The sequence below is a fragment of the Bos taurus genome, chromosome Y (genome assembly GCF_002263795.3).
Source record: "Bos taurus isolate L1 Dominette 01449 registration number 42190680 breed Hereford chromosome Y, ARS-UCD2.0, whole genome shotgun sequence".
Taxonomy (NCBI): domain Eukaryota; kingdom Metazoa; phylum Chordata; class Mammalia; order Artiodactyla; family Bovidae; genus Bos; species Bos taurus.
In genome coordinates, this window is record NC_082638.1 from 11286715 (window position 1) to 11569614 (window position 282900).

Consider the following 282900-nt stretch of genomic DNA (forward strand, 5'->3'; position numbering starts at 1 on the left):
ATCGAACAGGATTGCTGAGGTGGGGTTGCTTTGGGCTTGCACACAGTTGGTGGTTGATGTTGGAGTTCTTGGCTGCTCATGGGAGGGTTGGGAGCCTGGTCAGCCCCTGGCTGACCTTGCTCGTGTTGCCTGCAGATCATCAGCGAAGACGTGTGGGACGATCCCCTGAAGTACTACCTCAGGGAGGAAGGTTCGTCCATGAGAGACAACTGACAGAAACACATGTGGTGATGGGGTCTGGAGGTAGGCCCCGTAGGGACAGCCGAATAGTAGCTGGGACACAGTACTTTCTTTCGCAAGTGGGGATGCTCAGGCTCATGCAAACTGGCTGCAGAGCCAGAGCCTGAGTCAAGCATGTAGCAGGTGACTTGCTGAGACTGGGGGCTGGGGGGGACTCGGTGTGTCCGAGAGCGCAGTAAGTCCCCCTCCAGTCAGCTGTGGTGGCAGCGCGAGAGTCCTAGGTGATACGACTAGAGGCAGGGTGAATTAAGTGCCTGTGTCAGAATCATCTGTCCTTGGGTCCTGCCATTCCCCCGGCGTCCTTCCTCTCACTGAGTTTGAGAATGCCTGGGCCCTTCACTTCCGCCCCTTAACCTAGGATGGCCTGTCATTGAAAGGGCGTCCTGTCCAGGGCCCCAGTGCACCTGTGCGCTGACTTTGGGATCTTGTGTGAATTTCCACATCCAATACTCTGATCTCACCAGCACCACACCTGCTGAGCTTGAAGTTGCTTCAGGGAAAATCCGGACGTCTCTGGGAGGAGGTGGACAGGGAGCCCCAAGGGCAGGACATGGTGCCTAGTGACACCATCTCCGTCATTGCTGGACACGGGTCTTCGGCTCCTGAAACCCCTGTGTTCCCTGTTTGCGTCCGTGTCCACGTGCCAAGCATGTGTGTGTGTACACGCGTGTGCTTGTGTCACCTGTCTTTATGCGGGGGTGTGTGTGTGTGTCCGGCCCAGGGCGGACGCAGAGATGAAGGCGACGGGAGAGGAGGTGACGAGCGACCAGAAGAGGAGGCACGAGGCGTCCCCAGGCTGACGGAGGTTGGTCACCGACTCTCCGCATGACCGTATCCGGGATGGGAATGAGGAAAAGATGGCCAGTGATACCTGCGGACCGTGGCTCGAGAAATCCGCAATTAGACCAAATCCAAAACACGCTCGCCACTTCTAACTTGTGGTTGTGTGTGCTTGGACCAGGGAGAGGGAAGTGCATGGTCTGAGGATTCCGCGAGGGCAAATCAGGTGGGGCGGGGCTTTGAAACCGCTGCCTGAGGAGCCCTCAGTCCATGGGGACGTGGGCCGGCCTCTGGAAATGGTGGGCGAGGGTATGGCTGGACCCGGGGTGGAGAGGAGGCCAAGTTCCTGTAGAGAAGAGCAGAGACCCGAAGGAGAAAGAGGCACAGATTGCCTGCTGCACTGGGGACTTGTTCCACACACGGAAGAAGGAGACCCGGGAGGGCCCTGGGCCAGTGCTGCCCAGGATCAGCCCATCGGCCCGCACGCTGTCTCCACGAGGGTGGCACACACTGGCATGATGCGAAACACAACGCAAGATGTGCTAAGCTAGGCTGTCCGTGCAAAACCACAGGCACGCGAGGAGAGACAGGGTGTGAGCGTGGCAGACGTCCAGGCATTTCCAGCCTCCTCGGCAGGGCAGAAAGGCGAGGGAGGCGCAGGTGTGGGTGTACGTGTGCGTCCCTCTGCCGGAGTGTGCCTGTGAGGGAGGGAAGAGGGAGGAAGCAAGGACGGTGGGCTACTTGCATGTGCCAAGGGACCTCGGGAGAATGGCAGACAGGGAAGCCCCTGGGGGCGGTTGAGAGCCTGCTGGTGGATTTCAGGGCCCAGGGGCTAGGCATTAGCGGCCCTGCCAAAGACACCCCATGGGTCGTGCTCCAAGTCCTGACGTGAATTCCTTCCTTCCTCTGGGGTCTTGCCCCCGGCTGTGGGGGGGGGTGCCAGAGGTGCTAAGGGGCGCGTCTGCCCCAGACGGAGGTTTCTGGCAGTGTCGCTGGAGCAGAATCTCTGATTCTGTCGTAGGGCATCTGCACCAGATGACACTCAGAGGCACCCTGCCTTCCAGGTGACCGTCTTGGATGTCCCCGGGCCCAAGCGGGGACTGGCTTCCTTGGCATGTGGGCTGTGTAGGCAAGCAGGGATGCCTGACTGTCGGGAATTCTAGCTGGGCCTAATGAGAGCAACTGAAAGAGAGTCTTGGCATTTAGCAAAGCAGTGAGGCCCGGGTGGTACAAGGCCTCTTGGTGCCTTTGAGGTAGCAAAGCTGCTTTCTGCCCAGGGAGGCATGAGCTGTGGGCCCAGACAGGGCCGGGTGCCCAGGGCAGCATCGGTTCAGGGACTGAGTGCGTCTGGGTAGTGTTAAAGAGAAGGGACGGCGTGTAGGGTTGCCGCCTTACCTTTACGGCCTCAGGTTCCGTGCCTTGTATCGGAAGAGTGCCTGTATCCACGTGCTCCTTCTTCACAAGATTGGATCAGACCCAGGCCTGTCACAGTCTCTTGGGGCCCTTGCAGGCCCGGGCGTCTCTTTGGCCTTTTCCTGCTACAGGGAGACAGGGAGACAGGTGCACTCAGCAAGCTACACAGGTGGGAAGCACAGGGGCCTCACTCGGAGTGTTGTGGGCCCTGACGGCTGGTGGGCTAGCAACAGGGCCACGCCATTGACAAGGAACGACCTAGATAGATGCACACGGAGAAAGCGGTTCTCCAAGTCAGCGGAGGCCAGCGCTCCTTGTTTTCTGGTTCCCTGAGGGAAGGCACAGACAATGGATCCGGCCAACGTGACTGGTACTGTGAAGCTGTCCAAGGTGATGGGAGAAGGCAGAACACAGGCGCCTGTCACTCAGCTGGCCACAGCGAGCAAATCCTGGGTCCTGCCCTTGCCCAAACCCCCGACAAATACTCCTGAGCGCACATCTCGGTTCCTGCACCGAACCAGGCCAGGTCCTGCACTTCTTCAAGCCCCCGACCGACACTCCTGGGCCAGCATCGGACTCTCAGGCTTGTTCCTGGCCTTAGTCAAGCCCCCGGAACACATTCCTGAGCCCACAACGCGCTCTGTACCCCTGAACTACGGTGTGTCCTCCCCTTGTTCAAGCCCCCAGGAAACACTACTGAGCCCGCATCTCACTCGCTGCATTGAACCTGGCTGGCTCCTTGTCTTGTTCAAGCCCCCGACAGATACTCCGGAACCCACATCTCGGTCCCTGCACTGATCCCGGCTGGGTGCTGCCCTTGTTCCCGACCCCGACAAATACTCCTGAGCCCACATCTCGGGCCCTGCACTGAATCGGGTGGGCCCTGCCCATCTTCCAGCCCCGACAAACTCTCCTGAGCCCACATCCCGGTCCCTGCACTGAAGCAGGCTGGGTGCTTCCCATGTTCAAGCCCCGACAAGCACTCCTGAGCCCACATCTCGGGCCCTGCACCGACCCAGTCTGGGTCCTGCCCTTGTTCAAGCCGCTGAACAAATACCCCTGAGCCGGCTTCTCTGTCCCTGCCGTGAACCAGGCCAGGAGCTGCACGTGTTGAAGCCACTGACCAACACTTCTGGGCCTGCATCTGATTCTCAGGCTGGTTCCTGGCCTGAGGTAAGCCCCCAGCAAACAGTATTGAGGCCACAGCTGGCTCCCTGCTCCTGAACTCAACTAAGGTGTGACCTCCCCTTGTTCAACCACCCTCCCCCCCCCCACCCCCCAGGAAACACCACTGTGCCCGCATCTCACTCGCTGCATTGAACCAGGCTGGGTCCTGCGCTTGTTCAAACCCCCGACAAATCCTCCTGAGCCCACCCCTCGGTCCCTGCACTGAACCAGGCTGGATCCTCCCTTTGTTCAAGCCCCTGACAAACACACCTGACACCACCTCTCGGTCCCGTCATCGAGCCAGGCTGGGTCCTGCCCATGATCAAGCAGCCGATAAACACTCCTTGGAGCACATCTCGGTCCCTGCACTGATCCAGGCTGGATCCTGCCCTTGTTCATCCCGACAGACACTCCCGAGGCCACAGCACAGTCCCTGCCATGACCCAGGCTGGGTCCTGCCTTTGTTCAAGCCCCCGACAAACACTCTTGAGCCCACATCTCGGTCCATGCAACTGAATCGGGTCGGCCCTGCCCATGCCCAAGCTCTTTGTAGAACGCATATATCGTGTGTCAGGACTATAGGATGGCTGGTTTAGCTTGATCCTCTTGCTGCTCCAGGCCCCACAGGCTTGGGCCACAGGGCAGGCTAGGATGTGTTCTCACATGGAGAACAGAACCACTTTGAAAGGGCCTCCATAGGGTCGATGGCAGCCGTGCATGTCTCCGACACCGGTGAGTCGTGGGACTTAACGGGGAGCTGTCCTTAGCGTCTCCCTGGCCGGCATTCGCACAAGGTTCAGGGGGGGTCCCTCATGCCAGCAGAGCGGGCCTCGTTTCTCCCTCTGCGCACAGTGTGGCCACGGCACCTCAGGCTTGTGCAGCTTTCACGTCGGCCCAGCGAGGGAGGGAGGGTCGCCCGTCCCCTTCTGCGCTTCAGCAGTGACCGCCCACTGTTGGCTTTCAAGGTCGAGAAAGCACTCTCCGAACGTGTGGACTAAAACCCTCTGAACTCCCACCGGTGAAACTCACTCAGGACGAGAAGGGCTTGCCTTCACGCCAAGGATAAGCGTCTCTTCTGAGCGCTGGTGTCCACAGAGTTGCAGACGGCAACAGCACTACTTAGAGAGACGGAGACACACAGACACCAGCGCCTGCTACACACGCGGAAGGATTGCCCAACACAGTGCTATGCCAGAAGCAAAGATACAGAGACACAGAGCGAGCGCTGTACACTAAGGCGCTGGTGTTCCCGAACAGTGGAGATCCACTGTAGCACTGTAGGTGGGGTTCTTCCCTACTCCCCTAGCATCCGGACAGCAGCAGGCTCTCTGTCCCTTGAAGAAAAGTATCCAGCCCCTTGGCACCCCTGCGTATCCCTTGGATACTCAGGGAGAGCTCTCAGTTATTGCCAGTCCCAGGGGACACAGGAGTGTGCGGTTCGGATGGCGGAGCAGGAACCCGTGCTTGGAATTTCCAGAGCCAGGTCAATGACAGCGCCTGGGGCTAGCCCGGCCACATGCAAAACCCTGTCCCTCCCTGGAGCAGAATCTGGCCACGTGGGGGCGCTGGAGCAGCACAGGAACCCCGGAAGATGCCCTCCGGTCTGGGGGCGTGTCCATAAGAGTGCCGCCCACTACCCTGTCGGCCATTGGTCTAGATTTGGGCCAGCAGTCTGTGCATGGCTCACAGCCTAGGCCCCCGCCTGTTCTCCGGATCTCCTAGGGCCCGTTCACCCCGTCCTGCGTTTCTGGCACCCCTTTCTTCGGCCTCACGCCAACACCCCCACACACCAGCCCCCGCCTTCTGACAATCCCCCTCACTCCCTGCCCCCAAAAGAGCTAGTCGGTCCCACAGGTTTACTGCAGCCTGGGCCGCCATTACGCCCCACTTGCTGTGCTCTTATGTCGCGTCCCTTCGCCTCTGCCCCAGCTCGGGGTCACCGCCAAGGCCAAGAGGAACGTGAGAGGCGGTCAGAGGAAGGCGGGAGCGTCCCGGGACCCCGCACCTTCCAAGCTGTGAGCCCAGGTACTCAGGGGGCAGGGCCCCGCCCCCACCCCCCCTCCCCCACCCCGCAGCCTGCCGTCGTGATGCAGTGCGCAGCTGGGACCTTGTCACCAGCAGTTGTCACGCCAGGCCAAGAGGCCACCCTCTTCAGGGTGGAGGCGGTGGAGGAGGGCGAGGCCCTGGTGGACGGAGACGTGGCGGGGATCGGGCGGGAGTTCCAGCTGCTTGCGGAAGACATCGTGGAGGAGGTGGAGGTTGTGGCGGATGAGGAGCAGGAACAGCGGCCCTCCCAGGAGCTAGAGGAGAAGACGGTGGAGGAGCAGGGCCAGGAAAGGCCCGGAGGCCCTTGTGAGCGCCAGGAGCTGGATGCCCTGCAGGCACTGGCCGCCCTGCAGGTAGAACTGAGCTCTGAGCGTGAGCAAAACCGCAGGGCTTACGTTCAGTTCATGCGCAAGAACCATCAGAGGAGGAAGCGTCACTTGGCTCGGAGGAGCGCCATCATCCAGGGCATCCCTGGCTTCTGGGCCAAAGCTGTATCCTTTGCGCTGCTCCTTGGGGTCCGCTGCTCAGGAGGACGAGGAAGGGGAGAAGGGGCAGGAGCAGGCGGAGGGGGTGGAGGCGAGGGCACAGGAAGGGCGCCGGAGGCCACTGAAGGAAATGTGGTCCTGGGCAATTGGCAGGCTCCAAAGGCACAGCCGAGTAGGGCCTGGGCAGGGCCACAGGTGGACGTGTCGCAGCCATGCCTTTGAGTGTCTCCTTCAGGCCTGCATCTGAGGAGGCGCAGCCCCCGAGGCCTCTAAGTCAACATTGACCAGAGACGGTACACAAGAGCAGCGTTCGCAGACAGTTATTGGTGTAAATGTGGGTGATCCCGGCACATTGCTGGGGCATGTGAGTCATTCACACACACACGCACACACGCACACGCACACGCACACGCACACACACACACACGTACACATAAACACACACACACATACCCAAGAAGCCCTTTACTTTCAGACACGGTTTGTCACAAGGACTGCAAGTCTGACCGTATAAGCAGTGACATGCCGCTACCCAGCATACACAGGTCTGGAGGAGCAGAGTAGCGGTCAGAAACAGCCCCTGCTTGGGGAATGCAGATGCACACCATCCCAAGGGGCCCAGAGCCATGAGCGTGTCTGATGGTATGGCAGGTCCTGAGGATATCAGCAGTGGCCGGGCAAGAGGCAGTGCCTGCCAAGCTCCTTGCAGATGCGTGTTCCAGTATCCTTGTTCCACCCCAGACTAGGGCTGATGCTCCTGGCTCTTCTTGGCCGGCATGTGGCCTGAATGGCTCCTTGACCTAAAGCAGATTATGAGCCACCCTCAAGTCTCCGTCCTGATCAGCGACCAAGATCAAGACTTTCTCGGCTACATGATGGACTTGAAGGTCAGTGAGGGAGACTGAGGAAGGGTGGGTATGGGACCTGGCGGGGAGTGGGAGGAACGTGTTAGCCATGTTCCTGTGCTGTGAGACTTTGGAGAGGCATCGGGGAAGCTGATCATGCCTGCCTTGGAGGCAAGCTGAGGCCCCTAGAAGCTTGCACCTTTTCCCTCCTCGCTATCTTGGCAGGTGCAGGTGCGGAGCCATCCACCGTCCCGCTGCAAGCTGATCTTTTCCTTTCGGGACAACCCCTACTTCTTGAACTCGGTGATCATTAAGGAGTATTACCTTGACATCACTGGTAAAAGGTGGCTCCCGGGGTGATGAGTGTGGGTGTGCAAGCGTGTGGATGATGCACCTGCGGTGTCCACCCCAGTCTCCCCTGTCTGTCTGCAGGGTACAGGGCACGTCGATCCACTCCAGTCCACTGGTTCTGGGACTTTGAACGGGGAGCCCCCAGCCGCAGGCTGGACACCAGGAGCCTTAACTTTCTCAACTGGCTGTCAGGCCACAACGGCCCAGAATCGAACAGGATTGCTGAGGTGGGGTTGCTTTGGGCTTGCACACAGTTGGTGGTTGATGTTGGAGTTCTTGGCTGCTCATGGGAGGGTTGGGAGCCTGGTCAGCCCCTGGCTGACCTTGCTCGTGTTGCCTGCAGATCATCAGCGAAGACGTGTGGGACGATCCCCTGAAGTACTACCTCAGGGAGGAAGGTTCGTCCATGAGAGACAACTGACAGAAACACATGTGGTGATGGGGTCTGGAGGTAGGCCCCGTAGGGACAGCCGAATAGTAGCTGGGACACAGTACTTTCTTTCGCAAGTGGGGATGCTCAGGCTCATGCAAACTGGCTGCAGAGCCAGAGCCTGAGTCAAGCATGTAGCAGGTGACTTGCTGAGACTGGGGGCTGGGGGGGACTCGGTGTGTCCGAGAGCGCAGTAAGTCCCCCTCCAGTCAGCTGTGGTGGCAGCGCGAGAGTCCTAGGTGATATGACTAGAGGCAGGGTGAATTAAGTGCCTGTGTCAGAATCATCTGTCCTTGGGTCCTGCCATTCCCCCGACGTCCTTCCTCTCACTGAGTTTGAGAATGCCTGGGCCCTTCACTTCCGCCCCTTAACCTAGGATGGCCTGTCATTGAAAGGGCGTCCTGTCCAGGGCCCCAGTGCACCTGTGCGCTGACTTTGGGATCTTGTGTGAATTTCCACATCCAATACTCTGATCTCACCAGCACCACACCTGCTGAGCTTGAAGTTGCTTCAGGGAAAATCCGGACGTCTCTGGGAGGAGGTGGACAGGGAGCCCCAAGGGCAGGACATGGTGCCTAGTGACACCATCTCCGTCATTGCTGGACACGGGTCTTCGGCTCCTGAAACCCCTGTGTTCCCTGTTTGCGTCCGTGTCCACGTGCCAAGCATGTGTGTGTGTACACGCGTGTGCTTGTGTCACCTGTCTTTATGCGGGGGTGTGTGTGTGTGTCCGGCCCAGGGCGGACGCAGAGATGAAGGCGACGGGAGAGGAGGTGACGAGCGACCAGAAGAGGAGGCACGAGGCGTCCCCAGGCTGACGGAGGCTGGTCACCGACTCTCCGCATGACCGTATCCGGGATGGGAATGAGGAAAAGATGGCCAGTGATACCTGCGGACCGTGGCTCGAGAAATCCGCAATTAGACCAAATCCAAAACACGCTCGCCACTTCTAACTTGTGGTTGTGTGTGCTTGGACCAGGGAGAGGGAAGTGCATGGTCTGAGGATTCCGCGAGGGCAAATCAGGTGGGGCGGGGCTTTGAAACCGCTGCCTGAGGAGCCCTCAGTCCATGGGGACGTGGGCCGGCCTCTGGAAATGGTGGGCGAGGGTATGGCTGGACCCGGGGTGGAGAGGAGGCCAAGTTCCTGTAGAGAAGAGCAGAGACCCGAAGGAGAAAGAGGCACAGATTGCCTGCTGCACTGGGGACTTGTTCCACACACGGAAGAAGGAGACCCGGGAGGGCCCTGGGCCAGTGCTGCCCAGGATCAGCCCATCGGCCCGCACGCTGTCTCCACGAGGGTGGCACACACTGGCATGATGCGAAACACAACGCAAGATGTGCTAAGCTAGGCTGTCCGTGCAAAACCACAGGCACGCGAGGAGAGACAGGGTGTGAGCGTGGCAGACGTCCAGGCATTTCCAGCCTCCTCGGCAGGGCAGAAAGGCGAGGGAGGCGCAGGTGTGGGTGTACGTGTGCGTCCCTCTGCCGGAGTGTGCCTGTGAGGGAGGGAAGAGGGAGGAAGCAAGGACGGTGGGCTACTTGCATGTGCCAAGGGACCTCGGGAGAATGGCAGACAGGGAAGCCCCTGGGGGCGGTTGAGAGCCTGCTGGTGGATTTCAGGGCCCAGGGGCTAGGCATTAGCGGCCCTGCCAAAGACACCCCATGGGTCGTGCTCCAAGTCCTGACGTGAATTCCTTCCTTCCTCTGGGGTCTTGCCCCCGGCTGTGGGGGGGGGGGTGCCAGAGGTGCTAAGGGGCGCGTCTGCCCCAGACGGAGGTTTCTGGCAGTGTCGCTGGAGCAGAATCTCTGATTCTGTCGTAGGGCATCTGCACCAGATGACACTCAGAGGCACCCTGCCTTCCAGGTGACCGTCTTGGATGTCCCCGGGCCCAAGCGGGGACTGGCTTCCTTGGCATGTGGGCTGTGTAGGCAAGCAGGGATGCCTGACTGTCGGGAATTCTAGCTGGGCCTAATGAGAGCAACTGAAAGAGAGTCTTGGCATTTAGCAAAGCAGTGAGGCCCGGGTGGTACAAGGCCTCTTGGTGCCTTTGAGGTAGCAAAGCTGCTTTCTGCCCAGGGAGGCATGAGCTGTGGGCCCAGACAGGGCCGGGTGCCCAGGGCAGCATCGGTTCAGGGACTGAGTGCGTCTGGGTAGTGTTAAAGAGAAGGGACGGCGTGTAGGGTTGCCGCCTTACCTTTACGGCCTCAGGTTCCGTGCCTTGTATCGGAAGAGTGCCTGTATCCACGTGCTCCTTCTTCACAAGATTGGATCAGACCCAGGCCTGTCACAGTCTCTTGGGGCCCTTGCAGGCCCGGGCGTCTCTTTGGCCTTTTCCTGCTACAGGGAGACAGGGAGACAGGTGCACTCAGCAAGCTACACAGGTGGGAAGCACAGGGGCCTCACTCGGAGTGTTGTGGGCCCTGACGGCTGGTGGGCTAGCAACAGGGCCACGCCATTGACAAGGAACGACCTAGATAGATGCACACGGAGAAAGCGGTTCTCCAAGTCAGCGGAGGCCAGCGCTCCTTGTTTTCTGGTTCCCTGAGGGAAGGCACAGACAATGGATCCGGCCAACGTGACTGGTACTGTGAAGCTGTCCAAGGTGATGGGAGAAGGCAGAACACAGGCGCCTGTCACTCAGCTGGCCACAGCGAGCAAATCCTGGGTCCTGCCCTTGCCCAAACCCCCGACAAATACTCCTGAGCGCACATCTCGGTTCCTGCACCGAACCAGGCCAGGTCCTGCACTTCTTCAAGCCCCCGACCGACACTCCTGGGCCAGCATCGGACTCTCAGGCTTGTTCCTGGCCTTAGTCAAGCCCCCGGAACACATTCCTGAGCCCACAACGCGCTCTGTACCCCTGAACTACGGTGTGTCCTCCCCTTGTTGAAGCCCCCAGGAAACACTACTGAGCCCGCATCTCACTCGCTGCATTGAACCTGGCTGGCTCCTTGTCTTGTTCAAGCCCCCGACAGATACTCCGGAACCCACATCTCGGTCCCTGCACTGATCCCGGCTGGGTGCTGCCCTTGTTCCCGACCCCGACAAATACTCCTGAGCCCACATCTCGGGCCCTGCACTGAATCGGGTGGGCCCTGCCCATCTTCCAGCCCCGACAAACTCTCCTGAGCCCACATCCCGGTCCCTGCACTGAAGCAGGCTGGGTGCTTCCCATGTTCAAGCCCCGACAAGCACTCCTGAGCCCACATCTCGGGCCCTGCACCGACCCAGTCTGGGTCCTGCCCTTGTTCAAGCCGCTGAACAAATACCCCTGAGCCGGCTTCTCTGTCCCTGCCGTGAACCAGGCCAGGAGCTGCACGTGTTGAAGCCACTGACCAACACTTCTGGGCCTGCATCTGATTCTCAGGCTGGTTCCTGGCCTGAGGTAAGCCCCCAGCAAACAGTATTGAGGCCACAGCTGGCTCCCTGCTCCTGAACTCAACTAAGGTGTGACCTCCCCTTGTTCAACCACCCTCCCCCCCCCCACCCCCCAGGAAACACCACTGTGCCCGCATCTCACTCGCTGCATTGAACCAGGCTGGGTCCTGCGCTTGTTCAAACCCCAGACAAATCCTCCTGAGCCCACCCCTCGGTCCCTGCACTGAACCAGGCTGGATCCTCCCTTTGTTCAAGCCCCTGACAAACACACCTGACACCACCTCTCGGTCCCGTCATCGAGCCAGGCTGGGTCCTGCCCATGATCAAGCAGCCGATAAACACTCCTTGGAGCACATCTCGGTCCCTGCACTGATCCAGGCTGGATCCTGCCCTTGTTCATCCCGACAGACACTCCCGAGGCCACAGCACAGTCCCTGCCATGACCCAGGCTGGGTCCTGCCTTTGTTCAAGCCCCCGACAAACACTCTTGAGCCCACATCTCGGTCCATGCAACTGAATCGGGTCGGCCCTGCCCATGCCCAAGCTCTTTGTAGAACGCATATATCGTGTGTCAGGACTATAGGATGGCTGGTTTAGCTTGATCCTCTTGCTGCTCCAGGCCCCACAGGCTTGGGCCACAGGGCAGGCTAGGATGTGTTCTCACATGGAGAACAGAACCACTTTGAAAGGGCCTCCATAGGGTCGATGGCAGCCGTGCATGTCTCCGACACCGGTGAGTCGTGGGACTTAACGGGGAGCTGTCCTTAGCGTCTCCCTGGCCGGCATTCGCACAAGGTTCAGGGGGGGTCCCTCATGCCAGCAGAGCGGGCCTCGTTTCTCCCTCTGCGCACAGTGTGGCCACGGCACCTCAGGCTTGTGCAGCTTTCACGTCGGCCCAGCGAGGGAGGGAGGGTCGCCCGTCCCCTTCTGCGCTTCAGCAGTGACCGCCCACTGTTGGCTTTCAAGGTCGAGAAAGCACTCTCCGAACGTGTGGACTAAAACCCTCTGAACTCCCACCGGTGAAACTCACTCAGGACGAGAAGGGCTTGCCTTCACGCCAAGGATAAGCGTCTCTTCTGAGCGCTGGTGTCCACAGAGTTGCAGACGGCAACAGCACTACTTAGAGAGACGGAGACACACAGACACCAGCGCCTGCTACACACGCGGAAGGATTGCCCAACACAGTGCTATGCCAGAAGCAAAGATACAGAGACACAGAGCGAGCGCTGTACACTAAGGCGCTGGTGTTCCCGAACAGTGGAGATCCACTGTAGCACTGTAGGTGGGGTTCTTCCCTACTCCCCTAGCATCCGGACAGCAGCAGGCTCTCTGTCCCTTGAAGAAAAATATCCAGCCCCTTGGCACCCCTGCGTATCCCTTGGATACTCAGGGAGAGCTCTCAGTTATTGCCAGTCCCAGGGGACACAGGAGTGTGCGGTTCGGATGGCGGAGCAGGAACCCGTGCTTGGAATTTCCAGAGCCAGGTCAATGACAGCGCCTGGGGCTAGCCCGGCCACATGCAAAACCCTGTCCCTCCCTGGAGCAGAATCTGGCCACGTGGGGGCGCTGGAGCAGCACAGGAACCCCGGAAGATGCCCTCCGGTCTGGGGGCGTGTCCATAAGAGCGCCACCCACTACCCTGTCGGCCATTGGTCTAGATTTGGGCCAGCAGTCTGTGCATGGCTCACAGCCTAGGCCCCCGCCTGTTCGCCGGATCTCCTAGGGCCCGTTCACCCCGTCCTGCGTTTCTGGCACCCCTTTCTTCGGCCTCACGCCAACACCCCCACACACCAGCCCCCGCCTTCTGACAATCCCCCTCACTCCCCGCCCCCAAAAGAGCTAGTCGGTCCCACAGGTTTACTGCAGCCTGGGCCGCCATTACGCCCCACTTGTTGTGCTCTTATGTCGCGTCCCTTCGCCTCTGCCCCAGCTCGGGGTCACCGCCAAGGCCAAGAGGAACGTGAGAGGCGGTCAGAGGAAGGCGGGAGCGTCCCGGGACCCCGCACCTTCCAAGTTGTGAGCCCAGGTACTCAGGGGGCAGGGCCCCGCCCCCACCCCCCCTCCCCCACCCCGCAGCCTGCCGTCGTGATGCAGTGCGCAGCTGGGACCTTGTCACCAGCAGTTGTCACGCCAGGCCAAGAGGCCACCCTCTTCAGGGTGGAGGCGGTGGAGGAGGGCGAGGCCCTGGTGGACGGAGACGTGGCGGGGATCGGGCGGGAGTTCCAGCTGCTTGCGGAAGACATCGTGGAGGAGGTGGAGGTTGTGGCGGATGAGGAGCAGGAACAGCGGCCCTCCCAGGAGCTAGAGGAGAAGACGGTGGAGGAGCAGGGCCAGGAAAGGCCCGGAGGCCCTTGTGAGCGCCAGGAGCTGGATGCCCTGCAGGCACTGGCCGCCCTGCAGGTAGAACTGAGCTCTGAGCGTGAGCAAAACCGCAGGGCTTACGTTCAGTTCATGCGCAAGAACCATCAGAGGAGGAAGCGTCACTTGGCTCGGAGGAGCGCCATCATCCAGGGCATCCCTGGCTTCTGGGCCAAAGCTGTATCCTTTGCGCTGCTCCTTGGGGTCCGCTGCTCAGGAGGACGAGGAAGGGGAGAAGGGGCAGGAGCAGGCGGAGGGGGTGGAGGCGAGGGCACAGGAAGGGCGCCGGAGGCCACTGAAGGAAATGTGGTCCTGGGCAATTGGCAGGCTCCAAAGGCACAGCCGAGTAGGGCCTGGGCAGGGCCACAGGTGGACGTGTCGCAGCCATGCCTTTGAGTGTCTCCTTCAGGCCTGCATCTGAGGAGGCGCAGCCCCCGAGGCCTCTAAGTCAACATTGACCAGAGACGGTACACAAGAGCAGCGTTCGCAGACAGTTATTGGTGTAAATGTGGGTGATCCCGGCACATTGCTGGGGCATGTGAGTCATTCACACACACACGCACACACGCACACGCACACGCACACGCACACACACACACACGTACACATAAACACACACACACATACCCAAGAAGCCCTTTACTTTCAGACACGGTTTGTCACAAGGACTGCAAGTCTGACCGTATAAGCAGTGACATGCCGCTACCCAGCATACACAGGTCTGGAGGAGCAGAGTAGCGGTCAGAAACAGCCCCTGCTTGGGGAATGCAGATGCACACCATCCCAAGGGGCCCAGAGCCATGAGCGTGTCTGATGGTATGGCAGGTCCTGAGGATATCAGCAGTGGCCGGGCAAGAGGCAGTGCCCGCCAAGCTCCTTGCAGATGCGTGTTCCAGTATCCTTGTTCCACCCCAGACTAGGGCTGATGCTCCTGGCTCTTCTTGGCCGGCATGTGGCCTGAATGGCTCCTTGACCTAAAGCAGATTATGAGCCACCCTCAAGTCTCCGTCCTGATCAGCGACCAAGATCAAGACTTTCTCGGCTACATGATGGACTTGAAGGTCAGTGAGGGAGACTGAGGAAGGGTGGGTATGGGACCTGGCGGGGAGTGGGAGGAACGTGTTAGCCATGTTCCTGTGCTGTGAGACTTTGGAGAGGCATCGGGGAAGCTGATCATGCCTGCCTTGGAGGCAAGCTGAGGCCCCTAGAAGCTTGCACCTTTTCCCTCCTCGCTATCCTGGCAGGTGCAGGTGCGGAGCCATCCGCCGTCCCGCTGCAAGCTGATCTTTTCCTTTCGGGACAACCCCTACTTCTTGAACTCGGTGATCATTAAGGAGTATTACCTTGACATCACTGGTAAAAGGTGGCTCCCGGGGTGATGAGTGTGGGTGTGCAAGCGTGTGGATGATGCACCTGCGGTGTCCACCCCAGTCTCCCCTGTCTGTCTGCAGGGTACAGGGCACGTCGATCCACTCCAGTCCACTGGTTCTGGGACTTTGAACGGGGAGCCCCCAGCCGCAGGCTGGACACCAGGAGCCTTAACTTTCTCAACTGGCTGTCAGGCCACAACGGCCCAGAATCGAACAGGATTGCTGAGGTGGGGTTGCTTTGGGCTTGCACACAGTTGGTGGTTGATGTTGGAGTTCTTGGCTGCTCATGGGAGGGTTGGGAGCCTGGTCAGCCCCTGGCTGACCTTGCTCGTGTTGCCTGCAGATCATCAGCGAAGACGTGTGGGACGATCCCCTGAAGTACTACCTCAGGGAGGAAGGTTCGTCCATGAGAGACAACTGACAGAAACACATGTGGTGATGGGGTCTGGAGGTAGGCCCCGTAGGGACAGCCGAATAGTAGCTGGGACACAGTACTTTCTTTCGCAAGTGGGGATGCTCAGGCTCATGCAAACTGGCTGCAGAGCCAGAGCCTGAGTCAAGCATGTAGCAGGTGACTTGCTGAGACTGGGGGCTGGGGGGGACTCGGTGTGTCCGAGAGCGCAGTAAGTCCCCCTCCAGTCAGCTGTGGTGGCAGCGCGAGAGTCCTAGGTGATACGACTAGAGGCAGGGTGAATTAAGTGCCTGTGTCAGAATCATCTGTCCTTGGGTCCTGCCATTCCCCCGGCGTCCTTCCTCTCACTGAGTTTGAGAATGCCTGGGCCCTTCACTTCCGCCCCTTAACCTAGGATGGCCTGTCATTGAAAGGGCGTCCTGTCCAGGGCCCCAGTGCACCTGTGCGCTGACTTTGGGATCTTGTGTGAATTTCCACATCCAATACTCTGATCTCACCAGCACCACACCTGCTGAGCTTGAAGTTGCTTCAGGGAAAATCCGGACGTCTCTGGGAGGAGGTGGACAGGGAGCCCCAAGGGCAGGACATGGTGCCTAGTGACACCATCTCCGTCATTGCTGGACACGGGTCTTCGGCTCCTGAAACCCCTGTGTTCCCTGTTTGCGTCCGTGTCCACGTGCCAAGCATGTGTGTGTGTACACGCGTGTGCTTGTGTCACCTGTCTTTATGCGGGGGTGTGTGTGTGTGTCCGGCCCAGGGCGGACGCAGAGATGAAGGCGACGGGAGAGGAGGTGACGAGCGACCAGAAGAGGAGGCACGAGGCGTCCCCAGGCTGACGGAGGTTGGTCACCGACTCTCCGCATGACCGTATCCGGGATGGGAATGAGGAAAAGATGGCCAGTGATACCTGCGGACCGTGGCTCGAGAAATCCGCAATTAGACCAAATCCAAAACACGCTCGCCACTTCTAACTTGTGGTTGTGTGTGCTTGGACCAGGGAGAGGGAAGTGCATGGTCTGAGGATTCCGCGAGGGCAAATCAGGTGGGGCGGGGCTTTGAAACCGCTGCCTGAGGAGCCCTCAGTCCATGGGGACGTGGGCCGGCCTCTGGAAATGGTGGGCGAGGGTATGGCTGGACCCGGGGTGGAGAGGAGGCCAAGTTCCTGTAGAGAAGAGCAGAGACCCGAAGGAGAAAGAGGCACAGATTGCCTGCTGCACTGGGGACTTGTTCCACACACGGAAGAAGGAGACCCGGGAGGGCCCTGGGCCAGTGCTGCCCAGGATCAGCCCATCGGCCCGCACGCTGTCTCCACGAGGGTGGCACACACTGGCATGATGCGAAACACAACGCAAGATGTGCTAAGCTAGGCTGTCCGTGCAAAACCACAGGCACGCGAGGAGAGACAGGGTGTGAGCGTGGCAGACGTCCAGGCATTTCCAGCCTCCTCGGCAGGGCAGAAAGGCGAGGGAGGCGCAGGTGTGGGTGTACGTGTGCGTCCCTCTGCCGGAGTGTGCCTGTGAGGGAGGGAAGAGGGAGGAAGCAAGGACGGTGGGCTACTTGCATGTGCCAAGGGACCTCGGGAGAATGGCAGACAGGGAAGCCCCTGGGGGCGGTTGAGAGCCTGCTGGTGGATTTCAGGGCCCAGGGGCTAGGCATTAGCGGCCCTGCCAAAGACACCCCATGGGTCGTGCTCCAAGTCCTGACGTGAATTCCTTCCTTCCTCTGGGGTCTTGCCCCCGGCTGTGGGGGGGGGGGTGCCAGAGGTGCTAAGGGGCGCGTCTGCCCCAGACGGAGGTTTCTGGCAGTGTCGCTGGAGCAGAATCTCTGATTCTGTCGTAGGGCATCTGCACCAGATGACACTCAGAGGCACCCTGCCTTCCAGGTGACCGTCTTGGATGTCCCCGGGCCCAAGCGGGGACTGGCTTCCTTGGCATGTGGGCTGTGTAGGCAAGCAGGGATGCCTGACTGTCGGGAATTCTAGCTGGGCCTAATGAGAGCAACTGAAAGAGAGTCTTGGCATTTAGCAAAGCAGTGAGGCCCGGGTGGTACAAGGCCTCTTGGTGCCTTTGAGGTAGCAAAGCTGCTTTCTGCCCAGGGAGGCATGAGCTGTGGGCCCAGACAGGGCCGGGTGCCCAGGGCAGCATCGGTTCAGGGACTGAGTGCGTCTGGGTAGTGTTAAAGAGAAGGGACGGCGTGTAGGGTTGCCGCCTTACCTTTACGGCCTCAGGTTCCGTGCCTTGTATCGGAAGAGTGCCTGTATCCACGTGCTCCTTCTTCACAAGATTGGATCAGACCCAGGCCTGTCACAGTCTCTTGGGGCCCTTGCAGGCCCGGGCGTCTCTTTGGCCTTTTCCTGCTACAGGGAGACAGGGAGACAGGTGCACTCAGCAAGCTACACAGGTGGGAAGCACAGGGGCCTCACTCGGAGTGTTGTGGGCCCTGACGGCTGGTGGGCTAGCAACAGGGCCACGCCATTGACAAGGAACGACCTAGATAGATGCACACGGAGAAAGCGGTTCTCCAAGTCAGCGGAGGCCAGCGCTCCTTGTTTTCTGGTTCCCTGAGGGAAGGCACAGACAATGGATCCGGCCAACGTGACTGGTACTGTGAAGCTGTCCAAGGTGATGGGAGAAGGCAGAACACAGGCGCCTGTCACTCAGCTGGCCACAGCGAGCAAATCCTGGGTCCTGCCCTTGCCCAAACCCCCGACAAATACTCCTGAGCGCACATCTCGGTTCCTGCACCGAACCAGGCCAGGTCCTGCACTTCTTCAAGCCCCCGACCGACACTCCTGGGCCAGCATCGGACTCTCAGGCTTGTTCCTGGCCTTAGTCAAGCCCCCGGAACACATTCCTGAGCCCACAACGCGCTCTGTACCCCTGAACTACGGTGTGTCCTCCCCTTGTTCAAGCCCCCAGGAAACACTACTGAGCCCGCATCTCACTCGCTGCATTGAACCTGGCTGGCTCCTTGTCTTGTTCAAGCCCCCGACAGATACTCCGGAACCCACATCTCGGTCCCTGCACTGATCCCGGCTGGGTGCTGCCCTTGTTCCCGACCCCGACAAATACTCCTGAGCCCACATCTCGGGCCCTGCACTGAATCGGGTGGGCCCTGCCCATCTTCCAGCCCCGACAAACTCTCCTGAGCCCACATCCCGGTCCCTGCACTGAAGCAGGCTGGGTGCTTCCCATGTTCAAGCCCCGACAAGCACTCCTGAGCCCACATCTCGGGCCCTGCACCGACCCAGTCTGGGTCCTGCCCTTGTTCAAGCCGCTGAACAAATACCCCTGAGCCGGCTTCTCTGTCCCTGCCGTGAACCAGGCCAGGAGCTGCACGTGTTGAAGCCACTGACCAACACTTCTGGGCCTGCATCTGATTCTCAGGCTGGTTCCTGGCCTGAGGTAAGCCCCCAGCAAACAGTATTGAGGCCACAGCTGGCTCCCTGCTCCTGAACTCAACTAAGGTGTGACCTCCCCTTGTTCAACCACCCTCCCCCCCCCCACCCCCCAGGAAACACCACTGTGCCCGCATCTCACTCGCTGCATTGAACCAGGCTGGGTCCTGCGCTTGTTCAAACCCCCGACAAATCCTCCTGAGCCCACCCCTCGGTCCCTGCACTGAACCAGGCTGGATCCTCCCTTTGTTCAAGCCCCTGACAAACACACCTGACACCACCTCTCGGTCCCGTCATCGAGCCAGGCTGGGTCCTGCCCATGATCAAGCAGCCGATAAACACTCCTTGGAGCACATCTCGGTCCCTGCACTGATCCAGGCTGGATCCTGCCCTTGTTCATCCCGACAGACACTCCCGAGGCCACAGCACAGTCCCTGCCATGACCCAGGCTGGGTCCTGCCTTTGTTCAAGCCCCCGACAAACACTCTTGAGCCCACATCTCGGTCCATGCAACTGAATCGGGTCGGCCCTGCCCATGCCCAAGCTCTTTGTAGAACGCATATATCGTGTGTCAGGACTATAGGATGGCTGGTTTAGCTTGATCCTCTTGCTGCTCCAGGCCCCACAGGCTTGGGCCACAGGGCAGGCTAGGATGTGTTCTCACATGGAGAACAGAACCACTTTGAAAGGGCCTCCATAGGGTCGATGGCAGCCGTGCATGTCTCCGACACCGGTGAGTCGTGGGACTTAACGGGGAGCTGTCCTTAGCGTCTCCCTGGCCGGCATTCGCACAAGGTTCAGGGGGGGTCCCTCATGCCAGCAGAGCGGGCCTCGTTTCTCCCTCTGCGCACAGTGTGGCCACGGCACCTCAGGCTTGTGCAGCTTTCACGTCGGCCCAGCGAGGGAGGGAGGGTCGCCCGTCCCCTTCTGCGCTTCAGCAGTGACCGCCCACTGTTGGCTTTCAAGGTCGAGAAAGCACTCTCCGAACGTGTGGACTAAAACCCTCTGAACTCCCACCGGTGAAACTCACTCAGGACGAGAAGGGCTTGCCTTCACGCCAAGGATAAGCGTCTCTTCTGAGCGCTGGTGTCCACAGAGTTGCAGACGGCAACAGCACTACTTAGAGAGACGGAGACACACAGACACCAGCGCCTGCTACACACGCGGAAGGATTGCCCAACACAGTGCTATGCCAGAAGCAAAGATACAGAGACACAGAGCGAGCGCTGTACACTAAGGCGCTGGTGTTCCCGAACAGTGGAGATCCACTGTAGCACTGTAGGTGGGGTTCTTCCCTACTCCCCTAGCATCCGGACAGCAGCAGGCTCTCTGTCCCTTGAAGAAAAGTATCCAGCCCCTTGGCACCCCTGCGTATCCCTTGGATACTCAGGGAGAGCTCTCAGTTATTGCCAGTCCCAGGGGACACAGGAGTGTGCGGTTCGGATGGCGGAGCAGGAACCCGTGCTTGGAATTTCCAGAGCCAGGTCAATGACAGCGCCTGGGGCTAGCCCGGCCACATGCAAAACCCTGTCCCTCCCTGGAGCAGAATCTGGCCACGTGGGGGCGCTGGAGCAGCACAGGAACCCCGGAAGATGCCCTCCGGTCTGGGGGCGTGTCCATAAGAGTGCCGCCCACTACCCTGTCGGCCATTGGTCTAGATTTGGGCCAGCAGTCTGTGCATGGCTCACAGCCTAGGCCCCCGCCTGTTCGCCGGATCTCCTAGGGCCCGTTCACCCCGTCCTGCGTTTCTGGCACCCCTTTCTTCGGCCTCACGCCAACACCCCCACACACCAGCCCCCGCCTTCTGACAATCCCCCTCACTCCCTGCCCCCAAAAGAGCTAGTCGGTCCCACAGGTTTACTGCAGCCTGGGCCGCCATTACGCCCCACTTGCTGTGCTCTTATGTCGCGTCCCTTCGCCTCTGCCCCAGCTCGGGGTCACCGCCAAGGCCAAGAGGAACGTGAGAGGCGGTCAGAGGAAGGCGGGAGCGTCCCGGGACCCCGCACCTTCCAAGCTGTGAGCCCAGGTACTCAGGGGGCAGGGCCCCGCCCCCACCCCCCCTCCCCCACCCCGCAGCCTGCCGTCGTGATGCAGTGCGCAGCTGGGACCTTGTCACCAGCAGTTGTCACGCCAGGCCAAGAGGCCACCCTCTTCAGGGTGGAGGCGGTGGAGGAGGGCGAGGCCCTGGTGGACGGAGACGTGGCGGGGATCGGGCGGGAGTTCCAGCTGCTTGCGGAAGACATCGTGGAGGAGGTGGAGGTTGTGGCGGATGAGGAGCAGGAACAGCGGCCCTCCCAGGAGCTAGAGGAGAAGACGGTGGAGGAGCAGGGCCAGGAAAGGCCCGGAGGCCCTTGTGAGCGCCAGGAGCTGGATGCCCTGCAGGCACTGGCCGCCCTGCAGGTAGAACTGAGCTCTGAGCGTGAGCAAAACCGCAGGGCTTACGTTCAGTTCATGCGCAAGAACCATCAGAGGAGGAAGCGTCACTTGGCTCGGAGGAGCGCCATCATCCAGGGCATCCCTGGCTTCTGGGCCAAAGCTGTATCCTTTGCGCTGCTCCTTGGGGTCCGCTGCTCAGGAGGACGAGGAAGGGGAGAAGGGGCAGGAGCAGGCGGAGGGGGTGGAGGCGAGGGCACAGGAAGGGCGCCGGAGGCCACTGAAGGAAATGTGGTCCTGGGCAATTGGCAGGCTCCAAAGGCACAGCCGAGTAGGGCCTGGGCAGGGCCACAGGTGGACGTGTCGCAGCCATGCCTTTGAGTGTCTCCTTCAGGCCTGCATCTGAGGAGGCGCAGCCCCCGAGGCCTCTAAGTCAACATTGACCAGAGACGGTACACAAGAGCAGCGTTCGCAGACAGTTATTGGTGTAAATGTGGGTGATCCCGGCACATTGCTGGGGCATGTGAGTCATTCACACACACACGCACACACGCACACGCACACGCACACGCACACGCACACACACACACACGTACACATAAACACACACACACATACCCAAGAAGCCCTTTACTTTCAGACACGGTTTGTCACAAGGACTGCAAGTCTGACCGTATAAGCAGTGACATGCCGCTACCCAGCATACACAGGTCTGGAGGAGCAGAGTAGCGGTCAGAAACAGCCCCTGCTTGGGGAATGCAGATGCACACCATCCCAAGGGGCCCAGAGCCATGAGCGTGTCTGATGGTATGGCAGGTCCTGAGGATATCAGCAGTGGCCGGGCAAGAGGCAGTGCCCGCCAAGCTCCTTGCAGATGCGTGTTCCAGTATCCTTGTTCCACCCCAGACTAGGGCTGATGCTCCTGGCTCTTCTTGGCCGGCATGTGGCCTGAATGGCTCCTTGACCTAAAGCAGATTATGAGCCACCCTCAAGTCTCCGTCCTGATCAGCGACCAAGATCAAGACTTTCTCGGCTACATGATGGACTTGAAGGTCAGTGAGGGAGACTGAGGAAGGGTGGGTATGGGACCTGGCGGGGAGTGGGAGGAACGTGTTAGCCATGTTCCTGTGCTGTGAGACTTTGGAGAGGCATCGGGGAAGCTGATCATGCCTGCCTTGGAGGCAAGCTGAGGCCCCTAGAAGCTTGCACCTTTTCCCTCCTCGCTATCCTGGCAGGTGCAGGTGCGGAGCCATCCGCCGTCCCGCTGCAAGCTGATCTTTTCCTTTCGGGACAACCCCTACTTCTTGAACTCGGTGATCATTAAGGAGTATTACCTTGACATCACTGGTAAAAGGTGGCTCCCGGGGTGATGAGTGTGGGTGTGCAAGCGTGTGGATGATGCACCTGCGGTGTCCACCCCAGTCTCCCCTGTCTGTCTGCAGGGTACAGGGCACGTCGATCCACTCCAGTCCACTGGTTCTGGGACTTTGAACGGGGAGCCCCCAGCCGCAGGCTGGACACCAGGAGCCTTAACTTTCTCAACTGGCTGTCAGGCCACAACGGCCCAGAATCGAACAGGATTGCTGAGGTGGGGTTGCTTTGGGCTTGCACACAGTTGGTGGTTGATGTTGGAGTTCTTGGCTGCTCATGGGAGGGTTGGGAGCCTGGTCAGCCCCTGGCTGACCTTGCTCGTGTTGCCTGCAGATCATCAGCGAAGACGTGTGGGACGATCCCCTGAAGTACTACCTCAGGGAGGAAGGTTCGTCCATGAGAGACAACTGACAGAAACACATGTGGTGATGGGGTCTGGAGGTAGGCCCCGTAGGGACAGCCGAATAGTAGCTGGGACACAGTACTTTCTTTCGCAAGTGGGGATGCTCAGGCTCATGCAAACTGGCTGCAGAGCCAGAGCCTGAGTCAAGCATGTAGCAGGTGACTTGCTGAGACTGGGGGCTGGGGGGGACTCGGTGTGTCCGAGAGCGCAGTAAGTCCCCCTCCAGTCAGCTGTGGTGGCAGCGCGAGAGTCCTAGGTGATACGACTAGAGGCAGGGTGAATTAAGTGCCTGTGTCAGAATCATCTGTCCTTGGGTCCTGCCATTCCCCCGGCGTCCTTCCTCTCACTGAGTTTGAGAATGCCTGGGCCCTTCACTTCCGCCCCTTAACCTAGGATGGCCTGTCATTGAAAGGGCGTCCTGTCCAGGGCCCCAGTGCACCTGTGCGCTGACTTTGGGATCTTGTGTGAATTTCCACATCCAATACTCTGATCTCACCAGCACCACACCTGCTGAGCTTGAAGTTGCTTCAGGGAAAATCCGGACGTCTCTGGGAGGAGGTGGACAGGGAGCCCCAAGGGCAGGACATGGTGCCTAGTGACACCATCTCCGTCATTGCTGGACACGGGTCTTCGGCTCCTGAAACCCCTGTGTTCCCTGTTTGCGTCCGTGTCCACGTGCCAAGCATGTGTGTGTGTACACGCGTGTGCTTGTGTCACCTGTCTTTATGCGGGGGTGTGTGTGTGTGTCCGGCCCAGGGCGGACGCAGAGATGAAGGCGACGGGAGAGGAGGTGACGAGCGACCAGAAGAGGAGGCACGAGGCGTCCCCAGGCTGACGGAGGTTGGTCACCGACTCTCCGCATGACCGTATCCGGGATGGGAATGAGGAAAAGATGGCCAGTGATACCTGCGGACCGTGGCTCGAGAAATCCGCAATTAGACCAAATCCAAAACACGCTCGCCACTTCTAACTTGTGGTTGTGTGTGCTTGGACCAGGGAGAGGGAAGTGCATGGTCTGAGGATTCCGCGAGGGCAAATCAGGTGGGGCGGGGCTTTGAAACCGCTGCCTGAGGAGCCCTCAGTCCATGGGGACGCGGGCCGGCCTCTGGAAATGGTGGGCGAGGGTACGGCTGGACCCGGGGTGGAGAGGAGGCCAAGTTCCTGTAGAGAAGAGCAGAGACCCGAAGGAGAAAGAGGCACAGATTGCCTGCTGCACTGGGGACTTGTTCCACACACGGAAGAAGGAGACCCGGGAGGGCCCTGGGCCAGTGCTGCCCAGGATCGGCCCATCGGCCCGCACGCTGTCTCCACGAGGGTGGCACACACTGGCATGATGCGAAACACAACGCAAGATGTGCTAAGCTAGGCTGTCCGTGCAAAACCACAGGCACGCGAGGAGAGACAGGGTGTGAGCGTGGCAGACGTCCAGGCATTTCCAGCCTCCTCGGCAGGGCAGAAAGGCGAGGGAGGCGCAGGTGTGGGTGTACGTGTGCGTCCCTCTGCCGGAGTGTGCCTGTGAGGGAGGGAAGAGGGAGGAAGCAAGGACGGTGGGCTACTTGCATGTGCCAAGGGACCTCGGGAGAATGGCAGACAGGGAAGCCCCTGGGGGCGGTTGAGAGCCTGCTGGTGGATTTCAGGGCCCAGGGGCTAGGCATTAGCGGCCCTGCCAAAGACACCCCATGGGTCGTGCTCCAAGTCCTGACGTGAATTCCTTCCTTCCTCTGGGGTCTTGCCCCCGGCTGTGGGGGGGGGGGGGTGCCAGAGGTGCTAAGGGGCGCGTCTGCCCCAGACGGAGGTTTCTGGCAGTGTCGCTGGAGCAGAATCTCTGATTCTGTCGTAGGGCATCTGCACCAGATGACACTCAGAGGCACCCTGCCTTCCAGGTGACCGTCTTGGATGTCCCCGGGCCCAAGCGGGGACTGGCTTCCTTGGCATGTGGGCTGTGTAGGCAAGCAGGGATGCCTGACTGTCGGGAATTCTAGCTGGGCCTAATGAGAGCAACTGAAAGAGAGTCTTGGCATTTAGCAAAGCAGTGAGGCCCGGGTGGTACAAGGCCTCTTGGTGCCTTTGAGGTAGCAAAGCTGCTTTCTGCCCAGGGAGGCATGAGCTGTGGGCCCAGACAGGGCCGGGTGCCCAGGGCAGCATCGGTTCAGGGACTGAGTGCGTCTGGGTAGTGTTAAAGAGAAGGGACGGCGTGTAGGGTTGCCGCCTTACCTTTACGGCCTCAGGTTCCGTGCCTTGTATCGGAAGAGTGCCTGTATCCACGTGCTCCTTCTTCACAAGATTGGATCAGACCCAGGCCTGTCACAGTCTCTTGGGGCCCTTGCAGGCCCGGGCGTCTCTTTGGCCTTTTCCTGCTACAGGGAGACAGGGAGACAGGTGCACTCAGCAAGCTACACAGGTGGGAAGCACAGGGGCCTCACTCGGAGTGTTGTGGGCCCTGACGGCTGGTGGGCTAGCAACAGGGCCACGCCATTGACAAGGAACGACCTAGATAGATGCACACGGAGAAAGCGGTTCTCCAAGTCAGCGGAGGCCAGCGCTCCTTGTTTTCTGGTTCCCTGAGGGAAGGCACAGACAATGGATCCGGCCAACGTGACTGGTACTGTGAAGCTGTCCAAGGTGATGGGAGAAGGCAGAACACAGGCGCCTGTCACTCAGCTGGCCACAGCGAGCAAATCCTGGGTCCTGCCCTTGCCCAAACCCCCGACAAATACTCCTGAGCGCACATCTCGGTTCCTGCACCGAACCAGGCCAGGTCCTGCACTTCTTCAAGCCCCCGACCGACACTCCTGGGCCAGCATCGGACTCTCAGGCTTGTTCCTGGCCTTAGTCAAGCCCCCGGAACACATTCCTGAGCCCACAACGCTGTTCTGTACCCCTGAACTACGGTGTGTCCTCCCCTTGTTCAAGCCCCCAGGAAACACTACTGAGCCCGCATCTCACTCGCTGCATTGAACCTGGCTGGCTCCTTGTCTTGTTCAAGCCCCCGACAGATACTCCGGAACCCATATCTCGGTCCCTGCACTGATCCCGGCTGGGTGCTGCCCTTGTTCCCGACCCCGACAAATACTCCTGAGCCCACATCTCGGGCCCTGCACTGAATCGGGTGGGCCCTGCCCATCTTCCAGCCCCGACAAACTCTCCTGAGCCCACATCCCGGTCCCTGCACTGAAGCAGGCTGGGTGCTTCCCATGTTCAAGCCCCGACAAGCACTCCTGAGCCCACATCTCGGGCCCTGCACCGACCCAGTCTGGGTCCTGCCCTTGTTCAAGCCGCTGAACAAATACCCCTGAGCCGGCTTCTCTGTCCCTGCCGTGAACCAGGCCAGGAGCTGCACGTGTTGAAGCCACTGACCAACACTTCTGGGCCTGCCTCTGATTCTCAGGCTGGTTCCTGGCCTGAGGTAAGCCCCCAGCAAACAGTATTGAGGCCACAGCTGGCTCCCTGCTCCTGAACTCAACTAAGGTGTGACCTCCCCTTGTTCAACCACCCTCCCCCCCCCCACCCCCCAGGAAACACCACTGTGCCCGCATCTCACTCGCTGCATTGAACCAGGCTGGGTCCTGCGCTTGTTCAAACCCCCGACAAATCCTCCTGAGCCCACCCCTCGGTCCCTGCACTGAACCAGGCTGGATCCTCCCTTTGTTCAAGCCCCTGACAAACACACCTGACACCACCTCTCGGTCCCGTCATCGAGCCAGGCTGGGTCCTGCCCATGATCAAGCAGCCGATAAACACTCCTTGGAGCACATCTCGGTCCCTGCACTGATCCAGGCTGGATCCTGCCCTTGTTCATCCCGACAGACACTCCCGAGGCCACAGCACAGTCCCTGCCATGACCCAGGCTGGGTCCTGCCTTTGTTCAAGCCCCCGACAAACACTCTTGAGCCCACATCTCGGTCCATGCAACTGAATCGGGTCGGCCCTGCCCATGCCCAAGCTCTTTGTAGAACGCATATATCGTGTGTCAGGACTATAGGATGGCTGGTTTAGCTTGATCCTCTTGCTGCTCCAGGCCCCACAGGCTTGGGCCACAGGGCAGGCTAGGATGTGTTCTCACATGGAGAACAGAACCACTTTGAAAGGGCCTCCATAGGGTCGATGGCAGCCGTGCATGTCTCCGACACCGGTGAGTCGTGGGACTTAACGGGGAGCTGTCCTTAGCGTCTCCCTGGCCGGCATTCGCACAAGGTTCAGGGGGGGTCCCTCATGCCAGCAGAGCGGGCCTCGTTTCTCCCTCTGCGCACAGTGTGGCCACGGCACCTCAGGCTTGTGCAGCTTTCACGTCGGCCCAGCGAGGGAGGGAGGGTCGCCCGTCCCCTTCTGCGCTTCAGCAGTGACCGCCCACTGTTGGCTTTCAAGGTCGAGAAAGCACTCTCCGAACGTGTGGACTAAAACCCTCTGAACTCCCACCGGTGAAACTCACTCAGGACGAGAAGGGCTTGCCTTCACGCCAAGGATAAGCGTCTCTTCTGAGCGCTGGTGTCCACAGAGTTGCAGACGGCAACAGCACTACTTAGAGAGACGGAGACACACAGACACCAGCGCCTGCTACACACGCGGAAGGATTGCCCAACACAGTGCTATGCCAGAAGCAAAGATACAGAGACACAGAGCGAGCGCTGTACACTAAGGCGCTGGTGTTCCCGAACAGTGGAGATCCACTGTAGCACTGTAGGTGGGGTTCTTCCCTACTCCCCTAGCATCCGGACAGCAGCAGGCTCTCTGTCCCTTGAAGAAAAGTATCCAGCCCCTTGGCACCCCTGCGTATCCCTTGGATACTCAGGGAGAGCTCTCAGTTATTGCCAGTCCCAGGGGACACAGGAGTGTGCGGTTCGGATGGCGGAGCAGGAACCCGTGCTTGGAATTTCCAGAGCCAGGTCAATGACAGCGCCTGGGGCTAGCCCGGCCACATGCAAAACCCTGTCCCTCCCTGGAGCAGAATCTGGCCACGTGGGGGCGCTGGAGCAGCACAGGAACCCCGGAAGATGCCCTCCGGTCTGGGGGCGTGTCCATAAGAGTGCCGCCCACTACCCTGTCGGCCATTGGTCTAGATTTGGGCCAGCAGTCTGTGCATGGCTCACAGCCTAGGCCCCCGCCTGTTCGCCGGATCTCCTAGGGCCCGTTCACCCCGTCCTGCGTTTCTGGCACCCCTTTCTTCGGCCTCACGCCAACACCCCCACACACCAGCCCCCGCCTTCTGACAATCCCCCTCACTCCCTGCCCCCAAAAGAGCTAGTCGGTCCCACAGGTTTACTGCAGCCTGGGCCGCCATTACGCCCCACTTGTTGTGCTCTTATGTCGCGTCCCTTCGCCTCTGCCCCAGCTCGGGGTCACCGCCAAGGCCAAGAGGAACGTGAGAGGCGGTCAGAGGAAGGCGGGAGCGTCCCGGGACCCCGCACCTTCCAAGCTGTGAGCCCAGGTACTCAGGGGGCAGGGCCCCGCCCCCACCCCCCCTCCCCCACCCCGCAGCCTGCCGTCGTGATGCAGTGCGCAGCTGGGACCTTGTCACCAGCAGTTGTCACGCCAGGCCAAGAGGCCACCCTCTTCAGGGTGGAGGCGGTGGAGGAGGGCGAGGCCCTGGTGGACGGAGACGTGGCGGGGATCGGGCGGGAGTTCCAGCTGCTTGCGGAAGACATCGTGGAGGAGGTGGAGGTTGTGGCGGATGAGGAGCAGGAACAGCGGCCCTCCCAGGAGCTAGAGGAGAAGACGGTGGAGGAGCAGGGCCAGGAAAGGCCCGGAGGCCCTTGTGAGCGCCAGGAGCTGGATGCCCTGCAGGCACTGGCCGCCCTGCAGGTAGAACTGAGCTCTGAGCGTGAGCAAAACCGCAGGGCTTACGTTCAGTTCATGCGCAAGAACCATCAGAGGAGGAAGCGTCACTTGGCTCGGAGGAGCGCCATCATCCAGGGCATCCCTGGCTTCTGGGCCAAAGCTGTATCCTTTGCGCTGCTCCTTGGGGTCCGCTGCTCAGGAGGACGAGGAAGGGGAGAAGGGGCAGGAGCAGGCGGAGGGGGTGGAGGCGAGGGCACAGGAAGGGCGCCGGAGGCCACTGAAGGAAATGTGGTCCTGGGCAATTGGCAGGCTCCAAAGGCACAGCCGAGTAGGGCCTGGGCAGGGCCACAGGTGGACGTGTCGCAGCCATGCCTTTGAGTGTCTCCTTCAGGCCTGCATCTGAGGAGGCGCAGCCCCCGAGGCCTCTAAGTCAACATTGACCAGAGACGGTACACAAGAGCAGCGTTCGCAGACAGTTATTGGTGTAAATGTGGGTGATCCCGGCACATTGCTGGGGCATGTGAGTCATTCACACACACACGCACACACGCACACGCACACGCACACGCACACACACACACACGTACACATAAACACACACACACATACCCAAGAAGCCCTTTACTTTCAGACACGGTTTGTCACAAGGACTGCAAGTCTGACCGTATAAGCAGTGACATGCCGCTACCCAGCATACACAGGTCTGGAGGAGCAGAGTAGCGGTCAGAAACAGCCCCTGCTTGGGGAATGCAGATGCACACCATCCCAAGGGGCCCAGAGCCATGAGCGTGTCTGATGGTATGGCAGGTCCTGAGGATATCAGCAGTGGCCGGGCAAGAGGCAGTGCCTGCCAAGCTCCTTGCAGATGCGTGTTCCAGTATCCTTGTTCCACCCCAGACTAGGGCTGATGCTCCTGGCTCTTCTTGGCCGGCATGTGGCCTGAATGGCTCCTTGACCTAAAGCAGATTATGAGCCACCCTCAAGTCTCCGTCCTGATCAGCGACCAAGATCAAGACTTTCTCGGCTACATGATGGACTTGAAGGTCAGTGAGGGAGACTGAGGAAGGGTGGGTATGGGACCTGGCGGGGAGTGGGAGGAACGTGTTAGCCATGTTCCTGTGCTGTGAGACTTTGGAGAGGCATCGGGGAAGCTGATCATGCCTGCCTTGGAGGCAAGCTGAGGCCCCTAGAAGCTTGCACCTTTTCCCTCCTCGCTATCTTGGCAGGTGCAGGTGCGGAGCCATCCACCGTCCCGCTGCAAGCTGATCTTTTCCTTTCGGGACAACCCCTACTTCTTGAACTCGGTGATCATTAAGGAGTATTACCTTGACATCACTGGTAAAAGGTGGCTCCCGGGGTGATGAGTGTGGGTGTGCAAGCGTGTGGATGATGCACCTGCGGTGTCCACCCCAGTCTCCCCTGTCTGTCTGCAGGGTACAGGGCACGTCGATCCACTCCAGTCCACTGGTTCTGGGACTTTGAACGGGGAGCCCCCAGCCGCAGGCTGGACACCAGGAGCCTTAACTTTCTCAACTGGCTGTCAGGCCACAACGGCCCAGAATCGAACAGGATTGCTGAGGTGGGGTTGCTTTGGGCTTGCACACAGTTGGTGGTTGATGTTGGAGTTCTTGGCTGCTCATGGGAGGGTTGGGAGCCTGGTCAGCCCCTGGCTGACCTTGCTCGTGTTGCCTGCAGATCATCAGCGAAGACGTGTGGGACGATCCCCTGAAGTACTACCTCAGGGAGGAAGGTTCGTCCATGAGAGACAACTGACAGAAACACATGTGGTGATGGGGTCTGGAGGTAGGCCCCGTAGGGACAGCCGAATAGTAGCTGGGACACAGTACTTTCTTTCGCAAGTGGGGATGCTCAGGCTCATGCAAACTGGCTGCAGAGCCAGAGCCTGAGTCAAGCATGTAGCAGGTGACTTGCTGAGACTGGGGGCTGGGGGGGACTCGGTGTGTCCGAGAGCGCAGTAAGTCCCCCTCCAGTCAGCTGTGGTGGCAGCGCGAGAGTCCTAGGTGATATGACTAGAGGCAGGGTGAATTAAGTGCCTGTGTCAGAATCATCTGTCCTTGGGTCCTGCCATTCCCCCGGCGTCCTTCCTCTCACTGAGTTTGAGAATGCCTGGGCCCTTCACTTCCGCCCCTTAACCTAGGATGGCCTGTCATTGAAAGGGCGTCCTGTCCAGGGCCCCAGTGCACCTGTGCGCTGACTTTGGGATCTTGTGTGAATTTCCACATCCAATACTCTGATCTCACCAGCACCACACCTGCTGAGCTTGAAGTTGCTTCAGGGAAAATCCGGACGTCTCTGGGAGGAGGTGGACAGGGAGCCCCAAGGGCAGGACATGGTGCCTAGTGACACCATCTCCGTCATTGCTGGACACGGGTCTTCGGCTCCTGAAACCCCTGTGTTCCCTGTTTGCGTCCGTGTCCACGTGCCAAGCATGTGTGTGTGTACACGCGTGTGCTTGTGTCACCTGTCTTTATGCGGGGGTGTGTGTGTGTGTCCGGCCCAGGGCGGACGCAGAGATGAAGGCGACGGGAGAGGAGGTGACGAGCGACCAGAAGAGGAGGCACGAGGCGTCCCCAGGCTGACGGAGGCTGGTCACCGACTCTCCGCATGACCGTATCCGGGATGGGAATGAGGAAAAGATGGCCAGTGATACCTGCGGACCGTGGCTCGAGAAATCCGCAATTAGACCAAATCCAAAACACGCTCGCCACTTCTAACTTGTGGTTGTGTGTGCTTGGACCAGGGAGAGGGAAGTGCATGGTCTGAGGATTCCGCGAGGGCAAATCAGGTGGGGCGGGGCTTTGAAACCGCTGCCTGAGGAGCCCTCAGTCCATGGGGACGTGGGCCGGCCTCTGGAAATGGTGGGCGAGGGTATGGCTGGACCCGGGGTGGAGAGGAGGCCAAGTTCCTGTAGAGAAGAGCAGAGACCCGAAGGAGAAAGAGGCACAGATTGCCTGCTGCACTGGGGACTTGTTCCACACACGGAAGAAGGAGACCCGGGAGGGCCCTGGGCCAGTGCTGCCCAGGATCAGCCCATCGGCCCGCACGCTGTCTCCACGAGGGTGGCACACACTGGCATGATGCGAAACACAACGCAAGATGTGCTAAGCTAGGCTGTCCGTGCAAAACCACAGGCACGCGAGGAGAGACAGGGTGTGAGCGTGGCAGACGTCCAGGCATTTCCAGCCTCCTCGGCAGGGCAGAAAGGCGAGGGAGGCGCAGGTGTGGGTGTACGTGTGCGTCCCTCTGCCGGAGTGTGCCTGTGAGGGAGGGAAGAGGGAGGAAGCAAGGACGGTGGGCTACTTGCATGTGCCAAGGGACCTCGGGAGAATGGCAGACAGGGAAGCCCCTGGGGGCGGTTGAGAGCCTGCTGGTGGATTTCAGGGCCCAGGGGCTAGGCATTAGCGGCCCTGCCAAAGACACCCCATGGGTCGTGCTCCAAGTCCTGACGTGAATTCCTTCCTTCCTCTGGGGTCTTGCCCCCGGCTGTGGGGGGGGGGGGGGTGCCAGAGGTGCTAAGGGGCGCGTCTGCCCCAGACGGAGGTTTCTGGCAGTGTCGCTGGAGCAGAATCTCTGATTCTGTCGTAGGGCATCTGCACCAGATGACACTCAGAGGCACCCTGCCTTCCAGGTGACCGTCTTGGATGTCCCCGGGCCCAAGCGGGGACTGGCTTCCTTGGCATGTGGGCTGTGTAGGCAAGCAGGGATGCCTGACTGTCGGGAATTCTAGCTGGGCCTAATGAGAGCAACTGAAAGAGAGTCTTGGCATTTAGCAAAGCAGTGAGGCCCGGGTGGTACAAGGCCTCTTGGTGCCTTTGAGGTAGCAAAGCTGCTTTCTGCCCAGGGAGGCATGAGCTGTGGGCCCAGACAGGGCCGGGTGCCCAGGGCAGCATCGGTTCAGGGACTGAGTGCGTCTGGGTAGTGTTAAAGAGAAGGGACGGCGTGTAGGGTTGCCGCCTTACCTTTACGGCCTCAGGTTCCGTGCCTTGTATCGGAAGAGTGCCTGTATCCACGTGCTCCTTCTTCACAAGATTGGATCAGACCCAGGCCTGTCACAGTCTCTTGGGGCCCTTGCAGGCCCGGGCGTCTCTTTGGCCTTTTCCTGCTACAGGGAGACAGGGAGACAGGTGCACTCAGCAAGCTACACAGGTGGGAAGCACAGGGGCCTCACTCGGAGTGTTGTGGGCCCTGACGGCTGGTGGGCTAGCAACAGGGCCACGCCATTGACAAGGAACGACCTAGATAGATGCACACGGAGAAAGCGGTTCTCCAAGTCAGCGGAGGCCAGCGCTCCTTGTTTTCTGGTTCCCTGAGGGAAGGCACAGACAATGGATCCGGCCAACGTGACTGGTACTGTGAAGCTGTCCAAGGTGATGGGAGAAGGCAGAACACAGGCGCCTGTCACTCAGCTGGCCACAGCGAGCAAATCCTGGGTCCTGCCCTTGCCCAAACCCCCGACAAATACTCCTGAGCGCACATCTCGGTTCCTGCACCGAACCAGGCCAGGTCCTGCACTTCTTCAAGCCCCCGACCGACACTCCTGGGCCAGCATCGGACTCTCAGGCTTGTTCCTGGCCTTAGTCAAGCCCCCGGAACACATTCCTGAGCCCACAACGCGCTCTGTACCCCTGAACTACGGTGTGTCCTCCCCTTGTTCAAGCCCCCAGGAAACACTACTGAGCCCGCATCTCACTCGCTGCATTGAACCTGGCTGGCTCCTTGTCTTGTTCAAGCCCCCGACAGATACTCCGGAACCCACATCTCGGTCCCTGCACTGATCCCGGCTGGGTGCTGCCCTTGTTCCCGACCCCGACAAATACTCCTGAGCCCACATCTCGGGCCCTGCACTGAATCGGGTGGGCCCTGCCCATCTTCCAGCCCCGACAAACTCTCCTGAGCCCACATCCCGGTCCCTGCACTGAAGCAGGCTGGGTGCTTCCCATGTTCAAGCCCCGACAAGCACTCCTGAGCCCACATCTCGGGCCCTGCACCGACCCAGTCTGGGTCCTGCCCTTGTTCAAGCCGCTGAACAAATACCCCTGAGCCGGCTTCTCTGTCCCTGCCGTGAACCAGGCCAGGAGCTGCACGTGTTGAAGCCACTGACCAACACTTCTGGGCCTGCATCTGATTCTCAGGCTGGTTCCTGGCCTGAGGTAAGCCCCCAGCAAACAGTATTGAGGCCACAGCTGGCTCCCTGCTCCTGAACTCAACTAAGGTGTGACCTCCCCTTGTTCAACCACCCTCCCCCCCCCCACCCCCCAGGAAACACCACTGTGCCCGCATCTCACTCGCTGCATTGAACCAGGCTGGGTCCTGCGCTTGTTCAAACCCCCGACAAATCCTCCTGAGCCCACCCCTCGGTCCCTGCACTGAACCAGGCTGGATCCTCCCTTTGTTCAAGCCCCTGACAAACACACCTGACACCACCTCTCGGTCCCGTCATCGAGCCAGGCTGGGTCCTGCCCATGATCAAGCAGCCGATAAACACTCCTTGGAGCACATCTCGGTCCCTGCACTGATCCAGGCTGGATCCTGCCCTTGTTCATCCCGACAGACACTCCCGAGGCCACAGCACAGTCCCTGCCATGACCCAGGCTGGGTCCTGCCTTTGTTCAAGCCCCCGACAAACACTCTTGAGCCCACATCTCGGTCCATGCAACTGAATCGGGTCGGCCCTGCCCATGCCCAAGCTCTTTGTAGAACGCATATATCGTGTGTCAGGACTATAGGATGGCTGGTTTAGCTTGATCCTCTTGCTGCTCCAGGCCCCACAGGCTTGGGCCACAGGGCAGGCTAGGATGTGTTCTCACATGGAGAACAGAACCACTTTGAAAGGGCCTCCATAGGGTCGATGGCAGCCGTGCATGTCTCCGACACCGGTGAGTCGTGGGACTTAACGGGGAGCTGTCCTTAGCGTCTCCCTGGCCGGCATTCGCACAAGGTTCAGGGGGGGTCCCTCATGCCAGCAGAGCGGGCCTCGTTTCTCCCTCTGCGCACAGTGTGGCCACGGCACCTCAGGCTTGTGCAGCTTTCACGTCGGCCCAGCGAGGGAGGGAGGGTCGCCCGTCCCCTTCTGCGCTTCAGCAGTGACCGCCCACTGTTGGCTTTCAAGGTCGAGAAAGCACTCTCCGAACGTGTGGACTAAAACCCTCTGAACTCCCACCGGTGAAACTCACTCAGGACGAGAAGGGCTTGCCTTCACGCCAAGGATAAGCGTCTCTTCTGAGCGCTGGTGTCCACAGAGTTGCAGACGGCAACAGCACTACTTAGAGAGACGGAGACACACAGACACCAGCGCCTGCTACACACGCGGAAGGATTGCCCAACACAGTGCTATGCCAGAAGCAAAGATACAGAGACACAGAGCGAGCGCTGTACACTAAGGCGCTGGTGTTCCCGAACAGTGGAGATCCACTGTAGCACTGTAGGTGGGGTTCTTCCCTACTCCCCTAGCATCCGGACAGCAGCAGGCTCTCTGTCCCTTGAAGAAAAGTATCCAGCCCCTTGGCACCCCTGCGTATCCCTTGGATACTCAGGGAGAGCTCTCAGTTATTGCCAGTCCCAGGGGACACAGGAGTGTGCGGTTCGGATGGCGGAGCAGGAACCCGTGCTTGGAATTTCCAGAGCCAGGTCAATGACAGCGCCTGGGGCTAGCCCGGCCACATGCAAAACCCTGTCCCTCCCTGGAGCAGAATCTGGCCACGTGGGGGCGCTGGAGCAGCACAGGAACCCCGGAAGATGCCCTCCGGTCTGGGGGCGTGTCCATAAGAGTGCCGCCCACTACCCTGTCGGCCATTGGTCTAGATTTGGGCCAGCAGTCTGTGCATGGCTCACAGCCTAGGCCCCCGCCTGTTCGCCGGATCTCCTAGGGCCCGTTCACCCCGTCCTGCGTTTCTGGCACCCCTTTCTTCGGCCTCACGCCAACACCCCCACACACCAGCCCCCGCCTTCTGACAATCCCCCTCACTCCCTGCCCCCAAAAGAGCTAGTCGGTCCCACAGGTTTACTGCAGCCTGGGCCGCCATTACGCCCCACTTGTTGTGCTCTTATGTCGCGTCCCTTCGCCTCTGCCCCAGCTCGGGGTCACCGCCAAGGCCAAGAGGAACGTGAGAGGCGGTCAGAGGAAGGCGGGAGCGTCCCGGGACCCCGCACCTTCCAAGCTGTGAGCCCAGGTACTCAGGGGGCAGGGCCCCGCCCCCACCCCCCCTCCCCCACCCCGCAGCCTGCCGTCGTGATGCAGTGCGCAGCTGGGACCTTGTCACCAGCAGTTGTCACGCCAGGCCAAGAGGCCACCCTCTTCAGGGTGGAGGCGGTGGAGGAGGGCGAGGCCCTGGTGGACGGAGACGTGGCGGGGATCGGGCGGGAGTTCCAGCTGCTTGCGGAAGACATCGTGGAGGAGGTGGAGGTTGTGGCGGATGAGGAGCAGGAACAGCGGCCCTCCCAGGAGCTAGAGGAGAAGACGGTGGAGGAGCAGGGCCAGGAAAGGCCCGGAGGCCCTTGTGAGCGCCAGGAGCTGGATGCCCTGCAGGCACTGGCCGCCCTGCAGGTAGAACTGAGCTCTGAGCGTGAGCAAAACCGCAGGGCTTACGTTCAGTTCATGCGCAAGTACCATCAGAGGAGGAAACGTCACTTGGCTCGGAGGAGCGCCATCATCCAGGGCATCCCTGGCTTCTGGGCCAAAGCTGTATCCTTTGCGCTGCTCCTTGGGGTCCGCTGCTCAGGAGGACGAGGAAGGGGAGAAGGGGCAGGAGCAGGCGGAGGGGGTGGAGGCGAGGGCACAGGAAGGGCGCCGGAGGCCACTGAAGGAAATGTGGTCCTGGGCAATTGGCAGGCTCCAAAGGCACAGCCGAGTAGGGCCTGGGCAGGGCCACAGGTGGACGTGTCGCAGCCATGCCTTTGAGTGTCTCCTTCAGGCCTGCATCTGAGGAGGCGCAGCCCCCGAGGCCTCTAAGTCAACATTGACCAGAGACGGTACACAAGAGCAGCGTTCGCAGACAGTTATTGGTGTAAATGTGGGTGATCCCGGCACATTGCTGGGGCATGTGAGTCATTCACACACACACGCACACACGCACACGCACACGCACACGCACACACACACACACGTACACATAAACACACACACACATACCCAAGAAGCCCTTTACTTTCAGACACGGTTTGTCACAAGGACTGCAAGTCTGACCGTATAAGCAGTGACATGCCGCTACCCAGCATACACAGGTCTGGAGGAGCAGAGTAGCGGTCAGAAACAGCCCCTGCTTGGGGAATGCAGATGCACACCATCCCAAGGGGCCCAGAGCCATGAGCGTGTCTGATGGTATGGCAGGTCCTGAGGATATCAGCAGTGGCCGGGCAAGAGGCAGTGCCTGCCAAGCTCCTTGCAGATGCGTGTTCCAGTATCCTTGTTCCACCCCAGACTAGGGCTGATGCTCCTGGCTCTTCTTGGCCGGCATGTGGCCTGAATGGCTCCTTGACCTAAAGCAGATTATGAGCCACCCTCAAGTCTCCGTCCTGATCAGCGACCAAGATCAAGACTTTCTCGGCTACATGATGGACTTGAAGGTCAGTGAGGGAGACTGAGGAAGGGTGGGTATGGGACCTGGCGGGGAGTGGGAGGAACGTGTTAGCCATGTTCCTGTGCTGTGAGACTTTGGAGAGGCATCGGGGAAGCTGATCATGCCTGCCTTGGAGGCAAGCTGAGGCCCCTAGAAGCTTGCACCTTTTCCCTCCTCGCTATCTTGGCAGGTGCAGGTGCGGAGCCATCCACCGTCCCGCTGCAAGCTGATCTTTTCCTTTCGGGACAACCCCTACTTCTTGAACTCGGTGATCATTAAGGAGTATTACCTTGACATCACTGGTAAAAGGTGGCTCCCGGGGTGATGAGTGTGGGTGTGCAAGCGTGTGGATGATGCACCTGCGGTGTCCACCCCAGTCTCCCCTGTCTGTCTGCAGGGTACAGGGCACGTCGATCCACTCCAGTCCACTGGTTCTGGGACTTTGAACGGGGAGCCCCCAGCCGCAGGCTGGACACCAGGAGCCTTAACTTTCTCAACTGGCTGTCAGGCCACAACGGCCCAGAATCGAACAGGATTGCTGAGGTGGGGTTGCTTTGGGCTTGCACACAGTTGGTGGTTGATGTTGGAGTTCTTGGCTGCTCATGGGAGGGTTGGGAGCCTGGTCAGCCCCTGGCTGACCTTGCTCGTGTTGCCTGCAGATCATCAGCGAAGACGTGTGGGACGATCCCCTGAAGTACTACCTCAGGGAGGAAGGTTCGTCCATGAGAGACAACTGACAGAAACACATGTGGTGATGGGGTCTGGAGGTAGGCCCCGTAGGGACAGCCGAATAGTAGCTGGGACACAGTACTTTCTTTCGCAAGTGGGGATGCTCAGGCTCATGCAAACTGGCTGCAGAGCCAGAGCCTGAGTCAAGCATGTAGCAGGTGACTTGCTGAGACTGGGGGCTGGGGGGGACTCGGTGTGTCCGAGAGCGCAGTAAGTCCCCCTCCAGTCAGCTGTGGTGGCAGCGCGAGAGTCCTAGGTGATATGACTAGAGGCAGGGTGAATTAAGTGCCTGTGTCAGAATCATCTGTCCTTGGGTCCTGCCATTCCCCCGGCGTCCTTCCTCTCACTGAGTTTGAGAATGCCTGGGCCCTTCACTTCCGCCCCTTAACCTAGGATGGCCTGTCATTGAAAGGGCGTCCTGTCCAGGGCCCCAGTGCACCTGTGCGCTGACTTTGGGATCTTGTGTGAATTTCCACATCCAATACTCTGATCTCACCAGCACCACACCTGCTGAGCTTGAAGTTGCTTCAGGGAAAATCCGGACGTCTCTGGGAGGAGGTGGACAGGGAGCCCCAAGGGCAGGACATGGTGCCTAGTGACACCATCTCCGTCATTGCTGGACACGGGTCTTCGGCTCCTGAAACCCCTGTGTTCCCTGTTTGCGTCCGTGTCCACGTGCCAAGCATGTGTGTGTGTACACGCGTGTGCTTGTGTCACCTGTCTTTATGCGGGGGTGTGTGTGTGTGTCCGGCCCAGGGCGGACGCAGAGATGAAGGCGACGGGAGAGGAGGTGACGAGCGACCAGAAGAGGAGGCACGAGGCGTCCCCAGGCTGACGGAGGCTGGTCACCGACTCTCCGCATGACCGTATCCGGGATGGGAATGAGGAAAAGATGGCCAGTGATACCTGCGGACCGTGGCTCGAGAAATCCGCAATTAGACCAAATCCAAAACACGCTCGCCACTTCTAACTTGTGGTTGTGTGTGCTTGGACCAGGGAGAGGGAAGTGCATGGTCTGAGGATTCCGCGAGGGCAAATCAGGTGGGGCGGGGCTTTGAAACCGCTGCCTGAGGAGCCCTCAGTCCATGGGGACGTGGGCCGGCCTCTGGAAATGGTGGGCGAGGGTATGGCTGGACCCGGGGTGGAGAGGAGGCCAAGTTCCTGTAGAGAAGAGCAGAGACCCGAAGGAGAAAGAGGCACAGATTGCCTGCTGCACTGGGGACTTGTTCCACACACGGAAGAAGGAGACCCGGGAGGGCCCTGGGCCAGTGCTGCCCAGGATCAGCCCATCGGCCCGCACGCTGTCTCCACGAGGGTGGCACACACTGGCATGATGCGAAACACAACGCAAGATGTGCTAAGCTAGGCTGTCCGTGCAAAACCACAGGCACGCGAGGAGAGACAGGGTGTGAGCGTGGCAGACGTCCAGGCATTTCCAGCCTCCTCGGCAGGGCAGAAAGGCGAGGGAGGCGCAGGTGTGGGTGTACGTGTGCGTCCCTCTGCCGGAGTGTGCCTGTGAGGGAGGGAAGAGGGAGGAAGCAAGGACGGTGGGCTACTTGCATGTGCCAAGGGACCTCGGGAGAATGGCAGACAGGGAAGCCCCTGGGGGCGGTTGAGAGCCTGCTGGTGGATTTCAGGGCCCAGGGGCTAGGCATTAGCGGCCCTGCCAAAGACACCCCATGGGTCGTGCTCCAAGTCCTGACGTGAATTCCTTCCTTCCTCTGGGGTCTTGCCCCCGGCTGTGGGGGGGGGGGGTGCCAGAGGTGCTAAGGGGCGCGTCTGCCCCAGACGGAGGTTTCTGGCAGTGTCGCTGGAGCAGAATCTCTGATTCTGTCGTAGGGCATCTGCACCAGATGACACTCAGAGGCACCCTGCCTTCCAGGTGACCGTCTTGGATGTCCCCGGGCCCAAGCGGGGACTGGCTTCCTTGGCATGTGGGCTGTGTAGGCAAGCAGGGATGCCTGACTGTCGGGAATTCTAGCTGGGCCTAATGAGAGCAACTGAAAGAGAGTCTTGGCATTTAGCAAAGCAGTGAGGCCCGGGTGGTACAAGGCCTCTTGGTGCCTTTGAGGTAGCAAAGCTGCTTTCTGCCCAGGGAGGCATGAGCTGTGGGCCCAGACAGGGCCGGGTGCCCAGGGCAGCATCGGTTCAGGGACTGAGTGCGTCTGGGTAGTGTTAAAGAGAAGGGACGGCGTGTAGGGTTGCCGCCTTACCTTTACGGCCTCAGGTTCCGTGCCTTGTATCGGAAGAGTGCCTGTATCCACGTGCTCCTTCTTCACAAGATTGGATCAGACCCAGGCCTGTCACAGTCTCTTGGGGCCCTTGCAGGCCCGGGCGTCTCTTTGGCCTTTTCCTGCTACAGGGAGACAGGGAGACAGGTGCACTCAGCAAGCTACACAGGTGGGAAGCACAGGGGCCTCACTCGGAGTGTTGTGGGCCCTGACGGCTGGTGGGCTAGCAACAGGGCCACGCCATTGACAAGGAACGACCTAGATAGATGCACACGGAGAAAGCGGTTCTCCAAGTCAGCGGAGGCCAGCGCTCCTTGTTTTCTGGTTCCCTGAGGGAAGGCACAGACAATGGATCCGGCCAACGTGACTGGTACTGTGAAGCTGTCCAAGGTGATGGGAGAAGGCAGAACACAGGCGCCTGTCACTCAGCTGGCCACAGCGAGCAAATCCTGGGTCCTGCCCTTGCCCAAACCCCCGACAAATACTCCTGAGCGCACATCTCGGTTCCTGCACCGAACCAGGCCAGGTCCTGCACTTCTTCAAGCCCCCGACCGACACTCCTGGGCCAGCATCGGACTCTCAGGCTTGTTCCTGGCCTTAGTCAAGCCCCCGGAACACATTCCTGAGCCCACAACGCGCTCTGTACCCCTGAACTACGGTGTGTCCTCCCCTTGTTCAAGCCCCCAGGAAACACTACTGAGCCCGCATCTCACTCGCTGCATTGAACCTGGCTGGCTCCTTGTCTTGTTCAAGCCCCCGACAGATACTCCGGAACCCACATCTCGGTCCCTGCACTGATCCCGGCTGGGTGCTGCCCTTGTTCCCGACCCCGACAAATACTCCTGAGCCCACATCTCGGGCCCTGCACTGAATCGGGTGGGCCCTGCCCATCTTCCAGCCCCGACAAACTCTCCTGAGCCCACATCCCGGTCCCTGCACTGAAGCAGGCTGGGTGCTTCCCATGTTCAAGCCCCGACAAGCACTCCTGAGCCCACATCTCGGGCCCTGCACCGACCCAGTCTGGGTCCTGCCCTTGTTCAAGCCGCTGAACAAATACCCCTGAGCCGGCTTCTCTGTCCCTGCCGTGAACCAGGCCAGGAGCTGCACGTGTTGAAGCCACTGACCAACACTTCTGGGCCTGCATCTGATTCTCAGGCTGGTTCCTGGCCTGAGGTAAGCCCCCAGCAAACAGTATTGAGGCCACAGCTGGCTCCCTGCTCCTGAACTCAACTAAGGTGTGACCTCCCCTTGTTCAACCACCCTCCCCCCCCCCACCCCCCAGGAAACACCACTGTGCCCGCATCTCACTCGCTGCATTGAACCAGGCTGGGTCCTGCGCTTGTTCAAACCCCAGACAAATCCTCCTGAGCCCACCCCTCGGTCCCTGCACTGAACCAGGCTGGATCCTCCCTTTGTTCAAGCCCCTGACAAACACACCTGACACCACCTCTCGGTCCCGTCATCGAGCCAGGCTGGGTCCTGCCCATGATCAAGCAGCCGATAAACACTCCTTGGAGCACATCTCGGTCCCTGCACTGATCCAGGCTGGATCCTGCCCTTGTTCATCCCGACAGACACTCCCGAGGCCACAGCACAGTCCCTGCCATGACCCAGGCTGGGTCCTGCCTTTGTTCAAGCCCCCGACAAACACTCTTGAGCCCACATCTCGGTCCATGCAACTGAATCGGGTCGGCCCTGCCCATGCCCAAGCTCTTTGTAGAACGCATATATCGTGTGTCAGGACTATAGGATGGCTGGTTTAGCTTGATCCTCTTGCTGCTCCAGGCCCCACAGGCTTGGGCCACAGGGCAGGCTAGGATGTGTTCTCACATGGAGAACAGAACCACTTTGAAAGGGCCTCCATAGGGTCGATGGCAGCCGTGCATGTCTCCGACACCGGTGAGTCGTGGGACTTAACGGGGAGCTGTCCTTAGCGTCTCCCTGGCCGGCATTCGCACAAGGTTCAGGGGGGGTCCCTCATGCCAGCAGAGCGGGCCTCGTTTCTCCCTCTGCGCACAGTGTGGCCACGGCACCTCAGGCTTGTGCAGCTTTCACGTCGGCCCAGCGAGGGAGGGAGGGTCGCCCGTCCCCTTCTGCGCTTCAGCAGTGACCGCCCACTGTTGGCTTTCAAGGTCGAGAAAGCACTCTCCGAACGTGTGGACTAAAACCCTCTGAACTCCCACCGGTGAAACTCACTCAGGACGAGAAGGGCTTGCCTTCACGCCAAGGATAAGCGTCTCTTCTGAGCGCTGGTGTCCACAGAGTTGCAGACGGCAACAGCACTACTTAGAGAGACGGAGACACACAGACACCAGCGCCTGCTACACACGCGGAAGGATTGCCCAACACAGTGCTATGCCAGAAGCAAAGATACAGAGACACAGAGCGAGCGCTGTACACTAAGGCGCTGGTGTTCCCGAACAGTGGAGATCCACTGTAGCACTGTAGGTGGGGTTCTTCCCTACTCCCCTAGCATCCGGACAGCAGCAGGCTCTCTGTCCCTTGAAGAAAAGTATCCAGCCCCTTGGCACCCCTGCGTATCCCTTGGATACTCAGGGAGAGCTCTCAGTTATTGCCAGTCCCAGGGGACACAGGAGTGTGCGGTTCGGATGGCGGAGCAGGAACCCGTGCTTGGAATTTCCAGAGCCAGGTCAATGACAGCGCCTGGGGCTAGCCCGGCCACATGCAAAACCCTGTCCCTCCCTGGAGCAGAATCTGGCCACGTGGGGGCGCTGGAGCAGCACAGGAACCCCGGAAGATGCCCTCCGGTCTGGGGGCGTGTCCATAAGAGTGCCGCCCACTACCCTGTCGGCCATTGGTCTAGATTTGGGCCAGCAGTCTGTGCATGGCTCACAGCCTAGGCCCCCGCCTGTTCGCCGGATCTCCTAGGGCCCGTTCACCCCGTCGTGCGTTTCTGGCACCCCTTTCTTCGGCCTCACGCCAACACCCCCACACACCAGCCCCCGCCTTCTGACAATCCCCCTCACTCCCTGCCCCCAAAAGAGCTAGTCGGTCCCACAGGTTTACTGCAGCCTGGGCCGCCATTACGCCCCACTTGTTGTGCTCTTATGTCGCGTCCCTTCGCCTCTGCCCCAGCTCGGGGTCACCGCCAAGGCCAAGAGGAACGTGAGAGGCGGTCAGAGGAAGGCGGGAGCGTCCCGGGACCCCGCACCTTCCAAGCTGTGAGCCCAGGTACTCAGGGGGCAGGGCCCCGCCCCCACCCCCCCTCCCCCACCCCGCAGCCTGCCGTCGTGATGCAGTGCGCAGCTGGGACCTTGTCACCAGCAGTTGTCACGCCAGGCCAAGAGGCCACCCTCTTCAGGGTGGAGGCGGTGGAGGAGGGCGAGGCCCTGGTGGACGGAGACGTGGCGGGGATCGGGCGGGAGTTCCAGCTGCTTGCGGAAGACATCGTGGAGGAGGTGGAGGTTGTGGCGGATGAGGAGCAGGAACAGCGGCCCTCCCAGGAGCTAGAGGAGAAGACGGTGGAGGAGCAGGGCCAGGAAAGGCCCGGAGGCCCTTGTGAGCGCCAGGAGCTGGATGCCCTGCAGGCACTGGCCGCCCTGCAGGTAGAACTGAGCTCTGAGCGTGAGCAAAACCGCAGGGCTTACGTTCAGTTCATGCGCAAGAACCATCAGAGGAGGAAGCGTCACTTGGCTCGGAGGAGCGCCATCATCCAGGGCATCCCTGGCTTCTGGGCCAAAGCTGTATCCTTTGCGCTGCTCCTTGGGGTCCGCTGCTCAGGAGGACGAGGAAGGGGAGAAGGGGCAGGAGCAGGCGGAGGGGGTGGAGGCGAGGGCACAGGAAGGGCGCCGGAGGCCACTGAAGGAAATGTGGTCCTGGGCAATTGGCAGGCTCCAAAGGCACAGCCGAGTAGGGCCTGGGCAGGGCCACAGGTGGACGTGTCGCAGCCATGCCTTTGAGTGTCTCCTTCAGGCCTGCATCTGAGGAGGCGCAGCCCCCGAGGCCTCTAAGTCAACATTGACCAGAGACGGTACACAAGAGCAGCGTTCGCAGACAGTTATTGGTGTAAATGTGGGTGATCCCGGCACATTGCTGGGGCATGTGAGTCATTCACACACACACGCACACACGCACACGCACACGCACACGCACACACACACACACACACACGTACACATAAACACACACACACATACCCAAGAAGCCCTTTACTTTCAGACACGGTTTGTCACAAGGACTGCAAGTCTGACCGTATAAGCAGTGACATGCCGCTACCCAGCATACACAGGTCTGGAGGAGCAGAGTAGCGGTCAGAAACAGCCCCTGCTTGGGGAATGCAGATGCACACCATCCCAAGGGGCCCAGAGCCATGAGCGTGTCTGATGGTATGGCAGGTCCTGAGGATATCAGCAGTGGCCGGGCAAGAGGCAGTGCCCGCCAAGCTCCTTGCAGATGCGTGTTCCAGTATCCTTGTTCCACCCCAGACTAGGGCTGATGCTCCTGGCTCTTCTTGGCCGGCATGTGGCCTGAATGGCTCCTTGACCTAAAGCAGATTATGAGCCACCCTCAAGTCTCCGTCCTGATCAGCGACCAAGATCAAGACTTTCTCGGCTACATGATGGACTTGAAGGTCAGTGAGGGAGACTGAGGAAGGGTGGGTATGGGACCTGGCGGGGAGTGGGAGGAACGTGTTAGCCATGTTCCTGTGCTGTGAGACTTTGGAGAGGCATCGGGGAAGCTGATCATGCCTGCCTTGGAGGCAAGCTGAGGCCCCTAGAAGCTTGCACCTTTTCCCTCCTCGCTATCCTGGCAGGTGCAGGTGCGGAGCCATCCGCCGTCCCGCTGCAAGCTGATCTTTTCCTTTCGGGACAACCCCTACTTCTTGAACTCGGTGATCATTAAGGAGTATTACCTTGACATCACTGGTAAAAGGTGGCTCCCGGGGTGATGAGTGTGGGTGTGCAAGCGTGTGGATGATGCACCTGCGGTGTCCACCCCAGTCTCCCCTGTCTGTCTGCAGGGTACAGGGCACGTCGATCCACTCCAGTCCACTGGTTCTGGGACTTTGAACGGGGAGCCCCCAGCCGCAGGCTGGACACCAGGAGCCTTAACTTTCTCAACTGGCTGTCAGGCCACAACGGCCCAGAATCGAACAGGATTGCTGAGGTGGGGTTGCTTTGGGCTTGCACACAGTTGGTGGTTGATGTTGGAGTTCTTGGCTGCTCATGGGAGGGTTGGGAGCCTGGTCAGCCCCTGGCTGACCTTGCTCGTGTTGCCTGCAGATCATCAGCGAAGACGTGTGGGACGATCCCCTGAAGTACTACCTCAGGGAGGAAGGTTCGTCCATGAGAGACAACTGACAGAAACACATGTGGTGATGGGGTCTGGAGGTAGGCCCCGTAGGGACAGCCGAATAGTAGCTGGGACACAGTACTTTCTTTCGCAAGTGGGGATGCTCAGGCTCATGCAAACTGGCTGCAGAGCCAGAGCCTGAGTCAAGCATGTAGCAGGTGACTTGCTGAGACTGGGGGCTGGGGGGGACTCGGTGTGTCCGAGAGCGCAGTAAGTCCCCCTCCAGTCAGCTGTGGTGGCAGCGCGAGAGTCCTAGGTGATACGACTAGAGGCAGGGTGAATTAAGTGCCTGTGTCAGAATCATCTGTCCTTGGGTCCTGCCATTCCCCCGGCGTCCTTCCTCTCACTGAGTTTGAGAATGCCTGGGCCCTTCACTTCCGCCCCTTAACCTAGGATGGCCTGTCATTGAAAGGGCGTCCTGTCCAGGGCCCCAGTGCACCTGTGCGCTGACTTTGGGATCTTGTGTGAATTTCCACATCCAATACTCTGATCTCACCAGCACCACACCTGCTGAGCTTGAAGTTGCTTCAGGGAAAATCCGGACGTCTCTGGGAGGAGGTGGACAGGGAGCCCCAAGGGCAGGACATGGTGCCTAGTGACACCATCTCCGTCATTGCTGGACACGGGTCTTCGGCTCCTGAAACCCCTGTGTTCCCTGTTTGCGTCCGTGTCCACGTGCCAAGCATGTGTGTGTGTACACGCGTGTGCTTGTGTCACCTGTCTTTATGCGGGGGTGTGTGTGTGTGTCCGGCCCAGGGCGGACGCAGAGATGAAGGCGACGGGAGAGGAGGTGACGAGCGACCAGAAGAGGAGGCACGAGGCGTCCCCAGGCTGACGGAGGTTGGTCACCGACTCTCCGCATGACCGTATCCGGGATGGGAATGAGGAAAAGATGGCCAGTGATACCTGCGGACCGTGGCTCGAGAAATCCGCAATTAGACCAAATCCAAAACACGCTCGCCACTTCTAACTTGTGGTTGTGTGTGCTTGGACCAGGGAGAGGGAAGTGCATGGTCTGAGGATTCCGCGAGGGCAAATCAGGTGGGGCGGGGCTTTGAAACCGCTGCCTGAGGAGCCCTCAGTCCATGGGGACGTGGGCCGGCCTCTGGAAATGGTGGGCGAGGGTATGGCTGGACCCGGGGTGGAGAGGAGGCCAAGTTCCTGTAGAGAAGAGCAGAGACCCGAAGGAGAAAGAGGCACAGATTGCCTGCTGCACTGGGGACTTGTTCCACACACGGAAGAAGGAGACCCGGGAGGGCCCTGGGCCAGTGCTGCCCAGGATCAGCCCATCGGCCCGCACGCTGTCTCCACGAGGGTGGCACACACTGGCATGATGCGAAACACAACGCAAGATGTGCTAAGCTAGGCTGTCCGTGCAAAACCACAGGCACGCGAGGAGAGACAGGGTGTGAGCGTGGCAGACGTCCAGGCATTTCCAGCCTCCTCGGCAGGGCAGAAAGGCGAGGGAGGCGCAGGTGTGGGTGTACGTGTGCGTCCCTCTGCCGGAGTGTGCCTGTGAGGGAGGGAAGAGGGAGGAAGCAAGGACGGTGGGCTACTTGCATGTGCCAAGGGACCTCGGGAGAATGGCAGACAGGGAAGCCCCTGGGGGCGGTTGAGAGCCTGCTGGTGGATTTCAGGGCCCAGGGGCTAGGCATTAGCGGCCCTGCCAAAGACACCCCATGGGTCGTGCTCCAAGTCCTGACGTGAATTCCTTCCTTCCTCTGGGGTCTTGCCCCCGGCTGTGGGGGGGGGTGCCAGAGGTGCTAAGGGGCGCGTCTGCCCCAGACGGAGGTTTCTGGCAGTGTCGCTGGAGCAGAATCTCTGATTCTGTCGTAGGGCATCTGCACCAGATGACACTCAGAGGCACCCTGCCTTCCAGGTGACCGTCTTGGATGTCCCCGGGCCCAAGCGGGGACTGGCTTCCTTGGCATGTGGGCTGTGTAGGCAAGCAGGGATGCCTGACTGTCGGGAATTCTAGCTGGGCCTAATGAGAGCAACTGAAAGAGAGTCTTGGCATTTAGCAAAGCAGTGAGGCCCGGGTGGTACAAGGCCTCTTGGTGCCTTTGAGGTAGCAAAGCTGCTTTCTGCCCAGGGAGGCATGAGCTGTGGGCCCAGACAGGGCCGGGTGCCCAGGGCAGCATCGGTTCAGGGACTGAGTGCGTCTGGGTAGTGTTAAAGAGAAGGGACGGCGTGTAGGGTTGCCGCCTTACCTTTACGGCCTCAGGTTCCGTGCCTTGTATCGGAAGAGTGCCTGTATCCACGTGCTCCTTCTTCACAAGATTGGATCAGACCCAGGCCTGTCACAGTCTCTTGGGGCCCTTGCAGGCCCGGGCGTCTCTTTGGCCTTTTCCTGCTACAGGGAGACAGGGAGACAGGTGCACTCAGCAAGCTACACAGGTGGGAAGCACAGGGGCCTCACTCGGAGTGTTGTGGGCCCTGACGGCTGGTGGGCTAGCAACAGGGCCACGCCATTGACAAGGAACGACCTAGATAGATGCACACGGAGAAAGCGGTTCTCCAAGTCAGCGGAGGCCAGCGCTCCTTGTTTTCTGGTTCCCTGAGGGAAGGCACAGACAATGGATCCGGCCAACGTGACTGGTACTGTGAAGCTGTCCAAGGTGATGGGAGAAGGCAGAACACAGGCGCCTGTCACTCAGCTGGCCACAGCGAGCAAATCCTGGGTCCTGCCCTTGCCCAAACCCCCGACAAATACTCCTGAGCGCACATCTCGGTTCCTGCACCGAACCAGGCCAGGTCCTGCACTTCTTCAAGCCCCCGACCGACACTCCTGGGCCAGCATCGGACTCTCAGGCTTGTTCCTGGCCTTAGTCAAGCCCCCGGAACACATTCCTGAGCCCACAACGCGCTCTGTACCCCTGAACTACGGTGTGTCCTCCCCTTGTTCAAGCCCCCAGGAAACACTACTGAGCCCGCATCTCACTCGCTGCATTGAACCTGGCTGGCTCCTTGTCTTGTTCAAGCCCCCGACAGATACTCCGGAACCCACATCTCGGTCCCTGCACTGATCCCGGCTGGGTGCTGCCCTTGTTCCCGACCCCGACAAATACTCCTGAGCCCACATCTCGGGCCCTGCACTGAATCGGGTGGGCCCTGCCCATCTTCCAGCCCCGACAAACTCTCCTGAGCCCACATCCCGGTCCCTGCACTGAAGCAGGCTGGGTGCTTCCCATGTTCAAGCCCCGACAAGCACTCCTGAGCCCACATCTCGGGCCCTGCACCGACCCAGTCTGGGTCCTGCCCTTGTTCAAGCCGCTGAACAAATACCCCTGAGCCGGCTTCTCTGTCCCTGCCGTGAACCAGGCCAGGAGCTGCACGTGTTGAAGCCACTGACCAACACTTCTGGGCCTGCATCTGATTCTCAGGCTGGTTCCTGGCCTGAGGTAAGCCCCCAGCAAACAGTATTGAGGCCACAGCTGGCTCCCTGCTCCTGAACTCAACTAAGGTGTGACCTCCCCTTGTTCAACCACCCTCCCCCCCCCCACCCCCCAGGAAACACCACTGTGCCCGCATCTCACTCGCTGCATTGAACCAGGCTGGGTCCTGCGCTTGTTCAAACCCCCGACAAATCCTCCTGAGCCCACCCCTCGGTCCCTGCACTGAACCAGGCTGGATCCTCCCTTTGTTCAAGCCCCTGACAAACACACCTGACACCACCTCTCGGTCCCGTCATCGAGCCAGGCTGGGTCCTGCCCATGATCAAGCAGCCGATAAACACTCCTTGGAGCACATCTCGGTCCCTGCACTGATCCAGGCTGGATCCTGCCCTTGTTCATCCCGACAGACACTCCCGAGGCCACAGCACAGTCCCTGCCATGACCCAGGCTGGGTCCTGCCTTTGTTCAAGCCCCCGACAAACACTCTTGAGCCCACATCTCGGTCCATGCAACTGAATCGGGTCGGCCCTGCCCATGCCCAAGCTCTTTGTAGAACGCATATATCGTGTGTCAGGACTATAGGATGGCTGGTTTAGCTTGATCCTCTTGCTGCTCCAGGCCCCACAGGCTTGGGCCACAGGGCAGGCTAGGATGTGTTCTCACATGGAGAACAGAACCACTTTGAAAGGGCCTCCATAGGGTCGATGGCAGCCGTGCATGTCTCCGACACCGGTGAGTCGTGGGACTTAACGGGGAGCTGTCCTTAGCGTCTCCCTGGCCGGCATTCGCACAAGGTTCAGGGGGGGTCCCTCATGCCAGCAGAGCGGGCCTCGTTTCTCCCTCTGCGCACAGTGTGGCCACGGCACCTCAGGCTTGTGCAGCTTTCACGTCGGCCCAGCGAGGGAGGGAGGGTCGCCCGTCCCCTTCTGCGCTTCAGCAGTGACCGCCCACTGTTGGCTTTCAAGGTCGAGAAAGCACTCTCCGAACGTGTGGACTAAAACCCTCTGAACTCCCACCGGTGAAACTCACTCAGGACGAGAAGGGCTTGCCTTCACGCCAAGGATAAGCGTCTCTTCTGAGCGCTGGTGTCCACAGAGTTGCAGACGGCAACAGCACTACTTAGAGAGACGGAGACACACAGACACCAGCGCCTGCTACACACGCGGAAGGATTGCCCAACACAGTGCTATGCCAGAAGCAAAGATACAGAGACACAGAGCGAGCGCTGTACACTAAGGCGCTGGTGTTCCCGAACAGTGGAGATCCACTGTAGCACTGTAGGTGGGGTTCTTCCCTACTCCCCTAGCATCCGGACAGCAGCAGGCTCTCTGTCCCTTGAAGAAAAGTATCCAGCCCCTTGGCACCCCTGCGTATCCCTTGGATACTCAGGGAGAGCTCTCAGTTATTGCCAGTCCCAGGGGACACAGGAGTGTGCGGTTCGGATGGCGGAGCAGGAACCCGTGCTTGGAATTTCCAGAGCCAGGTCAATGACAGCGCCTGGGGCTAGCCCGGCCACATGCAAAACCCTGTCCCTCCCTGGAGCAGAATCTGGCCACGTGGGGGCGCTGGAGCAGCACAGGAACCCCGGAAGATGCCCTCCGGTCTGGGGGCGTGTCCATAAGAGTGCCGCCCACTACCCTGTCGGCCATTGGTCTAGATTTGGGCCAGCAGTCTGTGCATGGCTCACAGCCTAGGCCCCCGCCTGTTCGCCGGATCTCCTAGGGCCCGTTCACCCCGTCCTGCGTTTCTGGCACCCCTTTCTTCGGCCTCACGCCAACACCCCCACACACCAGCCCCCGCCTTCTGACAATCCCCCTCACTCCCTGCCCCCAAAAGAGCTAGTCGGTCCCACAGGTTTACTGCAGCCTGGGCCGCCATTACGCCCCACTTGCTGTGCTCTTATGTCGCGTCCCTTCGCCTCTGCCCCAGCTCGGGGTCACCGCCAAGGCCAAGAGGAACGTGAGAGGCGGTCAGAGGAAGGCGGGAGCGTCCCGGGACCCCGCACCTTCCAAGCTGTGAGCCCAGGTACTCAGGGGGCAGGGCCCCGCCCCCACCCCCCCTCCCCCACCCCGCAGCCTGCCGTCGTGATGCAGTGCGCAGCTGGGACCTTGTCACCAGCAGTTGTCACGCCAGGCCAAGAGGCCACCCTCTTCAGGGTGGAGGCGGTGGAGGAGGGCGAGGCCCTGGTGGACGGAGACGTGGCGGGGATCGGGCGGGAGTTCCAGCTGCTTGCGGAAGACATCGTGGAGGAGGTGGAGGTTGTGGCGGATGAGGAGCAGGAACAGCGGCCCTCCCAGGAGCTAGAGGAGAAGACGGTGGAGGAGCAGGGCCAGGAAAGGCCCGGAGGCCCTTGTGAGCGCCAGGAGCTGGATGCCCTGCAGGCACTGGCCGCCCTGCAGGTAGAACTGAGCTCTGAGCGTGAGCAAAACCGCAGGGCTTACGTTCAGTTCATGCGCAAGAACCATCAGAGGAGGAAGCGTCACTTGGCTCGGAGGAGCGCCATCATCCAGGGCATCCCTGGCTTCTGGGCCAAAGCTGTATCCTTTGCGCTGCTCCTTGGGGTCCGCTGCTCAGGAGGACGAGGAAGGGGAGAAGGGGCAGGAGCAGGCGGAGGGGGTGGAGGCGAGGGCACAGGAAGGGCGCCGGAGGCCACTGAAGGAAATGTGGTCCTGGGCAATTGGCAGGCTCCAAAGGCACAGCCGAGTAGGGCCTGGGCAGGGCCACAGGTGGACGTGTCGCAGCCATGCCTTTGAGTGTCTCCTTCAGGCCTGCATCTGAGGAGGCGCAGCCCCCGAGGCCTCTAAGTCAACATTGACCAGAGACGGTACACAAGAGCAGCGTTCGCAGACAGTTATTGGTGTAAATGTGGGTGATCCCGGCACATTGCTGGGGCATGTGAGTCATTCACACACACACGCACACACGCACACGCACACGCACACGCACACACACACACACGTACACATAAACACACACACACATACCCAAGAAGCCCTTTACTTTCAGACACGGTTTGTCACAAGGACTGCAAGTCTGACCGTATAAGCAGTGACATGCCGCTACCCAGCATACACAGGTCTGGAGGAGCAGAGTAGCGGTCAGAAACAGCCCCTGCTTGGGGAATGCAGATGCACACCATCCCAAGGGGCCCAGAGCCATGAGCGTGTCTGATGGTATGGCAGGTCCTGAGGATATCAGCAGTGGCCGGGCAAGAGGCAGTGCCCGCCAAGCTCCTTGCAGATGCGTGTTCCAGTATCCTTGTTCCACCCCAGACTAGGGCTGATGCTCCTGGCTCTTCTTGGCCGGCATGTGGCCTGAATGGCTCCTTGACCTAAAGCAGATTATGAGCCACCCTCAAGTCTCCGTCCTGATCAGCGACCAAGATCAAGACTTTCTCGGCTACATGATGGACTTGAAGGTCAGTGAGGGAGACTGAGGAAGGGTGGGTATGGGACCTGGCGGGGAGTGGGAGGAACGTGTTAGCCATGTTCCTGTGCTGTGAGACTTTGGAGAGGCATCGGGGAAGCTGATCATGCCTGCCTTGGAGGCAAGCTGAGGCCCCTAGAAGCTTGCACCTTTTCCCTCCTCGCTATCCTGGCAGGTGCAGGTGCGGAGCCATCCGCCGTCCCGCTGCAAGCTGATCTTTTCCTTTCGGGACAACCCCTACTTCTTGAACTCGGTGATCATTAAGGAGTATTACCTTGACATCACTGGTAAAAGGTGGCTCCCGGGGTGATGAGTGTGGGTGTGCAAGCGTGTGGATGATGCACCTGCGGTGTCCACCCCAGTCTCCCCTGTCTGTCTGCAGGGTACAGGGCACGTCGATCCACTCCAGTCCACTGGTTCTGGGACTTTGAACGGGGAGCCCCCAGCCGCAGGCTGGACACCAGGAGCCTTAACTTTCTCAACTGGCTGTCAGGCCACAACGGCCCAGAATCGAACAGGATTGCTGAGGTGGGGTTGCTTTGGGCTTGCACACAGTTGGTGGTTGATGTTGGAGTTCTTGGCTGCTCATGGGAGGGTTGGGAGCCTGGTCAGCCCCTGGCTGACCTTGCTCGTGTTGCCTGCAGATCATCAGCGAAGACGTGTGGGACGATCCCCTGAAGTACTACCTCAGGGAGGAAGGTTCGTCCATGAGAGACAACTGACAGAAACACATGTGGTGATGGGGTCTGGAGGTAGGCCCCGTAGGGACAGCCGAATAGTAGCTGGGACACAGTACTTTCTTTCGCAAGTGGGGATGCTCAGGCTCATGCAAACTGGCTGCAGAGCCAGAGCCTGAGTCAAGCATGTAGCAGGTGACTTGCTGAGACTGGGGGCTGGGGGGGACTCGGTGTGTCCGAGAGCGCAGTAAGTCCCCCTCCAGTCAGCTGTGGTGGCAGCGCGAGAGTCCTAGGTGATACGACTAGAGGCAGGGTGAATTAAGTGCCTGTGTCAGAATCATCTGTCCTTGGGTCCTGCCATTCCCCCGGCGTCCTTCCTCTCACTGAGTTTGAGAATGCCTGGGCCCTTCACTTCCGCCCCTTAACCTAGGATGGCCTGTCATTGAAAGGGCGTCCTGTCCAGGGCCCCAGTGCACCTGTGCGCTGACTTTGGGATCTTGTGTGAATTTCCACATCCAATACTCTGATCTCACCAGCACCACACCTGCTGAGCTTGAAGTTGCTTCAGGGAAAATCCGGACGTCTCTGGGAGGAGGTGGACAGGGAGCCCCAAGGGCAGGACATGGTGCCTAGTGACACCATCTCCGTCATTGCTGGACACGGGTCTTCGGCTCCTGAAACCCCTGTGTTCCCTGTTTGCGTCCGTGTCCACGTGCCAAGCATGTGTGTGTGTACACGCGTGTGCTTGTGTCACCTGTCTTTATGCGGGGGTGTGTGTGTGTGTCCGGCCCAGGGCGGACGCAGAGATGAAGGCGACGGGAGAGGAGGTGACGAGCGACCAGAAGAGGAGGCACGAGGCGTCCCCAGGCTGACGGAGGTTGGTCACCGACTCTCCGCATGACCGTATCCGGGATGGGAATGAGGAAAAGATGGCCAGTGATACCTGCGGACCGTGGCTCGAGAAATCCGCAATTAGACCAAATCCAAAACACGCTCGCCACTTCTAACTTGTGGTTGTGTGTGCTTGGACCAGGGAGAGGGAAGTGCATGGTCTGAGGATTCCGCGAGGGCAAATCAGGTGGGGCGGGGCTTTGAAACCGCTGCCTGAGGAGCCCTCAGTCCATGGGGACGTGGGCCGGCCTCTGGAAATGGTGGGCGAGGGTATGGCTGGACCCGGGGTGGAGAGGAGGCCAAGTTCCTGTAGAGAAGAGCAGAGACCCGAAGGAGAAAGAGGCACAGATTGCCTGCTGCACTGGGGACTTGTTCCACACACGGAAGAAGGAGACCCGGGAGGGCCCTGGGCCAGTGCTGCCCAGGATCAGCCCATCGGCCCGCACGCTGTCTCCACGAGGGTGGCACACACTGGCATGATGCGAAACACAACGCAAGATGTGCTAAGCTAGGCTGTCCGTGCAAAACCACAGGCACGCGAGGAGAGACAGGGTGTGAGCGTGGCAGACGTCCAGGCATTTCCAGCCTCCTCGGCAGGGCAGAAAGGCGAGGGAGGCGCAGGTGTGGGTGTACGTGTGCGTCCCTCTGCCGGAGTGTGCCTGTGAGGGAGGGAAGAGGGAGGAAGCAAGGACGGTGGGCTACTTGCATGTGCCAAGGGACCTCGGGAGAATGGCAGACAGGGAAGCCCCTGGGGGCGGTTGAGAGCCTGCTGGTGGATTTCAGGGCCCAGGGGCTAGGCATTAGCGGCCCTGCCAAAGACACCCCATGGGTCGTGCTCCAAGTCCTGACGTGAATTCCTTCCTTCCTCTGGGGTCTTGCCCCCGGCTGTGGGGGGGGGGTGCCAGAGGTGCTAAGGGGCGCGTCTGCCCCAGACGGAGGTTTCTGGCAGTGTCGCTGGAGCAGAATCTCTGATTCTGTCGTAGGGCATCTGCACCAGATGACACTCAGAGGCACCCTGCCTTCCAGGTGACCGTCTTGGATGTCCCCGGGCCCAAGCGGGGACTGGCTTCCTTGGCATGTGGGCTGTGTAGGCAAGCAGGGATGCCTGACTGTCGGGAATTCTAGCTGGGCCTAATGAGAGCAACTGAAAGAGAGTCTTGGCATTTAGCAAAGCAGTGAGGCCCGGGTGGTACAAGGCCTCTTGGTGCCTTTGAGGTAGCAAAGCTGCTTTCTGCCCAGGGAGGCATGAGCTGTGGGCCCAGACAGGGCCGGGTGCCCAGGGCAGCATCGGTTCAGGGACTGAGTGCGTCTGGGTAGTGTTAAAGAGAAGGGACGGCGTGTAGGGTTGCCGCCTTACCTTTACGGCCTCAGGTTCCGTGCCTTGTATCGGAAGAGTGCCTGTATCCACGTGCTCCTTCTTCACAAGATTGGATCAGACCCAGGCCTGTCACAGTCTCTTGGGGCCCTTGCAGGCCCGGGCGTCTCTTTGGCCTTTTCCTGCTACAGGGAGACAGGGAGACAGGTGCACTCAGCAAGCTACACAGGTGGGAAGCACAGGGGCCTCACTCGGAGTGTTGTGGGCCCTGACGGCTGGTGGGCTAGCAACAGGGCCACGCCATTGACAAGGAACGACCTAGATAGATGCACACGGAGAAAGCGGTTCTCCACGTCAGCGGAGGCCAGCGCTCCTTGTTTTCTGGTTCCCTGAGGGAAGGCACAGACAATGGATCCGGCCAACGTGACTGGTACTGTGAAGCTGTCCAAGGTGATGGGAGAAGGCAGAACACAGGCGCCTGTCACTCAGCTGGCCACAGCGAGCAAATCCTGGGTCCTGCCCTTGCCCAAACCCCCGACAAATACTCCTGAGCGCACATCTCGGTTCCTGCACCGAACCAGGCCAGGTCCTGCACTTCTTCAAGCCCCCGACCGACACTCCTGGGCCAGCATCGGACTCTCAGGCTTGTTCCTGGCCTTAGTCAAGCCCCCGGAACACATTCCTGAGCCCACAACGCTGTTCTGTACCCCTGAACTACGGTGTGTCCTCCCCTTGTTCAAGCCCCCAGGAAACACTACTGAGCCCGCATCTCACTCGCTGCATTGAACCTGGCTGGCTCCTTGTCTTGTTCAAGCCCCCGACAGATACTCCGGAACCCATATCTCGGTCCCTGCACTGATCCCGGCTGGGTGCTGCCCTTGTTCCCGACCCCGACAAATACTCCTGAGCCCACATCTCGGGCCCTGCACTGAATCGGGTGGGCCCTGCCCATCTTCCAGCCCCGACAAACTCTCCTGAGCCCACATCCCGGTCCCTGCACTGAAGCAGGCTGGGTGCTTCCCATGTTCAAGCCCCGACAAGCACTCCTGAGCCCACATCTCGGGCCCTGCACCGACCCAGTCTGGGTCCTGCCCTTGTTCAAGCCGCTGAACAAATACCCCTGAGCCGGCTTCTCTGTCCCTGCCGTGAACCAGGCCAGGAGCTGCACGTGTTGAAGCCACTGACCAACACTTCTGGGCCTGCATCTGATTCTCAGGCTGGTTCCTGGCCTGAGGTAAGCCCCCAGCAAACAGTATTGAGGCCACAGCTGGCTCCCTGCTCCTGAACTCAACTAAGGTGTGACCTCCCCTTGTTCAACCACCCTCCCCCCCCCCACCCCCCAGGAAACACCACTGTGCCCGCATCTCACTCGCTGCATTGAACCAGGCTGGGTCCTGTGCTTGTTCAAACCCCCGACAAATCCTCCTGAGCCCACCCCTCGGTCCCTGCACTGAACCAGGCTGGATCCTCCCTTTGTTCAAGCCCCTGACAAACACACCTGACACCACCTCTCGGTCCCGTCATCGAGCCAGGCTGGGTCCTGCCCATGATCAAGCAGCCGATAAACACTCCTTGGAGCACATCTCGGTCCCTGCACTGATCCAGGCTGGATCCTGCCCTTGTTCATCCCGACAGACACTCCCGAGGCCACAGCACAGTCCCTGCCATGACCCAGGCTGGGTCCTGCCTTTGTTCAAGCCCCCGACAAACACTCTTGAGCCCACATCTCGGTCCATGCAACTGAATCGGGTCGGCCCTGCCCATGCCCAAGCTCTTTGTAGAACGCATATATCGTGTGTCAGGACTATAGGATGGCTGGTTTAGCTTGATCCTCTTGCTGCTCCAGGCCCCACAGGCTTGGGCCACAGGGCAGGCTAGGATGTGTTCTCACATGGAGAACAGAACCACTTTGAAAGGGCCTCCATAGGGTCGATGGCAGCCGTGCATGTCTCCGACACCGGTGAGTCGTGGGACTTAACGGGGAGCTGTCCTTAGCGTCTCCCTGGCCGGCATTCGCACAAGGTTCAGGGGGGGTCCCTCATGCCAGCAGAGCGGGCCTCGTTTCTCCCTCTGCGCACAGTGTGGCCACGGCACCTCAGGCTTGTGCAGCTTTCACGTCGGCCCAGCGAGGGAGGGAGGGTCGCCCGTCCCCTTCTGCGCTTCAGCAGTGACCGCCCACTGTTGGCTTTCAAGGTCGAGAAAGCACTCTCCGAACGTGTGGACTAAAACCCTCTGAACTCCCACCGGTGAAACTCACTCAGGACGAGAAGGGCTTGCCTTCACGCCAAGGATAAGCGTCTCTTCTGAGCGCTGGTGTCCACAGAGTTGCAGACGGCAACAGCACTACTTAGAGAGACGGAGACACACAGACACCAGCGCCTGCTACACACGCGGAAGGATTGCCCAACACAGTGCTATGCCAGAAGCAAAGATACAGAGACACAGAGCGAGCGCTGTACACTAAGGCGCTGGTGTTCCCGAACAGTGGAGATCCACTGTAGCACTGTAGGTGGGGTTCTTCCCTACTCCCCTAGCATCCGGACAGCAGCAGGCTCTCTGTCCCTTGAAGAAAAGTATCCAGCCCCTTGGCACCCCTGCGTATCCCTTGGATACTCAGGGAGAGCTCTCAGTTATTGCCAGTCCCAGGGGACACAGGAGTGTGCGGTTCGGATGGCGGAGCAGGAACCCGTGCTTGGAATTTCCAGAGCCAGGTCAATGACAGCGCCTGGGGCTAGCCCGGCCACATGCAAAACCCTGTCCCTCCCTGGAGCAGAATCTGGCCACGTGGGGGCGCTGGAGCAGCACAGGAACCCCGGAAGATGCCCTCCGGTCTGGGGGCGTGTCCATAAGAGTGCCGCCCACTACCCTGTCGGCCATTGGTCTAGATTTGGGCCAGCAGTCTGTGCATGGCTCACAGCCTAGGCCCCCGCCTGTTCGCCGGATCTCCTAGGGCCCGTTCACCCCGTCCTGCGTTTCTGGCACCCCTTTCTTCGGCCTCACGCCAACACCCCCACACACCAGCCCCCGCCTTCTGACAATCCCCCTCACTCCCTGCCCCCAAAAGAGCTAGTCGGTCCCACAGGTTTACTGCAGCCTGGGCCGCCATTACGCCCCACTTGTTGTGCTCTTATGTCGCGTCCCTTCGCCTCTGCCCCAGCTCGGGGTCACCGCCAAGGCCAAGAGGAACGTGAGAGGCGGTCAGAGGAAGGCGGGAGCGTCCCGGGACCCCGCACCTTCCAAGCTGTGAGCCCAGGTACTCAGGGGGCAGGGCCCCGCCCCCACCCCCCCTCCCCCACCCCGCAGCCTGCCGTCGTGATGCAGTGCGCAGCTGGGACCTTGTCACCAGCAGTTGTCACGCCAGGCCAAGAGGCCACCCTCTTCAGGGTGGAGGCGGTGGAGGAGGGCGAGGCCCTGGTGGACGGAGACGTGGCGGGGATCGGGCGGGAGTTCCAGCTGCTTGCGGAAGACATCGTGGAGGAGGTGGAGGTTGTGGCGGATGAGGAGCAGGAACAGCGGCCCTCCCAGGAGCTAGAGGAGAAGACGGTGGAGGAGCAGGGCCAGGAAAGGCCCGGAGGCCCTTGTGAGCGCCAGGAGCTGGATGCCCTGCAGGCACTGGCCGCCCTGCAGGTAGAACTGAGCTCTGAGCGTGAGCAAAACCGCAGGGCTTACGTTCAGTTCATGCGCAAGAACCATCAGAGGAGGAAGCGTCACTTGGCTCGGAGGAGCGCCATCATCCAGGGCATCCCTGGCTTCTGGGCCAAAGCTGTATCCTTTGCGCTGCTCCTTGGGGTCCGCTGCTCAGGAGGACGAGGAAGGGGAGAAGGGGCAGGAGCAGGCGGAGGGGGTGGAGGCGAGGGCACAGGAAGGGCGCCGGAGGCCACTGAAGGAAATGTGGTCCTGGGCAATTGGCAGGCTCCAAAGGCACAGCCGAGTAGGGCCTGGGCAGGGCCACAGGTGGACGTGTCGCAGCCATGCCTTTGAGTGTCTCCTTCAGGCCTGCATCTGAGGAGGCGCAGCCCCCGAGGCCTCTAAGTCAACATTGACCAGAGACGGTACACAAGAGCAGCGTTCGCAGACAGTTATTGGTGTAAATGTGGGTGATCCCGGCACATTGCTGGGGCATGTGAGTCATTCACACACACACGCACACACGCACACGCACACGCACACGCACACACACACACACGTACACATAAACACACACACACATACCCAAGAAGCCCTTTACTTTCAGACACGGTTTGTCACAAGGACTGCAAGTCTGACCGTATAAGCAGTGACATGCCGCTACCCAGCATACACAGGTCTGGAGGAGCAGAGTAGCGGTCAGAAACAGCCCCTGCTTGGGGAATGCAGATGCACACCATCCCAAGGGGCCCAGAGCCATGAGCGTGTCTGATGGTATGGCAGGTCCTGAGGATATCAGCAGTGGCCGGGCAAGAGGCAGTGCCTGCCAAGCTCCTTGCAGATGCGTGTTCCAGTATCCTTGTTCCACCCCAGACTAGGGCTGATGCTCCTGGCTCTTCTTGGCCGGCATGTGGCCTGAATGGCTCCTTGACCTAAAGCAGATTATGAGCCACCCTCAAGTCTCCGTCCTGATCAGCGACCAAGATCAAGACTTTCTCGGCTACATGATGGACTTGAAGGTCAGTGAGGGAGACTGAGGAAGGGTGGGTATGGGACCTGGCGGGGAGTGGGAGGAACGTGTTAGCCATGTTCCTGTGCTGTGAGACTTTGGAGAGGCATCGGGGAAGCTGATCATGCCTGCCTTGGAGGCAAGCTGAGGCCCCTAGAAGCTTGCACCTTTTCCCTCCTCGCTATCTTGGCAGGTGCAGGTGCGGAGCCATCCACCGTCCCGCTGCAAGCTGATCTTTTCCTTTCGGGACAACCCCTACTTCTTGAACTCGGTGATCATTAAGGAGTATTACCTTGACATCACTGGTAAAAGGTGGCTCCCGGGGTGATGAGTGTGGGTGTGCAAGCGTGTGGATGATGCACCTGCGGTGTCCACCCCAGTCTCCCCTGTCTGTCTGCAGGGTACAGGGCACGTCGATCCACTCCAGTCCACTGGTTCTGGGACTTTGAACGGGGAGCCCCCAGCCGCAGGCTGGACACCAGGAGCCTTAACTTTCTCAACTGGCTGTCAGGCCACAACGGCCCAGAATCGAACAGGATTGCTGAGGTGGGGTTGCTTTGGGCTTGCACACAGTTGGTGGTTGATGTTGGAGTTCTTGGCTGCTCATGGGAGGGTTGGGAGCCTGGTCAGCCCCTGGCTGACCTTGCTCGTGTTGCCTGCAGATCATCAGCGAAGACGTGTGGGACGATCCCCTGAAGTACTACCTCAGGGAGGAAGGTTCGTCCATGAGAGACAACTGACAGAAACACATGTGGTGATGGGGTCTGGAGGTAGGCCCCGTAGGGACAGCCGAATAGTAGCTGGGACACAGTACTTTCTTTCGCAAGTGGGGATGCTCAGGCTCATGCAAACTGGCTGCAGAGCCAGAGCCTGAGTCAAGCATGTAGCAGGTGACTTGCTGAGACTGGGGGCTGGGGGGGACTCGGTGTGTCCGAGAGCGCAGTAAGTCCCCCTCCAGTCAGCTGTGGTGGCAGCGCGAGAGTCCTAGGTGATATGACTAGAGGCAGGGTGAATTAAGTGCCTGTGTCAGAATCATCTGTCCTTGGGTCCTGCCATTCCCCCGGCGTCCTTCCTCTCACTGAGTTTGAGAATGCCTGGGCCCTTCACTTCCGCCCCTTAACCTAGGATGGCCTGTCATTGAAAGGGCGTCCTGTCCAGGGCCCCAGTGCACCTGTGCGCTGACTTTGGGATCTTGTGTGAATTTCCACATCCAATACTCTGATCTCACCAGCACCACACCTGCTGAGCTTGAAGTTGCTTCAGGGAAAATCCGGACGTCTCTGGGAGGAGGTGGACAGGGAGCCCCAAGGGCAGGACATGGTGCCTAGTGACACCATCTCCGTCATTGCTGGACACGGGTCTTCGGCTCCTGAAACCCCTGTGTTCCCTGTTTGCGTCCGTGTCCACGTGCCAAGCATGTGTGTGTGTACACGCGTGTGCTTGTGTCACCTGTCTTTATGCGGGGGTGTGTGTGTGTGTCCGGCCCAGGGCGGACGCAGAGATGAAGGCGACGGGAGAGGAGGTGACGAGCGACCAGAAGAGGAGGCACGAGGCGTCCCCAGGCTGACGGAGGCTGGTCACCGACTCTCCGCATGACCGTATCCGGGATGGGAATGAGGAAAAGATGGCCAGTGATACCTGCGGACCGTGGCTCGAGAAATCCGCAATTAGACCAAATCCAAAACACGCTCGCCACTTCTAACTTGTGGTTGTGTGTGCTTGGACCAGGGAGAGGGAAGTGCATGGTCTGAGGATTCCGCGAGGGCAAATCAGGTGGGGCGGGGCTTTGAAACCGCTGCCTGAGGAGCCCTCAGTCCATGGGGACGTGGGCCGGCCTCTGGAAATGGTGGGCGAGGGTATGGCTGGACCCGGGGTGGAGAGGAGGCCAAGTTCCTGTAGAGAAGAGCAGAGACCCGAAGGAGAAAGAGGCACAGATTGCCTGCTGCACTGGGGACTTGTTCCACACACGGAAGAAGGAGACCCGGGAGGGCCCTGGGCCAGTGCTGCCCAGGATCAGCCCATCGGCCCGCACGCTGTCTCCACGAGGGTGGCACACACTGGCATGATGCGAAACACAACGCAAGATGTGCTAAGCTAGGCTGTCCGTGCAAAACCACAGGCACGCGAGGAGAGACAGGGTGTGAGCGTGGCAGACGTCCAGGCATTTCCAGCCTCCTCGGCAGGGCAGAAAGGCGAGGGAGGCGCAGGTGTGGGTGTACGTGTGCGTCCCTCTGCCGGAGTGTGCCTGTGAGGGAGGGAAGAGGGAGGAAGCAAGGACGGTGGGCTACTTGCATGTGCCAAGGGACCTCGGGAGAATGGCAGACAGGGAAGCCCCTGGGGGCGGTTGAGAGCCTGCTGGTGGATTTCAGGGCCCAGGGGCTAGGCATTAGCGGCCCTGCCAAAGACACCCCATGGGTCGTGCTCCAAGTCCTGACGTGAATTCCTTCCTTCCTCTGGGGTCTTGCCCCCGGCTGTGGGGGGGGGGGGTGCCAGAGGTGCTAAGGGGCGCGTCTGCCCCAGACGGAGGTTTCTGGCAGTGTCGCTGGAGCAGAATCTCTGATTCTGTCGTAGGGCATCTGCACCAGATGACACTCAGAGGCACCCTGCCTTCCAGGTGACCGTCTTGGATGTCCCCGGGCCCAAGCGGGGACTGGCTTCCTTGGCATGTGGGCTGTGTAGGCAAGCAGGGATGCCTGACTGTCGGGAATTCTAGCTGGGCCTAATGAGAGCAACTGAAAGAGAGTCTTGGCATTTAGCAAAGCAGTGAGGCCCGGGTGGTACAAGGCCTCTTGGTGCCTTTGAGGTAGCAAAGCTGCTTTCTGCCCAGGGAGGCATGAGCTGTGGGCCCAGACAGGGCCGGGTGCCCAGGGCAGCATCGGTTCAGGGACTGAGTGCGTCTGGGTAGTGTTAAAGAGAAGGGACGGCGTGTAGGGTTGCCGCCTTACCTTTACGGCCTCAGGTTCCGTGCCTTGTATCGGAAGAGTGCCTGTATCCACGTGCTCCTTCTTCACAAGATTGGATCAGACCCAGGCCTGTCACAGTCTCTTGGGGCCCTTGCAGGCCCGGGCGTCTCTTTGGCCTTTTCCTGCTACAGGGAGACAGGGAGACAGGTGCACTCAGCAAGCTACACAGGTGGGAAGCACAGGGGCCTCACTCGGAGTGTTGTGGGCCCTGACGGCTGGTGGGCTAGCAACAGGGCCACGCCATTGACAAGGAACGACCTAGATAGATGCACACGGAGAAAGCGGTTCTCCAAGTCAGCGGAGGCCAGCGCTCCTTGTTTTCTGGTTCCCTGAGGGAAGGCACAGACAATGGATCCGGCCAACGTGACTGGTACTGTGAAGCTGTCCAAGGTGATGGGAGAAGGCAGAACACAGGCGCCTGTCACTCAGCTGGCCACAGCGAGCAAATCCTGGGTCCTGCCCTTGCCCAAACCCCCGACAAATACTCCTGAGCGCACATCTCGGTTCCTGCACCGAACCAGGCCAGGTCCTGCACTTCTTCAAGCCCCCGACCGACACTCCTGGGCCAGCATCGGACTCTCAGGCTTGTTCCTGGCCTTAGTCAAGCCCCCGGAACACATTCCTGAGCCCACAACGCGCTCTGTACCCCTGAACTACGGTGTGTCCTCCCCTTGTTCAAGCCCCCAGGAAACACTACTGAGCCCGCATCTCACTCGCTGCATTGAACCTGGCTGGCTCCTTGTCTTGTTCAAGCCCCCGACAGATACTCCGGAACCCACATCTCGGTCCCTGCACTGATCCCGGCTGGGTGCTGCCCTTGTTCCCGACCCCGACAAATACTCCTGAGCCCACATCTCGGGCCCTGCACTGAATCGGGTGGGCCCTGCCCATCTTCCAGCCCCGACAAACTCTCCTGAGCCCACATCCCGGTCCCTGCACTGAAGCAGGCTGGGTGCTTCCCATGTTCAAGCCCCGACAAGCACTCCTGAGCCCACATCTCGGGCCCTGCACCGACCCAGTCTGGGTCCTGCCCTTGTTCAAGCCGCTGAACAAATACCCCTGAGCCGGCTTCTCTGTCCCTGCCGTGAACCAGGCCAGGAGCTGCACGTGTTGAAGCCACTGACCAACACTTCTGGGCCTGCATCTGATTCTCAGGCTGGTTCCTGGCCTGAGGTAAGCCCCCAGCAAACAGTATTGAGGCCACAGCTGGCTCCCTGCTCCTGAACTCAACTAAGGTGTGACCTCCCCTTGTTCAACCACCCTCCCCCCCCCCACCCCCCAGGAAACACCACTGTGCCCGCATCTCACTCGCTGCATTGAACCAGGCTGGGTCCTGCGCTTGTTCAAACCCCCGACAAATCCTCCTGAGCCCACCCCTCGGTCCCTGCACTGAACCAGGCTGGATCCTCCCTTTGTTCAAGCCCCTGACAAACACACCTGACACCACCTCTCGGTCCCGTCATCGAGCCAGGCTGGGTCCTGCCCATGATCAAGCAGCCGATAAACACTCCTTGGAGCACATCTCGGTCCCTGCACTGATCCAGGCTGGATCCTGCCCTTGTTCATCCCGACAGACACTCCCGAGGCCACAGCACAGTCCCTGCCATGACCCAGGCTGGGTCCTGCCTTTGTTCAAGCCCCCGACAAACACTCTTGAGCCCACATCTCGGTCCATGCAACTGAATCGGGTCGGCCCTGCCCATGCCCAAGCTCTTTGTAGAACGCATATATCGTGTGTCAGGACTATAGGATGGCTGGTTTAGCTTGATCCTCTTGCTGCTCCAGGCCCCACAGGCTTGGGCCACAGGGCAGGCTAGGATGTGTTCTCACATGGAGAACAGAACCACTTTGAAAGGGCCTCCATAGGGTCGATGGCAGCCGTGCATGTCTCCGACACCGGTGAGTCGTGGGACTTAACGGGGAGCTGTCCTTAGCGTCTCCCTGGCCGGCATTCGCACAAGGTTCAGGGGGGGTCCCTCATGCCAGCAGAGCGGGCCTCGTTTCTCCCTCTGCGCACAGTGTGGCCACGGCACCTCAGGCTTGTGCAGCTTTCACGTCGGCCCAGCGAGGGAGGGAGGGTCGCCCGTCCCCTTCTGCGCTTCAGCAGTGACCGCCCACTGTTGGCTTTCAAGGTCGAGAAAGCACTCTCCGAACGTGTGGACTAAAACCCTCTGAACTCCCACCGGTGAAACTCACTCAGGACGAGAAGGGCTTGCCTTCACGCCAAGGATAAGCGTCTCTTCTGAGCGCTGGTGTCCACAGAGTTGCAGACGGCAACAGCACTACTTAGAGAGACGGAGACACACAGACACCAGCGCCTGCTACACACGCGGAAGGATTGCCCAACACAGTGCTATGCCAGAAGCAAAGATACAGAGACACAGAGCGAGCGCTGTACACTAAGGCGCTGGTGTTCCCGAACAGTGGAGATCCACTGTAGCACTGTAGGTGGGGTTCTTCCCTACTCCCCTAGCATCCGGACAGCAGCAGGCTCTCTGTCCCTTGAAGAAAAGTATCCAGCCCCTTGGCACCCCTGCGTATCCCTTGGATACTCAGGGAGAGCTCTCAGTTATTGCCAGTCCCAGGGGACACAGGAGTGTGCGGTTCGGATGGCGGAGCAGGAACCCGTGCTTGGAATTTCCAGAGCCAGGTCAATGACAGCGCCTGGGGCTAGCCCGGCCACATGCAAAACCCTGTCCCTCCCTGGAGCAGAATCTGGCCACGTGGGGGCGCTGGAGCAGCACAGGAACCCCGGAAGATGCCCTCCGGTCTGGGGGCGTGTCCATAAGAGTGCCGCCCACTACCCTGTCGGCCATTGGTCTAGATTTGGGCCAGCAGTCTGTGCATGGCTCACAGCCTAGGCCCCCGCCTGTTCGCCGGATCTCCTAGGGCCCGTTCACCCCGTCCTGCGTTTCTGGCACCCCTTTCTTCGGCCTCACGCCAACACCCCCACACACCAGCCCCCGCCTTCTGACAATCCCCCTCACTCCCTGCCCCCAAAAGAGCTAGTCGGTCCCACAGGTTTACTGCAGCCTGGGCCGCCATTACGCCCCACTTGTTGTGCTCTTATGTCGCGTCCCTTCGCCTCTGCCCCAGCTCGGGGTCACCGCCAAGGCCAAGAGGAACGTGAGAGGCGGTCAGAGGAAGGCGGGAGCGTCCCGGGACCCCGCACCTTCCAAGCTGTGAGCCCAGGTACTCAGGGGGCAGGGCCCCGCCCCCACCCCCCCTCCCCCACCCCGCAGCCTGCCGTCGTGATGCAGTGCGCAGCTGGGACCTTGTCACCAGCAGTTGTCACGCCAGGCCAAGAGGCCACCCTCTTCAGGGTGGAGGCGGTGGAGGAGGGCGAGGCCCTGGTGGACGGAGACGTGGCGGGGATCGGGCGGGAGTTCCAGCTGCTTGCGGAAGACATCGTGGAGGAGGTGGAGGTTGTGGCGGATGAGGAGCAGGAACAGCGGCCCTCCCAGGAGCTAGAGGAGAAGACGGTGGAGGAGCAGGGCCAGGAAAGGCCCGGAGGCCCTTGTGAGCGCCAGGAGCTGGATGCCCTGCAGGCACTGGCCGCCCTGCAGGTAGAACTGAGCTCTGAGCGTGAGCAAAACCGCAGGGCTTACGTTCAGTTCATGCGCAAGTACCATCAGAGGAGGAAACGTCACTTGGCTCGGAGGAGCGCCATCATCCAGGGCATCCCTGGCTTCTGGGCCAAAGCTGTATCCTTTGCGCTGCTCCTTGGGGTCCGCTGCTCAGGAGGACGAGGAAGGGGAGAAGGGGCAGGAGCAGGCGGAGGGGGTGGAGGCGAGGGCACAGGAAGGGCGCCGGAGGCCACTGAAGGAAATGTGGTCCTGGGCAATTGGCAGGCTCCAAAGGCACAGCCGAGTAGGGCCTGGGCAGGGCCACAGGTGGACGTGTCGCAGCCATGCCTTTGAGTGTCTCCTTCAGGCCTGCATCTGAGGAGGCGCAGCCCCCGAGGCCTCTAAGTCAACATTGACCAGAGACGGTACACAAGAGCAGCGTTCGCAGACAGTTATTGGTGTAAATGTGGGTGATCCCGGCACATTGCTGGGGCATGTGAGTCATTCACACACACACGCACACACGCACACGCACACGCACACGCACACACACACACACGTACACATAAACACACACACACATACCCAAGAAGCCCTTTACTTTCAGACACGGTTTGTCACAAGGACTGCAAGTCTGACCGTATAAGCAGTGACATGCCGCTACCCAGCATACACAGGTCTGGAGGAGCAGAGTAGCGGTCAGAAACAGCCCCTGCTTGGGGAATGCAGATGCACACCATCCCAAGGGGCCCAGAGCCATGAGCGTGTCTGATGGTATGGCAGGTCCTGAGGATATCAGCAGTGGCCGGGCAAGAGGCAGTGCCTGCCAAGCTCCTTGCAGATGCGTGTTCCAGTATCCTTGTTCCACCCCAGACTAGGGCTGATGCTCCTGGCTCTTCTTGGCCGGCATGTGGCCTGAATGGCTCCTTGACCTAAAGCAGATTATGAGCCACCCTCAAGTCTCCGTCCTGATCAGCGACCAAGATCAAGACTTTCTCGGCTACATGATGGACTTGAAGGTCAGTGAGGGAGACTGAGGAAGGGTGGGTATGGGACCTGGCGGGGAGTGGGAGGAACGTGTTAGCCATGTTCCTGTGCTGTGAGACTTTGGAGAGGCATCGGGGAAGCTGATCATGCCTGCCTTGGAGGCAAGCTGAGGCCCCTAGAAGCTTGCACCTTTTCCCTCCTCGCTATCTTGGCAGGTGCAGGTGCGGAGCCATCCACCGTCCCGCTGCAAGCTGATCTTTTCCTTTCGGGACAACCCCTACTTCTTGAACTCGGTGATCATTAAGGAGTATTACCTTGACATCACTGGTAAAAGGTGGCTCCCGGGGTGATGAGTGTGGGTGTGCAAGCGTGTGGATGATGCACCTGCGGTGTCCACCCCAGTCTCCCCTGTCTGTCTGCAGGGTACAGGGCACGTCGATCCACTCCAGTCCACTGGTTCTGGGACTTTGAACGGGGAGCCCCCAGCCGCAGGCTGGACACCAGGAGCCTTAACTTTCTCAACTGGCTGTCAGGCCACAACGGCCCAGAATCGAACAGGATTGCTGAGGTGGGGTTGCTTTGGGCTTGCACACAGTTGGTGGTTGATGTTGGAGTTCTTGGCTGCTCATGGGAGGGTTGGGAGCCTGGTCAGCCCCTGGCTGACCTTGCTCGTGTTGCCTGCAGATCATCAGCGAAGACGTGTGGGACGATCCCCTGAAGTACTACCTCAGGGAGGAAGGTTCGTCCATGAGAGACAACTGACAGAAACACATGTGGTGATGGGGTCTGGAGGTAGGCCCCGTAGGGACAGCCGAATAGTAGCTGGGACACAGTACTTTCTTTCGCAAGTGGGGATGCTCAGGCTCATGCAAACTGGCTGCAGAGCCAGAGCCTGAGTCAAGCATGTAGCAGGTGACTTGCTGAGACTGGGGGCTGGGGGGGACTCGGTGTGTCCGAGAGCGCAGTAAGTCCCCCTCCAGTCAGCTGTGGTGGCAGCGCGAGAGTCCTAGGTGATATGACTAGAGGCAGGGTGAATTAAGTGCCTGTGTCAGAATCATCTGTCCTTGGGTCCTGCCATTCCCCCGGCGTCCTTCCTCTCACTGAGTTTGAGAATGCCTGGGCCCTTCACTTCCGCCCCTTAACCTAGGATGGCCTGTCATTGAAAGGGCGTCCTGTCCAGGGCCCCAGTGCACCTGTGCGCTGACTTTGGGATCTTGTGTGAATTTCCACATCCAATACTCTGATCTCACCAGCACCACACCTGCTGAGCTTGAAGTTGCTTCAGGGAAAATCCGGACGTCTCTGGGAGGAGGTGGACAGGGAGCCCCAAGGGCAGGACATGGTGCCTAGTGACACCATCTCCGTCATTGCTGGACACGGGTCTTCGGCTCCTGAAACCCCTGTGTTCCCTGTTTGCGTCCGTGTCCACGTGCCAAGCATGTGTGTGTGTACACGCGTGTGCTTGTGTCACCTGTCTTTATGCGGGGGTGTGTGTGTGTGTCCGGCCCAGGGCGGACGCAGAGATGAAGGCGACGGGAGAGGAGGTGACGAGCGACCAGAAGAGGAGGCACGAGGCGTCCCCAGGCTGACGGAGGCTGGTCACCGACTCTCCGCATGACCGTATCCGGGATGGGAATGAGGAAAAGATGGCCAGTGATACCTGCGGACCGTGGCTCGAGAAATCCGCAATTAGACCAAATCCAAAACACGCTCGCCACTTCTAACTTGTGGTTGTGTGTGCTTGGACCAGGGAGAGGGAAGTGCATGGTCTGAGGATTCCGCGAGGGCAAATCAGGTGGGGCGGGGCTTTGAAACCGCTGCCTGAGGAGCCCTCAGTCCATGGGGACGTGGGCCGGCCTCTGGAAATGGTGGGCGAGGGTATGGCTGGACCCGGGGTGGAGAGGAGGCCAAGTTCCTGTAGAGAAGAGCAGAGACCCGAAGGAGAAAGAGGCACAGATTGCCTGCTGCACTGGGGACTTGTTCCACACACGGAAGAAGGAGACCCGGGAGGGCCCTGGGCCAGTGCTGCCCAGGATCAGCCCATCGGCCCGCACGCTGTCTCCACGAGGGTGGCACACACTGGCATGATGCGAAACACAACGCAAGATGTGCTAAGCTAGGCTGTCCGTGCAAAACCACAGGCACGCGAGGAGAGACAGGGTGTGAGCGTGGCAGACGTCCAGGCATTTCCAGCCTCCTCGGCAGGGCAGAAAGGCGAGGGAGGCGCAGGTGTGGGTGTACGTGTGCGTCCCTCTGCCGGAGTGTGCCTGTGAGGGAGGGAAGAGGGAGGAAGCAAGGACGGTGGGCTACTTGCATGTGCCAAGGGACCTCGGGAGAATGGCAGACAGGGAAGCCCCTGGGGGCGGTTGAGAGCCTGCTGGTGGATTTCAGGGCCCAGGGGCTAGGCATTAGCGGCCCTGCCAAAGACACCCCATGGGTCGTGCTCCAAGTCCTGACGTGAATTCCTTCCTTCCTCTGGGGTCTTGCCCCCGGCTGTGGGGGGGGGGGGTGCCAGAGGTGCTAAGGGGCGCGTCTGCCCCAGACGGAGGTTTCTGGCAGTGTCGCTGGAGCAGAATCTCTGATTCTGTCGTAGGGCATCTGCACCAGATGACACTCAGAGGCACCCTGCCTTCCAGGTGACCGTCTTGGATGTCCCCGGGCCCAAGCGGGGACTGGCTTCCTTGGCATGTGGGCTGTGTAGGCAAGCAGGGATGCCTGACTGTCGGGAATTCTAGCTGGGCCTAATGAGAGCAACTGAAAGAGAGTCTTGGCATTTAGCAAAGCAGTGAGGCCCGGGTGGTACAAGGCCTCTTGGTGCCTTTGAGGTAGCAAAGCTGCTTTCTGCCCAGGGAGGCATGAGCTGTGGGCCCAGACAGGGCCGGGTGCCCAGGGCAGCATCGGTTCAGGGACTGAGTGCGTCTGGGTAGTGTTAAAGAGAAGGGACGGCGTGTAGGGTTGCCGCCTTACCTTTACGGCCTCAGGTTCCGTGCCTTGTATCGGAAGAGTGCCTGTATCCACGTGCTCCTTCTTCACAAGATTGGATCAGACCCAGGCCTGTCACAGTCTCTTGGGGCCCTTGCAGGCCCGGGCGTCTCTTTGGCCTTTTCCTGCTACAGGGAGACAGGGAGACAGGTGCACTCAGCAAGCTACACAGGTGGGAAGCACAGGGGCCTCACTCGGAGTGTTGTGGGCCCTGACGGCTGGTGGGCTAGCAACAGGGCCACGCCATTGACAAGGAACGACCTAGATAGATGCACACGGAGAAAGCGGTTCTCCAAGTCAGCGGAGGCCAGCGCTCCTTGTTTTCTGGTTCCCTGAGGGAAGGCACAGACAATGGATCCGGCCAACGTGACTGGTACTGTGAAGCTGTCCAAGGTGATGGGAGAAGGCAGAACACAGGCGCCTGTCACTCAGCTGGCCACAGCGAGCAAATCCTGGGTCCTGCCCTTGCCCAAACCCCCGACAAATACTCCTGAGCGCACATCTCGGTTCCTGCACCGAACCAGGCCAGGTCCTGCACTTCTTCAAGCCCCCGACCGACACTCCTGGGCCAGCATCGGACTCTCAGGCTTGTTCCTGGCCTTAGTCAAGCCCCCGGAACACATTCCTGAGCCCACAACGCGCTCTGTACCCCTGAACTACGGTGTGTCCTCCCCTTGTTCAAGCCCCCAGGAAACACTACTGAGCCCGCATCTCACTCGCTGCATTGAACCTGGCTGGCTCCTTGTCTTGTTCAAGCCCCCGACAGATACTCCGGAACCCACATCTCGGTCCCTGCACTGATCCCGGCTGGGTGCTGCCCTTGTTCCCGACCCCGACAAATACTCCTGAGCCCACATCTCGGGCCCTGCACTGAATCGGGTGGGCCCTGCCCATCTTCCAGCCCCGACAAACTCTCCTGAGCCCACATCCCGGTCCCTGCACTGAAGCAGGCTGGGTGCTTCCCATGTTCAAGCCCCGACAAGCACTCCTGAGCCCACATCTCGGGCCCTGCACCGACCCAGTCTGGGTCCTGCCCTTGTTCAAGCCGCTGAACAAATACCCCTGAGCCGGCTTCTCTGTCCCTGCCGTGAACCAGGCCAGGAGCTGCACGTGTTGAAGCCACTGACCAACACTTCTGGGCCTGCATCTGATTCTCAGGCTGGTTCCTGGCCTGAGGTAAGCCCCCAGCAAACAGTATTGAGGCCACAGCTGGCTCCCTGCTCCTGAACTCAACTAAGGTGTGACCTCCCCTTGTTCAACCACCCTCCCCCCCCCCACCCCCCAGGAAACACCACTGTGCCCGCATCTCACTCGCTGCATTGAACCAGGCTGGGTCCTGCGCTTGTTCAAACCCCCGACAAATCCTCCTGAGCCCACCCCTCGGTCCCTGCACTGAACCAGGCTGGATCCTCCCTTTGTTCAAGCCCCTGACAAACACACCTGACACCACCTCTCGGTCCCGTCATCGAGCCAGGCTGGGTCCTGCCCATGATCAAGCAGCCGATAAACACTCCTTGGAGCACATCTCGGTCCCTGCACTGATCCAGGCTGGATCCTGCCCTTGTTCATCCCGACAGACACTCCCGAGGCCACAGCACAGTCCCTGCCATGACCCAGGCTGGGTCCTGCCTTTGTTCAAGCCCCCGACAAACACTCTTGAGCCCACATCTCGGTCCATGCAACTGAATCGGGTCGGCCCTGCCCATGCCCAAGCTCTTTGTAGAACGCATATATCGTGTGTCAGGACTATAGGATGGCTGGTTTAGCTTGATCCTCTTGCTGCTCCAGGCCCCACAGGCTTGGGCCACAGGGCAGGCTAGGATGTGTTCTCACATGGAGAACAGAACCACTTTGAAAGGGCCTCCATAGGGTCGATGGCAGCCGTGCATGTCTCCGACACCGGTGAGTCGTGGGACTTAACGGGGAGCTGTCCTTAGCGTCTCCCTGGCCGGCATTCGCACAAGGTTCAGGGGGGGTCCCTCATGCCAGCAGAGCGGGCCTCGTTTCTCCCTCTGCGCACAGTGTGGCCACGGCACCTCAGGCTTGTGCAGCTTTCACGTCGGCCCAGCGAGGGAGGGAGGGTCGCCCGTCCCCTTCTGCGCTTCAGCAGTGACCGCCCACTGTTGGCTTTCAAGGTCGAGAAAGCACTCTCCGAACGTGTGGACTAAAACCCTCTGAACTCCCACCGGTGAAACTCACTCAGGACGAGAAGGGCTTGCCTTCACGCCAAGGATAAGCGTCTCTTCTGAGCGCTGGTGTCCACAGAGTTGCAGACGGCAACAGCACTACTTAGAGAGACGGAGACACACAGACACCAGCGCCTGCTACACACGCGGAAGGATTGCCCAACACAGTGCTATGCCAGAAGCAAAGATACAGAGACACAGAGCGAGCGCTGTACACTAAGGCGCTGGTGTTCCCGAACAGTGGAGATCCACTGTAGCACTGTAGGTGGGGTTCTTCCCTACTCCCCTAGCATCCGGACAGCAGCAGGCTCTCTGTCCCTTGAAGAAAAGTATCCAGCCCCTTGGCACCCCTGCGTATCCCTTGGATACTCAGGGAGAGCTCTCAGTTATTGCCAGTCCCAGGGGACACAGGAGTGTGCGGTTCGGATGGCGGAGCAGGAACCCGTGCTTGGAATTTCCAGAGCCAGGTCAATGACAGCGCCTGGGGCTAGCCCGGCCACATGCAAAACCCTGTCCCTCCCTGGAGCAGAATCTGGCCACGTGGGGGCGCTGGAGCAGCACAGGAACCCCGGAAGATGCCCTCCGGTCTGGGGGCGTGTCCATAAGAGTGCCGCCCACTACCCTGTCGGCCATTGGTCTAGATTTGGGCCAGCAGTCTGTGCATGGCTCACAGCCTAGGCCCCCGCCTGTTCGCCGGATCTCCTAGGGCCCGTTCACCCCGTCCTGCGTTTCTGGCACCCCTTTCTTCGGCCTCACGCCAACACCCCCACACACCAGCCCCCGCCTTCTGACAATCCCCCTCACTCCCTGCCCCCAAAAGAGCTAGTCGGTCCCACAGGTTTACTGCAGCCTGGGCCGCCATTACGCCCCACTTGTTGTGCTCTTATGTCGCGTCCCTTCGCCTCTGCCCCAGCTCGGGGTCACCGCCAAGGCCAAGAGGAACGTGAGAGGCGGTCAGAGGAAGGCGGGAGCGTCCCGGGACCCCGCACCTTCCAAGCTGTGAGCCCAGGTACTCAGGGGGCAGGGCCCCGCCCCCACCCCCCCTCCCCCACCCCGCAGCCTGCCGTCGTGATGCAGTGCGCAGCTGGGACCTTGTCACCAGCAGTTGTCACGCCAGGCCAAGAGGCCACCCTCTTCAGGGTGGAGGCGGTGGAGGAGGGCGAGGCCCTGGTGGACGGAGACGTGGCGGGGATCGGGCGGGAGTTCCAGCTGCTTGCGGAAGACATCGTGGAGGAGGTGGAGGTTGTGGCGGATGAGGAGCAGGAACAGCGGCCCTCCCAGGAGCTAGAGGAGAAGACGGTGGAGGAGCAGGGCCAGGAAAGGCCCGGAGGCCCTTGTGAGCGCCAGGAGCTGGATGCCCTGCAGGCACTGGCCGCCCTGCAGGTAGAACTGAGCTCTGAGCGTGAGCAAAACCGCAGGGCTTACGTTCAGTTCATGCGCAAGAACCATCAGAGGAGGAAGCGTCACTTGGCTCGGAGGAGCGCCATCATCCAGGGCATCCCTGGCTTCTGGGCCAAAGCTGTATCCTTTGCGCTGCTCCTTGGGGTCCGCTGCTCAGGAGGACGAGGAAGGGGAGAAGGGGCAGGAGCAGGCGGAGGGGGTGGAGGCGAGGGCACAGGAAGGGCGCCGGAGGCCACTGAAGGAAATGTGGTCCTGGGCAATTGGCAGGCTCCAAAGGCACAGCCGAGTAGGGCCTGGGCAGGGCCACAGGTGGACGTGTCGCAGCCATGCCTTTGAGTGTCTCCTTCAGGCCTGCATCTGAGGAGGCGCAGCCCCCGAGGCCTCTAAGTCAACATTGACCAGAGACGGTACACAAGAGCAGCGTTCGCAGACAGTTATTGGTGTAAATGTGGGTGATCCCGGCACATTGCTGGGGCATGTGAGTCATTCACACACACACGCACACACGCACACGCACACGCACACGCACACACACACACACGTACACATAAACACACACACACATACCCAAGAAGCCCTTTACTTTCAGACACGGTTTGTCACAAGGACTGCAAGTCTGACCGTATAAGCAGTGACATGCCGCTACCCAGCATACACAGGTCTGGAGGAGCAGAGTAGCGGTCAGAAACAGCCCCTGCTTGGGGAATGCAGATGCACACCATCCCAAGGGGCCCAGAGCCATGAGCGTGTCTGATGGTATGGCAGGTCCTGAGGATATCAGCAGTGGCCGGGCAAGAGGCAGTGCCTGCCAAGCTCCTTGCAGATGCGTGTTCCAGTATCCTTGTTCCACCCCAGACTAGGGCTGATGCTCCTGGCTCTTCTTGGCCGGCATGTGGCCTGAATGGCTCCTTGACCTAAAGCAGATTATGAGCCACCCTCAAGTCTCCGTCCTGATCAGCGACCAAGATCAAGACTTTCTCGGCTACATGATGGACTTGAAGGTCAGTGAGGGAGACTGAGGAAGGGTGGGTATGGGACCTGGCGGGGAGTGGGAGGAACGTGTTAGCCATGTTCCTGTGCTGTGAGACTTTGGAGAGGCATCGGGGAAGCTGATCATGCCTGCCTTGGAGGCAAGCTGAGGCCCCTAGAAGCTTGCACCTTTTCCCTCCTCGCTATCTTGGCAGGTGCAGGTGCGGAGCCATCCACCGTCCCGCTGCAAGCTGATCTTTTCCTTTCGGGACAACCCCTACTTCTTGAACTCGGTGATCATTAAGGAGTATTACCTTGACATCACTGGTAAAAGGTGGCTCCCGGGGTGATGAGTGTGGGTGTGCAAGCGTGTGGATGATGCACCTGCGGTGTCCACCCCAGTCTCCCCTGTCTGTCTGCAGGGTACAGGGCACGTCGATCCACTCCAGTCCACTGGTTCTGGGACTTTGAACGGGGAGCCCCCAGCCGCAGGCTGGACACCAGGAGCCTTAACTTTCTCAACTGGCTGTCAGGCCACAACGGCCCAGAATCGAACAGGATTGCTGAGGTGGGGTTGCTTTGGGCTTGCACACAGTTGGTGGTTGATGTTGGAGTTCTTGGCTGCTCATGGGAGGGTTGGGAGCCTGGTCAGCCCCTGGCTGACCTTGCTCGTGTTGCCTGCAGATCATCAGCGAAGACGTGTGGGACGATCCCCTGAAGTACTACCTCAGGGAGGAAGGTTCGTCCATGAGAGACAACTGACAGAAACACATGTGGTGATGGGGTCTGGAGGTAGGCCCCGTAGGGACAGCCGAATAGTAGCTGGGACACAGTACTTTCTTTCGCAAGTGGGGATGCTCAGGCTCATGCAAACTGGCTGCAGAGCCAGAGCCTGAGTCAAGCATGTAGCAGGTGACTTGCTGAGACTGGGGGCTGGGGGGGACTCGGTGTGTCCGAGAGCGCAGTAAGTCCCCCTCCAGTCAGCTGTGGTGGCAGCGCGAGAGTCCTAGGTGATATGACTAGAGGCAGGGTGAATTAAGTGCCTGTGTCAGAATCATCTGTCCTTGGGTCCTGCCATTCCCCCGGCGTCCTTCCTCTCACTGAGTTTGAGAATGCCTGGGCCCTTCACTTCCGCCCCTTAACCTAGGATGGCCTGTCATTGAAAGGGCGTCCTGTCCAGGGCCCCAGTGCACCTGTGCGCTGACTTTGGGATCTTGTGTGAATTTCCACATCCAATACTCTGATCTCACCAGCACCACACCTGCTGAGCTTGAAGTTGCTTCAGGGAAAATCCGGACGTCTCTGGGAAGAGGTGGACAGGGAGCCCCAAGGGCAGGACATGGTGCCTAGTGACACCATCTCCGTCATTGCTGGACACGGGTCTTCGGCTCCTGAAACCCCTGTGTTCCCTGTTTGCGTCCGTGTCCACGTGCCAAGCATGTGTGTGTGTACACGCGTGTGCTTGTGTCACCTGTCTTTATGCGGGGGTGTGTGTGTGTGTCCGGCCCAGGGCGGACGCAGAGATGAAGGCGACGGGAGAGGAGGTGACGAGCGACCAGAAGAGGAGGCACGAGGCGTCCCCAGGCTGACGGAGGCTGGTCACCGACTCTCCGCATGACCGTATCCGGGATGGGAATGAGGAAAAGATGGCCAGTGATACCTGCGGACCGTGGCTCGAGAAATCCGCAATTAGACCAAATCCAAAACACGCTCGCCACTTCTAACTTGTGGTTGTGTGTGCTTGGACCAGGGAGAGGGAAGTGCATGGTCTGAGGATTCCGCGAGGGCAAATCAGGTGGGGCGGGGCTTTGAAACCGCTGCCTGAGGAGCCCTCAGTCCATGGGGACGTGGGCCGGCCTCTGGAAATGGTGGGCGAGGGTATGGCTGGACCCGGGGTGGAGAGGAGGCCAAGTTCCTGTAGAGAAGAGCAGAGACCCGAAGGAGAAAGAGGCACAGATTGCCTGCTGCACTGGGGACTTGTTCCACACACGGAAGAAGGAGACCCGGGAGGGCCCTGGGCCAGTGCTGCCCAGGATCAGCCCATCGGCCCGCACGCTGTCTCCACGAGGGTGGCACACACTGGCATGATGCGAAACACAACGCAAGATGTGCTAAGCTAGGCTGTCCGTGCAAAACCACAGGCACGCGAGGAGAGACAGGGTGTGAGCGTGGCAGACGTCCAGGCATTTCCAGCCTCCTCGGCAGGGCAGAAAGGCGAGGGAGGCGCAGGTGTGGGTGTACGTGTGCGTCCCTCTGCCGGAGTGTGCCTGTGAGGGAGGGAAGAGGGAGGAAGCAAGGACGGTGGGCTACTTGCATGTGCCAAGGGACCTCGGGAGAATGGCAGACAGGGAAGCCCCTGGGGGCGGTTGAGAGCCTGCTGGTGGATTTCAGGGCCCAGGGGCTAGGCATTAGCGGCCCTGCCAAAGACACCCCATGGGTCGTGCTCCAAGTCCTGACGTGAATTCCTTCCTTCCTCTGGGGTCTTGCCCCCGGCTGTGGGGGGGGGGGGGTGCCAGAGGTGCTAAGGGGCGCGTCTGCCCCAGACGGAGGTTTCTGGCAGTGTCGCTGGAGCAGAATCTCTGATTCTGTCGTAGGGCATCTGCACCAGATGACACTCAGAGGCACCCTGCCTTCCAGGTGACCGTCTTGGATGTCCCCGGGCCCAAGCGGGGACTGGCTTCCTTGGCATGTGGGCTGTGTAGGCAAGCAGGGATGCCTGACTGTCGGGAATTCTAGCTGGGCCTAATGAGAGCAACTGAAAGAGAGTCTTGGCATTTAGCAAAGCAGTGAGGCCCGGGTGGTACAAGGCCTCTTGGTGCCTTTGAGGTAGCAAAGCTGCTTTCTGCCCAGGGAGGCATGAGCTGTGGGCCCAGACAGGGCCGGGTGCCCAGGGCAGCATCGGTTCAGGGACTGAGTGCGTCTGGGTAGTGTTAAAGAGAAGGGACGGCGTGTAGGGTTGCCGCCTTACCTTTACGGCCTCAGGTTCCGTGCCTTGTATCGGAAGAGTGCCTGTATCCACGTGCTCCTTCTTCACAAGATTGGATCAGACCCAGGCCTGTCACAGTCTCTTGGGGCCCTTGCAGGCCCGGGCGTCTCTTTGGCCTTTTCCTGCTACAGGGAGACAGGGAGACAGGTGCACTCAGCAAGCTACACAGGTGGGAAGCACAGGGGCCTCACTCGGAGTGTTGTGGGCCCTGACGGCTGGTGGGCTAGCAACAGGGCCACGCCATTGACAAGGAACGACCTAGATAGATGCACACGGAGAAAGCGGTTCTCCAAGTCAGCGGAGGCCAGCGCTCCTTGTTTTCTGGTTCCCTGAGGGAAGGCACAGACAATGGATCCGGCCAACGTGACTGGTACTGTGAAGCTGTCCAAGGTGATGGGAGAAGGCAGAACACAGGCGCCTGTCACTCAGCTGGCCACAGCGAGCAAATCCTGGGTCCTGCCCTTGCCCAAACCCCCGACAAATACTCCTGAGCGCACATCTCGGTTCCTGCACCGAACCAGGCCAGGTCCTGCACTTCTTCAAGCCCCCGACCGACACTCCTGGGCCAGCATCGGACTCTCAGGCTTGTTCCTGGCCTTAGTCAAGCCCCCGGAACACATTCCTGAGCCCACAACGCGCTCTGTACCCCTGAACTACGGTGTGTCCTCCCCTTGTTCAAGCCCCCAGGAAACACTACTGAGCCCGCATCTCACTCGCTGCATTGAACCTGGCTGGCTCCTTGTCTTGTTCAAGCCCCCGACAGATACTCCGGAACCCACATCTCGGTCCCTGCACTGATCCCGGCTGGGTGCTGCCCTTGTTCCCGACCCCGACAAATACTCCTGAGCCCACATCTCGGGCCCTGCACTGAATCGGGTGGGCCCTGCCCATCTTCCAGCCCCGACAAACTCTCCTGAGCCCACATCCCGGTCCCTGCACTGAAGCAGGCTGGGTGCTTCCCATGTTCAAGCCCCGACAAGCACTCCTGAGCCCACATCTCGGGCCCTGCACCGACCCAGTCTGGGTCCTGCCCTTGTTCAAGCCGCTGAACAAATACCCCTGAGCCGGCTTCTCTGTCCCTGCCGTGAACCAGGCCAGGAGCTGCACGTGTTGAAGCCACTGACCAACACTTCTGGGCCTGCATCTGATTCTCAGGCTGGTTCCTGGCCTGAGGTAAGCCCCCAGCAAACAGTATTGAGGCCACAGCTGGCTCCCTGCTCCTGAACTCAACTAAGGTGTGACCTCCCCTTGTTCAACCACCCTCCCCCCCCCACCCCCCAGGAAACACCACTGTGCCCGCATCTCACTCGCTGCATTGAACCAGGCTGGGTCCTGCGCTTGTTCAAACCCCCGACAAATCCTCCTGAGCCCACCCCTCGGTCCCTGCACTGAACCAGGCTGGATCCTCCCTTTGTTCAAGCCCCTGACAAACACACCTGACACCACCTCTCGGTCCCGTCATCGAGCCAGGCTGGGTCCTGCCCATGATCAAGCAGCCGATAAACACTCCTTGGAGCACATCTCGGTCCCTGCACTGATCCAGGCTGGATCCTGCCCTTGTTCATCCCGACAGACACTCCCGAGGCCACAGCACAGTCCCTGCCATGACCCAGGCTGGGTCCTGCCTTTGTTCAAGCCCCCGACAAACACTCTTGAGCCCACATCTCGGTCCATGCAACTGAATCGGGTCGGCCCTGCCCATGCCCAAGCTCTTTGTAGAACGCATATATCGTGTGTCAGGACTATAGGATGGCTGGTTTAGCTTGATCCTCTTGCTGCTCCAGGCCCCACAGGCTTGGGCCACAGGGCAGGCTAGGATGTGTTCTCACATGGAGAACAGAACCACTTTGAAAGGGCCTCCATAGGGTCGATGGCAGCCGTGCATGTCTCCGACACCGGTGAGTCGTGGGACTTAACGGGGAGCTGTCCTTAGCGTCTCCCTGGCCGGCATTCGCACAAGGTTCAGGGGGGGTCCCTCATGCCAGCAGAGCGGGCCTCGTTTCTCCCTCTGCGCACAGTGTGGCCACGGCACCTCAGGCTTGTGCAGCTTTCACGTCGGCCCAGCGAGGGAGGGAGGGTCGCCCGTCCCCTTCTGCGCTTCAGCAGTGACCGCCCACTGTTGGCTTTCAAGGTCGAGAAAGCACTCTCCGAACGTGTGGACTAAAACCCTCTGAACTCCCACCGGTGAAACTCACTCAGGACGAGAAGGGCTTGCCTTCACGCCAAGGATAAGCGTCTCTTCTGAGCGCTGGTGTCCACAGAGTTGCAGACGGCAACAGCACTACTTAGAGAGACGGAGACACACAGACACCAGCGCCTGCTACACACGCGGAAGGATTGCCCAACACAGTGCTATGCCAGAAGCAAAGATACAGAGACACAGAGCGAGCGCTGTACACTAAGGCGCTGGTGTTCCCGAACAGTGGAGATCCACTGTAGCACTGTAGGTGGGGTTCTTCCCTACTCCCCTAGCATCCGGACAGCAGCAGGCTCTCTGTCCCTTGAAGAAAAGTATCCAGCCCCTTGGCACCCCTGCGTATCCCTTGGATACTCAGGGAGAGCTCTCAGTTATTGCCAGTCCCAGGGGACACAGGAGTGTGCGGTTCGGATGGCGGAGCAGGAACCCGTGCTTGGAATTTCCAGAGCCAGGTCAATGACAGCGCCTGGGGCTAGCCCGGCCACATGCAAAACCCTGTCCCTCCCTGGAGCAGAATCTGGCCACGTGGGGGCGCTGGAGCAGCACAGGAACCCCGGAAGATGCCCTCCGGTCTGGGGGCGTGTCCATAAGAGTGCCGCCCACTACCCTGTCGGCCATTGGTCTAGATTTGGGCCAGCAGTCTGTGCATGGCTCACAGCCTAGGCCCCCGCCTGTTCGCCGGATCTCCTAGGGCCCGTTCACCCCGTCCTGCGTTTCTGGCACCCCTTTCTTCGGCCTCACGCCAACACCCCCACACACCAGCCCCCGCCTTCTGACAATCCCCCTCACTCCCCGCCCCCAAAAGAGCTAGTCGGTCCCACAGGTTTACTGCAGCCTGGGCCGCCATTACGCCCCACTTGTTGTGCTCTTATGTCGCGTCCCTTCGCCTCTGCCCCAGCTCGGGGTCACCGCCAAGGCCAAGAGGAACGTGAGAGGCGGTCAGAGGAAGGCGGGAGCGTCCCGGGACCCCGCACCTTCCAAGTTGTGAGCCCAGGTACTCAGGGGGCAGGGCCCCGCCCCCACCCCCCCTCCCCCACCCCGCAGCCTGCCGTCGTGATGCAGTGCGCAGCTGGGACCTTGTCACCAGCAGTTGTCACGCCAGGCCAAGAGGCCACCCTCTTCAGGGTGGAGGCGGTGGAGGAGGGCGAGGCCCTGGTGGACGGAGACGTGGCGGGGATCGGGCGGGAGTTCCAGCTGCTTGCGGAAGACATCGTGGAGGAGGTGGAGGTTGTGGCGGATGAGGAGCAGGAACAGCGGCCCTCCCAGGAGCTAGAGGAGAAGACGGTGGAGGAGCAGGGCCAGGAAAGGCCCGGAGGCCCTTGTGAGCGCCAGGAGCTGGATGCCCTGCAGGCACTGGCCGCCCTGCAGGTAGAACTGAGCTCTGAGCGTGAGCAAAACCGCAGGGCTTACGTTCAGTTCATGCGCAAGAACCATCAGAGGAGGAAGCGTCACTTGGCTCGGAGGAGCGCCATCATCCAGGGCATCCCTGGCTTCTGGGCCAAAGCTGTATCCTTTGCGCTGCTCCTTGGGGTCCGCTGCTCAGGAGGACGAGGAAGGGGAGAAGGGGCAGGAGCAGGCGGAGGGGGTGGAGGCGAGGGCACAGGAAGGGCGCCGGAGGCCACTGAAGGAAATGTGGTCCTGGGCAATTGGCAGGCTCCAAAGGCACAGCCGAGTAGGGCCTGGGCAGGGCCACAGGTGGACGTGTCGCAGCCATGCCTTTGAGTGTCTCCTTCAGGCCTGCATCTGAGGAGGCGCAGCCCCCGAGGCCTCTAAGTCAACATTGACCAGAGACGGTACACAAGAGCAGCGTTCGCAGACAGTTATTGGTGTAAATGTGGGTGATCCCGGCACATTGCTGGGGCATGTGAGTCATTCACACACACACGCACACACGCACACGCACACGCACACGCACACGCACACACACGTACACATAAACACACACACACATACCCAAGAAGCCCTTTACTTTCAGACACGGTTTGTCACAAGGACTGCAAGTCTGACCGTATAAGCAGTGACATGCCGCTACCCAGCATACACAGGTCTGGAGGAGCAGAGTAGCGGTCAGAAACAGCCCCTGCTTGGGGAATGCAGATGCACACCATCCCAAGGGGCCCAGAGCCATGAGCGTGTCTGATGGTATGGCAGGTCCTGAGGATATCAGCAGTGGCCGGGCAAGAGGCAGTGCCCGCCAAGCTCCTTGCAGATGCGTGTTCCAGTATCCTTGTTCCACCCCAGACTAGGGCTGATGCTCCTGGCTCTTCTTGGCCGGCATGTGGCCTGAATGGCTCCTTGACCTAAAGCAGATTATGAGCCACCCTCAAGTCTCCGTCCTGATCAGCGACCAAGATCAAGACTTTCTCGGCTACATGATGGACTTGAAGGTCAGTGAGGGAGACTGAGGAAGGGTGGGTATGGGACCTGGCGGGGAGTGGGAGGAACGTGTTAGCCATGTTCCTGTGCTGTGAGACTTTGGAGAGGCATCGGGGAAGCTGATCATGCCTGCCTTGGAGGCAAGCTGAGGCCCCTAGAAGCTTGCACCTTTTCCCTCCTCGCTATCCTGGCAGGTGCAGGTGCGGAGCCATCCGCCGTCCCGCTGCAAGCTGATCTTTTCCTTTCGGGACAACCCCTACTTCTTGAACTCGGTGATCATTAAGGAGTATTACCTTGACATCACTGGTAAAAGGTGGCTCCCGGGGTGATGAGTGTGGGTGTGCAAGCGTGTGGATGATGCACCTGCGGTGTCCACCCCAGTCTCCCCTGTCTGTCTGCAGGGTACAGGGCACGTCGATCCACTCCAGTCCACTGGTTCTGGGACTTTGAACGGGGAGCCCCCAGCCGCAGGCTGGACACCAGGAGCCTTAACTTTCTCAACTGGCTGTCAGGCCACAACGGCCCAGAATCGAACAGGATTGCTGAGGTGGGGTTGCTTTGGGCTTGCACACAGTTGGTGGTTGATGTTGGAGTTCTTGGCTGCTCATGGGAGGGTTGGGAGCCTGGTCAGCCCCTGGCTGACCTTGCTCGTGTTGCCTGCAGATCATCAGCGAAGACGTGTGGGACGATCCCCTGAAGTACTACCTCAGGGAGGAAGGTTCGTCCATGAGAGACAACTGACAGAAACACATGTGGTGATGGGGTCTGGAGGTAGGCCCCGTAGGGACAGCCGAATAGTAGCTGGGACACAGTACTTTCTTTCGCAAGTGGGGATGCTCAGGCTCATGCAAACTGGCTGCAGAGCCAGAGCCTGAGTCAAGCATGTAGCAGGTGACTTGCTGAGACTGGGGGCTGGGGGGGACTCGGTGTGTCCGAGAGCGCAGTAAGTCCCCCTCCAGTCAGCTGTGGTGGCAGCGCGAGAGTCCTAGGTGATACGACTAGAGGCAGGGTGAATTAAGTGCCTGTGTCAGAATCATCTGTCCTTGGGTCCTGCCATTCCCCCGGCGTCCTTCCTCTCACTGAGTTTGAGAATGCCTGGGCCCTTCACTTCCGCCCCTTAACCTAGGATGGCCTGTCATTGAAAGGGCGTCCTGTCCAGGGCCCCAGTGCACCTGTGCGCTGACTTTGGGATCTTGTGTGAATTTCCACATCCAATACTCTGATCTCACCAGCACCACACCTGCTGAGCTTGAAGTTGCTTCAGGGAAAATCCGGACGTCTCTGGGAGGAGGTGGACAGGGAGCCCCAAGGGCAGGACATGGTGCCTAGTGACACCATCTCCGTCATTGCTGGACACGGGTCTTCGGCTCCTGAAACCCCTGTGTTCCCTGTTTGCGTCCGTGTCCACGTGCCAAGCATGTGTGTGTGTACACGCGTGTGCTTGTGTCACCTGTCTTTATGCGGGTGTGTGTGTGTGTGTCCGGCCCAGGGCGGACGCAGAGATGAAGGCGACGGGAGAGGAGGTGACGAGCGACCAGAAGAGGAGGCACGAGGCGTCCCCAGGCTGACGGAGGTTGGTCACCGACTCTCCGCATGACCGTATCCGGGATGGGAATGAGGAAAAGATGGCCAGTGATACCTGCGGACCGTGGCTCGAGAAATCCGCAATTAGACCAAATCCAAAACACGCTCGCCACTTCTAACTTGTGGTTGTGTGTGCTTGGACCAGGGAGAGGGAAGTGCATGGTCTGAGGATTCCGCGAGGGCAAATCAGGTGGGGCGGGGCTTTGAAACCGCTGCCTGAGGAGCCCTCAGTCCATGGGGACGTGGGCCGGCCTCTGGAAATGGTGGGCGAGGGTATGGCTGGACCCGGGGTGGAGAGGAGGCCAAGTTCCTGTAGAGAAGAGCAGAGACCCGAAGGAGAAAGAGGCACAGATTGCCTGCTGCACTGGGGACTTGTTCCACACACGGAAGAAGGAGACCCGGGAGGGCCCTGGGCCAGTGCTGCCCAGGATCAGCCCATCGGCCCGCACGCTGTCTCCACGAGGGTGGCACACACTGGCATGATGCGAAACACAACGCAAGATGTGCTAAGCTAGGCTGTCCGTGCAAAACCACAGGCACGCGAGGAGAGACAGGGTGTGAGCGTGGCAGACGTCCAGGCATTTCCAGCCTCCTCGGCAGGGCAGAAAGGCGAGGGAGGCGCAGGTGTGGGTGTACGTGTGCGTCCCTCTGCCGGAGTGTGCCTGTGAGGGAGGGAAGAGGGAGGAAGCAAGGACGGTGGGCTACTTGCATGTGCCAAGGGACCTCGGGAGAATGGCAGACAGGGAAGCCCCTGGGGGCGGTTGAGAGCCTGCTGGTGGATTTCAGGGCCCAGGGGCTAGGCATTAGCGGCCCTGCCAAAGACACCCCATGGGTCGTGCTCCAAGTCCTGACGTGAATTCCTTCCTTCCTCTGGGGTCTTGCCCCCGGCTGTGGGGGGGGGGGGTGCCAGAGGTGCTAAGGGGCGCGTCTGCCCCAGACGGAGGTTTCTGGCAGTGTCGCTGGAGCAGAATCTCTGATTCTGTCGTAGGGCATCTGCACCAGATGACACTCAGAGGCACCCTGCCTTCCAGGTGACCGTCTTGGATGTCCCCGGGCCCAAGCGGGGACTGGCTTCCTTGGCATGTGGGCTGTGTAGGCAAGCAGGGATGCCTGACTGTCGGGAATTCTAGCTGGGCCTAATGAGAGCAACTGAAAGAGAGTCTTGGCATTTAGCAAAGCAGTGAGGCCCGGGTGGTACAAGGCCTCTTGGTGCCTTTGAGGTAGCAAAGCTGCTTTCTGCCCAGGGAGGCATGAGCTGTGGGCCCAGACAGGGCCGGGTGCCCAGGGCAGCATCGGTTCAGGGACTGAGTGCGTCTGGGTAGTGTTAAAGAGAAGGGACGGCGTGTAGGGTTGCCGCCTTACCTTTACGGCCTCAGGTTCCGTGCCTTGTATCGGAAGAGTGCCTGTATCCACGTGCTCCTTCTTCACAAGATTGGATCAGACCCAGGCCTGTCACAGTCTCTTGGGGCCCTTGCAGGCCCGGGCGTCTCTTTGGCCTTTTCCTGCTACAGGGAGACAGGGAGACAGGTGCACTCAGCAAGCTACACAGGTGGGAAGCACAGGGGCCTCACTCGGAGTGTTGTGGGCCCTGACGGCTGGTGGGCTAGCAACAGGGCCACGCCATTGACAAGGAACGACCTAGATAGATGCACACGGAGAAAGCGGTTCTCCAAGTCAGCGGAGGCCAGCGCTCCTTGTTTTCTGGTTCCCTGAGGGAAGGCACAGACAATGGATCCGGCCAACGTGACTGGTACTGTGAAGCTGTCCAAGGTGATGGGAGAAGGCAGAACACAGGCGCCTGTCACTCAGCTGGCCACAGCGAGCAAATCCTGGGTCCTGCCCTTGCCCAAACCCCCGACAAATACTCCTGAGCGCACATCTCGGTTCCTGCACCGAACCAGGCCAGGTCCTGCACTTCTTCAAGCCCCCGACCGACACTCCTGGGCCAGCATCGGACTCTCAGGCTTGTTCCTGGCCTTAGTCAAGCCCCCGGAACACATTCCTGAGCCCACAACGCTGTTCTGTACCCCTGAACTACGGTGTGTCCTCCCCTTGTTCAAGCCCCCAGGAAACACTACTGAGCCCGCATCTCACTCGCTGCATTGAACCTGGCTGGCTCCTTGTCTTGTTCAAGCCCCCGACAGATACTCCGGAACCCACATCTCGGTCCCTGCACTGATCCCGGCTGGGTGCTGCCCTTGTTCCCGACCCCGACAAATACTCCTGAGCCCACATCTCGGGCCCTGCACTGAATCGGGTGGGCCCTGCCCATCTTCCAGCCCCGACAAACTCTCCTGAGCCCACATCCCGGTCCCTGCACTGAAGCAGGCTGGGTGCTTCCCATGTTCAAGCCCCGACAAGCACTCCTGAGCCCACATCTCGGGCCCTGCACCGACCCAGTCTGGGTCCTGCCCTTGTTCAAGCCGCTGAACAAATACCCCTGAGCCGGCTTCTCTGTCCCTGCCGTGAACCAGGCCAGGAGCTGCACGTGTTGAAGCCACTGACCAACACTTCTGGGCCTGCATCTGATTCTCAGGCTGGTTCCTGGCCTGAGGTAAGCCCCCAGCAAACAGTATTGAGGCCACAGCTGGCTCCCTGCTCCTGAACTCAACTAAGGTGTGACCTCCCCTTGTTCAACCACCCTCCCCCCCCCACCCCCCAGGAAACACCACTGTGCCCGCATCTCACTCGCTGCATTGAACCAGGCTGGGTCCTGTGCTTGTTCAAACCCCCGACAAATCCTCCTGAGCCCACCCCTCGGTCCCTGCACTGAACCAGGCTGGATCCTCCCTTTGTTCAAGCCCCTGACAAACACACCTGACACCACCTCTCGGTCCCGTCATCGAGCCAGGCTGGGTCCTGCCCATGATCAAGCAGCCGATAAACACTCCTTGGAGCACATCTCGGTCCCTGCACTGATCCAGGCTGGATCCTGCCCTTGTTCATCCCGACAGACACTCCCGAGGCCACAGCACAGTCCCTGCCATGACCCAGGCTGGGTCCTGCCTTTGTTCAAGCCCCCGACAAACACTCTTGAGCCCACATCTCGGTCCATGCAACTGAATCGGGTCGGCCCTGCCCATGCCCAAGCTCTTTGTAGAACGCATATATCGTGTGTCAGGACTATAGGATGGTTGGTTTAGCTTGATCCTCTTGCTGCTCCAGGCCCCACAGGCTTGGGCCACAGGGCAGGCTAGGATGTGTTCTCACATGGAGAACAGAACCACTTTGAAAGGGCCTCCATAGGGTCGATGGCAGCCGTGCATGTCTCCGACACCGGTGAGTCGTGGGACTTAACGGGGAGCTGTCCTTAGCGTCTCCCTGGCCGGCATTCGCACAAGGTTCAGGGGGGGTCCCTCATGCCAGCAGAGCGGGCCTCGTTTCTCCCTCTGCGCACAGTGTGGCCACGGCACCTCAGGCTTGTGCAGCTTTCACGTCGGCCCAGCGAGGGAGGGAGGGTCGCCCGTCCCCTTCTGCGCTTCAGCAGTGACCGCCCACTGTTGGCTTTCAAGGTCGAGAAAGCACTCTCCGAACGTGTGGACTAAAACCCTCTGAACTCCCACCGGTGAAACTCACTCAGGACGAGAAGGGCTTGCCTTCACGCCAAGGATAAGCGTCTCTTCTGAGCGCTGGTGTCCACAGAGTTGCAGACGGCAACAGCACTACTTAGAGAGACGGAGACACACAGACACCAGCGCCTGCTACACACGCGGAAGGACTGCCCAACACAGTGCTATTCCAGAAGCAAAGATACAGAGACACAGAGCGAGCGCTGTACACTAAGGCGCTGGTGTTCCCGAACAGTGGAGATCCACTGTAGCACTGTAGGTGGGGTTCTTCCCTACTCCCCTAGCATCCGGACAGCAGCAGGCTCTCTGTCCCTTGAAGAAAAGTATCCAGCCCCTTGGCACCCCTGCGTATCCCTTGGATACTCAGGGAGAGCTCTCAGTTATTGCCAGTCCCAGGGGACACAGGAGTGTGCCGTTCGGACGGCGGAGCAGGAACCCGTGCTTGGAATTTCCAGAGCCAGGTCAATGACAGCGCCTGGGGCTAGCCCGGCCACATGCAAAACCCTGTCCCTCCCTGGAGCAGAATCTGGCCACGTGGGGGCGCTGGAGCAGCACAGGAACCCCGGAAGATGCCCTCCGGTCTGGGGGCGTGTCCATAAGAGTGCCGCCCACTACCCTGTCGGCCATTGGTCTAGATTTGGGCCAGCAGTCTGTGCATGGCTCACAGCCTAGGCCCCCGCCTGTTCGCCGGATCTCCTAGGGCCCGTTCACCCCGTCCTGCGTTTCTGGCACCCCTTTCTTCGGCCTCACGCCAACACCCCCACACACCAGCCCCCGCCTTCTGACAATCCCCCTCACTCCCCGCCCCCAAAAGAGCTAGTCGGTCCCACAGGTTTACTGCAGCCTGGGCCGCCATTACGCCCCACTTGCTGTGCTCTTATGTCGCGTCCCTTCGCCTCTGCCCCAGCTCGGGGTCACCGCCAAGGCCAAGAGGAACGTGAGAGGCGGTCAGAGGAAGGCGGGAGCGTCCCGGGACCCCGCACCTTCCAAGCTGTGAGCCCAGGTACTCAGGGGGCAGGGCCCCGCCCCCACCCCCCCTCCCCCACCCCGCAGCCTGCCGTCGTGATGCAGTGCGCAGCTGGGACCTTGTCACCAGCAGTTGTCACGCCAGGCCAAGAGGCCACCCTCTTCAGGGTGGAGGCGGTGGAGGAGGGCGAGGCCCTGGTGGACGGAGACGTGGCGGGGATCGGGCGGGAGTTCCAGCTGCTTGCGGAAGACATCGTGGAGGAGGTGGAGGTTGTGGCGGATGAGCAGGAACAGCGGCCCTCCCAGGAGCTAGAGGAGAAGACGGTGGAGGAGCAGGGCCAGGAAAGGCCCGGAGGCCCTTGTGAGCGCCAGGAGCTGGATGCCCTGCAGGCACTGGCCGCCCTGCAGGTAGAACTGAGCTCTGAGCGTGAGCAAAACCGCAGGGCTTACGTTCAGTTCATGCGCAAGAACCATCAGAGGAGGAAGCGTCACTTGGCTCGGAGGAGCGCCATCATCCAGGGCATCCCTGGCTTCTGGGCCAAAGCTGTATCCTTTGCGCTGCTCCTTGGGGTCCGCTGCTCAGGAGGACGAGGAAGGGGAGAAGGGGCAGGAGCAGGCGGAGGGGGTGGAGGCGAGGGCACAGGAAGGGCGCCGGAGGCCACTGAAGGAAATGCGGTCCTGGGCAATTGGCAGGCTCCAAAGGCACAGCCGAGTAGGGCCTGGGCAGGGCCACAGGTGGACGTGTCGCAGCCATGCCTTTGAGTGTCTCCTTCAGGCCTGCATCTGAGGAGGCGCAGCCCCCGAGGCCTCTAAGTCAACATTGACCAGAGACGGTACACAAGAGCAGCGTTCGCAGACAGTTATTGGTGTAAATGTGGGTGATCCCGGCACATTGCTGGGGCATGTGAGTCATTCACACACACACGCACACACGCACACGCACACGCACACGCACACGCACACACACGTACACATAAACACACACACACATACCCAAGAAGCCCTTTACTTTCAGACACGGTTTGTCACAAGGACTGCAAGTCTGACCGTATAAGCAGTGACATGCCGCTACCCAGCATACACAGGTCTGGAGGAGCAGAGTAGCGGTCAGAAACAGCCCCTGCTTGGGGAATGCAGATGCACACCATCCCAAGGGGCCCAGAGCCATGAGCGTGTCTGATGGTATGGCAGGTCCTGAGGATATCAGCAGTGGCCGGGCAAGAGGCAGTGCCCGCCAAGCTCCTTGCAGATGCGTGTTCCAGTATCCTTGTTCCACCCCAGACTAGGGCTGATGCTCCTGGCTCTTCTTGGCCGGCATGTGGCCTGAATGGCTCCTTGACCTAAAGCAGATTATGAGCCACCCTCAAGTCTCCGTCCTGATCAGCGACCAAGATCAAGACTTTCTCGGCTACATGATGGACTTGAAGGTCAGTGAGGGAGACTGAGGAAGGGTGGGTATGGGACCTGGCGGGGAGTGGGAGGAACGTGTTAGCCATGTTCCTGTGCTGTGAGACTTTGGAGAGGCATCGGGGAAGCTGATCATGCCTGCCTTGGAGGCAAGCTGAGGCCCCTAGAAGCTTGCACCTTTTCCCTCCTCGCTATCCTGGCAGGTGCAGGTGCGGAGCCATCCGCCGTCCCGCTGCAAGCTGATCTTTTCCTTTCGGGACAACCCCTACTTCTTGAACTCGGTGATCATTAAGGAGTATTACCTTGACATCACTGGTAAAAGGTGGCTCCCGGGGTGATGAGTGTGGGTGTGCAAGCGTGTGGATGATGCACCTGCGGTGTCCACCCCAGTCTCCCCTGTCTGTCTGCAGCGTACAGGGCACGTCGATCCACTCCAGTCCACTGGTTCTGGGACTTTGAACGGGGAGCCCCCAGCCGCAGGCTGGACACCAGGAGCCTTAACTTTCTCAACTGGCTGTCAGGCCACAACGGCCCAGAATCGAACAGGATTGCTGAGGTGGGGTTGCTTTGGGCTTGCACACAGTTGGTGGTTGATGTTGGAGTTCTTGGCTGCTCATGGGAGGGTTGGGAGCCTGGTCAGCCCCTGGCTGACCTTGCTCGTGTTGCCTGCAGATCATCAGCGAAGACGTGTGGGACGATCCCCTGAAGTACTACCTCAGGGAGGAAGGTTCGTCCATGAGAGACAACTGACAGAAACACATGTGGTGATGGGGTCTGGAGGTAGGCCCCGTAGGGACAGCCGAATAGTAGCTGGGACACAGTACTTTCTTTCGCAAGTGGGGATGCTCAGGCTCATGCAAACTGGCTGCAGAGCCAGAGCCTGAGTCAAGCATGTAGCAGGTGACTTGCTGAGACTGGGGGCTGGGGGGGACTCGGTGTGTCCGAGAGCGCAGTAAGTCCCCCTCCAGTCAGCTGTGGTGGCAGCGCGAGAGTCCTAGGTGATACGACTAGAGGCAGGGTGAATTAAGTGCCTGTGTCAGAATCATCTGTCCTTGGGTCCTGCCATTCCCCCGGCGTCCTTCCTCTCACTGAGTTTGAGAATGCCTGGGCCCTTCACTTCCGCCCCTTAACCTAGGATGGCCTGTCATTGAAAGGGCGTCCTGTCCAGGGCCCCAGTGCACCTGTGCGCTGACTTTGGGATCTTGTGTGAATTTCCACATCCAATACTCTGATCTCACCAGCACCACACCTGCTGAGCTTGAAGTTGCTTCAGGGAAAATCCGGACGTCTCTGGGAGGAGGTGGACAGGGAGCCCCAAGGGCAGGACATGGTGCCTAGTGACACCATCTCCGTCATTGCTGGACACGGGTCTTCGGCTCCTGAAACCCCTGTGTTCCCTGTTTGCGTCCGTGTCCACGTGCCAAGCATGTGTGTGTGTACACGCGTGTGCTTGTGTCACCTGTCTTTATGCGGGGGTGTGTGTGTGTGTCCGGCCCAGGGCGGACGCAGAGATGAAGGCGACGGGAGAGGAGGTGACGAGCGACCAGAAGAGGAGGCACGAGGCGTCCCCAGGCTGACGGAGGTTGGTCACCGACTCTCCGCATGACCGTATCCGGGATGGGAATGAGGAAAAGATGGCCAGTGATACCTGCGGACCGTGGCTCGAGAAATCCGCAATTAGACCAAATCCAAAACACGCTCGCCACTTCTAACTTGTGGTTGTGTGTGCTTGGACCAGGGAGAGGGAAGTGCATGGTCTGAGGATTCCGCGAGGGCAAATCAGGTGGGGCGGGGCTTTGAAACCGCTGCCTGAGGAGCCCTCAGTCCATGGGGACGTGGGCCGGCCTCTGGAAATGGTGGGCGAGGGTATGGCTGGACCCGGGGTGGAGAGGAGGCCAAGTTCCTGTAGAGAAGAGCAGAGACCCGAAGGAGAAAGAGGCACAGATTGCCTGCTGCACTGGGGACTTGTTCCACACACGGAAGAAGGAGACCCGGGAGGGCCCTGGGCCAGTGCTGCCCAGGATCAGCCCATCGGCCCGCACGCTGTCTCCACGAGGGTGGCACACACTGGCATGATGCGAAACACAACGCAAGATGTGCTAAGCTAGGCTGTCCATGCAAAACCACAGGCACGCGAGGAGAGACAGGGTGTGAGCGTGGCAGACGTCCAGGCATTTCCAGCCTCCTCGGCAGGGCAGAAAGGCGAGGGAGGCGCAGGTGTGGGTGTACGTGTGCGTCCCTCTGCCGGAGTGTGCCTGTGAGGGAGGGAAGAGGGAGGAAGCAAGGACGGTGGGCTACTTGCATGTGCCAAGGGACCTCGGGAGAATGGCAGACAGGGAAGCCCCTGGGGGCGGTTGAGAGCCTGCTGGTGGATTTCAGGGCCCAGGGGCTAGGCATTAGCGGCCCTGCCAAAGACACCCCATGGGTCGTGCTCCAAGTCCTGACGTGAATTCCTTCCTTCCTCTGGGGTCTTGCCCCCGGCTGTGGGGGGGGGTGCCAGAGGTGCTAAGGGGCGCGTCTGCCCCAGACGGAGGTTTCTGGCAGTGTCGCTGGAGCAGAATCTCTGATTCTGTCGTAGGGCATCTGCACCAGATGACACTCAGAGGCACCCTGCCTTCCAGGTGACCGTCTTGGATGTCCCCGGGCCCAAGCGGGGACTGGCTTCCTTGGCATGTGGGCTGTGTAGGCAAGCAGGGATGCCTGACTGTCGGGAATTCTAGCTGGGCCTAATGAGAGCAACTGAAAGAGAGTCTTGGCATTTAGCAAAGCAGTGAGGCCCGGGTGGTACAAGGCCTCTTGGTGCCTTTGAGGTAGCAAAGCTGCTTTCTGCCCAGGGAGGCATGAGCTGTGTGCCCAGACAGGGCCGGGTGCCCAGGGCAGCATCGGTTCAGGGACTGAGTGCGTCTGGGTAGTGTTAAAGAGAAGGGACGGCGTGTAGGGTTGCCGCCTTACCTTTACGGCCTCAGGTTCCGTGCCTTGTATCGGAAGAGTGCCTGTATCCACGTGCTCCTTCTTCACAAGATTGGATCAGACCCAGGCCTGTCACAGTCTCTTGGGGCCCTTGCAGGCCCGGGCGTCTCTTTGGCCTTTTCCTGCTACAGGGAGACAGGGAGACAGGTGCACTCAGCAAGCTACACAGGTGGGAAGCACAGGGGCCTCACTCGGAGTGTTGTGGGCCCTGACGGCTGGTGGGCTAGCAACAGGGCCACGCCATTGACAAGGAACGACCTAGATAGATGCACACGGAGAAAGCGGTTCTCCAAGTCAGCGGAGGCCAGCGCTCCTTGTTTTCTGGTTCCCTGAGGGAAGGCACAGACAATGGATCCGGCCAACGTGACTGGTACTGTGAAGCTGTCCAAGGTGATGGGAGAAGGCAGAACACAGGCGCCTGTCACTCAGCTGGCCACAGCGAGCAAATCCTGGGTCCTGCCCTTGCCCAAACCCCCGACAAATACTCCTGAGCGCACATCTCGGTTCCTGCACCGAACCAGGCCAGGTCCTGCACTTCTTCAAGCCCCCGACCGACACTCCTGGGCCAGCATCGGACTCTCAGGCTTGTTCCTGGCCTTAGTCAAGCCCCCGGAACACATTCCTGAGCCCACAACGCTGTTCTGTACCCCTGAACTACGGTGTGTCCTCCCCTTGTTCAAGCCCCCAGGAAACACTACTGAGCCCGCATCTCACTCGCTGCATTGAACCTGGCTGGCTCCTTGTCTTGTTCAAGCCCCCGACAGATACTCCGGAACCCACATCTCGGTCCCTGCACTGATCCCGGCTGGGTGCTGCCCTTGTTCCCGACCCCGACAAATACTCCTGAGCCCACATCTCGGGCCCTGCACTGAATCGGGTGGGCCCTGCCCATCTTCCAGCCCCGACAAACTCTCCTGAGCCCACATCCCGGTCCCTGCACTGAAGCAGGCTGGGTGCTTCCCATGTTCAAGCCCCGACAAGCACTCCTGAGCCCACATCTCGGGCCCTGCACCGACCCAGTCTGGGTCCTGCCCTTGTTCAAGCCGCTGAACAAATACCCCTGAGCCGGCTTCTCTGTCCCTGCCGTGAACCAGGCCAGGAGCTGCACGTGTTGAAGCCACTGACCAACACTTCTGGGCCTGCATCTGATTCTCAGGCTGGTTCCTGGCCTGAGGTAAGCCCCCAGCAAACAGTATTGAGGCCACAGCTGGCTCCCTGCTCCTGAACTCAACTAAGGTGTGACCTCCCCTTGTTCAACCACCCTCCCCCCCCCACCCCCCAGGAAACACCACTGTGCCCGCATCTCACTCGCTGCATTGAACCAGGCTGGGTCCTGTGCTTGTTCAAACCCCCGACAAATCCTCCTGAGCCCACCCCTCGGTCCCTGCACTGAACCAGGCTGGATCCTCCCTTTGTTCAAGCCCCTGACAAACACACCTGACACCACCTCTCGGTCCCGTCATCGAGCCAGGCTGGGTCCTGCCCATGATCAAGCAGCCGATAAACACTCCTTGGAGCACATCTCGGTCCCTGCACTGATCCAGGCTGGATCCTGCCCTTGTTCATCCCGACAGACACTCCCGAGGCCACAGCACAGTCCCTGCCATGACCCAGGCTGGGTCCTGCCTTTGTTCAAGCCCCCGACAAACACTCTTGAGCCCACATCTCGGTCCATGCAACTGAATCGGGTCGGCCCTGCCCATGCCCAAGCTCTTTGTAGAACGCATATATCGTGTGTCAGGACTATAGGATGGCTGGTTTAGCTTGATCCTCTTGCTGCTCCAGGCCCCACAGGCTTGGGCCACAGGGCAGGCTAGGATGTGTTCTCACATGGAGAACAGAACCACTTTGAAAGGGCCTCCATAGGGTCGATGGCAGCCGTGCATGTCTCCGACACCGGTGAGTCGTGGGACTTAACGGGGAGCTGTCCTTAGCGTCTCCCTGGCCGGCACTCGCACAAGGTTCAGGGGGGGTCCCTCATGCCAGCAGAGCGGGCCTCGTTTCTCCCTCTGCGCACAGTGTGGCCACGGCACCTCAGGCTTGTGCAGCTTTCACGTCGGCCCAGCGAGGGAGGGAGGGTCGCCCGTCCCCTTCTGCGCTTCAGCAGTGACCGCCCACTGTTGGCTTTCAAGGTCGAGAAAGCACTCTCCGAACGTGTGGACTAAAACCCTCTGAACTCCCACCGGTGAAACTCACTCAGGACGAGAAGGGCTTGCCTTCACGCCAAGGATAAGCGTCTCTTCTGAGCGCTGGTGTCCACAGAGTTGCAGACGGCAACAGCACTACTTAGAGAGACGGAGACACACAGACACCAGCGCCTGCTACACACGCGGAAGGATTGCCCAACACAGTGCTATGCCAGAAGCAAAGATACAGAGACACAGAGCGAGCGCTGTACACTAAGGCGCTGGTGTTCCCGAACAGTGGAGATCCACTGTAGCACTGTAGGTGGGGTTCTTCCCTACTCCCCTAGCATCCGGACAGCAGCAGGCTCTCTGTCCCTTGAAGAAAAGTATCCAGCCCCTTGGCACCCCTGCGTATCCCTTGGATACTCAGGGAGAGCTCTCAGTTATTGCCAGTCCCAGGGGACACAGGAGTGTGCGGTTCGGATGGCGGAGCAGGAACCCGTGCTTGGAATTTCCAGAGCCAGGTCAATGACAGCGCCTGGGGCTAGCCCGGCCACATGCAAAACCCTGTCCCTCCCTGGAGCAGAATCTGGCCACGTGGGGGCGCTGGAGCAGCACAGGAACCCCGGAAGATGCCCTCCGGTCTGGGGGCGTGTCCATAAGAGTGCCGCCCACTACCCTGTCGGCCATTGGTCTAGATTTGGGCCAGCAGTCTGTGCATGGCTCACAGCCTAGGCCCCCGCCTGTTCGCCGGATCTCCTAGGGCCCGTTCACCCCGTCCTGCGTTTCTGGCACCCCTTTCTTCGGCCTCACGCCAACACCCCCACACACCAGCCCCCGCCTTCTGACAATCCCCCTCACTCCCCGCCCCCAAAAGAGCTAGTCGGTCCCACAGGTTTACTGCAGCCTGGGCCGCCATTACGCCCCACTTGCTGTGCTCTTATGTCGCGTCCCTTCGCCTCTGCCCCAGCTCGGGGTCACCGCCAAGGCCAAGAGGAACGTGAGAGGCGGTCAGAGGAAGGCGGGAGCGTCCCGGGACCCCGCACCTTCCAAGCTGTGAGCCCAGGTACTCAGGGGGCAGGGCCCCGCCCCCACCCCCCCTCCCCCACCCCGCAGCCTGCCGTCGTGATGCAGTGCGCAGCTGGGACCTTGTCACCAGCAGTTGTCACGCCAGGCCAAGAGGCCACCCTCTTCAGGGTGGAGGCGGTGGAGGAGGGCGAGGCCCTGGTGGACGGAGACGTGGCGGGGATCGGGCGGGAGTTCCAGCTGCTTGCGGAAGACATCGTGGAGGAGGTGGAGGTTGTGGCGGATGAGGAGCAGGAACAGCGGCCCTCCCAGGAGCTAGAGGAGAAGACGGTGGAGGAGCAGGGCCAGGAAAGGCCCGGAGGCCCTTGTGAGCGCCAGGAGCTGGATGCCCTGCAGGCACTGGCCGCCCTGCAGGTAGAACTGAGCTCTGAGCGTGAGCAAAACCGCAGGGCTTACGTTCAGTTCATGCGCAAGAACCATCAGAGGAGGAAGCGTCACTTGGCTCGGAGGAGCGCCATCATCCAGGGCATCCCTGGCTTCTGGGCCAAAGCTGTATCCTTTGCGCTGCTCCTTGGGGTCCGCTGCTCAGGAGGACGAGGAAGGGGAGAAGGGGCAGGAGCAGGCGGAGGGGGTGGAGGCGAGGGCACAGGAAGGGCGCCGGAGGCCACTGAAGGAAATGCGGTCCTGGGCAATTGGCAGGCTCCAAAGGCACAGCCGAGTAGGGCCTGGGCAGGGCCACAGGTGGACGTGTCGCAGCCATGCCTTTGAGTGTCTCCTTCAGGCCTGCATCTGAGGAGGCGCAGCCCCCGAGGCCTCTAAGTCAACATTGACCAGAGACGGTACACAAGAGCAGCGTTCGCAGACAGTTATTGGTGTAAATGTGGGTGATCCCGGCACATTGCTGGGGCATGTGAGTCATTCACACACACACGCACACACGCACACGCACACGCACACGCACACGCACACACACGTACACATAAACACACACACACATACCCAAGAAGCCCTTTACTTTCAGACACGGTTTGTCACAAGGACTGCAAGTCTGACCGTATAAGCAGTGACATGCCGCTACCCAGCATACACAGGTCTGGAGGAGCAGAGTAGCGGTCAGAAACAGCCCCTGCTTGGGGAATGCAGATGCACACCATCCCAAGGGGCCCAGAGCCATGAGCGTGTCTGATGGTATGGCAGGTCCTGAGGATATCAGCAGTGGCCGGGCAAGAGGCAGTGCCCGCCAAGCTCCTTGCAGATGCGTGTTCCAGTATCCTTGTTCCACCCCAGACTAGGGCTGATGCTCCTGGCTCTTCTTGGCCGGCATGTGGCCTGAATGGCTCCTTGACCTAAAGCAGATTATGAGCCACCCTCAAGTCCCCGTCCTGATCAGCGACCAAGATCAAGACTTTCTCGGCTACATGATGGACTTGAAGGTCAGTGAGGGAGACTGAGGAAGGGTGGGTATGGGACCTGGCGGGGAGTGGGAGGAACGTGTTAGCCATGTTCCTGTGCTGTGAGACTTTGGAGAGGCATCGGGGAAGCTGATCATGCCTGCCTTGGAGGCAAGCTGAGGCCCCTAGAAGCTTGCACCTTTTCCCTCCTCGCTATCCTGGCAGGTGCAGGTGCGGAGCCATCCGCCGTCCCGCTGCAAGCTGATCTTTTCCTTTCGGGACAACCCCTACTTCTTGAACTCGGTGATCATTAAGGAGTATTACCTTGACATCACTGGTAAAAGGTGGCTCCCGGGGTGATGAGTGTGGGTGTGCAAGCGTGTGGATGATGCACCTGCGGTGTCCACCCCAGTCTCCCCTGTCTGTCTGCAGGGTACAGGGCACGTCGATCCACTCCAGTCCACTGGTTCTGGGACTTTGAACGGGGAGCCCCCAGCCGCAGGCTGGACACCAGGAGCCTTAACTTTCTCAACTGGCTGTCAGGCCACAACGGCCCAGAATCGAACAGGATTGCTGAGGTGGGGTTGCTTTGGGCTTGCACACAGTTGGTGGTTGATGTTGGAGTTCTTGGCTGCTCATGGGAGGGTTGGGAGCCTGGTCAGCCCCTGGCTGACCTTGCTCGTGTTGCCTGCAGATCATCAGCGAAGACGTGTGGGACGATCCCCTGAAGTACTACCTCAGGGAGGAAGGTTCGTCCATGAGAGACAACTGACGGAAACACATGTGGTGATGGGGTCTGGAGGTAGGCCCCGTAGGGACAGCCGAATAGTAGCTGGGACACAGTACTTTCTTTCGCAAGTGGGGATGCTCAGGCTCATGCAAACTGGCTGCAGAGCCAGAGCCTGAGTCAAGCATGTAGCAGGTGACTTGCTGAGACTGGGGGCTGGGGGGGACTCGGTGTGTCCGAGAGCGCAGTAAGTCCCCCTCCAGTCAGCTGTGGTGGCAGCGCGAGAGTCCTAGGTGATACGACTAGAGGCAGGGTGAATTAAGTGCCTGTGTCAGAATCATCTGTCCTTGGGTCCTGCCATTCCCCCGGCGTCCTTCCTCTCACTGAGTTTGAGAATGCCTGGGCCCTTCACTTCTGCCCCTTAACCTAGGATGGCCTGTCATTGAAAGGGCGTCCTGTCCAGGGCCCCAGTGCACCTGTGCGCTGACTTTGGGATCTTGTGTGAATTTCCACATCCAATACTCTGATCTCACCAGCACCACACCTGCTGAGCTTGAAGTTGCTTCAGGGAAAATCCGGACGTCTCTGGGAGGAGGTGGACAGGGAGCCCCAAGGGCAGGACATGGTGCCTAGTGACACCATCTCCGTCATTGCTGGACACGGGTCTTCGGCTCCTGAAACCCCTGTGTTCCCTGTTTGCGTCCGTGTCCACGTGCCAAGCATGTGTGTGTGTACACGCGTGTGCTTGTGTCACCTGTCTTTATGCGGGGGTGTGTGTGTGTGTCCGGCCCAGGGCGGACGCAGAGATGAAGGCGACGGGAGAGGAGGTGACGAGCGACCAGAAGAGGAGGCACGAGGCGTCCCCAGGCTGACGGAGGTTGGTCACCGACTCTCCGCATGACCGTATCCGGGATGGGAATGAGGAAAAGATGGCCAGTGATACCTGCGGACCGTGGCTCGAGAAATCCGCAATTAGACCAAATCCAAAACACGCTCGCCACTTCTAACTTGTGGTTGTGTGTGCTTGGACCAGGGAGAGGGAAGTGCATGGTCTGAGGATTCCGCGAGGGCAAATCAGGTGGGGCGGGGCTTTGAAACCGCTGCCTGAGGAGCCCTCAGTCCATGGGGACGTGGGCCGGCCTCTGGAAATGGTGGGCGAGGGTATGGCTGGACCCGGGGTGGAGAGGAGGCCAAGTTCCTGTAGAGAAGAGCAGAGACCCGAAGGAGAAAGAGGCACAGATTGCCTGCTGCACTGGGGACTTGTTCCACACACGGAAGAAGGAGACCCGGGAGGGCCCTGGGCCAGTGCTGCCCAGGATCAGCCCATCGGCCCGCACGCTGTCTCCACGAGGGTGGCACACACTGGCATGATGCGAAACACAACGCAAGATGTGCTAAGCTAGGCTGTCCATGCAAAACCACAGGCACGCGAGGAGAGACAGGGTGTGAGCGTGGCAGACGTCCAGGCATTTCCAGCCTCCTCGGCAGGGCAGAAAGGCGAGGGAGGCGCAGGTGTGGGTGTACGTGTGCGTCCCTCTGCCGGAGTGTGCCTGTGAGGGAGGGAAGAGGGAGGAAGCAAGGACGGTGGGCTACTTGCATGTGCCAAGGGACCTCGGGAGAATGGCAGACAGGGAAGCCCCTGGGGGCGGTTGAGAGCCTGCTGGTGGATTTCAGGGCCCAGGGGCTAGGCATTAGCGGCCCTGCCAAAGACACCCCATGGGTCGTGCTCCAAGTCCTGACGTGAATTCCTTCCTTCCTCTGGGGTCTTGCCCCCGGCTGTGGGGGGGGGTGCCAGAGGTGCTAAGGGGCGCGTCTGCCCCAGACGGAGGTTTCTGGCAGTGTCGCTGGAGCAGAATCTCTGATTCTGTCGTAGGGCATCTGCACCAGATGACACTCAGAGGCACCCTGCCTTCCAGGTGACCGTCTTGGATGTCCCCGGGCCCAAGCGGGGACTGGCTTCCTTGGCATGTGGGCTGTGTAGGCAAGCAGGGATGCCTGACTGTCGGGAATTCTAGCTGGGCCTAATGAGAGCAACTGAAAGAGAGTCTTGGCATTTAGCAAAGCAGTGAGGCCCGGGTGGTACAAGGCCTCTTGGTGCCTTTGAGGTAGCAAAGCTGCTTTCTGCCCAGGGAGGCATGAGCTGTGTGCCCAGACAGGGCCGGGTGCCCAGGGCAGCATCGGTTCAGGGACTGAGTGCGTCTGGGTAGTGTTAAAGAGAAGGGACGGCGTGTAGGGTTGCCGCCTTACCTTTACGGCCTCAGGTTCCGTGCCTTGTATCGGAAGAGTGCCTGTATCCACGTGCTCCTTCTTCACAAGATTGGATCAGACCCAGGCCTGTCACAGTCTCTTGGGGCCCTTGCAGGCCCGGGCGTCTCTTTGGCCTTTTCCTGCTACAGGGAGACAGGGAGACAGGTGCACTCAGCAAGCTACACAGGTGGGAAGCACAGGGGCCTCACTCGGAGTGTTGTGGGCCCTGACGGCTGGTGGGCTAGCAACAGGGCCACGCCATTGACAAGGAACGACCTAGATAGATGCACACGGAGAAAGCGGTTCTCCAAGTCAGCGGAGGCCAGCGCTCCTTGTTTTCTGGTTCCCTGAGGGAAGGCACAGACAATGGATCCGGCCAACGTGACTGGTACTGTGAAGCTGTCCAAGGTGATGGGAGAAGGCAGAACACAGGCGCCTGTCACTCAGCTGGCCACAGCGAGCAAATCCTGGGTCCTGCCCTTGCCCAAACCCCCGACAAATACTCCTGAGCGCACATCTCGGTTCCTGCACCGAACCAGGCCAGGTCCTGCACTTCTTCAAGCCCCCGACCGACACTCCTGGGCCAGCATCGGACTCTCAGGCTTGTTCCTGGCCTTAGTCAAGCCCCCGGAACACATTCCTGAGCCCACAACGCTGTTCTGTACCCCTGAACTACGGTGTGTCCTCCCCTTGTTCAAGCCCCCAGGAAACACTACTGAGCCCGCATCTCACTCGCTGCATTGAACCTGGCTGGCTCCTTGTCTTGTTCAAGCCCCCGACAGATACTTCGGAACCCACATCTCGGTCCCTGCACTGATCCCGGCTGGGTGCTGCCCTTGTTCCCGACCCCGACAAATACTCCTGAGCCCACATCTCGGGCCCTGCACTGAATCGGGTGGGCCCTGCCCATCTTCCAGCCCCGACAAACTCTCCTGAGCCCACATCCCGGTCCCTGCACTGAAGCAGGCTGGGTGCTTCCCATGTTCAAGCCCCAACAAGCACTCCTGAGCCCACATCTCGGGCCCTGCACCGACCCAGTCTGGGTCCTGCCCTTGTTCAAGCCGCTGAACAAATACCCCTGAGCCGGCTTCTCTGTCCCTGCCGTGAACCAGGCCAGGAGCTGCACGTGTTGAAGCCACTGACCAACACTTCTGGGCCTGCATCTGATTCTCAGGCTGGTTCCTGGCCTGAGGTAAGCCCCCAGCAAACAGTATTGAGGCCACAGCTGGCTCCCTGCTCCTGAACTCAACTAAGGTGTGACCTCCCCTTGTTCAACCACCCTCCCCCCCCCCACCCCCCAGGAAACACCACTGTGCCCGCATCTCACTCGCTGCATTGAACCAGGCTGGGTCCTGTGCTTGTTCAAACCCCCGACAAATCCTCCTGAGCCCACCCCTCGGTCCCTGCACTGAACCAGGCTGGATCCTCCCTTTGTTCAAGCCCCTGACAAACACACCTGACACCACCTCTCGGTCCCGTCATCGAGCCAGGCTGGGTCCTGCCCATGATCAAGCAGCCGATAAACACTCCTTGGAGCACATCTCGGTCCCTGCACTGATCCAGGCTGGATCCTGCCCTTGTTCATCCCGACAGACACTCCCGAGGCCACAGCACAGTCCCTGCCATGACCCAGGCTGGGTCCTGCCTTTGTTCAAGCCCCCGACAAACACTCTTGAGCCCACATCTCGGTCCATGCAACTGAATCGGGTCGGCCCTGCCCATGCCCAAGCTCTTTGTAGAACGCATATATCGTGTGTCAGGACTATAGGATGGCTGGTTTAGCTTGATCCTCTTGCTGCTCCAGGCCCCACAGGCTTGGGCCACAGGGCAGGCTAGGATGTGTTCTCACATGGAGAACAGAACCACTTTGAAAGGGCCTCCATAGGGTCGATGGCAGCCGTGCATGTCTCCGACACCGGTGAGTCGTGGGACTTAACGGGGAGCTGTCCTTAGCGTCTCCCTGGCCGGCATTCGCACAAGGTTCAGGGGGGGTCCCTCATGCCAGCAGAGCGGGCCTCGTTTCTCCCTCTGCGCACAGTGTGGCCACGGCACCTCAGGCTTGTGCAGCTTTCACGTCGGCCCAGCGAGGGAGGGAGGGTCGCCCGTCCCCTTCTGCGCTTCAGCAGTGACCGCCCACTGTTGGCTTTCAAGGTCGAGAAAGCACACTCCGAACGTGTGGACTAAAACCCTCTGAACTCCCACCGGTGAAACTCACTCAGGACGAGAAGGGCTTGCCTTCACGCCAAGGATAAGCGTCTCTTCTGAGCGCTGGTGTCCACAGAGTTGCAGACGGCAACAGCACTACTTAGAGAGACGGAGACACACAGACACCAGCGCCTGCTACACACGCGGAAGGACTGCCCAACACAGTGCTATGCCAGAAGCAAAGATACAGAGACACAGAGCGAGCGCTGTACACTAAGGCGCTGGTGTTCCCGAACAGTGGAGATCCACTGTAGCACTGTAGGTGGGGTTCTTCCCTACTCCCCTAGCATCCGGACAGCAGCAGGCTCTCTGTCCCTTGAAGAAAAGTATCCAGCCCCTTGGCACCCCTGCGTATCCCTTGGATACTCAGGGAGAGCTCTCAGTTATTGCCAGTCCCAGGGGACACAGGAGTGTGCCGTTCGGACGGCGGAGCAGGAACCCGTGCTTGGAATTTCCAGAGCCAGGTCAATGACAGCGCCTGGGGCTAGCCCGGCCACATGCAAAACCCTGTCCCTCCCTGGAGCAGAATCTGGCCACGTGGGGGCGCTGGAGCAGCACAGGAACCCCGGAAGATGCCCTCCGGTCTGGGGGCGTGTCCATAAGAGTGCCGCCCACTACCCTGTCGGCCATTGGTCTAGATTTGGGCCAGCAGTCTGTGCATGGCTCACAGCCTAGGCCCCCGCCTGTTCGCCGGATCTCCTAGGGCCCGTTCACCCCGTCCTGCGTTTCTGGCACCCCTTTCTTCGGCCTCACGCCAACACCCCCACACACCAGCCCCCGCCTTCTGACAATCCCCCTCACTCCCCGCCCCCAAAAGAGCTAGTCGGTCCCACAGGTTTACTGCAGCCTGGGCCGCCATTACGCCCCACTTGTTGTGCTCTTATGTCGCGTCCCTTCGCCTCTGCCCCAGCTCGGGGTCACCGCCAAGGCCAAGAGGAACGTGAGAGGCGGTCAGAGGAAGGCGGGAGCGTCCCGGGACCCCGCACCTTCCAAGCTGTGAGCCCAGGTACTCAGGGGGCAGGGCCCCGCCCCCACCCCCCCTCCCCCACCCCGCAGCCTGCCGTCGTGATGCAGTGCGCAGCTGGGACCTTGTCACCAGCAGTTGTCACGCCAGGCCAAGAGGCCACCCTCTTCAGGGTGGAGGCGGTGGAGGAGGGCGAGGCCCTGGTGGACGGAGACGTGGCGGGGATCGGGCGGGAGTTCCAGCTGCTTGCGGAAGACATCGTGGAGGAGGTGGAGGTTGTGGCGGATGAGGAGCAGGAACAGCGGCCCTCCCAGGAGCTAGAGGAGAAGACGGTGGAGGAGCAGGGCCAGGAAAGGCCCGGAGGCCCTTGTGAGCGCCAGGAGCTGGATGCCCTGCAGGCACTGGCCGCCCTGCAGGTAGAACTGAGCTCTGAGCGTGAGCAAAACCGCAGGGCTTACGTTCAGTTCATGCGCAAGAACCATCAGAGGAGGAAGCGTCACTTGGCTCGGAGGAGCGCCATCATCCAGGGCATCCCTGGCTTCTGGGCCAAAGCTGTATCCTTTGCGCTGCTCCTTGGGGTCCGCTGCTCAGGAGGACGAGGAAGGGGAGAAGGGGCAGGAGCAGGCGGAGGGGGTGGAGGCGAGGGCACAGGAAGGGCGCCGGAGGCCACTGAAGGAAATGCGGTCCTGGGCAATTGGCAGGCTCCAAAGGCACAGCCGAGTAGGGCCTGGGCAGGGCCACAGGTGGACGTGTCGCAGCCATGCCTTTGAGTGTCTCCTTCAGGCCTGCATCTGAGGAGGCGCAGCCCCCGAGGCCTCTAAGTCAACATTGACCAGAGACGGTACACAAGAGCAGCGTTCGCAGACAGTTATTGGTGTAAATGTGGGTGATCCCGGCACATTGCTGGGGCATGTGAGTCATTCAAACACACACGCACACACGCACACGCACACGCACACGCACACGCACACACACGTACACATAAACACACACACACATACCCAAGAAGCCCTTTACTTTCAGACACGGTTTGTCACAAGGACTGCAAGTCTGACCGTATAAGCAGTGACATGCCGCTACCCAGCATACACAGGTCTGGAGGAGCAGAGTAGCGGTCAGAAACAGCCCCTGCTTGGGGAATGCAGATGCACACCATCCCAAGGGGCCCAGAGCCATGAGCGTGTCTGATGGTATGGCAGGTCCTGAGGATATCAGCAGTGGCCGGGCAAGAGGCAGTGCCCGCCAAGCTCCTTGCAGATGCGTGTTCCAGTATCCTTGTTCCACCCCAGACTAGGGCTGATGCTCCTGGCTCTTCTTGGCCGGCATGTGGCCTGAATGGCTCCTTGACCTAAAGCAGATTATGAGCCACCCTCAAGTCTCCGTCCTGATCAGCGACCAAGATCAAGACTTTCTCGGCTACATGATGGACTTGAAGGTCAGTGAGGGAGACTGAGGAAGGGTGGGTATGGGACCTGGCGGGGAGTGGGAGGAACGTGTTAGCCATGTTCCTGTGCTGTGAGACTTTGGAGAGGCATCGGGGAAGCTGATCATGCCTGCCTTGGAGGCAAGCTGAGGCCCCTAGAAGCTTGCACCTTTTCCCTCCTCGCTATCCTGGCAGGTGCAGGTGCGGAGCCATCCGCCGTCCCGCTGCAAGCTGATCTTTTCCTTTCGGGACAACCCCTACTTCTTGAACTCGGTGATCATTAAGGAGTATTACCTTGACATCACTGGTAAAAGGTGGCTCCCGGGGTGATGAGTGTGGGTGTGCAAGCGTGTGGATGATGCACCTGCGGTGTCCACCCCAGTCTCCCCTGTCTGTCTGCAGGGTACAGGGCACGTCGATCCACTCCAGTCCACTGGTTCTGGGACTTTGAACGGGGAGCCCCCAGCCGCAGGCTGGACACCAGGAGCCTTAACTTTCTCAACTGGCTGTCAGGCCACAACGGCCCAGAATCGAACAGGATTGCTGAGGTGGGGTTGCTTTGGGCTTGCACACAGTTGGTGGTTGATGTTGGAGTTCTTGGCTGCTCATGGGAGGGTTGGGAGCCTGGTCAGCCCCTGGCTGACCTTGCTCGTGTTGCCTGCAGATCATCAGCGAAGACGTGTGGGACGATCCCCTGAAGTACTACCTCAGGGAGGAAGGTTCGTCCATGAGAGACAACTGACAGAAACACATGTGGTGATGGGGTCTGGAGGTAGGCCCCGTAGGGACAGCCGAATAGTAGCTGGGACACAGTACTTTCTTTCGCAAGTGGGGATGCTCAGGCTCATGCAAACTGGCTGCAGAGCCAGAGCCTGAGTCAAGCATGTAGCAGGTGACTTGCTGAGACTGGGGGCTGGGGGGGACTCGGTGTGTCCGAGAGCGCAGTAAGTCCCCCTCCAGTCAGCTGTGGTGGCAGCGCGAGAGTCCTAGGTGATACGACTAGAGGCAGGGTGAATTAAGTGCCTGTGTCAGAATCATCTGTCCTTGGGTCCTGCCATTCCCCCGGCGTCCTTCCTCTCACTGAGTTTGAGAATGCCTGGGCCCTTCACTTCCGCCCCTTAACCTAGGATGGCCTGTCATTGAAAGGGCGTCCTGTCCAGGGCCCCAGTGCACCTGTGCGCTGACTTTGGGATCTTGTGTGAATTTCCACATCCAATACTCTGATCTCACCAGCACCACACCTGCTGAGCTTGAAGTTGCTTCAGGGAAAATCCGGACGTCTCTGGGAGGAGGTGGACAGGGAGCCCCAAGGGCAGGACATGGTGCCTAGTGACACCATCTCCGTCATTGCTGGACACGGGTCTTCGGCTCCTGAAACCCCTGTGTTCCCTGTTTGCGTCCGTGTCCACGTGCCAAGCATGTGTGTGTGTACACGCGTGTGCTTGTGTCACCTGTCTTTATGCGGGGGTGTGTGTGTGTGTCCGGCCCAGGGCGGACGCAGAGATGAAGGCGACGGGAGAGGAGGTGACGAGCGACCAGAAGAGGAGGCACGAGGCGTCCCCAGGCTGACGGAGGTTGGTCACCGACTCTCCGCATGACCGTATCCGGGATGGGAATGAGGAAAAGATGGCCAGTGATACCTGCGGACCGTGGCTCGAGAAATCCGCAATTAGACCAAATCCAAAACACGCTCGCCACTTCTAACTTGTGGTTGTGTGTGCTTGGACCAGGGAGAGGGAAGTGCATGGTCTGAGGATTCCGCGAGGGCAAATCAGGTGGGGCGGGGCTTTGAAACCGCTGCCTGAGGAGCCCTCAGTCCATGGGGACGTGGGCCGGCCTCTGGAAATGGTGGGCGAGGGTATGGCTGGACCCGGGGTGGAGAGGAGGCCAAGTTCCTGTAGAGAAGAGCAGAGACCCGAAGGAGAAAGAGGCACAGATTGCCTGCTGCACTGGGGACTTGTTCCACACACGGAAGAAGGAGACCCGGGAGGGCCCTGGGCCAGTGCTGCCCAGGATCAGCCCATCGGCCCGCACGCTGTCTCCACGAGGGTGGCACACACTGGCATGATGCGAAACACAACGCAAGATGTGCTAAGCTAGGCTGTCCGTGCAAAACCACAGGCACGCGAGGAGAGACAGGGTGTGAGCGTGGCAGACGTCCAGGCATTTCCAGCCTCCTCGGCAGGGCAGAAAGGCGAGGGAGGCGCAGGTGTGGGTGTACGTGTGCGTCCCTCTGCCGGAGTGTGCCTGTGAGGGAGGGAAGAGGGAGGAAGCAAGGACGGTGGGCTACTTGCATGTGCCAAGGGACCTCGGGAGAATGGCAGACAGGGAAGCCCCTGGGGGCGGTTGAGAGCCTGCTGGTGGATTTCAGGGCCCAGGGGCTAGGCATTAGCGGCCCTGCCAAAGACACCCCATGGGTCGTGCTCCAAGTCCTGACGTGAATTCCTTCCTTCCTCTGGGGTCTTGCCCCCGGCTGTGGGGGGGGGTGCCAGAGGTGCTAAGGGGCGCGTCTGCCCCAGACGGAGGTTTCTGGCAGTGTCGCTGGAGCAGAATCTCTGATTCTGTCGTAGGGCATCTGCACCAGATGACACTCAGAGGCACCCTGCCTTCCAGGTGACCGTCTTGGATGTCCCCGGGCCCAAGCGGGGACTGGCTTCCTTGGCATGTGGGCTGTGTAGGCAAGCAGGGATGCCTGACTGTCGGGAATTCTAGCTGGGCCTAATGAGAGCAACTGAAAGAGAGTCTTGGCATTTAGCAAAGCAGTGAGGCCCGGGTGGTACAAGGCCTCTTGGTGCCTTTGAGGTAGCAAAGCTGCTTTCTGCCCAGGGAGGCATGAGCTGTGTGCCCAGACAGGGCCGGGTGCCCAGGGCAGCATCGGTTCAGGGACTGAGTGCGTCTGGGTAGTGTTAAAGAGAAGGGACGGCGTGTAGGGTTGCCGCCTTACCTTTACGGCCTCAGGTTCCGTGCCTTGTATCGGAAGAGTGCCTGTATCCACGTGCTCCTTCTTCACAAGATTGGATCAGACCCAGGCCTGTCACAGTCTCTTGGGGCCCTTGCAGGCCCGGGCGTCTCTTTGGCCTTTTCCTGCTACAGGGAGACAGGGAGACAGGTGCACTCAGCAAGCTACACAGGTGGGAAGCACAGGGGCCTCACTCGGAGTGTTGTGGGCCCTGACGGCTGGTGGGCTAGCAACAGGGCCACGCCATTGACAAGGAACGACCTAGATAGATGCACACGGAGAAAGCGGTTCTCCAAGTCAGCGGAGGCCAGCGCTCCTTGTTTTCTGGTTCCCTGAGGGAAGGCACAGACAATGGATCCGGCCAACGTGACTGGTACTGTGAAGCTGTCCAAGGTGATGGGAGAAGGCAGAACACAGGCGCCTGTCACTCAGCTGGCCACAGCGAGCAAATCCTGGGTCCTGCCCTTGCCCAAACCCCCGACAAATACTCCTGAGCGCACATCTCGGTTCCTGCACCGAACCAGGCCAGGTCCTGCACTTCTTCAAGCCCCCGACCGACACTCCTGGGCCAGCATCGGACTCTCAGGCTTGTTCCTGGCCTTAGTCAAGCCCCCGGAACACATTCCTGAGCCCACAACGCTGTTCTGTACCCCTGAACTACGGTGTGTCCTCCCCTTGTTCAAGCCCCCAGGAAACACTACTGAGCCCGCATCTCACTCGCTGCATTGAACCTGGCTGGCTCCTTGTCTTGTTCAAGCCCCCGACAGATACTCCGGAACCCACATCTCGGTCCCTGCACTGATCCCGGCTGGGTGCTGCCCTTGTTCCCGACCCCGACAAATACTCCTGAGCCCACATCTCGGGCCCTGCACTGAATCGGGTGGGCCCTGCCCATCTTCCAGCCCCGACAAACTCTCCTGAGCCCACATCCCGGTCCCTGCACTGAAGCAGGCTGGGTGCTTCCCATGTTCAAGCCCCGACAAGCACTCCTGAGCCCACATCTCGGGCCCTGCACCGACCCAGTCTGGGTCCTGCCCTTGTTCAAGCCGCTGAACAAATACCCCTGAGCCGGCTTCTCTGTCCCTGCCGTGAACCAGGCCAGGAGCTGCACGTGTTGAAGCCACTGACCAACACTTCTGGGCCTGCATCTGATTCTCAGGCTGGTTCCTGGCCTGAGGTAAGCCCCCAGCAAACAGTATTGAGGCCACAGCTGGCTCCCTGCTCCTGAACTCAACTAAGGTGTGACCTCCCCTTGTTCAACCACCCTCCCCCCCCCACCCCCCAGGAAACACCACTGTGCCCGCATCTCACTCGCTGCATTGAACCAGGCTGGGTCCTGTGCTTGTTCAAACCCCCGACAAATCCTCCTGAGCCCACCCCTCGGTCCCTGCACTGAACCAGGCTGGATCCTCCCTTTGTTCAAGCCCCTGACAAACACACCTGACACCACCTCTCGGTCCCGTCATCGAGCCAGGCTGGGTCCTGCCCATGATCAAGCAGCCGATAAACACTCCTTGGAGCACATCTCGGTCCCTGCACTGATCCAGGCTGGATCCTGCCCTTGTTCATCCCGACAGACACTCCCGAGGCCACAGCACAGTCCCTGCCATGACCCAGGCTGGGTCCTGCCTTTGTTCAAGCCCCCGACAAACACTCTTGAGCCCACATCTCGGTCCATGCAACTGAATCGGGTCGGCCCTGCCCATGCCCAAGCTCTTTGTAGAACGCATATATCGTGTGTCAGGACTATAGGATGGCTGGTTTAGCTTGATCCTCTTGCTGCTCCAGGCCCCACAGGCTTGGGCCACAGGGCAGGCTAGGATGTGTTCTCACATGGAGAACAGAACCACTTTGAAAGGGCCTCCATAGGGTCGATGGCAGCCGTGCATGTCTCCGACACCGGTGAGTCGTGGGACTTAACGGGGAGCTGTCCTTAGCGTCTCCCTGGCCGGCATTCGCACAAGGTTCAGGGGGGGTCCCTCATGCCAGCAGAGCGGGCCTCGTTTCTCCCTCTGCGCACAGTGTGGCCACGGCACCTCAGGCTTGTGCAGCTTTCACGTCGGCCCAGCGAGGGAGGGAGGGTCGCCCGTCCCCTTCTGCGCTTCAGCAGTGACCGCCCACTGTTGGCTTTCAAGGTCGAGAAAGCACTCTCCGAACGTGTGGACTAAAACCCTCTGAACTCCCACCGGTGAAACTCACTCAGGACGAGAAGGGCTTGCCTTCACGCCAAGGATAAGCGTCTCTTCTGAGCGCTGGTGTCCACAGAGTTGCAGACGGCAACAGCACTACTTAGAGAGACGGAGACACACAGACACCAGCGCCTGCTACACACGCGGAAGGATTGCCCAACACAGTGCTATGCCAGAAGCAAAGATACAGAGACACAGAGCGAGCGCTGTACACTAAGGCGCTGGTGTTCCCGAACAGTGGAGATCCACTGTAGCACTGTAGGTGGGGTTCTTCCCTACTCCCCTAGCATCCGGACAGCAGCAGGCTCTCTGTCCCTTGAAGAAAAGTATCCAGCCCCTTGGCACCCCTGCGTATCCCTTGGATACTCAGGGAGAGCTCTCAGTTATTGCCAGTCCCAGGGGACACAGGAGTGTGCGGTTCGGATGGCGGAGCAGGAACCCGTGCTTGGAATTTCCAGAGCCAGGTCAATGACAGCGCCTGGGGCTAGCCCGGCCACATGCAAAACCCTGTCCCTCCCTGGAGCAGAATCTGGCCACGTGGGGGCGCTGGAGCAGCACAGGAACCCCGGAAGATGCCCTCCGGTCTGGGGGCGTGTCCATAAGAGTGCCGCCCACTACCCTGTCGGCCATTGGTCTAGATTTGGGCCAGCAGTCTGTGCATGGCTCACAGCCTAGGCCCCCGCCTGTTCGCCGGATCTCCTAGGGCCCGTTCACCCCGTCCTGCGTTTCTGGCACCCCTTTCTTCGGCCTCACGCCAACACCCCCACACACCAGCCCCCGCCTTCTGACAATCCCCCTCACTCCCCGCCCCCAAAAGAGCTAGTCGGTCCCACAGGTTTACTGCAGCCTGGGCCGCCATTACGCCCCACTTGCTGTGCTCTTATGTCGCGTCCCTTCGCCTCTGCCCCAGCTCGGGGTCACCGCCAAGGCCAAGAGGAACGTGAGAGGCGGTCAGAGGAAGGCGGGAGCGTCCCGGGACCCCGCACCTTCCAAGCTGTGAGCCCAGGTACTCAGGGGGCAGGGCCCCGCCCCCACCCCCCCTCCCCCACCCCGCAGCCTGCCGTCGTGATGCAGTGCGCAGCTGGGACCTTGTCACCAGCAGTTGTCACGCCAGGCCAAGAGGCCACCCTCTTCAGGGTGGAGGCGGTGGAGGAGGGCGAGGCCCTGGTGGACGGAGACGTGGCGGGGATCGGGCGGGAGTTCCAGCTGCTTGCGGAAGACATCGTGGAGGAGGTGGAGGTTGTGGCGGATGAGGAGCAGGAACAGCGGCCCTCCCAGGAGCTAGAGGAGAAGACGGTGGAGGAGCAGGGCCAGGAAAGGCCCGGAGGCCCTTGTGAGCGCCAGGAGCTGGATGCCCTGCAGGCACTGGCCGCCCTGCAGGTAGAACTGAGCTCTGAGCGTGAGCAAAACCGCAGGGCTTACGTTCAGTTCATGCGCAAGAACCATCAGAGGAGGAAGCGTCACTTGGCTCGGAGGAGCGCCATCATCCAGGGCATCCCTGGCTTCTGGGCCAAAGCTGTATCCTTTGCGCTGCTCCTTGGGGTCCGCTGCTCAGGAGGACGAGGAAGGGGAGAAGGGGCAGGAGCAGGCGGAGGGGGTGGAGGCGAGGGCACAGGAAGGGCGCCGGAGGCCACTGAAGGAAATGTGGTCCTGGGCAATTGGCAGGCTCCAAAGGCACAGCCGAGTAGGGCCTGGGCAGGGCCACAGGTGGACGTGTCGCAGCCATGCCTTTGAGTGTCTCCTTCAGGCCTGCATCTGAGGAGGCGCAGCCCCCGAGGCCTCTAAGTCAACATTGACCAGAGACGGTACACAAGAGCAGCGTTCGCAGACAGTTATTGGTGTAAATGTGGGTGATCCCGGCACATTGCTGGGGCATGTGAGTCATTCACACACACACGCACACACGCACACGCACACGCACACACACACACACACACACGTACACATAAACACACACACACATACCCAAGAAGCCCTTTACTTTCAGACATGGTTTGTCACAAGGACTGCAAGTCTGACCGTATAAGCAGTGACATGCCGCTACCCAGCATACACAGGTCTGGAGGAGCAGAGTAGCGGTCAGAAACAGCCCCTGCTTGGGGAATGCAGATGCACACCATCCCAAGGGGCCCAGAGCCATGAGCGTGTCTGATGGTATGGCAGGTCCTGAGGATATCAGCAGTGGCCGGGCAAGAGGCAGTGCCCGCCAAGCTCCTTGCAGATGCGTGTTCCAGTATCCTTGTTCCACCCCAGACTAGGGCTGATGCTCCTGGCTCTTCTTGGCCGGCATGTGGCCTGAATGGCTCCTTGACCTAAAGCAGATTATGAGCCACCCTCAAGTCTCCGTCCTGATCAGCGACCAAGATCAAGACTTTCTCGGCTACATGATGGACTTGAAGGTCAGTGAGGGAGACTGAGGAAGGGTGGGTATGGGACCTGGCGGGGAGTGGGAGGAACGTGTTAGCCATGTTCCTGTGCTGTGAGACTTTGGAGAGGCATCGGGGAAGCTGATCATGCCTGCCTTGGAGGCAAGCTGAGGCCCCTAGAAGCTTGCACCTTTTCCCTCCTCGCTATCCTGGCAGGTGCAGGTGTGGAGCCATCCGCCGTCCCGCTGCAAGCTGATCTTTTCCTTTCGGGACAACCCCTACTTCTTGAACTCGGTGATCATTAAGGAGTATTACCTTGACATCACTGGTAAAAGGTGGCTCCCGGGGTGATGAGTGTGGGTGTGCAAGCGTGTGGATGATGCACCTGCGGTGTCCACCCCAGTCTCCCCTGTCTGTCTGCAGGGTACAGGGCACGTCGATCCACTCCAGTCCACTGGTTCTGGGACTTTGAACGGGGAGCCCCCAGCCGCAGGCTGGACACCAGGAGCCTTAACTTTCTCAACTGGCTGTCAGGCCACAACGGCCCAGAATCGAACAGGATTGCTGAGGTGGGGTTGCTTTGGGCTTGCACACAGTTGGTGGTTGATGTTGGAGTTCTTGGCTGCTCATGGGAGGGTTGGGAGCCTGGTCAGCCCCTGGCTGACCTTGCTCGTGTTGCCTGCAGATCATCAGCGAAGACGTGTGGGACGATCCCCTGAAGTACTACCTCAGGGAGGAAGGTTCGTCCATGAGAGACAACTGACAGAAACACATGTGGTGATGGGGTCTGGAGGTAGGCCCCGTAGGGACAGCCGAATAGTAGCTGGGACACAGTACTTTCTTTCGCAAGTGGGGATGCTCAGGCTCATGCAAACTGGCTGCAGAGCCAGAGCCTGAGTCAAGCATGTAGCAGGTGACTTGCTGAGACTGGGGGCTGGGGGGGACTCGGTGTGTCCGAGAGCGCAGTAAGTCCCCCTCCAGTCAGCTGTGGTGGCAGCGCGAGAGTCCTAGGTGATACGACTAGAGGCAGGGTGAATTAAGTGCCTGTGTCAGAATCATCTGTCCTTGGGTCCTGCCATTCCCCCGGCGTCCTTCCTCTCACTGAGTTTGAGAATGCCTGGGCCCTTCACTTCCGCCCCTTAACCTAGGATGGCCTGTCATTGAAAGGGCGTCCTGTCCAGGGCCCCAGTGCACCTGTGCGCTGACTTTGGGATCTTGTGTGAATTTCCACATCCAATACTCTGATCTCACCAGCACCACACCTGCTGAGCTTGAAGTTGCTTCAGGGAAAATCCGGACGTCTCTGGGAGGAGGTGGACAGGGAGCCCCAAGGGCAGGACATGGTGCCTAGTGACACCATCTCCGTCATTGCTGGACACGGGTCTTCGGCTCCTGAAACCCCTGTGTTCCCTGTTTGCGTCCGTGTCCACGTGCCAAGCATGTGTGTGTGTACACGCGTGTGCTTGTGTCACCTGTCTTTATGCGGGGGTGTGTGTGTGTGTCCGGCCCAGGGCGGACGCAGAGATGAAGGCGACGGGAGAGGAGGTGACGAGCGACCAGAAGAGGAGGCACGAGGCGTCCCCAGGCTGACGGAGGTTGGTCACCGACTCTCCGCATGACCGTATCCGGGATGGGAATGAGGAAAAGATGGCCAGTGATACCTGCGGACCGTGGCTCGAGAAATCCGCAATTAGACCAAATCCAAAACACGCTCGCCACTTCTAACTTGTGGTTGTGTGTGCTTGGACCAGGGAGAGGGAAGTGCATGGTCTGAGGATTCCGCGAGGGCAAATCAGGTGGGGCGGGGCTTTGAAACCGCTGCCTGAGGAGCCCTCAGTCCATGGGGACGTGGGCCGGCCTCTGGAAATGGTGGGCGAGGGTATGGCTGGACCCGGGGTGGAGAGGAGGCCAAGTTCCTGTAGAGAAGAGCAGAGACCCGAAGGAGAAAGAGGCACAGATTGCCTGCTGCACTGGGGACTTGTTCCACACACGGAAGAAGGAGACCCGGGAGGGCCCTGGGCCAGTGCTGCCCAGGATCAGCCCATCGGCCCGCACGCTGTCTCCACGAGGGTGGCACACACTGGCATGATGCGAAACACAACGCAAGATGTGCTAAGCTAGGCTGTCCATGCAAAACCACAGGCACGCGAGGAGAGACAGGGTGTGAGCGTGGCAGACGTCCAGGCATTTCCAGCCTCCTCGGCAGGGCAGAAAGGCGAGGGAGGCGCAGGTGTGGGTGTACGTGTGCGTCCCTCTGCCGGAGTGTGCCTGTGAGGGAGGGAAGAGGGAGGAAGCAAGGACGGTGGGCTACTTGCATGTGCCAAGGGACCTCGGGAGAATGGCAGACAGGGAAGCCCCTGGGGGCGGTTGAGAGCCTGCTGGTGGATTTCAGGGCCCAGGGGCTAGGCATTAGCGGCCCTGCCAAAGACACCCCATGGGTCGTGCTCCAAGTCCTGACGTGAATTCCTTCCTTCCTCTGGGGTCTTGCCCCCGGCTGTGGGGGGGGGTGCCAGAGGTGCTAAGGGGCGCGTCTGCCCCAGACGGAGGTTTCTGGCAGTGTCGCTGGAGCAGAATCTCTGATTCTGTCGTAGGGCATCTGCACCAGATGACACTCAGAGGCACCCTGCCTTCCAGGTGACCGTCTTGGATGTCCCCGGGCCCAAGCGGGGACTGGCTTCCTTGGCATGTGGGCTGTGTAGGCAAGCAGGGATGCCTGACTGTCGGGAATTCTAGCTGGGCCTAATGAGAGCAACTGAAAGAGAGTCTTGGCATTTAGCAAAGCAGTGAGGCCCGGGTGGTACAAGGCCTCTTGGTGCCTTTGAGGTAGCAAAGCTGCTTTCTGCCCAGGGAGGCATGAGCTGTGTGCCCAGACAGGGCCGGGTGCCCAGGGCAGCATCGGTTCAGGGACTGAGTGCGTCTGGGTAGTGTTAAAGAGAAGGGACGGCGTGTAGGGTTGCCGCCTTACCTTTACGGCCTCAGGTTCCGTGCCTTGTATCGGAAGAGTGCCTGTATCCACGTGCTCCTTCTTCACAAGATTGGATCAGACCCAGGCCTGTCACAGTCTCTTGGGGCCCTTGCAGGCCCGGGCGTCTCTTTGGCCTTTTCCTGCTACAGGGAGACAGGGAGACAGGTGCACTCAGCAAGCTACACAGGTGGGAAGCACCGGGGCCTCACTCGGAGTGTTGTGGGCCCTGACGGCTGGTGGGCTAGCAACAGGGCCACGCCATTGACAAGGAACGACCTAGATAGATGCACACGGAGAAAGCGGTTCTCCAAGTCAGCGGAGGCCAGCGCTCCTTGTTTTCTGGTTCCCTGAGGGAAGGCACAGACAATGGATCCGGCCAACGTGACTGGTACTGTGAAGCTGTCCAAGGTGATGGGAGAAGGCAGAACACAGGCGCCTGTCACTCAGCTGGCCACAGCGAGCAAATCCTGGGTCCTGCCCTTGCCCAAACCCCCGACAAATACTCCTGAGCGCACATCTCGGTTCCTGCACCGAACCAGGCCAGGTCCTGCACTTCTTCAAGCCCCCGACCGACACTCCTGGGCCAGCATCGGACTCTCAGGCTTGTTCCTGGCCTTAGTCAAGCCCCCGGAACACATTCCTGAGCCCACAACGCTGTTCTGTACCCCTGAACTACGGTGTGTCCTCCCCTTGTTCAAGCCCCCAGGAAACACTACTGAGCCCGCATCTCACTCGCTGCATTGAACCTGGCTGGCTCCTTGTCTTGTTCAAGCCCCCGACAGATACTCCGGAACCCACATCTCGGTCCCTGCACTGATCCCGGCTGGGTGCTGCCCTTGTTCCCGACCCCGACAAATACTCCTGAGCCCACATCTCGGGCCCTGCACTGAATCGGGTGGGCCCTGCCCATCTTCCAGCCCCGACAAACTCTCCTGAGCCCACATCCCGGTCCCTGCACTGAAGCAGGCTGGGTGCTTCCCATGTTCAAGCCCCGACAAGCACTCCTGAGCCCACATCTCGGGCCCTGCACCGACCCAGTCTGGGTCCTGCCCTTGTTCAAGCCGCTGAACAAATACCCCTGAGCCGGCTTCTCTGTCCCTGCCGTGAACCAGGCCAGGAGCTGCACGTGTTGAAGCCACTGACCAACACTTCTGGGCCTGCATCTGATTCTCAGGCTGGTTCCTGGCCTGAGGTAAGCCCCCAGCAAACAGTATTGAGGCCACAGCTGGCTCCCTGCTCCTGAACTCAACTAAGGTGTGACCTCCCCTTGTTCAACCACCCTCCCCCCCCCACCCCCCAGGAAACACCACTGTGCCCGCATCTCACTCGCTGCATTGAACCAGGCTGGGTCCTGTGCTTGTTCAAACCCCCGACAAATCCTCCTGAGCCCACCCCTCGGTCCCTGCACTGAACCAGGCTGGATCCTCCCTTTGTTCAAGCCCCTGACAAACACACCTGACACCACCTCTCGGTCCCGTCATCGAGCCAGGCTGGGTCCTGCCCATGATCAAGCAGCCGATAAACACTCCTTGGAGCACATCTCGGTCCCTGCACTGATCCAGGCTGGATCCTGCCCTTGTTCATCCCGACAGACACTCCCGAGGCCACAGCACAGTCCCTGTCATGACCCAGGCTGGGTCCTGCCTTTGTTCAAGCCCCCGACAAACACTCTTGAGCCCACATCTCGGTCCATGCAACTGAATCGGGTCGGCCCTGCCCATGCCCAAGCTCTTTGTAGAACGCATATATCGTGTGTCAGGACTATAGGATGGCTGGTTTAGCTTGATCCTCTTGCTGCTCCAGGCCCCACAGGCTTGGGCCACAGGGCAGGCTAGGATGTGTTCTCACATGGAGAACAGAACCACTTTGAAAGGGCCTCCATAGGGTCGATGGCAGCCGTGCATGTCTCCGACACCGGTGAGTCGTGGGACTTAACGGGGAGCTGTCCTTAGCGTCTCCCTGGCCGGCATTCGCACAAGGTTCAGGGGGGGTCCCTCATGCCAGCAGAGCGGGCCTCGTTTCTCCCTCTGCGCACAGTGTGGCCACGGCACCTCAGGCTTGTGCAGCTTTCACGTCGGCCCAGCGAGGGAGGGAGGGTCGCCCGTCCCCTTCTGCGCTTCAGCAGTGACCGCCCACTGTTGGCTTTCAAGGTCGAGAAAGCACTCTCCGAACGTGTGGACTAAAACCCTCTGAACTCCCACCGGTGAAACTCACTCAGGACGAGAAGGGCTTGCCTTCACGCCAAGGATAAGCGTCTCTTCTGAGCGCTGGTGTCCACAGAGTTGCAGACGGCAACAGCACTACTTAGAGAGACGGAGACACACAGACACCAGCGCCTGCTACACACGCGGAAGGATTGCCCAACACAGTGCTATGCCAGAAGCAAAGATACAGAGACACAGAGCGAGCGCTGTACACTAAGGCGCTGGTGTTCCCGAACAGTGGAGATCCACTGTAGCACTGTAGGTGGGGTTCTTCCCTACTCCCCTAGCATCCGGACAGCAGCAGGCTCTCTGTCCCTTGAAGAAAAGTATCCAGCCCCTTGGCACCCCTGCGTATCCCTTGGATACTCAGGGAGAGCTCTCAGTTATTGCCAGTCCCAGGGGACACAGGAGTGTGCGGTTCGGATGGCGGAGCAGGAACCCGTGCTTGGAATTTCCAGAGCCAGGTCAATGACAGCGCCTGGGGCTAGCCCGGCCACATGCAAAACCCTGTCCCTCCCTGGAGCAGAATCTGGCCACGTGGGGGCGCTGGAGCAGCACAGGAACCCCGGAAGATGCCCTCCGGTCTGGGGGCGTGTCCATAAGAGTGCCGCCCACTACCCTGTCGGCCATTGGTCTAGATTTGGGCCAGCAGTCTGTGCATGGCTCACAGCCTAGGCCCCCGCCTGTTCGCCGGATCTCCTAGGGCCCGTTCACCCCGTCCTGCGTTTCTGGCACCCCTTTCTTCGGCCTCACGCCAACACCCCCACACACCAGCCCCCGCCTTCTGACAATCCCCCTCACTCCCCGCCCCCAAAAGAGCTAGTCGGTCCCACAGGTTTACTGCAGCCTGGGCCGCCATTACGCCCCACTTGTTGTGCTCTTATGTCGCGTCCCTTCGCCTCTGCCCCAGCTCGGGGTCACCGCCAAGGCCAAGAGGAACGTGAGAGGCGGTCAGAGGAAGGCGGGAGCGTCCCGGGACCCCGCACCTTCCAAGCTGTGAGCCCAGGTACTCAGGGGGCAGGGCCCCGCCCCCACCCCCCCTCCCCCACCCCGCAGCCTGCCGTCGTGATGCAGTGCGCAGCTGGGACCTTGTCACCAGCAGTTGTCACGCCAGGCCAAGAGGCCACCCTCTTCAGGGTGGAGGCGGTGGAGGAGGGCGAGGCCCTGGTGGACGGAGACGTGGCGGGGATCGGGCGGGAGTTCCAGCTGCTTGCGGAAGACATCGTGGAGGAGGTGGAGGTTGTGGCGGATGAGGAGCAGGAACAGCGGCCCTCCCAGGAGCTAGAGGAGAAGACGGTGGAGGAGCAGGGCCAGGAAAGGCCCGGAGGCCCTTGTGAGCGCCAGGAGCTGGATGCCCTGCAGGCACTGGCCGCCCTGCAGGTAGAACTGAGCTCTGAGCGTGAGCAAAACCGCAGGGCTTACGTTCAGTTCATGCGCAAGAACCATCAGAGGAGGAAGCGTCACTTGGCTCGGAGGAGCGCCATCATCCAGGGCATCCCTGGCTTCTGGGCCAAAGCTGTATCCTTTGCGCTGCTCCTTGGGGTCCGCTGCTCAGGAGGACGAGGAAGGGGAGAAGGGGCAGGAGCAGGCGGAGGGGGTGGAGGCGAGGGCACAGGAAGGGCGCCGGAGGCCACTGAAGGAAATGTGGTCCTGGGCAATTGGCAGGCTCCAAAGGCACAGCCGAGTAGGGCCTGGGCAGGGCCACAGGTGGACGTGTCGCAGCCATGCCTTTGAGTGTCTCCTTCAGGCCTGCATCTGAGGAGGCGCAGCCCCCGAGGCCTCTAAGTCAACATTGACCAGAGACGGTACACAAGAGCAGCGTTCGCAGACAGTTATTGGTGTAAATGTGGGTGATCCCGGCACATTGCTGGGGCATGTGAGTCATTCACACACACACGCACACACGCACACGCACACGCACACGCACACACACACACACGTACACATAAACACACACACACATACCCAAGAAGCCCTTTACTTTCAGACACGGTTTGTCACAAGGACTGCAAGTCTGACCGTATAAGCAGTGACATGCCGCTACCCAGCATACACAGGTCTGGAGGAGCAGAGTAGCGGTCAGAAACAGCCCCTGCTTGGGGAATGCAGATGCACACCATCCCAAGGGGCCCAGAGCCATGAGCGTGTCTGATGGTATGGCAGGTCCTGAGGATATCAGCAGTGGCCGGGCAAGAGGCAGTGCCCGCCAAGCTCCTTGCAGATGCGTGTTCCAGTATCCTTGTTCCACCCCAGACTAGGGCTGATGCTCCTGGCTCTTCTTGGCCGGCATGTGGCCTGAATGGCTCCTTGACCTAAAGCAGATTATGAGCCACCCTCAAGTCTCCGTCCTGATCAGCGACCAAGATCAAGACTTTCTCGGCTACATGATGGACTTGAAGGTCAGTGAGGGAGACTGAGGAAGGGTGGGTATGGGACCTGGCGGGGAGTGGGAGGAACGTGTTAGCCATGTTCCTGTGCTGTGAGACTTTGGAGAGGCATCGGGGAAGCTGATCATGCCTGCCTTGGAGGCAAGCTGAGGCCCCTAGAAGCTTGCACCTTTTCCCTCCTCGCTATCCTGGCAGGTGCAGGTGCGGAGCCATCCGCCGTCCCGCTGCAAGCTGATCTTTTCCTTTCGGGACAACCCCTACTTCTTGAACTCGGTGATCATTAAGGAGTATTACCTTGACATCACTGGTAAAAGGTGGCTCCCGGGGTGATGAGTGTGGGTGTGCAAGCGTGTGGATGATGCACCTGCGGTGTCCACCCCAGTCTCCCCTGTCTGTCTGCAGGGTACAGGGCACGTCGATCCACTCCAGTCCACTGGTTCTGGGACTTTGAACGGGGAGCCCCCAGCCGCAGGCTGGACACCAGGAGCCTTAACTTTCTCAACTGGCTGTCAGGCCACAACGGCCCAGAATCGAACAGGATTGCTGAGGTGGGGTTGCTTTGGGCTTGCACACAGTTGGTGGTTGATGTTGGAGTTCTTGGCTGCTCATGGGAGGGTTGGGAGCCTGGTCAGCCCCTGGCTGACCTTGCTCGTGTTGCCTGCAGATCATCAGCGAAGACGTGTGGGACGATCCCCTGAAGTACTACCTCAGGGAGGAAGGTTCGTCCATGAGAGACAACTGACAGAAACACATGTGGTGATGGGGTCTGGAGGTAGGCCCCGTAGGGACAGCCGAATAGTAGCTGGGACACAGTACTTTCTTTCGCAAGTGGGGATGCTCAGGCTCATGCAAACTGGCTGCAGAGCCAGAGCCTGAGTCAAGCATGTAGCAGGTGACTTGCTGAGACTGGGGGCTGGGGGGGACTCGGTGTGTCCGAGAGCGCAGTAAGTCCCCCTCCAGTCAGCTGTGGTGGCAGCGCGAGAGTCCTAGGTGATACGACTAGAGGCAGGGTGAATTAAGTGCCTGTGTCAGAATCATCTGTCCTTGGGTCCTGCCATTCCCCCGGCGTCCTTCCTCTCACTGAGTTTGAGAATGCCTGGGCCCTTCACTTCCGCCCCTTAACCTAGGATGGCCTGTCATTGAAAGGGCGTCCTGTCCAGGGCCCCAGTGCACCTGTGCGCTGACTTTGGGATCTTGTGTGAATTTCCACATCCAATACTCTGATCTCACCAGCACCACACCTGCTGAGCTTGAAGTTGCTTCAGGGAAAATCCGGACGTCTCTGGGAGGAGGTGGACAGGGAGCCCCAAGGGCAGGACATGGTGCCTAGTGACACCATCTCCGTCATTGCTGGACACGGGTCTTCGGCTCCTGAAACCCCTGTGTTCCCTGTTTGCGTCCGTGTCCACGTGCCAAGCATGTGTGTGTGTACACGCGTGTGCTTGTGTCACCTGTCTTTATGCGGGGGTGTGTGTGTGTGTCCGGCCCAGGGCGGACGCAGAGATGAAGGCGACGGGAGAGGAGGTGACGAGCGACCAGAAGAGGAGGCACGAGGCGTCCCCAGGCTGACGGAGGTTGGTCACCGACTCTCCGCATGACCGTATCCGGGATGGGAATGAGGAAAAGATGGCCAGTGATACCTGCGGACCGTGGCTCGAGAAATCCGCAATTAGACCAAATCCAAAACACGCTCGCCACTTCTAACTTGTGGTTGTGTGTGCTTGGACCAGGGAGAGGGAAGTGCATGGTCTGAGGATTCCGCGAGGGCAAATCAGGTGGGGCGGGGCTTTGAAACCGCTGCCTGAGGAGCCCTCAGTCCATGGGGACGTGGGCCGGCCTCTGGAAATGGTGGGCGAGGGTATGGCTGGACCCGGGGTGGAGAGGAGGCCAAGTTCCTGTAGAGAAGAGCAGAGACCCGAAGGAGAAAGAGGCACAGATTGCCTGCTGCACTGGGGACTTGTTCCACACACGGAAGAAGGAGACCCGGGAGGGCCCTGGGCCAGTGCTGCCCAGGATCAGCCCATCGGCCCGCACGCTGTCTCCACGAGGGTGGCACACACTGGCATGATGCGAAACACAACGCAAGATGTGCTAAGCTAGGCTGTCCATGCAAAACCACAGGCACGCGAGGAGAGACAGGGTGTGAGCGTGGCAGACGTCCAGGCATTTCCAGCCTCCTCGGCAGGGCAGAAAGGCGAGGGAGGCGCAGGTGTGGGTGTACGTGTGCGTCCCTCTGCCGGAGTGTGCCTGTGAGGGAGGGAAGAGGGAGGAAGCAAGGACGGTGGGCTACTTGCATGTGCCAAGGGACCTCGGGAGAATGGCAGACAGGGAAGCCCCTGGGGGCGGTTGAGAGCCTGCTGGTGGATTTCAGGGCCCAGGGGCTAGGCATTAGCGGCCCTGCCAAAGACACCCCATGGGTCGTGCTCCAAGTCCTGACGTGAATTCCTTCCTTCCTCTGGGGTCTTGCCCCCGGCTGTGGGGGGGGGGTGCCAGAGGTGCTAAGGGGCGCGTCTGCCCCAGACGGAGGTTTCTGGCAGTGTCGCTGGAGCAGAATCTCTGATTCTGTCGTAGGGCATCTGCACCAGATGACACTCAGAGGCACCCTGCCTTCCAGGTGACCGTCTTGGATGTCCCCGGGCCCAAGCGGGGACTGGCTTCCTTGGCATGTGGGCTGTGTAGGCAAGCAGGGATGCCTGACTGTCGGGAATTCTAGCTGGGCCTAATGAGAGCAACTGAAAGAGAGTCTTGGCATTTAGCAAAGCAGTGAGGCCCGGGTGGTACAAGGCCTCTTGGTGCCTTTGAGGTAGCAAAGCTGCTTTCTGCCCAGGGAGGCATGAGCTGTGTGCCCAGACAGGGCCGGGTGCCCAGGGCAGCATCGGTTCAGGGACTGAGTGCGTCTGGGTAGTGTTAAAGAGAAGGGACGGCGTGTAGGGTTGCCGCCTTACCTTTACGGCCTCAGGTTCCGTGCCTTGTATCGGAAGAGTGCCTGTATCCACGTGCTCCTTCTTCACAAGATTGGATCAGACCCAGGCCTGTCACAGTCTCTTGGGGCCCTTGCAGGCCCGGGCGTCTCTTTGGCCTTTTCCTGCTACAGGGAGACAGGGAGACAGGTGCACTCAGCAAGCTACACAGGTGGGAAGCACCGGGGCCTCACTCGGAGTGTTGTGGGCCCTGACGGCTGGTGGGCTAGCAACAGGGCCACGCCATTGACAAGGAACGACCTAGATAGATGCACACGGAGAAAGCGGTTCTCCAAGTCAGCGGAGGCCAGCGCTCCTTGTTTTCTGGTTCCCTGAGGGAAGGCACAGACAATGGATCCGGCCAACGTGACTGGTACTGTGAAGCTGTCCAAGGTGATGGGAGAAGGCAGAACACAGGCGCCTGTCACTCAGCTGGCCACAGCGAGCAAATCCTGGGTCCTGCCCTTGCCCAAACCCCCGACAAATACTCCTGAGCGCACATCTCGGTTCCTGCACCGAACCAGGCCAGGTCCTGCACTTCTTCAAGCCCCCGACCGACACTCCTGGGCCAGCATCGGACTCTCAGGCTTGTTCCTGGCCTTAGTCAAGCCCCCGGAACACATTCCTGAGCCCACAACGCTGTTCTGTACCCCTGAACTACGGTGTGTCCTCCCCTTGTTCAAGCCCCCAGGAAACACTACTGAGCCCGCATCTCACTCGCTGCATTGAACCTGGCTGGCTCCTTGTCTTGTTCAAGCCCCCGACAGATACTCCGGAACCCACATCTCGGTCCCTGCACTGATCCCGGCTGGGTGCTGCCCTTGTTCCCGACCCCGACAAATACTCCTGAGCCCACATCTCGGGCCCTGCACTGAATCGGGTGGGCCCTGCCCATCTTCCAGCCCCGACAAACTCTCCTGAGCCCACATCCCGGTCCCTGCACTGAAGCAGGCTGGGTGCTTCCCATGTTCAAGCCCCGACAAGCACTCCTGAGCCCACATCTCGGGCCCTGCACCGACCCAGTCTGGGTCCTGCCCTTGTTCAAGCCGCTGAACAAATACCCCTGAGCCGGCTTCTCTGTCCCTGCCGTGAACCAGGCCAGGAGCTGCACGTGTTGAAGCCACTGACCAACACTTCTGGGCCTGCATCTGATTCTCAGGCTGGTTCCTGGCCTGAGGTAAGCCCCCAGCAAACAGTATTGAGGCCACAGCTGGCTCCCTGCTCCTGAACTCAACTAAGGTGTGACCTCCCCTTGTTCAACCACCCTCCCCCCCCCACCCCCCAGGAAACACCACTGTGCCCGCATCTCACTCGCTGCATTGAACCAGGCTGGGTCCTGTGCTTGTTCAAACCCCCGACAAATCCTCCTGAGCCCACCCCTCGGTCCCTGCACTGAACCAGGCTGGATCCTCCCTTTGTTCAAGCCCCTGACAAACACACCTGACACCACCTCTCGGTCCCGTCATCGAGCCAGGCTGGGTCCTGCCCATGATCAAGCAGCCGATAAACACTCCTTGGAGCACATCTCGGTCCCTGCACTGATCCAGGCTGGATCCTGCCCTTGTTCATCCCGACAGACACTCCCGAGGCCACAGCACAGTCCCTGTCATGACCCAGGCTGGGTCCTGCCTTTGTTCAAGCCCCCGACAAACACTCTTGAGCCCACATCTCGGTCCATGCAACTGAATCGGGTCGGCCCTGCCCATGCCCAAGCTCTTTGTAGAACGCATATATCGTGTGTCAGGACTATAGGATGGCTGGTTTAGCTTGATCCTCTTGCTGCTCCAGGCCCCACAGGCTTGGGCCACAGGGCAGGCTAGGATGTGTTCTCACATGGAGAACAGAACCACTTTGAAAGGGCCTCCATAGGGTCGATGGCAGCCGTGCATGTCTCCGACACCGGTGAGTCGTGGGACTTAACGGGGAGCTGTCCTTAGCGTCTCCCTGGCCGGCATTCGCACAAGGTTCAGGGGGGGTCCCTCATGCCAGCAGAGCGGGCCTCGTTTCTCCCTCTGCGCACAGTGTGGCCACGGCACCTCAGGCTTGTGCAGCTTTCACGTCGGCCCAGCGAGGGAGGGAGGGTCGCCCGTCCCCTTCTGCGCTTCAGCAGTGACCGCCCACTGTTGGCTTTCAAGGTCGAGAAAGCACTCTCCGAACGTGTGGACTAAAACCCTCTGAACTCCCACCGGTGAAACTCACTCAGGACGAGAAGGGCTTGCCTTCACGCCAAGGATAAGCGTCTCTTCTGAGCGCTGGTGTCCACAGAGTTGCAGACGGCAACAGCACTACTTAGAGAGACGGAGACACACAGACACCAGCGCCTGCTACACACGCGGAAGGATTGCCCAACACAGTGCTATGCCAGAAGCAAAGATACAGAGACACAGAGCGAGCGCTGTACACTAAGGCGCTGGTGTTCCCGAACAGTGGAGATCCACTGTAGCACTGTAGGTGGGGTTCTTCCCTACTCCCCTAGCATCCGGACAGCAGCAGGCTCTCTGTCCCTTGAAGAAAAGTATCCAGCCCCTTGGCACCCCTGCGTATCCCTTGGATACTCAGGGAGAGCTCTCAGTTATTGCCAGTCCCAGGGGACACAGGAGTGTGCGGTTCGGATGGCGGAGCAGGAACCCGTGCTTGGAATTTCCAGAGCCAGGTCAATGACAGCGCCTGGGGCTAGCCCGGCCACATGCAAAACCCTGTCCCTCCCTGGAGCAGAATCTGGCCACGTGGGGGCGCTGGAGCAGCACAGGAACCCCGGAAGATGCCCTCCGGTCTGGGGGCGTGTCCATAAGAGTGCCGCCCACTACCCTGTCGGCCATTGGTCTAGATTTGGGCCAGCAGTCTGTGCATGGCTCACAGCCTAGGCCCCCGCCTGTTCGCCGGATCTCCTAGGGCCCGTTCACCCCGTCCTGCGTTTCTGGCACCCCTTTCTTCGGCCTCACGCCAACACCCCCACACACCAGCCCCCGCCTTCTGACAATCCCCCTCACTCCCTGCCCCCAAAAGAGCTAGTCGGTCCCACAGGTTTACTGCAGCCTGGGCCGCCATTACGCCCCACTTGTTGTGCTCTTATGTCGCGTCCCTTCGCCTCTGCCCCAGCTCGGGGTCACCGCCAAGGCCAAGAGGAACGTGAGAGGCGGTCAGAGGAAGGCGGGAGCGTCCCGGGACCCCGCACCTTCCAAGCTGTGAGCCCAGGTACTCAGGGGGCAGGGCCCCGCCCCCACCCCCCCTCCCCCACCCCGCAGCCTGCCGTCGTGATGCAGTGCGCAGCTGGGACCTTGTCACCAGCAGTTGTCACGCCAGGCCAAGAGGCCACCCTCTTCAGGGTGGAGGCGGTGGAGGAGGGCGAGGCCCTGGTGGACGGAGACGTGGCGGGGATCGGGCGGGAGTTCCAGCTGCTTGCGGAAGACATCGTGGAGGAGGTGGAGGTTGTGGCGGATGAGGAGCAGGAACAGCGGCCCTCCCAGGAGCTAGAGGAGAAGACGGTGGAGGAGCAGGGCCAGGAAAGGCCCGGAGGCCCTTGTGAGCGCCAGGAGCTGGATGCCCTGCAGGCACTGGCCGCCCTGCAGGTAGAACTGAGCTCTGAGCGTGAGCAAAACCGCAGGGCTTACGTTCAGTTCATGCGCAAGAACCATCAGAGGAGGAAGCGTCACTTGGCTCGGAGGAGCGCCATCATCCAGGGCATCCCTGGCTTCTGGGCCAAAGCTGTATCCTTTGCGCTGCTCCTTGGGGTCCGCTGCTCAGGAGGACGAGGAAGGGGAGAAGGGGCAGGAGCAGGCGGAGGGGGTGGAGGCGAGGGCACAGGAAGGGCGCCGGAGGCCACTGAAGGAAATGTGGTCCTGGGCAATTGGCAGGCTCCAAAGGCACAGCCGAGTAGGGCCTGGGCAGGGCCACAGGTGGACGTGTCGCAGCCATGCCTTTGAGTGTCTCCTTCAGGCCTGCATCTGAGGAGGCGCAGCCCCCGAGGCCTCTAAGTCAACATTGACCAGAGACGGTACACAAGAGCAGCGTTCGCAGACAGTTATTGGTGTAAATGTGGGTGATCCCGGCACATTGCTGGGGCATGTGAGTCATTCACACACACACGCACACACGCACACGCACACGCACACGCACACACACACACACGTACACATAAACACACACACACATACCCAAGAAGCCCTTTACTTTCAGACACGGTTTGTCACAAGGACTGCAAGTCTGACCGTATAAGCAGTGACATGCCGCTACCCAGCATACACAGGTCTGGAGGAGCAGAGTAGCGGTCAGAAACAGCCCCTGCTTGGGGAATGCAGATGCACACCATCCCAAGGGGCCCAGAGCCATGAGCGTGTCTGATGGTATGGCAGGTCCTGAGGATATCAGCAGTGGCCGGGCAAGAGGCAGTGCCCGCCAAGCTCCTTGCAGATGCGTGTTCCAGTATCCTTGTTCCACCCCAGACTAGGGCTGATGCTCCTGGCTCTTCTTGGCCGGCATGTGGCCTGAATGGCTCCTTGACCTAAAGCAGATTATGAGCCACCCTCAAGTCTCCGTCCTGATCAGCGACCAAGATCAAGACTTTCTCGGCTACATGATGGACTTGAAGGTCAGTGAGGGAGACTGAGGAAGGGTGGGTATGGGACCTGGCGGGGAGTGGGAGGAACGTGTTAGCCATGTTCCTGTGCTGTGAGACTTTGGAGAGGCATCGGGGAAGCTGATCATGCCTGCCTTGGAGGCAAGCTGAGGCCCCTAGAAGCTTGCACCTTTTCCCTCCTCGCTATCCTGGCAGGTGCAGGTGCGGAGCCATCCGCCGTCCCGCTGCAAGCTGATCTTTTCCTTTCGGGACAACCCCTACTTCTTGAACTCGGTGATCATTAAGGAGTATTACCTTGACATCACTGGTAAAAGGTGGCTCCCGGGGTGATGAGTGTGGGTGTGCAAGCGTGTGGATGATGCACCTGCGGTGTCCACCCCAGTCTCCCCTGTCTGTCTGCAGGGTACAGGGCACGTCGATCCACTCCAGTCCACTGGTTCTGGGACTTTGAACGGGGAGCCCCCAGCCGCAGGCTGGACACCAGGAGCCTTAACTTTCTCAACTGGCTGTCAGGCCACAACGGCCCAGAATCGAACAGGATTGCTGAGGTGGGGTTGCTTTGGGCTTGCACACAGTTGGTGGTTGATGTTGGAGTTCTTGGCTGCTCATGGGAGGGTTGGGAGCCTGGTCAGCCCCTGGCTGACCTTGCTCGTGTTGCCTGCAGATCATCAGCGAAGACGTGTGGGACGATCCCCTGAAGTACTACCTCAGGGAGGAAGGTTCGTCCATGAGAGACAACTGACAGAAACACATGTGGTGATGGGGTCTGGAGGTAGGCCCCGTAGGGACAGCCGAATAGTAGCTGGGACACAGTACTTTCTTTCGCAAGTGGGGATGCTCAGGCTCATGCAAACTGGCTGCAGAGCCAGAGCCTGAGTCAAGCATGTAGCAGGTGACTTGCTGAGACTGGGGGCTGGGGGGGACTCGGTGTGTCCGAGAGCGCAGTAAGTCCCCCTCCAGTCAGCTGTGGTGGCAGCGCGAGAGTCCTAGGTGATACGACTAGAGGCAGGGTGAATTAAGTGCCTGTGTCAGAATCATCTGTCCTTGGGTCCTGCCATTCCCCCGGCGTCCTTCCTCTCACTGAGTTTGAGAATGCCTGGGCCCTTCACTTCTGCCCCTTAACCTAGGATGGCCTGTCATTGAAAGGGCGTCCTGTCCAGGGCCCCAGTGCACCTGTGCGCTGACTTTGGGATCTTGTGTGAATTTCCACATCCAATACTCTGATCTCACCAGCACCACACCTGCTGAGCTTGAAGTTGCTTCAGGGAAAATCCGGACGTCTCTGGGAGGAGGTGGACAGGGAGCCCCAAGGGCAGGACATGGTGCCTAGTGACACCATCTCCGTCATTGCTGGACACGGGTCTTCGGCTCCTGAAACCCCTGTGTTCCCTGTTTGCGTCCGTGTCCACGTGCCAAGCATGTGTGTGTGTACACGCGTGTGCTTGTGTCACCTGTCTTTATGCGGGGGTGTGTGTGTGTGTCCGGCCCAGGGCGGACGCAGAGATGAAGGCGACGGGAGAGGAGGTGACGAGCGACCAGAAGAGGAGGCACGAGGCGTCCCCAGGCTGACGGAGGTTGGTCACCGACTCTCCGCATGACCGTATCCGGGATGGGAATGAGGAAAAGATGGCCAGTGATACCTGCGGACCGTGGCTCGAGAAATCCGCAATTAGACCAAATCCAAAACACGCTCGCCACTTCTAACTTGTGGTTGTGTGTGCTTGGACCAGGGAGAGGGAAGTGCATGGTCTGAGGATTCCGCGAGGGCAAATCAGGTGGGGCGGGGCTTTGAAACCGCTGCCTGAGGAGCCCTCAGTCCATGGGGACGTGGGCCGGCCTCTGGAAATGGTGGGCGAGGGTATGGCTGGACCCGGGGTGGAGAGGAGGCCAAGTTCCTGTAGAGAAGAGCAGAGACCCGAAGGAGAAAGAGGCACAGATTGCCTGCTGCACTGGGGACTTGTTCCACACACGGAAGAAGGAGACCCGGGAGGGCCCTGGGCCAGTGCTGCCCAGGATCAGCCCATCGGCCCGCACGCTGTCTCCACGAGGGTGGCACACACTGGCATGATGCGAAACACAACGCAAGATGTGCTAAGCTAGGCTGTCCATGCAAAACCACAGGCACGCGAGGAGAGACAGGGTGTGAGCGTGGCAGACGTCCAGGCATTTCCAGCCTCCTCGGCAGGGCAGAAAGGCGAGGGAGGCGCAGGTGTGGGTGTACGTGTGCGTCCCTCTGCCGGAGTGTGCCTGTGAGGGAGGGAAGAGGGAGGAAGCAAGGACGGTGGGCTACTTGCATGTGCCAAGGGACCTCGGGAGAATGGCAGACAGGGAAGCCCCTGGGGGCGGTTGAGAGCCTGCTGGTGGATTTCAGGGCCCAGGGGCTAGGCATTAGCGGCCCTGCCAAAGACACCCCATGGGTCGTGCTCCAAGTCCTGACGTGAATTCCTTCCTTCCTCTGGGGTCTTGCCCCCGGCTGTGGGGGGGGGGGGGTGCCAGAGGTGCTAAGGGGCGCGTCTGCCCCAGACGGAGGTTTCTGGCAGTGTCGCTGGAGCAGAATCTCTGATTCTGTCGTAGGGCATCTGCACCAGATGACACTCAGAGGCACCCTGCCTTCCAGGTGACCGTCTTGGATGTCCCCGGGCCCAAGCGGGGACTGGCTTCCTTGGCATGTGGGCTGTGTAGGCAAGCAGGGATGCCTGACTGTCGGGAATTCTAGCTGGGCCTAATGAGAGCAACTGAAAGAGAGTCTTGGCATTTAGCAAAGCAGTGAGGCCCGGGTGGTACAAGGCCTCTTGGTGCCTTTGAGGTAGCAAAGCTGCTTTCTGCCCAGGGAGGCATGAGCTGTGGGCCCAGACAGGGCCGGGTGCCCAGGGCAGCATCGGTTCAGGGACTGAGTGCGTCTGGGTAGTGTTAAAGAGAAGGGACGGCGTGTAGGGTTGCCGCCTTACCTTTACGGCCTCAGGTTCCGTGCCTTGTATCGGAAGAGTGCCTGTATCCACGTGCTCCTTCTTCACAAGATTGGATCAGACCCAGGCCTGTCACAGTCTCTTGGGGCCCTTGCAGGCCCGGGCGTCTCTTTGGCCTTTTCCTGCTACAGGGAGACAGGGAGACAGGTGCACTCAGCAAGCTACACAGGTGGGAAGCACAGGGGCCTCACTCGGAGTGTTGTGGGCCCTGACGGCTGGTGGGCTAGCAACAGGGCCACGCCATTGACAAGGAACGACCTAGATAGATGCACACGGAGAAAGCGGTTCTCCAAGTCAGCGGAGGCCAGCGCTCCTTGTTTTCTGGTTCCCTGAGGGAAGGCACAGACAATGGATCCGGCCAACGTGACTGGTACTGTGAAGCTGTCCAAGGTGATGGGAGAAGGCAGAACACAGGCGCCTGTCACTCAGCTGGCCACAGCGAGCAAATCCTGGGTCCTGCCCTTGCCCAAACCCCCGACAAATACTCCTGAGCGCACATCTCGGTTCCTGCACCGAACCAGGCCAGGTCCTGCACTTCTTCAAGCCCCCGACCGACACTCCTGGGCCAGCATCGGACTCTCAGGCTTGTTCCTGGCCTTAGTCAAGCCCCCGGAACACATTCCTGAGCCCACAACGCTGTTCTGTACCCCTGAACTACGGTGTGTCCTCCCCTTGTTCAAGCCCCCAGGAAACACTACTGAGCCCGCATCTCACTCGCTGCATTGAACCTGGCTGGCTCCTTGTCTTGTTCAAGCCCCCGACAGATACTCCGGAACCCACATCTCGGTCCCTGCACTGATCCCGGCTGGGTGCTGCCCTTGTTCCCGACCCCGACAAATACTCCTGAGCCCACATCTCGGGCCCTGCACTGAATCGGGTGGGCCCTGCCCATCTTCCAGCCCCGACAAACTCTCCTGAGCCCACATCCCGGTCCCTGCACTGAAGCAGGCTGGGTGCTTCCCATGTTCAAGCCCCGACAAGCACTCCTGAGCCCACATCTCGGGCCCTGCACCGACCCAGTCTGGGTCCTGCCCTTGTTCAAGCCGCTGAACAAATACCCCTGAGCCGGCTTCTCTGTCCCTGCCGTGAACCAGGCCAGGAGCTGCACGTGTTGAAGCCACTGACCAACACTTCTGGGCCTGCATCTGATTCTCAGGCTGGTTCCTGGCCTGAGGTAAGCCCCCAGCAAACAGTATTGAGGCCACAGCTGGCTCCCTGCTCCTGAACTCAACTAAGGTGTGACCTCCCCTTGTTCAACCACCCTCCCCCCCCCACCCCCCAGGAAACACCACTGTGCCCGCATCTCACTCGCTGCATTGAACCAGGCTGGGTCCTGTGCTTGTTCAAACCCCCGACAAATCCTCCTGAGCCCACCCCTCGGTCCCTGCACTGAACCAGGCTGGATCCTCCCTTTGTTCAAGCCCCTGACAAACACACCTGACACCACCTCTCGGTCCCGTCATCGAGCCAGGCTGGGTCCTGCCCATGATCAAGCAGCCGATAAACACTCCTTGGAGCACATCTCGGTCCCTGCACTGATCCAGGCTGGATCCTGCCCTTGTTCATCCCGACAGACACTCCCGAGGCCACAGCACAGTCCCTGCCATGACCCAGGCTGGGTCCTGCCTTTGTTCAAGCCCCCGACAAACACTCTTGAGCCCACATCTCGGTCCATGCAACTGAATCGGGTCGGCCCTGCCCATGCCCAAGCTCTTTGTAGAACGCATATATCGTGTGTCAGGACTATAGGATGGCTGGTTTAGCTTGATCCTCTTGCTGCTCCAGGCCCCACAGGCTTGGGCCACAGGGCAGGCTAGGATGTGTTCTCACATGGAGAACAGAACCACTTTGAAAGGGCCTCCATAGGGTCGATGGCAGCCGTGCATGTCTCCGACACCGGTGAGTCGTGGGACTTAACGGGGAGCTGTCCTTAGCGTCTCCCTGGCCGGCATTCGCACAAGGTTCAGGGGGGGTCCCTCATGCCAGCAGAGCGGGCCTCGTTTCTCCCTCTGCGCACAGTGTGGCCACGGCACCTCAGGCTTGTGCAGCTTTCACGTCGGCCCAGCGAGGGAGGGAGGGTCGCCCGTCCCCTTCTGCGCTTCAGCAGTGACCGCCCACTGTTGGCTTTCAAGGTCGAGAAAGCACTCTCCGAACGTGTGGACTAAAACCCTCTGAACTCCCACCGGTGAAACTCACTCAGGACGAGAAGGGCTTGCCTTCACGCCAAGGATAAGCGTCTCTTCTGAGCGCTGGTGTCCACAGAGTTGCAGACGGCAACAGCACTACTTAGAGAGACGGAGACACACAGACACCAGCGCCTGCTACACACGCGGAAGGATTGCCCAACACAGTGCTATGCCAGAAGCAAAGATACAGAGACACAGAGCGAGCGCTGTACACTAAGGCGCTGGTGTTCCCGAACAGTGGAGATCCACTGTAGCACTGTAGGTGGGGTTCTTCCCTACTCCCCTAGCATCCGGACAGCAGCAGGCTCTCTGTCCCTTGAAGAAAAGTATCCAGCCCCTTGGCACCCCTGCGTATCCCTTGGATACTCAGGGAGAGCTCTCAGTTATTGCCAGTCCCAGGGGACACAGGAGTGTGCGGTTCGGATGGCGGAGCAGGAACCCGTGCTTGGAATTTCCAGAGCCAGGTCAATGACAGCGCCTGGGGCTAGCCCGGCCACATGCAAAACCCTGTCCCTCCCTGGAGCAGAATCTGGCCACGTGGGGGCGCTGGAGCAGCACAGGAACCCCGGAAGATGCCCTCCGGTCTGGGGGCGTGTCCATAAGAGTGCCGCCCACTACCCTGTCGGCCATTGGTCTAGATTTGGGCCAGCAGTCTGTGCATGGCTCACAGCCTAGGCCCCCGCCTGTTCGCCGGATCTCCTAGGGCCCGTTCACCCCGTCCTGCGTTTCTGGCACCCCTTTCTTCGGCCTCACGCCAACACCCCCACACACCAGCCCCCGCCTTCTGACAATCCCCCTCACTCCCCGCCCCCAAAAGAGCTAGTCGGTCCCACAGGTTTACTGCAGCCTGGGCCGCCATTACGCCCCACTTGTTGTGCTCTTATGTCGCGTCCCTTCGCCTCTGCCCCAGCTCGGGGTCACCGCCAAGGCCAAGAGGAACGTGAGAGGCGGTCAGAGGAAGGCGGGAGCGTCCCGGGACCCCGCACCTTCCAAGCTGTGAGCCCAGGTACTCAGGGGGCAGGGCCCCGCCCCCACCCCCCCTCCCCCACCCCGCAGCCTGCCGTCGTGATGCAGTGCGCAGCTGGGACCTTGTCACCAGCAGTTGTCACGCCAGGCCAAGAGGCCACCCTCTTCAGGGTGGAGGCGGTGGAGGAGGGCGAGGCCCTGGTGGACGGAGACGTGGCGGGGATCGGGCGGGAGTTCCAGCTGCTTGCGGAAGACATCGTGGAGGAGGTGGAGGTTGTGGCGGATGAGGAGCAGGAACAGCGGCCCTCCCAGGAGCTAGAGGAGAAGACGGTGGAGGAGCAGGGCCAGGAAAGGCCCGGAGGCCCTTGTGAGCGCCAGGAGCTGGATGCCCTGCAGGCACTGGCCGCCCTGCAGGTAGAACTGAGCTCTGAGCGTGAGCAAAACCGCAGGGCTTACGTTCAGTTCATGCGCAAGAACCATCAGAGGAGGAAGCGTCACTTGGCTCGGAGGAGCGCCATCATCCAGGGCATCCCTGGCTTCTGGGCCAAAGCTGTATCCTTTGCGCTGCTCCTTGGGGTCCGCTGCTCAGGAGGACGAGGAAGGGGAGAAGGGGCAGGAGCAGGCGGAGGGGGTGGAGGCGAGGGCACAGGAAGGGCGCCGGAGGCCACTGAAGGAAATGTGGTCCTGGGCAATTGGCAGGCTCCAAAGGCACAGCCGAGTAGGGCCTGGGCAGGGCCACAGGTGGACGTGTCGCAGCCATGCCTTTGAGTGTCTCCTTCAGGCCTGCATCTGAGGAGGCGCAGCCCCCGAGGCCTCTAAGTCAACATTGACCAGAGACGGTACACAAGAGCAGCGTTCGCAGACAGTTATTGGTGTAAATGTGGGTGATCCCGGCACATTGCTGGGGCATGTGAGTCATTCACACACACACGCACACACGCACACGCACACGCACACGCACACACACACACACGTACACATAAACACACACACACATACCCAAGAAGCCCTTTACTTTCAGACACGGTTTGTCACAAGGACTGCAAGTCTGACCGTATAAGCAGTGACATGCCGCTACCCAGCATACACAGGTCTGGAGGAGCAGAGTAGCGGTCAGAAACAGCCCCTGCTTGGGGAATGCAGATGCACACCATCCCAAGGGGCCCAGAGCCATGAGCGTGTCTGATGGTATGGCAGGTCCTGAGGATATCAGCAGTGGCCGGGCAAGAGGCAGTGCCCGCCAAGCTCCTTGCAGATGCGTGTTCCAGTATCCTTGTTCCACCCCAGACTAGGGCTGATGCTCCTGGCTCTTCTTGGCCGGCATGTGGCCTGAATGGCTCCTTGACCTAAAGCAGATTATGAGCCACCCTCAAGTCTCCGTCCTGATCAGCGACCAAGATCAAGACTTTCTCGGCTACATGATGGACTTGAAGGTCAGTGAGGGAGACTGAGGAAGGGTGGGTATGGGACCTGGCGGGGAGTGGGAGGAACGTGTTAGCCATGTTCCTGTGCTGTGAGACTTTGGAGAGGCATCGGGGAAGCTGATCATGCCTGCCTTGGAGGCAAGCTGAGGCCCCTAGAAGCTTGCACCTTTTCCCTCCTCGCTATCCTGGCAGGTGCAGGTGCGGAGCCATCCGCCGTCCCGCTGCAAGCTGATCTTTTCCTTTCGGGACAACCCCTACTTCTTGAACTCGGTGATCATTAAGGAGTATTACCTTGACATCACTGGTAAAAGGTGGCTCCCGGGGTGATGAGTGTGGGTGTGCAAGCGTGTGGATGATGCACCTGCGGTGTCCACCCCAGTCTCCCCTGTCTGTCTGCAGGGTACAGGGCACGTCGATCCACTCCAGTCCACTGGTTCTGGGACTTTGAACGGGGAGCCCCCAGCCGCAGGCTGGACACCAGGAGCCTTAACTTTCTCAACTGGCTGTCAGGCCACAACGGCCCAGAATCGAACAGGATTGCTGAGGTGGGGTTGCTTTGGGCTTGCACACAGTTGGTGGTTGATGTTGGAGTTCTTGGCTGCTCATGGGAGGGTTGGGAGCCTGGTCAGCCCCTGGCTGACCTTGCTCGTGTTGCCTGCAGATCATCAGCGAAGACGTGTGGGACGATCCCCTGAAGTACTACCTCAGGGAGGAAGGTTCGTCCATGAGAGACAACTGACAGAAACACATGTGGTGATGGGGTCTGGAGGTAGGCCCCGTAGGGACAGCCGAATAGTAGCTGGGACACAGTACTTTCTTTCGCAAGTGGGGATGCTCAGGCTCATGCAAACTGGCTGCAGAGCCAGAGCCTGAGTCAAGCATGTAGCAGGTGACTTGCTGAGACTGGGGGCTGGGGGGGACTCGGTGTGTCCGAGAGCGCAGTAAGTCCCCCTCCAGTCAGCTGTGGTGGCAGCGCGAGAGTCCTAGGTGATACGACTAGAGGCAGGGTGAATTAAGTGCCTGTGTCAGAATCATCTGTCCTTGGGTCCTGCCATTCCCCCGGCGTCCTTCCTCTCACTGAGTTTGAGAATGCCTGGGCCCTTCACTTCCGCCCCTTAACCTAGGATGGCCTGTCATTGAAAGGGCGTCCTGTCCAGGGCCCCAGTGCACCTGTGCGCTGACTTTGGGATCTTGTGTGAATTTCCACATCCAATACTCTGATCTCACCAGCACCACACCTGCTGAGCTTGAAGTTGCTTCAGGGAAAATCCGGACGTCTCTGGGAGGAGGTGGACAGGGAGCCCCAAGGGCAGGACATGGTGCCTAGTGACACCATCTCCGTCATTGCTGGACACGGGTCTTCGGCTCCTGAAACCCCTGTGTTCCCTGTTTGCGTCCGTGTCCACGTGCCAAGCATGTGTGTGTGTACACGCGTGTGCTTGTGTCACCTGTCTTTATGCGGGGGTGTGTGTGTGTGTCCGGCCCAGGGCGGACGCAGAGATGAAGGCGACGGGAGAGGAGGTGACGAGCGACCAGAAGAGGAGGCACGAGGCGTCCCCAGGCTGACGGAGGTTGGTCACCGACTCTCCGCATGACCGTATCCGGGATGGGAATGAGGAAAAGATGGCCAGTGATACCTGCGGACCGTGGCTCGAGAAATCCGCAATTAGACCAAATCCAAAACACGCTCGCCACTTCTAACTTGTGGTTGTGTGTGCTTGGACCAGGGAGAGGGAAGTGCATGGTCTGAGGATTCCGCGAGGGCAAATCAGGTGGGGCGGGGCTTTGAAACCGCTGCCTGAGGAGCCCTCAGTCCATGGGGACGTGGGCCGGCCTCTGGAAATGGTGGGCGAGGGTATGGCTGGACCCGGGGTGGAGAGGAGGCCAAGTTCCTGTAGAGAAGAGCAGAGACCCGAAGGAGAAAGAGGCACAGATTGCCTGCTGCACTGGGGACTTGTTCCACACACGGAAGAAGGAGACCCGGGAGGGCCCTGGGCCAGTGCTGCCCAGGATCAGCCCATCGGCCCGCACGCTGTCTCCACGAGGGTGGCACACACTGGCATGATGCGAAACACAACGCAAGATGTGCTAAGCTAGGCTGTCCATGCAAAACCACAGGCACGCGAGGAGAGACAGGGTGTGAGCGTGGCAGACGTCCAGGCATTTCCAGCCTCCTCGGCAGGGCAGAAAGGCGAGGGAGGCGCAGGTGTGGGTGTACGTGTGCGTCCCTCTGCCGGAGTGTGCCTGTGAGGGAGGGAAGAGGGAGGAAGCAAGGACGGTGGGCTACTTGCATGTGCCAAGGGACCTCGGGAGAATGGCAGACAGGGAAGCCCCTGGGGGCGGTTGAGAGCCTGCTGGTGGATTTCAGGGCCCAGGGGCTAGGCATTAGCGGCCCTGCCAAAGACACCCCATGGGTCGTGCTCCAAGTCCTGACGTGAATTCCTTCCTTCCTCTGGGGTCTTGCCCCCGGCTGTGGGGGGGGGGGGGTGCCAGAGGTGCTAAGGGGCGCGTCTGCCCCAGACGGAGGTTTCTGGCAGTGTCGCTGGAGCAGAATCTCTGATTCTGTCGTAGGGCATCTGCACCAGATGACACTCAGAGGCACCCTGCCTTCCAGGTGACCGTCTTGGATGTCCCCGGGCCCAAGCGGGGACTGGCTTCCTTGGCATGTGGGCTGTGTAGGCAAGCAGGGATGCCTGACTGTCGGGAATTCTAGCTGGGCCTAATGAGAGCAACTGAAAGAGAGTCTTGGCATTTAGCAAAGCAGTGAGGCCCGGGTGGTACAAGGCCTCTTGGTGCCTTTGAGGTAGCAAAGCTGCTTTCTGCCCAGGGAGGCATGAGCTGTGGGCCCAGACAGGGCCGGGTGCCCAGGGCAGCATCGGTTCAGGGACTGAGTGCGTCTGGGTAGTGTTAAAGAGAAGGGACGGCGTGTAGGGTTGCCGCCTTACCTTTACGGCCTCAGGTTCCGTGCCTTGTATCGGAAGAGTGCCTGTATCCACGTGCTCCTTCTTCACAAGATTGGATCAGACCCAGGCCTGTCACAGTCTCTTGGGGCCCTTGCAGGCCCGGGCGTCTCTTTGGCCTTTTCCTGCTACAGGGAGACAGGGAGACAGGTGCACTCAGCAAGCTACACAGGTGGGAAGCACAGGGGCCTCACTCGGAGTGTTGTGGGCCCTGACGGCTGGTGGGCTAGCAACAGGGCCACGCCATTGACAAGGAACGACCTAGATAGATGCACACGGAGAAAGCGGTTCTCCAAGTCAGCGGAGGCCAGCGCTCCTTGTTTTCTGGTTCCCTGAGGGAAGGCACAGACAATGGATCCGGCCAACGTGACTGGTACTGTGAAGCTGTCCAAGGTGATGGGAGAAGGCAGAACACAGGCGCCTGTCACTCAGCTGGCCACAGCGAGCAAATCCTGGGTCCTGCCCTTGCCCAAACCCCCGACAAATACTCCTGAGCGCACATCTCGGTTCCTGCACCGAACCAGGCCAGGTCCTGCACTTCTTCAAGCCCCCGACCGACACTCCTGGGCCAGCATCGGACTCTCAGGCTTGTTCCTGGCCTTAGTCAAGCCCCCGGAACACATTCCTGAGCCCACAACGCTGTTCTGTACCCCTGAACTACGGTGTGTCCTCCCCTTGTTCAAGCCCCCAGGAAACACTACTGAGCCCGCATCTCACTCGCTGCATTGAACCTGGCTGGCTCCTTGTCTTGTTCAAGCCCCCGACAGATACTCCGGAACCCACATCTCGGTCCCTGCACTGATCCCGGCTGGGTGCTGCCCTTGTTCCCGACCCCGACAAATACTCCTGAGCCCACATCTCGGGCCCTGCACTGAATCGGGTGGGCCCTGCCCATCTTCCAGCCCCGACAAACTCTCCTGAGCCCACATCCCGGTCCCTGCACTGAAGCAGGCTGGGTGCTTCCCATGTTCAAGCCCCGACAAGCACTCCTGAGCCCACATCTCGGGCCCTGCACCGACCCAGTCTGGGTCCTGCCCTTGTTCAAGCCGCTGAACAAATACCCCTGAGCCGGCTTCTCTGTCCCTGCCGTGAACCAGGCCAGGAGCTGCACGTGTTGAAGCCACTGACCAACACTTCTGGGCCTGCATCTGATTCTCAGGCTGGTTCCTGGCCTGAGGTAAGCCCCCAGCAAACAGTATTGAGGCCACAGCTGGCTCCCTGCTCCTGAACTCAACTAAGGTGTGACCTCCCCTTGTTCAACCACCCTCCCCCCCCCCACCCCCCAGGAAACACCACTGTGCCCGCATCTCACTCGCTGCATTGAACCAGGCTGGGTCCTGTGCTTGTTCAAACCCCCGACAAATCCTCCTGAGCCCACCCCTCGGTCCCTGCACTGAACCAGGCTGGATCCTCCCTTTGTTCAAGCCCCTGACAAACACACCTGACACCACCTCTCGGTCCCGTCATCGAGCCAGGCTGGGTCCTGCCCATGATCAAGCAGCCGATAAACACTCCTTGGAGCACATCTCGGTCCCTGCACTGATCCAGGCTGGATCCTGCCCTTGTTCATCCCGACAGACACTCCCGAGGCCACAGCACAGTCCCTGCCATGACCCAGGCTGGGTCCTGCCTTTGTTCAAGCCCCCGACAAACACTCTTGAGCCCACATCTCGGTCCATGCAACTGAATCGGGTCGGCCCTGCCCATGCCCAAGCTCTTTGTAGAACGCATATATCGTGTGTCAGGACTATAGGATGGCTGGTTTAGCTTGATCCTCTTGCTGCTCCAGGCCCCACAGGCTTGGGCCACAGGGCAGGCTAGGATGTGTTCTCACATGGAGAACAGAACCACTTTGAAAGGGCCTCCATAGGGTCGATGGCAGCCGTGCATGTCTCCGACACCGGTGAGTCGTGGGACTTAACGGGGAGCTGTCCTTAGCGTCTCCCTGGCCGGCATTCGCACAAGGTTCAGGGGGGGTCCCTCATGCCAGCAGAGCGGGCCTCGTTTCTCCCTCTGCGCACAGTGTGGCCACGGCACCTCAGGCTTGTGCAGCTTTCACGTCGGCCCAGCGAGGGAGGGAGGGTCGCCCGTCCCCTTCTGCGCTTCAGCAGTGACCGCCCACTGTTGGCTTTCAAGGTCGAGAAAGCACTCTCCGAACGTGTGGACTAAAACCCTCTGAACTCCCACCGGTGAAACTCACTCAGGACGAGAAGGGCTTGCCTTCACGCCAAGGATAAGCGTCTCTTCTGAGCGCTGGTGTCCACAGAGTTGCAGACGGCAACAGCACTACTTAGAGAGACGGAGACACACAGACACCAGCGCCTGCTACACACGCGGAAGGATTGCCCAACACAGTGCTATGCCAGAAGCAAAGATACAGAGACACAGAGCGAGCGCTGTACACTAAGGCGCTGGTGTTCCCGAACAGTGGAGATCCACTGTAGCACTGTAGGTGGGGTTCTTCCCTACTCCCCTAGCATCCGGACAGCAGCAGGCTCTCTGTCCCTTGAAGAAAAGTATCCAGCCCCTTGGCACCCCTGCGTATCCCTTGGATACTCAGGGAGAGCTCTCAGTTATTGCCAGTCCCAGGGGACACAGGAGTGTGCGGTTCGGATGGCGGAGCAGGAACCCGTGCTTGGAATTTCCAGAGCCAGGTCAATGACAGCGCCTGGGGCTAGCCCGGCCACATGCAAAACCCTGTCCCTCCCTGGAGCAGAATCTGGCCACGTGGGGGCGCTGGAGCAGCACAGGAACCCCGGAAGATGCCCTCCGGTCTGGGGGCGTGTCCATAAGAGTGCCGCCCACTACCCTGTCGGCCATTGGTCTAGATTTGGGCCAGCAGTCTGTGCATGGCTCACAGCCTAGGCCCCCGCCTGTTCGCCGGATCTCCTAGGGCCCGTTCACCCCGTCCTGCGTTTCTGGCACCCCTTTCTTCGGCCTCACGCCAACACCCCCACACAGCAGCCCCCGCCTTCTGACAATCCCCCTCACTCCCCGCCCCCAAAAGAGCTAGTCGGTCCCACAGGTTTACTGCAGCCTGGGCCGCCATTACGCCCCACTTGTTGTGCTCTTATGTCGCGTCCCTTCGCCTCTGCCCCAGCTCGGGGTCACCGCCAAGGCCAAGAGGAACGTGAGAGGCGGTCAGAGGAAGGCGGGAGCGTCCCGGGACCCCGCACCTTCCAAGCTGTGAGCCCAGGTACTCAGGGGGCAGGGCCCCGCCCCCACCCCCCCTCCCCCACCCCGCAGCCTGCCGTCGTGATGCAGTGCGCAGCTGGGACCTTGTCACCAGCAGTTGTCACGCCAGGCCAAGAGGCCACCCTCTTCAGGGTGGAGGCGGTGGAGGAGGGCGAGGCCCTGGTGGACGGAGACGTGGCGGGGATCGGGCGGGAGTTCCAGCTGCTTGCGGAAGACATCGTGGAGGAGGTGGAGGTTGTGGCGGATGAGGAGCAGGAACAGCGGCCCTCCCAGGAGCTAGAGGAGAAGACGGTGGAGGAGCAGGGCCAGGAAAGGCCCGGAGGCCCTTGTGAGCGCCAGGAGCTGGATGCCCTGCAGGCACTGGCCGCCCTGCAGGTAGAACTGAGCTCTGAGCGTGAGCAAAACCGCAGGGCTTACGTTCAGTTCATGCGCAAGAACCATCAGAGGAGGAAGCGTCACTTGGCTCGGAGGAGCGCCATCATCCAGGGCATCCCTGGCTTCTGGGCCAAAGCTGTATCCTTTGCGCTGCTCCTTGGGGTCCGCTGCTCAGGAGGACGAGGAAGGGGAGAAGGGGCAGGAGCAGGCGGAGGGGGTGGAGGCGAGGGCACAGGAAGGGCGCCGGAGGCCACTGAAGGAAATGTGGTCCTGGGCAATTGGCAGGCTCCAAAGGCACAGCCGAGTAGGGCCTGGGCAGGGCCACAGGTGGACGTGTCGCAGCCATGCCTTTGAGTGTCTCCTTCAGGCCTGCATCTGAGGAGGCGCAGCCCCCGAGGCCTCTAAGTCAACATTGACCAGAGACGGTACACAAGAGCAGCGTTCGCAGACAGTTATTGGTGTAAATGTGGGTGATCCCGGCACATTGCTGGGGCATGTGAGTCATTCACACACACACGCACACACGCACACGCACACGCACACGCACACACACACACACGTACACATAAACACACACACACATACCCAAGAAGCCCTTTACTTTCAGACACGGTTTGTCACAAGGACTGCAAGTCTGACCGTATAAGCAGTGACAGGCCGCTACCCAGCATACACAGGTCTGGAGGAGCAGAGTAGCGGTCAGAAACAGCCCCTGCTTGGGGAATGCAGATGCACACCATCCCAAGGGGCCCAGAGCCATGAGCGTGTCTGATGGTATGGCAGGTCCTGAGGATATCAGCAGTGGCCGGGCAAGAGGCAGTGCCCGCCAAGCTCCTTGCAGATGCGTGTTCCAGTATCCTTGTTCCACCCCAGACTAGGGCTGATGCTCCTGGCTCTTCTTGGCCGGCATGTGGCCTGAATGGCTCCTTGACCTAAAGCAGATTATGAGCCACCCTCAAGTCTCCGTCCTGATCAGCGACCAAGATCAAGACTTTCTCGGCTACATGATGGACTTGAAGGTCAGTGAGGGAGACTGAGGAAGGGTGGGTATGGGACCTGGCGGGGAGTGGGAGGAACGTGTTAGCCATGTTCCTGTGCTGTGAGACTTTGGAGAGGCATCGGGGAAGCTGATCATGCCTGCCTTGGAGGCAAGCTGAGGCCCCTAGAAGCTTGCACCTTTTCCCTCCTCGCTATCCTGGCAGGTGCAGGTGCGGAGCCATCCGCCGTCCCGCTGCAAGCTGATCTTTTCCTTTCGGGACAACCCCTACTTCTTGAACTCGGTGATCATTAAGGAGTATTACCTTGACATCACTGGTAAAAGGTGGCTCCCGGGGTGATGAGTGTGGGTGTGCAAGCGTGTGGATGATGCACCTGCGGTGTCCACCCCAGTCTCCCCTGTCTGTCTGCAGGGTACAGGGCACGTCGATCCACTCCAGTCCACTGGTTCTGGGACTTTGAACGGGGAGCCCCCATCCGCAGGCTGGACACCAGGAGCCTTAACTTTCTCAACTGGCTGTCAGGCCACAACGGCCCAGAATCGAACAGGATTGCTGAGGTGGGGTTGCTTTGGGCTTGCACACAGTTGGTGGTTGATGTTGGAGTTCTTGGCTGCTCATGGGAGGGTTGGGAGCCTGGTCAGCCCCTGGCTGACCTTGCTCGTGTTGCCTGCAGATCATCAGCGAAGACGTGTGGGACGATCCCCTGAAGTACTACCTCAGGGAGGAAGGTTCGTCCATGAGAGACAACTGACAGAAACACATGTGGTGATGGGGTCTGGAGGTAGGCCCCGTAGGGACAGCCGAATAGTAGCTGGGACACAGTACTTTCTTTCGCAAGTGGGGATGCTCAGGCTCATGCAAACTGGCTGCAGAGCCAGAGCCTGAGTCAAGCATGTAGCAGGTGACTTGCTGAGACTGGGGGCTGGGGGGGACTCGGTGTGTCCGAGAGCGCAGTAAGTCCCCCTCCAGTCAGCTGTGGTGGCAGCGCGAGAGTCCTAGGTGATACGACTAGAGGCAGGGTGAATTAAGTGCCTGTGTCAGAATCATCTGTCCTTGGGTCCTGCCATTCCCCCGGCGTCCTTCCTCTCACTGAGTTTGAGAATGCCTGGGCCCTTCACTTCTGCCCCTTAACCTAGGATGGCCTGTCATTGAAAGGGCGTCCTGTCCAGGGCCCCAGTGCACCTGTGCGCTGACTTTGGGATCTTGTGTGAATTTCCACATCCAATACTCTGATCTCACCAGCACCACACCTGCTGAGCTTGAAGTTGCTTCAGGGAAAATCCGGACGTCTCTGGGAGGAGGTGGACAGGGAGCCCCAAGGGCAGGACATGGTGCCTAGTGACACCATCTCCGTCATTGCTGGACACGGGTCTTCGGCTCCTGAAACCCCTGTGTTCCCTGTTTGCGTCCGTGTCCACGTGCCAAGCATGTGTGTGTGTACACGCGTGTGCTTGTGTCACCTGTCTTTATGCGGGGGTGTGTGTGTGTGTCCGGCCCAGGGCGGACGCAGAGATGAAGGCGACGGGAGAGGAGGTGACGAGCGACCAGAAGAGGAGGCACGAGGCGTCCCCAGGCTGACGGAGGTTGGTCACCGACTCTCCGCATGACCGTATCCGGGATGGGAATGAGGAAAAGATGGCCAGTGATACCTGCGGACCGTGGCTCGAGAAATCCGCAATTAGACCAAATCCAAAACACGCTCGCCACTTCTAACTTGTGGTTGTGTGTGCTTGGACCAGGGAGAGGGAAGTGCATGGTCTGAGGATTCCGCGAGGGCAAATCAGGTGGGGCGGGGCTTTGAAACCGCTGCCTGAGGAGCCCTCAGTCCATGGGGACGTGGGCCGGCCTCTGGAAATGGTGGGCGAGGGTACGGCTGGACCCGGGGTGGAGAGGAGGCCAAGTTCCTGTAGAGAAGAGCAGAGACCCGAAGGAGAAAGAGGCACAGATTGCCTGCTGCACTGGGGACTTGTTCCACACACGGAAGAAGGAGACCCGGGAGGGCCCTGGGCCAGTGCTGCCCAGGATCGGCCCATCGGCCCGCACGCTGTCTCCACGAGGGTGGCACACACTGGCATGATGCGAAACACAACGCAAGATGTGCTAAGCTAGGCTGTCCGTGCAAAACCACAGGCACGCGAGGAGAGACAGAGTGTGAGCGTGGCAGACGTCCAGGCATTTCCAGCCTCCTCGGCAGGGCAGAAAGGCGAGGGAGGCGCAGGTGTGGGTGTACGTGTGCGTCCCTCTGCCGGAGTGTGCCTGTGAGGGAGGGAAGAGGGAGGAAGCAAGGACGGTGGGCTACTTGCATGTGCCAAGGGACCTCGGGAGAATGGCAGACAGGGAAGCCCCTGGGGGCGGTTGAGAGCCTGCTGGTGGATTTCAGGGCCCAGGGGCTAGGCATTAGCGGCCCTGCCAAAGACACCCCATGGGTCGTGCTCCAAGTCCTGACGTGAATTCCTTCCTTCCTCTGGGGTCTTGCCCCCGGCTGTGGGGGGGGGGGGTGCCAGAGGTGCTAAGGGGCGCGTCTGCCCCAGACGGAGGTTTCTGGCAGTGTCGCTGGAGCAGAATCTCTGATTCTGTCGTAGGGCATCTGCACCAGATGACACTCAGAGGCACCCTGCCTTCCAGGTGACCGTCTTGGATGTCCCCGGGCCCAAGCGGGGACTGGCTTCCTTGGCATGTGGGCTGTGTAGGCAAGCAGGGATGCCTGACTGTCGGGAATTCTAGCTGGGCCTAATGAGAGCAACTGAAAGAGAGTCTTGGCATTTAGCAAAGCAGTGAGGCCCGGGTGGTACAAGGCCTCTTGGTGCCTTTGAGGTAGCAAAGCTGCTTTCTGCCCAGGGAGGCATGAGCTGTGGGCCCAGACAGGGCCGGGTGCCCAGGGCAGCATCGGTTCAGGGACTGAGTGCGTCTGGGTAGTGTTAAAGAGAAGGGACGGCGTGTAGGGTTGCCGCCTTACCTTTACGGCCTCAGGTTCCGTGCCTTGTATCGGAAGAGTGCCTGTATCCACGTGCTCCTTCTTCACAAGATTGGATCAGACCCAGGCCTGTCACAGTCTCTTGGGGCCCTTGCAGGCCCGGGCGTCTCTTTGGCCTTTTCCTGCTACAGGGAGACAGGGAGACAGGTGCACTCAGCAAGCTACACAGGTGGGAAGCACAGGGGCCTCACTCGGAGTGTTGTGGGCCCTGACGGCTGGTGGGCTAGCAACAGGGCCACGCCATTGACAAGGAACGACCTAGATAGATGCACACGGAGAAAGCGGTTCTCCAAGTCAGCGGAGGCCAGCGCTCCTTGTTTTCTGGTTCCCTGAGGGAAGGCACAGACAATGGATCCGGCCAACGTGACTGGTACTGTGAAGCTGTCCAAGGTGATGGGAGAAGGCAGAACACAGGCGCCTGTCACTCAGCTGGCCACAGCGAGCAAATCCTGGGTCCTGCCCTTGCCCAAACCCCCGACAAATACTCCTGAGCGCACATCTCGGTTCCTGCACCGAACCAGGCCAGGTCCTGCACTTCTTCAAGCCCCCGACCGACACTCCTGGGCCAGCATCGGACTCTCAGGCTTGTTCCTGGCCTTAGTCAAGCCCCCGGCACACATTCCTGAGCCCACAACGCGCTCTGTACCCCTGAACTACGGTGTGTCCTCCCCTTGTTCAAGCCCCCAGGAAACACTACTGAGCCCGCATCTCACTCGCTGCATTGAACCTGGCTGGCTCCTTGTCTTGTTCAAGCCCCCGACAGATACTCCGGAACCCACATCTCGGTCCCTGCACTGATCCCGGCTGGGTGCTGCCCTTGTTCCCGACCCCGACAAATACTCCTGAGCCCACATCTCGGGCCCTGCACTGAATCGGGTGGGCCCTGCCCATCTTCCAGCCCCGACAAACTCTCCTGAGCCCACATCCCGGTCCCTGCACTGAAGCAGGCTGGGTGCTTCCCATGTTCAAGCCCCGACAAGCACTCCTGAGCCCACATCTCGGGCCCTGCACCGACCCAGTCTGGGTCCTGCCCTTGTTCAAGCCGCTGAACAAATACCCCTGAGCCGGCTTCTCTGTCCCTGCCGTGAACCAGGCCAGGAGCTGCATGTGTTGAAGCCACTGACCAACACTTCTGGGCCTGCATCTGATTCTCAGGCTGGTTCCTGGCCTGAGGTAAGCCCCCAGCAAACAGTATTGAGGCCACAGCTGGCTCCCTGCTCCTGAACTCAACTAAGGTGTGACCTCCCCTTGTTCAACCACCCTCCCCCCCCCACCCCCCAGGAAACACCACTGTGCCCGCATCTCACTCGCTGCATTGAACCAGGCTGGGTCCTGCGCTTGTTCAAACCCCCGACAAATCCTCCTGAGCCCACCCCTCGGTCCCTGCACTGAACCAGGCTGGATCCTCCCTTTGTTCAAGCCCCTGACAAACACACCTGACACCACCTCTCGGTCCCGTCATCGAGCCAGGCTGGGTCCTGCCCATGATCAAGCAGCCGATAAACACTCCTTGGAGCACATCTCGGTCCCTGCACTGATCCAGGCTGGATCCTGCCCTTGTTCATCCCGACAGACACTCCCGAGGCCACAGCACAGTCCCTGCCATGACCCAGGCTGGGTCCTGCCTTTGTTCAAGCCCCCGACAAACACTCTTGAGCCCACATCTCGGTCCATGCAACTGAATCGGGTCGGCCCTGCCCATGCCCAAGCTCTTTGTAGAACGCATATATCGTGTGTCAGGACTATAGGATGGCTGGTTTAGCTTGATCCTCTTGCTGCTCCAGGCCCCACAGGCTTGGGCCACAGGGCAGGCTAGGATGTGTTCTCACATGGAGAACAGAACCACTTTGAAAGGGCCTCCATAGGGTCGATGGCAGCCGTGCATGTCTCCGACACCGGTGAGTCGTGGGACTTAACGGGGAGCTGTCCTTAGCGTCTCCCTGGCCGGCATTCGCACAAGGTTCAGGGGGGGTCCCTCATGCCAGCAGAGCGGGCCTCGTTTCTCCCTCTGCGCACAGTGTGGCCACGGCACCTCAGGCTTGTGCAGCTTTCACGTCGGCCCAGCGAGGGAGGGAGGGTCGCCCGTCCCCTTCTGCGCTTCAGCAGTGACCGCCCACTGTTGGCTTTCAAGGTCGAGAAAGCACTCTCCGAACGTGTGGACTAAAACCCTCTGAACTCCCACCGGTGAAACTCACTCAGGACGAGAAGGGCTTGCCTTCACGCCAAGGATAAGCGTCTCTTCTGAGCGCTGGTGTCCACAGAGTTGCAGACGGCAACAGCACTACTTAGAGAGACGGAGACACACAGACACCAGCGCCTGCTACACACGCGGAAGGATTGCCCAACACAGTGCTATGCCAGAAGCAAAGATACAGAGACACAGAGCGAGCGCTGTACACTAAGGCGCTGGTGTTCCCGAACAGTGGAGATCCACTGTAGCACTGTAGGTGGGGTTCTTCCCTACTCCCCTAGCATCCGGACAGCAGCAGGCTCTCTGTCCCTTGAAGAAAAGTATCCAGCCCCTTGGCACCCCTGCGTATCCCTTGGATACTCAGGGAGAGCTCTCAGTTATTGCCAGTCCCAGGGGACACAGGAGTGTGCGGTTCGGATGGCGGAGCAGGAACCCGTGCTTGGAATTTCCAGAGCCAGGTCAATGACAGCGCCTGGGGCTAGCCCGGCCACATGCAAAACCCTGTCCCTCCCTGGAGCAGAATCTGGCCACGTGGGGGCGCTGGAGCAGCACAGGAACCCCGGAAGATGCCCTCCGGTCTGGGGGCGTGTCCATAAGAGTGCCGCCCACTACCCTGTCGGCCATTGGTCTAGATTTGGGCCAGCAGTCTGTGCATGGCTCACAGCCTAGGCCCCCGCCTGTTCGCCGGATCTCCTAGGGCCCGTTCACCCCGTCCTGCGTTTCTGGCACCCCTTTCTTCGGCCTCACGCCAACACCCCCACACAGCAGCCCCCGCCTTCTGACAATCCCCCTCACTCCCCGCCCCCAAAAGAGCTAGTCGGTCCCACAGGTTTACTGCAGCCTGGGCCGCCATTACGCCCCACTTGTTGTGCTCTTATGTCGCGTCCCTTCGCCTCTGCCCCAGCTCGGGGTCACCGCCAAGGCCAAGAGGAACGTGAGAGGCGGTCAGAGGAAGGCGGGAGCGTCCCGGGACCCCGCACCTTCCAAGTTGTGAGCCCAGGTACTCAGGGGGCAGGGCCCCGCCCCCACCCCCCCTCCCCCACCCCGCAGCCTGCCGTCGTGATGCAGTGCGCAGCTGGGACCTTGTCACCAGCAGTTGTCACGCCAGGCCAAGAGGCCACCCTCTTCAGGGTGGAGGCGGTGGAGGAGGGCGAGGCCCTGGTGGACGGAGACGTGGCGGGGATCGGGCGGGAGTTCCAGCTGCTTGCGGAAGACATCGTGGAGGAGGTGGAGGTTGTGGCGGATGAGGAGCAGGAACAGCGGCCCTCCCAGGAGCTAGAGGAGAAGACGGTGGAGGAGCAGGGCCAGGAAAGGCCCGGAGGCCCTTGTGAGCGCCAGGAGCTGGATGCCCTGCAGGCACTGGCCGCCCTGCAGGTAGAACTGAGCTCTGAGCGTGAGCAAAACCGCAGGGCTTACGTTCAGTTCATGCGCAAGAACCATCAGAGGAGGAAGCGTCACTTGGCTCGGAGGAGCGCCATCATCCAGGGCATCCCTGGCTTCTGGGCCAAAGCTGTATCCTTTGCGCTGCTCCTTGGGGTCCGCTGCTCAGGAGGACGAGGAAGGGGAGAAGGGGCAGGAGCAGGCGGAGGGGGTGGAGGCGAGGGCACAGGAAGGGCGCCGGAGGCCACTGAAGGAAATGTGGTCCTGGGCAATTGGCAGGCTCCAAAGGCACAGCCGAGTAGGGCCTGGGCAGGGCCACAGGTGGACGTGTCGCAGCCATGCCTTTGAGTGTCTCCTTCAGGCCTGCATCTGAGGAGGCGCAGCCCCCGAGGCCTCTAAGTCAACATTGACCAGAGACGGTACACAAGAGCAGCGTTCGCAGACAGTTATTGGTGTAAATGTGGGTGATCCCGGCACATTGCTGGGGCATGTGAGTCATTCACACACACACGCACACACGCACACGCACACGCACACGCACACACACACACACGTACACATAAACACACACACACATACCCAAGAAGCCCTTTACTTTCAGACACGGTTTGTCACAAGGACTGCAAGTCTGACCGTATAAGCAGTGACAGGCCGCTACCCAGCATACACAGGTCTGGAGGAGCAGAGTAGCGGTCAGAAACAGCCCCTGCTTGGGGAATGCAGATGCACACCATCCCAAGGGAACCAGAGTATGAGCGTGTCTGATGGTATGGCAGGTCCTGAGGATATCAGCAGTGGCCGGGCAAGAGGCAGTGCCCGCCAAGCTCCTTGCAGATGCGTGTTCCAGTATCCTTGTTTCACCCCAGACTAGGGCTGATGCTCCTGGCTCTTCTTGGCCGGCATGTGGCCTGAATGGCTCCTTGACCTAAAGCAGATTATGAGCCACCCTCAAGTCTCCGTCCTGATCAGCGACCAAGATCAAGACTTTCTCGGCTACATGATGGACTTGAAGTTCAGTGAGGGAGACTGAGGAAGGGTGGGTATGGGACCTGGCGGGGAGTGGGAGGAACGTGTTAGCCATGTTCCTGTGCTGTGAGACTTTGGAGAGGCATCGGGGAAGCTGATCATGCCTGCCTTGGAGGCAAGCTGAGGCCCCTAGAAGCTTGCACCTTTTCCCTCCTCGCTATCCTGGCAGGTGCAGGTGCGGAGCCATCCGCCGTCCCGCTGCAAGCTGATCTTTTCCTTTCGGGACAACCCCTACTTCTTGAACTCGGTGATCATTAAGGAGTATTACCTTGACATCACTGGTAAAAGGTGGCTCCCGGGGTGATGAGTGTGGGTGTGCAAGCGTGTGGATGATGCACCTGCGGTGTCCACCCCAGTCTCCCCTGTCTGTCTGCAGGGTACAGGGCACGTCGATCCACTCCAGTCCACTGGTTCTGGGACTTTGAACGGGGAGCCCCCATCCGCAGGCTGGACACCAGGAGCCTTAACTTTCTCAACTGGCTGTCAGGCCACAACGGCCCAGAATCGAACAGGATTGCTGAGGTGGGGTTGCTTTGGGCTTGCACACAGTTGGTGGTTGATGTTGGAGTTCTTGGCTGCTCATGGGAGGGTTGGGAGCCTGGTCAGCCCCTGGCTGACCTTGCTCGTGTTGCCTGCAGATCATCAGCGAAGACGTGTGGGACGATCCCCTGAAGTACTACCTCAGGGAGGAAGGTTCGTCCATGAGAGACAACTGACAGAAACACATGTGGTGATGGGGTCTGGAGGTAGGCCCCGTAGGGACAGCCGAATAGTAGCTGGGACACAGTACTTTCTTTCGCAAGTGGGGATGCTCAGGCTCATGCAAACTGGCTGCAGAGCCAGAGCCTGAGTCAAGCATGTAGCAGGTGACTTGCTGAGACTGGGGGCTGGGGGGGACTCGGTGTGTCTGAGAGCGCAGTAAGTCCCCCTCCAGTCAGCTGTGGTGGCAGCGCGAGAGTCCTAGGTGATACGACTAGAGGCAGGGTGAATTAAGTGCCTGTGTCAGAATCATCTGTCCTTGGGTCCTGCCATTCCCCCGACGTCCTTCCTCTCACTGAGTTTGAGAATGCCTGGGCCCTTCACTTCTGCCCCTTAACCTAGGATGGCCTGTCATTGAAAGGGCGTCCTGTCCAGGGCCCCAGTGCACCTGTGCGCTGACTTTGGGATCTTGTGTGAATTTCCACATCCAATACTCTGATCTCACCAGCACCACACCTGCTGAGCTTGAAGTTGCTTCAGGGAAAATCCGGACGTCTCTGGGAGGAGGTGGACAGGGAGCCCCAAGGGCAGGACATGGTGCCTAGTGACACCATCTCCGTCATTGCTGGACACGGGTCTTCGGCTCCTGAAACCCCTGTGTTCCCTGTTTGCGTCCGTGTCCACGTGCCAAGCATGTGTGTGTGTACACGCGTGTGCTTGTGTCACCTGTCTTTATGCGGGGGTGTGTGTGTGTGTCCGGCCCAGGGCGGACGCAGAGATGAAGGCGACGGGAGAGGAGGTGACGAGCGACCAGAAGAGGAGGCACGAGGCGTCCCCAGGCTGACGGAGGTTGGTCACCGACTCTCCGCATGACCGTATCCGGGATGGGAATGAGGAAAAGATGGCCAGTGATACCTGCGGACCGTGGCTCGAGAAATCCGCAATTAGACCAAATCCAAAACACGCTCGCCACTTCTAACTTGTGGTTGTGTGTGCTTGGACCAGGGAGAGGGAAGTGCATGGTCTGAGGATTCCGCGAGGGCAAATCAGGTGGGGCGGGGCTTTGAAACCGCTGCCTGAGGAGCCCTCAGTCCATGGGGACGTGGGCCGGCCTCTGGAAATGGTGGGCGAGGGTACGGCTGGACCCGGGGTGGAGAGGAGGCCAAGTTCCTGTAGAGAAGAGCAGAGACCCGAAGGAGAAAGAGGCACAGATTGCCTGCTGCACTGGGGACTTGTTCCACACACGGAAGAAGGAGACCCGGGAGGGCCCTGGGCCAGTGCTGCCCAGGATCGGCCCATCGGCCCGCACGCTGTCTCCACGAGGGTGGCACACACTGGCATGATGCGAAACACAACGCAAGATGTGCTAAGCTAGGCTGTCCGTGCAAAACCACAGGCACGCGAGGAGAGACAGAGTGTGAGCGTGGCAGACGTCCAGGCATTTCCAGCCTCCTCGGCAGGGCAGAAAGGCGAGGGAGGCGCAGGTGTGGGTGTACGTGTGCGTCCCTCTGCCGGAGTGTGCCTGTGAGGGAGGGAAGAGGGAGGAAGCAAGGACGGTGGGCTACTTGCATGTGCCAAGGGACCTCGGGAGAATGGCAGACAGGGAAGCCCCTGGGGGCGGTTGAGAGCCTGCTGGTGGATTTCAGGGCCCAGGGGCTAGGCATTAGCGGCCCTGCCAAAGACACCCCATGGGTCGTGCTCCAAGTCCTGACGTGAATTCCTTCCTTCCTCTGGGGTCTTGCCCCCGGCTGTGGGGGGGGGGGGTGCCAGAGGTGCTAAGGGGCGCGTCTGCCCCAGACGGAGGTTTCTGGCAGTGTCGCTGGAGCAGAATCTCTGATTCTGTCGTAGGGCATCTGCACCAGATGACACTCAGAGGCACCCTGCCTTCCAGGTGACCGTCTTGGATGTCCCCGGGCCCAAGCGGGGACTGGCTTCCTTGGCATGTGGGCTGTGTAGGCAAGCAGGGATGCCTGACTGTCGGGAATTCTAGCTGGGCCTAATGAGAGCAACTGAAAGAGAGTCTTGGCATTTAGCAAAGCAGTGAGGCCCGGGTGGTACAAGGCCTCTTGGTGCCTTTGAGGTAGCAAAGCTGCTTTCTGCCCAGGGAGGCATGAGCTGTGGGCCCAGACAGGGCCGGGTGCCCAGGGCAGCATCGGTTCAGGGACTGAGTGCGTCTGGGTAGTGTTAAAGAGAAGGGACGGCGTGTAGGGTTGCCGCCTTATCTTTACGGCCTCAGGTTCCGTGCCTTGTATCGGAAGAGTGCCTGTATCCACGTGCTCCTTCTTCACAAGATTGGATCAGACCCAGGCCTGTCACAGTCTCTTGGGGCCCTTGCAGGCCCGGGCGTCTCTTTGGCCTTTTCCTGCTACAGGGAGACAGGGAGACAGGTGCACTCAGCAAGCTACACAGGTGGGAAGCACAGGGGCCTCACTCGGAGTGTTGTGGGCCCTGACGGCTGGTGGGCTAGCAACAGGGCCACGCCATTGACAAGGAACGACCTAGATAGATGCACACGGAGAAAGCGGTTCTCCAAGTCAGCGGAGGCCAGCGCTCCTTGTTTTCTGGTTCCCTGAGGGAAGGCACAGACAATGGATCCGGCCAACGTGACTGGTACTGTGAAGCTGTCCAAGGTGATGGGAGAAGGCAGAACACAGGCGCCTGTCACTCAGCTGGCCACAGCGAGCAAATCCTGGGTCCTGCCCTTGCCCAAACCCCCGACAAATACTCCTGAGCGCACATCTCGGTTCCTGCACCGAACCAGGCCAGGTCCTGCACTTCTTCAAGCCCCCGACCGACACTCCTGGGCCAGCATCGGACTCTCAGGCTTGTTCCTGGCCTTAGTCAAGCCCCCGGAACACATTCCTGAGCCCACAACGCGCTCTGTACCCCTGAACTACGGTGTGTCCTCCCCTTGTTCAAGCCCCCAGGAAACACTACTGAGCCCGCATCTCACTCGCTGCATTGAACCTGGCTGGCTCCTTGTCTTGTTCAAGCCCCCGACAGATACTCCGGAACCCACATCTCGGTCCCTGCACTGATCCCGGCTGGGTGCTGCCCTTGTTCCCGACCCCGACAAATACTCCTGAGCCCACATCTCGGGCCCTGCACTGAATCGGGTGGGCCCTGCCCATCTTCCAGCCCCGACAAACTCTCCTGAGCCCACATCCCGGTCCCTGCACTGAAGCAGGCTGGGTGCTTCCCATGTTCAAGCCCCGACAAGCACTCCTGAGCCCACATCTCGGGCCCTGCACCGACCCAGTCTGGGTCCTGCCCTTGTTCAAGCCGCTGAACAAATACCCCTGAGCCGGCTTCTCTGTCCCTGCCGTGAACCAGGCCAGGAGCTGCACGTGTTGAAGCCACTGACCAACACTTCTGGGCCTGCATCTGATTCTCAGGCTGGTTCCTGGCCTGAGGTAAGCCCCCAGCAAACAGTATTGAGGCCACAGCTGGCTCCCTGCTCCTGAACTCAACTAAGGTGTGACCTCCCCTTGTTCAACCACCCTCCCCCCCCCCACCCCCCAGGAAACACCACTGTGCCCGCATCTCACTCGCTGCATTGAACCAGGCTGGGTCCTGCGCTTGTTCAAACCCCCGACAAATCCTCCTGAGCCCACCCCTCGGTCCCTGCACTGAACCAGGCTGGATCCTCCCTTTGTTCAAGCCCCTGACAAACACACCTGACACCACCTCTCGGTCCCGTCATCGAGCCAGGCTGGGTCCTGCCCATGATCAAGCAGCCGATAAACACTCCTTGGAGCACATCTCGGTCCCTGCACTGATCCAGGCTGGATCCTGCCCTTGTTCATCCCGACAGACACTCCCGAGGCCACAGCACAGTCCCTGCCATGACCCAGGCTGGGTCCTGCCTTTGTTCAAGCCCCCGACAAACACTCTTGAGCCCACATCTCGGTCCATGCAACTGAATCGGGTCGGCCCTGCCCATGCCCAAGCTCTTTGTAGAACGCATATATCGTGTGTCAGGACTATAGGATGGCTGGTTTAGCTTGATCCTCTTGCTGCTCCAGGCCCCACAGGCTTGGGCCACAGGGCAGGCTAGGATGTGTTCTCACATGGAGAACAGAACCACTTTGAAAGGGCCTCCATAGGGTCGATGGCAGCCGTGCATGTCTCCGACACCGGTGAGTCGTGGGACTTAACGGGGAGCTGTCCTTAGCGTCTCCCTGGCCGGCATTCGCACAAGGTTCAGGGGGGGTCCCTCATGCCAGCAGAGCGGGCCTCGTTTCTCCCTCTGCGCACAGTGTGGCCACGGCACCTCAGGCTTGTGCAGCTTTCACGTCGGCCCAGCGAGGGAGGGAGGGTCGCCCGTCCCCTTCTGCGCTTCAGCAGTGACCGCCCACTGTTGGCTTTCAAGGTCGAGAAAGCACTCTCCGAACGTGTGGACTAAAACCCTCTGAACTCCCACCGGTGAAACTCACTCAGGACGAGAAGGGCTTGCCTTCACGCCAAGGATAAGCGTCTCTTCTGAGCGCTGGTGTCCACAGAGTTGCAGACGGCAACAGCACTACTTAGAGAGACGGAGACACACAGACACCAGCGCCTGCTACACACGCGGAAGGATTGCCCAACACAGTGCTATGCCAGAAGCAAAGATACAGAGACACAGAGCGAGCGCTGTACACTAAGGCGCTGGTGTTCCCGAACAGTGGAGATCCACTGTAGCACTGTAGGTGGGGTTCTTCCCTACTCCCCTAGCATCCGGACAGCAGCAGGCTCTCTGTCCCTTGAAGAAAAGTATCCAGCCCCTTGGCACCCCTGCGTATCCCTTGGATACTCAGGGAGAGCTCTCAGTTATTGCCAGTCCCAGGGGACACAGGAGTGTGCGGTTCGGATGGCGGAGCAGGAACCCGTGCTTGGAATTTCCAGAGCCAGGTCAATGACAGCGCCTGGGGCTAGCCCGGCCACATGCAAAACCCTGTCCCTCCCTGGAGCAGAATCTGGCCACGTGGGGGCGCTGGAGCAGCACAGGAACCCCGGAAGATGCCCTCCGGTCTGGGGGCGTGTCCATAAGAGTGCCGCCCACTACCCTGTCGGCCATTGGTCTAGATTTGGGCCAGCAGTCTGTGCATGGCTCACAGCCTAGGCCCCCGCCTGTTCGCCGGATCTCCTAGGGCCCGTTCACCCCGTCCTGCGTTTCTGGCACCCCTTTCTTCGGCCTCACGCCAACACCCCCACACACCAGCCCCCGCCTTCTGACAATCCCCCTCACTCCCCGCCCCCAAAAGAGCTAGTCGGTCCCACAGGTTTACTGCAGCCTGGGCCGCCATTACGCCCCACTTGTTGTGCTCTTATGTCGCGTCCCTTCGCCTCTGCCCCAGCTCGGGGTCACCGCCAAGGCCAAGAGGAACGTGAGAGGCGGTCAGAGGAAGGCGGGAGCGTCCCGGGACCCCGCACCTTCCAAGCTGTGAGCCCAGGTACTCAGGGGGCAGGGCCCCGCCCCCACCCCCCCTCCCCCACCCCGCAGCCTGCCGTCGTGATGCAGTGCGCAGCTGGGACCTTGTCACCAGCAGTTGTCACGCCAGGCCAAGAGGCCACCCTCTTCAGGGTGGAGGCGGTGGAGGAGGGCGAGGCCCTGGTGGACGGAGACGTGGCGGGGATCGGGCGGGAGTTCCAGCTGCTTGCGGAAGACATCGTGGAGGAGGTGGAGGTTGTGGCGGATGAGGAGCAGGAACAGCGGCCCTCCCAGGAGCTAGAGGAGAAGACGGTGGAGGAGCAGGGCCAGGAAAGGCCCGGAGGCCCTTGTGAGCGCCAGGAGCTGGATGCCCTGCAGGCACTGGCCGCCCTGCAGGTAGAACTGAGCTCTGAGCGTGAGCAAAACCGCAGGGCTTACGTTCAGTTCATGCGCAAGAACCATCAGAGGAGGAAGCGTCACTTGGCTCGGAGGAGCGCCATCATCCAGGGCATCCCTGGCTTCTGGGCCAAAGCTGTATCCTTTGCGCTGCTCCTTGGGGTCCGCTGCTCAGGAGGACGAGGAAGGGGAGAAGGGGCAGGAGCAGGCGGAGGGGGTGGAGGCGAGGGCACAGGAAGGGCGCCGGAGGCCACTGAAGGAAATGTGGTCCTGGGCAATTGGCAGGCTCCAAAGGCACAGCCGAGTAGGGCCTGGGCAGGGCCACAGGTGGACGTGTCGCAGCCATGCCTTTGAGTGTCTCCTTCAGGCCTGCATCTGAGGAGGCGCAGCCCCCGAGGCCTCTAAGTCAACATTGACCAGAGACGGTACACAAGAGCAGCGTTCGCAGACAGTTATTGGTGTAAATGTGGGTGATCCCGGCACATTGCTGGGGCATGTGAGTCATTCACACACACACGCACACACGCACACGCACACGCACACGCACACACACACACACGTACACATAAACACACACACACATACCCAAGAAGCCCTTTACTTTCAGACACGGTTTGTCACAAGGACTGCAAGTCTGACCGTATAAGCAGTGACAGGCCGCTACCCAGCATACACAGGTCTGGAGGAGCAGAGTAGCGGTCAGAAACAGCCCCTGCTTGGGGAATGCAGATGCACACCATCCCAAGGGGCCCAGAGCCATGAGCGTGTCTGATGGTATGGCAGGTCCTGAGGATATCAGCAGTGGCCGGGCAAGAGGCAGTGCCCGCCAAGCTCCTTGCAGATGCGTGTTCCAGTATCCTTGTTCCACCCCAGACTAGGGCTGATGCTCCTGGCTCTTCTTGGCCGGCATGTGGCCTGAATGGCTCCTTGACCTAAAGCAGATTATGAGCCACCCTCAAGTCTCCGTCCTGATCAGCGACCAAGATCAAGACTTTCTCGGCTACATGATGGACTTGAAGGTCAGTGAGGGAGACTGAGGAAGGGTGGGTATGGGACCTGGCGGGGAGTGGGAGGAACGTGTTAGCCATGTTCCTGTGCTGTGAGACTTTGGAGAAGCATCGGGGAAGCTGATCATGCCTGCCTTGGAGGCAAGCTGAGGCCCCTAGAAGCTTGCACCTTTTCCCTCCTCGCTATCCTGGCAGGTGCAGGTGCGGAGCCATCCGCCGTCCCGCTGCAAGCTGATCTTTTCCTTTCGGGACAACCCCTACTTCTTGAACTCGGTGATCATTAAGGAGTATTACCTTGACATCACTGGTAAAAGGTGGCTCCCGGGGTGATGAGTGTGGGTGTGCAAGCGTGTGGATGATGCACCTGCGGTGTCCACCCCAGTCTCCCCTGTCTGTCTGCAGGGTACAGGGCACGTCGATCCACTCCAGTCCACTGGTTCTGGGACTTTGAACGGGGAGCCCCCAGCCGCAGGCTGGACACCAGGAGCCTTAACTTTCTCAACTGGCTGTCAGGCCACAACGGCCCAGAATCGAACAGGATTGCTGAGGTGGGGTTGCTTTGGGCTTGCACACAGTTGGTGGTTGATGTTGGAGTTCTTGGCTGCTCATGGGAGGGTTGGGAGCCTGGTCAGCCCCTGGCTGACCTTGCTCGTGTTGCCTGCAGATCATCAGCGAAGACGTGTGGGACGATCCCCTGAAGTACTACCTCAGGGAGGAAGGTTCGTCCATGAGAGACAACTGACAGAAACACATGTGGTGATGGGGTCTGGAGGTAGGCCCCGTAGGGACAGCCGAATAGTAGCTGGGACACAGTACTTTCTTTCGCAAGTGGGGATGCTCAGGCTCATGCAAACTGGCTGCAGAGCCAGAGCCTGAGTCAAGCATGTAGCAGGTGACTTGCTGAGACTGGGGGCTGGGGGGGACTCGGTGTGTCCGAGAGCGCAGTAAGTCCCCCTCCAGTCAGCTGTGGTGGCAGCGCGAGAGTCCTAGGTGATACGACTAGAGGCAGGGTGAATTAAGTGCCTGTGTCAGAATCATCTGTCCTTGGGTCCTGCCATTCCCCCGGCGTCCTTCCTCTCACTGAGTTTGAGAATGCCTGGGCCCTTCACTTCCGCCCCTTAACCTAGGATGGCCTGTCATTGAAAGGGCGTCCTGTCCAGGGCCCCAGTGCACCTGTGCGCTGACTTTGGGATCTTGTGTGAATTTCCACATCCAATACTCTGATCTCACCAGCACCACACCTGCTGAGCTTGAAGTTGCTTCAGGGAAAATCCGGACGTCTCTGGGAGGAGGTGGACAGGGAGCCCCAAGGGCAGGACATGGTGCCTAGTGACACCATCTCCGTCATTGCTGGACACGGGTCTTCGGCTCCTGAAACCCCTGTGTTCCCTGTTTGCGTCCGTGTCCACGTGCCAAGCATGTGTGTGTGTACACGCGTGTGCTTGTGTCACCTGTCTTTATGCGGGGGTGTGTGTGTGTGTCCGGCCCAGGGCGGACGCAGAGATGAAGGCGACGGGAGAGGAGGTGACGAGCGACCAGAAGAGGAGGCACGAGGCGTCCCCAGGCTGACGGAGGCTGGTCACCGACTCTCCGCATGACCGTATCCGGGATGGGAATGAGGAAAAGATGGCCAGTGATACCTGCGGACCGTGGCTCGAGAAATCCGCAATTAGACCAAATCCAAAACACGCTCGCCACTTCTAACTTGTGGTTGTGTGTGCTTGGACCAGGGAGAGGGAAGTGCATGGTCTGAGGATTCCGCGAGGGCAAATCAGGTGGGGCGGGGCTTTGAAACCGCTGCCTGAGGAGCCCTCAGTCCATGGGGACGTGGGCCGGCCTCTGGAAATGGTGGGCGAGGGTATGGCTGGACCCGGGGTGGAGAGGAGGCCAAGTTCCTGTAGAGAAGAGCAGAGACCCGAAGGAGAAAGAGGCACAGATTGCCTGCTGCACTGGGGACTTGTTCCACACACGGAAGAAGGAGACCCGGGAGGGCCCTGGGCCAGTGCTGCCCAGGATCGGCCCATCGGCCCGCACGCTGTCTCCACGAGGGTGGCACACACTGGCATGATGCGAAACACAACGCAAGATGTGCTAAGCTAGGCTGTCCGTGCAAAACCACAGGCACGCGAGGAGAGACAGAGTGTGAGCGTGGCAGACGTCCAGGCATTTCCAGCCTCCTCGGCAGGGCAGAAAGGCGAGGGAGGCGCAGGTGTGGGTGTACGTGTGCGTCCCTCTGCCGGAGTGTGCCTGTGAGGGAGGGAAGAGGGAGGAAGCAAGGACGGTGGGCTACTTGCATGTGCCAAGGGACCTCGGGAGAATGGCAGACAGGGAAGCCCCTGGGGGCGGTTGAGAGCCTGCTGGTGGGTTTCAGGGCCCAGGGGCTAGGCATTAGCGGCCCTGCCAAAGACACCCCATGGGTCGTGCTCCAAGTCCTGACGTGAATTCCTTCCTTCCTCTGGGGTCTTGCCCCCGGCTGTGGGGGGGGGGGGGTGCCAGAGGTGCTAAGGGGCGCGTCTGCCCCAGACGGAGGTTTCTGGCAGTGTCGCTGGAGCAGAATCTCTGATTCTGTCGTAGGGCATCTGCACCAGATGACACTCAGAGGCACCCTGCCTTCCAGGTGACCGTCTTGGATGTCCCCGGGCCCAAGCGGGGACTGGCTTCCTTGGCATGTGGGCTGTGTAGGCAAGCAGGGATGCCTGACTGTCGGGAATTCTAGCTGGGCCTAATGAGAGCAACTGAAAGAGAGTCTTGGCATTTAGCAAAGCAGTGAGGCCCGGGTGGTACAAGGCCTCTTGGTGCCTTTGAGGTAGCAAAGCTGCTTTCTGCCCAGGGAGGCATGAGCTGTGGGCCCAGACAGGGCCGGGTGCCCAGGGCAGCATCGGTTCAGGGACTGAGTGCGTCTGGGTAGTGTTAAAGAGAAGGGACGGCGTGTAGGGTTGCCGCCTTACCTTTACGGCCTCAGGTTCCGTGCCTTGTATCGGAAGAGTGCCTGTATCCACGTGCTCCTTCTTCACAAGATTGGATCAGACCCAGGCCTGTCACAGTCTCTTGGGGCCCTTGCAGGCCCGGGCATCTCTTTGGCCTTTTCCTGCTACAGGGAGACAGGGAGACAGGTGCACTCAGCAAGCTACACAGGTCGGAAGCACAGGGGCCTCACTCGGAGTGTTGTGGGCCCTGACGGCTGGTGGGCTAGCAACAGGGCCACGCCATTGACAAGGAACGACCTAGATAGATGCACATGGAGAAAGCGGTTCTCCAAGTCAGCGGAGGCCAGCGCTCCTTGTTTTCTGGTTCCCTGAGGGAAGGCACAGACAATGGATCCGGCCAACGTGACTGGTACTGTGAAGCTGTCCAAGGTGATGGGAGAAGGCAGAACACAGGCGCCTGTCACTCAGCTGGCCACAGCGAGCAAATCCTGGGTCCTGCCCTTGCCCAAACCCCCGACAAATACTCCTGAGCGCACATCTCGGTTCCTGCACCGAACCAGGCCAGGTCCTGCACTTCTTCAAGCCCCCGACCGACACTCCTGGGCCAGCATCGGACTCTCAGGCTTGTTCCTGGCCTTAGTCAAGCCCCCGGAACACATTCCTGAGCCCACAACGCGCTCTGTACCCCTGAACTACGGTGTGTCCTCCCCTTGTTCAAGCCCCCAGGAAACACTACTGAGCCCGCATCTCACTCGCTGCATTGAACCTGGCTGGCTCCTTGTCTTGTTCAAGCCCCCGACAGATACTCCGGAACCCACATCTCGGTCCCTGCACTGATCCCGGCTGGGTGCTGCCCTTGTTCCCGACCCCGACAAATACTCCTGAGCCCACATCTCGGGCCCTGCACTGAATCGGGTGGGCCCTGCCCATCTTCCAGCCCCGACAAACTCTCCTGAGCCCACATCCCGGTCCCTGCACTGAAGCAGGCTGGGTGCTTCCCATGTTCAAGCCCCGACAAGCACTCCTGAGCCCACATCTCGGGCCCTGCACCGACCCAGTCTGGGTCCTGCCCTTGTTCAAGCCGCTGAACAAATACCCCTGAGCCGGCTTCTCTGTCCCTGCCGTGAACCAGGCCAGGAGCTGCACGTGTTGAAGCCACTGACCAACACTTCTGGGCCTGCATCTGATTCTCAGGCTGGTTCCTGGCCTGAGGTAAGCCCCCAGCAAACAGTATTGAGGCCACAGCTGGCTCCCTGCTCCTGAACTCAACTAAGGTGTGACCTCCCCTTGTTCAACCACCCTCCCCCCCCCCACCCCCCAGGAAACACCACTGTGCCCGCATCTCACTCGCTGCATTGAACCAGGCTGGGTCCTGCGCTTGTTCAAACCCCCGACAAATCCTCCTGAGCCCACCCCTCGGTCCCTGCACTGAACCAGGCTGGATCCTCCCTTTGTTCAAGCCCCTGACAAACACACCTGACACCACCTCTCGGTCCCGTCATCGAGCCAGGCTGGGTCCTGCCCATGATCAAGCAGCCGATAAACACTCCTTGGAGCACATCTCGGTCCCTGCACTGATCCAGGCTGGATCCTGCCCTTGTTCATCCCGACAGACACTCCCGAGGCCACAGCACAGTCCCTGCCATGACCCAGGCTGGGTCCTGCCTTTGTTCAAGCCCCCGACAAACACTCTTGAGCCCACATCTCGGTCCATGCAACTGAATCGGGTCGGCCCTGCCCATGCCCAAGCTCTTTGTAGAACGCATATATCGTGTGTCAGGACTATAGGATGGCTGGTTTAGCTTGATCCTCTTGCTGCTCCAGGCCCCACAGGCTTGGGCCACAGGGCAGGCTAGGATGTGTTCTCACATGGAGAACAGAACCACTTTGAAAGGGCCTCCATAGGGTCGATGGCAGCCGTGCATGTCTCCGACACCGGTGAGTCGTGGGACTTAACGGGGAGCTGTCCTTAGCGTCTCCCTGGCCGGCATTCGCACAAGGTTCAGGGGGGGTCCCTCATGCCAGCAGAGCGGGCCTCGTTTCTCCCTCTGCGCACAGTGTGGCCACGGCACCTCAGGCTTGTGCAGCTTTCACGTCGGCCCAGCGAGGGAGGGAGGGTCGCCCGTCCCCTTCTGCGCTTCAGCAGTGACCGCCCACTGTTGGCTTTCAAGGTCGAGAAAGCACTCTCCGAACGTGTGGACTAAAACCCTCTGAACTCCCACCGGTGAAACTCACTCAGGACGAGAAGGGCTTGCCTTCACGCCAAGGATAAGCGTCTCTTCTGAGCGCTGGTGTCCACAGAGTTGCAGACGGCAACAGCACTACTTAGAGAGACGGAGACACACAGACACCAGCGCCTGCTACACACGCGGAAGGATTGCCCAACACAGTGCTATGCCAGAAGCAAAGATACAGAGACACAGAGCGAGCGCTGTACACTAAGGCGCTGGTGTTCCCGAACAGTGGAGATCCACTGTAGCACTGTAGGTGGGGTTCTTCCCTACTCCCCTAGCATCCGGACAGCAGCAGGCTCTCTGTCCCTTGAAGAAAAGTATCCAGCCCCTTGGCACCCCTGCGTATCCCTTGGATACTCAGGGAGAGCTCTCAGTTATTGCCAGTCCCAGGGGACACAGGAGTGTGCGGTTCGGATGGCGGAGCAGGAACCCGTGCTTGGAATTTCCAGAGCCAGGTCAATGACAGCGCCTGGGGCTAGCCCGGCCACATGCAAAACCCTGTCCCTCCCTGGAGCAGAATCTGGCCACGTGGGGGCGCTGGAGCAGCACAGGAACCCCGGAAGATGCCCTCCGGTCTGGGGGCGTGTCCATAAGAGTGCCGCCCACTACCCTGTCGGCCATTGGTCTAGATTTGGGCCAGCAGTCTGTGCATGGCTCACAGCCTAGGCCCCCGCCTGTTCGCCGGATCTCCTAGGGCCCGTTCACCCCGTCCTGCGTTTCTGGCACCCCTTTCTTCGGCCTCACGCCAACACCCCCACACACCAGCCCCCGCCTTCTGACAATCCCCCTCACTCCCCGCCCCCAAAAGAGCTAGTCGGTCCCACAGGTTTACTGCAGCCTGGGCCGCCATTACGCCCCACTTGTTGTGCTCTTATGTCGCGTCCCTTCGCCTCTGCCCCAGCTCGGGGTCACCGCCAAGGCCAAGAGGAACGTGAGAGGCGGTCAGAGGAAGGCGGGAGCGTCCCGGGACCCCGCACCTTCCAAGCTGTGAGCCCAGGTACTCAGGGGGCAGGGCCCCGCCCCCACCCCCCCTCCCCCACCCCGCAGCCTGCCGTCGTGATGCAGTGCGCAGCTGGGACCTTGTCACCAGCAGTTGTCACGCCAGGCCAAGAGGCCACCCTCTTCAGGGTGGAGGCGGTGGAGGAGGGCGAGGCCCTGGTGGACGGAGACGTGGCGGGGATCGGGCGGGAGTTCCAGCTGCTTGCGGAAGACATCGTGGAGGAGGTGGAGGTTGTGGCGGATGAGGAGCAGGAACAGCGGCCCTCCCAGGAGCTAGAGGAGAAGACGGTGGAGGAGCAGGGCCAGGAAAGGCCCGGAGGCCCTTGTGAGCGCCAGGAGCTGGATGCCCTGCAGGCACTGGCTGCCCTGCAGGTAGAACTGAGCTCTGAGCGTGAGCAAAACCGCAGGGCTTACGTTCAGTTCATGCGCAAGAACCATCAGAGGAGGAAGCGTCACTTGGCTCGGAGGAGCGCCATCATCCAGGGCATCCCTGGCTTCTGGGCCAAAGCTGTATCCTTTGCGCTGCTCCTTGGGGTCCGCTGCTCAGGAGGACGAGGAAGGGGAGAAGGGGCAGGAGCAGGCGGAGGGGGTGGAGGCGAGGGCACAGGAAGGGCGCCGGAGGCCACTGAAGGAAATGTGGTCCTGGGCAATTGGCAGGCTCCAAAGGCACAGCCGAGTAGGGCCTGGGCAGGGCCACAGGTGGACGTGTCGCAGCCATGCCTTTGAGTGTCTCCTTCAGGCCTGCATCTGAGGAGGCGCAGCCCCCGAGGCCTCTAAGTCAACATTGACCAGAGACGGTACACAAGAGCAGCGTTCGCAGACAGTTATTGGTGTAAATGTGGGTGATCCCGGCACATTGCTGGGGCATGTGAGTCATTCACACACACACGCACACACGCACACGCACACGCACACGCACACACACACACACGTACACATAAACACACACACACATACCCAAGAAGCCCTTTACTTTCAGACACGGTTTGTCACAAGGACTGCAAGTCTGACCGTATAAGCAGTGACATGCCGCTACCCAGCATACACAGGTCTGGAGGAGCAGAGTAGCGGTCAGAAACAGCCCCTGCTTGGGGAATGCAGATGCACACCATCCCAAGGGGCCCAGAGCCATGAGCGTGTCTGATGGTATGGCAGGTCCTGAGGATATCAGCAGTGGCCGGGCAAGAGGCAGTGCCCGCCAAGCTCCTTGCAGATGCGTGTTCCAGTATCCTTGTTCCACCCCAGACTAGGGCTGATGCTCCTGGCTCTTCTTGGCCGGCATGTGGCCTGAATGGCTCCTTGACCTAAAGCAGATTATGAGCCACCCTCAAGTCTCCGTCCTGATCAGCGACCAAGATCAAGACTTTCTCGGCTACATGATGGACTTGAAGGTCAGTGAGGGAGACTGAGGAAGGGTGGGTATGGGACCTGGCGGGGAGTGGGAGGAACGTGTTAGCCATGTTCCTGTGCTGTGAGACTTTGGAGAGGCATCGGGGAAGCTGATCATGCCTGCCTTGGAGGCAAGCTGAGGCCCCTAGAAGCTTGCACCTTTTCCCTCCTCGCTATCCTGGCAGGTGCAGGTGCGGAGCCATCCGCCGTCCCGCTGCAAGCTGATCTTTTCCTTTCGGGACAACCCCTACTTCTTGAACTCGGTGATCATTAAGGAGTATTACCTTGACATCACTGGTAAAAGGTGGCTCCCGGGGTGATGAGTGTGGGTGTGCAAGCGTGTGGATGATGCACCTGCGGTGTCCACCCCAGTCTCCCCTGTCTGTCTGCAGGGTACAGGGCACGTCGATCCACTCCAGTCCACTGGTTCTGGGACTTTGAACGGGGAGCCCCCAGCCGCAGGCTGGACACCAGGAGCCTTAACTTTCTCAACTGGCTGTCAGGCCACAACGGCCCAGAATCGAACAGGATTGCTGAGGTGGGGTTGCTTTGGGCTTGCACACAGTTGGTGGTTGATGTTGGAGTTCTTGGCTGCTCATGGGAGGGTTGGGAGCCTGGTCAGCCCCTGGCTGACCTTGCTCGTGTTGCCTGCAGATCATCAGCGAAGACGTGTGGGACGATCCCCTGAAGTACTACCTCAGGGAGGAAGGTTCGTCCATGAGAGACAACTGACAGAAACACATGTGGTGATGGGGTCTGGAGGTAGGCCCCGTAGGGACAGCCGAATAGTAGCTGGGACACAGTACTTTCTTTCGCAAGTGGGGATGCTCAGGCTCATGCAAACTGGCTGCAGAGCCAGAGCCTGAGTCAAGCATGTAGCAGGTGACTTGCTGAGACTGGGGGCTGGGGGGGGACTCGGTGTGTCCGAGAGCGCAGTAAGTCCCCCTCCAGTCAGCTGTGGTGGCAGCGCGAGAGTCCTAGGTGATACGACTAGAGGCAGGGTGAATTAAGTGCCTGTGTCAGAATCATCTGTCCTTGGGTCCTGCCATTCCCCCGGCGTCCTTCCTCTCACTGAGTTTGAGAATGCCTGGGCCCTTCACTTCCGCCCCTTAACCTAGGATGGCCTGTCATTGAAAGGGCGTCCTGTCCAGGGCCCCAGTGCACCTGTGCGCTGACTTTGGGATCTTGTGTGAATTTCCACATCCAATACTCTGATCTCACCAGCACCACACCTGCTGAGCTTGAAGTTGCTTCAGGGAAAATCCGGACGTCTCTGGGAGGAGGTGGACAGGGAGCCCCAAGGGCAGGACATGGTGCCTAGTGACACCATCTCCGTCATTGCTGGACACGGGTCTTCGGCTCCTGAAACCCCTGTGTTCCCTGTTTGCGTCCGTGTCCACGTGCCAAGCATGTGTGTGTGTACACGCGTGTGCTTGTGTCACCTGTCTTTATGCGGGGGTGTGTGTGTGTGTCCGGCCCAGGGCGGACGCAGAGATGAAGGCGACGGGAGAGGAGGTGACGAGCGACCAGAAGAGGAGGCACGAGGCGTCCCCAGGCTGACGGAGGTTGGTCACCGACTCTCCGCATGACCGTATCCGGGATGGGAATGAGGAAAAGATGGCCAGTGATACCTGCGGACCGTGGCTCGAGAAATCCGCAATTAGACCAAATCCAAAACACGCTCGCCACTTCTAACTTGTGGTTGTGTGTGCTTGGACCAGGGAGAGGGAAGTGCATGGTCTGAGGATTCCGCGAGGGCAAATCAGGTGGGGCGGGGCTTTGAAACCGCTGCCTGAGGAGCCCTCAGTCCATGGGGACGTGGGCCGGCCTCTGGAAATGGTGGGCGAGGGTATGGCTGGACCCGGGGTGGAGAGGAGGCCAAGTTCCTGTAGAGAAGAGCAGAGACCCGAAGGAGAAAGAGGCACAGATTGCCTGCTGCACTGGGGACTTGTTCCACACACGGAAGAAGGAGACCCGGGAGGGCCCTGGGCCAGTGCTGCCCAGGATCAGCCCATCGGCCCGCACGCTGTCTCCACGAGGGTGGCACACACTGGCATGATGCGAAACACAACGCAAGATGTGCTAAGCTAGGCTGTCCATGCAAAACCACAGGCACGCGAGGAGAGACAGGGTGTGAGCGTGGCAGACGTCCAGGCATTTCCAGCCTCCTCGGCAGGGCAGAAAGGCGAGGGAGGCGCAGGTGTGGGTGTACGTGTGCGTCCCTCTGCCGGAGTGTGCCTGTGAGGGAGGGAAGAGGGAGGAAGCAAGGACGGTGGGCTACTTGCATGTGCCAAGGGACCTCGGGAGAATGGCAGACAGGGAAGCCCCTGGGGGCGGTTGAGAGCCTGCTGGTGGATTTCAGGGCCCAGGGGCTAGGCATTAGCGGCCCTGCCAAAGACACCCCATGGGTCGTGCTCCAAGTCCTGACGTGAATTCCTTCCTTCCTCTGGGGTCTTGCCCCCGGCTGTGGGGGGGGGGGGTGCCAGAGGTGCTCAGGGGCGCGTCTGCCCCAGACGGAGGTTTCTGGCAGTGTCGCTGGAGCAGAATCTCTGATTCTGTCGTAGGGCATCTGCACCAGATGACACTCAGAGGCACCCTGCCTTCCAGGTGACCGTCTTGGATGTCCCCGGGCCCAAGCGGGGACTGGCTTCCTTGGCATGTGGGCTGTGTAGGCAAGCAGGGATGCCTGACTGTCGGGAATTCTAGCTGGGCCTAATGAGAGCAACTGAAAGAGAGTCTTGGCATTTAGCAAAGCAGTGAGGCCCGGGTGGTACAAGGCCTCTTGGTGCCTTTGAGGTAGCAAAGCTGCTTTCTGCCCAGGGAGGCATGAGCTGTGGGCCCAGACAGGGCCGGGTGCCCAGGGCAGCATCGGTTCAGGGACTGAGTGCGTCTGGGTAGTGTTAAAGAGAAGGGACGGCGTGTAGGGTTGCCGCCTTACCTTTACGGCCTCAGGTTCCGTGCCTTGTATCGGAAGAGTGCCTGTATCCACGTGCTCCTTCTTCACAAGATTGGATCAGACCCAGGCCTGTCACAGTCTCTTGGGGCCCTTGCAGGCCCGGGCGTCTCTTTGGCCTTTTCCTGCTACAGGGAGACAGGGAGACAGGTGCACTCAGCAAGCTACACAGGTGGGAAGCACAGGGGCCTCACTCGGAGTGTTGTGGGCCCTGACGGCTGGTGGGCTAGCAACAGGGCAACGCCATTGACAAGGAACGACCTAGATAGATGCACACGGAGAAAGCGGTTCTCCAAGTCAGCGGAGGCCAGCGCTCCTTGTTTTCTGGTTCCCTGAGGGAAGGCACAGACAATGGATCCGGCCAACGTGACTGGTACTGTGAAGCTGTCCAAGGTGATGGGAGAAGGCAGAACACAGGCGCCTGTCACTCAGCTGGCCACAGCGAGCAAATCCTGGGTCCTGCCCTTGCCCAAACCCCCGACAAATACTCCTGAGCGCACATCTCGGTTCCTGCACCGAACCAGGCCAGGTCCTGCACTTCTTCAAGCCCCCGACCGACACTCCTGGGCCAGCATCGGACTCTCAGGCTTGTTCCTGGCCTTAGTCAAGCCCCCGGAACACATTCCTGAGCCCACAACGCGCTCTGTACCCCTGAACTACGGTGTGTCCTCCCCTTGTTCAAGCCCCCAGGAAACACTACTGAGCCCGCATCTCACTCGCTGCATTGAACCTGGCTGGCTCCTTGTCTTGTTCAAGCCCCCGACAGATACTCCGGAACCCACATCTCGGTCCCTGCACTGATCCCGGCTGGGTGCTGCCCTTGTTCCCGACCCCGACAAATACTCCTGAGCCCACATCTCGGGCCCTGCACTGAATCGGGTGGGCCCTGCCCATCTTCCAGCCCCGACAAACTCTCCTGAGCCCACATCCCGGTCCCTGCACTGAAGCAGGCTGGGTGCTTCCCATGTTCAAGCCCCGACAAGCACTCCTGAGCCCACATCTCGGGCCCTGCACCGACCCAGTCTGGGTCCTGCCCTTGTTCAAGCCGCTGAACAAATACCCCTGAGCCGGCTTCTCTGTCCCTGCCGTGAACCAGGCCAGGAGCTGCACGTGTTGAAGCCACTGACCAACACTTCTGGGCCTGCATCTGATTCTCAGGCTGGTTCCTGGCCTGAGGTAAGCCCCCAGCAAACAGTATTGAGGCCACAGCTGGCTCCCTGCTCCTGAACTCAACTAAGGTGTGACCTCCCCTTGTTCAACCACCCTCCCCCCCCCACCCCCCAGGAAACACCACTGTGCCCGCATCTCACTCGCTGCATTGAACCAGGCTGGGTCCTGCGCTTGTTCAAACCCCCGACAAATCCTCCTGAGCCCACCCCTCGGTCCCTGCACTGAACCAGGCTGGATCCTCCCTTTGTTCAAGCCCCTGACAAACACACCTGACACCACCTCTCGGTCCCGTCATCGAGCCAGGCTGGGTCCTGCCCATGATCAAGCAGCCGATAAACACTCCTTGGAGCACATCTCGGTCCCTGCACTGATCCAGGCTGGATCCTGCCCTTGTTCATCCCGACAGACACTCCCGAGGCCACAGCACAGTCCCTGCCATGACCCAGGCTGGGTCCTGCCTTTGTTCAAGCCCCCGACAAACACTCTTGAGCCCACATCTCGGTCCATGCAACTGAATCGGGTCGGCCCTGCCCATGCCCAAGCTCTTTGTAGAACGCATATATCGTGTGTCAGGACTATAGGATGGCTGGTTTAGCTTGATCCTCTTGCTGCTCCAGGCCCCACAGGCTTGGGCCACAGGGCAGGCTAGGATGTGTTCTCACATGGAGAACAGAACCACTTTGAAAGGGCCTCCATAGGGTCGATGGCAGCCGTGCATGTCTCCGACACCGGTGAGTCGTGGGACTTAACGGGGAGCTGTCCTTAGCGTCTCCCTGGCCGGCATTCGCACAAGGTTCAGGGGGGGTCCCTCATGCCAGCAGAGCGGGCCTCGTTTCTCCCTCTGCGCACAGTGTGGCCACGGCACCTCAGGCTTGTGCAGCTTTCACGTCGGCCCAGCGAGGGAGGGAGGGTCGCCCGTCCCCTTCTGCGCTTCAGCAGTGACCGCCCACTGTTGGCTTTCAAGGTCGAGAAAGCACTCTCCGAACGTGTGGACTAAAACCCTCTGAACTCCCACCGGTGAAACTCACTCAGGACGAGAAGGGCTTGCCTTCACGCCAAGGATAAGCGTCTCTTCTGAGCGCTGGTGTCCACAGAGTTGCAGACGGCAACAGCACTACTTAGAGAGACGGAGACACACAGACACCAGCGCCTGCTACACACGCGGAAGGATTGCCCAACACAGTGCTATGCCAGAAGCAAAGATACAGAGACACAGAGCGAGCGCTGTACACTAAGGCGCTGGTGTTCCCGAACAGTGGAGATCCACTGTAGCACTGTAGGTGGGGTTCTTCCCTACTCCCCTAGCATCCGGACAGCAGCAGGCTCTCTGTCCCTTGAAGAAAAGTATCCAGCCCCTTGGCACCCCTGCGTATCCCTTGGATACTCAGGGAGAGCTCTCAGTTATTGCCAGTCCCAGGGGACACAGGAGTGTGCGGTTCGGATGGCGGAGCAGGAACCCGTGCTTGGAATTTCCAGAGCCAGGTCAATGACAGCGCCTGGGGCTAGCCCGGCCACATGCAAAACCCTGTCCCTCCCTGGAGCAGAATCTGGCCACGTGGGGGCGCTGGAGCAGCACAGGAACCCCGGAAGATGCCCTCCGGTCTGGGGGCGTGTCCATAAGAGTGCCGCCCACTACCCTGTCGGCCATTGGTCTAGATTTGGGCCAGCAGTCTGTGCATGGCTCACAGCCTAGGCCCCCGCCTGTTCGCCGGATCTCCTAGGGCCCGTTCACCCCGTCCTGCGTTTCTGGCACCCCTTTCTTCGGCCTCACGCCAACACCCCCACACACCAGCCCCCGCCTTCTGACAATCCCCCTCACTCCCCGCCCCCAAAAGAGCTAGTCGGTCCCACAGGTTTACTGCAGCCTGGGCCGCCATTACGCCCCACTTGTTGTGCTCTTATGTCGCGTCCCTTCGCCTCTGCCCCAGCTCGGGGTCACCGCCAAGGCCAAGAGGAACGTGAGAGGCGGTCAGAGGAAGGCGGGAGCGTCCCGGGACCCCGCACCTTCCAAGCTGTGAGCCCAGGTACTCAGGGGGCAGGGCCCCGCCCCCACCCCCCCTCCCCCACCCCGCAGCCTGCCGTCGTGATGCAGTGCGCAGCTGGGACCTTGTCACCAGCAGTTGTCACGCCAGGCCAAGAGGCCACCCTCTTCAGGGTGGAGGCGGTGGAGGAGGGCGAGGCCCTGGTGGACGGAGACGTGGCGGGGATCGGGCGGGAGTTCCAGCTGCTTGCGGAAGACATCGTGGAGGAGGTGGAGGTTGTGGCGGATGAGGAGCAGGAACAGCGGCCCTCCCAGGAGCTAGAGGAGAAGACGGTGGAGGAGCAGGGCCAGGAAAGGCCCGGAGGCCCTTGTGAGCGCCAGGAGCTGGATGCCCTGCAGGCACTGGCCGCCCTGCAGGTAGAACTGAGCTCTGAGCGTGAGCAAAACCGCAGGGCTTACGTTCAGTTCATGCGCAAGAACCATCAGAGGAGGAAGCGTCACTTGGCTCGGAGGAGCGCCATCATCCAGGGCATCCCTGGCTTCTGGGCCAAAGCTGTATCCTTTGCGCTGCTCCTTGGGGTCCGCTGCTCAGGAGGACGAGGAAGGGGAGAAGGGGCAGGAGCAGGCGGAGGGGGTGGAGGCGAGGGCACAGGAAGGGCGCCGGAGGCCACTGAAGGAAATGTGGTCCTGGGCAATTGGCAGGCTCCAAAGGCACAGCCGAGTAGGGCCTGGGCAGGGCCACAGGTGGACGTGTCGCAGCCATGCCTTTGAGTGTCTCCTTCAGGCCTGCATCTGAGGAGGCACAGCCCCCGAGGCCTCTAAGTCAACATTGACCAGAGACGGTACACAAGAGCAGCGTTCGCAGACAGTTATTGGTGTAAATGTGGGTGATCCCGGCACATTGCTGGGGCATGTGAGTCATTCACACACACACGCACACACGCACACGCACACGCACACGCACACACACACACACGTACACATAAACACACACACACATACCCAAGAAGCCCTTTACTTTCAGACACGGTTTGTCACAAGGACTGCAAGTCTGACCGTATAAGCAGTGACATGCCGCTACCCAGCATACACAGGTCTGGAGGAGCAGAGTAGCGGTCAGAAACAGCCCCTGCTTGGGGAATGCAGATGCACACCATCCCAAGGGGCCCAGAGCCATGAGCGTGTCTGATGGTATGGCAGGTCCTGAGGATATCAGCAGTGGCCGGGCAAGAGGCAGTGCCCGCCAAGCTCCTTGCAGATGCGTGTTCCAGTATCCTTGTTCCACCCCAGACTAGGGCTGATGCTCCTGGCTCTTCTTGGCCGGCATGTGGCCTGAATGGCTCCTTGACCTAAAGCAGATTATGAGCCACCCTCAAGTCTCCGTCCTGATCAGCGACCAAGATCAAGACTTTCTCGGCTACATGATGGACTTGAAGGTCAGTGAGGGAGACTGAGGAAGGGTGGGTATGGGACCTGGCGGGGAGTGGGAGGAACGTGTTAGCCATGTTCCTGTGCTGTGAGACTTTGGAGAGGCATCGGGGAAGCTGATCATGCCTGCCTTGGAGGCAAGCTGAGGCCCCTAGAAGCTTGCACCTTTTCCCTCCTCGCTATCCTGGCAGGTGCAGGTGCGGAGCCATCCGCCGTCCCGCTGCAAGCTGATCTTTTCCTTTCGGGACAACCCCTACTTCTTGAACTCGGTGATCATTAAGGAGTATTACCTTGACATCACTGGTAAAAGGTGGCTCCCGGGGTGATGAGTGTGGGTGTGCAAGCGTGTGGATGATGCACCTGCGGTGTCCACCCCAGTCTCCCCTGTCTGTCTGCAGGGGTACAGGGCACGTCGATCCACTCCAGTCCACTGGTTCTGGGACTTTGAACGGGGAGCCCCCAGCCGCAGGCTGGACACCAGGAGCCTTAACTTTCTCAACTGGCTGTCAGGCCACAACGGCCCAGAATCGAACAGGATTGCTGAGGTGGGGTTGCTTTGGGCTTGCACACAGTTGGTGGTTGATGTTGGAGTTCTTGGCTGCTCATGGGAGGGTTGGGAGCCTGGTCAGCCCCTGGCTGACCTTGCTCGTGTTGCCTGCAGATCATCAGCGAAGACGTGTGGGACGATCCCCTGAAGTACTACCTCAGGGAGGAAGGTTCGTCCATGAGAGACAACTGACAGAAACACATGTGGTGATGGGGTCTGGAGGTAGGCCCCGTAGGGACAGCCGAATAGTAGCTGGGACACAGTACTTTCTTTCGCAAGTGGGGATGCTCAGGCTCATGCAAACTGGCTGCAGAGCCAGAGCCTGAGTCAAGCATGTAGCAGGTGACTTGCTGAGACTGGGGGCTGGGGGGGACTCGGTGTGTCCGAGAGCGCAGTAAGTCCCCCTCCAGTCAGCTGTGGTGGCAGCGCGAGAGTCCTAGGTGATACGACTAGAGGCAGGGTGAATTAAGTGCCTGTGTCAGAATCATCTGTCCTTGGGTCCTGCCATTCCCCCGGCGTCCTTCCTCTCACTGAGTTTGAGAATGCCTGGGCCCTTCACTTCCGCCCCTTAACCTAGGATGGCCTGTCATTGAAAGGGCGTCCTGTCCAGGGCCCCAGTGCACCTGTGCGCTGACTTTGGGATCTTGTGTGAATTTCCACATCCAATACTCTGATCTCACCAGCACCACACCTGCTGAGCTTGAAGTTGCTTCAGGGAAAATCCGGACGTCTCTGGGAGGAGGTGGACAGGGAGCCCCAAGGGCAGGACATGGTGCCTAGTGACACCATCTCCGTCATTGCTGGACACGGGTCTTCGGCTCCTGAAACCCCTGTGTTCCCTGTTTGCGTCCGTGTCCACGTGCCAAGCATGTGTGTGTGTACACGCGTGTGCTTGTGTCACCTGTCTTTATGCGGGGGTGTGTGTGTGTGTCCGGCCCAGGGCGGACGCAGAGATGAAGGCGACGGGAGAGGAGGTGACGAGCGACCAGAAGAGGAGGCACGAGGCGTCCCCAGGCTGACGGAGGTTGGTCACCGACTCTCCGCATGACCGTATCCGGGATGGGAATGAGGAAAAGATGGCCAGTGATACCTGCGGACCGTGGCTCGAGAAATCCGCAATTAGACCAAATCCAAAACACGCTCGCCACTTCTAACTTGTGGTTGTGTGTGCTTGGACCAGGGAGAGGGAAGTGCATGGTCTGAGGATTCCGCGAGGGCAAATCAGGTGGGGCGGGGCTTTGAAACCGCTGCCTGAGGAGCCCTCAGTCCATGGGGACGTGGGCCGGCCTCTGGAAATGGTGGGCGAGGGTATGGCTGGACCCGGGGTGGAGAGGAGGCCAAGTTCCTGTAGAGAAGAGCAGAGACCCGAAGGAGAAAGAGGCACAGATTGCCTGCTGCACTGGGGACTTGTTCCACACACGGAAGAAGGAGACCCGGGAGGGCCCTGGGCCAGTGCTGCCCAGGATCAGCCCATCGGCCCGCACGCTGTCTCCACGAGGGTGGCACACACTGGCATGATGCGAAACACAACGCAAGATGTGCTAAGCTAGGCTGTCCATGCAAAACCACAGGCACGCGAGGAGAGACAGGGTGTGAGCGTGGCAGACGTCCAGGCATTTCCAGCCTCCTCGGCAGGGCAGAAAGGCGAGGGAGGCGCAGGTGTGGGTGTACGTGTGCGTCCCTCTGCCGGAGTGTGCCTGTGAGGGAGGGAAGAGGGAGGAAGCAAGGACGGTGGGCTACTTGCATGTGCCAAGGGACCTCGGGAGAATGGCAGACAGGGAAGCCCCTGGGGGCGGTTGAGAGCCTGCTGGTGGATTTCAGGGCCCAGGGGCTAGGCATTAGCGGCCCTGCCAAAGACACCCCATGGGTCGTGCTCCAAGTCCTGACGTGAATTCCTTCCTTCCTCTGGGGTCTTGCCCCCGGCTGTGGGGGGGGTGCCAGAGGTGCTAAGGGGCGCGTCTGCCCCAGACGGAGGTTTCTGGCAGTGTCGCTGGAGCAGAATCTCTGATTCTGTCGTAGGGCATCTGCACCAGATGACACTCAGAGGCACCCTGCCTTCCAGGTGACCGTCTTGGATGTCCCCGGGCCCAAGCGGGGACTGGCTTCCTTGGCATGTGGGCTGTGTAGGCAAGCAGGGATGCCTGACTGTCGGGAATTCTAGCTGGGCCTAATGAGAGCAACTGAAAGAGAGTCTTGGCATTTAGCAAAGCAGTGAGGCCCGGGTGGTACAAGGCCTCTTGGTGCCTTTGAGGTAGCAAAGCTGCTTTCTGCCCAGGGAGGCATGAGCTGTGTGCCCAGACAGGGCCGGGTGCCCAGGGCAGCATCGGTTCAGGGACTGAGTGCGTCTGGGTAGTGTTAAAGAGAAGGGACGGCGTGTAGGGTTGCCGCCTTACCTTTACGGCCTCAGGTTCCGTGCCTTGTATCGGAAGAGTGCCTGTATCCACGTGCTCCTTCTTCACAAGATTGGATCAGACCCAGGCCTGTCACAGTCTCTTGGGGCCCTTGCAGGCCCGGGCGTCTCTTTGGCCTTTTCCTGCTACAGGGAGACAGGGAGACAGGTGCACTCAGCAAGCTACACAGGTGGGAAGCACAGGGGCCTCACTCGGAGTGTTGTGGGCCCTGACGGCTGGTGGGCTAGCAACAGGGCCACGCCATTGACAAGGAACGACCTAGATAGATGCACACGGAGAAAGCGGTTCTCCAAGTCAGCGGAGGCCAGCGCTCCTTGTTTTCTGGTTCCCTGAGGGAAGGCACAGACAATGGATCCGGCCAACGTGACTGGTACTGTGAAGCTGTCCAAGGTGATGGGAGAAGGCAGAACACAGGCGCCTGTCACTCAGCTGGCCACAGCGAGCAAATCCTGGGTCCTGCCCTTGCCCAAACCCCCGACAAATACTCCTGAGCGCACATCTCGGTTCCTGCACCGAACCAGGCCAGGTCCTGCACTTCTTCAAGCCCCCGACCGACACTCCTGGGCCAGCATCGGACTCTCAGGCTTGTTCCTGGCCTTAGTCAAGCCCCCGGAACACATTCCTGAGCCCACAACGCTGTTCTGTACCCCTGAACTACGGTGTGTCCTCCCCTTGTTCAAGCCCCCAGGAAACACTACTGAGCCCGCATCTCACTCGCTGCATTGAACCTGGCTGGCTCCTTGTCTTGTTCAAGCCCCCGACAGATACTCCGGAACCCACATCTCGGTCCCTGCACTGATCCCGGCTGGGTGCTGCCCTTGTTCCCGACCCCGACAAATACTCCTGAGCCCACATCTCGGGCCCTGCACTGAATCGGGTGGGCCCTGCCCATCTTCCAGCCCCGACAAACTCTCCTGAGCCCACATCCCGGTCCCTGCACTGAAGCAGGCTGGGTGCTTCCCATGTTCAAGCCCCGACAAGCACTCCTGAGCCCACATCTCGGGCCCTGCACCGACCCAGTCTGGGTCCTGCCCTTGTTCAAGCCGCTGAACAAATACCCCTGAGCCGGCTTCTCTGTCCCTGCCGTGAACCAGGCCAGGAGCTGCACGTGTTGAAGCCACTGACCAACACTTCTGGGCCTGCATCTGATTCTCAGGCTGGTTCCTGGCCTGAGGTAAGCCCCCAGCAAACAGTATTGAGGCCACAGCTGGCTCCCTGCTCCTGAACTCAACTAAGGTGTGACCTCCCCTTGTTCAACCACCCTCCCCCCCCCACCCCCCAGGAAACACCACTGTGCCCGCATCTCACTCGCTGCATTGAACCAGGCTGGGTCCTGTGCTTGTTCAAACCCCCGACAAATCCTCCTGAGCCCACCCCTCGGTCCCTGCACTGAACCAGGCTGGATCCTCCCTTTGTTCAAGCCCCTGACAAACACACCTGACACCACCTCTCGGTCCCGTCATCGAGCCAGGCTGGGTCCTGCCCATGATCAAGCAGCCGATAAACACTCCTTGGAGCACATCTCGGTCCCTGCACTGATCCAGGCTGGATCCTGCCCTTGTTCATCCCGACAGACACTCCCGAGGCCACAGCACAGTCCCTGTCATGACCCAGGCTGGGTCCTGCCTTTGTTCAAGCCCCCGACAAACACTCTTGAGCCCACATCTCGGTCCATGCAACTGAATCGGGTCGGCCCTGCCCATGCCCAAGCTCTTTGTAGAACGCATATATCGTGTGTCAGGACTATAGGATGGCTGGTTTAGCTTGATCCTCTTGCTGCTCCAGGCCCCACAGGCTTGGGCCACAGGGCAGGCTAGGATGTGTTCTCACATGGAGAACAGAACCACTTTGAAAGGGCCTCCATAGGGTCGATGGCAGCCGTGCATGTCTCCGACACCGGTGAGTCGTGGGACTTAACGGGGAGCTGTCCTTAGCGTCTCCCTGGCCGGCATTCGCACAAGGTTCAGGGGGGGTCCCTCATGCCAGCAGAGCGGGCCTCGTTTCTCCCTCTGCGCACAGTGTGGCCACGGCACCTCAGGCTTGTGCAGCTTTCACGTCGGCCCAGCGAGGGAGGGAGGGTCGCCCGTCCCCTTCTGCGCTTCAGCAGTGACCGCCCACTGTTGGCTTTCAAGGTCGAGAAAGCACTCTCCGAACGTGTGGACTAAAACCCTCTGAACTCCCACCGGTGAAACTCACTCAGGACGAGAAGGGCTTGCCTTCACGCCAAGGATAAGCGTCTCTTCTGAGCGCTGGTGTCCACAGAGTTGCAGACGGCAACAGCACTACTTAGAGAGACGGAGACACACAGACACCAGCGCCTGCTACACACGCGGAAGGATTGCCCAACACAGTGCTATGCCAGAAGCAAAGATACAGAGACACAGAGCGAGCGCTGTACACTAAGGCGCTGGTGTTCCCGAACAGTGGAGATCCACTGTAGCACTGTAGGTGGGGTTCTTCCCTACTCCCCTAGCATCCGGACAGCAGCAGGCTCTCTGTCCCTTGAAGAAAAGTATCCAGCCCCTTGGCACCCCTGCGTATCCCTTGGATACTCAGGGAGAGCTCTCAGTTATTGCCAGTCCCAGGGGACACAGGAGTGTGCGGTTCGGATGGCGGAGCAGGAACCCGTGCTTGGAATTTCCAGAGCCAGGTCAATGACAGCGCCTGGGGCTAGCCCGGCCACATGCAAAACCCTGTCCCTCCCTGGAGCAGAATCTGGCCACGTGGGGGCGCTGGAGCAGCACAGGAACCCCGGAAGATGCCCTCCGGTCTGGGGGCGTGTCCATAAGAGTGCCGCCCACTACCCTGTCGGCCATTGGTCTAGATTTGGGCCAGCAGTCTGTGCATGGCTCACAGCCTAGGCCCCCGCCTGTTCGCCGGATCTCCTAGGGCCCGTTCACCCCGTCCTGCGTTTCTGGCACCCCTTTCTTCGGCCTCACGCCAACACCCCCACACACCAGCCCCCGCCTTCTGACAATCCCCCTCACTCCCCGCCCCCAAAAGAGCTAGTCGGTCCCACAGGTTTACTGCAGCCTGGGCCGCCATTACGCCCCACTTGTTGTGCTCTTATGTCGCGTCCCTTCGCCTCTGCCCCAGCTCGGGGTCACCGCCAAGGCCAAGAGGAACGTGAGAGGCGGTCAGAGGAAGGCGGGAGCGTCCCGGGACCCCGCACCTTCCAAGCTGTGAGCCCAGGTACTCAGGGGGCAGGGCCCCGCCCCCACCCCCCCTCCCCCACCCCGCAGCCTGCCGTCGTGATGCAGTGCGCAGCTGGGACCTTGTCACCAGCAGTTGTCACGCCAGGCCAAGAGGCCACCCTCTTCAGGGTGGAGGCGGTGGAGGAGGGCGAGGCCCTGGTGGACGGAGACGTGGCGGGGATCGGGCGGGAGTTCCAGCTGCTTGCGGAAGACATCGTGGAGGAGGTGGAGGTTGTGGCGGATGAGGAGCAGGAACAGCGGCCCTCCCAGGAGCTAGAGGAGAAGACGGTGGAGGAGCAGGGCCAGGAAAGGCCCGGAGGCCCTTGTGAGCGCCAGGAGCTGGATGCCCTGCAGGCACTGGCCGCCCTGCAGGTAGAACTGAGCTCTGAGCGTGAGCAAAACCGCAGGGCTTACGTTCAGTTCATGCGCAAGAACCATCAGAGGAGGAAGCGTCACTTGGCTCGGAGGAGCGCCATCATCCAGGGCATCCCTGGCTTCTGGGCCAAAGCTGTATCCTTTGCGCTGCTCCTTGGGGTCCGCTGCTCAGGAGGACGAGGAAGGGGAGAAGGGGCAGGAGCAGGCGGAGGGGGTGGAGGCGAGGGCACAGGAAGGGCGCCGGAGGCCACTGAAGGAAATGTGGTCCTGGGCAATTGGCAGGCTCCAAAGGCACAGCCGAGTAGGGCCTGGGCAGGGCCACAGGTGGACGTGTCGCAGCCATGCCTTTGAGTGTCTCCTTCAGGCCTGCATCTGAGGAGGCGCAGCCCCCGAGGCCTCTAAGTCAACATTGACCAGAGACGGTACACAAGAGCAGCGTTCGCAGACAGTTATTGGTGTAAATGTGGGTGATCCCGGCACATTGCTGGGGCATGTGAGTCATTCACACACACACGCACACACGCACACGCACACGCACACGCACACACACACACACGTACACATAAACACACACACACATACCCAAGAAGCCCTTTACTTTCAGACACGGTTTGTCACAAGGACTGCAAGTCTGACCGTATAAGCAGTGACATGCCGCTACCCAGCATACACAGGTCTGGAGGAGCAGAGTAGCGGTGAGAAACAGCCCCTGCTTGGGGAATGCAGATGCACACCATCCCAAGGGGCCCAGAGCCATGAGCGTGTCTGATGGTATGGCAGGTCCTGAGGATATCAGCAGTGGCCGGGCAAGAGGCAGTGCCCGCCAAGCTCCTTGCAGATGCGTGTTCCAGTATCCTTGTTCCACCCCAGACTAGGGCTGATGCTCCTGGCTCTTCTTGGCCGGCATGTGGCCTGAATGGCTCCTTGACCTAAAGCAGATTATGAGCCACCCTCAAGTCTCCGTCCTGATCAGCGACCAAGATCAAGACTTTCTCGGCTACATGATGGACTTGAAGGTCAGTGAGGGAGACTGAGGAAGGGTGGGTATGGGACCTGGCGGGGAGTGGGAGGAACGTGTTAGCCATGTTCCTGTGCTGTGAGACTTTGGAGAGGCATCGGGGAAGCTGATCATGCCTGCCTTGGAGGCAAGCTGAGGCCCCTAGAAGCTTGCACCTTTTCCCTCCTCGCTATCCTGGCAGGTGCAGGTGCGGAGCCATCCGCCGTCCCGCTGCAAGCTGATCTTTTCCTTTCGGGACAACCCCTACTTCTTGAACTCGGTGATCATTAAGGAGTATTACCTTGACATCACTGGTAAAAGGTGGCTCCCGGGGTGATGAGTGTGGGTGTGCAAGCGTGTGGATGATGCACCTGCGGTGTCCACCCCAGTCTCCCCTGTCTGTCTGCAGGGTACAGGGCACGTCGATCCACTCCAGTCCACTGGTTCTGGGACTTTGAACGGGGAGCCCCCAGCCGCAGGCTGGACACCAGGAGCCTTAACTTTCTCAACTGGCTGTCAGGCCACAACGGCCCAGAATCGAACAGGATTGCTGAGGTGGGGTTGCTTTGGGCTTGCACACAGTTGGTGGTTGATGTTGGAGTTCTTGGCTGCTCATGGGAGGGTTGGGAGCCTGGTCAGCCCCTGGCTGACCTTGCTCGTGTTGCCTGCAGATCATCAGCGAAGACGTGTGGGACGATCCCCTGAAGTACTACCTCAGGGAGGAAGGTTCGTCCATGAGAGACAACTGACAGAAACACATGTGGTGATGGGGTCTGGAGGTAGGCCCCGTAGGGACAGCCGAATAGTAGCTGGGACACAGTACTTTCTTTCGCAAGTGGGGATGCTCAGGCTCATGCAAACTGGCTGCAGAGCCAGAGCCTGAGTCAAGCATGTAGCAGGTGACTTGCTGAGACTGGGGGCTGGGGGGGACTCGGTGTGTCCGAGAGCGCAGTAAGTCCCCCTCCAGTCAGCTGTGGTGGCAGCGCGAGAGTCCTAGGTGATACGACTAGAGGCAGGGTGAATTAAGTGCCTGTGTCAGAATCATCTGTCCTTGGGTCCTGCCATTCCCCCGGCGTCCTTCCTCTCACTGAGTTTGAGAATGCCTGGGCCCTTCACTTCTGCCCCTTAACCTAGGATGGCCTGTCATTGAAAGGGCGTCCTGTCCAGGGCCCCAGTGCACCTGTGCGCTGACTTTGGGATCTTGTGTGAATTTCCACATCCAATACTCTGATCTCACCAGCACCACACCTGCTGAGCTTGAAGTTGCTTCAGGGAAAATCCGGACGTCTCTGGGAGGAGGTGGACAGGGAGCCCCAAGGGCAGGACATGGTGCCTAGTGACACCATCTCCGTCATTGCTGGACACGGGTCTTCGGCTCCTGAAACCCCTGTGTTCCCTGTTTGCGTCCGTGTCCACGTGCCAAGCATGTGTGTGTGTACACGCGTGTGCTTGTGTCACCTGTCTTTATGCGGGGGTGTGTGTGTGTGTCCGGCCCAGGGCGGACGCAGAGATGAAGGCGACGGGAGAGGAGGTGACGAGCGACCAGAAGAGGAGGCACGAGGCGTCCCCAGGCTGACGGAGGTTGGTCACCGACTCTCCGCATGACCGTATCCGGGATGGGAATGAGGAAAAGATGGCCAGTGATACCTGCGGACCGTGGCTCGAGAAATCCGCAATTAGACCAAATCCAAAACACGCTCGCCACTTCTAACTTGTGGTTGTGTGTGCTTGGACCAGGGAGAGGGAAGTGCATGGTCTGAGGATTCCGCGAGGGCAAATCAGGTGGGGCGGGGCTTTGAAACCGCTGCCTGAGGAGCCCTCAGTCCATGGGGACGTGGGCCGGCCTCTGGAAATGGTGGGCGAGGGTATGGCTGGACCCGGGGTGGAGAGGAGGCCAAGTTCCTGTAGAGAAGAGCAGAGACCCGAAGGAGAAAGAGGCACAGATTGCCTGCTGCACTGGGGACTTGTTCCACACACGGAAGAAGGAGACCCGGGAGGGCCCTGGGCCAGTGCTGCCCAGGATCAGCCCATCGGCCCGCACGCTGTCTCCACGAGGGTGGCACACACTGGCATGATGCGAAACACAACGCAAGATGTGCTAAGCTAGGCTGTCCATGCAAAACCACAGGCACGCGAGGAGAGACAGGGTGTGAGCGTGGCAGACGTCCAGGCATTTCCAGCCTCCTCGGCAGGGCAGAAAGGCGAGGGAGGCGCAGGTGTGGGTGTACGTGTGCGTCCCTCTGCCGGAGTGTGCCTGTGAGGGAGGGAAGAGGGAGGAAGCAAGGACGGTGGGCTACTTGCATGTGCCAAGGGACCTCGGGAGAATGGCAGACAGGGAAGCCCCTGGGGGCGGTTGAGAGCCTGCTGGTGGATTTCAGGGCCCAGGGGCTAGGCATTAGCGGCCCTGCCAAAGACACCCCATGGGTCGTGCTCCAAGTCCTGACGTGAATTCCTTCCTTCCTCTGGGGTCTTGCCCCCGGCTGTGGGGGGGGGTGCCAGAGGTGCTAAGGGGCGCGTCTGCCCCAGACGGAGGTTTCTGGCAGTGTCGCTGGAGCAGAATCTCTGATTCTGTCGTAGGGCATCTGCACCAGATGACACTCAGAGGCACCCTGCCTTCCAGGTGACCGTCTTGGATGTCCCCGGGCCCAAGCGGGGACTGGCTTCCTTGGCATGTGGGCTGTGTAGGCAAGCAGGGATGCCTGACTGTCGGGAATTCTAGCTGGGCCTAATGAGAGCAACTGAAAGAGAGTCTTGGCATTTAGCAAAGCAGTGAGGCCCGGGTGGTACAAGGCCTCTTGGTGCCTTTGAGGTAGCAAAGCTGCTTTCTGCCCAGGGAGGCATGAGCTGTGTGCCCAGACAGGGCCGGGTGCCCAGGGCAGCATCGGTTCAGGGACTGAGTGCGTCTGGGTAGTGTTAAAGAGAAGGGACGGCGTGTAGGGTTGCCGCCTTACCTTTACGGCCTCAGGTTCCGTGCCTTGTATCGGAAGAGTGCCTGTATCCACGTGCTCCTTCTTCACAAGATTGGATCAGACCCAGGCCTGTCACAGTCTCTTGGGGCCCTTGCAGGCCCGGGCGTCTCTTTGGCCTTTTCCTGCTACAGGGAGACAGGGAGACAGGTGCACTCAGCAAGCTACACAGGTGGGAAGCACAGGGGCCTCACTCGGAGTGTTGTGGGCCCTGACGGCTGGTGGGCTAGCAACAGGGCCACGCCATTGACAAGGAACGACCTAGATAGATGCACACGGAGAAAGCGGTTCTCCAAGTCAGCGGAGGCCAGCGCTCCTTGTTTTCTGGTTCCCTGAGGGAAGGCACAGACAATGGATCCGGCCAACGTGACTGGTACTGTGAAGCTGTCCAAGGTGATGGGAGAAGGCAGAACACAGGCGCCTGTCACTCAGCTGGCCACAGCGAGCAAATCCTGGGTCCTGCCCTTGCCCAAACCCCCGACAAATACTCCTGAGCGCACATCTCGGTTCCTGCACCGAACCAGGCCAGGTCCTGCACTTCTTCAAGCCCCCGACCGACACTCCTGGGCCAGCATCGGACTCTCAGGCTTGTTCCTGGCCTTAGTCAAGCCCCCGGAACACATTCCTGAGCCCACAACGCTGTTCTGTACCCCTGAACTACGGTGTGTCCTCCCCTTGTTCAAGCCCCCAGGAAACACTACTGAGCCCGCATCTCACTCGCTGCATTGAACCTGGCTGGCTCCTTGTCTTGTTCAAGCCCCCGACAGATACTCCGGAACCCACATCTCGGTCCCTGCACTGATCCCGGCTGGGTGCTGCCCTTGTTCCCGACCCCGACAAATACTCCTGAGCCCACATCTCGGGCCCTGCACTGAATCGGGTGGGCCCTGCCCATCTTCCAGCCCCGACAAACTCTCCTGAGCCCACATCCCGGTCCCTGCACTGAAGCAGGCTGGGTGCTTCCCATGTTCAAGCCCCGACAAGCACTCCTGAGCCCACATCTCGGGCCCTGCACCGACCCAGTCTGGGTCCTGCCCTTGTTCAAGCCGCTGAACAAATACCCCTGAGCCGGCTTCTCTGTCCCTGCCGTGAACCAGGCCAGGAGCTGCACGTGTTGAAGCCACTGACCAACACTTCTGGGCCTGCATCTGATTCTCAGGCTGGTTCCTGGCCTGAGGTAAGCCCCCAGCAAACAGTATTGAGGCCACAGCTGGCTCCCTGCTCCTGAACTCAACTAAGGTGTGACCTCCCCTTGTTCAACCACCCTCCCCCCCCCACCCCCCAGGAAACACCACTGTGCCCGCATCTCACTCGCTGCATTGAACCAGGCTGGGTCCTGTGCTTGTTCAAACCCCCGACAAATCCTCCTGAGCCCACCCCTCGGTCCCTGCACTGAACCAGGCTGGATCCTCCCTTTGTTCAAGCCCCTGACAAACACACCTGACACCACCTCTCGGTCCCGTCATCGAGCCAGGCTGGGTCCTGCCCATGATCAAGCAGCCGATAAACACTCCTTGGAGCACATCTCGGTCCCTGCACTGATCCAGGCTGGATCCTGCCCTTGTTCATCCCGACAGACACTCCCGAGGCCACAGCACAGTCCCTGCCATGACCCAGGCTGGGTCCTGCCTTTGTTCAAGCCCCCGACAAACACTCTTGAGCCCACATCTCGGTCCATGCAACTGAATCGGGTCGGCCCTGCCCATGCCCAAGCTCTTTGTAGAACGCATATATCGTGTGTCAGGACTATAGGATGGCTGGTTTAGCTTGATCCTCTTGCTGCTCCAGGCCCCACAGGCTTGGGCCACAGGGCAGGCTAGGATGTGTTCTCACATGGAGAACAGAACCACTTTGAAAGGGCCTCCATAGGGTCGATGGCAGCCGTGCATGTCTCCGACACCGGTGAGTCGTGGGACTTAACGGGGAGCTGTCCTTAGCGTCTCCCTGGCCGGCATTCGCACAAGGTTCAGGGGGGGTCCCTCATGCCAGCAGAGCGGGCCTCGTTTCTCCCTCTGCGCACAGTGTGGCCACGGCACCTCAGGCTTGTGCAGCTTTCACGTCGGCCCAGCGAGGGAGGGAGGGTCGCCCGTCCCCTTCTGCGCTTCAGCAGTGACCGCCCACTGTTGGCTTTCAAGGTCGAGAAAGCACTCTCCGAACGTGTGGACTAAAACCCTCTGAACTCCCACCGGTGAAACTCACTCAGGACGAGAAGGGCTTGCCTTCACGCCAAGGATAAGCGTCTCTTCTGAGCGCTGGTGTCCACAGAGTTGCAGACGGCAACAGCACTACTTAGAGAGACGGAGACACACAGACACCAGCGCCTGCTACACACGCGGAAGGATTGCCCAACACAGTGCTATGCCAGAAGCAAAGATACAGAGACACAGAGCGAGCGCTGTACACTAAGGCGCTGGTGTTCCCGAACAGTGGAGATCCACTGTAGCACTGTAGGTGGGGTTCTTCCCTACTCCCCTAGCATCCGGACAGCAGCAGGCTCTCTGTCCCTTGAAGAAAAGTATCCAGCCCCTTGGCACCCCTGCGTATCCCTTGGATACTCAGGGAGAGCTCTCAGTTATTGCCAGTCCCAGGGGACACAGGAGTGTGCGGTTCGGATGGCGGAGCAGGAACCCGTGCTTGGAATTTCCAGAGCCAGGTCAATGACAGCGCCTGGGGCTAGCCCGGCCACATGCAAAACCCTGTCCCTCCCTGGAGCAGAATCTGGCCACGTGGGGGCGCTGGAGCAGCACAGGAACCCCGGAAGATGCCCTCCGGTCTGGGGGCGTGTCCATAAGAGTGCCGCCCACTACCCTGTCGGCCATTGGTCTAGATTTGGGCCAGCAGTCTGTGCATGGCTCACAGCCTAGGCCCCCGCCTGTTCGCCGGATCTCCTAGGGCCCGTTCACCCCGTCCTGCGTTTCTGGCACCCCTTTCTTCGGCCTCACGCCAACACCCCCACACACCAGCCCCCGCCTTCTGACAATCCCCCTCACTCCCCGCCCCCAAAAGAGCTAGTCGGTCCCACAGGTTTACTGCAGCCTGGGCCGCCATTACGCCCCACTTGTTGTGCTCTTATGTCGCGTCCCTTCGCCTCTGCCCCAGCTCGGGGTCACCGCCAAGGCCAAGAGGAACGTGAGAGGCGGTCAGAGGAAGGCGGGAGCGTCCCGGGACCCCGCACCTTCCAAGCTGTGAGCCCAGGTACTCAGGGGGCAGGGCCCCGCCCCCACCCCCCCTCCCCCACCCCGCAGCCTGCCGTCGTGATGCAGTGCGCAGCTGGGACCTTGTCACCAGCAGTTGTCACGCCAGGCCAAGAGGCCACCCTCTTCAGGGTGGAGGCGGTGGAGGAGGGCGAGGCCCTGGTGGACGGAGACGTGGCGGGGATCGGGCGGGAGTTCCAGCTGCTTGCGGAAGACATCGTGGAGGAGGTGGAGGTTGTGGCGGATGAGGAGCAGGAACAGCGGCCCTCCCAGGAGCTAGAGGAGAAGACGGTGGAGGAGCAGGGCCAGGAAAGGCCCGGAGGCCCTTGTGAGCGCCAGGAGCTGGATGCCCTGCAGGCACTGGCTGCCCTGCAGGTAGAACTGAGCTCTGAGCGTGAGCAAAACCGCAGGGCTTACGTTCAGTTCATGCGCAAGAACCATCAGAGGAGGAAGCGTCACTTGGCTCGGAGGAGCGCCATCATCCAGGGCATCCCTGGCTTCTGGGCCAAAGCTGTATCCTTTGCGCTGCTCCTTGGGGTCCGCTGCTCAGGAGGACGAGGAAGGGGAGAAGGGGCAGGAGCAGGCGGAGGGGGTGGAGGCGAGGGCACAGGAAGGGCGCCGGAGGCCACTGAAGGAAATGTGGTCCTGGGCAATTGGCAGGCTCCAAAGGCACAGCCGAGTAGGGCCTGGGCAGGGCCACAGGTGGACGTGTCGCAGCCATGCCTTTGAGTGTCTCCTTCAGGCCTGCATCTGAGGAGGCGCAGCCCCCGAGGCCTCTAAGTCAACATTGACCAGAGACGGTACACAAGAGCAGCGTTCGCAGACAGTTATTGGTGTAAATGTGGGTGATCCCGGCACATTGCTGGGGCATGTGAGTCATTCACACACACACGCACACACGCACACGCACACGCACACGCACACACACACACACGTACACATAAACACACACACACATACCCAAGAAGCCCTTTACTTTCAGACACGGTTTGTCACAAGGACTGCAAGTCTGACCGTATAAGCAGTGACATGCCGCTACCCAGCATACACAGGTCTGGAGGAGCAGAGTAGCGGTCAGAAACAGCCCCTGCTTGGGGAATGCAGATGCACACCATCCCAAGGGGCCCAGAGCCATGAGCGTGTCTGATGGTATGGCAGGTCCTGAGGATATCAGCAGTGGCCGGGCAAGAGGCAGTGCCCGCCAAGCTCCTTGCAGATGCGTGTTCCAGTATCCTTGTTCCACCCCAGACTAGGGCTGATGCTCCTGGCTCTTCTTGGCCGGCATGTGGCCTGAATGGCTCCTTGACCTAAAGCAGATTATGAGCCACCCTCAAGTCTCCGTCCTGATCAGCGACCAAGATCAAGACTTTCTCGGCTACATGATGGACTTGAAGGTCAGTGAGGGAGACTGAGGAAGGGTGGGTATGGGACCTGGCGGGGAGTGGGAGGAACGTGTTAGCCATGTTCCTGTGCTGTGAGACTTTGGAGAGGCATCGGGGAAGCTGATCATGCCTGCCTTGGAGGCAAGCTGAGGCCCCTAGAAGCTTGCACCTTTTCCCTCCTCGCTATCCTGGCAGGTGCAGGTGCGGAGCCATCCGCCGTCCCGCTGCAAGCTGATCTTTTCCTTTCGGGACAACCCCTACTTCTTGAACTCGGTGATCATTAAGGAGTATTACCTTGACATCACTGGTAAAAGGTGGCTCCCGGGGTGATGAGTGTGGGTGTGCAAGCGTGTGGATGATGCACCTGCGGTGTCCACCCCAGTCTCCCCTGTCTGTCTGCAGGGTACAGGGCACGTCGATCCACTCCAGTCCACTGGTTCTGGGACTTTGAACGGGGAGCCCCCAGCCGCAGGCTGGACACCAGGAGCCTTAACTTTCTCAACTGGCTGTCAGGCCACAACGGCCCAGAATCGAACAGGATTGCTGAGGTGGGGTTGCTTTGGGCTTGCACACAGTTGGTGGTTGATGTTGGAGTTCTTGGCTGCTCATGGGAGGGTTGGGAGCCTGGTCAGCCCCTGGCTGACCTTGCTCGTGTTGCCTGCAGATCATCAGCGAAGACGTGTGGGACGATCCCCTGAAGTACTACCTCAGGGAGGAAGGTTCGTCCATGAGAGACAACTGACAGAAACACATGTGGTGATGGGGTCTGGAGGTAGGCCCCGTAGGGACAGCCGAATAGTAGCTGGGACACAGTACTTTCTTTCGCAAGTGGGGATGCTCAGGCTCATGCAAACTGGCTGCAGAGCCAGAGCCTGAGTCAAGCATGTAGCAGGTGACTTGCTGAGACTGGGGGCTGGGGGGGACTCGGTGTGTCCGAGAGCGCAGTAAGTCCCCCTCCAGTCAGCTGTGGTGGCAGCGCGAGAGTCCTAGGTGATACGACTAGAGGCAGGGTGAATTAAGTGCCTGTGTCAGAATCATCTGTCCTTGGGTCCTGCCATTCCCCCGGCGTCCTTCCTCTCACTGAGTTTGAGAATGCCTGGGCCCTTCACTTCTGCCCCTTAACCTAGGATGGCCTGTCATTGAAAGGGCGTCCTGTCCAGGGCCCCAGTGCACCTGTGCGCTGACTTTGGGATCTTGTGTGAATTTCCACATCCAATACTCTGATCTCACCAGCACCACACCTGCTGAGCTTGAAGTTGCTTCAGGGAAAATCCGGACGTCTCTGGGAGGAGGTGGACAGGGAGCCCCAAGGGCAGGACATGGTGCCTAGTGACACCATCTCCGTCATTGCTGGACACGGGTCTTCGGCTCCTGAAACCCCTGTGTTCCCTGTTTGCGTCCGTGTCCACGTGCCAAGCATGTGTGTGTGTACACGCGTGTGCTTGTGTCACCTGTCTTTATGCGGGGGTGTGTGTGTGTGTCCGGCCCAGGGCGGACGCAGAGATGAAGGCGACGGGAGAGGAGGTGACGAGCGACCAGAAGAGGAGGCACGAGGCGTCCCCAGGCTGACGGAGGTTGGTCACCGACTCTCCGCATGACCGTATCCGGGATGGGAATGAGGAAAAGATGGCCAGTGATACCTGCGGACCGTGGCTCGAGAAATCCGCAATTAGACCAAATCCAAAACACGCTCGCCACTTCTAACTTGTGGTTGTGTGTGCTTGGACCAGGGAGAGGGAAGTGCATGGTCTGAGGATTCCGCGAGGGCAAATCAGGTGGGGCGGGGCTTTGAAACCGCTGCCTGAGGAGCCCTCAGTCCATGGGGACGTGGGCCGGCCTCTGGAAATGGTGGGCGAGGGTATGGCTGGACCCGGGGTGGAGAGGAGGCCAAGTTCCTGTAGAGAAGAGCAGAGACCCGAAGGAGAAAGAGGCACAGATTGCCTGCTGCACTGGGGACTTGTTCCACACACGGAAGAAGGAGACCCGGGAGGGCCCTGGGCCAGTGCTGCCCAGGATCAGCCCATCGGCCCGCACGCTGTCTCCACGAGGGTGGCACACACTGGCATGATGCGAAACACAACGCAAGATGTGCTAAGCTAGGCTGTCCATGCAAAACCACAGGCACGCGAGGAGAGACAGGGTGTGAGCGTGGCAGACGTCCAGGCATTTCCAGCCTCCTCGGCAGGGCAGAAAGGCGAGGGAGGCGCAGGTGTGGGTGTACGTGTGCGTCCCTCTGCCGGAGTGTGCCTGTGAGGGAGGGAAGAGGGAGGAAGCAAGGACGGTGGGCTACTTGCATGTGCCAAGGGACCTCGGGAGAATGGCAGACAGGGAAGCCCCTGGGGGCGGTTGAGAGCCTGCTGGTGGATTTCAGGGCCCAGGGGCTAGGCATTAGCGGCCCTGCCAAAGACACCCCATGGGTCGTGCTCCAAGTCCTGACGTGAATTCCTTCCTTCCTCTGGGGTCTTGCCCCCGGCTGTGGGGGGGGGTGCCAGAGGTGCTAAGGGGCGCGTCTGCCCCAGACGGAGGTTTCTGGCAGTGTCGCTGGAGCAGAATCTCTGATTCTGTCGTAGGGCATCTGCACCAGATGACACTCAGAGGCACCCTGCCTTCCAGGTGACCGTCTTGGATGTCCCCGGGCCCAAGCGGGGACTGGCTTCCTTGGCATGTGGGCTGTGTAGGCAAGCAGGGATGCCTGACTGTCGGGAATTCTAGCTGGGCCTAATGAGAGCAACTGAAAGAGAGTCTTGGCATTTAGCAAAGCAGTGAGGCCCGGGTGGTACAAGGCCTCTTGGTGCCTTTGAGGTAGCAAAGCTGCTTTCTGCCCAGGGAGGCATGAGCTGTGTGCCCAGACAGGGCCGGGTGCCCAGGGCAGCATCGGTTCAGGGACTGAGTGCGTCTGGGTAGTGTTAAAGAGAAGGGACGGCGTGTAGGGTTGCCGCCTTACCTTTACGGCCTCAGGTTCCGTGCCTTGTATCGGAAGAGTGCCTGTATCCACGTGCTCCTTCTTCACAAGATTGGATCAGACCCAGGCCTGTCACAGTCTCTTGGGGCCCTTGCAGGCCCGGGCGTCTCTTTGGCCTTTTCCTGCTACAGGGAGACAGGGAGACAGGTGCACTCAGCAAGCTACACAGGTGGGAAGCACAGGGGCCTCACTCGGAGTGTTGTGGGCCCTGACGGCTGGTGGGCTAGCAACAGGGCCACGCCATTGACAAGGAACGACCTAGATAGATGCACACGGAGAAAGCGGTTCTCCAAGTCAGCGGAGGCCAGCGCTCCTTGTTTTCTGGTTCCCTGAGGGAAGGCACAGACAATGGATCCGGCCAACGTGACTGGTACTGTGAAGCTGTCCAAGGTGATGGGAGAAGGCAGAACACAGGCGCCTGTCACTCAGCTGGCCACAGCGAGCAAATCCTGGGTCCTGCCCTTGCCCAAACCCCCGACAAATACTCCTGAGCGCACATCTCGGTTCCTGCACCGAACCAGGCCAGGTCCTGCACTTCTTCAAGCCCCCGACCGACACTCCTGGGCCAGCATCGGACTCTCAGGCTTGTTCCTGGCCTTAGTCAAGCCCCCGGAACACATTCCTGAGCCCACAACGCTGTTCTGTACCCCTGAACTACGGTGTGTCCTCCCCTTGTTCAAGCCCCCAGGAAACACTACTGAGCCCGCATCTCACTCGCTGCATTGAACCTGGCTGGCTCCTTGTCTTGTTCAAGCCCCCGACAGATACTCCGGAACCCACATCTCGGTCCCTGCACTGATCCCGGCTGGGTGCTGCCCTTGTTCCCGACCCCGACAAATACTCCTGAGCCCACATCTCGGGCCCTGCACTGAATCGGGTGGGCCCTGCCCATCTTCCAGCCCCGACAAACTCTCCTGAGCCCACATCCCGGTCCCTGCACTGAAGCAGGCTGGGTGCTTCCCATGTTCAAGCCCCGACAAGCACTCCTGAGCCCACATCTCGGGCCCTGCACCGACCCAGTCTGGGTCCTGCCCTTGTTCAAGCCGCTGAACAAATACCCCTGAGCCGGCTTCTCTGTCCCTGCCGTGAACCAGGCCAGGAGCTGCACGTGTTGAAGCCACTGACCAACACTTCTGGGCCTGCATCTGATTCTCAGGCTGGTTCCTGGCCTGAGGTAAGCCCCCAGCAAACAGTATTGAGGCCACAGCTGGCTCCCTGCTCCTGAACTCAACTAAGGTGTGACCTCCCCTTGTTCAACCACCCTCCCCCCCCCACCCCCCAGGAAACACCACTGTGCCCGCATCTCACTCGCTGCATTGAACCAGGCTGGGTCCTGTGCTTGTTCAAACCCCCGACAAATCCTCCTGAGCCCACCCCTCGGTCCCTGCACTGAACCAGGCTGGATCCTCCCTTTGTTCAAGCCCCTGACAAACACACCTGACACCACCTCTCGGTCCCGTCATCGAGCCAGGCTGGGTCCTGCCCATGATCAAGCAGCCGATAAACACTCCTTGGAGCACATCTCGGTCCCTGCACTGATCCAGGCTGGATCCTGCCCTTGTTCATCCCGACAGACACTCCCGAGGCCACAGCACAGTCCCTGCCATGACCCAGGCTGGGTCCTGCCTTTGTTCAAGCCCCCGACAAACACTCTTGAGCCCACATCTTGGTCCATGCAACTGAATCGGGTCGGCCCTGCCCATGCCCAAGCTCTTTGTAGAACGCATATATCGTGTGTCAGGACTATAGGATGGCTGGTTTAGCTTGATCCTCTTGCTGCTCCAGGCCCCACAGGCTTGGGCCACAGGGCAGGCTAGGATGTGTTCTCACATGGAGAACAGAACCACTTTGAAAGGGCCTCCATAGGGTCGATGGCAGCCGTGCATGTCTCCGACACCGGTGAGTCGTGGGACTTAACGGGGAGCTGTCCTTAGCGTCTCCCTGGCCGGCATTCGCACAAGGTTCAGGGGGGGTCCCTCATGCCAGCAGAGCGGGCCTCGTTTCTCCCTCTGCGCACAGTGTGGCCACGGCACCTCAGGCTTGTGCAGCTTTCACGTCGGCCCAGCGAGGGAGGGAGGGTCGCCCGTCCCCTTCTGCGCTTCAGCAGTGACCGCCCACTGTTGGCTTTCAAGGTCGAGAAAGCACTCTCCGAACGTGTGGACTAAAACCCTCTGAACTCCCACCGGTGAAACTCACTCAGGACGAGAAGGGCTTGCCTTCACGCCAAGGATAAGCGTCTCTTCTGAGCGCTGGTGTCCACAGAGTTGCAGACGGCAACAGCACTACTTAGAGAGACGGAGACACACAGACACCAGCGCCTGCTACACACGCGGAAGGATTGCCCAACACAGTGCTATGCCAGAAGCAAAGATACAGAGACACAGAGCGAGCGCTGTACACTAAGGCGCTGGTGTTCCCGAACAGTGGAGATCCACTGTAGCACTGTAGGTGGGGTTCTTCCCTACTCCCCTAGCATCCGGACAGCAGCAGGCTCTCTGTCCCTTGAAGAAAAGTATCCAGCCCCTTGGCACCCCTGCGTATCCCTTGGATACTCAGGGAGAGCTCTCAGTTATTGCCAGTCCCAGGGGACACAGGAGTGTGCGGTTCGGATGGCGGAGCAGGAACCCGTGCTTGGAATTTCCAGAGCCAGGTCAATGACAGCGCCTGGGGCTAGCCCGGCCACATGCAAAACCCTGTCCCTCCCTGGAGCAGAATCTGGCCACGTGGGGGCGCTGGAGCAGCACAGGAACCCCGGAAGATGCCCTCCGGTCTGGGGGCGTGTCCATAAGAGTGCCGCCCACTACCCTGTCGGCCATTGGTCTAGATTTGGGCCAGCAGTCTGTGCATGGCTCACAGCCTAGGCCCCCGCCTGTTCGCCGGATCTCCTAGGGCCCGTTCACCCCGTCCTGCGTTTCTGGCACCCCTTTCTTCGGCCTCACGCCAACACCCCCACACACCAGCCCCCGCCTTCTGACAATCCCCCTCACTCCCCGCCCCCAAAAGAGCTAGTCGGTCCCACAGGTTTACTGCAGCCTGGGCCGCCATTACGCCCCACTTGTTGTGCTCTTATGTCGCGTCCCTTCGCCTCTGCCCCAGCTCGGGGTCACCGCCAAGGCCAAGAGGAACGTGAGAGGCGGTCAGAGGAAGGCGGGAGCGTCCCGGGACCCCGCACCTTCCAAGCTGTGAGCCCAGGTACTCAGGGGGCAGGGCCCCGCCCCCACCCCCCCTCCCCCACCCCGCAGCCTGCCGTCGTGATGCAGTGCGCAGCTGGGACCTTGTCACCAGCAGTTGTCACGCCAGGCCAAGAGGCCACCCTCTTCAGGGTGGAGGCGGTGGAGGAGGGCGAGGCCCTGGTGGACGGAGACGTGGCGGGGATCGGGCGGGAGTTCCAGCTGCTTGCGGAAGACATCGTGGAGGAGGTGGAGGTTGTGGCGGATGAGGAGCAGGAACAGCGGCCCTCCCAGGAGCTAGAGGAGAAGACGGTGGAGGAGCAGGGCCAGGAAAGGCCCGGAGGCCCTTGTGAGCGCCAGGAGCTGGATGCCCTGCAGGCACTGGCCGCCCTGCAGGTAGAACTGAGCTCTGAGCGTGAGCAAAACCGCAGGGCTTACGTTCAGTTCATGCGCAAGAACCATCAGAGGAGGAAGCGTCACTTGGCTCGGAGGAGCGCCATCATCCAGGGCATCCCTGGCTTCTGGGCCAAAGCTGTATCCTTTGCGCTGCTCCTTGGGGTCCGCTGCTCAGGAGGACGAGGAAGGGGAGAAGGGGCAGGAGCAGGCGGAGGGGGTGGAGGCGAGGGCACAGGAAGGGCGCCGGAGGCCACTGAAGGAAATGTGGTCCTGGGCAATTGGCAGGCTCCAAAGGCACAGCCGAGTAGGGCCTGGGCAGGGCCACAGGTGGACGTGTCGCAGCCATGCCTTTGAGTGTCTCCTTCAGGCCTGCATCTGAGGAGGCGCAGCCCCCGAGGCCTCTAAGTCAACATTGACCAGAGACGGTACACAAGAGCAGCGTTCGCAGACAGTTATTGGTGTAAATGTGGGTGATCCCGGCACATTGCTGGGGCATGTGAGTCATTCACACACACACGCACACACGCACACGCACACGCACACGCACACACACACACACGTACACATAAACACACACACACATACCCAAGAAGCCCTTTACTTTCAGACACGGTTTGTCACAAGGACTGCAAGTCTGACCGTATAAGCAGTGACAGGCCGCTACCCAGCATACACAGGTCTGGAGGAGCAGAGTAGCGGTCAGAAACAGCCCCTGCTTGGGGAATGCAGATGCACACCATCCCAAGGGGCCCAGAGCCATGAGCGTGTCTGATGGTATGGCAGGTCCTGAGGATATCAGCAGTGGCCGGGCAAGAGGCAGTGCCCGCCAAGCTCCTTGCAGATGCGTGTTCCAGTATCCTTGTTCCACCCCAGACTAGGGCTGATGCTCCTGGCTCTTCTTGGCCGGCATGTGGCCTGAATGGCTCCTTGACCTAAAGCAGATTATGAGCCACCCTCAAGTCTCCGTCCTGATCAGCGACCAAGATCAAGACTTTCTCGGCTACATGATGGACTTGAAGGTCAGTGAGGGAGACTGAGGAAGGGTGGGTATGGGACCTGGCGGGGAGTGGGAGGAACGTGTTAGCCATGTTCCTGTGCTGTGAGACTTTGGAGAGGCATCGGGGAAGCTGATCATGCCTGCCTTGGAGGCAAGCTGAGGCCCCTAGAAGCTTGCACCTTTTCCCTCCTCGCTATCCTGGCAGGTGCAGGTGCGGAGCCATCCGCCGTCCCGCTGCAAGCTGATCTTTTCCTTTCGGGACAACCCCTACTTCTTGAACTCGGTGATCATTAAGGAGTATTACCTTGACATCACTGGTAAAAGGTGGCTCCCGGGGTGATGAGTGTGGGTGTGCAAGCGTGTGGATGATGCACCTGCGGTGTCCACCCCAGTCTCCCCTGTCTGTCTGCAGGGTACAGGGCACGTCGATCCACTCCAGTCCACTGGTTCTGGGACTTTGAACGGGGAGCCCCCAGCCGCAGGCTGGACACCAGGAGCCTTAACTTTCTCAACTGGCTGTCAGGCCACAACGGCCCAGAATCGAACAGGATTGCTGAGGTGGGGTTGCTTTGGGCTTGCACACAGTTGGTGGTTGATGTTGGAGTTCTTGGCTGCTCATGGGAGGGTTGGGAGCCTGGTCAGCCCCTGGCTGACCTTGCTCGTGTTGCCTGCAGATCATCAGCGAAGACGTGTGGGACGATCCCCTGAAGTACTACCTCAGGGAGGAAGGTTCATCCATGAGAGACAACTGACAGAAACACATGTGGTGATGGGGTCTGGAGGTAGGCCCCGTAGGGACAGCCGAATAGTAGCTGGGACACAGTACTTTCTTTCGCAAGTGGGGATGCTCAGGCTCATGCAAACTGGCTGCAGAGCCAGAGCCTGAGTCAAGCATGTAGCAGGTGACTTGCTGAGACTGGGGGCTGGGGGGGACTCGGTGTGTCCGAGAGCGCAGTAAGTCCCCCTCCAGTCAGCTGTGGTGGCAGCGCGAGAGTCCTAGGTGATACGACTAGAGGCAGGGTGAATTAAGTGCCTGTGTCAGAATCATCTGTCCTTGGGTCCTGCCATTCCCCCGGCGTCCTTCCTCTCACTGAGTTTGAGAATGCCTGGGCCCTTCACTTCCGCCCCTTAACCTAGGATGGCCTGTCATTGAAAGGGCGTCCTGTCCAGGGCCCCAGTGCACCTCTGCGCTGACTTTGGGATCTTGTGTGAATTTCCACATCCAATACTCTGATCTCACCAGCACCACACCTGCTGAGCTTGAAGTTGCTTCAGGGAAAATCCGGACGTCTCTGGGAGGAGGTGGACAGGGAGCCCCAAGGGCAGGACATGGTGCCTAGTGACACCATCTCCGTCATTGCTGGACACGGGTCTTCGGCTCCTGAAACCCCTGTGTTCCCTGTTTGCGTCCGTGTCCACGTGCCAAGCATGTGTGTGTGTACACGCGTGTGCTTGTGTCACCTGTCTTTATGCGGGTGTGTGTGTGTGTGTCCGGCCCAGGGCGGACGCAGAGATGAAGGCGACGGGAGAGGAGGTGACGAGCGACCAGAAGAGGAGGCACGAGGCGTCCCCAGGCTGACGGAGGTTGGTCACCGACTCTCCGCATGACCGTATCCGGGATGGGAATGAGGAAAAGATGGCCAGTGATACCTGCGGACCGTGGCTCGAGAAATCCGCAATTAGACCAAATCCAAAACACGCTCGCCACTTCTAACTTGTGGTTGTGTGTGCTTGGACCAGGGAGAGGGAAGTGCATGGTCTGAGGATTCCGCGAGGGCAAATCAGGTGGGGCGGGGCTTTGAAACCGCTGCCTGAGGAGCCCTCAGTCCATGGGGACGTGGGCCGGCCTCTGGAAATGGTGGGCGAGGGTACGGCTGGACCCGGGGTGGAGAGGAGGCCAAGTTCCTGTAGAGAAGAGCAGAGACCCGAAGGAGAAAGAGGCACAGATTGCCTGCTGCACTGGGGACTTGTTCCACACACGGAAGAAGGAGACCCGGGAGGGCCCTGGGCCAGTGCTGCCCAGGATCAGCCCATCGGCCCGCACGCTGTCTCCACGAGGGTGGCACACACTGGCATGATGCGAAACACAACGCAAGATGTGCTAAGCTAGGCTGTCCGTGCAAAACCACAGGCACGCGAGGAGAGACAGGGTGTGAGCGTGGCAGACGTCCAGGCATTTCCAGCCTCCTCGGCAGGGCAGAAAGGCGAGGGAGGCGCAGGTGTGGGTGTACGTGTGCGTCCCTCTGCCGGAGTGTGCCTGTGAGGGAGGGAAGAGGGAGGAAGCAAGGACGGTGGGCTACTTGCATGTGCCAAGGGACCTCGGGAGAATGGCAGACAGGGAAGCCCCTGGGGGCGGTTGAGAGCCTGCTGGTGGATTTCAGGGCCCAGGGGCTAGGCATTAGCGGCCCTGCCAAAGACACCCCATGGGTCGTGCTCCAAGTCCTGACGTGAATTCCTTCCTTCCTCTGGGGTCTTGCCCCCGGCTGTGGGGGGGGGGGGTGCCAGAGGTGCTCAGGGGCGCGTCTGCCCCAGACGGAGGTTTCTGGCAGTGTCGCTGGAGCAGAATCTCTGATTCTGTCGTAGGGCATCTGCACCAGATGACACTCAGAGGCACCCTGCCTTCCAGGTGACCGTCTTGGATGTCCCCGGGCCCAAGCGGGGACTGGCTTCCTTGGCATGTGGGCTGTGTAGGCAAGCAGGGATGCCTGACTGTCGGGAATTCTAGCTGGGCCTAATGAGAGCAACTGAAAGAGAGTCTTGGCATTTAGCAAAGCAGTGAGGCCCGGGTGGTACAAGGCCTCTTGGTGCCTTTGAGGTAGCAAAGCTGCTTTCTGCCCAGGGAGGCATGAGCTGTGGGCCCAGACAGGGCCGGGTGCCCAGGGCAGCATCGGTTCAGGGACTGAGTGCGTCTGGGTAGTGTTAAAGAGAAGGGACGGTGTGTAGGGTTGCCGCCTTACCTTTACGGCCTCAGGTTCCGTGCCTTGTATCGGAAGAGTGCCTGTATCCACGTGCTCCTTCTTCACAAGATTGGATCAGACCCAGGCCTGTCACAGTCTCTTGGGGCCCTTGCAGGCCCGGGCGTCTCTTTGGCCTTTTCCTGCTACAGGGAGACAGGGAGACAGGTGCACTCAGCAAGCTACACAGGTGGGAAGCACAGGGGCCTCACTCGGAGTGTTGTGGGCCCTGACGGCTGGTGGGCTAGCAACAGGGCCACGCCATTGACAAGGAACGACCTAGATAGATGCACACGGAGAAAGCGGTTCTCCAAGTCAGCGGAGGCCAGCGCTCCTTGTTTTCTGGTTCCCTGAGGGAAGGCACAGACAATGGATCCGGCCAACGTGACTGGTACTGTGAAGCTGTCCAAGGTGATGGGAGAAGGCAGAACACAGGCGCCTGTCACTCAGCTGGCCACAGCGAGCAAATCCTGGGTCCTGCCCTTGCCCAAACCCCCGACAAATACTCCTGAGCGCACATCTCGGTTCCTGCACCGAACCAGGCCAGGTCCTGCACTTCTTCAAGCCCCCGACCGACACTCCTGGGCCAGCATCGGACTCTCAGGCTTGTTCCTGGCCTTAGTCAAGCACCCGGAACACATTCCTGAGCCCACAACGCGCTCTGTACCCCTGAACTACGGTGTGTCCTCCCCTTGTTCAAGCCCCCAGGAAACACTACTGAGCCCGCATCTCACTCGCTGCATTGAACCTGGCTGGCTCCTTGTCTTGTTCAAGCCCCCGACAGATACTCCGGAACCCACATCTCGGTCCCTGCACTGATCCCGGCTGGGTGCTGCCCTTGTTCCCGACCCCGACAAATACTCCTGAGCCCACATCTCGGGCCCTGCACTGAATCGGGTGGGCCCTGCCCATCTTCCAGCCCCGACAAACTCTCCTGAGCCCACATCCCGGTCCCTGCACTGAAGCAGGCTGGGTGCTTCCCATGTTCAAGCCCCGACAAGCACTCCTGAGCCCACATCTCGGGCCCTGCACCGACCCAGTCTGGGTCCTGCCCTTGTTCAAGCCGCTGAACAAATACCCCTGAGCCGGCTTCTCTGTCCCTGCCGTGAACCAGGCCAGGAGCTGCACGTGTTGAAGCCACTGACCAACACTTCTGGGCCTGCATCTGATTCTCAGGCTGGTTCCTGGCCTGAGGTAAGCCCCCAGCAAACAGTATTGAGGCCACAGCTGGCTCCCTGCTCCTGAACTCAACTAAGGTGTGACCTCCCCTTGTTCAACCACCCTCCCCCCCCCCCCACCCCCCAGGAAACACCACTGTGCCCGCATCTCACTCGCTGCATTGAACCAGGCTGGGTCCTGCGCTTGTTCAAACCCCCGACAAATCCTCCTGAGCCCACCCCTCGGTCCCTGCACTGAACCAGGCTGGATCCTCCCTTTGTTCAAGCCCCTGACAAACACACCTGACACCACCTCTCGGTCCCGTCATCGAGCCAGGCTGGGTCCTGCCCATGATCAAGCAGCCGATAAACACTCCTTGGAGCCCATCTCGGTCCCTGCACTGATCCAGGCTGGATCCTGCCCTTGTTCATCCCGAAAGACACTCCCGAGGCCACAGCACAGTCCCTGCCATGACCCAGGCTGGGTCCTGCCTTTGTTCAAGCCCCCGACAAACACTCTTGAGCCCACATCTCGGTCCATGCAACTGAATCGGGTCGGCCCTGCCCATGCCCAAGCTCTTTGTAGAACGCATATATCGTGTGTCAGGACTATAGGATGGCTGGTTTAGCTTGATCCTCTTGCTGCTCCAGGCCCCACAGGCTTGGGCCACAGGGCAGGCTAGGATGTGTTCTCACATGGAGAACAGAACCACTTTGAAAGGGCCTCCATAGGGTCGATGGCAGCCGTGCATGTCTCCGATACCGGTGAGTCGTGGGACTTAACGGGGAGCTGTCCTTAGCGTCTCCCTGGCCGGCATTCGCACAAGGTTCAGGGGGGGTCCCTCATGCCAGCAGAGCGGGCCTCGTTTCTCCCTCTGCGCACAGTGTGGCCACGGCACCTCAGGCTTGTGCAGCTTTCACGTCGGCCCAGCGAGGGAGGGAGGGTCGCCCGTCCCCTTCTGCGCTTCAGCAGTGACCGCCCACTGTTGGCTTTCAAGGTCGAGAAAGCACTCTCCGAACGTGTGGACTAAAACCCTCTGAACTCCCACCGGTGAAACTCACTCAGGACGAGAAGGGCTTGCCTTCACGCCAAGGATAAGCGTCTCTTCTGAGCGCTGGTGTCCACAGAGTTGCAGACGGCAACAGCACTACTTAGAGAGACGGAGACACACAGACACCAGCGCCTGCTACACACGCGGAAGGATTGCCCAACACAGTGCTATGCCAGAAGCAAAGATACAGAGACACAGAGCGAGCGCTGTACACTAAGGCGCTGGTGTTCCCGAACAGTGGAGATCCACTGTAGCACTGTAGGTGGGGTTCTTCCCTACTCCCCTAGCATCCGGACAGCAGCAGGCTCTCTGTCCCTTGAAGAAAAGTATCCAGCCCCTTGGCACCCCTGCGTATCCCTTGGATACTCAGGGAGAGCTCTCAGTTATTGCCAGTCCCAGGGGACACAGGAGTGTGCGGTTCGGATGGCGGAGCAGGAACCCGTGCTTGGAATTTCCAGAGCCAGGTCAATGACAGCGCCTGGGGCTAGCCCGGCCACATGCAAAACCCTGTCCCTCCCTGGAGCAGAATCTGGCCACGTGGGGGCGCTGGAGCAGCACAGGAACCCCGGAAGATGCCCTCCGGTCTGGGGGCGTGTCCATAAGAGTGCCGCCCACTACCCTGTCGGCCATTGGTCTAGATTTGGGCCAGCAGTCTGTGCATGGCTCACAGCCTAGGCCCCCGCCTGTTCGCCGGATCTCCTAGGGCCCGTTCACCCCGTCCTGCGTTTCTGGCACCCCTTTCTTCGGCCTCACGCCAACACCCCCACACACCAGCCCCCGCCTTCTGACAATCCCCCTCACTCCCCGCCCCCAAAAGAGCTAGTCGGTCCCACAGGTTTACTGCAGCCTGGGCCGCCATTACGCCCCACTTGTTGTGCTCTTATGTCGCGTCCCTTCGCCTCTGCCCCAGCTCGGGGTCACCGCCAAGGCCAAGAGGAACGTGAGAGGCGGTCAGAGGAAGGCGGGAGCGTCCCGGGACCCCGCACCTTCCAAGCTGTGAGCCCAGGTACTCAGGGGGCAGGGCCCCGCCCCCACCCCCCCTCCCCCACCCCGCAGCCTGCCGTCGTGATGCAGTGCGCAGCTGGGACCTTGTCACCAGCAGTTGTCACGCCAGGCCAAGAGGCCACCCTCTTCAGGGTGGAGGCGGTGGAGGAGGGCGAGGCCCTGGTGGACGGAGACGTGGCGGGGATCGGGCGGGAGTTCCAGCTGCTTGCGGAAGACATCGTGGAGGAGGTGGAGGTTGTGGCGGATGAGGAGCAGGAACAGCGGCCCTCCCAGGAGCTAGAGGAGAAGACGGTGGAGGAGCAGGGCCAGGAAAGGCCCGGAGGCCCTTGTGAGCGCCAGGAGCTGGATGCCCTGCAGGCACTGGCCGCCCTGCAGGTAGAACTGAGCTCTGAGCGTGAGCAAAACCGCAGGGCTTACGTTCAGTTCATGCGCAAGAACCATCAGAGGAGGAAGCGTCACTTGGCTCGGAGGAGCGCCATCATCCAGGGCATCCCTGGCTTCTGGGCCAAAGCTGTATCCTTTGCGCTGCTCCTTGGGGTCCGCTGCTCAGGAGGACGAGGAAGGGGAGAAGGGGCAGGAGCAGGCGGAGGGGGTGGAGGCGAGGGCACAGGAAGGGCGCCGGAGGCCACTGAAGGAAATGTGGTCCTGGGCAATTGGCAGGCTCCAAAGGCACAGCCGAGTAGGGCCTGGGCAGGGCCACAGGTGGACGTGTCGCAGCCATGCCTTTGAGTGTCTCCTTCAGGCCTGCATCTGAGGAGGCGCAGCCCCCGAGGCCTCTAAGTCAACATTGACCAGAGACGGTACACAAGAGCAGCGTTCGCAGACAGTTATTGGTGTAAATGTGGGTGATCCCGGCACATTGCTGGGGCATGTGAGTCATTCACACACACACGCACACACGCACACGCACACGCACACGCACACACACACACACGTACACATAAACACACACACACATACCCAAGAAGCCCTTTACTTTCAGACACGGTTTGTCACAAGGACTGCAAGTCTGACCGTATAAGCAGTGACAGGCCGCTACCCAGCATACACAGGTCTGGAGGAGCAGAGTAGCGGTCAGAAACAGCCCCTGCTTGGGGAATGCAGATGCACACCATCCCAAGGGGCCCAGAGCCATGAGCGTGTCTGATGGTATGGCAGGTCCTGAGGATATCAGCAGTGGCCGGGCAAGAGGCAGTGCCCGCCAAGCTCCTTGCAGATGCGTGTTCCAGTATCCTTGTTCCACCCCAGACTAGGGCTGATGCTCCTGGCTCTTCTTGGCCGGCATGTGGCCTGAATGGCTCCTTGACCTAAAGCAGATTATGAGCCACCCTCAAGTCTCCGTCCTGATCAGCGACCAAGATCAAGACTTTCTCGGCTACATGATGGACTTGAAGGTCAGTGAGGGAGACTGAGGAAGGGTGGGTATGGGACCTGGCGGGGAGTGGGAGGAACGTGTTAGCCATGTTCCTGTGCTGTGAGACTTTGGAGAGGCATCGGGGAAGCTGATCATGCCTGCCTTGGAGGCAAGCTGAGGCCCCTAGAAGCTTGCACCTTTTCCCTCCTCGCTATCCTGGCAGGTGCAGGTGCGGAGCCATCCGCCGTCCCGCTGCAAGCTGATCTTTTCCTTTCGGGACAACCCCTACTTCTTGAACTCGGTGATCATTAAGGAGTATTACCTTGACATCACTGGTAAAAGGTGGCTCCCGGGGTGATGAGTGTGGGTGTGCAAGCGTGTGGATGATGCACCTGCGGTGTCCACCCCAGTCTCCCCTGTCTGTCTGCAGGGTACAGGGCACGTCGATCCACTCCAGTCCACTGGTTCTGGGACTTTGAACGGGGAGCCCCCAGCCGCAGGCTGGACACCAGGAGCCTTAACTTTCTCAACTGGCTGTCAGGCCACAACGGCCCAGAATCGAACAGGATTGCTGAGGTGGGGTTGCTTTGGGCTTGCACACAGTTGGTGGTTGATGTTGGAGTTCTTGGCTGCTCATGGGAGGGTTGGGAGCCTGGTCAGCCCCTGGCTGACCTTGCTCGTGTTGCCTGCAGATCATCAGCGAAGACGTGTGGGACGATCCCCTGAAGTACTACCTCAGGGAGGAAGGTTCATCCATGAGAGACAACTGACAGAAACACATGTGGTGATGGGGTCTGGAGGTAGGCCCCGTAGGGACAGCCGAATAGTAGCTGGGACACAGTACTTTCTTTCGCAAGTGGGGATGCTCAGGCTCATGCAAACTGGCTGCAGAGCCAGAGCCTGAGTCAAGCATGTAGCAGGTGACTTGCTGAGACTGGGGGCTGGGGGGGACTCGGTGTGTCCGAGAGCGCAGTAAGTCCCCCTCCAGTCAGCTGTGGTGGCAGCGCGAGAGTCCTAGGTGATACGACTAGAGGCAGGGTGAATTAAGTGCCTGTGTCAGAATCATCTGTCCTTGGGTCCTGCCATTCCCCCGGCGTCCTTCCTCTCACTGAGTTTGAGAATGCCTGGGCCCTTCACTTCCGCCCCTTAACCTAGGATGGCCTGTCATTGAAAGGGCGTCCTGTCCAGGGCCCCAGTGCACCTCTGCGCTGACTTTGGGATCTTGTGTGAATTTCCACATCCAATACTCTGATCTCACCAGCACCACACCTGCTGAGCTTGAAGTTGCTTCAGGGAAAATCCGGACGTCTCTGGGAGGAGGTGGACAGGGAGCCCCAAGGGCAGGACATGGTGCCTAGTGACACCATCTCCGTCATTGCTGGACACGGGTCTTCGGCTCCTGAAACCCCTGTGTTCCCTGTTTGCGTCCGTGTCCACGTGCCAAGCATGTGTGTGTGTACACGCGTGTGCTTGTGTCACCTGTCTTTATGCGGGTGTGTGTGTGTGTGTCCGGCCCAGGGCGGACGCAGAGATGAAGGCGACGGGAGAGGAGGTGACGAGCGACCAGAAGAGGAGGCACGAGGCGTCCCCAGGCTGACGGAGGTTGGTCACCGACTCTCCGCATGACCGTATCCGGGATGGGAATGAGGAAAAGATGGCCAGTGATACCTGCGGACCGTGGCTCGAGAAATCCGCAATTAGACCAAATCCAAAACACGCTCGCCACTTCTAACTTGTGGTTGTGTGTGCTTGGACCAGGGAGAGGGAAGTGCATGGTCTGAGGATTCCGCGAGGGCAAATCAGGTGGGGCGGGGCTTTGAAACCGCTGCCTGAGGAGCCCTCAGTCCATGGGGACGTGGGCCGGCCTCTGGAAATGGTGGGCGAGGGTACGGCTGGACCCGGGGTGGAGAGGAGGCCAAGTTCCTGTAGAGAAGAGCAGAGACCCGAAGGAGAAAGAGGCACAGATTGCCTGCTGCACTGGGGACTTGTTCCACACACGGAAGAAGGAGACCCGGGAGGGCCCTGGGCCAGTGCTGCCCAGGATCGGCCCATCGGCCCGCACGCTGTCTCCACGAGGGTGGCACACACTGGCATGATGCGAAACACAACGCAAGATGTGCTAAGCTAGGCTGTCCGTGCAAAACCACAGGCACGCGAGGAGAGACAGGGTGTGAGCGTGGCAGACGTCCAGGCATTTCCAGCCTCCTCGGCAGGGCAGAAAGGCGAGGGAGGCGCAGGTGTGGGTGTACGTGTGCGTCCCTCTGCCGGAGTGTGCCTGTGAGGGAGGGAAGAGGGAGGAAGCAAGGACGGTGGGCTACTTGCATGTGCCAAGGGACCTCGGGAGAATGGCAGACAGGGAAGCCCCTGGGGGCGGTTGAGAGCCTGCTGGTGGATTTCAGGGCCCAGGGGCTAGGCATTAGCGGCCCTGCCAAAGACACCCCATGGGTCGTGCTCCAAGTCCTGACGTGAATTCCTTCCTTCCTCTGGGGTCTTGCCCCCGGCTGTGGGGGGGGGGTGCCAGAGGTGCTCAGGGGCGCGTCTGCCCCAGACGGAGGTTTCTGGCAGTGTCGCTGGAGCAGAATCTCTGATTCTGTCGTAGGGCATCTGCACCAGATGACACTCAGAGGCACCCTGCCTTCCAGGTGACCGTCTTGGATGTCCCCGGGCCCAAGCGGGGACTGGCTTCCTTGGCATGTGGGCTGTGTAGGCAAGCAGGGATGCCTGACTGTCGGGAATTCTAGCTGGGCCTAATGAGAGCAACTGAAAGAGAGTCTTGGCATTTAGCAAAGCAGTGAGGCCCGGGTGGTACAAGGCCTCTTGGTGCCTTTGAGGTAGCAAAGCTGCTTTCTGCCCAGGGAGGCATGAGCTGTGGGCCCAGACAGGGCCGGGTGCCCAGGGCAGCATCGGTTCAGGGACTGAGTGCGTCTGGGTAGTGTTAAAGAGAAGGGACGGTGTGTAGGGTTGCCGCCTTACCTTTACGGCCTCAGGTTCCGTGCCTTGTATCGGAAGAGTGCCTGTATCCACGTGCTCCTTCTTCACAAGATTGGATCAGACCCAGGCCTGTCACAGTCTCTTGGGGCCCTTGCAGGCCCGGGCGTCTCTTTGGCCTTTTCCTGCTACAGGGAGACAGGGAGACAGGTGCACTCAGCAAGCTACACAGGTGGGAAGCACAGGGGCCTCACTCGGAGTGTTGTGGGCCCTGACGGCTGGTGGGCTAGCAACAGGGCCACGCCATTGACAAGGAACGACCTAGATAGATGCACACGGAGAAAGCGGTTCTCCAAGTCAGCGGAGGCCAGCGCTCCTTGTTTTCTGGTTCCCTGAGGGAAGGCACAGACAATGGATCCGGCCAACGTGACTGGTACTGTGAAGCTGTCCAAGGTGATGGGAGAAGGCAGAACACAGGCGCCTGTCACTCAGCTGGCCACAGCGAGCAAATCCTGGGTCCTGCCCTTGCCCAAACCCCCGACAAATACTCCTGAGCGCACATCTCGGTTCCTGCACCGAACCAGGCCAGGTCCTGCACTTCTTCAAGCCCCCGACCGACACTCCTGGGCCAGCATCGGACTCTCAGGCTTGTTCCTGGCCTTAGTCAAGCACCCGGAACACATTCCTGAGCCCACAACGCGCTCTGTACCCCTGAACTACGGTGTGTCCTCCCCTTGTTCAAGCCCCCAGGAAACACTACTGAGCCCGCATCTCACTCGCTGCATTGAACCTGGCTGGCTCCTTGTCTTGTTCAAGCCCCCGACAGATACTCCGGAACCCACATCTCGGTCCCTGCACTGATCCCGGCTGGGTGCTGCCCTTGTTCCCGACCCCGACAAATACTCCTGAGCCCACATCTCGGGCCCTGCACTGAATCGGGTGGGCCCTGCCCATCTTCCAGCCCCGACAAACTCTCCTGAGCCCACATCCCGGTCCCTGCACTGAAGCAGGCTGGGTGCTTCCCATGTTCAAGCCCCGACAAGCACTCCTGAGCCCACATCTCGGGCCCTGCACCGACCCAGTCTGGGTCCTGCCCTTGTTCAAGCCGCTGAACAAATACCCCTGAGCCGGCTTCTCTGTCCCTGCCGTGAACCAGGCCAGGAGCTGCACGTGTTGAAGCCACTGACCAACACTTCTGGGCCTGCATCTGATTCTCAGGCTGGTTCCTGGCCTGAGGTAAGCCCCCAGCAAACAGTATTGAGGCCACAGCTGGCTCCCTGCTCCTGAACTCAACTAAGGTGTGACCTCCCCTTGTTCAACCACCCTCCCCCCCCCCCACCCCCCAGGAAACACCACTGTGCCCGCATCTCACTCGCTGCATTGAACCAGGCTGGGTCCTGCGCTTGTTCAAACCCCCGACAAATCCTCCTGAGCCCACCCCTCGGTCCCTGCACTGAACCAGGCTGGATCCTCCCTTTGTTCAAGCCCCTGACAAACACACCTGACACCACCTCTCGGTCCCGTCATCGAGCCAGGCTGGGTCCTGCCCATGATCAAGCAGCCGATAAACACTCCTTGGAGCACATCTCGGTCCCTGCACTGATCCAGGCTGGATCCTGCCCTTGTTCATCCCGAAAGACACTCCCGAGGCCACAGCACAGTCCCTGCCATGACCCAGGCTGGGTCCTGCCTTTGTTCAAGCCCCCGACAAACACTCTTGAGCCCACATCTCGGTCCATGCAACTGAATCGGGTCGGCCCTGCCCATGCCCAAGCTCTTTGTAGAACGCATATATCGTGTGTCAGGACTATAGGATGGCTGGTTTAGCTTGATCCTCTTGCTGCTCCAGGCCCCACAGGCTTGGGCCACAGGGCAGGCTAGGATGTGTTCTCACATGGAGAACAGAACCACTTTGAAAGGGCCTCCATAGGGTCGATGGCAGCCGTGCATGTCTCCGACACCGGTGAGTCGTGGGACTTAACGGGGAGCTGTCCTTAGCGTCTCCCTGGCCGGCATTCGCACAAGGTTCAGGGGGGGTCCCTCATGCCAGCAGAGCGGGCCTCGTTTCTCCCTCTGCGCACAGTGTGGCCACGGCACCTCAGGCTTGTGCAGCTTTCACGTCGGCCCAGCGAGGGAGGGAGGGTCGCCCGTCCCCTTCTGCGCTTCAGCAGTGACCGCCCACTGTTGGCTTTCAAGGTCGAGAAAGCACTCTCCGAACGTGTGGACTAAAACCCTCTGAACTCCCACCGGTGAAACTCACTCAGGACGAGAAGGGCTTGCCTTCACGCCAAGGATAAGCGTCTCTTCTGAGCGCTGGTGTCCACAGAGTTGCAGACGGCAACAGCACTACTTAGAGAGACGGAGACACACAGACACCAGCGCCTGCTACACACGCGGAAGGATTGCCCAACACAGTGCTATGCCAGAAGCAAAGATACAGAGACACAGAGCGAGCGCTGTACACTAAGGCGCTGGTGTTCCCGAACAGTGGAGATCCACTGTAGCACTGTAGGTGGGGTTCTTCCCTACTCCCCTAGCATCCGGACAGCAGCAGGCTCTCTGTCCCTTGAAGAAAAGTATCCAGCCCCTTGGCACCCCTGCGTATCCCTTGGATACTCAGGGAGAGCTCTCAGTTATTGCCAGTCCCAGGGGACACAGGAGTGTGCGGTTCGGATGGCGGAGCAGGAACCCGTGCTTGGAATTTCCAGAGCCAGGTCAATGACAGCGCCTGGGGCTAGCCCGGCCACATGCAAAACCCTGTCCCTCCCTGGAGCAGAATCTGGCCACGTGGGGGCGCTGGAGCAGCACAGGAACCCCGGAAGATGCCCTCCGGTCTGGGGGCGTGTCCATAAGAGTGCCGCCCACTACCCTGTCGGCCATTGGTCTAGATTTGGGCCAGCAGTCTGTGCATGGCTCACAGCCTAGGCCCCCGCCTGTTCGCCGGATCTCCTAGGGCCCGTTCACCCCGTCCTGCGTTTCTGGCACCCCTTTCTTCGGCCTCACGCCAACACCCCCACACACCAGCCCCCGCCTTCTGACAATCCCCCTCACTCCCCGCCCCCAAAAGAGCTAGTCGGTCCCACAGGTTTACTGCAGCCTGGGCCGCCATTACGCCCCACTTGTTGTGCTCTTATGTCGCGTCCCTTCGCCTCTGCCCCAGCTCGGGGTCACCGCCAAGGCCAAGAGGAACGTGAGAGGCGGTCAGAGGAAGGCGGGAGCGTCCCGGGACCCCGCACCTTCCAAGCTGTGAGCCCAGGTACTCAGGGGGCAGGGCCCCGCCCCCACCCCCCCTCCCCCACCCCGCAGCCTGCCGTCGTGATGCAGTGCGCAGCTGGGACCTTGTCACCAGCAGTTGTCACGCCAGGCCAAGAGGCCACCCTCTTCAGGGTGGAGGCGGTGGAGGAGGGCGAGGCCCTGGTGGACGGAGACGTGGCGGGGATCGGGCGGGAGTTCCAGCTGCTTGCGGAAGACATCGTGGAGGAGGTGGAGGTTGTGGCGGATGAGGAGCAGGAACAGCGGCCCTCCCAGGAGCTAGAGGAGAAGACGGTGGAGGAGCAGGGCCAGGAAAGGCCCGGAGGCCCTTGTGAGCGCCAGGAGCTGGATGCCCTGCAGGCACTGGCCGCCCTGCAGGTAGAACTGAGCTCTGAGCGTGAGCAAAACCGCAGGGCTTACGTTCAGTTCATGCGCAAGAACCATCAGAGGAGGAAGCGTCACTTGGCTCGGAGGAGCGCCATCATCCAGGGCATCCCTGGCTTCTGGGCCAAAGCTGTATCCTTTGCGCTGCTCCTTGGGGTCCGCTGCTCAGGAGGACGAGGAAGGGGAGAAGGGGCAGGAGCAGGCGGAGGGGGTGGAGGCGAGGGCACAGGAAGGGCGCCGGAGGCCACTGAAGGAAATGTGGTCCTGGGCAATTGGCAGGCTCCAAAGGCACAGCCGAGTAGGGCCTGGGCAGGGCCACAGGTGGACGTGTCGCAGCCATGCCTTTGAGTGTCTCCTTCAGGCCTGCATCTGAGGAGGCGCAGCCCCCGAGGCCTCTAAGTCAACATTGACCAGAGACGGTACACAAGAGCAGCGTTCGCAGACAGTTATTGGTGTAAATGTGGGTGATCCCGGCACATTGCTGGGGCATGTGAGTCATTCACACACACACGCACACACGCACACGCACACGCACACGCACACACACACACACGTACACATAAACACACACACACATACCCAAGAAGCCCTTTACTTTCAGACACGGTTTGTCACAAGGACTGCAAGTCTGACCGTATAAGCAGTGACAGGCCGCTACCCAGCATACACAGGTCTGGAGGAGCAGAGTAGCGGTCAGAAACAGCCCCTGCTTGGGGAATGCAGATGCACACCATCCCAAGGGGCCCAGAGCCATGAGCGTGTCTGATGGTATGGCAGGTCCTGAGGATATCAGCAGTGGCCGGGCAAGAGGCAGTGCCCGCCAAGCTCCTTGCAGATGCGTGTTCCAGTATCCTTGTTCCACCCCAGACTAGGGCTGATGCTCCTGGCTCTTCTTGGCCGGCATGTGGCCTGAATGGCTCCTTGACCTAAAGCAGATTATGAGCCACCCTCAAGTCTCCGTCCTGATCAGCGACCAAGATCAAGACTTTCTCGGCTACATGATGGACTTGAAGGTCAGTGAGGGAGACTGAGGAAGGGTGGGTATGGGACCTGGCGGGGAGTGGGAGGAACGTGTTAGCCATGTTCCTGTGCTGTGAGACTTTGGAGAGGCATCGGGGAAGCTGATCATGCCTGCCTTGGAGGCAAGCTGAGGCCCCTAGAAGCTTGCACCTTTTCCCTCCTCGCTATCCTGGCAGGTGCAGGTGCGGAGCCATCCGCCGTCCCGCTGCAAGCTGATCTTTTCCTTTCGGGACAACCCCTACTTCTTGAACTCGGTGATCATTAAGGAGTATTACCTTGACATCACTGGTAAAAGGTGGCTCCCGGGGTGATGAGTGTGGGTGTGCAAGCGTGTGGATGATGCACCTGCGGTGTCCACCCCAGTCTCCCCTGTCTGTCTGCAGGGTACAGGGCACGTCGATCCACTCCAGTCCACTGGTTCTGGGACTTTGAACGGGGAGCCCCCAGCCGCAGGCTGGACACCAGGAGCCTTAACTTTCTCAACTGGCTGTCAGGCCACAACGGCCCAGAATCGAACAGGATTGCTGAGGTGGGGTTGCTTTGGGCTTGCACACAGTTGGTGGTTGATGTTGGAGTTCTTGGCTGCTCATGGGAGGGTTGGGAGCCTGGTCAGCCCCTGGCTGACCTTGCTCGTGTTGCCTGCAGATCATCAGCGAAGACGTGTGGGACGATCCCCTGAAGTACTACCTCAGGGAGGAAGGTTCATCCATGAGAGACAACTGACAGAAACACATGTGGTGATGGGGTCTGGAGGTAGGCCCCGTAGGGACAGCCGAATAGTAGCTGGGACACAGTACTTTCTTTCGCAAGTGGGGATGCTCAGGCTCATGCAAACTGGCTGCAGAGCCAGAGCCTGAGTCAAGCATGTAGCAGGTGACTTGCTGAGACTGGGGGCTGGGGGGGACTCGGTGTGTCCGAGAGCGCAGTAAGTCCCCCTCCAGTCAGCTGTGGTGGCAGCGCGAGAGTCCTAGGTGATACGACTAGAGGCAGGGTGAATTAAGTGCCTGTGTCAGAATCATCTGTCCTTGGGTCCTGCCATTCCCCCGGCGTCCTTCCTCTCACTGAGTTTGAGAATGCCTGGGCCCTTCACTTCCGCCCCTTAACCTAGGATGGCCTGTCATTGAAAGGGCGTCCTGTCCAGGGCCCCAGTGCACCTGTGCGCTGACTTTGGGATCTTGTGTGAATTTCCACATCCAATACTCTGATCTCACCAGCACCACACCTGCTGAGCTTGAAGTTGCTTCAGGGAAAATCCGGACGTCTCTGGGAGGAGGTGGACAGGGAGCCCCAAGGGCAGGACATGGTGCCTAGTGACACCATCTCCGTCATTGCTGGACACGGGTCTTCGGCTCCTGAAACCCCTGTGTTCCCTGTTTGCGTCCGTGTCCACGTGCCAAGCATGTGTGTGTGTACACGCGTGTGCTTGTGTCACCTGTCTTTATGCGGGTGTGTGTGTGTGTGTCCGGCCCAGGGCGGACGCAGAGATGAAGGCGACGGGAGAGGAGGTGACGAGCGACCAGAAGAGGAGGCACGAGGCGTCCCCAGGCTGACGGAGGTTGGTCACCGACTCTCCGCATGACCGTATCCGGGATGGGAATGAGGAAAAGATGGCCAGTGATACCTGCGGACCGTGGCTCGAGAAATCCGCAATTAGACCAAATCCAAAACACGCTCGCCACTTCTAACTTGTGGTTGTGTGTGCTTGGACCAGGGAGAGGGAAGTGCATGGTCTGAGGATTCCGCGAGGGCAAATCAGGTGGGGCGGGGCTTTGAAACCGCTGCCTGAGGAGCCCTCAGTCCATGGGGACGTGGGCCGGCCTCTGGAAATGGTGGGCGAGGGTACGGCTGGACCCGGGGTGGAGAGGAGGCCAAGTTCCTGTAGAGAAGAGCAGAGACCCGAAGGAGAAAGAGGCACAGATTGCCTGCTGCACTGGGGACTTGTTCCACACACGGAAGAAGGAGACCCGGGAGGGCCCTGGGCCAGTGCTGCCCAGGATCGGCCCATCGGCCCGCACGCTGTCTCCACGAGGGTGGCACACACTGGCATGATGCGAAACACAACGCAAGATGTGCTAAGCTAGGCTGTCCGTGCAAAACCACAGGCACGCGAGGAGAGACAGGGTGTGAGCGTGGCAGACGTCCAGGCATTTCCAGCCTCCTCGGCAGGGCAGAAAGGCGAGGGAGGCGCAGGTGTGGGTGTACGTGTGCGTCCCTCTGCCGGAGTGTGCCTGTGAGGGAGGGAAGAGGGAGGAAGCAAGGACGGTGGGCTACTTGCATGTGCCAAGGGACCTCGGGAGAATGGCAGACAGGGAAGCCCCTGGGGGCGGTTGAGAGCCTGCTGGTGGATTTCAGGGCCCAGGGGCTAGGCATTAGCGGCCCTGCCAAAGACACCCCATGGGTCGTGCTCCAAGTCCTGACGTGAATTCCTTCCTTCCTCTGGGGTCTTGCCCCCGGCTGTGGGGGGGGGGGTGCCAGAGGTGCTCAGGGGCGCGTCTGCCCCAGACGGAGGTTTCTGGCAGTGTCGCTGGAGCAGAATCTCTGATTCTGTCGTAGGGCATCTGCACCAGATGACACTCAGAGGCACCCTGCCTTCCAGGTGACCGTCTTGGATGTCCCCGGGCCCAAGCGGGGACTGGCTTCCTTGGCATGTGGGCTGTGTAGGCAAGCAGGGATGCCTGACTGTCGGGAATTCTAGCTGGGCCTAATGAGAGCAACTGAAAGAGAGTCTTGGCATTTAGCAAAGCAGTGAGGCCCGGGTGGTACAAGGCCTCTTGGTGCCTTTGAGGTAGCAAAGCTGCTTTCTGCCCAGGGAGGCATGAGCTGTGGGCCCAGACAGGGCCGGGTGCCCAGGGCAGCATCGGTTCAGGGACTGAGTGCGTCTGGGTAGTGTTAAAGAGAAGGGACGGCGTGTAGGGTTGCCGCCTTACCTTTACGGCCTCAGGTTCCGTGCCTTGTATCGGAAGAGTGCCTGTATCCACGTGCTCCTTCTTCACAAGATTGGATCAGACCCAGGCCTGTCACAGTCTCTTGGGGCCCTTGCAGGCCCGGGCGTCTCTTTGGCCTTTTCCTGCTACAGGGAGACAGGGAGACAGGTGCACTCAGCAAGCTACACAGGTGGGAAGCACAGGGGCCTCACTCGGAGTGTTGTGGGCCCTGACGGCTGGTGGGCTAGCAACAGGGCCACGCCATTGACAAGGAACGACCTAGATAGATGCACACGGAGAAAGCGGTTCTCCAAGTCAGCGGAGGCCAGCGCTCCTTGTTTTCTGGTTCCCTGAGGGAAGGCACAGACAATGGATCCGGCCAACGTGACTGGTACTGTGAAGCTGTCCAAGGTGATGGGAGAAGGCAGAACACAGGCGCCTGTCACTCAGCTGGCCACAGCGAGCAAATCCTGGGTCCTGCCCTTGCCCAAACCCCCGACAAATACTCCTGAGCGCACATCTCGGTTCCTGCACCGAACCAGGCCAGGTCCTGCACTTCTTCAAGCCCCCGACCGACACTCCTGGGCCAGCATCGGACTCTCAGGCTTGTTCCTGGCCTTAGTCAAGCCCCCGGAACACATTCCTGAGCCCACAACGCTGTTCTGTACCCCTGAACTACGGTGTGTCCTCCCCTTGTTCAAGCCCCCAGGAAACACTACTGAGCCCGCATCTCACTCGCTGCATTGAACCTGGCTGGCTCCTTGTCTTGTTCAAGCCCCCGACAGATACTCCGGAACCCACATCTCGGTCCCTGCACTGATCCCGGCTGGGTGCTGCCCTTGTTCCCGACCCCGACAAATACTCCTGAGCCCACATCTCGGGCCCTGCACTGAATCGGGTGGGCCCTGCCCATCTTCCAGCCCCGACAAACTCTCCTGAGCCCACATCCCGGTCCCTGCACTGAAGCAGGCTGGGTGCTTCCCATGTTCAAGCCCCGACAAGCACTCCTGAGCCCACATCTCGGGCCCTGCACCGACCCAGTCTGGGTCCTGCCCTTGTTCAAGCCGCTGAACAAATACCCCTGAGCCGGCTTCTCTGTCCCTGCCGTGAACCAGGCCAGGAGCTGCACGTGTTGAAGCCACTGACCAACACTTCTGGGCCTGCATCTGATTCTCAGGCTGGTTCCTGGCCTGAGGTAAGCCCCCAGCAAACAGTATTGAGGCCACAGCTGGCTCCCTGCTCCTGAACTCAACTAAGGTGTGACCTCCCCTTGTTCAACCACCCTCCCCCCCCCACCCCCCAGGAAACACCACTGTGCCCGCATCTCACTCGCTGCATTGAACCAGGCTGGGTCCTGTGCTTGTTCAAACCCCCGACAAATCCTCCTGAGCCCACCCCTCGGTCCCTGCACTGAACCAGGCTGGATCCTCCCTTTGTTCAAGCCCCTGACAAACACACCTGACACCACCTCTCGGTCCCGTCATCGAGCCAGGCTGGGTCCTGCCCATGATCAAGCAGCCGATAAACACTCCTTGGAGCACATCTCGGTCCCTGCACTGATCCAGGCTGGATCCTGCCCTTGTTCATCCCGACAGACACTCCCGAGGCCACAGCACAGTCCCTGCCATGACCCAGGCTGGGTCCTGCCTTTGTTCAAGCCCCCGACAAACACTCTTGAGCCCACATCTCGGTCCATGCAACTGAATCGGGTCGGCCCTGCCCATGCCCAAGCTCTTTGTAGAACGCATATATCGTGTGTCAGGACTATAGGATGGCTGGTTTAGCTTGATCCTCTTGCTGCTCCAGGCCCCACAGGCTTGGGCCACAGGGCAGGCTAGGATGTGTTCTCACATGGAGAACAGAACCACTTTGAAAGGGCCTCCATAGGGTCGATGGCAGCCGTGCATGTCTCCGACACCGGTGAGTCGTGGGACTTAACGGGGAGCTGTCCTTAGCGTCTCCCTGGCCGGCATTCGCACAAGGTTCAGGGGGGGTCCCTCATGCCAGCAGAGCGGGCCTCGTTTCTCCCTCTGCGCACAGTGTGGCCACGGCACCTCAGGCTTGTGCAGCTTTCACGTCGGCCCAGCGAGGGAGGGAGGGTCGCCCGTCCCCTTCTGCGCTTCAGCAGTGACCGCCCACTGTTGGCTTTCAAGGTCGAGAAAGCACTCTCCGAACGTGTGGACTAAAACCCTCTGAACTCCCACCGGTGAAACTCACTCAGGACGAGAAGGGCTTGCCTTCACGCCAAGGATAAGCGTCTCTTCTGAGCGCTGGTGTCCACAGAGTTGCAGACGGCAACAGCACTACTTAGAGAGACGGAGACACACAGACACCAGCGCCTGCTACACACGCGGAAGGATTGCCCAACACAGTGCTATGCCAGAAGCAAAGATACAGAGACACAGAGCGAGCGCTGTACACTAAGGCGCTGGTGTTCCCGAACAGTGGAGATCCACTGTAGCACTGTAGGTGGGGTTCTTCCCTACTCCCCTAGCATCCGGACAGCAGCAGGCTCTCTGTCCCTTGAAGAAAAGTATCCAGCCCCTTGGCACCCCTGCGTATCCCTTGGATACTCAGGGAGAGCTCTCAGTTATTGCCAGTCCCAGGGGACACAGGAGTGTGCGGTTCGGATGGCGGAGCAGGAACCCGTGCTTGGAATTTCCAGAGCCAGGTCAATGACAGCGCCTGGGGCTAGCCCGGCCACATGCAAAACCCTGTCCCTCCCTGGAGCAGAATCTGGCCACGTGGGGGCGCTGGAGCAGCACAGGAACCCCGGAAGATGCCCTCCGGTCTGGGGGCGTGTCCATAAGAGTGCCGCCCACTACCCTGTCGGCCATTGGTCTAGATTTGGGCCAGCAGTCTGTGCATGGCTCACAGCCTAGGCCCCCGCCTGTTCGCCGGATCTCCTAGGGCCCGTTCACCCCGTCCTGCGTTTCTGGCACCCCTTTCTTCGGCCTCACGCCAACACCCCCACACACCAGCCCCCGCCTTCTGACAATCCCCCTCACTCCCCGCCCCCAAAAGAGCTAGTCGGTCCCACAGGTTTACTGCAGCCTGGGCCGCCATTACGCCCCACTTGTTGTGCTCTTATGTCGCGTCCCTTCGCCTCTGCCCCAGCTCGGGGTCACCGCCAAGGCCAAGAGGAACGTGAGAGGCGGTCAGAGGAAGGCGGGAGCGTCCCGGGACCCCGCACCTTCCAAGCTGTGAGCCCAGGTACTCAGGGGGCAGGGCCCCGCCCCCACCCCCCCTCCCCCACCCCGCAGCCTGCCGTCGTGATGCAGTGCGCAGCTGGGACCTTGTCACCAGCAGTTGTCACGCCAGGCCAAGAGGCCACCCTCTTCAGGGTGGAGGCGGTGGAGGAGGGCGAGGCCCTGGTGGACGGAGACGTGGCGGGGATCGGGCGGGAGTTCCAGCTGCTTGCGGAAGACATCGTGGAGGAGGTGGAGGTTGTGGCGGATGAGGAGCAGGAACAGCGGCCCTCCCAGGAGCTAGAGGAGAAGACGGTGGAGGAGCAGGGCCAGGAAAGGCCCGGAGGCCCTTGTGAGCGCCAGGAGCTGGATGCCCTGCAGGCACTGGCCGCCCTGCAGGTAGAACTGAGCTCTGAGCGTGAGCAAAACCGCAGGGCTTACGTTCAGTTCATGCGCAAGAACCATCAGAGGAGGAAGCGTCACTTGGCTCGGAGGAGCGCCATCATCCAGGGCATCCCTGGCTTCTGGGCCAAAGCTGTATCCTTTGCGCTGCTCCTTGGGGTCCGCTGCTCAGGAGGACGAGGAAGGGGAGAAGGGGCAGGAGCAGGCGGAGGGGGTGGAGGCGAGGGCACAGGAAGGGCGCCGGAGGCCACTGAAGGAAATGTGGTCCTGGGCAATTGGCAGGCTCCAAAGGCACAGCCGAGTAGGGCCTGGGCAGGGCCACAGGTGGACGTGTCGCAGCCATGCCTTTGAGTGTCTCCTTCAGGCCTGCATCTGAGGAGGCGCAGCCCCCGAGGCCTCTAAGTCAACATTGACCAGAGACGGTACACAAGAGCAGCGTTCGCAGACAGTTATTGGTGTAAATGTGGGTGATCCCGGCACATTGCTGGGGCATGTGAGTCATTCACACACACACGCACACACGCACACGCACACGCACACGCACACACACACACACGTACACATAAACACACACACACATACCCAAGAAGCCCTTTACTTTCAGACACGGTTTGTCACAAGGACTGCAAGTCTGACCGTATAAGCAGTGACAGGCCGCTACCCAGCATACACAGGTCTGGAGGAGCAGAGTAGCGGTCAGAAACAGCCCCTGCTTGGGGAATGCAGATGCACACCATCCCAAGGGGCCCAGAGCCATGAGCGTGTCTGATGGTATGGCAGGTCCTGAGGATATCAGCAGTGGCCGGGCAAGAGGCAGTGCCCGCCAAGCTCCTTGCAGATGCGTGTTCCAGTATCCTTGTTCCACCCCAGACTAGGGCTGATGCTCCTGGCTCTTCTTGGCCGGCATGTGGCCTGAATGGCTCCTTGACCTAAAGCAGATTATGAGCCACCCTCAAGTCTCCGTCCTGATCAGCGACCAAGATCAAGACTTTCTCGGCTACATGATGGACTTGAAGGTCAGTGAGGGAGACTGAGGAAGGGTGGGTATGGGACCTGGCGGGGAGTGGGAGGAACGTGTTAGCCATGTTCCTGTGCTGTGAGACTTTGGAGAGGCATCGGGGAAGCTGATCATGCCTGCCTTGGAGGCAAGCTGAGGCCCCTAGAAGCTTGCACCTTTTCCCTCCTCGCTATCCTGGCAGGTGCAGGTGTGGAGCCATCCGCCGTCCCGCTGCAAGCTGATCTTTTCCTTTCGGGACAACCCCTACTTCTTGAACTCGGTGATCATTAAGGAGTATTACCTTGACATCACTGGTAAAAGGTGGCTCCCGGGGTGATGAGTGTGGGTGTGCAAGCGTGTGGATGATGCACCTGCGGTGTCCACCCCAGTCTCCCCTGTCTGTCTGCAGGGTACAGGGCACGTCGATCCACTCCAGTCCACTGGTTCTGGGACTTTGAACGGGGAGCCCCCAGCCGCAGGCTGGACACCAGGAGCCTTAACTTTCTCAACTGGCTGTCAGGCCACAACGGCCCAGAATCGAACAGGATTGCTGAGGTGGGGTTGCTTTGGGCTTGCACACAGTTGGTGGTTGATGTTGGAGTTCTTGGCTGCTCATGGGAGGGTTGGGAGCCTGGTCAGCCCCTGGCTGACCTTGCTCGTGTTGCCTGCAGATCATCAGCGAAGACGTGTGGGACGATCCCCTGAAGTACTACCTCAGGGAGGAAGGTTCGTCCATGAGAGACAACTGACAGAAACACATGTGGTGATGGGGTCTGGAGGTAGGCCCCGTAGGGACAGCCGAATAGTAGCTGGGACACAGTACTTTCTTTCGCAAGTGGGGATGCTCAGGCTCATGCAAACTGGCTGCAGAGCCAGAGCCTGAGTCAAGCATGTAGCAGGTGACTTGCTGAGACTGGGGGCTGGGGGGGACTCGGTGTGTCCGAGAGCGCAGTAAGTCCCCCTCCAGTCAGCTGTGGTGGCAGCGCGAGAGTCCTAGGTGATACGACTAGAGGCAGGGTGAATTAAGTGCCTGTGTCAGAATCATCTGTCCTTGGGTCCTGCCATTCCCCCGGCGTCCTTCCTCTCACTGAGTTTGAGAATGCCTGGGCCCTTCACTTCCGCCCCTTAACCTAGGATGGCCTGTCATTGAAAGGGCGTCCTGTCCAGGGCCCCAGTGCACCTGTGCGCTGACTTTGGGATCTTGTGTGAATTTCCACATCCAATACTCTGATCTCACCAGCACCACACCTGCTGAGCTTGAAGTTGCTTCAGGGAAAATCCGGACGTCTCTGGGAGGAGGTGGACAGGGAGCCCCAAGGGCAGGACATGGTGCCTAGTGACACCATCTCCGTCATTGCTGGACACGGGTCTTCGGCTCCTGAAACCCCTGTGTTCCCTGTTTGCGTCCGTGTCCACGTGCCAAGCATGTGTGTGTGTACACGCGTGTGCTTGTGTCACCTGTCTTTATGCGGGGGTGTGTGTGTGTGTCCGGCCCAGGGCGGACGCAGAGATGAAGGCGACGGGAGAGGAGGTGACGAGCGACCAGAAGAGGAGGCACGAGGCGTCCCCAGGCTGACGGAGGTTGGTCACCGACTCTCCGCATGACCGTATCCGGGATGGGAATGAGGAAAAGATGGCCAGTGATACCTGCGGACCGTGGCTCGAGAAATCCGCAATTAGACCAAATCCAAAACACGCTCGCCACTTCTAACTTGTGGTTGTGTGTGCTTGGACCAGGGAGAGGGAAGTGCATGGTCTGAGGATTCCGCGAGGGCAAATCAGGTGGGGCGGGGCTTTGAAACCGCTGCCTGAGGAGCCCTCAGTCCATGGGGACGTGGGCCGGCCTCTGGAAATGGTGGGCGAGGGTACGGCTGGACCCGGGGTGGAGAGGAGGCCAAGTTCCTGTAGAGAAGAGCAGAGACCCGAAGGAGAAAGAGGCACAGATTGCCTGCTGCACTGGGGACTTGTTCCACACACGGAAGAAGGAGACCCGGGAGGGCCCTGGGCCAGTGCTGCCCAGGATCAGCCCATCGGCCCGCACGCTGTCTCCACGAGGGTGGCACACACTGGCATGATGCGAAACACAACGCAAGATGTGCTAAGCTAGGCTGTCTGTGCAAAACCACAGGCACGCGAGGAGAGACAGGGTGTGAGCGTGGCAGACGTCCAGGCATTTCCAGCCTCCTCGGCAGGGCAGAAAGGCGAGGGAGGCGCAGGTGTGGGTGTACGTGTGCGTCCCTCTGCCGGAGTGTGCCTGTGAGGGAGGGAAGAGGGAGGAAGCAAGGACGGTGGGCTACTTGCATGTGCCAAGGGACCTCGGGAGAATGGCAGACAGGGAAGCCCCTGGGGGCGGTTGAGAGCCTGCTGGTGGATTTCAGGGCCCAGGGGCTAGGCATTAGCGGCCCTGCCAAAGACACCCCATGGGTCGTGCTCCAAGTCCTGACGTGAATTCCTTCCTTCCTCTGGGGTCTTGCCCCCGGCTGTGGGGGGGGGGGGTGCCAGAGGTGCTCAGGGGCGCGTCTGCCCCAGACGGAGGTTTCTGGCAGTGTCGCTGGAGCAGAATCTCTGATTCTGTCGTAGGGCATCTGCACCAGATGACACTCAGAGGCACCCTGCCTTCCAGGTGACCGTCTTGGATGTCCCCGGGCCCAAGCGGGGACTGGCTTCCTTGGCATGTGGGCTGTGTAGGCAAGCAGGGATGCCTGACTGTCGGGAATTCTAGCTGGGCCTAATGAGAGCAACTGAAAGAGAGTCTTGGCATTTAGCAAAGCAGTGAGGCCCGGGTGGTACAAGGCCTCTTGGTGCCTTTGAGGTAGCAAAGCTGCTTTCTGCCCAGGGAGGCATGAGCTGTGGGCCCAGACAGGGCCGGGTGCCCAGGGCAGCATCGGTTCAGGGACTGAGTGCGTCTGGGTAGTGTTAAAGAGAAGGGACGGTGTGTAGGGTTGCCGCCTTACCTTTACGGCCTCAGGTTCCGTGCCTTGTATCGGAAGAGTGCCTGTATCCACGTGCTCCTTCTTCACAAGATTGGATCAGACCCAGGCCTGTCACAGTCTCTTGGGGCCCTTGCAGGCCCGGGCGTCTCTTTGGCCTTTTCCTGCTACAGGGAGACAGGGAGACAGGTGCACTCAGCAAGCTACACAGGTGGGAAGCACAGGGGCCTCACTCGGAGTGTTGTGGGCCCTGACGGCTGGTGGGCTAGCAACAGGGCCACGCCATTGACAAGGAACGACCTAGATAGATGCACACGGAGAAAGCGGTTCTCCAAGTCAGCGGAGGCCAGCGCTCCTTGTTTTCTGGTTCCCTGAGGGAAGGCACAGACAATGGATCCGGCCAACGTGACTGGTACTGTGAAGCTGTCCAAGGTGATGGGAGAAGGCAGAACACAGGCGCCTGTCACTCAGCTGGCCACAGCGAGCAAATCCTGGGTCCTGCCCTTGCCCAAACCCCCGACAAATACTCCTGAGCGCACATCTCGGTTCCTGCACCGAACCAGGCCAGGTCCTGCACTTCTTCAAGCCCCCGACCGACACTCCTGGGCCAGCATCGGACTCTCAGGCTTGTTCCTGGCCTTAGTCAAGCCCCCGGAACACATTCCTGAGCCCACAACGCGCTCTGTACCCCTGAACTACGGTGTGTCCTCCCCTTGTTCAAGCCCCCAGGAAACACTACTGAGCCCGCATCTCACTCGCTGCATTGAACCTGGCTGGCTCCTTGTCTTGTTCAAGCCCCCGACAGATACTCCGGAACCCACATCTCGGTCCCTGCACTGATCCCGGCTGGGTGCTGCCCTTGTTCCCGACCCCGACAAATACTCCTGAGCCCACATCTCGGGCCCTGCACTGAATCGGGTGGGCCCTGCCCATCTTCCAGCCCCGACAAACTCTCCTGAGCCCACATCCCGGTCCCTGCACTGAAGCAGGCTGGGTGCTTCCCATGTTCAAGCCCCGACAAGCACTCCTGAGCCCACATCTCGGGCCCTGCACCGACCCAGTCTGGGTCCTGCCCTTGTTCAAGCCGCTGAACAAATACCCCTGAGCCGGCTTCTCTGTCCCTGCCGTGAACCAGGCCAGGAGCTGCACGTGTTGAAGCCACTGACCAACACTTCTGGGCCTGCATCTGATTCTCAGGCTGGTTCCTGGCCTGAGGTAAGCCCCCAGCAAACAGTATTGAGGCCACAGCTGGCTCCCTGCTCCTGAACTCAACTAAGGTGTGACCTCCCCTTGTTCAACCACCCTCCCCCCCCCCACCCCCCAGGAAACACCACTGTGCCCGCATCTCACTCGCTGCATTGAACCAGGCTGGGTCCTGCGCTTGTTCAAACCCCCGACAAATCCTCCTGAGCCCACCCCTCGGTCCCTGCACTGAACCAGGCTGGATCCTCCCTTTGTTCAAGCCCCTGACAAACACACCTGACACCACCTCTCGGTCCCGTCATCGAGCCAGGCTGGGTCCTGCCCATGATCAAGCAGCCGATAAACACTCCTTGGAGCACATCTCGGTCCCTGCACTGATCCAGGCTGGATCCTGCCCTTGTTCATCCCGACAGACACTCCCGAGGCCACAGCACAGTCCCTGCCATGACCCAGGCTGGGTCCTGCCTTTGTTCAAGCCCCCGACAAACACTCTTGAGCCCACATCTCGGTCCATGCAACTGAATCGGGTCGGCCCTGCCCATGCCCAAGCTCTTTGTAGAACGCATATATCGTGTGTCAGGACTATAGGATGGCTGGTTTAGCTTGATCCTCTTGCTGCTCCAGGCCCCACAGGCTTGGGCCACAGGGCAGGCTAGGATGTGTTCTCACATGGAGAACAGAACCACTTTGAAAGGGCCTCCATAGGGTCGATGGCAGCCGTGCATGTCTCCGACACCGGTGAGTCGTGGGACTTAACGGGGAGCTGTCCTTAGCGTCTCCCTGGCCGGCATTCGCACAAGGTTCAGGGGGGGTCCCTCATGCCAGCAGAGCGGGCCTCGTTTCTCCCTCTGCGCACAGTGTGGCCACGGCACCTCAGGCTTGTGCAGCTTTCACGTCGGCCCAGCGAGGGAGGGAGGGTCGCCCGTCCCCTTCTGCGCTTCAGCAGTGACCGCCCACTGTTGGCTTTCAAGGTCGAGAAAGCACTCTCCGAACGTGTGGACTAAAACCCTCTGAACTCCCACCGGTGAAACTCACTCAGGACGAGAAGGGCTTGCCTTCACGCCAAGGATAAGCGTCTCTTCTGAGCGCTGGTGTCCACAGAGTTGCAGACGGCAACAGCACTACTTAGAGAGACGGAGACACACAGACACCAGCGCCTGCTACACACGCGGAAGGATTGCCCAACACAGTGCTATGCCAGAAGCAAAGATACAGAGACACAGAGCGAGCGCTGTACACTAAGGCGCTGGTGTTCCCGAACAGTGGAGATCCACTGTAGCACTGTAGGTGGGGTTCTTCCCTACTCCCCTAGCATCCGGACAGCAGCAGGCTCTCTGTCCCTTGAAGAAAAGTATCCAGCCCCTTGGCACCCCTGCGTATCCCTTGGATACTCAGGGAGAGCTCTCAGTTATTGCCAGTCCCAGGGGACACAGGAGTGTGCGGTTCGGATGGCGGAGCAGGAACCCGTGCTTGGAATTTCCAGAGCCAGGTCAATGACAGCGCCTGGGGCTAGCCCGGCCACATGCAAAACCCTGTCCCTCCCTGGAGCAGAATCTGGCCACGTGGGGGCGCTGGAGCAGCACAGGAACCCCGGAAGATGCCCTCCGGTCTGGGGGCGTGTCCATAAGAGTGCCGCCCACTACCCTGTCGGCCATTGGTCTAGATTTGGGCCAGCAGTCTGTGCATGGCTCACAGCCTAGGCCCCCGCCTGTTCGCCGGATCTCCTAGGGCCCGTTCACCCCGTCCTGCGTTTCTGGCACCCCTTTCTTCGGCCTCACGCCAACACCCCCACACACCAGCCCCCGCCTTCTGACAATCCCCCTCACTCCCCGCCCCCAAAAGAGCTAGTCGGTCCCACAGGTTTACTGCAGCCTGGGCCGCCATTACGCCCCACTTGTTGTGCTCTTATGTCGCGTCCCTTCGCCTCTGCCCCAGCTCGGGGTCACCGCCAAGGCCAAGAGGAACGTGAGAGGCGGTCAGAGGAAGGCGGGAGCGTCCCGGGACCCCGCACCTTCCAAGCTGTGAGCCCAGGTACTCAGGGGGCAGGGCCCCGCCCCCACCCCCCCTCCCCCACCCCGCAGCCTGCCGTCGTGATGCAGTGCGCAGCTGGGACCTTGTCACCAGCAGTTGTCACGCCAGGCCAAGAGGCCACCCTCTTCAGGGTGGAGGCGGTGGAGGAGGGCGAGGCCCTGGTGGACGGAGACGTGGCGGGGATCGGGCGGGAGTTCCAGCTGCTTGCGGAAGACATCGTGGAGGAGGTGGAGGTTGTGGCGGATGAGGAGCAGGAACAGCGGCCCTCCCAGGAGCTAGAGGAGAAGACGGTGGAGGAGCAGGGCCAGGAAAGGCCCGGAGGCCCTTGTGAGCGCCAGGAGCTGGATGCCCTGCAGGCACTGGCCGCCCTGCAGGTAGAACTGAGCTCTGAGCGTGAGCAAAACCGCAGGGCTTACGTTCAGTTCATGCGCAAGAACCATCAGAGGAGGAAGCGTCACTTGGCTCGGAGGAGCGCCATCATCCAGGGCATCCCTGGCTTCTGGGCCAAAGCTGTATCCTTTGCGCTGCTCCTTGGGGTCCGCTGCTCAGGAGGACGAGGAAGGGGAGAAGGGGCAGGAGCAGGCGGAGGGGGTGGAGGCGAGGGCACAGGAAGGGCGCCGGAGGCCACTGAAGGAAATGTGGTCCTGGGCAATTGGCAGGCTCCAAAGGCACAGCCGAGTAGGGCCTGGGCAGGGCCACAGGTGGACGTGTCGCAGCCATGCCTTTGAGTGTCTCCTTCAGGCCTGCATCTGAGGAGGCGCAGCCCCCGAGGCCTCTAAGTCAACATTGACCAGAGACGGTACACAAGAGCAGCGTTCGCAGACAGTTATTGGTGTAAATGTGGGTGATCCCGGCACATTGCTGGGGCATGTGAGTCATTCACACACACACGCACACACGCACACGCACACGCACACGCACACACACACACACGTACACATAAACACACACACACATACCCAAGAAGCCCTTTACTTTCAGACACGGTTTGTCACAAGGACTGCAAGTCTGACCGTATAAGCAGTGACAGGCCGCTACCCAGCATACACAGGTCTGGAGGAGCAGAGTAGCGGTCAGAAACAGCCCCTGCTTGGGGAATGCAGATGCACACCATCCCAAGGGGCCCAGAGCCATGAGCGTGTCTGATGGTATGGCAGGTCCTGAGGATATCAGCAGTGGCCGGGCAAGAGGCAGTGCCCGCCAAGCTCCTTGCAGATGCGTGTTCCAGTATCCTTGTTCCACCCCAGACTAGGGCTGATGCTCCTGGCTCTTCTTGGCCGGCATGTGGCCTGAATGGCTCCTTGACCTAAAGCAGATTATGAGCCACCCTCAAGTCTCCGTCCTGATCAGCGACCAAGATCAAGACTTTCTCGGCTACATGATGGACTTGAAGGTCAGTGAGGGAGACTGAGGAAGGGTGGGTATGGGACCTGGCGGGGAGTGGGAGGAACGTGTTAGCCATGTTCCTGTGCTGTGAGACTTTGGAGAGGCATCGGGGAAGCTGATCATGCCTGCCTTGGAGGCAAGCTGAGGCCCCTAGAAGCTTGCACCTTTTCCCTCCTCGCTATCCTGGCAGGTGCAGGTGCGGAGCCATCCGCCGTCCCGCTGCAAGCTGATCTTTTCCTTTCGGGACAACCCCTACTTCTTGAACTCGGTGATCATTAAGGAGTATTACCTTGACATCACTGGTAAAAGGTGGCTCCCGGGGTGATGAGTGTGGGTGTGCAAGCGTGTGGATGATGCACCTGCGGTGTCCACCCCAGTCTCCCCTGTCTGTCTGCAGGGTACAGGGCACGTCGATCCACTCCAGTCCACTGGTTCTGGGACTTTGAACGGGGAGCCCCCAGCCGCAGGCTGGACACCAGGAGCCTTAACTTTCTCAACTGGCTGTCAGGCCACAACGGCCCAGAATCGAACAGGATTGCTGAGGTGGGGTTGCTTTGGGCTTGCACACAGTTGGTGGTTGATGTTGGAGTTCTTGGCTGCTCATGGGAGGGTTGGGAGCCTGGTCAGCCCCTGGCTGACCTTGCTCGTGTTGCCTGCAGATCATCAGCGAAGACGTGTGGGACGATCCCCTGAAGTACTACCTCAGGGAGGAAGGTTCATCCATGAGAGACAACTGACAGAAACACATGTGGTGATGGGGTCTGGAGGTAGGCCCCGTAGGGACAGCCGAATAGTAGCTGGGACACAGTACTTTCTTTCGCAAGTGGGGATGCTCAGGCTCATGCAAACTGGCTGCAGAGCCAGAGCCTGAGTCAAGCATGTAGCAGGTGACTTGCTGAGACTGGGGGCTGGGGGGGACTCGGTGTGTCCGAGAGCGCAGTAAGTCCCCCTCCAGTCAGCTGTGGTGGCAGCGCGAGAGTCCTAGGTGATACGACTAGAGGCAGGGTGAATTAAGTGCCTGTGTCAGAATCATCTGTCCTTGGGTCCTGCCATTCCCCCGGCGTCCTTCCTCTCACTGAGTTTGAGAATGCCTGGGCCCTTCACTTCCGCCCCTTAACCTAGGATGGCCTGTCATTGAAAGGGCGTCCTGTCCAGGGCCCCAGTGCACCTCTGCGCTGACTTTGGGATCTTGTGTGAATTTCCACATCCAATACTCTGATCTCACCAGCACCACACCTGCTGAGCTTGAAGTTGCTTCAGGGAAAATCCGGACGTCTCTGGGAGGAGGTGGACAGGGAGCCCCAAGGGCAGGACATGGTGCCTAGTGACACCATCTCCGTCATTGCTGGACACGGGTCTTCGGCTCCTGAAACCCCTGTGTTCCCTGTTTGCGTCCGTGTCCACGTGCCAAGCATGTGTGTGTGTACACGCGTGTGCTTGTGTCACCTGTCTTTATGCGGGTGTGTGTGTGTGTGTCCGGCCCAGGGCGGACGCAGAGATGAAGGCGACGGGAGAGGAGGTGACGAGCGACCAGAAGAGGAGGCACGAGGCGTCCCCAGGCTGACGGAGGTTGGTCACCAACTCTCCGCATGACCGTATCCGGGATGGGAATGAGGAAAAGATGGCCAGTGATACCTGCGGACCGTGGCTCGAGAAATCCGCAATTAGACCAAATCCAAAACACGCTCGCCACTTCTAACTTGTGGTTGTGTGTGCTTGGACCAGGGAGAGGGAAGTGCATGGTCTGAGGATTCCGCGAGGGCAAATCAGGTGGGGCGGGGCTTTGAAACCGCTGCCTGAGGAGCCCTCAGTCCATGGGGACGTGGGCCGGCCTCTGGAAATGGTGGGCGAGGGTACGGCTGGACCCGGGGTGGAGAGGAGGCCAAGTTCCTGTAGAGAAGAGCAGAGACCCGAAGGAGAAAGAGGCACAGATTGCCTGCTGCACTGGGGACTTGTTCCACACACGGAAGAAGGAGACCCGGGAGGGCCCTGGGCCAGTGCTGCCCAGGATCAGCCCATCGGCCCGCACGCTGTCTCCACGAGGGTGGCACACACTGGCATGATGCGAAACACAACGCAAGATGTGCTAAGCTAGGCTGTCCGTGCAAAACCACAGGCACGCGAGGAGAGACAGGGTGTGAGCGTGGCAGACGTCCAGGCATTTCCAGCCTCCTCGGCAGGGCAGAAAGGCGAGGGAGGCGCAGGTGTGGGTGTACGTGTGCGTCCCTCTGCCGGAGTGTGCCTGTGAGGGAGGGAAGAGGGAGGAAGCAAGGACGGTGGGCTACTTGCATGTGCCAAGGGACCTCGGGAGAATGGCAGACAGGGAAGCCCCTGGGGGCGGTTGAGAGCCTGCTGGTGGATTTCAGGGCCCAGGGGCTAGGCATTAGCGGCCCTGCCAAAGACACCCCATGGGTCGTGCTCCAAGTCCTGACGTGAATTCCTTCCTTCCTCTGGGGTCTTGCCCCCGGCTGTGGGGGGGGGGGGGTGCCAGAGGTGCTAAGGGGCGCGTCTGCCCCAGACGGAGGTTTCTGGCAGTGTCGCTGGAGCAGAATCTCTGATTCTGTCGTAGGGCATCTGCACCAGATGACACTCAGAGGCACCCTGCCTTCCAGGTGACCGTCTTGGATGTCCCCGGGCCCAAGCGGGGACTGGCTTCCTTGGCATGTGGGCTGTGTAGGCAAGCAGGGATGCCTGACTGTCGGGAATTCTAGCTGGGCCTAATGAGAGCAACTGAAAGAGAGTCTTGGCATTTAGCAAAGCAGTGAGGCCCGGGTGGTACAAGGCCTCTTGGTGCCTTTGAGGTAGCAAAGCTGCTTTCTGCCCAGGGAGGCATGAGCTGTGGGCCCAGACAGGGCCGGGTGCCCAGGGCAGCATCGGTTCAGGGACTGAGTGCGTCTGGGTAGTGTTAAAGAGAAGGGACGGCGTGTAGGGTTGCCGCCTTACCTTTACGGCCTCAGGTTCCGTGCCTTGTATCGGAAGAGTGCCTGTATCCACGTGCTCCTTCTTCACAAGATTGGATCAGACCCAGGCCTGTCACAGTCTCTTGGGGCCCTTGCAGGCCCGGGCGTCTCTTTGGCCTTTTCCTGCTACAGGGAGACAGGGAGACAGGTGCACTCAGCAAGCTACACAGGTGGGAAGCACAGGGGCCTCACTCGGAGTGTTGTGGGCCCTGACGGCTGGTGGGCTAGCAACAGGGCCACGCCATTGACAAGGAACGACCTAGATAGATGCACACGGAGAAAGCGGTTCTCCAAGTCAGCGGAGGCCAGCGCTCCTTGTTTTCTGGTTCCCTGAGGGAAGGCACAGACAATGGATCCGGCCAACGTGACTGGTACTGTGAAGCTGTCCAAGGTGATGGGAGAAGGCAGAACACAGGCGCCTGTCACTCAGCTGGCCACAGCGAGCAAATCCTGGGTCCTGCCCTTGCCCAAACCCCCGACAAATACTCCTGAGCGCACATCTCGGTTCCTGCACCGAACCAGGCCAGGTCCTGCACTTCTTCAAGCCCCCGACCGACACTCCTGGGCCAGCATCGGACTCTCAGGCTTGTTCCTGGCCTTAGTCAAGCCCCCGGAACACATTCCTGAGCCCACAACGCGCTCTGTACCCCTGAACTACGGTGTGTCCTCCCCTTGTTCAAGCCCCCAGGAAACACTACTGAGCCCGCATCTCACTCGCTGCATTGAACCTGGCTGGCTCCTTGTCTTGTTCAAGCCCCCGACAGATACTCCGGAACCCACATCTCGGTCCCTGCACTGATCCCGGCTGGGTGCTGCCCTTGTTCCCGACCCCGACAAATACTCCTGAGCCCACATCTCGGGCCCTGCACTGAATCGGGTGGGCCCTGCCCATCTTCCAGCCCCGACAAACTCTCCTGAGCCCACATCCCGGTCCCTGCACTGAAGCAGGCTGGGTGCTTCCCATGTTCAAGCCCCGACAAGCACTCCTGAGCCCACATCTCGGGCCCTGCACCGACCCAGTCTGGGTCCTGCCCTTGTTCAAGCCGCTGAACAAATACCCCTGAGCCGGCTTCTCTGTCCCTGCCGTGAACCAGGCCAGGAGCTGCACGTGTTGAAGCCACTGACCAACACTTCTGGGCCTGCATCTGATTCTCAGGCTGGTTCCTGGCCTGAGGTAAGCCCCCAGCAAACAGTATTGAGGCCACAGCTGGCTCCCTGCTCCTGAACTCAACTAAGGTGTGACCTCCCCTTGTTCAACCACCCTCCCCCCCCCCCCCCAGGAAACACCACTGTGCCCGCATCTCACTCGCTGCATTGAACCAGGCTGGGTCCTGCGCTTGTTCAAACCCCCGACAAATCCTCCTGAGCCCACCCCTCGGTCCCTGCACTGAACCAGGCTGGATCCTCCCTTTGTTCAAGCCCCTGACAAACACACCTGACACCACCTCTCGGTCCCGTCATCGAGCCAGGCTGGGTCCTGCCCATGATCAAGCAGCCGATAAACACTCCTTGGAGCACATCTCGGTCCCTGCACTGATCCAGGCTGGATCCTGCCCTTGTTCATCCCGACAGACACTCCCGAGGCCACAGCACAGTCCCTGCCATGACCCAGGCTGGGTCCTGCCTTTGTTCAAGCCCCCGACAAACACTCTTGAGCCCACATCTCGGTCCATGCAACTGAATCGGGTCGGCCCTGCCCATGCCCAAGCTCTTTGTAGAACGCATATATCGTGTGTCAGGACTATAGGATGGCTGGTTTAGCTTGATCCTCTTGCTGCTCCAGGCCCCACAGGCTTGGGCCACAGGGCAGGCTAGGATGTGTTCTCACATGGAGAACAGAACCACTTTGAAAGGGCCTCCATAGGGTCGATGGCAGCCGTGCATGTCTCCGACACCGGTGAGTCGTGGGACTTAACGGGGAGCTGTCCTTAGCGTCTCCCTGGCCGGCATTCGCACAAGGTTCAGGGGGGGTCCCTCATGCCAGCAGAGCGGGCCTCGTTTCTCCCTCTGCGCACAGTGTGGCCACGGCACCTCAGGCTTGTGCAGCTTTCACGTCGGCCCAGCGAGGGAGGGAGGGTCGCCCGTCCCCTTCTGCGCTTCAGCAGTGACCGCCCACTGTTGGCTTTCAAGGTCGAGAAAGCACTCTCCGAACGTGTGGACTAAAACCCTCTGAACTCCCACCGGTGAAACTCACTCAGGACGAGAAGGGCTTGCCTTCACGCCAAGGATAAGCGTCTCTTCTGAGCGCTGGTGTCCACAGAGTTGCAGACGGCAACAGCACTACTTAGAGAGACGGAGACACACAGACACCAGCGCCTGCTACACACGCGGAAGGATTGCCCAACACAGTGCTATGCCAGAAGCAAAGATACAGAGACACAGAGCGAGCGCTGTACACTAAGGCGCTGGTGTTCCCGAACAGTGGAGATCCACTGTAGCACTGTAGGTGGGGTTCTTCCCTACTCCCCTAGCATCCGGACAGCAGCAGGCTCTCTGTCCCTTGAAGAAAAGTATCCAGCCCCTTGGCACCCCTGCGTATCCCTTGGATACTCAGGGAGAGCTCTCAGTTATTGCCAGTCCCAGGGGACACAGGAGTGTGCGGTTCGGATGGCGGAGCAGGAACCCGTGCTTGGAATTTCCAGAGCCAGGTCAATGACAGCGCCTGGGGCTAGCCCGGCCACATGCAAAACCCTGTCCCTCCCTGGAGCAGAATCTGGCCACGTGGGGGCGCTGGAGCAGCACAGGAACCCCGGAAGATGCCCTCCGGTCTGGGGGCGTGTCCATAAGAGTGCCGCCCACTACCCTGTCGGCCATTGGTCTAGATTTGGGCCAGCAGTCTGTGCATGGCTCACAGCCTAGGCCCCCGCCTGTTCGCCGGATCTCCTAGGGCCCGTTCACCCCGTCCTGCGTTTCTGGCACCCCTTTCTTCGGCCTCACGCCAACACCCCCACACACCAGCCCCCGCCTTCTGACAATCCCCCTCACTCCCCGCCCCCAAAAGAGCTAGTCGGTCCCACAGGTTTACTGCAGCCTGGGCCGCCATTACGCCCCACTTGTTGTGCTCTTATGTCGCGTCCCTTCGCCTCTGCCCCAGCTCGGGGTCACCGCCAAGGCCAAGAGGAACGTGAGAGGCGGTCAGAGGAAGGCGGGAGCGTCCCGGGACCCCGCACCTTCCAAGCTGTGAGCCCAGGTACTCAGGGGGCAGGGCCCCGCCCCCACCCCCCCTCCCCCACCCCGCAGCCTGCCGTCGTGATGCAGTGCGCAGCTGGGACCTTGTCACCAGCAGTTGTCACGCCAGGCCAAGAGGCCACCCTCTTCAGGGTGGAGGCGGTGGAGGAGGGCGAGGCCCTGGTGGACGGAGACGTGGCGGGGATCGGGCGGGAGTTCCAGCTGCTTGCGGAAGACATCGTGGAGGAGGTGGAGGTTGTGGCGGATGAGGAGCAGGAACAGCGGCCCTCCCAGGAGCTAGAGGAGAAGACGGTGGAGGAGCAGGGCCAGGAAAGGCCCGGAGGCCCTTGTGAGCGCCAGGAGCTGGATGCCCTGCAGGCACTGGCCGCCCTGCAGGTAGAACTGAGCTCTGAGCGTGAGCAAAACCGCAGGGCTTACGTTCAGTTCATGCGCAAGAACCATCAGAGGAGGAAGCGTCACTTGGCTCGGAGGAGCGCCATCATCCAGGGCATCCCTGGCTTCTGGGCCAAAGCTGTATCCTTTGCGCTGCTCCTTGGGGTCCGCTGCTCAGGAGGACGAGGAAGGGGAGAAGGGGCAGGAGCAGGCGGAGGGGGTGGAGGCGAGGGCACAGGAAGGGCGCCGGAGGCCACTGAAGGAAATGTGGTCCTGGGCAATTGGCAGGCTCCAAAGGCACAGCCGAGTAGGGCCTGGGCAGGGCCACAGGTGGACGTGTCGCAGCCATGCCTTTGAGTGTCTCCTTCAGGCCTGCATCTGAGGAGGCGCAGCCCCCGAGGCCTCTAAGTCAACATTGACCAGAGACGGTACACAAGAGCAGCGTTCGCAGACAGTTATTGGTGTAAATGTGGGTGATCCCGGCACATTGCTGGGGCATGTGAGTCATTCACACACACACGCACACACGCACACGCACACGCACACGCACACACACACACACGTACACATAAACACACACACACATACCCAAGAAGCCCTTTACTTTCAGACACGGTTTGTCACAAGGACTGCAAGTCTGACCGTATAAGCAGTGACAGGCCGCTACCCAGCATACACAGGTCTGGAGGAGCAGAGTAGCGGTCAGAAACAGCCCCTGCTTGGGGAATGCAGATGCACACCATCCCAAGGGGCCCAGAGCCATGAGCGTGTCTGATGGTATGGCAGGTCCTGAGGATATCAGCAGTGGCCGGGCAAGAGGCAGTGCCCGCCAAGCTCCTTGCAGATGCGTGTTCCAGTATCCTTGTTCCACCCCAGACTAGGGCTGATGCTCCTGGCTCTTCTTGGCCGGCATGTGGCCTGAATGGCTCCTTGACCTAAAGCAGATTATGAGCCACCCTCAAGTCTCCGTCCTGATCAGCGACCAAGATCAAGACTTTCTCGGCTACATGATGGACTTGAAGGTCAGTGAGGGAGACTGAGGAAGGGTGGGTATGGGACCTGGCGGGGAGTGGGAGGAACGTGTTAGCCATGTTCCTGTGCTGTGAGACTTTGGAGAGGCATCGGGGAAGCTGATCATGCCTGCCTTGGAGGCAAGCTGAGGCCCCTAGAAGCTTGCACCTTTTCCCTCCTCGCTATCCTGGCAGGTGCAGGTGCGGAGCCATCCGCCGTCCCGCTGCAAGCTGATCTTTTCCTTTCGGGACAACCCCTACTTCTTGAACTCGGTGATCATTAAGGAGTATTACCTTGACATCACTGGTAAAAGGTGGCTCCCGGGGTGATGAGTGTGGGTGTGCAAGCGTGTGGATGATGCACCTGCGGTGTCCACCCCAGTCTCCCCTGTCTGTCTGCAGGGTACAGGGCACGTCGATCCACTCCAGTCCACTGGTTCTGGGACTTTGAACGGGGAGCCCCCAGCCGCAGGCTGGACACCAGGAGCCTTAACTTTCTCAACTGGCTGTCAGGCCACAACGGCCCAGAATCGAACAGGATTGCTGAGGTGGGGTTGCTTTGGGCTTGCACACAGTTGGTGGTTGATGTTGGAGTTCTTGGCTGCTCATGGGAGGGTTGGGAGCCTGGTCAGCCCCTGGCTGACCTTGCTCGTGTTGCCTGCAGATCATCAGCGAAGACGTGTGGGACGATCCCCTGAAGTACTACCTCAGGGAGGAAGGTTCGTCCATGAGAGACAACTGACAGAAACACATGTGGTGATGGGGTCTGGAGGTAGGCCCCGTAGGGACAGCCGAATAGTAGCTGGGACACAGTACTTTCTTTCGCAAGTGGGGATGCTCAGGCTCATGCAAACTGGCTGCAGAGCCAGAGCCTGAGTCAAGCATGTAGCAGGTGACTTGCTGAGACTGGGGGCTGGGGGGGACTCGGTGTGTCCGAGAGCGCAGTAAGTCCCCCTCCAGTCAGCTGTGGTGGCAGCGCGAGAGTCCTAGGTGATACGACTAGAGGCAGGGTGAATTAAGTGCCTGTGTCAGAATCATCTGTCCTTGGGTCCTGCCATTCCCCCGGCGTCCTTCCTCTCACTGAGTTTGAGAATGCCTGGGCCCTTCACTTCCGCCCCTTAACCTAGGATGGCCTGTCATTGAAAGGGCGTCCTGTCCAGGGCCCCAGTGCACCTGTGCGCTGACTTTGGGATCTTGTGTGAATTTCCACATCCAATACTCTGATCTCACCAGCACCACACCTGCTGAGCTTGAAGTTGCTTCAGGGAAAATCCGGACGTCTCTGGGAGGAGGTGGACAGGGAGCCCCAAGGGCAGGACATGGTGCCTAGTGACACCATCTCCGTCATTGCTGGACACGGGTCTTCGGCTCCTGAAACCCCTGTGTTCCCTGTTTGCGTCCGTGTCCACGTGCCAAGCATGTGTGTGTGTACACGCGTGTGCTTGTGTCACCTGTCTTTATGCGGGGGTGTGTGTGTGTGTCCGGCCCAGGGCGGACGCAGAGATGAAGGCGACGGGAGAGGAGGTGACGAGCGACCAGAAGAGGAGGCACGAGGCGTCCCCAGGCTGACGGAGGTTGGTCACCGACTCTCCGCATGACCGTATCCGGGATGGGAATGAGGAAAAGATGGCCAGTGATACCTGCGGACCGTGGCTCGAGAAATCCGCAATTAGACCAAATCCAAAACACGCTCGCCACTTCTAACTTGTGGTTGTGTGTGCTTGGACCAGGGAGAGGGAAGTGCATGGTCTGAGGATTCCGCGAGGGCAAATCAGGTGGGGCGGGGCTTTGAAACCGCTGCCTGAGGAGCCCTCAGTCCATGGGGACGTGGGCCGGCCTCTGGAAATGGTGGGCGAGGGTATGGCTGGACCCGGGGTGGAGAGGAGGCCAAGTTCCTGTAGAGAAGAGCAGAGACCCGAAGGAGAAAGAGGCACAGATTGCCTGCTGCACTGGGGACTTGTTCCACACACGGAAGAAGGAGACCCGGGAGGGCCCTGGGCCAGTGCTGCCCAGGATCAGCCCATCGGCCCGCACGCTGTCTCCACGAGGGTGGCACACACTGGCATGATGCGAAACACAACGCAAGATGTGCTAAGCTAGGCTGTCCGTGCAAAACCACAGGCACGCGAGGAGAGACAGGGTGTGAGCGTGGCAGACGTCCAGGCATTTCCAGCCTCCTCGGCAGGGCAGAAAGGCGAGGGAGGCGCAGGTGTGGGTGTACGTGTGCGTCCCTCTGCCGGAGTGTGCCTGTGAGGGAGGGAAGAGGGAGGAAGCAAGGACGGTGGGCTACTTGCATGTGCCAAGGGACCTCGGGAGAATGGCAGACAGGGAAGCCCCTGGGGGCGGTTGAGAGCCTGCTGGTGGATTTCAGGGCCCAGGGGCTAGGCATTAGCGGCCCTGCCAAAGACACCCCATGGGTCGTGCTCCAAGTCCTGACGTGAATTCCTTCCTTCCTCTGGGGTCTTGCCCCCGGCTGTGGGGGGGGGTGCCAGAGGTGCTAAGGGGCGCGTCTGCCCCAGACGGAGGTTTCTGGCAGTGTCGCTGGAGCAGAATCTCTGATTCTGTCGTAGGGCATCTGCACCAGATGACACTCAGAGGCACCCTGCCTTCCAGGTGACCGTCTTGGATGTCCCCGGGCCCAAGCGGGGACTGGCTTCCTTGGCATGTGGGCTGTGTAGGCAAGCAGGGATGCCTGACTGTCGGGAATTCTAGCTGGGCCTAATGAGAGCAACTGAAAGAGAGTCTTGGCATTTAGCAAAGCAGTGAGGCCCGGGTGGTACAAGGCCTCTTGGTGCCTTTGAGGTAGCAAAGCTGCTTTCTGCCCAGGGAGGCATGAGCTGTGGGCCCAGACAGGGCCGGGTGCCCAGGGCAGCATCGGTTCAGGGACTGAGTGCGTCTGGGTAGTGTTAAAGAGAAGGGACGGCGTGTAGGGTTGCCGCCTTACCTTTACGGCCTCAGGTTCCGTGCCTTGTATCGGAAGAGTGCCTGTATCCACGTGCTCCTTCTTCACAAGATTGGATCAGACCCAGGCCTGTCACAGTCTCTTGGGGCCCTTGCAGGCCCGGGCGTCTCTTTGGCCTTTTCCTGCTACAGGGAGACAGGGAGACAGGTGCACTCAGCAAGCTACACAGGTGGGAAGCACAGGGGCCTCACTCGGAGTGTTGTGGGCCCTGACGGCTGGTGGGCTAGCAACAGGGCCACGCCATTGACAAGGAACGACCTAGATAGATGCACACGGAGAAAGCGGTTCTCCAAGTCAGCGGAGGCCAGCGCTCCTTGTTTTCTGGTTCCCTGAGGGAAGGCACAGACAATGGATCCGGCCAACGTGACTGGTACTGTGAAGCTGTCCAAGGTGATGGGAGAAGGCAGAACACAGGCGCCTGTCACTCAGCTGGCCACAGCGAGCAAATCCTGGGTCCTGCCCTTGCCCAAACCCCCGACAAATACTCCTGAGCGCACATCTCGGTTCCTGCACCGAACCAGGCCAGGTCCTGCACTTCTTCAAGCCCCCGACCGACACTCCTGGGCCAGCATCGGACTCTCAGGCTTGTTCCTGGCCTTAGTCAAGCCCCCGGAACACATTCCTGAGCCCACAACGCGCTCTGTACCCCTGAACTACGGTGTGTCCTCCCCTTGTTCAAGCCCCCAGGAAACACTACTGAGCCCGCATCTCACTCGCTGCATTGAACCTGGCTGGCTCCTTGTCTTGTTCAAGCCCCCGACAGATACTCCGGAACCCACATCTCGGTCCCTGCACTGATCCCGGCTGGGTGCTGCCCTTGTTCCCGACCCCGACAAATACTCCTGAGCCCACATCTCGGGCCCTGCACTGAATCGGGTGGGCCCTGCCCATCTTCCAGCCCCGACAAACTCTCCTGAGCCCACATCCCGGTCCCTGCACTGAAGCAGGCTGGGTGCTTCCCATGTTCAAGCCCCGACAAGCACTCCTGAGCCCACATCTCGGGCCCTGCACCGACCCAGTCTGGGTCCTGCCCTTGTTCAAGCCGCTGAACAAATACCCCTGAGCCGGCTTCTCTGTCCCTGCCGTGAACCAGGCCAGGAGCTGCACGTGTTGAAGCCACTGACCAACACTTCTGGGCCTGCATCTGATTCTCAGGCTGGTTCCTGGCCTGAGGTAAGCCCCCAGCAAACAGTATTGAGGCCACAGCTGGCTCCCTGCTCCTGAACTCAACTAAGGTGTGACCTCCCCTTGTTCAACCACCCTCCCCCCCCCCACCCCCCAGGAAACACCACTGTGCCCGCATCTCACTCGCTGCATTGAACCAGGCTGGGTCCTGCGCTTGTTCAAACCCCCGACAAATCCTCCTGAGCCCACCCCTCGGTCCCTGCACTGAACCAGGCTGGATCCTCCCTTTGTTCAAGCCCCTGACAAACACACCTGACACCACCTCTCGGTCCCGTCATCGAGCCAGGCTGGGTCCTGCCCATGATCAAGCAGCCGATAAACACTCCTTGGAGCACATCTCGGTCCCTGCACTGATCCAGGCTGGATCCTGCCCTTGTTCATCCCGACAGACACTCCCGAGGCCACAGCACAGTCCCTGCCATGACCCAGGCTGGGTCCTGCCTTTGTTCAAGCCCCCGACAAACACTCTTGAGCCCACATCTCGGTCCATGCAACTGAATCGGGTCGGCCCTGCCCATGCCCAAGCTCTTTGTAGAACGCATATATCGTGTGTCAGGACTATAGGATGGCTGGTTTAGCTTGATCCTCTTGCTGCTCCAGGCCCCACAGGCTTGGGCCACAGGGCAGGCTAGGATGTGTTCTCACATGGAGAACAGAACCACTTTGAAAGGGCCTCCATAGGGTCGATGGCAGCCGTGCATGTCTCCGACACCGGTGAGTCGTGGGACTTAACGGGGAGCTGTCCTTAGCGTCTCCCTGGCCGGCATTCGCACAAGGTTCAGGGGGGGTCCCTCATGCCAGCAGAGCGGGCCTCGTTTCTCCCTCTGCGCACAGTGTGGCCACGGCACCTCAGGCTTGTGCAGCTTTCACGTCGGCCCAGCGAGGGAGGGAGGGTCGCCCGTCCCCTTCTGCGCTTCAGCAGTGACCGCCCACTGTTGGCTTTCAAGGTCGAGAAAGCACTCTCCGAACGTGTGGACTAAAACCCTCTGAACTCCCACCGGTGAAACTCACTCAGGACGAGAAGGGCTTGCCTTCACGCCAAGGATAAGCGTCTCTTCTGAGCGCTGGTGTCCACAGAGTTGCAGACGGCAACAGCACTACTTAGAGAGACGGAGACACACAGACACCAGCGCCTGCTACACACGCGGAAGGATTGCCCAACACAGTGCTATGCCAGAAGCAAAGATACAGAGACACAGAGCGAGCGCTGTACACTAAGGCGCTGGTGTTCCCGAACAGTGGAGATCCACTGTAGCACTGTAGGTGGGGTTCTTCCCTACTCCCCTAGCATCCGGACAGCAGCAGGCTCTCTGTCCCTTGAAGAAAAGTATCCAGCCCCTTGGCACCCCTGCGTATCCCTTGGATACTCAGGGAGAGCTCTCAGTTATTGCCAGTCCCAGGGGACACAGGAGTGTGCGGTTCGGATGGCGGAGCAGGAACCCGTGCTTGGAATTTCCAGAGCCAGGTCAATGACAGCGCCTGGGGCTAGCCCGGCCACATGCAAAACCCTGTCCCTCCCTGGAGCAGAATCTGGCCACGTGGGGGCGCTGGAGCAGCACAGGAACCCCGGAAGATGCCCTCCGGTCTGGGGGCGTGTCCATAAGAGTGCCGCCCACTACCCTGTCGGCCATTGGTCTAGATTTGGGCCAGCAGTCTGTGCATGGCTCACAGCCTAGGCCCCCGCCTGTTCGCCGGATCTCCTAGGGCCCGTTCACCCCGTCCTGCGTTTCTGGCACCCCTTTCTTCGGCCTCACGCCAACACCCCCACACACCAGCCCCCGCCTTCTGACAATCCCCCTCACTCCCCGCCCCCAAAAGAGCTAGTCGGTCCCACAGGTTTACTGCAGCCTGGGCCGCCATTACGCCCCACTTGTTGTGCTCTTATGTCGCGTCCCTTCGCCTCTGCCCCAGCTCGGGGTCACCGCCAAGGCCAAGAGGAACGTGAGAGGCGGTCAGAGGAAGGCGGGAGCGTCCCGGGACCCCGCACCTTCCAAGCTGTGAGCCCAGGTACTCAGGGGGCAGGGCCCCGCCCCCACCCCCCCTCCCCCACCCCGCAGCCTGCCGTCGTGATGCAGTGCGCAGCTGGGACCTTGTCACCAGCAGTTGTCACGCCAGGCCAAGAGGCCACCCTCTTCAGGGTGGAGGCGGTGGAGGAGGGCGAGGCCCTGGTGGACGGAGACGTGGCGGGGATCGGGCGGGAGTTCCAGCTGCTTGCGGAAGACATCGTGGAGGAGGTGGAGGTTGTGGCGGATGAGGAGCAGGAACAGCGGCCCTCCCAGGAGCTAGAGGAGAAGACGGTGGAGGAGCAGGGCCAGGAAAGGCCCGGAGGCCCTTGTGAGCGCCAGGAGCTGGATGCCCTGCAGGCACTGGCCGCCCTGCAGGTAGAACTGAGCTCTGAGCGTGAGCAAAACCGCAGGGCTTACGTTCAGTTCATGCGCAAGAACCATCAGAGGAGGAAGCGTCACTTGGCTCGGAGGAGCGCCATCATCCAGGGCATCCCTGGCTTCTGGGCCAAAGCTGTATCCTTTGCGCTGCTCCTTGGGGTCCGCTGCTCAGGAGGACGAGGAAGGGGAGAAGGGGCAGGAGCAGGCGGAGGGGGTGGAGGCGAGGGCACAGGAAGGGCGCCGGAGGCCACTGAAGGAAATGTGGTCCTGGGCAATTGGCAGGCTCCAAAGGCACAGCCGAGTAGGGCCTGGGCAGGGCCACAGGTGGACGTGTCGCAGCCATGCCTTTGAGTGTCTCCTTCAGGCCTGCATCTGAGGAGGCGCAGCCCCCGAGGCCTCTAAGTCAACATTGACCAGAGACGGTACACAAGAGCAGCGTTCGCAGACAGTTATTGGTGTAAATGTGGGTGATCCCGGCACATTGCTGGGGCATGTGAGTCATTCACACACACACGCACACACGCACACGCACACGCACACGCACACACACACACACGTACACATAAACACACACACACATACCCAAGAAGCCCTTTACTTTCAGACACGGTTTGTCACAAGGACTGCAAGTCTGACCGTATAAGCAGTGACAGGCCGCTACCCAGCATACACAGGTCTGGAGGAGCAGAGTAGCGGTCAGAAACAGCCCCTGCTTGGGGAATGCAGATGCACACCATCCCAAGGGGCCCAGAGCCATGAGCGTGTCTGATGGTATGGCAGGTCCTGAGGATATCAGCAGTGGCCGGGCAAGAGGCAGTGCCCGCCAAGCTCCTTGCAGATGCGTGTTCCAGTATCCTTGTTCCACCCCAGACTAGGGCTGATGCTCCTGGCTCTTCTTGGCCGGCATGTGGCCTGAATGGCTCCTTGACCTAAAGCAGATTATGAGCCACCCTCAAGTCTCCGTCCTGATCAGCGACCAAGATCAAGACTTTCTCGGCTACATGATGGACTTGAAGGTCAGTGAGGGAGACTGAGGAAGGGTGGGTATGGGACCTGGCGGGGAGTGGGAGGAACGTGTTAGCCATGTTCCTGTGCTGTGAGACTTTGGAGAGGCATCGGGGAAGCTGATCATGCCTGCCTTGGAGGCAAGCTGAGGCCCCTAGAAGCTTGCACCTTTTCCCTCCTCGCTATCCTGGCAGGTGCAGGTGCGGAGCCATCCGCCGTCCCGCTGCAAGCTGATCTTTTCCTTTCGGGACAACCCCTACTTCTTGAACTCGGTGATCATTAAGGAGTATTACCTTGACATCACTGGTAAAAGGTGGCTCCCGGGGTGATGAGTGTGGGTGTGCAAGCGTGTGGATGATGCACCTGCGGTGTCCACCCCAGTCTCCCCTGTCTGTCTGCAGGGTACAGGGCACGTCGATCCACTCCAGTCCACTGGTTCTGGGACTTTGAACGGGGAGCCCCCAGCCGCAGGCTGGACACCAGGAGCCTTAACTTTCTCAACTGGCTGTCAGGCCACAACGGCCCAGAATCGAACAGGATTGCTGAGGTGGGGTTGCTTTGGGCTTGCACACAGTTGGTGGTTGATGTTGGAGTTCTTGGCTGCTCATGGGAGGGTTGGGAGCCTGGTCAGCCCCTGGCTGACCTTGCTCGTGTTGCCTGCAGATCATCAGCGAAGACGTGTGGGACGATCCCCTGAAGTACTACCTCAGGGAGGAAGGTTCGTCCATGAGAGACAACTGACAGAAACACATGTGGTGATGGGGTCTGGAGGTAGGCCCCGTAGGGACAGCCGAATAGTAGCTGGGACACAGTACTTTCTTTCGCAAGTGGGGATGCTCAGGCTCATGCAAACTGGCTGCAGAGCCAGAGCCTGAGTCAAGCATGTAGCAGGTGACTTGCTGAGACTGGGGGCTGGGGGGGACTCGGTGTGTCCGAGAGCGCAGTAAGTCCCCCTCCAGTCAGCTGTGGTGGCAGCGCGAGAGTCCTAGGTGATACGACTAGAGGCAGGGTGAATTAAGTGCCTGTGTCAGAATCATCTGTCCTTGGGTCCTGCCATTCCCCCGGCGTCCTTCCTCTCACTGAGTTTGAGAATGCCTGGGCCCTTCACTTCCGCCCCTTAACCTAGGATGGCCTGTCATTGAAAGGGCGTCCTGTCCAGGGCCCCAGTGCACCTGTGCGCTGACTTTGGGATCTTGTGTGAATTTCCACATCCAATACTCTGATCTCACCAGCACCACACCTGCTGAGCTTGAAGTTGCTTCAGGGAAAATCCGGACGTCTCTGGGAGGAGGTGGACAGGGAGCCCCAAGGGCAGGACATGGTGCCTAGTGACACCATCTCCGTCATTGCTGGACACGGGTCTTCGGCTCCTGAAACCCCTGTGTTCCCTGTTTGCGTCCGTGTCCACGTGCCAAGCATGTGTGTGTGTACACGCGTGTGCTTGTGTCACCTGTCTTTATGCGGGGGTGTGTGTGTGTGTCCGGCCCAGGGCGGACGCAGAGATGAAGGCGACGGGAGAGGAGGTGACGAGCGACCAGAAGAGGAGGCACGAGGCGTCCCCAGGCTGACGGAGGTTGGTCACCGACTCTCCGCATGACCGTATCCGGGATGGGAATGAGGAAAAGATGGCCAGTGATACCTGCGGACCGTGGCTCGAGAAATCCGCAATTAGACCAAATCCAAAACACGCTCGCCACTTCTAACTTGTGGTTGTGTGTGCTTGGACCAGGGAGAGGGAAGTGCATGGTCTGAGGATTCCGCGAGGGCAAATCAGGTGGGGCGGGGCTTTGAAACCGCTGCCTGAGGAGCCCTCAGTCCATGGGGACGTGGGCCGGCCTCTGGAAATGGTGGGCGAGGGTATGGCTGGACCCGGGGTGGAGAGGAGGCCAAGTTCCTGTAGAGAAGAGCAGAGACCCGAAGGAGAAAGAGGCACAGATTGCCTGCTGCACTGGGGACTTGTTCCACACACGGAAGAAGGAGACCCGGGAGGGCCCTGGGCCAGTGCTGCCCAGGATCAGCCCATCGGCCCGCACGCTGTCTCCACGAGGGTGGCACACACTGGCATGATGCGAAACACAACGCAAGATGTGCTAAGCTAGGCTGTCCGTGCAAAACCACAGGCACGCGAGGAGAGACAGGGTGTGAGCGTGGCAGACGTCCAGGCATTTCCAGCCTCCTCGGCAGGGCAGAAAGGCGAGGGAGGCGCAGGTGTGGGTGTACGTGTGCGTCCCTCTGCCGGAGTGTGCCTGTGAGGGAGGGAAGAGGGAGGAAGCAAGGACGGTGGGCTACTTGCATGTGCCAAGGGACCTCGGGAGAATGGCAGACAGGGAAGCCCCTGGGGGCGGTTGAGAGCCTGCTGGTGGATTTCAGGGCCCAGGGGCTAGGCATTAGCGGCCCTGCCAAAGACACCCCATGGGTCGTGCTCCAAGTCCTGACGTGAATTCCTTCCTTCCTCTGGGGTCTTGCCCCCGGCTGTGGGGGGGGGTGCCAGAGGTGCTAAGGGGCGCGTCTGCCCCAGACGGAGGTTTCTGGCAGTGTCGCTGGAGCAGAATCTCTGATTCTGTCGTAGGGCATCTGCACCAGATGACACTCAGAGGCACCCTGCCTTCCAGGTGACCGTCTTGGATGTCCCCGGGCCCAAGCGGGGACTGGCTTCCTTGGCATGTGGGCTGTGTAGGCAAGCAGGGATGCCTGACTGTCGGGAATTCTAGCTGGGCCTAATGAGAGCAACTGAAAGAGAGTCTTGGCATTTAGCAAAGCAGTGAGGCCCGGGTGGTACAAGGCCTCTTGGTGCCTTTGAGGTAGCAAAGCTGCTTTCTGCCCAGGGAGGCATGAGCTGTGGGCCCAGACAGGGCCGGGTGCCCAGGGCAGCATCGGTTCAGGGACTGAGTGCGTCTGGGTAGTGTTAAAGAGAAGGGACGGCGTGTAGGGTTGCCGCCTTACCTTTACGGCCTCAGGTTCCGTGCCTTGTATCGGAAGAGTGCCTGTATCCACGTGCTCCTTCTTCACAAGATTGGATCAGACCCAGGCCTGTCACAGTCTCTTGGGGCCCTTGCAGGCCCGGGCGTCTCTTTGGCCTTTTCCTGCTACAGGGAGACAGGGAGACAGGTGCACTCAGCAAGCTACACAGGTGGGAAGCACAGGGGCCTCACTCGGAGTGTTGTGGGCCCTGACGGCTGGTGGGCTAGCAACAGGGCCACGCCATTGACAAGGAACGACCTAGATAGATGCACACGGAGAAAGCGGTTCTCCAAGTCAGCGGAGGCCAGCGCTCCTTGTTTTCTGGTTCCCTGAGGGAAGGCACAGACAATGGATCCGGCCAACGTGACTGGTACTGTGAAGCTGTCCAAGGTGATGGGAGAAGGCAGAACACAGGCGCCTGTCACTCAGCTGGCCACAGCGAGCAAATCCTGGGTCCTGCCCTTGCCCAAACCCCCGACAAATACTCCTGAGCGCACATCTCGGTTCCTGCACCGAACCAGGCCAGGTCCTGCACTTCTTCAAGCCCCCGACCGACACTCCTGGGCCAGCATCGGACTCTCAGGCTTGTTCCTGGCCTTAGTCAAGCCCCCGGAACACATTCCTGAGCCCACAACGCGCTCTGTACCCCTGAACTACGGTGTGTCCTCCCCTTGTTCAAGCCCCCAGGAAACACTACTGAGCCCGCATCTCACTCGCTGCATTGAACCTGGCTGGCTCCTTGTCTTGTTCAAGCCCCCGACAGATACTCCGGAACCCACATCTCGGTCCCTGCACTGATCCCGGCTGGGTGCTGCCCTTGTTCCCGACCCCGACAAATACTCCTGAGCCCACATCTCGGGCCCTGCACTGAATCGGGTGGGCCCTGCCCATCTTCCAGCCCCGACAAACTCTCCTGAGCCCACATCCCGGTCCCTGCACTGAAGCAGGCTGGGTGCTTCCCATGTTCAAGCCCCGACAAGCACTCCTGAGCCCACATCTCGGGCCCTGCACCGACCCAGTCTGGGTCCTGCCCTTGTTCAAGCCGCTGAACAAATACCCCTGAGCCGGCTTCTCTGTCCCTGCCGTGAACCAGGCCAGGAGCTGCACGTGTTGAAGCCACTGACCAACACTTCTGGGCCTGCATCTGATTCTCAGGCTGGTTCCTGGCCTGAGGTAAGCCCCCAGCAAACAGTATTGAGGCCACAGCTGGCTCCCTGCTCCTGAACTCAACTAAGGTGTGACCTCCCCTTGTTCAACCACCCTCCCCCCCCCCACCCCCCAGGAAACACCACTGTGCCCGCATCTCACTCGCTGCATTGAACCAGGCTGGGTCCTGCGCTTGTTCAAACCCCCGACAAATCCTCCTGAGCCCACCCCTCGGTCCCTGCACTGAACCAGGCTGGATCCTCCCTTTGTTCAAGCCCCTGACAAACACACCTGACACCACCTCTCGGTCCCGTCATCGAGCCAGGCTGGGTCCTGCCCATGATCAAGCAGCCGATAAACACTCCTTGGAGCACATCTCGGTCCCTGCACTGATCCAGGCTGGATCCTGCCCTTGTTCATCCCGACAGACACTCCCGAGGCCACAGCACAGTCCCTGCCATGACCCAGGCTGGGTCCTGCCTTTGTTCAAGCCCCCGACAAACACTCTTGAGCCCACATCTCGGTCCATGCAACTGAATCGGGTCGGCCCTGCCCATGCCCAAGCTCTTTGTAGAACGCATATATCGTGTGTCAGGACTATAGGATGGCTGGTTTAGCTTGATCCTCTTGCTGCTCCAGGCCCCACAGGCTTGGGCCACAGGGCAGGCTAGGATGTGTTCTCACATGGAGAACAGAACCACTTTGAAAGGGCCTCCATAGGGTCGATGGCAGCCGTGCATGTCTCCGACACCGGTGAGTCGTGGGACTTAACGGGGAGCTGTCCTTAGCGTCTCCCTGGCCGGCATTCGCACAAGGTTCAGGGGGGGTCCCTCATGCCAGCAGAGCGGGCCTCGTTTCTCCCTCTGCGCACAGTGTGGCCACGGCACCTCAGGCTTGTGCAGCTTTCACGTCGGCCCAGCGAGGGAGGGAGGGTCGCCCGTCCCCTTCTGCGCTTCAGCAGTGACCGCCCACTGTTGGCTTTCAAGGTCGAGAAAGCACTCTCCGAACGTGTGGACTAAAACCCTCTGAACTCCCACCGGTGAAACTCACTCAGGACGAGAAGGGCTTGCCTTCACGCCAAGGATAAGCGTCTCTTCTGAGCGCTGGTGTCCACAGAGTTGCAGACGGCAACAGCACTACTTAGAGAGACGGAGACACACAGACACCAGCGCCTGCTACACACGCGGAAGGATTGCCCAACACAGTGCTATGCCAGAAGCAAAGATACAGAGACACAGAGCGAGCGCTGTACACTAAGGCGCTGGTGTTCCCGAACAGTGGAGATCCACTGTAGCACTGTAGGTGGGGTTCTTCCCTACTCCCCTAGCATCCGGACAGCAGCAGGCTCTCTGTCCCTTGAAGAAAAGTATCCAGCCCCTTGGCACCCCTGCGTATCCCTTGGATACTCAGGGAGAGCTCTCAGTTATTGCCAGTCCCAGGGGACACAGGAGTGTGCGGTTCGGATGGCGGAGCAGGAACCCGTGCTTGGAATTTCCAGAGCCAGGTCAATGACAGCGCCTGGGGCTAGCCCGGCCACATGCAAAACCCTGTCCCTCCCTGGAGCAGAATCTGGCCACGTGGGGGCGCTGGAGCAGCACAGGAACCCCGGAAGATGCCCTCCGGTCTGGGGGCGTGTCCATAAGAGTGCCGCCCACTACCCTGTCGGCCATTGGTCTAGATTTGGGCCAGCAGTCTGTGCATGGCTCACAGCCTAGGCCCCCGCCTGTTCGCCGGATCTCCTAGGGCCCGTTCACCCCGTCCTGCGTTTCTGGCACCCCTTTCTTCGGCCTCACGCCAACACCCCCACACACCAGCCCCCGCCTTCTGACAATCCCCCTCACTCCCCGCCCCCAAAAGAGCTAGTCGGTCCCACAGGTTTACTGCAGCCTGGGCCGCCATTACGCCCCACTTGTTGTGCTCTTATGTCGCGTCCCTTCGCCTCTGCCCCAGCTCGGGGTCACCGCCAAGGCCAAGAGGAACGTGAGAGGCGGTCAGAGGAAGGCGGGAGCGTCCCGGGACCCCGCACCTTCCAAGCTGTGAGCCCAGGTACTCAGGGGGCAGGGCCCCGCCCCCACCCCCCCTCCCCCACCCCGCAGCCTGCCGTCGTGATGCAGTGCGCAGCTGGGACCTTGTCACCAGCAGTTGTCACGCCAGGCCAAGAGGCCACCCTCTTCAGGGTGGAGGCGGTGGAGGAGGGCGAGGCCCTGGTGGACGGAGACGTGGCGGGGATCGGGCGGGAGTTCCAGCTGCTTGCGGAAGACATCGTGGAGGAGGTGGAGGTTGTGGCGGATGAGGAGCAGGAACAGCGGCCCTCCCAGGAGCTAGAGGAGAAGACGGTGGAGGAGCAGGGCCAGGAAAGGCCCGGAGGCCCTTGTGAGCGCCAGGAGCTGGATGCCCTGCAGGCACTGGCCGCCCTGCAGGTAGAACTGAGCTCTGAGCGTGAGCAAAACCGCAGGGCTTACGTTCAGTTCATGCGCAAGAACCATCAGAGGAGGAAGCGTCACTTGGCTCGGAGGAGCGCCATCATCCAGGGCATCCCTGGCTTCTGGGCCAAAGCTGTATCCTTTGCGCTGCTCCTTGGGGTCCGCTGCTCAGGAGGACGAGGAAGGGGAGAAGGGGCAGGAGCAGGCGGAGGGGGTGGAGGCGAGGGCACAGGAAGGGCGCCGGAGGCCACTGAAGGAAATGTGGTCCTGGGCAATTGGCAGGCTCCAAAGGCACAGCCGAGTAGGGCCTGGGCAGGGCCACAGGTGGACGTGTCGCAGCCATGCCTTTGAGTGTCTCCTTCAGGCCTGCATCTGAGGAGGCACAGCCCCCGAGGCCTCTAAGTCAACATTGACCAGAGACGGTACACAAGAGCAGCGTTCGCAGACAGTTATTGGTGTAAATGTGGGTGATCCCGGCACATTGCTGGGGCATGTGAGTCATTCACACACACACGCACACACGCACACGCACACGCACACGCACACACACACACACGTACACATAAACACACACACACATACCCAAGAAGCCCTTTACTTTCAGACACGGTTTGTCACAAGGACTGCAAGTCTGACCGTATAAGCAGTGACAGGCCGCTACCCAGCATACACAGGTCTGGAGGAGCAGAGTAGCGGTCAGAAACAGCCCCTGCTTGGGGAATGCAGATGCACACCATCCCAAGGGGCCCAGAGCCATGAGCGTGTCTGATGGTATGGCAGGTCCTGAGGATATCAGCAGTGGCCGGGCAAGAGGCAGTGCCCGCCAAGCTCCTTGCAGATGCGTGTTCCAGTATCCTTGTTCCACCCCAGACTAGGGCTGATGCTCCTGGCTCTTCTTGGCCGGCATGTGGCCTGAATGGCTCCTTGACCTAAAGCAGATTATGAGCCACCCTCAAGTCTCCGTCCTGATCAGCGACCAAGATCAAGACTTTCTCGGCTACATGATGGACTTGAAGGTCAGTGAGGGAGACTGAGGAAGGGTGGGTATGGGACCTGGCGGGGAGTGGGAGGAACGTGTTAGCCATGTTCCTGTGCTGTGAGACTTTGGAGAGGCATCGGGGAAGCTGATCATGCCTGCCTTGGAGGCAAGCTGAGGCCCCTAGAAGCTTGCACCTTTTCCCTCCTCGCTATCCTGGCAGGTGCAGGTGCGGAGCCATCCGCCGTCCCGCTGCAAGCTGATCTTTTCCTTTCGGGACAACCCCTACTTCTTGAACTCGGTGATCATTAAGGAGTATTACCTTGACATCACTGGTAAAAGGTGGCTCCCGGGGTGATGAGTGTGGGTGTGCAAGCGTGTGGATGATGCACCTGCGGTGTCCACCCCAGTCTCCCCTGTCTGTCTGCAGGGTACAGGGCACGTCGATCCACTCCAGTCCACTGGTTCTGGGACTTTGAACGGGGAGCCCCCAGCCGCAGGCTGGACACCAGGAGCCTTAACTTTCTCAACTGGCTGTCAGGCCACAACGGCCCAGAATCGAACAGGATTGCTGAGGTGGGGTTGCTTTGGGCTTGCACACAGTTGGTGGTTGATGTTGGAGTTCTTGGCTGCTCATGGGAGGGTTGGGAGCCTGGTCAGCCCCTGGCTGACCTTGCTCGTGTTGCCTGCAGATCATCAGCGAAGACGTGTGGGACGATCCCCTGAAGTACTACCTCAGGGAGGAAGGTTCGTCCATGAGAGACAACTGACAGAAACACATGTGGTGATGGGGTCTGGAGGTAGGCCCCGTAGGGACAGCCGAATAGTAGCTGGGACACAGTACTTTCTTTCGCAAGTGGGGATGCTCAGGCTCATGCAAACTGGCTGCAGAGCCAGAGCCTGAGTCAAGCATGTAGCAGGTGACTTGCTGAGACTGGGGGCTGGGGGGGACTCGGTGTGTCCGAGAGCGCAGTAAGTCCCCCTCCAGTCAGCTGTGGTGGCAGCGCGAGAGTCCTAGGTGATACGACTAGAGGCAGGGTGAATTAAGTGCCTGTGTCAGAATCATCTGTCCTTGGGTCCTGCCATTCCCCCGGCGTCCTTCCTCTCACTGAGTTTGAGAATGCCTGGGCCCTTCACTTCCGCCCCTTAACCTAGGATGGCCTGTCATTGAAAGGGCGTCCTGTCCAGGGCCCCAGTGCACCTGTGCGCTGACTTTGGGATCTTGTGTGAATTTCCACATCCAATACTCTGATCTCACCAGCACCACACCTGCTGAGCTTGAAGTTGCTTCAGGGAAAATCCGGACGTCTCTGGGAGGAGGTGGACAGGGAGCCCCAAGGGCAGGACATGGTGCCTAGTGACACCATCTCCGTCATTGCTGGACACGGGTCTTCGGCTCCTGAAACCCCTGTGTTCCCTGTTTGCGTCCGTGTCCACGTGCCAAGCATGTGTGTGTGTACACGCGTGTGCTTGTGTCACCTGTCTTTATGCGGGGGTGTGTGTGTGTGTCCGGCCCAGGGCGGACGCAGAGATGAAGGCGACGGGAGAGGAGGTGACGAGCGACCAGAAGAGGAGGCACGAGGCGTCCCCAGGCTGACGGAGGTTGGTCACCGACTCTCCGCATGACCGTATCCGGGATGGGAATGAGGAAAAGATGGCCAGTGATACCTGCGGACCGTGGCTCGAGAAATCCGCAATTAGACCAAATCCAAAACACGCTCGCCACTTCTAACTTGTGGTTGTGTGTGCTTGGACCAGGGAGAGGGAAGTGCATGGTCTGAGGATTCCGCGAGGGCAAATCAGGTGGGGCGGGGCTTTGAAACCGCTGCCTGAGGAGCCCTCAGTCCATGGGGACGTGGGCCGGCCTCTGGAAATGGTGGGCGAGGGTATGGCTGGACCCGGGGTGGAGAGGAGGCCAAGTTCCTGTAGAGAAGAGCAGAGACCCGAAGGAGAAAGAGGCACAGATTGCCTGCTGCACTGGGGACTTGTTCCACACACGGAAGAAGGAGACCCGGGAGGGCCCTGGGCCAGTGCTGCCCAGGATCAGCCCATCGGCCCGCACGCTGTCTCCACGAGGGTGGCACACACTGGCATGATGCGAAACACAACGCAAGATGTGCTAAGCTAGGCTGTCCGTGCAAAACCACAGGCACGCGAGGAGAGACAGGGTGTGAGCGTGGCAGACGTCCAGGCATTTCCAGCCTCCTCGGCAGGGCAGAAAGGCGAGGGAGGCGCAGGTGTGGGTGTACGTGTGCGTCCCTCTGCCGGAGTGTGCCTGTGAGGGAGGGAAGAGGGAGGAAGCAAGGACGGTGGGCTACTTGCATGTGCCAAGGGACCTCGGGAGAATGGCAGACAGGGAAGCCCCTGGGGGCGGTTGAGAGCCTGCTGGTGGATTTCAGGGCCCAGGGGCTAGGCATTAGCGGCCCTGCCAAAGACACCCCATGGGTCGTGCTCCAAGTCCTGACGTGAATTCCTTCCTTCCTCTGGGGTCTTGCCCCCGGCTGTTGGGGGGGGGGGTGCCAGAGGTGCTCAGGGGCGCGTCTGCCCCAGACGGAGGTTTCTGGCAGTGTCGCTGGAGCAGAATCTCTGATTCTGTCGTAGGGCATCTGCACCAGATGACACTCAGAGGCACCCTGCCTTCCAGGTGACCGTCTTGGATGTCCCCGGGCCCAAGCGGGGACTGGCTTCCTTGGCATGTGGGCTGTGTAGGCAAGCAGGGATGCCTGACTGTCGGGAATTCTAGCTGGGCCTAATGAGAGCAACTGAAAGAGAGTCTTGGCATTTAGCAAAGCAGTGAGGCCCGGGTGGTACAAGGCCTCTTGGTGCCTTTGAGGTAGCAAAGCTGCTTTCTGCCCAGGGAGGCATGAGCTGTGGGCCCAGACAGGGCCGGGTGCCCAGGGCAGCATCGGTTCAGGGACTGAGTGCGTCTGGGTAGTGTTAAAGAGAAGGGACGGCGTGTAGGGTTGCCGCCTTACCTTTACGGCCTCAGGTTCCGTGCCTTGTATCGGAAGAGTGCCTGTATCCACGTGCTCCTTCTTCACAAGATTGGATCAGACCCAGGCCTGTCACAGTCTCTTGGGGCCCTTGCAGGCCCGGGCGTCTCTTTGGCCTTTTCCTGCTACAGGGAGACAGGGAGACAGGTGCACTCAGCAAGCTACACAGGTGGGAAGCACAGGGGCCTCACTCGGAGTGTTGTGGGCCCTGACGGCTGGTGGGCTAGCAACAGGGCCACGCCATTGACAAGGAACGACCTAGATAGATGCACACGGAGAAAGCGGTTCTCCAAGTCAGCGGAGGCCAGCGCTCCTTGTTTTCTGGTTCCCTGAGGGAAGGCACAGACAATGGATCCGGCCAACGTGACTGGTACTGTGAAGCTGTCCAAGGTGATGGGAGAAGGCAGAACACAGGCGCCTGTCACTCAGCTGGCCACAGCGAGCAAATCCTGGGTCCTGCCCTTGCCCAAACCCCCGACAAATACTCCTGAGCGCACATCTCGGTTCCTGCACCGAACCAGGCCAGGTCCTGCACTTCTTCAAGCCCCCGACCGACACTCCTGGGCCAGCATCGGACTCTCAGGCTTGTTCCTGGCCTTAGTCAAGCCCCCGGAACACATTCCTGAGCCCACAACGCGCTCTGTACCCCTGAACTACGGTGTGTCCTCCCCTTGTTCAAGCCCCCAGGAAACACTACTGAGCCCGCATCTCACTCGCTGCATTGAACCTGGCTGGCTCCTTGTCTTGTTCAAGCCCCCGACAGATACTCCGGAACCCACATCTCGGTCCCTGCACTGATCCCGGCTGGGTGCTGCCCTTGTTCCCGACCCCGACAAATACTCCTGAGCCCACATCTCGGGCCCTGCACTGAATCGGGTGGGCCCTGCCCATCTTCCAGCCCCGACAAACTCTCCTGAGCCCACATCCCGGTCCCTGCACTGAAGCAGGCTGGGTGCTTCCCATGTTCAAGCCCCGACAAGCACTCCTGAGCCCACATCTCGGGCCCTGCACCGACCCAGTCTGGGTCCTGCCCTTGTTCAAGCCGCTGAACAAATACCCCTGAGCCGGCTTCTCTGTCCCTGCCGTGAACCAGGCCAGGAGCTGCACGTGTTGAAGCCACTGACCAACACTTCTGGGCCTGCATCTGATTCTCAGGCTGGTTCCTGGCCTGAGGTAAGCCCCCAGCAAACAGTATTGAGGCCACAGCTGGCTCCCTGCTCCTGAACTCAACTAAGGTGTGACCTCCCCTTGTTCAACCACCCTCCCCCCCCCCACCCCCCAGGAAACACCACTGTGCCCGCATCTCACTCGCTGCATTGAACCAGGCTGGGTCCTGCGCTTGTTCAAACCCCCGACAAATCCTCCTGAGCCCACCCCTCGGTCCCTGCACTGAACCAGGCTGGATCCTCCCTTTGTTCAAGCCCCTGACAAACACACCTGACACCACCTCTCGGTCCCGTCATCGAGCCAGGCTGGGTCCTGCCCATGATCAAGCAGCCGATAAACACTCCTTGGAGCACATCTCGGTCCCTGCACTGATCCAGGCTGGATCCTGCCCTTGTTCATCCCGACAGACACTCCCGAGGCCACAGCACAGTCCCTGCCATGACCCAGGCTGGGTCCTGCCTTTGTTCAAGCCCCCGACAAACACTCTTGAGCCCACATCTCGGTCCATGCAACTGAATCGGGTCGGCCCTGCCCATGCCCAAGCTCTTTGTAGAACGCATATATCGTGTGTCAGGACTATAGGATGGCTGGTTTAGCTTGATCCTCTTGCTGCTCCAGGCCCCACAGGCTTGGGCCACAGGGCAGGCTAGGATGTGTTCTCACATGGAGAACAGAACCACTTTGAAAGGGCCTCCATAGGGTCGATGGCAGCCGTGCATGTCTCCGACACCGGTGAGTCGTGGGACTTAACGGGGAGCTGTCCTTAGCGTCTCCCTGGCCGGCATTCGCACAAGGTTCAGGGGGGGTCCCTCATGCCAGCAGAGCGGGCCTCGTTTCTCCCTCTGCGCACAGTGTGGCCACGGCACCTCAGGCTTGTGCAGCTTTCACGTCGGCCCAGCGAGGGAGGGAGGGTCGCCCGTCCCCTTCTGCGCTTCAGCAGTGACCGCCCACTGTTGGCTTTCAAGGTCGAGAAAGCACTCTCCGAACGTGTGGACTAAAACCCTCTGAACTCCCACCGGTGAAACTCACTCAGGACGAGAAGGGCTTGCCTTCACGCCAAGGATAAGCGTCTCTTCTGAGCGCTGGTGTCCACAGAGTTGCAGACGGCAACAGCACTACTTAGAGAGACGGAGACACACAGACACCAGCGCCTGCTACACACGCGGAAGGATTGCCCAACACAGTGCTATGCCAGAAGCAAAGATACAGAGACACAGAGCGAGCGCTGTACACTAAGGCGCTGGTGTTCCCGAACAGTGGAGATCCACTGTAGCACTGTAGGTGGGGTTCTTCCCTACTCCCCTAGCATCCGGACAGCAGCAGGCTCTCTGTCCCTTGAAGAAAAGTATCCAGCCCCTTGGCACCCCTGCGTATCCCTTGGATACTCAGGGAGAGCTCTCAGTTATTGCCAGTCCCAGGGGACACAGGAGTGTGCGGTTCGGATGGCGGAGCAGGAACCCGTGCTTGGAATTTCCAGAGCCAGGTCAATGACAGCGCCTGGGGCTAGCCCGGCCACATGCAAAACCCTGTCCCTCCCTGGAGCAGAATCTGGCCACGTGGGGGCGCTGGAGCAGCACAGGAACCCCGGAAGATGCCCTCCGGTCTGGGGGCGTGTCCATAAGAGTGCCGCCCACTACCCTGTCGGCCATTGGTCTAGATTTGGGCCAGCAGTCTGTGCATGGCTCACAGCCTAGGCCCCCGCCTGTTCGCCGGATCTCCTAGGGCCCGTTCACCCCGTCCTGCGTTTCTGGCACCCCTTTCTTCGGCCTCACGCCAACACCCCCACACACCAGCCCCCGCCTTCTGACAATCCCCCTCACTCCCCGCCCCCAAAAGAGCTAGTCGGTCCCACAGGTTTACTGCAGCCTGGGCCGCCATTACGCCCCACTTGTTGTGCTCTTATGTCGCGTCCCTTCGCCTCTGCCCCAGCTCGGGGTCACCGCCAAGGCCAAGAGGAACGTGAGAGGCGGTCAGAGGAAGGCGGGAGCGTCCCGGGACCCCGCACCTTCCAAGCTGTGAGCCCAGGTACTCAGGGGGCAGGGCCCCGCCCCCACCCCCCCTCCCCCACCCCGCAGCCTGCCGTCGTGATGCAGTGCGCAGCTGGGACCTTGTCACCAGCAGTTGTCACGCCAGGCCAAGAGGCCACCCTCTTCAGGGTGGAGGCGGTGGAGGAGGGCGAGGCCCTGGTGGACGGAGACGTGGCGGGGATCGGGCGGGAGTTCCAGCTGCTTGCGGAAGACATCGTGGAGGAGGTGGAGGTTGTGGCGGATGAGGAGCAGGAACAGCGGCCCTCCCAGGAGCTAGAGGAGAAGACGGTGGAGGAGCAGGGCCAGGAAAGGCCCGGAGGCCCTTGTGAGCGCCAGGAGCTGGATGCCCTGCAGGCACTGGCCGCCCTGCAGGTAGAACTGAGCTCTGAGCGTGAGCAAAACCGCAGGGCTTACGTTCAGTTCATGCGCAAGAACCATCAGAGGAGGAAACGTCACTTGGCTCGGAGGAGCGCCATCATCCAGGGCATCCCTGGCTTCTGGGCCAAAGCTGTATCCTTTGCGCTGCTCCTTGGGGTCCGCTGCTCAGGAGGACGAGGAAGGGGAGAAGGGGCAGGAGCAGGCGGAGGGGGTGGAGGCGAGGGCACAGGAAGGGCGCCGGAGGCCACTGAAGGAAATGTGGTCCTGGGCAATTGGCAGGCTCCAAAGGCACAGCCGAGTAGGGCCTGGGCAGGGCCACAGGTGGACGTGTCGCAGCCATGCCTTTGAGTGTCTCCTTCAGGCCTGCATCTGAGGAGGCACAGCCCCCGAGGCCTCTAAGTCAACATTGACCAGAGACGGTACACAAGAGCAGCGTTCGCAGACAGTTATTGGTGTAAATGTGGGTGATCCCGGCACATTGCTGGGGCATGTGAGTCATTCACACACACACGCACACACGCACACGCACACGCACACGCACACACACACACACGTACACATAAACACACACACACATACCCAAGAAGCCCTTTACTTTCAGACACGGTTTGTCACAAGGACTGCAAGTCTGACCGTATAAGCAGTGACATGCCGCTACCCAGCATACACAGGTCTGGAGGAGCAGAGTAGCGGTCAGAAACAGCCCCTGCTTGGGGAATGCAGATGCACACCATCCCAAGGGGCCCAGAGCCATGAGCGTGTCTGATGGTATGGCAGGTCCTGAGGATATCAGCAGTGGCCGGGCAAGAGGCAGTGCCCGCCAAGCTCCTTGCAGATGCGTGTTCCAGTATCCTTGTTCCACCCCAGACTAGGGCTGATGCTCCTGGCTCTTCTTGGCCGGCATGTGGCCTGAATGGCTCCTTGACCTAAAGCAGATTATGAGCCACCCTCAAGTCTCCGTCCTGATCAGCGACCAAGATCAAGACTTTCTCGGCTACATGATGGACTTGAAGGTCAGTGAGGGAGACTGAGGAAGGGTGGGTATGGGACCTGGCGGGGAGTGGGAGGAACGTGTTAGCCATGTTCCTGTGCTGTGAGACTTTGGAGAGGCATCGGGGAAGCTGATCATGCCTGCCTTGGAGGCAAGCTGAGGCCCCTAGAAGCTTGCACCTTTTCCCTCCTCGCTATCCTGGCAGGTGCAGGTGCGGAGCCATCCGCCGTCCCGCTGCAAGCTGATCTTTTCCTTTCGGGACAACCCCTACTTCTTGAACTCGGTGATCATTAAGGAGTATTACCTTGACATCACTGGTAAAAGGTGGCTCCCGGGGTGATGAGTGTGGGTGTGCAAGCGTGTGGATGATGCACCTGCGGTGTCCACCCCAGTCTCCCCTGTCTGTCTGCAGGGTACAGGGCACGTCGATCCACTCCAGTCCACTGGTTCTGGGACTTTGAACGGGGAGCCCCCAGCCGCAGGCTGGACACCAGGAGCCTTAACTTTCTCAACTGGCTGTCAGGCCACAACGGCCCAGAATCGAACAGGATTGCTGAGGTGGGGTTGCTTTGGGCTTGCACACAGTTGGTGGTTGATGTTGGAGTTCTTGGCTGCTCATGGGAGGGTTGGGAGCCTGGTCAGCCCCTGGCTGACCTTGCTCGTGTTGCCTGCAGATCATCAGCGAAGACGTGTGGGACGATCCCCTGAAGTACTACCTCAGGGAGGAAGGTTCGTCCATGAGAGACAACTGACAGAAACACATGTGGTGATGGGGTCTGGAGGTAGGCCCCGTAGGGACAGCCGAATAGTAGCTGGGACACAGTACTTTCTTTCGCAAGTGGGGATGCTCAGGCTCATGCAAACTGGCTGCAGAGCCAGAGCCTGAGTCAAGCATGTAGCAGGTGACTTGCTGAGACTGGGGGCTGGGGGGGACTCGGTGTGTCCGAGAGCGCAGTAAGTCCCCCTCCAGTCAGCTGTGGTGGCAGCGCGAGAGTCCTAGGTGATACGACTAGAGGCAGGGTGAATTAAGTGCCTGTGTCAGAATCATCTGTCCTTGGGTCCTGCCATTCCCCCGGCGTCCTTCCTCTCACTGAGTTTGAGAATGCCTGGGCCCTTCACTTCCGCCCCTTAACCTAGGATGGCCTGTCATTGAAAGGGCGTCCTGTCCAGGGCCCCAGTGCACCTGTGCGCTGACTTTGGGATCTTGTGTGAATTTCCACATCCAATACTCTGATCTCACCAGCACCACACCTGCTGAGCTTGAAGTTGCTTCAGGGAAAATCCGGACGTCTCTGGGAGGAGGTGGACAGGGAGCCCCAAGGGCAGGACATGGTGCCTAGTGACACCATCTCCGTCATTGCTGGACACGGGTCTTCGGCTCCTGAAACCCCTGTGTTCCCTGTTTGCGTCCGTGTCCACGTGCCAAGCATGTGTGTGTGTACACGCGTGTGCTTGTGTCACCTGTCTTTATGCGGGGGTGTGTGTGTGTGTCCGGCCCAGGGCGGACGCAGAGATGAAGGCGACGGGAGAGGAGGTGACGAGCGACCAGAAGAGGAGGCACGAGGCGTCCCCAGGCTGACGGAGGTTGGTCACCGACTCTCCGCATGACCGTATCCGGGATGGGAATGAGGAAAAGATGGCCAGTGATACCTGCGGACCGTGGCTCGAGAAATCCGCAATTAGACCAAATCCAAAACACGCTCGCCACTTCTAACTTGTGGTTGTGTGTGCTTGGACCAGGGAGAGGGAAGTGCATGGTCTGAGGATTCCGCGAGGGCAAATCAGGTGGGGCGGGGCTTTGAAACCGCTGCCTGAGGAGCCCTCAGTCCATGGGGACGTGGGCCGGCCTCTGGAAATGGTGGGCGAGGGTATGGCTGGACCCGGGGTGGAGAGGAGGCCAAGTTCCTGTAGAGAAGAGCAGAGACCCGAAGGAGAAAGAGGCACAGATTGCCTGCTGCACTGGGGACTTGTTCCACACACGGAAGAAGGAGACCCGGGAGGGCCCTGGGCCAGTGCTGCCCAGGATCAGCCCATCGGCCCGCACGCTGTCTCCACGAGGGTGGCACACACTGGCATGATGCGAAACACAACGCAAGATGTGCTAAGCTAGGCTGTCCGTGCAAAACCACAGGCACGCGAGGAGAGACAGGGTGTGAGCGTGGCAGACGTCCAGGCATTTCCAGCCTCCTCGGCAGGGCAGAAAGGCGAGGGAGGCGCAGGTGTGGGTGTACGTGTGCGTCCCTCTGCCGGAGTGTGCCTGTGAGGGAGGGAAGAGGGAGGAAGCAAGGACGGTGGGCTACTTGCATGTGCCAAGGGACCTCGGGAGAATGGCAGACAGGGAAGCCCCTGGGGGCGGTTGAGAGCCTGCTGGTGGATTTCAGGGCCCAGGGGCTAGGCATTAGCGGCCCTGCCAAAGACACCCCATGGGTCGTGCTCCAAGTCCTGACGTGAATTCCTTCCTTCCTCTGGGGTCTTGCCCCCGGCTGTGGGGGGGGGGGGTGCCAGAGGTGCTAAGGGGCGCGTCTGCCCCAGACGGAGGTTTCTGGCAGTGTCGCTGGAGCAGAATCTCTGATTCTGTCGTAGGGCATCTGCACCAGATGACACTCAGAGGCACCCTGCCTTCCAGGTGACCGTCTTGGATGTCCCCGGGCCCAAGCGGGGACTGGCTTCCTTGGCATGTGGGCTGTGTAGGCAAGCAGGGATGCCTGACTGTCGGGAATTCTAGCTGGGCCTAATGAGAGCAACTGAAAGAGAGTCTTGGCATTTAGCAAAGCAGTGAGGCCCGGGTGGTACAAGGCCTCTTGGTGCCTTTGAGGTAGCAAAGCTGCTTTCTGCCCAGGGAGGCATGAGCTGTGGGCCCAGACAGGGCCGGGTGCCCAGGGCAGCATCGGTTCAGGGACTGAGTGCGTCTGGGTAGTGTTAAAGAGAAGGGACGGCGTGTAGGGTTGCCGCCTTACCTTTACGGCCTCAGGTTCCGTGCCTTGTATCGGAAGAGTGCCTGTATCCACGTGCTCCTTCTTCACAAGATTGGATCAGACCCAGGCCTGTCACAGTCTCTTGGGGCCCTTGCAGGCCCGGGCGTCTCTTTGGCCTTTTCCTGCTACAGGGAGACAGGGAGACAGGTGCACTCAGCAAGCTACACAGGTGGGAAGCACAGGGGCCTCACTCGGAGTGTTGTGGGCCCTGACGGCTGGTGGGCTAGCAACAGGGCCACGCCATTGACAAGGAACGACCTAGATAGATGCACACGGAGAAAGCGGTTCTCCAAGTCAGCGGAGGCCAGCGCTCCTTGTTTTCTGGTTCCCTGAGGGAAGGCACAGACAATGGATCCGGCCAACGTGACTGGTACTGTGAAGCTGTCCAAGGTGATGGGAGAAGGCAGAACACAGGCGCCTGTCACTCAGCTGGCCACAGCGAGCAAATCCTGGGTCCTGCCCTTGCCCAAACCCCCGACAAATACTCCTGAGCGCACATCTCGGTTCCTGCACCGAACCAGGCCAGGTCCTGCACTTCTTCAAGCCCCCGACCGACACTCCTGGGCCAGCATCGGACTCTCAGGCTTGTTCCTGGCCTTAGTCAAGCCCCCGGAACACATTCCTGAGCCCACAACGCGCTCTGTACCCCTGAACTACGGTGTGTCCTCCCCTTGTTCAAGCCCCCAGGAAACACTACTGAGCCCGCATCTCACTCGCTGCATTGAACCTGGCTGGCTCCTTGTCTTGTTCAAGCCCCCGACAGATACTCCGGAACCCACATCTCGGTCCCTGCACTGATCCCGGCTGGGTGCTGCCCTTGTTCCCGACCCCGACAAATACTCCTGAGCCCACATCTCGGGCCCTGCACTGAATCGGGTGGGCCCTGCCCATCTTCCAGCCCCGACAAACTCTCCTGAGCCCACATCCCGGTCCCTGCACTGAAGCAGGCTGGGTGCTTCCCATGTTCAAGCCCCGACAAGCACTCCTGAGCCCACATCTCGGGCCCTGCACCGACCCAGTCTGGGTCCTGCCCTTGTTCAAGCCGCTGAACAAATACCCCTGAGCCGGCTTCTCTGTCCCTGCCGTGAACCAGGCCAGGAGCTGCACGTGTTGAAGCCACTGACCAACACTTCTGGGCCTGCATCTGATTCTCAGGCTGGTTCCTGGCCTGAGGTAAGCCCCCAGCAAACAGTATTGAGGCCACAGCTGGCTCCCTGCTCCTGAACTCAACTAAGGTGTGACCTCCCCTTGTTCAACCACCCTCCCCCCCCCCACCCCCCAGGAAACACCACTGTGCCCGCATCTCACTCGCTGCATTGAACCAGGCTGGGTCCTGCGCTTGTTCAAACCCCCGACAAATCCTCCTGAGCCCACCCCTCGGTCCCTGCACTGAACCAGGCTGGATCCTCCCTTTGTTCAAGCCCCTGACAAACACACCTGACACCACCTCTCGGTCCCGTCATCGAGCCAGGCTGGGTCCTGCCCATGATCAAGCAGCCGATAAACACTCCTTGGAGCACATCTCGGTCCCTGCACTGATCCAGGCTGGATCCTGCCCTTGTTCATCCCGACAGACACTCCCGAGGCCACAGCACAGTCCCTGCCATGACCCAGGCTGGGTCCTGCCTTTGTTCAAGCCCCCGACAAACACTCTTGAGCCCACATCTCGGTCCATGCAACTGAATCGGGTCGGCCCTGCCCATGCCCAAGCTCTTTGTAGAACGCATATATCGTGTGTCAGGACTATAGGATGGCTGGTTTAGCTTGATCCTCTTGCTGCTCCAGGCCCCACAGGCTTGGGCCACAGGGCAGGCTAGGATGTGTTCTCACATGGAGAACAGAACCACTTTGAAAGGGCCTCCATAGGGTCGATGGCAGCCGTGCATGTCTCCGACACCGGTGAGTCGTGGGACTTAACGGGGAGCTGTCCTTAGCGTCTCCCTGGCCGGCATTCGCACAAGGTTCAGGGGGGGTCCCTCATGCCAGCAGAGCGGGCCTCGTTTCTCCCTCTGCGCACAGTGTGGCCACGGCACCTCAGGCTTGTGCAGCTTTCACGTCGGCCCAGCGAGGGAGGGAGGGTCGCCCGTCCCCTTCTGCGCTTCAGCAGTGACCGCCCACTGTTGGCTTTCAAGGTCGAGAAAGCACTCTCCGAACGTGTGGACTAAAACCCTCTGAACTCCCACCGGTGAAACTCACTCAGGACGAGAAGGGCTTGCCTTCACGCCAAGGATAAGCGTCTCTTCTGAGCGCTGGTGTCCACAGAGTTGCAGACGGCAACAGCACTACTTAGAGAGACGGAGACACACAGACACCAGCGCCTGCTACACACGCGGAAGGATTGCCCAACACAGTGCTATGCCAGAAGCAAAGATACAGAGACACAGAGCGAGCGCTGTACACTAAGGCGCTGGTGTTCCCGAACAGTGGAGATCCACTGTAGCACTGTAGGTGGGGTTCTTCCCTACTCCCCTAGCATCCGGACAGCAGCAGGCTCTCTGTCCCTTGAAGAAAAGTATCCAGCCCCTTGGCACCCCTGCGTATCCCTTGGATACTCAGGGAGAGCTCTCAGTTATTGCCAGTCCCAGGGGACACAGGAGTGTGCGGTTCGGATGGCGGAGCAGGAACCCGTGCTTGGAATTTCCAGAGCCAGGTCAATGACAGCGCCTGGGGCTAGCCCGGCCACATGCAAAACCCTGTCCCTCCCTGGAGCAGAATCTGGCCACGTGGGGGCGCTGGAGCAGCACAGGAACCCCGGAAGATGCCCTCCGGTCTGGGGGCGTGTCCATAAGAGTGCCGCCCACTACCCTGTCGGCCATTGGTCTAGATTTGGGCCAGCAGTCTGTGCATGGCTCACAGCCTAGGCCCCCGCCTGTTCGCCGGATCTCCTAGGGCCCGTTCACCCCGTCCTGCGTTTCTGGCACCCCTTTCTTCGGCCTCACGCCAACACCCCCACACACCAGCCCCCGCCTTCTGACAATCCCCCTCACTCCCCGCCCCCAAAAGAGCTAGTCGGTCCCACAGGTTTACTGCAGCCTGGGCCGCCATTACGCCCCACTTGTTGTGCTCTTATGTCGCGTCCCTTCGCCTCTGCCCCAGCTCGGGGTCACCGCCAAGGCCAAGAGGAACGTGAGAGGCGGTCAGAGGAAGGCGGGAGCGTCCCGGGACCCCGCACCTTCCAAGCTGTGAGCCCAGGTACTCAGGGGGCAGGGCCCCGCCCCCACCCCCCCTCCCCCACCCCGCAGCCTGCCGTCGTGATGCAGTGCGCAGCTGGGACCTTGTCACCAGCAGTTGTCACGCCAGGCCAAGAGGCCACCCTCTTCAGGGTGGAGGCGGTGGAGGAGGGCGAGGCCCTGGTGGACGGAGACGTGGCGGGGATCGGGCGGGAGTTCCAGCTGCTTGCGGAAGACATCGTGGAGGAGGTGGAGGTTGTGGCGGATGAGGAGCAGGAACAGCGGCCCTCCCAGGAGCTAGAGGAGAAGACGGTGGAGGAGCAGGGCCAGGAAAGGCCCGGAGGCCCTTGTGAGCGCCAGGAGCTGGATGCCCTGCAGGCACTGGCCGCCCTGCAGGTAGAACTGAGCTCTGAGCGTGAGCAAAACCGCAGGGCTTACGTTCAGTTCATGCGCAAGAACCATCAGAGGAGGAAGCGTCACTTGGCTCGGAGGAGCGCCATCATCCAGGGCATCCCTGGCTTCTGGGCCAAAGCTGTATCCTTTGCGCTGCTCCTTGGGGTCCGCTGCTCAGGAGGACGAGGAAGGGGAGAAGGGGCAGGAGCAGGCGGAGGGGGTGGAGGCGAGGGCACAGGAAGGGCGCCGGAGGCCACTGAAGGAAATGTGGTCCTGGGCAATTGGCAGGCTCCAAAGGCACAGCCGAGTAGGGCCTGGGCAGGGCCACAGGTGGACGTGTCGCAGCCATGCCTTTGAGTGTCTCCTTCAGGCCTGCATCTGAGGAGGCGCAGCCCCCGAGGCCTCTAAGTCAACATTGACCAGAGACGGTACACAAGAGCAGCGTTCGCAGACAGTTATTGGTGTAAATGTGGGTGATCCCGGCACATTGCTGGGGCATGTGAGTCATTCACACACACACGCACACACGCACACGCACACGCACACGCACACACACACACACGTACACATAAACACACACACACATACCCAAGAAGCCCTTTACTTTCAGACACGGTTTGTCACAAGGACTGCAAGTCTGACCGTATAAGCAGTGACAGGCCGCTACCCAGCATACACAGGTCTGGAGGAGCAGAGTAGCGGTCAGAAACAGCCCCTGCTTGGGGAATGCAGATGCACACCATCCCAAGGGAACCAGAGCCATGAGCGTGTCTGATGGTATGGCAGGTCCTGAGGATATCAGCAGTGGCCGGGCAAGAGGCAGTGCCCGCCAAGCTCCTTGCAGATGCGTGTTCCAGTATCCTTGTTCCACCCCAGACTAGGGCTGATGCTCCTGGCTCTTCTTGGCCGGCATGTGGCCTGAATGGCTCCTTGACCTAAAGCAGATTATGAGCCACCCTCAAGTCTCCGTCCTGATCAGCGACCAAGATCAAGACTTTCTCGGCTACATGATGGACTTGAAGGTCAGTGAGGGAGACTGAGGAAGGGTGGGTATGGGACCTGGCGGGGAGTGGGAGGAACGTGTTAGCCATGTTCCTGTGCTGTGAGACTTTGGAGAGGCATCGGGGAAGCTGATCATGCCTGCCTTGGAGGCAAGCTGAGGCCCCTAGAAGCTTGCACCTTTTCCCTCCTCGCTATCCTGGCAGGTGCAGGTGCGGAGCCATCCGCCGTCCCGCTGCAAGCTGATCTTTTCCTTTCGGGACAACCCCTACTTCTTGAACTCGGTGATCATTAAGGAGTATTACCTTGACATCACTGGTAAAAGGTGGCTCCCGGGGTGATGAGTGTGGGTGTGCAAGCGTGTGGATGATGCACCTGCGGTGTCCACCCCAGTCTCCCCTGTCTGTCTGCAGGGTACAGGGCACGTCGATCCACTCCAGTCCACTGGTTCTGGGACTTTGAACGGGGAGCCCCCAGCCGCAGGCTGGACACCAGGAGCCTTAACTTTCTCAACTGGCTGTCAGGCCACAACGGCCCAGAATCGAACAGGATTGCTGAGGTGGGGTTGCTTTGGGCTTGCACACAGTTGGTGGTTGATGTTGGAGTTCTTGGCTGCTCATGGGAGGGTTGGGAGCCTGGTCAGCCCCTGGCTGACCTTGCTCGTGTTGCCTGCAGATCATCAGCGAAGACGTGTGGGACGATCCCCTGAAGTACTACCTCAGGGAGGAAGGTTCGTCCATGAGAGACAACTGACAGAAACACATGTGGTGATGGGGTCTGGAGGTAGGCCCCGTAGGGACAGCCGAATAGTAGCTGGGACACAGTACTTTCTTTCGCAAGTGGGGATGCTCAGGCTCATGCAAACTGGCTGCAGAGCCAGAGCCTGAGTCAAGCATGTAGCAGGTGACTTGCTGAGACTGGGGGCTGGGGGGGACTCGGTGTGTCCGAGAGCGCAGTAAGTCCCCCTCCAGTCAGCTGTGGTGGCAGCGCGAGAGTCCTAGGTGATACGACTAGAGGCAGGGTGAATTAAGTGCCTGTGTCAGAATCATCTGTCCTTGGGTCCTGCCATTCCCCCGGCGTCCTTCCTCTCACTGAGTTTGAGAATGCCTGGGCCCTTCACTTCCGCCCCTTAACCTAGGATGGCCTGTCATTGAAAGGGCGTCCTGTCCAGGGCCCCAGTGCACCTGTGCGCTGACTTTGGGATCTTGTGTGAATTTCCACATCCAATACTCTGATCTCACCAGCACCACACCTGCTGAGCTTGAAGTTGCTTCAGGGAAAATCCGGACGTCTCTGGGAGGAGGTGGACAGGGAGCCCCAAGGGCAGGACATGGTGCCTAGTGACACCATCTCCGTCATTGCTGGACACGGGTCTTCGGCTCCTGAAACCCCTGTGTTCCCTGTTTGCGTCCGTGTCCACGTGCCAAGCATGTGTGTGTGTACACGCGTGTGCTTGTGTCACCTGTCTTTATGCGGGGGTGTGTGTGTGTGTCCGGCCCAGGGCGGACGCAGAGATGAAGGCGACGGGAGAGGAGGTGACGAGCGACCAGAAGAGGAGGCACGAGGCGTCCCCAGGCTGACGGAGGCTGGTCACCGACTCTCCGCATGACCGTATCCGGGATGGGAATGAGGAAAAGATGGCCAGTGATACCTGCGGACCGTGGCTCGAGAAATCCGCAATTAGACCAAATCCAAAACACGCTCGCCACTTCTAACTTGTGGTTGTGTGTGCTTGGACCAGGGAGAGGGAAGTGCATGGTCTGAGGATTCCGCGAGGGCAAATCAGGTGGGGCGGGGCTTTGAAACCGCTGCCTGAGGAGCCCTCAGTCCATGGGGACGTGGGCCGGCCTCTGGAAATGGTGGGCGAGGGTATGGCTGGACCCGGGGTGGAGAGGAGGCCAAGTTCCTGTAGAGAAGAGCAGAGACCCGAAGGAGAAAGAGGCACAGATTGCCTGCTGCACTGGGGACTTGTTCCACACACGGAAGAAGGAGACCCGGGAGGGCCCTGGGCCAGTGCTGCCCAGGATCAGCCCATCGGCCCGCACGCTGTCTCCACGAGGGTGGCACACACTGGCATGATGCGAAACACAACGCAAGATGTGCTAAGCTAGGCTGTCCGTGCAAAACCACAGGCACGCGAGGAGAGACAGGGTGTGAGCGTGGCAGACGTCCAGGCATTTCCAGCCTCCTCGGCAGGGCAGAAAGGCGAGGGAGGCGCAGGTGTGGGTGTACGTGTGCGTCCCTCTGCCGGAGTGTGCCTGTGAGGGAGGGAAGAGGGAGGAAGCAAGGACGGTGGGCTACTTGCATGTGCCAAGGGACCTCGGGAGAATGGCAGACAGGGAAGCCCCTGGGGGCGGTTGAGAGCCTGCTGGTGGATTTCAGGGCCCAGGGGCTAGGCATTAGCGGCCCTGCCAAAGACACCCCATGGGTCGTGCTCCAAGTCCTGACGTGAATTCCTTCCTTCCTCTGGGGTCTTGCCCCCGGCTGTGGGGGGGGGGGTGCCAGAGGTGCTAAGGGGCGCGTCTGCCCCAGACGGAGGTTTCTGGCAGTGTCGCTGGAGCAGAATCTCTGATTCTGTCGTAGGGCATCTGCACCAGATGACACTCAGAGGCACCCTGCCTTCCAGGTGACCGTCTTGGATGTCCCCGGGCCCAAGCGGGGACTGGCTTCCTTGGCATGTGGGCTGTGTAGGCAAGCAGGGATGCCTGACTGTCGGGAATTCTAGCTGGGCCTAATGAGAGCAACTGAAAGAGAGTCTTGGCATTTAGCAAAGCAGTGAGGCCCGGGTGGTACAAGGCCTCTTGGTGCCTTTGAGGTAGCAAAGCTGCTTTCTGCCCAGGGAGGCATGAGCTGTGGGCCCAGACAGGGCCGGGTGCCCAGGGCAGCATCGGTTCAGGGACTGAGTGCGTCTGGGTAGTGTTAAAGAGAAGGGACGGCGTGTAGGGTTGCCGCCTTACCTTTACGGCCTCAGGTTCCGTGCCTTGTATCGGAAGAGTGCCTGTATCCACGTGCTCCTTCTTCACAAGATTGGATCAGACCCAGGCCTGTCACAGTCTCTTGGGGCCCTTGCAGGCCCGGGCGTCTCTTTGGCCTTTTCCTGCTACAGGGAGACAGGGAGACAGGTGCACTCAGCAAGCTACACAGGTGGGAAGCACAGGGGCCTCACTCGGAGTGTTGTGGGCCCTGACGGCTGGTGGGCTAGCAACAGGGCCACGCCATTGACAAGGAACGACCTAGATAGATGCACACGGAGAAAGCGGTTCTCCAAGTCAGCGGAGGCCAGCGCTCCTTGTTTTCTGGTTCCCTGAGGGAAGGCACAGACAATGGATCCGGCCAACGTGACTGGTACTGTGAAGCTGTCCAAGGTGATGGGAGAAGGCAGAACACAGGCGCCTGTCACTCAGCTGGCCACAGCGAGCAAATCCTGGGTCCTGCCCTTGCCCAAACCCCCGACAAATACTCCTGAGTGCACATCTCGGTTCCTGCACCGAACCAGGCCAGGTCCTGCACTTCTTCAAGCCCCCGACCGACACTCCTGGGCCAGCATCGGACTCTCAGGCTTGTTCCTGGCCTTAGTCAAGCCCCCGGAACACATTCCTGAGCCCACAACGCGCTCTGTACCCCTGAACTACGGTGTGTCCTCCCCTTGTTCAAGCCCCCAGGAAACACTACTGAGCCCGCATCTCACTCGCTGCATTGAACCTGGCTGGCTCCTTGTCTTGTTCAAGCCCCCGACAGATACTCCGGAACCCACATCTCGGTCCCTGCACTGATCCCGGCTGGGTGCTGCCCTTGTTCCCGACCCCGACAAATACTCCTGAGCCCACATCTCGGGCCCTGCACTGAATCGGGTGGGCCCTGCCCATCTTCCAGCCCCGACAAACTCTCCTGAGCCCACATCCCGGTCCCTGCACTGAAGCAGGCTGGGTGCTTCCCATGTTCAAGCCCCGACAAGCACTCCTGAGCCCACATCTCGGGCCCTGCACCGACCCAGTCTGGGTCCTGCCCTTGTTCAAGCCGCTGAACAAATACCCCTGAGCCGGCTTCTCTGTCCCTGCCGTGAACCAGGCCAGGAGCTGCACGTGTTGAAGCCACTGACCAACACTTCTGGGCCTGCATCTGATTCTCAGGCTGGTTCCTGGCCTGAGGTAAGCCCCCAGCAAACAGTATTGAGGCCACAGCTGGCTCCCTGCTCCTGAACTCAACTAAGGTGTGACCTCCCCTTGTTCAACCACCCTCCCCCCCCCCACCCCCCAGGAAACACCACTGTGCCCGCATCTCACTCGCTGCATTGAACCAGGCTGGGTCCTGCGCTTGTTCAAACCCCCGACAAATCCTCCTGAGCCCACCCCTCGGTCCCTGCACTGAACCAGGCTGGATCCTCCCTTTGTTCAAGCCCCTGACAAACACACCTGACACCACCTCTCGGTCCCGTCATCGAGCCAGGCTGGGTCCTGCCCATGATCAAGCAGCCGATAAACACTCCTTGGAGCACATCTCGGTCCCTGCACTGATCCAGGCTGGATCCTGCCCTTGTTCATCCCGACAGACACTCCCGAGGCCACAGCACAGTCCCTGCCATGACCCAGGCTGGGTCCTGCCTTTGTTCAAGCCCCCGACAAACACTCTTGAGCCCACATCTCGGTCCATGCAACTGAATCGGGTCGGCCCTGCCCATGCCCAAGCTCTTTGTAGAACGCATATATCGTGTGTCAGGACTATAGGATGGCTGGTTTAGCTTGATCCTCTTGCTGCTCCAGGCCCCACAGGCTTGGGCCACAGGGCAGGCTAGGATGTGTTCTCACATGGAGAACAGAACCACTTTGAAAGGGCCTCCATAGGGTCGATGGCAGCCGTGCATGTCTCCGACACCGGTGAGTCGTGGGACTTAACGGGGAGCTGTCCTTAGCGTCTCCCTGGCCGGCATTCGCACAAGGTTCAGGGGGGGTCCCTCATGCCAGCAGAGCGGGCCTCGTTTCTCCCTCTGCGCACAGTGTGGCCACGGCACCTCAGGCTTGTGCAGCTTTCACGTCGGCCCAGCGAGGGAGGGAGGGTCGCCCGTCCCCTTCTGCGCTTCAGCAGTGACCGCCCACTGTTGGCTTTCAAGGTCGAGAAAGCACTCTCCGAACGTGTGGACTAAAACCCTCTGAACTCCCACCGGTGAAACTCACTCAGGACGAGAAGGGCTTGCCTTCACGCCAAGGATAAGCGTCTCTTCTGAGCGCTGGTGTCCACAGAGTTGCAGACGGCAACAGCACTACTTAGAGAGACGGAGACACACAGACACCAGCGCCTGCTACACACGCGGAAGGATTGCCCAACACAGTGCTATGCCAGAAGCAAAGATACAGAGACACAGAGCGAGCGCTGTACACTAAGGCGCTGGTGTTCCCGAACAGTGGAGATCCACTGTAGCACTGTAGGTGGGGTTCTTCCCTACTCCCCTAGCATCCGGACAGCAGCAGGCTCTCTGTCCCTTGAAGAAAAGTATCCAGCCCCTTGGCACCCCTGCGTATCCCTTGGATACTCAGGGAGAGCTCTCAGTTATTGCCAGTCCCAGGGGACACAGGAGTGTGCGGTTCGGATGGCGGAGCAGGAACCCGTGCTTGGAATTTCCAGAGCCAGGTCAATGACAGCGCCTGGGGCTAGCCCGGCCACATGCAAAACCCTGTCCCTCCCTGGAGCAGAATCTGGCCACGTGGGGGCGCTGGAGCAGCACAGGAACCCCGGAAGATGCCCTCCGGTCTGGGGGCGTGTCCATAAGAGTGCCGCCCACTACCCTGTCGGCCATTGGTCTAGATTTGGGCCAGCAGTCTGTGCATGGCTCACAGCCTAGGCCCCCGCCTGTTCGCCGGATCTCCTAGGGCCCGTTCACCCCGTCCTGCGTTTCTGGCACCCCTTTCTTCGGCCTCACGCCAACACCCCCACACACCAGCCCCCGCCTTCTGACAATCCCCCTCACTCCCCGCCCCCAAAAGAGCTAGTCGGTCCCACAGGTTTACTGCAGCCTGGGCCGCCATTACGCCCCACTTGTTGTGCTCTTATGTCGCGTCCCTTCGCCTCTGCCCCAGCTCGGGGTCACCGCCAAGGCCAAGAGGAACGTGAGAGGCGGTCAGAGGAAGGCGGGAGCGTCCCGGGACCCCGCACCTTCCAAGCTGTGAGCCCAGGTACTCAGGGGGCAGGGCCCCGCCCCCACCCCCCCTCCCCCACCCCGCAGCCTGCCGTCGTGATGCAGTGCGCAGCTGGGACCTTGTCACCAGCAGTTGTCACGCCAGGCCAAGAGGCCACCCTCTTCAGGGTGGAGGCGGTGGAGGAGGGCGAGGCCCTGGTGGACGGAGACGTGGCGGGGATCGGGCGGGAGTTCCAGCTGCTTGCGGAAGACATCGTGGAGGAGGTGGAGGTTGTGGCGGATGAGGAGCAGGAACAGCGGCCCTCCCAGGAGCTAGAGGAGAAGACGGTGGAGGAGCAGGGCCAGGAAAGGCCCGGAGGCCCTTGTGAGCGCCAGGAGCTGGATGCCCTGCAGGCACTGGCCGCCCTGCAGGTAGAACTGAGCTCTGAGCGTGAGCAAAACCGCAGGGCTTACGTTCAGTTCATGCGCAAGAACCATCAGAGGAGGAAGCGTCACTTGGCTCGGAGGAGCGCCATCATCCAGGGCATCCCTGGCTTCTGGGCCAAAGCTGTATCCTTTGCGCTGCTCCTTGGGGTCCGCTGCTCAGGAGGACGAGGAAGGGGAGAAGGGGCAGGAGCAGGCGGAGGGGGTGGAGGCGAGGGCACAGGAAGGGCGCCGGAGGCCACTGAAGGAAATGTGGTCCTGGGCAATTGGCAGGCTCCAAAGGCACAGCCGAGTAGGGCCTGGGCAGGGCCACAGGTGGACGTGTCGCAGCCATGCCTTTGAGTGTCTCCTTCAGGCCTGCATCTGAGGAGGCGCAGCCCCCGAGGCCTCTAAGTCAACATTGACCAGAGACGGTACACAAGAGCAGCGTTCGCAGACAGTTATTGGTGTAAATGTGGGTGATCCCGGCACATTGCTGGGGCATGTGAGTCATTCACACACACACGCACACACGCACACGCACACGCACACGCACACACACACACACGTACACATAAACACACACACACATACCCAAGAAGCCCTTTACTTTCAGACACGGTTTGTCACAAGGACTGCAAGTCTGACCGTATAAGCAGTGACAGGCCGCTACCCAGCATACACAGGTCTGGAGGAGCAGAGTAGCGGTCAGAAACAGCCCCTGCTTGGGGAATGCAGATGCACACCATCCCAAGGGAACCAGAGCCATGAGCGTGTCTGATGGTATGGCAGGTCCTGAGGATATCAGCAGTGGCCGGGCAAGAGGCAGTGCCCGCCAAGCTCCTTGCAGATGCGTGTTCCAGTATCCTTGTTCCACCCCAGACTAGGGCTGATGCTCCTGGCTCTTCTTGGCCGGCATGTGGCCTGAATGGCTCCTTGACCTAAAGCAGATTATGAGCCACCCTCAAGTCTCCGTCCTGATCAGCGACCAAGATCAAGACTTTCTCGGCTACATGATGGACTTGAAGGTCAGTGAGGGAGACTGAGGAAGGGTGGGTATGGGACCTGGCGGGGAGTGGGAGGAACGTGTTAGCCATGTTCCTGTGCTGTGAGACTTTGGAGAGGCATCGGGGAAGCTGATCATGCCTGCCTTGGAGGCAAGCTGAGGCCCCTAGAAGCTTGCACCTTTTCCCTCCTCGCTATCCTGGCAGGTGCAGGTGCGGAGCCATCCGCCGTCCCGCTGCAAGCTGATCTTTTCCTTTCGGGACAACCCCTACTTCTTGAACTCGGTGATCATTAAGGAGTATTACCTTGACATCACTGGTAAAAGGTGGCTCCCGGGGTGATGAGTGTGGGTGTGCAAGCGTGTGGATGATGCACCTGCGGTGTCCACCCCAGTCTCCCCTGTCTGTCTGCAGGGTACAGGGCACGTCGATCCACTCCAGTCCACTGGTTCTGGGACTTTGAACGGGGAGCCCCCAGCCGCAGGCTGGACACCAGGAGCCTTAACTTTCTCAACTGGCTGTCAGGCCACAACGGCCCAGAATCGAACAGGATTGCTGAGGTGGGGTTGCTTTGGGCTTGCACACAGTTGGTGGTTGATGTTGGAGTTCTTGGCTGCTCATGGGAGGGTTGGGAGCCTGGTCAGCCCCTGGCTGACCTTGCTCGTGTTGCCTGCAGATCATCAGCGAAGACGTGTGGGACGATCCCCTGAAGTACTACCTCAGGGAGGAAGGTTCGTCCATGAGAGACAACTGACAGAAACACATGTGGTGATGGGGTCTGGAGGTAGGCCCCGTAGGGACAGCCGAATAGTAGCTGGGACACAGTACTTTCTTTCGCAAGTGGGGATGCTCAGGCTCATGCAAACTGGCTGCAGAGCCAGAGCCTGAGTCAAGCATGTAGCAGGTGACTTGCTGAGACTGGGGGCTGGGGGGGACTCGGTGTGTCCGAGAGCGCAGTAAGTCCCCCTCCAGTCAGCTGTGGTGGCAGCGCGAGAGTCCTAGGTGATACGACTAGAGGCAGGGTGAATTAAGTGCCTGTGTCAGAATCATCTGTCCTTGGGTCCTGCCATTCCCCCGGCGTCCTTCCTCTCACTGAGTTTGAGAATGCCTGGGCCCTTCACTTCCGCCCCTTAACCTAGGATGGCCTGTCATTGAAAGGGCGTCCTGTCCAGGGCCCCAGTGCACCTGTGCGCTGACTTTGGGATCTTGTGTGAATTTCCACATCCAATACTCTGATCTCACCAGCACCACACCTGCTGAGCTTGAAGTTGCTTCAGGGAAAATCCGGACGTCTCTGGGAGGAGGTGGACAGGGAGCCCCAAGGGCAGGACATGGTGCCTAGTGACACCATCTCCGTCATTGCTGGACACGGGTCTTCGGCTCCTGAAACCCCTGTGTTCCCTGTTTGCGTCCGTGTCCACGTGCCAAGCATGTGTGTGTGTACACGCGTGTGCTTGTGTCACCTGTCTTTATGCGGGGGTGTGTGTGTGTGTCCGGCCCAGGGCGGACGCAGAGATGAAGGCGACGGGAGAGGAGGTGACGAGCGACCAGAAGAGGAGGCACGAGGCGTCCCCAGGCTGACGGAGGTTGGTCACCGACTCTCCGCATGACCGTATCCGGGATGGGAATGAGGAAAAGATGGCCAGTGATACCTGCGGACCGTGGCTCGAGAAATCCGCAATTAGACCAAATCCAAAACACGCTCGCCACTTCTAACTTGTGGTTGTGTGTGCTTGGACCAGGGAGAGGGAAGTGCATGGTCTGAGGATTCCGCGAGGGCAAATCAGGTGGGGCGGGGCTTTGAAACCGCTGCCTGAGGAGCCCTCAGTCCATGGGGACGTGGGCCGGCCTCTGGAAATGGTGGGCGAGGGTACGGCTGGACCCGGGGTGGAGAGGAGGCCAAGTTCCTGTAGAGAAGAGCAGAGACCCGAAGGAGAAAGAGGCACAGATTGCCTGCTGCACTGGGGACTTGTTCCACACACGGAAGAAGGAGACCCGGGAGGGCCCTGGGCCAGTGCTGCCCAGGATCAGCCCATCGGCCCGCACGCTGTCTCCACGAGGGTGGCACACACTGGCATGATGCGAAACACAACGCAAGATGTGCTAAGCTAGGCTGTCCGTGCAAAACCACAGGCACGCGAGGAGAGACAGGGTGTGAGCGTGGCAGACGTCCAGGCATTTCCAGCCTCCTCGGCAGGGCAGAAAGGCGAGGGAGGCGCAGGTGTGGGTGTACGTGTGCGTCCCTCTGCCGGAGTGTGCCTGTGAGGGAGGGAAGAGGGAGGAAGCAAGGACGGTGGGCTACTTGCATGTGCCAAGGGACCTCGGGAGAATGGCAGACAGGGAAGCCCCTGGGGGCGGTTGAGAGCCTGCTGGTGGATTTCAGGGCCCAGGGGCTAGGCATTAGCGGCCCTGCCAAAGACACCCCATGGGTCGTGCTCCAAGTCCTGACGTGAATTCCTTCCTTCCTCTGGGGTCTTGCCCCCGGCTGTGGGGGGGGGGGTGCCAGAGGTGCTAAGGGGCGCGTCTGCCCCAGACGGAGGTTTCTGGCAGTGTCGCTGGAGCAGAATCTCTGATTCTGTCGTAGGGCATCTGCACCAGATGACACTCAGAGGCACCCTGCCTTCCAGGTGACCGTCTTGGATGTCCCCGGGCCCAAGCGGGGACTGGCTTCCTTGGCATGTGGGCTGTGTAGGCAAGCAGGGATGCCTGACTGTCGGGAATTCTAGCTGGGCCTAATGAGAGCAACTGAAAGAGAGTCTTGGCATTTAGCAAAGCAGTGAGGCCCGGGTGGTACAAGGCCTCTTGGTGCCTTTGAGGTAGCAAAGCTGCTTTCTGCCCAGGGAGGCATGAGCTGTGGGCCCAGACAGGGCCGGGTGCCCAGGGCAGCATCGGTTCAGGGACTGAGTGCGTCTGGGTAGTGTTAAAGAGAAGGGACGGCGTGTAGGGTTGCCGCCTTACCTTTACGGCCTCAGGTTCCGTGCCTTGTATCGGAAGAGTGCCTGTATCCACGTGCTCCTTCTTCACAAGATTGGATCAGACCCAGGCCTGTCACAGTCTCTTGGGGCCCTTGCAGGCCCGGGCGTCTCTTTGGCCTTTTCCTGCTACAGGGAGACAGGGAGACAGGTGCACTCAGCAAGCTACACAGGTGGGAAGCACAGGGGCCTCACTCGGAGTGTTGTGGGCCCTGACGGCTGGTGGGCTAGCAACAGGGCCACGCCATTGACAAGGAACGACCTAGATAGATGCACACGGAGAAAGCGGTTCTCCAAGTCAGCGGAGGCCAGCGCTCCTTGTTTTCTGGTTCCCTGAGGGAAGGCACAGACAATGGATCCGGCCAACGTGACTGGTACTGTGAAGCTGTCCAAGGTGATGGGAGAAGGCAGAACACAGGCGCCTGTCACTCAGCTGGCCACAGCGAGCAAATCCTGGGTCCTGCCCTTGCCCAAACCCCCGACAAATACTCCTGAGCGCACATCTCGGTTCCTGCACCGAACCAGGCCAGGTCCTGCACTTCTTCAAGCCCCCGACCGACACTCCTGGGCCAGCATCGGACTCTCAGGCTTGTTCCTGGCCTTAGTCAAGCCCCCGGAACACATTCCTGAGCCCACAACGCGCTCTGTACCCCTGAACTACGGTGTGTCCTCCCCTTGTTCAAGCCCCCAGGAAACACTACTGAGCCCGCATCTCACTCGCTGCATTGAACCTGGCTGGCTCCTTGTCTTGTTCAAGCCCCCGACAGATACTCCGGAACCCACATCTCGGTCCCTGCACTGATCCCGGCTGGGTGCTGCCCTTGTTCCCGACCCCGACAAATACTCCTGAGCCCACATCTCGGGCCCTGCACTGAATCGGGTGGGCCCTGCCCATCTTCCAGCCCCGACAAACTCTCCTGAGCCCACATCCCGGTCCCTGCACTGAAGCAGGCTGGGTGCTTCCCATGTTCAAGCCCCGACAAGCACTCCTGAGCCCACATCTCGGGCCCTGCACCGACCCAGTCTGGGTCCTGCCCTTGTTCAAGCCGCTGAACAAATACCCCTGAGCCGGCTTCTCTGTCCCTGCCGTGAACCAGGCCAGGAGCTGCACGTGTTGAAGCCACTGACCAACACTTCTGGGCCTGCATCTGATTCTCAGGCTGGTTCCTGGCCTGAGGTAAGCCCCCAGCAAACAGTATTGAGGCCACAGCTGGCTCCCTGCTCCTGAACTCAACTAAGGTGTGACCTCCCCTTGTTCAACCACCCTCCCCCCCCCCACCCCCCAGGAAACACCACTGTGCCCGCATCTCACTCGCTGCATTGAACCAGGCTGGGTCCTGCGCTTGTTCAAACCCCCGACAAATCCTCCTGAGCCCACCCCTCGGTCCCTGCACTGAACCAGGCTGGATCCTCCCTTTGTTCAAGCCCCTGACAAACACACCTGACACCACCTCTCGGTCCCGTCATCGAGCCAGGCTGGGTCCTGCCCATGATCAAGCAGCCGATAAACACTCCTTGGAGCACATCTCGGTCCCTGCACTGATCCAGGCTGGATCCTGCCCTTGTTCATCCCGACAGACACTCCCGAGGCCACAGCACAGTCCCTGCCATGACCCAGGCTGGGTCCTGCCTTTGTTCAAGCCCCCGACAAACACTCTTGAGCCCACATCTCGGTCCATGCAACTGAATCGGGTCGGCCCTGCCCATGCCCAAGCTCTTTGTAGAACGCATATATCGTGTGTCAGGACTATAGGATGGCTGGTTTAGCTTGATCCTCTTGCTGCTCCAGGCCCCACAGGCTTGGGCCACAGGGCAGGCTAGGATGTGTTCTCACATGGAGAACAGAACCACTTTGAAAGGGCCTCCATAGGGTCGATGGCAGCCGTGCATGTCTCCGACACCGGTGAGTCGTGGGACTTAACGGGGAGCTGTCCTTAGCGTCTCCCTGGCCGGCATTCGCACAAGGTTCAGGGGGGGTCCCTCATGCCAGCAGAGCGGGCCTCGTTTCTCCCTCTGCGCACAGTGTGGCCACGGCACCTCAGGCTTGTGCAGCTTTCACGTCGGCCCAGCGAGGGAGGGAGGGTCGCCCGTCCCCTTCTGCGCTTCAGCAGTGACCGCCCACTGTTGGCTTTCAAGGTCGAGAAAGCACTCTCCGAACGTGTGGACTAAAACCCTCTGAACTCCCACCGGTGAAACTCACTCAGGACGAGAAGGGCTTGCCTTCACGCCAAGGATAAGCGTCTCTTCTGAGCGCTGGTGTCCACAGAGTTGCAGACGGCAACAGCACTACTTAGAGAGACGGAGACACACAGACACCAGCGCCTGCTACACACGCGGAAGGATTGCCCAACACAGTGCTATGCCAGAAGCAAAGATACAGAGACACAGAGCGAGCGCTGTACACTAAGGCGCTGGTGTTCCCGAACAGTGGAGATCCACTGTAGCACTGTAGGTGGGGTTCTTCCCTACTCCCCTAGCATCCGGACAGCAGCAGGCTCTCTGTCCCTTGAAGAAAAGTATCCAGCCCCTTGGCACCCCTGCGTATCCCTTGGATACTCAGGGAGAGCTCTCAGTTATTGCCAGTCCCAGGGGACACAGGAGTGTGCGGTTCGGATGGCGGAGCAGGAACCCGTGCTTGGAATTTCCAGAGCCAGGTCAATGACAGCGCCTGGGGCTAGCCCGGCCACATGCAAAACCCTGTCCCTCCCTGGAGCAGAATCTGGCCACGTGGGGGCGCTGGAGCAGCACAGGAACCCCGGAAGATGCCCTCCGGTCTGGGGGGGTGTCCATAAGAGTGCCGCCCACTACCCTGTCGGCCATTGGTCTAGATTTGGGCCAGCAGTCTGTGCATGGCTCACAGCCTAGGCCCCCGCCTGTTCGCCGGATCTCCTAGGGCCCGTTCACCCCGTCCTGCGTTTCTGGCACCCCTTTCTTCGGCCTCACGCCAACACCCCCACACACCAGCCCCCGCCTTCTGACAATCCCCCTCACTCCCCGCCCCCAAAAGAGCTAGTCGGTCCCACAGGTTTACTGCAGCCTGGGCCGCCATTACGCCCCACTTGTTGTGCTCTTATGTCGCGTCCCTTCGCCTCTGCCCCAGCTCGGGGTCATCGCCAAGGCCAAGAGGAACGTGAGAGGCGGTCAGAGGAAGGCGGGAGCGTCCCGGGACCCCGCACCTTCCAAGTTGTGAGCCCAGGTACTCAGGGGGCAGGGCCCCGCCCCCACCCCCCCTCCCCCACCCCGCAGCCTGCCGTCGTGATGCAGTGCGCAGCTGGGACCTTGTCACCAGCAGTTGTCACGCCAGGCCAAGAGGCCACCCTCTTCAGGGTGGAGGCGGTGGAGGAGGGCGAGGCCCTGGTGGACGGAGACGTGGCGGGGATCGGGCGGGAGTTCCAGCTGCTTGCGGAAGACATCGTGGAGGAGGTGGAGGTTGTGGCGGATGAGGAGCAGGAACAGCGGCCCTCCCAGGAGCTAGAGGAGAAGACGGTGGAGGAGCAGGGCCAGGAAAGGCCCGGAGGCCCTTGTGAGCGCCAGGAGCTGGATGCCCTGCAGGCACTGGCCGCCCTGCAGGTAGAACTGAGCTCTGAGCGTGAGCAAAACCGCAGGGCTTACGTTCAGTTCATGCGCAAGAACCATCAGAGGAGGAAGCGTCACTTGGCTCGGAGGAGCGCCATCATCCAGGGCATCCCTGGCTTCTGGGCCAAAGCTGTATCCTTTGCGCTGCTCCTTGGGGTCCGCTGCTCAGGAGGACGAGGAAGGGGAGAAGGGGCAGGAGCAGGCGGAGGGGGTGGAGGCGAGGGCACAGGAAGGGCGCCGGAGGCCACTGAAGGAAATGTGGTCCTGGGCAATTGGCAGGCTCCAAAGGCACAGCCGAGTAGGGCCTGGGCAGGGCCACAGGTGGACGTGTCGCAGCCATGCCTTTGAGTGTCTCCTTCAGGCCTGCATCTGAGGAGGCGCAGCCCCCGAGGCCTCTAAGTCAACATTGACCAGAGACGGTACACAAGAGCAGCGTTCGCAGACAGTTATTGGTGTAAATGTGGGTGATCCCGGCACATTGCTGGGGCATGTGAGTCATTCACACACACACGCACACACGCACACGCACACGCACACGCACACACACACACACGTACACATAAACACACACACACATACCCAAGAAGCCCTTTACTTTCAGACACGGTTTGTCACAAGGACTGCAAGTCTGACCGTATAAGCAGTGACAGGCCGCTACCCAGCATACACAGGTCTGGAGGAGCAGAGTAGCGGTCAGAAACAGCCCCTGCTTGGGGAATGCAGATGCACACCATCCCAAGGGAACCAGAGCCATGAGCGTGTCTGATGGTATGGCAGGTCCTGAGGATATCAGCAGTGGCCGGGCAAGAGGCAGTGCCCGCCAAGCTCCTTGCAGATGCGTGTTCCAGTATCCTTGTTCCACCCCAGACTAGGGCTGATGCTCCTGGCTCTTCTTGGCCGGCATGTGGCCTGAATGGCTCCTTGACCTAAAGCAGATTATGAGCCACCCTCAAGTCTCCGTCCTGATCAGCGACCAAGATCAAGACTTTCTCGGCTACATGATGGACTTGAAGGTCAGTGAGGGAGACTGAGGAAGGGTGGGTATGGGACCTGGCGGGGAGTGGGAGGAACGTGTTAGCCATGTTCCTGTGCTGTGAGACTTTGGAGAGGCATCGGGGAAGCTGATCATGCCTGCCTTGGAGGCAAGCTGAGGCCCCTAGAAGCTTGCACCTTTTCCCTCCTCGCTATCCTGGCAGGTGCAGGTGCGGAGCCATCCGCCGTCCCGCTGCAAGCTGATCTTTTCCTTTCGGGACAACCCCTACTTCTTGAACTCGGTGATCATTAAGGAGTATTACCTTGACATCACTGGTAAAAGGTGGCTCCCGGGGTGATGAGTGTGGGTGTGCAAGCGTGTGGATGATGCACCTGCGGTGTCCACCCCAGTCTCCCCTGTCTGTCTGCAGGGTACAGGGCACGTCGATCCACTCCAGTCCACTGGTTCTGGGACTTTGAACGGGGAGCCCCCAGCCGCAGGCTGGACACCAGGAGCCTTAACTTTCTCAACTGGCTGTCAGGCCACAACGGCCCAGAATCGAACAGGATTGCTGAGGTGGGGTTGCTTTGGGCTTGCACACAGTTGGTGGTTGATGTTGGAGTTCTTGGCTGCTCATGGGAGGGTTGGGAGCCTGGTCAGCCCCTGGCTGACCTTGCTCGTGTTGCCTGCAGATCATCAGCGAAGACGTGTGGGACGATCCCCTGAAGTACTACCTCAGGGAGGAAGGTTCGTCCATGAGAGACAACTGACAGAAACACATGTGGTGATGGGGTCTGGAGGTAGGCCCCGTAGGGACAGCCGAATAGTAGCTGGGACACAGTACTTTCTTTCGCAAGTGGGGATGCTCAGGCTCATGCAAACTGGCTGCAGAGCCAGAGCCTGAGTCAAGCATGTAGCAGGTGACTTGCTGAGACTGGGGGCTGGGGGGGACTCGGTGTGTCCGAGAGCGCAGTAAGTCCCCCTCCAGTCAGCTGTGGTGGCAGCGCGAGAGTCCTAGGTGATACGACTAGAGGCAGGGTGAATTAAGTGCCTGTGTCAGAATCATCTGTCCTTGGGTCCTGCCATTCCCCCGACGTCCTTCCTCTCACTGAGTTTGAGAATGCCTGGGCCCTTCACTTCCGCCCCTTAACCTAGGATGGCCTGTCATTGAAAGGGCGTCCTGTCCAGGGCCCCAGTGCACCTGTGCGCTGACTTTGGGATCTTGTGTGAATTTCCACATCCAATACTCTGATCTCACCAGCACCACACCTGCTGAGCTTGAAGTTGCTTCAGGGAAAATCCGGACGTCTCTGGGAGGAGGTGGACAGGGAGCCCCAAGGGCAGGACATGGTGCCTAGTGACATCATCTCCGTCATTGCTGGACACGGGTCTTCGGCTCCTGAAACCCCTGTGTTCCCTGTTTGCGTCCGTGTCCACGTGCCAAGCATGTGTGTGTGTACACGCGTGTGCTTGTGTCACCTGTCTTTATGCGGGGGTGTGTGTGTGTGTCCGGCCCAGGGCGGACGCAGAGATGAAGGCGACGGGAGAGGAGGTGACGAGCGACCAGAAGAGGAGGCACGAGGCGTCCCCAGGCTGACGGAGGTTGGTCACCGACTCTCCGCATGACCGTATCCGGGATGGGAATGAGGAAAAGATGGCCAGTGATACCTGCGGACCGTGGCTCGAGAAATCCGCAATTAGACCAAATCCAAAACACGCTCGCCACTTCTAACTTGTGGTTGTGTGTGCTTGGACCAGGGAGAGGGAAGTGCATGGTCTGAGGATTCCGCGAGGGCAAATCAGGTGGGGCGGGGCTTTGAAACCGCTGCCTGAGGAGCCCTCAGTCCATGGGGACGTGGGCCGGCCTCTGGAAATGGTGGGCGAGGGTATGGCTGGACCCGGGGTGGAGAGGAGGCCAAGTTCCTGTAGAGAAGAGCAGAGACCCGAAGGAGAAAGAGGCACAGATTGCCTGCTGCACTGGGGACTTGTTCCACACACGGAAGAAGGAGACCCGGGAGGGCCCTGGGCCAGTGCTGCCCAGGATCAGCCCATCGGCCCGCACGCTGTCTCCACGAGGGTGGCACACACTGGCATGATGCGAAACACAACGCAAGATGTGCTAAGCTAGGCTGTCCGTGCAAAACCACAGGCACGCGAGGAGAGACAGGGTGTGAGCGTGGCAGACGTCCAGGCATTTCCAGCCTCCTCGGCAGGGCAGAAAGGCGAGGGAGGCGCAGGTGTGGGTGTACGTGTGCGTCCCTCTGCCGGAGTGTGCCTGTGAGGGAGGGAAGAGGGAGGAAGCAAGGACGGTGGGCTACTTGCATGTGCCAAGGGACCTCGGGAGAATGGCAGACAGGGAAGCCCCTGGGGGCGGTTGAGAGCCTGCTGGTGGATTTCAGGGCCCAGGGGCTAGGCATTAGCGGCCCTGCCAAAGACACCCCATGGGTCGTGCTCCAAGTCCTGACGTGAATTCCTTCCTTCCTCTGGGGTCTTGCCCCCGGCTGTGGGGGGGGGGGGTGCCAGAGGTGCTAAGGGGCGCGTCTGCCCCAGACGGAGGTTTCTGGCAGTGTCGCTGGAGCAGAATCTCTGATTCTGTCGTAGGGCATCTGCACCAGATGACACTCAGAGGCACCCTGCCTTCCAGGTGACCGTCTTGGATGTCCCCGGGCCCAAGCGGGGACTGGCTTCCTTGGCATGTGGGCTGTGTAGGCAAGCAGGGATGCCTGACTGTCGGGAATTCTAGCTGGGCCTAATGAGAGCAACTGAAAGAGAGTCTTGGCATTTAGCAAAGCAGTGAGGCCCGGGTGGTACAAGGCCTCTTGGTGCCTTTGAGGTAGCAAAGCTGCTTTCTGCCCAGGGAGGCATGAGCTGTGGGCCCAGACAGGGCCGGGTGCCCAGGGCAGCATCGGTTCAGGGACTGAGTGCGTCTGGGTAGTGTTAAAGAGAAGGGACGGCGTGTAGGGTTGCCGCCTTACCTTTACGGCCTCAGGTTCCGTGCCTTGTATCGGAAGAGTGCCTGTATCCACGTGCTCCTTCTTCACAAGATTGGATCAGACCCAGGCCTGTCACAGTCTCTTGGGGCCCTTGCAGGCCCGGGCGTCTCTTTGGCCTTTTCCTGCTACAGGGAGACAGGGAGACAGGTGCACTCAGCAAGCTACACAGGTGGGAAGCACAGGGGCCTCACTCGGAGTGTTGTGGGCCCTGACGGCTGGTGGGCTAGCAACAGGGCCACGCCATTGACAAGGAACGACCTAGATAGATGCACACGGAGAAAGCGGTTCTCCAAGTCAGCGGAGGCCAGCGCTCCTTGTTTTCTGGTTCCCTGAGGGAAGGCACAGACAATGGATCCGGCCAACGTGACTGGTACTGTGAAGCTGTCCAAGGTGATGGGAGAAGGCAGAACACAGGCGCCTGTCACTCAGCTGGCCACAGCGAGCAAATCCTGGGTCCTGCCCTTGCCCAAACCCCCGACAAATACTCCTGAGCGCACATCTCGGTTCCTGCACCGAACCAGGCCAGGTCCTGCACTTCTTCAAGCCCCCGACCGACACTCCTGGGCCAGCATCGGACTCTCAGGCTTGTTCCTGGCCTTAGTCAAGCCCCCGGAACACATTCCTGAGCCCACAACGCGCTCTGTACCCCTGAACTACGGTGTGTCCTCCCCTTGTTCAAGCCCCCAGGAAACACTACTGAGCCCGCATCTCACTCGCTGCATTGAACCTGGCTGGCTCCTTGTCTTGTTCAAGCCCCCGACAGATACTCCGGAACCCACATCTCGGTCCCTGCACTGATCCCGGCTGGGTGCTGCCCTTGTTCCCGACCCCGACAAATACTCCTGAGCCCACATCTCGGGCCCTGCACTGAATCGGGTGGGCCCTGCCCATCTTCCAGCCCCGACAAACTCTCCTGAGCCCACATCCCGGTCCCTGCACTGAAGCAGGCTGGGTGCTTCCCATGTTCAAGCCCCGACAAGCACTCCTGAGCCCACATCTCGGGCCCTGCACCGACCCAGTCTGGGTCCTGCCCTTGTTCAAGCCGCTGAACAAATACCCCTGAGCCGGCTTCTCTGTCCCTGCCGTGAACCAGGCCAGGAGCTGCACGTGTTGAAGCCACTGACCAACACTTCTGGGCCTGCATCTGATTCTCAGGCTGGTTCCTGGCCTGAGGTAAGCCCCCAGCAAACAGTATTGAGGCCACAGCTGGCTCCCTGCTCCTGAACTCAACTAAGGTGTGACCTCCCCTTGTTCAACCACCCTCCCGCCCCCCCACCCCCCAGGAAACACCACTGTGCCCGCATCTCACTCGCTGCATTGAACCAGGCTGGGTCCTGCGCTTGTTCAAACCCCCGACAAATCCTCCTGAGCCCACCCCTCGGTCCCTGCACTGAACCAGGCTGGATCCTCCCTTTGTTCAAGCCCCTGACAAACACACCTGACACCACCTCTCGGTCCCGTCATCGAGCCAGGCTGGGTCCTGCCCATGATCAAGCAGCCGATAAACACTCCTTGGAGCACATCTCGGTCCCTGCACTGATCCAGGCTGGATCCTGCCCTTGTTCATCCCGACAGACACTCCCG